This window comes from Aulonocara sp. 'chitande type north' Nkhata Bay, linkage group LG5, assembly GCF_057382095.1.
Source record: "Aulonocara sp. 'chitande type north' Nkhata Bay isolate Kocher_YH1m ecotype deep benthic linkage group LG5, A_spYH_male_GT1.1, whole genome shotgun sequence".
Taxonomy (NCBI): Eukaryota; Metazoa; Chordata; class Actinopteri; order Cichliformes; family Cichlidae; genus Aulonocara; species Aulonocara sp. 'chitande type north' Nkhata Bay.
In genome coordinates, this window is record NC_141348.1 from 15,733,120 (window position 1) to 15,997,862 (window position 264,743).

At 39.1% G+C, this 264,743-nt stretch overlaps 9 protein-coding genes, 1 long non-coding RNA gene and 6 other non-coding genes across 27 annotated transcripts; 7 read left to right on the forward strand and 9 right to left on the reverse strand.

Moving 5' to 3' along the window:
* Nucleotides 1-31,139: 31,139 nt before the first annotated feature.
* LOC147330072 (inter-alpha-trypsin inhibitor heavy chain H3-like) lies at nucleotides 31,140-67,005 on the reverse strand. 3 transcript variants are annotated; one of them, XM_086291626.1, is made up of 42 exons: nucleotides 66,861-67,005; nucleotides 66,217-66,321; nucleotides 65,550-66,086; nucleotides 65,330-65,359; nucleotides 65,053-65,076; nucleotides 61,096-61,250; nucleotides 60,840-60,944; nucleotides 60,581-60,743; nucleotides 57,511-57,621; nucleotides 57,278-57,406; nucleotides 57,061-57,174; nucleotides 56,810-56,978; nucleotides 56,575-56,700; nucleotides 56,281-56,462; nucleotides 47,060-47,245; nucleotides 46,800-46,939; nucleotides 46,467-46,627; nucleotides 46,133-46,159; nucleotides 45,968-46,027; nucleotides 45,544-45,600; nucleotides 44,348-44,484; nucleotides 43,663-43,698; nucleotides 43,498-43,521; nucleotides 41,124-41,278; nucleotides 40,936-41,040; nucleotides 40,691-40,853; nucleotides 40,424-40,534; nucleotides 40,186-40,314; nucleotides 39,841-39,957; nucleotides 39,589-39,757; nucleotides 36,660-36,785; nucleotides 35,966-36,147; nucleotides 35,671-35,853; nucleotides 34,646-34,785; nucleotides 34,348-34,508; nucleotides 34,213-34,242; nucleotides 34,020-34,064; nucleotides 33,321-33,449; nucleotides 32,650-32,851; nucleotides 32,302-32,477; nucleotides 31,836-31,947; nucleotides 31,140-31,719 (listed from the first exon to the last, which is right to left on the reverse strand). In XM_086291626.1, exons 3-42 carry the CDS (start codon nucleotides 65,661-65,663, stop codon nucleotides 31,581-31,583), a joined length of 4,824 nt encoding a protein of 1,607 aa, XP_086147752.1. In that variant the 5' UTR covers nucleotides 65,664-66,086; nucleotides 66,217-66,321; nucleotides 66,861-67,005; the 3' UTR covers nucleotides 31,140-31,580. The 3 variants fall into 3 exon arrangements, with proteins under 3 accessions (XP_086147752.1, XP_086147754.1, XP_086147753.1); XM_086291628.1 differs by lacking the exon at nucleotides 45,968-46,027; XM_086291627.1 differs by lacking the exon at nucleotides 34,020-34,064.
* A 9,243-nt stretch (nucleotides 67,006-76,248) lies between these two features.
* On the forward strand, nucleotides 76,249-77,670 carry LOC147330073 (uncharacterized). The gene is made up of 3 exons (XM_086291573.1): nucleotides 76,249-77,090; nucleotides 77,193-77,389; nucleotides 77,642-77,670. Exons 1-3 carry the CDS (start codon nucleotides 76,249-76,251, stop codon nucleotides 77,668-77,670), a joined length of 1,068 nt encoding a protein of 355 aa, XP_086147699.1.
* Nucleotides 77,671-77,860: 190 nt separating this feature from the next.
* Nucleotides 77,861-99,649, reverse strand: LOC147330074 (inter-alpha-trypsin inhibitor heavy chain H3-like). The gene is made up of 22 exons (XM_086291630.1): nucleotides 99,493-99,649; nucleotides 99,262-99,291; nucleotides 98,987-99,010; nucleotides 98,694-98,848; nucleotides 98,436-98,540; nucleotides 98,177-98,339; nucleotides 97,656-97,766; nucleotides 97,409-97,537; nucleotides 97,192-97,305; nucleotides 96,941-97,109; nucleotides 96,707-96,832; nucleotides 96,406-96,587; nucleotides 81,825-82,010; nucleotides 81,565-81,704; nucleotides 81,232-81,392; nucleotides 80,886-80,912; nucleotides 80,720-80,782; nucleotides 79,681-79,794; nucleotides 79,286-79,487; nucleotides 78,725-78,897; nucleotides 78,363-78,474; nucleotides 77,861-78,241 (listed from the first exon to the last, which is right to left on the reverse strand). The coding sequence occupies exons 1-22, from the start codon at nucleotides 99,604-99,606 to the stop codon at nucleotides 78,103-78,105; spliced, it is 2,739 nt and encodes a 912-aa protein (XP_086147756.1). The 5' UTR covers nucleotides 99,607-99,649; the 3' UTR covers nucleotides 77,861-78,102.
* Nucleotides 99,650-100,952: 1,303 nt separating this feature from the next.
* On the reverse strand, nucleotides 100,953-102,418 carry mustn1b (musculoskeletal, embryonic nuclear protein 1b). The gene is made up of 3 exons (XM_086291639.1): nucleotides 102,259-102,418; nucleotides 102,033-102,156; nucleotides 100,953-101,311 (listed from the first exon to the last, which is right to left on the reverse strand). The coding sequence occupies exons 1-3, from the start codon at nucleotides 102,265-102,267 to the stop codon at nucleotides 101,196-101,198; spliced, it is 249 nt and encodes an 82-aa protein (XP_086147765.1). The 5' UTR covers nucleotides 102,268-102,418; the 3' UTR covers nucleotides 100,953-101,195.
* trnae-cuc (transfer RNA glutamic acid (anticodon CUC)) lies at nucleotides 101,781-101,852 on the forward strand. The gene has a single exon. It is a non-coding gene; the product is annotated as a tRNA-Glu (tRNA).
* A 1,281-nt stretch (nucleotides 102,419-103,699) lies between the features above and the next one.
* Nucleotides 103,700-118,218, reverse strand: stimate (STIM activating enhance). 2 transcript variants are annotated; one of them, XM_086291638.1, is made up of 9 exons: nucleotides 118,061-118,217; nucleotides 117,215-117,734; nucleotides 114,460-114,508; nucleotides 114,266-114,361; nucleotides 114,039-114,160; nucleotides 113,670-113,782; nucleotides 111,462-111,539; nucleotides 110,917-111,060; nucleotides 103,700-106,085 (listed from the first exon to the last, which is right to left on the reverse strand). In XM_086291638.1, exons 2-9 carry the CDS (start codon nucleotides 117,438-117,440, stop codon nucleotides 105,972-105,974), a joined length of 942 nt encoding a protein of 313 aa, XP_086147764.1. In that variant the 5' UTR covers nucleotides 117,441-117,734; nucleotides 118,061-118,217; the 3' UTR covers nucleotides 103,700-105,971. The 2 variants fall into 2 exon arrangements, with proteins under 2 accessions (XP_086147764.1, XP_086147762.1); XM_086291636.1 differs by having other exon boundaries at nucleotides 117,215-118,218.
* trnae-cuc (transfer RNA glutamic acid (anticodon CUC)) lies at nucleotides 103,856-103,927 on the forward strand. The gene has a single exon. It is a non-coding gene; the product is annotated as a tRNA-Glu (tRNA).
* trnar-acg (transfer RNA arginine (anticodon ACG)) lies at nucleotides 106,857-106,929 on the reverse strand. The gene has a single exon. It is a non-coding gene; the product is annotated as a tRNA-Arg (tRNA).
* On the reverse strand, nucleotides 107,804-107,876 carry trnar-acg (transfer RNA arginine (anticodon ACG)). The gene has a single exon. It is a non-coding gene; the product is annotated as a tRNA-Arg (tRNA).
* trnar-acg (transfer RNA arginine (anticodon ACG)) lies at nucleotides 108,613-108,685 on the reverse strand. The gene has a single exon. It is a non-coding gene; the product is annotated as a tRNA-Arg (tRNA).
* Nucleotides 118,219-118,272: 54 nt separating the features above from the next.
* Nucleotides 118,273-140,040, reverse strand: sfmbt1 (Scm like with four mbt domains 1). Of its 5 annotated transcripts, none has more exons than XM_086291632.1 (21): nucleotides 139,857-140,040; nucleotides 134,486-134,546; nucleotides 133,071-133,216; nucleotides 131,955-132,198; nucleotides 131,171-131,259; nucleotides 129,104-129,356; nucleotides 128,219-128,316; nucleotides 127,936-128,037; nucleotides 126,641-126,800; nucleotides 126,415-126,497; nucleotides 125,637-125,763; nucleotides 125,029-125,142; nucleotides 124,801-124,843; nucleotides 124,636-124,700; nucleotides 124,389-124,528; nucleotides 123,082-123,191; nucleotides 122,536-122,726; nucleotides 120,976-121,154; nucleotides 120,664-120,888; nucleotides 120,111-120,239; nucleotides 118,273-119,916 (listed from the first exon to the last, which is right to left on the reverse strand). In XM_086291632.1, exons 2-21 carry the CDS (start codon nucleotides 134,508-134,510, stop codon nucleotides 119,776-119,778), a joined length of 2,664 nt encoding a protein of 887 aa, XP_086147758.1. In that variant the 5' UTR covers nucleotides 134,511-134,546; nucleotides 139,857-140,040; the 3' UTR covers nucleotides 118,273-119,775. The 5 variants fall into 5 exon arrangements, with proteins under 5 accessions (XP_086147758.1, XP_086147757.1, XP_086147760.1 ...); XM_086291631.1 differs by having other exon boundaries at nucleotides 124,636-124,703; nucleotides 139,857-140,039; XM_086291634.1 differs by having other exon boundaries at nucleotides 124,636-124,703; nucleotides 133,071-133,165; nucleotides 139,857-140,038.
* A 1,745-nt stretch (nucleotides 140,041-141,785) lies between these two features.
* On the reverse strand, nucleotides 141,786-162,232 carry prkcdb (protein kinase C, delta b). Its single transcript, XM_086291640.1, has 17 exons — nucleotides 162,078-162,232; nucleotides 153,053-153,183; nucleotides 152,585-152,860; nucleotides 148,637-148,805; nucleotides 147,861-147,892; nucleotides 147,610-147,695; nucleotides 147,083-147,212; nucleotides 146,854-146,954; nucleotides 146,670-146,754; nucleotides 146,024-146,148; nucleotides 145,070-145,243; nucleotides 144,401-144,492; nucleotides 144,207-144,269; nucleotides 143,906-144,044; nucleotides 143,503-143,691; nucleotides 143,280-143,408; nucleotides 141,786-143,121 (listed from the first exon to the last, which is right to left on the reverse strand). The coding sequence occupies exons 2-17, from the start codon at nucleotides 153,159-153,161 to the stop codon at nucleotides 142,963-142,965; spliced, it is 2,058 nt and encodes a 685-aa protein (XP_086147766.1). The 5' UTR covers nucleotides 153,162-153,183; nucleotides 162,078-162,232; the 3' UTR covers nucleotides 141,786-142,962.
* Nucleotides 150,274-150,345, forward strand: trnae-cuc (transfer RNA glutamic acid (anticodon CUC)). The gene has a single exon. It is a non-coding gene; the product is annotated as a tRNA-Glu (tRNA).
* A 67,415-nt stretch (nucleotides 162,233-229,647) lies between the features above and the next one.
* Nucleotides 229,648-237,499, forward strand: LOC147330085 (uncharacterized). 3 transcript variants are annotated; one of them, XR_015129064.1, is made up of 5 exons: nucleotides 229,648-230,109; nucleotides 231,713-231,743; nucleotides 232,696-232,727; nucleotides 233,853-233,879; nucleotides 236,864-237,499. It is a non-coding gene; the product is annotated as an uncharacterized LOC147330085 (long non-coding RNA). The 3 variants fall into 3 exon arrangements; XR_015129063.1 differs by lacking the exon at nucleotides 229,648-230,109 and adding an exon at nucleotides 230,140-230,919; XR_015129062.1 differs by lacking the exon at nucleotides 229,648-230,109 and having other exon boundaries at nucleotides 230,140-231,743.
* Nucleotides 237,500-238,260: 761 nt separating this feature from the next.
* Nucleotides 238,261-240,009, forward strand: LOC147330086 (uncharacterized). Its single transcript, XM_086291629.1, has 3 exons — nucleotides 238,261-238,416; nucleotides 238,501-239,914; nucleotides 240,004-240,009. Exons 1-3 carry the CDS (start codon nucleotides 238,271-238,273, stop codon nucleotides 240,007-240,009), a joined length of 1,566 nt encoding a protein of 521 aa, XP_086147755.1. The 5' UTR covers nucleotides 238,261-238,270.
* Nucleotides 240,010-240,511: 502 nt separating this feature from the next.
* On the forward strand, nucleotides 240,512-249,843 carry LOC147330087 (uncharacterized). 3 transcript variants are annotated; one of them, XM_086291641.1, is made up of 3 exons: nucleotides 240,512-246,953; nucleotides 247,135-247,271; nucleotides 247,358-249,843. In XM_086291641.1, exon 1 carries the CDS (start codon nucleotides 240,614-240,616, stop codon nucleotides 245,651-245,653), a length of 5,040 nt encoding a protein of 1,679 aa, XP_086147767.1. In that variant the 5' UTR covers nucleotides 240,512-240,613; the 3' UTR covers nucleotides 245,654-246,953; nucleotides 247,135-247,271; nucleotides 247,358-249,843. The 3 variants fall into 3 exon arrangements, with proteins under 3 accessions (XP_086147767.1, XP_086147768.1, XP_086147769.1); XM_086291642.1 differs by having other exon boundaries at nucleotides 247,161-247,271; XM_086291643.1 differs by lacking the exon at nucleotides 247,358-249,843 and having other exon boundaries at nucleotides 247,194-247,212.
* Nucleotides 249,844-264,743: the final 14,900 nt, after the last annotated feature.

Sequence of the window (264,743 nt, forward strand, 5' to 3'; positions counted from 1 at the left end):
AACCATTTAAAGGCCTGTGGGCCTTTAAATGGCAGCCTTCTGAAGTAAAGAGAAACAACTTTTAGCTGTTTTTATTTCACAGATGAATGAGTATCAAAGGATAACTTGATGCATATTACATTTTTATTCAAAACACGATGCAGACGATTGCAAATAGTGAAGACAGGCCAAAACCGGCATCGCTATCTAAACCGTTAAATTCGGCCCCTCCAAAGTTATTTTCATTCATGTTTTTACTTAAAGTGCCCCCTGTTGGTAGATGTCGCCACGCTGAGCAGCACTAGCCTCGGGCATATAGAAGCATAAATGAAAAAAACAACAAGCAGACTCGACTGACACACCATGAAATGCAGGCCACAGTGCGTCTAAGCAGCAGATGACAAACTCATAATGAAGGCGGTAATTGGAACAACATTTCAGATCCATCGTGCACGTTTTGTTCTGATATCCCTGCCGCCATCGGACCGTCTCCCAAATCATTCCCAAACGTCCGGCAAATCAAAACAAAACACTGGGAAAGGAACACAACTTTACAGAGCAGTGACTTCTGATGGGCCATTTCTGCTGGAGACTGAAGTCTGTGCGGAGGTGGGCCTCTTCACTAAGGCCTTAACATGAAACAGGCTGCTTACTCTGGGCTATGCTGAGCTGGAAACATTGAAGGCATCGGTGCACTGTTACTACAGCACACGAGCTGTTGTGTTTAGAAATAAAAGCTGCACAAAGGGAGTCCTTGCTGCATGCAATCTATCCTGGCGAAACAGGGATGTGAGGCGGACATGGACCTCCTCGATTTCCAGTCCGACACACACACACACACACACACACACACACACACACACACACACACACACACACACACACACACACACACACACACACACTTCATTCTAAAACACAACTATCACTTGTGCAGCTTATTTCACAACCTCCTCCAATAAAATGGAGACATTGTAAACAATAAATGAAGTCATCTTGTTTTAGACGAAGGAAAGAGGAGAGGTCAAGTTGAACAGAAAGCCTTAGTTAAATCATCTGCTTGTAGTAAACAGTTGAGAGGAACATCTATCAGCCAGGCACGTGCTGCTGACAGTATAATAATAAGGTAGCAAGAGCTGGAGCGTGCACTGAAAACAGATAAAGAAAGCCACTTCTCTCCAGAGACAGATGGAGAGAGAGAGAGAGAATAAAGAAAGAGAGGACAAACAAAAAGAGAAAAGTAGCTCATCACCTTTTCTATCAGCATGGCGGGTGGTGTTGGCACGAGCACACACAGTTTCACTGCACACCCTGTTCATAATCACAAGGTTACTGTTCATTGTTCCACACGACCCAGTGGACATGAGTGACAAGGTGGGCAGCCGGACTCTGTGCTACTGTGGGGATAATTACCTCATGACGACAAAGTGAACTTTGATGTAGAGTCTCCTGCTGTAATGCTTTAATGACCTTAGAGCTGGTATTTCTGTACTTCTCTGTATGTGTTTGCGTGGAAAAAGCATGCACATGCTCCACACACATACATAGGTGCTGTAAAAGAGGACACACACACACAGCGTCTCTCACGCACACACTCACACACACATACTAAGCTTGAGCTGCCAGTAGGCTTGATGTCAATCAAGTGGGTGTCTAATTAAAAGTAACAGGAGGAAGCTGCTGGGGACAGCAATCGCTATCGGACTCCCATTTTCATATGAATGGCCTTTTTTAATTAAACTCAACAGCTAATAAGCCTCAGTATCCAGACCATGTAGCAGTTTAACAGACAAAGAGCCACAAAGAAACACACACACACACAGAGGATAATGGGGAATGAGAGGTAAAGACAGTAGGATGAATAATGAAGAGTCAGAAGCAGAGTGATGCATTGCCTTTGAACCTGTTGGCTCTCCTTTGTTTGTGGAGGCGCTTTGCCAGCAGCTATTGTTGTCAACAAAGTTTATTTAGCGCTGATGGTATTAAAGAACACAGTCCAACAGAATTTGCCTTTGCCATTAGACAGGAAGAAATGAAAGAGGGGTAAAAGCAAGAGCGCAGAGCACTATCGCGTCCTCAGATGAAAAGGAGAGTCTACAAGCAATTTGGGCACGTGTGTGTGAGTTACTCTGCCTCACAGCTGAAGGCTAATTCTAACCGTGTTTGAGTTAGGGTGACTGGATCAAACATAAAGCAACATTAAAACCAAAACAGCTGTCTTTATTTAAGACGAGAGAGGCAAAACAATAAAGTGTTTCAGCAAATTAATTTGGTCCTGATAAAACGAAACATTACAGAAGCAAACTCTCACAATAAAACGCAATCGTATCCATCGGTGGATTTAGCAGCTATTGAAATAAAATGAAAAGCGTATGATTCAGCGGCGTGGTTTTATTCCTTACTATTGTAATGTTGGGATTTGCGCTGCCAAGCTCCTACAGTAACATTTACCAACTCTAAATAACGCTTTGTTCACGGCCCAGACATAATTAATGCACTGATCCTCTTCTATAATATAATTAGCAAGCCACTCAAATCTGCTATTTTTGAAAAAAAAAAGAAAAAGGGACAGATTTTCTTCTTCATCATCCCTCGCTCTTACATCAACAACATGCCAGCAATCGTAGATAATCACGCCAGGTTGCCAAGACGTGTATGAAGAGAGAATGGGGACAAAGGGCTAAATAAACACGGCGTATGATTCCCATACTCCTAAGATTTCTCTGTGCAGGAGATTATGGTTCGGTTTTAACAAACAAGACAAATCTCCATTTTCCCAACCTTTTACAGCAGATAAAGGGCCTTGGATCCCTTTTCCACACTAAATCCCAGATCAACTTCTCCTTAGCTATTCAAACCACCCAGCAGGTTGTTTCTAAAAAGGCTTGAAAGTGAGCAGAGAGATAGCCAGCCCTGGCATCTCAAATGAGCTCTCTCTGCGCCGCCGTGACGTACGCGCGACTCGCTAATTCTCCCTCTTTCTCACTTCTTCAGAAACTTTTAACATCATGACCCCGAGAAACATTTGCAAACTATAACAATAAAATTAACATGTAATGAGCAAAATAATTGCACATCAAACGCTGCTCGACGGTGGAGCGCGAGCTCGGAAGAAAGGGCCCAATTTACAGATTACATGGCTCATGACTACCGAAGTTCAAAACACAGAGAAATTGGTTGTGAAGTGAGAAAAAAGGGCCCTTCCAAAACGGCTCCGAAGCATTCTTTAAACTTGTGTAATGGATACGCTGCGGGCAACTGGGCGAATTTACCATGCAAAGAATCTCCATTCTGCACGCAGCACTTCAAAGGAGAAAGGAACTGAGTTTCAGGGAGCCAGTGGGCACGGGGAGAGGGGGGAATGAACTCGGCGATGCACATTTGTCTCCTGGAGTGACAGAAATTGGCGGGGGGTGTTCAAAATGAGAGATTTAGCTGATCTAGGGCAGAGTAGTAGTTCAGTCAACACCACAGTGCTTCCCCAATCTTCAAAAACAGAAGAAAATCATAATACAGAGAAGAAGAAATGCTGAGAAAGTTAAAATGGAAGGCAAATGAAAAGTCAGAGAGGATGGAAGACATTTTTCTCTCCGCTGCTAGCAAGAAAAAGCGAGCGAGAGAGAGAGCGGGAGAGAGCAAACGAAAGACGGAGAGATAGAAGATAGAACGAAAGATGGCTCGGGCGTTGTATTTTTCTCTATCGGGCAGCGCTCTTTTATGTAGTGTTGGTAGAGGAAGTAGAGGGGAGCGAGAGATTACATTAGCAATGATAAAGTGACCAACGCCATGCCGTGTCTTACCATCAGATATACACAACCACAGACTGCACCAAAAAACAGTGCAGAGATAAACCCTGGACTGCGGTGGACAACTGATATCGCATACACGTCTGATTTTGCCAAAATAAAAACCTGGTGTGAAATGCTGGGGCTAAATTGTGTCAACGTGACTTTATACGTGTATACAGACACACGAAGCTGTATATTTTTGTTGCTTTTAAAGGTTCTTATCGCTAAAAAATGCTGAAAGTAGGCCAAAGAAGCTGCATGCTAAAATGCTGAAAGGTCAAAAAGTAAAGGGCTTCCTCAACCAAACCAAACGTACCAAACCAAAGTGCTCAGAAGAGAAACTTCCCTCGGTCACAATGTTTCGTGCTCAGTTCTCCCATCGCCTCCACTTTCACCCCTCACTCGCTCCGTCTCTCCTCCATCCCCCCCTCTCTGTCTCACAAGGCTGTATCCTTCTCCCTTTCCTGGAGTCTTATCTGATGGGAGCTCTGCCACTGTTTGCATAAAACACTGTTTATAAGGGGTTGCATATGTTAAAACATTAAAGGGCACACTAGAGCACATCCACACACACAACTAGTGCTGCGCGCAGATGAGTCGCGCTGTTATGAGCTTGCTAAAAGCTGTGCCGCTGACATGGAAGGGATTTGTTCTTCGTACATATTATGGGGTACACAAAACAAAAATTACACTGAGCACAAATGTTTAACAGCAGGCCATTGAATTACTAAACTCTCACCCGAATGCATTAATGATGTCGTATCAGCTCAGTTTTGTAGTACAAGTACACCAAGCTCAGCTGAATACTAACAAGGAAATCTGGGCTCTTAATTGATTTATCAATTATCAACAAGGTTTTCAATTTATCAGCTAACAGGTTCAGCACTAAATGATCAATCCCAGAAATGGTTACTATATATTAAGTAAATTTAGTATTTGTATGTGCAATGCCATTTTTAAACAAAGACAGACATATATGCGTAGCATAGATAACAATGCAACTGCTGTTCACTAACGATGATAGCAGCAATTCATGCCATCGTTAGGTCTTTTATGAGATTGGATTATCCATTCACATGATCATTATATTAGCTTATTCTGCTCTCTTTGATAAAGCAGAGGCCAGTGATAATTGCTGTGGCTGCAGCTTACACAAACCATTAGTCTTTCCATCAGTCTTGCTTCATTTTCCATATTTTGCCCAGTGTGCCACTCGCCTATTGCACTCAATTAAAATTCCGCCATTTGTTTTCCCTCAAAATTAGGTTACTTCTGCAAATTTACACTAATTTACTTAACTTGCGCAAACGTCAGGCTCCAGCCGTTCAAAAAGCTCAGCTGTTTGTTTAACATGCAACTTGAACTCTGCGACTTTTTACGTCAGCCCTTCCTCCACCGGTTGCCTCTCTGTCTCCATCCCGCTCCCTTAAACCCACAAATGACCCATTAATGCTTCATGTAGCTTAAGCCAGAGGCACCTTCCCCTTGGGTTGAAACTGTGAACTAGAGGAGGTTTGATCAGCGAGTTGTATCAAAATATCGAAATGTGGTTTCGACTGGTCAGCCACGGAACTTCCTGGGGTAGTTTTCCTCTCAGATCGCACCTCTAGAAAATGTCTCCCTGATCTCCCCGATGCCAACAATGGCTCTCTATGCTTCTATCGGTCGTGTCAACACGTCTTTTCCTGTGTGGACAGAGCCCTTTAAACTGAACAACCAGGGAGTAAGGTTCCCAGGAAGCCGAGGAGTGAGAGTTGTGTATAGATTGGAAAGGGTGCTGTCAACAAAGTCGAGCCTTCTGCCCTGACTCGTGACCCGACTACTTCCGGGTCGTGTCGCAATCGCCCTCCTGAAGGTTATTCAGAGTGCCAGCAGTGTTTCACATGACCTCCAACACATAACATTCCTCAGCACTAAAATCATGAAAAGCTTTCCCTCTCTCTCCTCTCTCCCACATATTGCACTTGTCCACTCTCTGTCTGCTTCTGTCACATCCGATCATGTCAGTCTAGCCACACAGACTGACTGAGATGTCGGCCATGGCTGTGTGATGTATGGAGTTTAAGCTATGAAAGGGAGGCGGCGGCGGCGGGGGGGGGGCAGTGTTAGCAGATGGGTCATTGGGGTTAATGAAGATCATAGCGAGCCTAAGGATCTTTCTTTGGGCACGCGTGACTGAAGATCATCATCATTAGAGCTGAGAGTTATGCAGCTATGAACTCATGATGAAGCAATGATCATGCTCATTTGTCATGTCTATGGGGTGTGTAACTCATTCACTCAATGAAAGTGTTGTGCTTTGACACTAATAAATCTCATTACTTTGCTTTACAAGTGATATGCTCTCAGACCACTTCATGATGCGCATAGAATGCACTCCTATAAACCGCGCCCTATGAACCAAATTCTGCTTTTATTTTTAAAGTGGTGGTTACGATGATGCATCTATCCACTCCATTAACAAACACAATGTAAAAAAAATTACAAAATTATAAAAAATGTAATGCAACACAGTAGGGCTGCTCAATTAATCGAATTTTAATCACGATTACGATCTGGGCTTTCAACGATCATTAAAAATGACTGAGCCGATTATTAGCCCCTCCCTCATTTATCCGCGACACCTTAAAGGCCGGTCCGTGAAAATATTGTCGGGCATAAACCGGTCCGTGGCGCAAAAAAGGTTGGAGACCGCTGATTAAGAGGACCCGAGGGAAGCTCGGAAAGCTAAGCAGAAGTTATTTGGAGAGTGACTGCCGTTGGTTGAAAAGAGAGTTAAAAAAAAAAAAACTTCAGTGGTGTTGCACACTATTTTATATTATTTTTTTAAAGTCATTGTTAACCCTTTAAAGCCGGTCAGAGCAGCACGCTCCGTTTTGCGTAACTATTTTTAAATCCCTGTAGAACCTGAACCGTGTAAGCTAGCGCAATAATTTGTTTTGCATATGAAACCGGAGGAGTTGTACTTACATCTTATGCCATCAGCTTGTCCTCGGTCACGGTTTCCTTCCACATATAGCTTTGCAAAAATTGCATAAAAAGCGCTTGCAGGAACAAAAACATAATATTCCAGAAACACGCTTTGCCGATCCGATCAGCTGTTCGTAACACTTCCCACAGTGAAATGATGCACATGCTGTTTTCTTTGCAAATTTGCATCATAGGATTGTTTTTTGTTTTTCCTGCAGTATATAAAAATTGCTGTATCTCCAAAATAAAACTATGAAGACACTCAAAATAAATTTCCTGTGGTGGGAAACTATTTTTTGCAACTTTATTGTATTTAAAGTTTTGAGGGATAAACCTCTTAAATTTCTCCAAGTAGAAATATATGTAAACAAAACAAAAGCGATTTTCAATTTTTTTTGTAGTTTATTGCACTTTTTTGCAATTTATGTAATTACTATGGACTTAATGCATACATATTATTAAAATATGGGCTATAACAGTTGTATTGATGTATAGCAACTTGAAATGCTCCCACAAATGGCACTACAGCATGTAAAAAAAATAATATAAGCTCTGGTGGACTTGGTTCTATAGTAGGTCTTAAAGGGTTAAATAAATATCGTCAAATAATCGTGATCTCAATTTCAGTGAAAATAATCGTGATTATCATTTTTGCCATAATCGAGCAGCCCTACAACACAGTACAGTAACCTTAATAGGTTGAAATTGAAATGAGGAGGTATTTTAAGCAAATTAAACCCAGATACTGTTCATATATAAGAGAAACAGATGAAAACATCTGCTACTGGCTTATTCAGTTAATCAAACAAAAACAAAATATTTCATCATCAGGTTTGAGTTGCTGGACTTCAGTACCAGCACCCGATGACATTTTTCTTTGTAACTTTTAGTCACTCTGAAATCGATTTTCTGTAACAAAATACATGCATAATTCTAAATTGGAATGTTTAAAACAGTTTAAACACCACACAAAAGTAATGTTTTCCTACCATTGTTGTCACGGCCAACTTTTTATTTTTGCATTTAGTTTGCTTTTTAAAAGTCTAGTCTTTTCAAGCTGCTGACAAAAAACTAATTAGAAATCGTTTTGATAATTAGGAGTGTGTGACATATCCACAGAATTATATCACAAAATTTCAAGTAAGTTTTGGATAATTGTATTTTTGACAATATCGAAACAGCTACTGAGTGTTTTTTTTTTGTTGTTTTGTTATTGTTGAGTGTTGCTTTTATTGTTTGCACCAATAAATGCTGCATGTCGGTTCAAACAAACAAAGGCCATCGTCTCTCCTTTTTTCCAATGGGCTACTGTCGCTGATGATAGACTTGCTAATTTAAAGTGTGATTCTACTGCCACAGGCTGCTAGCAGCAGCATTATGGTGCAACAGTAACACAGCATAAGTTAAATTGCAGAATAAAAGTAGACTAAGTAGTGTTTTCTCTGGAAATTTTAACGAAAAATAACACATACATGCTCAGCACTTCATCTTGATAAGGACATAAACTAATGTAACTTTGTAACTCTTAGGAGCCTGCACAATATTGCTATTTAATAAAACTAATGTAGGTTTCCTTCGAATGGAGCCTTAGCTTGACGCTCCGCTTAGTCCCTCTTTCAATATCCAAAAAAACCCCAAAACAACAGTCCTTGATAGTTTCTCAATATTTACTTCAAAAGTCCAAACAGGTACACAGCAACAGAATTCCAAATTACGAAAACTTATAAATCTCAATTCAAAATGGATGAAGAGAGATTGCGAGGTCAAAAAACCATGTGGCTCCACTCTCCTCTCGCCCAACTTCCTGTTTTTTCTGCACTATCAAAATAAAAGCATACATTTCAAATTAAACTGCATGTAGGCTTCTACACTGAAAATGAAAAATATTTTCCAACTCGGATATTTTATCTTAGGATGAGTTTTTTTTAACCTTTACACCTTTAGCAGGAGCGGTTTTCTCACATATTTTTGTAAATCGTTGTTTGTTGGAAGTTGTTGAAGTAGCTCTTTTTACTAAATCATCATCAGGCTGACACACGGCTCTCGCTGTCAGACGTGTCTGGGCTTGTCTCGTGTGCTAGGGAATGTAAAGTCATGGCAACTCTATATCATCAGTACTGTGACATTACACATGTTTTATGACAGTATCATGGCTGATATGATATGACTCAGCCCTGCTACTAATAAATTCAATCTTTTAGTTAATTTTCAAGCAGAAATTCCAAACATCCCCTGGTCATAGTGACTTCTACTACAGATTTGTTATCTGCTTCATATCATTGGGTTTTGAACAGTGGTTCAGAAGGGCTTTCCAAATTACAAAAGACTACTTACGCTATATTTCACATTTAATAAACCAAAAAATAGCAACAACTAAGTATAAGATGTTAATCTTCTTAATATAATGATCACAGCGTACACACGCACAGATATATATCCAAATGAAACTGCACGAAAATCATCAAAAAGAAACATATTTCTAACATCTGTGTGTCTTAAAAAAAACGTTGATTATAAATCCCAACTTTTTTGATTTTTGTACATACTATGTTAATTCCATCATCCCCCCTGTGAATGCAATATTCTGTTCTCTGTTTGTGTTTCTTTCACAGGTCACTTTCAATATACTTTGCCTGTATGCAACTTAACAGGCACCATAATTTGCTCCCATGTTGAAATCGAGAGCAGGTTGCTGCTAGTGTTTAAAAAATATTCTGTATTCATACAACAGTACATATGCGTGAAAACTAGTGAAAGACTAATAATAAACCTTGTATCAGCAGGTTAGATGTTTACAATCATCTTCATTCTTAAAATCAAACTTTTTTCATTCTCATTTTATTGCAAACATGTCATATTATACTACATTTCATTCTATAAAATAGCCCACTTTGTCATTTACTCTAGTTTGAGACTCACAGAGAGCCTTTAAAGTTCTCAGTGAACCCCGCGTTCTCATACACAGGCAGTCATGTCTGAACCCTTAGGGCAGATCAGAGGTATTGAGGGTGGACTGAGGTCACGTGATGCGCTCCCACAATTTAGAAATTCTGCATCAACAACAGGAAGTAGACTTTAGCAATGGCCTAATGGACAGTCATTATGCTTTCTGGCCCTGTTCACTCTCATTTGTTCTTCTAGTGTGAGAACATAGAGCTTCTAGCCCCCCGGCATATAAAGACAGTGATATCTGCACTTTGTTCATTATGCTGCACAAGTGATAGCCCATTTTCTCATTTCTTGGCTTTTATTCGTTTTAATTCATCCGCTAGTTGAGCCATTTCCCCGACCGTGCTGCTCTGCTCAGTCTCCAGGTCTCTACTCTATCTCTTAATTCCCCTGTGATTGGTGGAACTGAATGAAGCACCAAAGAAATAAAAAATGCATCTGCAAAGTTTCTACCGCTGCAAACTATTACTAAATTGTCTGTGTCTTTAAAGCCAAAAAAGAAAGAAAAAAGGAAAAAAAGCCATTCATTGTGTAAGGCTACACTGTGTTAAAAATTTGAGCATGTGGAGAGGTGGCAGTGATGAAACCAGGTAATCAATGCATGCCTTTCCTCAAACACAAGACAACTTTTAATTCCTCCATTGTCTTTCTTCCAAAGTTAGATAACCTAGTATTGTTTGTTACAGCTGCTGACAGCGTTCTGTCTTCCTGTCTCAGCACCTGTCCACATGACTAAAATGGCCATGGATGGATAGAAGAAAGGCTGAAGCGCAGGCAATACGGCCGCAATTGTTAAAGTACGCTTGAGAGACAGCCAAAAGAGACAGACCCACCAAAGTGGGCCAAAAGAAAGCTAACTGAATGGTATGCGCATGATGTGTGTGTATTTAGGGGGCAGCGTGGATGGGAGATGTCAACATTTTTCCTTCAGAGTGCCCATCTCCATTTGCATAATTTCCATTCCCCACGGGCCACAAAGAAAGGACGGAGATGCTCATACAAAACCCAAATTGACGAGGGAACAATGGTGGCCTGAAGGGTCATTTTGCGGGGGGCTAAAATTTTCTAAATCAAAGTTTAATATTTTGTCAGGTTAATACTGGAAAGGCACTACTTTGCCAAAGCTCAATCATACCTCGGCTTTGTCTGATTCGACGAGCAAAATACTCTGAAGGTGAACAGTCGTCAAATATTCAAGAAAGAAAGAGAAAGAAAACAAAGCCTTTCATTTTTTTTATGTGACAGAATTGTACGATAGTGCTGGAAGACAAATATGAAAAGCATGTGAGAGCGCTCAGAGGATGGCGGGATGGTGGACGTATCAGTGATTAATGCTCCATCCTTCCAAACTTGGGTTTCAAATGCATAATTCAGCAGAGAGGACCCCTGAAATCATGTAAAACGTTAGCTTGTATGGACAAATGTTCAACAAAGGTTTGATTTAACTGAAAACAAAAAAATAGTTGCAGTTGCTCTATTGAAAGTTTTCTCCATTGGGTAAAAAGGTACACACAGCTGGCAGAGGGGCAGGTGTAGGGAGTGAGAGTGGATGATGTGAGGGCGAATGCGAGGGAGGGCAGGCAGGCAAAGATGGATGATGGATGGTGTTGATACAGAAGGCAGCAGCACTGCTTTATCTAGGCAGCACAAGGCAGACTTGCTGAGGTGATGGGTGGGCTGTCAGCCCTTTGTTTACGGACCACGGCCCATCTCCCATCTCCAATATGCCCCAAAAACTAAGATCATTCAAAAATAGGCTACTACCTACTGCCTTTTGTCTCTCCATCTCCAACTGTCACCCTTTTTCATTTTATGCTCTGACAAATGGCGTAAAGGAAGTTTGTTTCAGACGTACAGAAGGAAAAAGACGGACTCTATAACAGAGTCCATTCAATTTCTCTCCTTTGATTGGCAAATGTGGGGGGAGGAATAGAAATATTACATTCATTACGATCATTTTAACTTTTGATTATGGACTGTGTCTCTCACACGTTTGAGTCGACGGAGGAGGGCAGAGAATAAAGAGAGACAGAGAGCGTAGGGAAGAAGTGAATCTAATCCAACCACATCCCCACGAGTTGCACGCTTCCAATTAACAACTGCTTGGTTTATCAGTCTCCAACGGGTGATTGCTGTTTTTAATCATTTTCTTTCTCTACACGTTTTTTCCCCTCCCTCCACTCTATCAGTTCTTCCCACTCTTATCATCTAACCCCCTCCCCGTGCTGTCTCGCTTCCCACCCCATCTCCGTTGAGCGCTGCCTCTGTTTCATCGTTGTTCTCGGGGAGCTGTTCTCTCACGCTGAGTCCAACATTAAAGCCGCGTCTGACTATAAAATAAAAACTTTGATGTGTGACTTAAAAACCTGCCTGCAGTTATTTCTCGACCACTGACGCAGCACCTTCCACAGTGAATTATCGCACAAAAGTGAATGAAACTCCGAAGCTATTGTGTGATGGAGACACAACACCTGAAAAACAGGAGAAAAGAGCAGAGACCCGTGCACTGACCCACGGTATTAGGTAAAGCTTGAGTCTGTGGCTCTCGCCTGTTCTCCTGACTCATCTGGAAATGTAAGGCGTCTGTGGCCCTTTACAAACATCTCCCCTTTCAGCTGCCTTTGTTAGTCTGATTGATTTGAAGACCTGAAATGTGCCTGTCACCCTGATCGATCTGTCCATTTCACATAGGGAGGGTGGAGTTATCCCTCCACCCGTTGGCATGGTAATAAATGGGGGCTGACAGGCAGGTGACGGAGCAGCAGTTATGGCTTCTTTAATTTACCCGACGCCTCACACTGACAGAGACTCATAACAAGGTGACACGGCGCAGTAATGGTTACGCTCAGTCACCTCTTGTCAGGCAGAGAGATGAGAGCGGGGGCGGAGGTGTATGATTTGTGTGGATTTGGTTCGTGTGGCGTTCGCTGATTCGACGCCGCTGCCTCTCCTCCCTCTGGTCAAGGTGTTATTGAGAGCGGAGCCGTTATCTCTGTCGATGAGGTCGCCCGCTGCCTCACTAACGGGAGCAGAGCAGCCACACCAATCCCCGCGAGCTCAGCAGTGTGTCTGGGTGGGTCGTTGCTAGCCACATCCTCCTGGGTGGGCCATAACTCATCCTCATATGGGGATAGGGCCTTATCTCAGTCCCCCTCCGCAGGCCTGCCCCTCGCCTGCTCTGTCTTGGGGAAAAGATTTTCTGGTGCCCCGGTGTGTGAGTTATAGTTGGGGTTAAGGTGACTGAATGGGCCCGTCTTTCTGGGTTGTCTCCGTGAATTTATGTCTGTGTGGGCAGAGGAATGTGGAGCTGCACGCGTGCACTGTGATCCTAAGATTTATTCATCATGCAAACACCCCTAAGTTGTGTATGCCTCTATTCTATGAGGTAAAACATTATTGTCACAAGTTATTCAATCATGTGAAGGGCATCGTTACAGTTACATCTGAGGGTCGTACCCCACCACCACCACCTCTGCATGCACATGCACACTCCCCTCACCCACCTACCCTATCCTCACCGCCTCTCTCTGTCATCTGGGCCTATCAATCAAAAATGTATTAAGTCCGGAGTCGGGGCCGATCAAAGGCAGAATTCCTGGGAGGAGAGCAGATAAGGCCTATCTCATTAATAAGTGCTTTACCATCGTAGGGGCCTGCGCGCCTCGCCACACCCAGCCTGCCTTCCTTTGATATCTAATTATCCATCCGTTTCATTCTGTCAGAGAGGGAGGAGAGGGACGACTCAGTGTCATCACAAGCAAAATACTGTTGCGCGCGCGTGTGTCTGCATGTATCAAGATACGGGCAAGGGGCTGCACCAAAACACTGTGACATGCAGCAAATCCAAACATGCAGAGAGTGGCACATGTAAACAAATGCAAATAAGATGTTCTTGCAGAAGCGGCTGGGCCCGTGTTTGTACGGCACCCCTCCTGAAAAGCTGTCACGCATACAGTGTGAGCCTGAGATGGAGAGAGGGATCTGTTTTTCAAACTGTTATTCCAAGAGCCAATCGCTGCTTAGAAGTGGCTTACAGACCTACTTTTTAACAATCTCTAGGAGCAATGGCTTCTCCAAAGAGCTGAGGAGGGATAAGGTTGTTGTGGGTGAGGAGAGAAACAAGACATTAAAACATCAAGGTAAGATATGGAGGGGAGGGGACAATGGGAGGAGGTTCAGGGGTTAAGAGGATTTTTTAAGAAACACTGGGTAAAGACCAATGGACAAAAGAAGAAGAAGAAATGAAGAAGGAAGGGAGAGGCAGACAGGAGAAATGAGAGAATGGGAATTGGGAGGGAGAGAAAGAGCAGGGCATTCTTTTCCCTCCTCTCCTTGGTTTTCTGTAAGAGTAGCTCAGGAAGATAAGGCTAAAAGGTCCGTCAGTCTGTTGTGGAACAATTCGTTCTGTGTCTCTCTCTCAAGATACTGCCTTTCTCTCTGTCTAATGGCACAACTCAGATTTCTAGCGATGCCTCTTGTGATATGGCTCATCTCTGGTGGCACAGTTTACTGACATCACTTGTCCAATACAATATAGTCCCCTGCAATAAAGGAACAAACCAGCCTCGAGTCTAATGTGACAGAAAAATTCTTAAAACACTTTGGGCTGTATCTCTTTAAAGAAAAGCCCTTTATTATAGCTAATATTCAAACCAGTGTCATTTATTGATATAAAGAAAGACTATTCAAAGGCACAATAAAGGGCTGAAATTATGTCTTCATTCAACCAAGCTGTTTAAACCCTCGTCCCTAATCGCTCAAAGCAGAGCTCGGAGACAAACACAAACCAAGGAGGATTTAGAAGAACAAAACCAACACAAAACACAGGCCCATGTGCCTAACAAAGACTCCAAAGTCTGCCTCCCATCCCATGTCCTGTTTTAAAAAGAGACCTTCATCTCTTGCTGTTCCTGTTATGAAGAGACTTTCTTCAAGGAGGCGTGTCAAAGACATGGGTCACAATGTTTACAAAGACGACTTTTAATCCAGTCAGAGCATCCCCACAGCTTTTATTTCCTGTTTCATGGGATTAAAATTAAATGAAATATATTAAAACAAAATTAATTTATGGCTGAAAAACTTTTTTTTTTTCCAGTTTTAAAGGTTTTAAAGACTGAGCGGAAATCTACAAAGGTAATAATTAGCCAAAGAAGTACATTAGTTTCAATTCTATTTTGCATTTTTCCAAAGAATTTCTAATGCGAGTCCAGAAAACAATGTAAGACAGTCTTTGAATATTATTCAAAAAGACATCAAAAACTCTCAGTTTTGGTTTTCCCTGATCAACAAAAGTGACTTTCCCCATCCAATGTTAACACACCACTTTAAAAAAAATCTGTTTTTATATGAAACAAACCAAGAGCAAAGGAACAAACAAAAAGTACAAAAAAGATACACACACACACACACACACACACACACACACACACACACACACACACGCACACACACACACACCCTGCATCAGTACTCAATAAAGATACATATTAACACAATCCACTCCCTAGGACCTATGCCTTATGCATTGCTTAAAAAAAACCTAGATGAAGTCTCTACGTTTGCCTCTGTCAATGAAAGTTAGTGTCTCCAGACGAAACAAGGCATAAATGGATTCACCATCATATTGACGGCGAATCTGAATTCTTTCAACACAGTCCCAACAGTCTGGTCTTTGAATTCAGCTTTTTTTTTTTTTTTTTAAATACTCCAAGAAAATAGAGTTTGGGGCATAACTGGACTTTTATATATGTATATTTACATGTTAGCATACATCTCCAAAATATTAACAGGAAAGATGTAGCTCGACAGCAGTCATATACGTTTGCATCAATGCCTTGTACTGACAGTTTAAATATTCTGTGTATCATCTGTTTTTTTACTTTTTGCCTTTACTACATAGTCAAGTGAAGATGAAACAGGGAAAAGGGGAAACAAACGGGCAGCAAAGGGCTTTGGGTCAGGCGCAAACCGGGGAAGCTGCATTTAGCCTTGTAGCATATGGTCACCTACTCAACCTGTGAGCCAAACCAGGACCTTGTTTTTTTCGTTTTAAAACAGGCATACAGTGGGGCAAAAAAGTATTTAGTCAGCCACCGATTGTGCAAGTTCCCCCACCTAAAATGATGACAGAGGTCAGTAATTTGCACCAGAGCTACACTTCAACTGTGAGAGACAGAATGTGAAAAAAAAATCCATGAATCCACATGGTAGGATTTGTAAAGAATTTATTCGTAAATCAGGGTGGAAAATAAGTATTTGGTCAATAACAAAAATACAACTCAATACTTTGTAACATAACCTTTGTTGGCAATAACAGAGGTCAAACGTTTACTATAGGTCTTTACCAGGTTTGCACACACAGTAGCTGGTATTTTGGCCCATTCCTCCATGCAGATCTTCTCGAGAGCAGTGATGTTTTGGGGCTGTCGCCGAGCAACACGGACTTTCAACTCCCGCCACAGATTTCTATGGGGTTGAGGTCTGGAGACTGGCTAGGCCACTCCAGGACTTTCAAATGCTTCTTACGGAGCCCCTCCTTTGTTTCCCGGGCGGTGTGTTTTGGATCATTGTCATGTTGGAAGACCCAGCCTCGTTTCATCTTCAAAGTTCTCACTGATGGAAGGAGGTTTTGGCTCAAAATCTCACGATACATGGCCCCATTCATTCTGTCCTTAACACGGATCAGTCGTCCTGTCCCCTTGGCAGAAAAACAGCCCCATAGCATGATGTTTCCACCCCCATGCTTCACAGTAGGTATGGTGTTCTTGGGATGCAACTCAGTATTCTTCTTCCTCCAAACACGACGAGTTGAGTTTATACCAAAAAGTTCTACTTTGGTTTTATCTGACCACATGACATTCTCCCAATCCTCTGCTGTATCATCCATGTGCTCTCTGGCAAACTTCAGACGGGCCTGGACATGCACTGGCTTCAGCAGCAGAACACGTCTGGCACTGCGGGATTTGATTCCCTGCCGTTGTAGTGTGTTACTGATGGTGACCTTTGTTACTTTGGTCCCAGCTCTCTGCAGGTCATTCACCAGGTCCCCCCGTGTGGTTCTGGGATCTTTGCTCACCGTTCTCATGATCAGTTTGACCCCACGGGATGAGATCTTGCGTGGAGCCCCAGATCGAGGGAGATTATCAGTGGTCTTGTATGTCTTCCATTTTCTGATGATTGCTCCCACAGTTGATTTTTTCACACCAAGCTGCTTGCCTATTGTAGATTCACTCTTCCCAGTCTGGTGCAGGTCTACAATACTTTTCCTGGTGTCCTTCAAAAGCTCTTTGGTCTTGGCCATGGCGGAGTTTGGAGTCTGACTGTTTGAGGCTGTGGACAGGTGTCTTTGATACAGATGATGAGTTCAAACAGGTGCCATTCATACAGGTAACGAGTGGGGGACAGAAAAGCTTCTTACAGAAGACGTTACAGGTCTGTGAGAGCCAGAGATTTTCCTTGTTTGAGGTGACCAAATACTTATTTTCCACCCTGATTTACGAATAAATTCTTTACAAATCCTACCATGTGAATTCATGGATTTTCTTTTCACATTCTGTCTCTCACAGTTGAAGTGTACCTCTGGTGCAAATTACTGACCTCTGTCATCATTTTAAGTGGGGGAACTTGCACAATCGGTGGCTGACTAAATACTTTTTTGCCCCACTGTATGTCTGTGAAGGTTCTCAGTCATCTAGGTCATTGTAGTCTAAGTAGCTTGGAAAGAAAAGTGTCTGGACTTCCTTAACTTTCCTTGAAGACGTTTCCCATCTCATCTGAGAAGCTTCTTCCAATCGCTTAATTATCCTGTGATTATTCATTAGGATACATAGCTAATATCCCATAATACTTACACATGTCCTCTCCGTAATTTCCTTAAGTGCTGATGACAGTATGCACATTACGTGTTTATTCTTTAAGAGCATAATGAGAATATTATTTTAGCTGTAAATACTTGAAGAAGTGTTTCTTTTGAATTTGATATCTCTGAGACAATTGGTCAAAGTTGTCTTAGAAAACTACCTAAAGGTGCATTTTGTGCCAGGTATAAACTGTTTATCACCCCAGATAGGTGTAAACTGGGACAATGAAGGTCTGTCAATCATATGTTTCTGTGCAGCATGCCAGACTGTAAATGTATTTTTAAAGAAAGCATCCATGGTAGATTTTAATTCTAGTCTTACCCAGGCTGCGGTAGTGTTGTATGGAAATAGTATCATGCTGAAGTCAGCTGGGCAGCCATTTAGCTCTCACAGGGCAAGTATAATAACCTAAGGCCAGGTCCAGGTTTCCTAATGTTCCATATGAGCCGACTAAATAATCTTTTATAGTTACTATAAAACATTTTTAGTAGCAGCAATGGGATTGTTTGAAAATAATGCGGGGATTTAGACATAATAGTCATTTTTAATATATTTATACATCCAACAATGGAAATACAAGAATTTGTCCTGTTACAATTTCTTTTGTGCATATTTGCCCCACTTGACATCACATCACATCACATCACATCATGAAACAAATGTTAATGTTAGACAATGACAGCCTGAGTAAATGCAAAATGCAGTTTTAAATGAAAAACTAATCGCCCCTAAACTAAACTGGTTGTGCCGCTCTTGGCAGTGAGAACGGTTCTATCAATAACAGCAAGTTATCCATGTCCTGAAGCAGCAAAGCAGCCAGATATAAAGGGACTCAAACCCTCCAAGACGTTCACCTTTTATCTCGTCAGTCCACAGAAGTTTTCACTAAAAGTCTTCGGGATTATCAAGATGTTTTCTGGCAAACGTACGTTCTGAGATCTTTTGATCTACCTCACAGTCGAATCAGGATTTCCCTCTTGTCATCATTTAAAAACTACATGTTTTATTTAATTGTGTTATCTTTGCTAATGTTACATTTTTTGGATGGTCTTAAAAATTTAAGTGTGACAAATGTACAGAATGTACAGATCAGTAAGCGTCCAATTATTTTTGCATTTTTTTAGATTAGTCAGAAAAGATATGATATAATCTGCAAATACAGAAATGTGATGCTGCCCTAAAATTGTGGAATCCTCGCCTTTTTGCACAAAGCTTTGTTGATAATCGTTTATTAGCTGGGGAGCTTCTGTGCAGATAACTACAAAGTATTCTAAGGATTTTTGTGTTAAATCCAATTTAAACTAATTGGTCTATATGATGAACATTCAGTTGGGGATTTATTTGGTTTTAATATGAGGGTTATTAGAGCTAATCTTAATGAATCTCAAAGAGTTCCTCTATCAAGGGACTCCTCATACCTATCAAGATAAGGGCTAGTGTATCATATTTGATCCATACAAATATTTTAATATAAACATTACTGTCACAGTCTGGCGAGGGCAGACTGTATGAATTGAAAAAAGGACCCAAAATGCAGACTCCAAGGAACAGGGAAAAAAACTTGAATTTTAACAAAAAGCGAGCCGTTTAATACGGCTGGTAAAAAAGGTCCAAACAAAGGGCAAGGCAAACTGAAGCAAAATTAACACAAACCTAAACTGGGAAATCTAAACAAACAATAAGCAAAACCTAGACAAGGCACTTGGAAGCATGGCATAGCATAGGAAACATGGTGTGGACAACAGACAACCTGACAATGACACACTGAAAACAGAGGACTTAAATACACAGGAGGTGATTAGGGGAAGTGGAAACACATGGAGGAACAGCTGACACTAATCTGACATAACGAGACAAAGGAAGCAAAGTTGACTACACTGACATAGGACACAGACCTTCAAAATAAAACAGGAAACATGAGACACAGACAAGACAATATAACCTTGACACAACTTAAGACACGCAGCATGAAACACATAGGGTGAGGGAAACTTAAATACAGGGGAAGAAAACACAAGGAGTCTAATAACCAAATTCACCTGCTTGCTGCTACTACTGCACATTCACCCAGTGTATATACTATATGTATGTATATATATATATATAATGTTCTTCCTCTACACCCCCCCCCCCCCCCCCCAATTTTTGCACATGTCGAGGAGCGTGTCAGGCTACATTTCACTGTGTGTTATACTTGTATAACTATGCATGTGACAAATAAAGAACCTTGAACCTTGAACTTCACTAATCTGATGAACTTAAACATAAACAACATCCAAATAAACTAAAACTTAAAACGCTGGGTCAACAGACCCAGGAACGTGACAATTATGTTTTTTTAATTTGTCAAACGGTTCCATAAATGCTCTGTTTTTAAAAACATATTTTCTGTTCTTTATTTCATGGTACAGGCTTTAAAGGGTTACATCTTTTATAAAACTCTATCAGGTACTAATGTCTAAGGTCTTCCATTGTACTATGCAGTACTTCTTGTTCCTCCTCTGATAATGATGGCAGCTGTAGCCGGTCAAGAAATGCATTCTGATGTATATAGTGACATATGAAAATATATAACTGTATCATTTATCTATCCAGGATCCATCCCAAACTACCAGACACAGTCGTTATACTACTTACTGTTAGCTCAGCTTGGATTGTCTTTAACATCAAAGCGAACAATTTTCCAGCCTTTTCCCTCTTGGACATAGTAGGCTTGATTGACCCGCATTAAACTTTTAGCCACTTTGTCAGCTGTTAGTTTGTCATAATTGTCTCTAAGAATTAACACAGCAGTTAATCAGTGGATAATCAGCTGCTCTCTGTCTCACTCACTCTCTCACTAACCCTCTCTGTTTCTGACCTGTTGTGTATCTGCCTGAGGGTTTGAATAACTGTCTGGTGCCAGGCTGCCTCACCCCAAAGGCCTTGTGGGAGATGAAGAAGAGGTCAGCAGAGGTGTGGGGGAGTGTTTTTGGTGTGTGTTAATGTGCGTGTGTGAAAGTGCATGTGCTTGACTGATGCAGTTCATATACCCCGGATAGACAGAGAGAAGGAACGGAAGAAAAGGGTAGTGTTTCACTGACAAGACATGGGAATAGGTGGAAAATGAGATGACTGTACACAGTCATGGAAGCTAGAACGCTTCATAAGTAGTAAAAAAAATAGGTACCAAACCATTATTATACACTCACATTTGTTCTCAAAGCTAAGCAAAGCTAAAAGGAGTTTTGATAATTATAAATTATTACATAACACACTCAAGACACAAATGCGGCTGCAACCACAGCTCATCCTTTCACCTTGAATGGTGACTGGGTGTGAGAGAACACATCTGACCCACATGCACATGAAAGCGAAGTCAGTTCACTGGTATGAACCTCTGATAGAGCTCCAGGGTTGCCTACCTGGGTGGCAGTGTGCCTTGCCCAATATCCGCGAATGAAAAAGTCTGGTTGTGATTTGGTTCAGCAGACACCAAGCGAGAGCAGAATCTTCCTTCACTTTCTTTTCTTTTTTTTATTCCCAGGATGCCTTGGCTAACGTGGGGTAGGAAGGGGTGACAGAGAGGTCAGGGGGGCTCCAGTTGACTGTGCCCGGAGGGGGAATCCTGGGGAGGGATAGTAGAATAGTAGGTGGGTGGATGGGTGGCGGGGTGGGGGTATCCCTCAGGAGCTTGGCCCCTCCCAAAACAAAACAAATAAACAGAGTGGTCCTCTGATCTAATCTGGCTCTAAATCTGCCCTCCAAACAGGCTGCCTGGAAAGGCTGCGACGCCGGACAGCGGCTTGTCGTATCTTTTACAGCAACTTTAAAGTAGCACGACCACAGCGCTTTACAGGCTCTTATCACTGTGATTTTACAGTAAAGCCGAGGAAAACACGTTTACACTGATGCAGTTATGTAATCAGTGTAAACATGAAGGGTACCTGCAATATTCTCCAAAGACGCACTGTATGTTTGACTCAACTATTACCGCAGACACCTAGATTGAATTCACTGACATTCAGTCATGTAGGATTATTTCCTGAGCTACTGCCTGAGAAAGCTCAGTGTTTGGCTCTTTAAATTCCCGCTCCAAACACTGCTTGTTTTTCTGTGTTTTGAAGCTTTGCTACAGTTTAGACTGTGGACTAAACTTCTCACTGTCTAACTGCTACCCCAACACAGCGTTAAACCAATTCCTCCTCCTTAGCCGAGCGCCCACCAATCCCAGCGCGGCGTTCTGTCAGCTGACCAGTGAGAAAAGATAAGGGTGAGATTAGACCAATCAGGGGTCAGGCTGAGGTTATCACAACCACTCCAAAACTAAAACAGATGGAGAACGGAGCGCAGCACAACTCAACATCTACTGTCAGACTCATATTTGTAGGCCATGTATTCTCTCGCTCTGCTGGACTGGAAGAATGTCAGGCTTAGTTTTGGTTTTGAATTCTGGGTCATGTTGCTTTAGCAAAAGTCAGAGGCATACGATACGATACATGATAAGATTTGTAAGTCCTACACAGTAGTTAAACCTCTGCATAGCTGCACTTACATACAGATGCACATTGAGGCAAGGTTTCATCAAGTAAAATGTTAAAGTAATCATTTGTGATGCCCAAAACTCCCCTCAAGGGAGCAGAAATAAAAACGTGTCCAGTTTGGCTTGAACATCTCTTCTGTCGTCTGTCAGTCTGCTTGTGCCTTTCCCCCCTACTTTGTCTATTTTTGCATAATTGTTTGCTTATTTTCTTCATTATCTCAGCATCTGGAATTCAACTCCCTGTAGTGATAAACATTAGGCCCCTCTCAGTCTCTTTCTCCTTCCTTCTCTCTCCAAATCCTTGCACCTAGATCAGATGTAATTGTGATTAACAACGCTGTGACAAGAGGACACAAGACTTTCGTCACGACGGAAAAGCAAGCAAACAAACAAACACGATGAGATAAAATAGCAAAAATATGTTCAACATCTTATCACAGATGCTAACTGTTTCCGTATGCGAGGAGGAGGAGGGGAGGCGGCGGCCATGGAGAGGAGCGGAGCGGTGCACGTGAGGGAGTGAAAGAGGAACTTGAGAATATCCTCCCTGTGCCTTTGGCCTGCGCCTGACTTCAGAGCTAAGCCCGCTCTCAAGAGAAGGTCAACACCAGGTTCAACTTTTCACCTCGGCAGCCTGAGAGAACACACTAAATACCAAGGATTACACCAAGGTGCGCCGCAATATCACCCAGCCTTCCAGGGCAATTCAGAACTGACCTACACAGCCCATTTAAAGAAAGGAAATGCATTTTGAGTATAAAATGTCTACTGCTATAGGGTTAGATGCACTTAAGCGTATGAGCTCAAACAGCATTCATAAAATAAGCACAGAAATAAAAGTATTATTTCATTACATGTGTCACATTTAGCCAGGTAGACAGTCTACAGTCAGGAGTCACGCCTTGTCCTTTATGATCTATATGTGGTTACGCACATGTGTGCTGGTACAGCAATGTCAGCGCAAGTCAGGTGTAACCGCACCGACAGACAGACAGACGGGCAGTCGGCCGGCTGGCGTCAGCAGCCACACGCCTGTCACAACACACCGCACGGCAAGAAGTCACATACCGCAGCGCCCACACTGCGTGCGCACAATGAGCGCTCAGTCTCCCGCATCACGCACCAGCGGCAGCAGCAATGTGAAATATTCACACGGGGACAAAAGGTGGAGAGACGGGTGGGCGAGGGGGGAAGACCTGCGAGGGGAGGACGGAGAACATAGTTTAAGAAGATCAAGTTCAGAATGGAAAGAAGTGACAAGAAGTAATAACGTGACAAACTCGGGAGATTTCAGAGAGATGCCATGTTGTGTGACTGAGGCAGGCATTCTTGCGTGTTCGTGGTTTGTGTACAATGAGGAAGAAAAGTTCATGAGGGAGAGATGATTAACGATAAAATAAGTAAGATGTACATTGATGAGTAAAGAAAAGGACAATGCAACTATTTTTACTTCCATGATTTTCAGTAATAATCAACTTCTGCCTGAAGCAATTAGTTACAAGTCGTATAGAACACAAAGCCTCCTATATGTGAGGATTTTCTGCTAGTCTCTCTTTTTCAGAGTTAACTGAATGTTTCTTGATGGGAATGAATTATTTCATTTACATCTTTAGTTTGGGCTCTGTCATTATAGCACAGGTGACAGGTAACTGATTAATCAAAATCCCAATCAACAGATTAGGCATCACCAATCAAATTAAAAACTTTTTTCTATTTTGCATGGAAAATTTGCCTTCTTCTTTAAAATATAATATCTATGCTACAATAAAATGTGAAAATAATTGTACATCTGTACATGAGAAACTGCAAAGCTCACTCAGGAAACTGCTGTATGCAAGCCTGAGTACAGAGCCTGAATTTACAGATACTACATGTTTGAAGTTCTCCTGCACTCTAGTGGAGGACCAGGAGATCTACACTTTAACCCTGCTGCTGCTCCACAAACTCCTTGTTAAAACCTCCTTTAATTCAGATTGACTTGATGTTAGTGACCTTGTGGAGATCTGTGAGACGAATGGCAAAGATATTAATATCAGCCATGTGTGAAGAAGTCACTCGGGCATTTTCTGCAACAACGGCCAAACAGAGTACAGGAGTGGGCCCTCTGAAGCTACTGCCCACACTGTGAGCCGTGGACATCTGGCGTTGATCAGCAAAGCTTACACTAACACATACATACAAAGAGATGGACACACATAGGCAAACACTTCTGCAAAGAACCCCCTTCAGAAAATCCCTCTCAACTCCTGAACTTCCGACATGACCTGAGTCAACACACTTGCCCTGGACCTGTTGGTGCACACACTGTGTAATAGGAGCTGGAGAGTTGTAACAGTACAAGGAGTTTTCACACCCTTCATACAAGTTTGCACAGCTATTCTTGGTAGTATATCACTTGGACTTCTATTCTCTGTGGCTAGCCAAACCTCAGTCCAAACCACCGGGGTTTTCCCTGCTCAGAATGTGCCTTTGGGGGGGATTGAGTATGCATGTACGCACAACTGGTCAGTGCACTGTAAAGGTAATCAGTCTGTGTTACCGTATTTAACTAAAATCCATGCATTTTTCTGTTATTTCTGACCACTTTAAAAACAAAATTGTCTGTAAAGCTTGAGTAAATGAAACCCCAATTAAAAATAATTTTATTATAATGCTGAAAATTTTACTTTGGCTCTGGCTGAAACTTATTTGAAGGACAATTTAAAAAAGAATCCTTTGTGCAGTAAAGACCCCGACCAGGACCCTAAATTACCGTTGGCCTCATTAGGAGCAGGGATTGGTCCCCAAGAGGACCACTGGCTCTGACGGGATCTGTTTTTATACTGGATAAGGTCCCAAAGACACAAAGAAAACAAAACCGCGTAGACACACAAACACAATATATTTCAGGCTCACTGCGTTGGGGCAACTACAGCACCAAACCACCAATGCATGCAATAACATACAACAAAACTGTGGCTGTGATTGTTAATAAGACAACTACATTTCAAAGTGAACATCCTGATAGCTCAACATGTCCTGAACCTTTCTGCTAAAAATGTTTCCACTGTGTAGTAAATGCCATGCAGTGAAAGTCAGATAAACAAATAAAATTTCAATATTAGACACATAACCAGAGTAAATACAAATTGCTGTTTATAAATGATGATGTCATTTATTAAGGGATAAAAGCTATGAAACCTATCTGGCCCTGTGTGAAAAAGCAAATCCCCCCTAAACCTAATAACTGGTTGTGCCACTCTTGGCACTAAGAACAGCAATGAAGCATTTGTGATAGCTGGCCAAAGGTCTTTCACATCACTGTTGAAGAATTTTGGACCACTGTTCTTCACAGATTTATTTAATTGAGCCACATTAGGAGATTCAAGTATAAAAGGCCCGTTTAAGGTCATGCTAAAACACCTTAGTCCTGCTGCTTAACCCGCGGGTGCTTGAACTTCAGCACATGAACTGATTCCAGACATTTTTCCATTGAGATTTTCTTGCAGAGAACAAAATTCATGGTTCCATCGATTACAGCAAGTAGTCCAGGTCCTGAAGCTGAAAAAAGCCCTGTTTTATCACACTACCGTCACTATCTTTGACTGTTGGTTAGTTTTACACCAGATTCAACAGGACTTAAATCAGAAAGTTGAACTTCAAGGTGCCTTAAAGCAAATGTGAGCCATGCCTTTGTGTTCTCTTTGGTCAGCAGTGGTTTTCTCCTTGGACCTCTCCCACGGATGACATTTTTGCCCAGTCTCTCTTATTTGTGGATAATGGCTCTCACCGTGGTTCACTGGAGTCCCAAAGCCTTAAAAATGGCCTCGTAACCTTTTCCTGACTGATAGACGTGAATGATTTTGGCATTATGTGCTGGTTTTTGAGATCTGTAAGCCTACTTTGTCAGACTGGTTCTATTTAAGTAATTGCTTGACTCAACAAGTCTGAAAGTAATCAGGCCTGGGTGTGGCACACCTTTCTTTTGAACAGACCTCTGCTCAGGTGGAGTTCTGTATGGAGTTAAATAATATTGCCAAAGAAATTGTATTTCTATCCACCGGCTATCTAGACTAGGCCAACTAAAAATCCCATTTATATTCGGTTTTGTCCAAACAAACAAACACAAGGTTTTCTAATTATGTGTCAGTGACCGCAGGTATGTTCACTGTATCTGCGCTGTAAGGGCTTTCTAAAGGATATAGCTTCGATTATTTATGACAAAATAATATTAACTAAAGAAACATCTGTAGTCAGTGAGAGGTGATACAATTTTGAACTGTTGTCACTGCCTCCTTTGTGTTTTTTTCTGTTAGATGTTTGTCTCTCTTTCTCTCTCTCTCTCTCTCTCTCTCTCTCACACACACACACACACACACACACACACACACACACTATACAGCGTGATAACCATTTTGCTGTTTTGCAGTCTTGGAAGAATGACGTACCTCATATCCGCGCGTTTAAATCAGGTCTGCCCCATGTTACCTGCCTCAGGTGAGTACCGTGTTCAGTGGGACACTGCCTGTTAACAAATGGCTGTACTTGCTGAAGGTGTTTGTAAGGGTAGCCTGCACCGCAGGGCTCTGGCCTACACATAAGGCAATATTTATTTCAATGTGACGTCGTTATAATCTTTCCTAAAACAATTCAAAACCGAGTAAACATAACAAAGTAATTCTGGGTTGTTTATGAGATGTGATATTAAGCATATAAAACACGTAAAGAAGACGTTCGTGCATTAGCATCTTATAAGCTAGTGACCAACTGGACCGTTCGCTTTTTTCTTTGTAACTGAAGGCACAGGTTTACCTGAGCTGTTTTTCATCGTCTCTCCATGTTTGTTCATTTCAAAGTATTTCCACTGCTCCTCATCTCTCTCTGTAGTATCTCACTATTATATGATTGTCCCATTGTGAGTGGTGTATATATCTTTGACTTCCAGTTGGTGGCGCAGTCGCACGTTTATATGAGCTACTAATGATGAGTTGAACGTGTTGCTGCGCTGATTTACTGAGGACACATGTAAACGATCAGCTGTCGTTAGTACGTCCAACAGTGCTTTGTCAGCATACAATCACAGGTTGTTTTGAGGCTGAAAGTTTTTACTGAGGATGCATGACGTCAACGAATTTAGAAAAGTTATATAGATATGGTTTTTATCAAATGTGAAAACATCAAGTCACTGTAACGAGTTAGTCATTGTTTAATTAAAAATAATGTTTTTAAGTGCACGAGTAGTTACAATGATGCATCTACTACTTACCAAGCACAACTCTGAATAATAATAATAATAATAATAATAATAATGATGATAATTTGCACGATTTACACAATTTACACAAACACATCCTTTCACGAAAAGTTAAAAGTTTCGCAATTTAGCATCGTCAAGTTTAGTTTAAACTTACAAAAGACCATCTTGATCCTTTTTGCCATATTCAATAATCAGAGCCATAAAACATGAAAGTCTTGATCGTGCCAGATGTGTGTGACACATTTCATAACTTTTCAAGCTTTCCAAACCCCACCACTTCACATTGTAGCGAGCCACAAGGGCAAAGATTCAGGATTTTACTTAATACATTTTACACCAACATACATTTTCTTATAGAAACTGTATCACAAACTCTTTATTACTGGTTGAATAAAGGGAATTAGTGTAGACAGCTTGAGCTAGGAAATTAATAAAGCAATTAAGGTAATGTTATTCAACCAACAGCAGCCTTTTAAAGGAACGTTTTAAAAAGATTAAAAGATTTAATAATTGATAAAATTATAATGTTAATTATATTATGATAAAAAATTGGAGGATATGCCCTCTGAAGTCTGAGAACTACTGCTTTAAAGTCAAAACTAACTTTCCAAATATTTCTAAAAAGGACTGTCATGAACCAAGCAGCCAGGAACACACAGGCACAAATGTAATCTTCAAAAAAAAAAAAAAAAAAAAAGGGTTTTATTATGCCTCAAAAAGGACAAGATGATTCCAAAAATTCAAAATGACAAAAAATAAACTTTTTTTAAGAACCAAGTGGGCCCATAAAAGAGGTTAACTTAACAAAACTCAACTCAAAAGTCACTTAACAAAACATAACTCAACAAACTTACCTGCCCAAATGAGAAACAGCTCCAGTTATATAGCAAATGAATAAACCATTATATACACCAAAGGTGAAAACTAGAGATAACAGCTAACCATCATTCAAGAAGAACCCCATTCCCCCTACATGATCACAATAGATGGTCCAGTCCATTCTATTGGCTTTTGCATTTAAACCAGCTCCATCCTCAGCCTCCTCTTTCAGCCAAACCAGGAAGGACTGGAGCGGAGGCCAGGTAACTCAGAAAGAACAGAAATATAATTAATATAACACATACCCATATAAAATAACAAACTGCAAAACAGTCTATGCCACCCTTTGGACTATAGCCTAGTGCCGTAATGCATTACAGGTAAACTCAAAATATCAAAAGTTAACTTATGATCACAGAAGCTTTAGAGCATAATGTAAACATAAGACAAAAAGATCAAATGAATATTACCCAAGTATTTCAATTGTGTGGTTGCATGCAGCCATCACAAGGACAACCCTACCCAGTGGTCCTGTTACACGTATAACCCCAGAAGATCACAATTTATCTGAGTTCTACACTGAAATGGAAAATGTATGTGTATGGGTGCATCAGGTCAGACAGGTACTGCAGGGCCAGGGCATTGAGGGTTTTTTAAGTGAGAAAAAGGATATAAGTAATGCGTGATGTGACCAGGAATCAATGGAAATTTATGAGGGTGGGGGTGATGTGTTCCCAGAGCTTGGTGCATGTTAGAAGCCTAGCAGCTTACCTGCTGCTTTCTGGCAGGTAGCTCCATGCCCTCCTGGGTTTTAAATGCACCTTAGAACACACATGCATCAACACTACAATGAGCGGGTGGAGGGAGGTTTGGAGTCTTCTCTCACCCCCATTCTCTGCGACCTGCTGGAGCGGGGGGGCTAGGAGGAGGAGTTGGCCGTCCGACTGCGGTCTGGAGTGTGGGGCCTCCCTGCTGCTGCGGAGTCGGGGCGGTCTGCCTCCCCCCACCGCAGGGAAAAGGGTAACACCACCTGGGTCTGGGTGCAGTTCCCCCTCCAGGGGCAAGGGTACCTAGACCCGGTTCGTAGAGTACGCTTGGGGAGTGTGATCGTGTGTACAGCGTCTCTTTATGTCTGTCTCCACGTTGGTTGAGTGTGGAGTAAGTGCATATGAGAGCATGAGGGTGGGAATGGATGTTTGTATATGTGTGTGCCTGTATTTCTGTGTCTATATGTCAGGTTGGGTGTCAGGCGCCACCTCTCTGGGGACATCTTAGGCCCTCCAAGGTTTGGAGGCCTATCTCCACCTACCACCACTTCCCCTGCCAGTGGCGGACTCCCTCAGATATCGGTGCGTTGGTGGTTCTTTGTGTCCGGGGATGGGCGTCCAGGTACACACCGGCTCACTCCTTGGCGGCCGCTTATCGGGGCCTGGAGCCTGGGGCTCGCTCGGGCCACTTCGGAGGTGGGGTGCCCCTGGCCTCTCGGCCTGGGGCTCGGTCACTCAGGCACGGCTGGCTGCCGGCGGAGCTCACGGGCGCGTCACTGCAACTCCCCCTGGCTTCTGCTCCGCGGCTGCTGAGTGAGCCCTCATCTGGGACTCTCCTCAGCTCTTTCTGGGACAGTGGCGCGGCTGCCCCTCTGTTGGTCTTCCTTGGTCTCTTGTGTTCTGGGGGCCTCTGGATGTCTGGAGTTTTGATCTCCTCCACACCTGCTTCATGCCCTGGAGGACGGGGCTGTGGCCCCCCCACACCCTCTAGCAGATCATTACATGAAGGAACCTTTAAAAAAAAGGTCCATGCTCACAGGTGTACACACGGGTGATCACACCCACAAACTACACCCTTTCTGGCTCCTACCTCAAAGCACACTGTGTTCTGTTGATCTTATGTGCTGCACAATAATGTTTAATATTTAGTATTTACTGTCATATTCCCATATATCATTGTGATGCTGTTTATTCTATTACTCTTGTTCTCTTCTGCTTGTTTTCTTTTTTCTTTCTCAAATCAAATCAAATTCAAATTTATTTGTCACGTACACAGTCATACACAGTACGATATGTAGTGAAATGCTTGGACAACTGCTCGTGACCTAAAGAGAACAAAAAAGGAAAAGGCTATGAATAAGATAGGAAATAAATATGAAAAATTAAAAAGGGTAAATTTAACTAGGAAGGAATAAAATATAAATTAAGGTTAAAAATGAAATAACTGTACAACACAAATTAGAATGAAGGGTGATCCAGGTGATTGATATATGCATTTTTTTTCTCTACCCATTCTGTTGGTTTTTGTCTTTTGCCCTTCTCCCCTGTCCCTCTTCTCAGCTGTTTCTCTTTCCCTCTTTCTTTCTCCCCTTCTTTCCCCCAGTCAAGTCTGTCCCGTATTCAGTAAGTGAAAATAAAATAAACAATAAAAGGTGAATCAAATAGACCATTACGGCAAGGCTGGGATGGTCAATTTGGTAAAGTAAATCCGTTGGGCATCTTTCTTTGCCTTTAGACAACAATTCTGAAGGCAAAAGAGCCAAACGGGACAGGCAAAAAAAAAAAAAAAAAAAAAAAGCCTAGCAGCTGAGTTTCTGGACATACTGGAGCCTGTCCAGGACTCCAGGACCTCACTGCAATAATCCAGCCAGTTGGTGAAAAAGTCATGGATGAGGGTCTCTGCTCATCAGGTGACATTTCATTTATATGAGACTGGAATGGAAGTGTGAAACTCAAATTGTCACCCAGATTGTGAACTTCTGGGGATAGTAGGATGTGGCGACCGACTATGTCAGTGAGTAGATCGCCAATCTTCGGGAGTACGGCTTTGAAGGCCACAACAATAAGTTCTGTTTTATTACTGTTGAGCTTGACTAGGTTAGATGACATCTGTGTTATAATTGCAGCTGACATGACCAAACTCAGCCTGCTAACCAGTTTTTCAACAGCTGAAGCACAGAAAATGTGAACACTGTGTGCCATTCTCAAGTCCAATATCTTTTTTTTTTTTTTTATGCTGACAGGGAGCACTTTTTTAAAAAGCAAAATATTTATTTAATTCCAAGAAAGCATGGAGAAATGAATGCAGTATGTCATATATGCAGACTATTCAGAAAGCTTTACCTGCCATGTTATTTGTGTCATCATTAAATCTATCTTGACTCACACACTGTCATTGTGTGAGTAAAGCAAACTATCTCACTGATGCTGTTTGACTAAATAACATTTAGCAGGAGAGGTTCGATTACACTCTGTAATGCCAGACGGACACAAACACGTACACTCAAAATATACTGTAACGTGATATGCTTGCATTAATATAAGCATGCACTTGCTTTCAGTTTTTGCATGTGTCACTTTGAAATAGAAAACACCCAGCGACTCACTACAATGCCTTCTCATCACACACCACCCAGAGCATGTAAATCTACCCTGCAGCTCCCAGTGCAATGCTGATCGCACTTTGCGTTTTCAAATAGCCGTAAAAAGGTCTGACACGGTGTAGTCTGAGGCTGTTCCATCGATCAGGCCTCTTCCCTCGTTGTCAACAAACCAGCAGGCGATGCTTTCTCCATTCTTCACATCCTTGTTGAAGTCTTTTTGCCAGTGTCTACAGAATATATAGATGTTTTTTTTCAAGGATGATTTGCACATACATGAAAGGAAACTAACTTTAAGGCTGAGTGAATATTATGCACACTTCTAAAATTTAAGAAGTCGCCTCACCTTGTCACATTCAGCCTTTGCCCCTTCACGTACATGGTGGCATCCAGTTTCTCCTGGCCTTCACCTGGATGCAGGTCTGTCAGCTCAAACACAACCCCACGGTAGAACTGACCTGCAGGAAAATAGCTTATGTGACATCTTTTGTTTCTGTTTTAAGAATTAGTTTTTAGTAAAAACAAAAGAGCTACACCAGGTGTGTCGAACTCCAGGCCTCGAGGGCCGGTGTCCTGCAGTTTTTATATCTCACCCTAGGTCAGCACACCTGAATCAAATGATTAGTTCATTACCAGGCCTCTGGATAACTTCAAGACATGTTGAGGAGGTCATTTAGCCTTTACGGTGTGTTGTCTTGTATCAAGGTTACATCTAAAACCTGCAGGACACCGGCCCTCGAGGCCTGGAGTTCGACACCTGTGAGCTACACAGTCACTTTATTACTATATCAAAGCTTCTTGCAGTTTAATACCTAGCAGACCATGAACTGAAGCAGACAAGTGCTGGCTGTCCAGAGTGTAGAAACCCAGGTAGTCTTGGTGGTCGTGGCGTCTCTTCCAAACCTTTGTGTGTCGGATGACCCTGAATTTCACTGAGTGCCTCAGCGTCACTGTCAGACTGCAGTTTTTAACTAGGTTGAGCTCCATACTTGGTCAGAGGCATCCAAGTTGGAAAACACATGAAAAAATGAAGGAAAAAAACTAACGTCATTTGCAAATGTGATTAAAGTACATATAGTAATTAGTGGGACTGAAAAATGGTTTAAAATATTTAATAATTTCAACTTTACGCATGTGTTTTGCCTGGGGATTTTACTCACTTGGCATCTCTGAGTGAGGTGGCATCAGACCACAGCAGCTTGACCTGCTTGTCATTGTAGAAAACAGAGATATCCTGAATGCTCACATCCAGTCTCACCCCCAGGTTCTGATGTGTGATACCAAAACGGCCAAAGTAGGTGTTCACGTTACCATCCAGAGCAACTTTCTTCTTGCTAATTATTTGGCCATTCACCACAAAGCCTGAAATGAGGGAGGATAATGAATTTGGAAAATTTGAAAAAAGAAAATTCTCCCATTAGAACGAGTCCTTCAGTATCTTCTTGATGCATGCTCAATCGTCCAGGTAAGTAAATCCCCAAAGTTTGATTCTGTTCATCTGGACGTAGTGGGAGAAATGTTTCATCTCTCATCCAAGTGACTCAGCTGACTGCAGGTTTCCCCAATCTTATAAACAGTACATTTGCATAATGACTGAAACCAGCCCACTGAAGGAACAATAGGCTGGGAGGTCAGTTCCTTGATCATTACAGTAGTGCTAGTTTCAGTTGTTATGCAAATGTACCATTTATGAGACTGGAGAAACCTGCAGTCAGCTGAGACTGAAGAAGTCACTTGGATGAGAGATGAACCGTTTCTCCCACTGAAAACGCTACCTCCAGATGAACAGAATCAAAGTTTGGGGAGTCCTTCAGAAAGACTCAGGACAGACCTGATTTGGGGTCTCTGACCAGACTGAAAATGGTTCCTGGTTTGTCGTTGATGTTGAAGCACAGAGCGTCGTTTTTATCTGGAAGCTCTATCATAAAATGGGGATCTCCATCAACTGCAGCAAATAAGTCTAGAAAAAAAAAGGTATATCTGAGTAAAAAGCTAATTTAATTATTGAGCTGACAGGTGTGTTATTATAATAAAACAGAGTCTGCACCAACAGTAAAACTATCTTACCTGCCCTTATGACAGCAGTGTACAGCCTGGTTTTTCAGAATTAAATGTTTTCAGTTAAATACACTTACTTAACATTTTATTAGGTACATCTTGGTAGTACGAGGCTGGACCCCACTTACCTTGAAAGCAGCCTTAATTCTTTGTGAAACGTGTTAAACAAGGCTCTGGTAACAGTTCTCAGACATTTTGGCCCAAATTGACATACCATGACCCCATTAATACATTAGTATTACTAATATTGTAACATTGTATTTGATATGGCAGATGTCTTAAATAATGACGGTCAAAACATTCACAACTCCTGAGTTTCTTGAGTCTTCTATGAATGTTTTCATTAACTGTATAAGGAAGCTGTAATGCTTACCTATTATAATAGCATGAAATGAAACAAAAACAAAACAAAACACTGAAACCACCTGTCAACTATTTAAGTCCGTAAAAATGTTACATATGAAACACTTACGATCAATTACACGCGAGCCGACAGCAGGCGATGCATGTGCACCTGCTAAAAGCACAGTTTCCTTCATATGTATTGTGCAAGTCAGATAAGATAAGAAAGGCTTTACTTTACCCAGATTTGGGAAATTCTTCTCTTATAGCAGTTTAAAAAGTAAATGAAAACACATTAAATTCCATTCAAAGACTTCCCATACCCATGTGTCTTTCTGCTTGCTGTCGCTGGCCTGTAAAATAGGAAAGAAATGAAAAAGAAAAAGTTATTTTTGCCAAAGTGATGGGAGAAGAATGTTTCTGCTAATTTAATAAGCGGTGGATTTTCTTTCTCCTACTTTCAGTCAGCTTGTCAGCAATGAAAGAGCGATCAGCTCCATTCTCGTTTTCAGGCTTGGTGACCACCAAGGATGTGAGAGGGGTGACAAAGTTATACTTCAGAGACAGGTTCAGAGCCTTGGCTTCTATATTTCCTCTCTCCTCTTTAGTACTGAGAGCACTGGAAGAGAGACAGAGGACAAGATGGACATGACGTTAATAATTTATTATGATGTATAACATAATGTTTAACGGAAAAAAAAATCACCATCAATAAAATTTCTGCACGGTAACAGAAAAATTTCCCCATGAACCAACCTGTTCTCCAGCTGCTGCTGGATGGTGAGGTAGGCCCACATACGCTCAATGAAATCTCCAAAAATGTACCCCTTTTCTGGGTACACTGTCTGCCAGTCAGCCACACTGGCCTTTCCCTGTGCCACAAAGTTCTCTTCAGACTTGTTAAAAAGGAAAGATTAAATGACAGACATTATTCTGTGCAGCCACTCAACTTTTTTTTTTTTTTTTTTTTAGCAAGCTGACATCAGCATGCTAATATTGTTTCAGATAATTACGTTTCATAGATATTCAATTATTAGAATCTGAGATGGTGTCGACAGTGTTTTCCAAATCTGCAGAGTAACTGCAGCATCTAAAGTTTGTTCAACTTGCTGGCTAAATAACTCAGCTTACAGTAAAGTACATAAATATCACATGAGCTTTGAAAATGGGCCTTTATCCCATCATCCATCTTAACACATTTTATGACTTTAGCATTAAACATTTTTCTTATTCCATATATTTATTTATTCTTTAAGTCTTTAACGTAGGGTCTTTACCTTACAATATAAAGTGTCTTGAACTGACTATTGTTGTGATTTGTCGCTATATCATCATTAATTGAATTGAACACCACACACAGATTTGTTTTCATTTTAGTTTAAAGAGTTGAAGTTCATGAAGCACTTACAGTTGGTAAGGTGGGTAGATATATGCTGGTAGGAACGTAGTACTAACTTTGTCATAGTTGTTTAAGGTATTTACACAGATCTGATCTTATAAGCATAAGTATTGTGCTTCACATAAGTATAAAGATGGATGAAAGCCACTAGCTTAGAATCTTAAGTTGAAAGCAGAAAAGAATGAAAAGTAATGAGACTCCACTTGATGTTCGGACTACAACAGTCAATTACAGCTCGGTTCATTTACAGTTCGTGAAATTCCATATTCAGCCACAGTAAGACTGAATAATAAGGCTCATTTGTATGAGCACTAACATAGATCTGAAGTCAAACTCATGTTGTAAAGGAAATACTTTAATAATGTGCTCTCCCTTTTCTCACCCCGTGGGCAAACACTTCCACCGAGAAGTTTTCCACGTCATTTTCCTTCAGCTGACCAGCGACCACGATCTCTGAGCCGTTGAACAGCTGGCTGTAGTGAGTTTTGGTTAAGAAGTCTGTATTCTCTGAATAACGCAGATCCACCTCCAAGAGCAGAGGGCTGGACACTTCCTCGTAGAAACCCTGCAACAAAGACACAAAATTGTTGCCATTTATGTAAGGCACAAACTAGCATTTCTACGCTTGCATTGATTTTCATGTTACAGTCATTAACGTTCTTAATTTCTTGCCTTACCTTGAGTTGAATGGCAGCATCTGAACCCTCAAAAATTCTGCGGGCCACTCCTTTATTTTGCCTGCACATAACATCCAGGAAGGAGTAATCCACATCATTTCCAAATCCAAGACAGAACAGAGACATGATTCCTCCAATAGCAGAAAATACATTCTGCTGGATTAGCTGGGGGCTGGTCACCCCTGCAGACACAAACACACTTACATATGAGCATGCATTAAAAAGCTTCCATTTCCAATGAAATTGTCGAGTTGGGTGTCAGCTTTACATAACAAATCAGTTCCATCTTACTCCCTAACATTGTTAATATTCATTTATATGCTATTATAAATGAGTAAAAAAATGCTGCGGGATACAGGTTCCTCTCGCGTTCTTAGCTCAGGGTGAGCAGGTGGGTGAGCTGGTGGTGGGCCCAGCAGTTGCTTCGTGGCTTCCTCCGGTGAGCACCTGCCAGCCACATGCCGCTCCCACCTAAGGAGTGGGGATGGGTGAGGCAGCAGGCAGCGTCCTGGCTGATTGCAGGCCCCGCCCCACCACCTACCCCCATCGCCTGACTGAGGCCGCTGAGCCTGGCGGCCCTCCCCCTGGGAGCCGGCACGGGCGCCGGAGCAGCCCGGACCCCTGTCTCTCCCTGCTGTCCCATACGTGGATCCACCACAATTTTCAACACACAGAATGTTTAAGATTGTCTCACCACTGTTTGGCATCCCGTCAGTCAGTAGAAAAATCATATCCATACTCCTCTCTGGAACTTTCTTTTCTTTTCTTTCTTTCTTCAGCAAACTAACTGCATCCAGTATAGCACTGTTGATGTTGGTGCCTGAAAAGCAACAATGCTTTGAGTAACATGAAAATCTCATCATGTTCAAACTTTTACTTTACTCTTTTACTTGTTAAGCCTTGACCAAAAGATTGATAATATTCTCTCTATGCAGTATGACTGGATTCTGTTTAATTAGACTATAGCTCTGTACAAAAGTTCTGAAGACGTTTATTAAAGTTCTGAAATGAAAACACCACCTTGATTGTTTAATCTACACAAAACCTAAAAGTGTAAAAAAAATAATATTACTCTGTTTTCTATGGTATTTTGAGCATGACTCTTTCTTGGCCATGGCAGCTACTTCCTGTAGCTGTCTGTGGTCACTAATCATTGAATTGTTCTTTGTCCAGGGTGAAACAATTGTACAGGATAATTGTTTAAGAAATAAATAAAATTAATAAATTTCTCTAATCTACACATGGATAAATTATATATACATACACCTGCGTAATATTGGATTAAATATCACTTAGCAAGTTGCACCTCAACTAGATCCAATTGATAGCCATCAACAAGCTTCTGGCATAATTCTATATCAAATCACTCTTCTTAGCAGAATTGGTACAGTTCGCTTAAATCAGTTGGTTTAGAGGCATAAACCTTTAAAATGTAGCTCACAGATTTTCAATAGGGTTTAGGCTGCGGCTTTAGGAAGTTAGAAAGTTAATTTCAGAAGGTCATTGTTGCCCTGCTACAAATATTTTCCTGTTGGAACACCCGATTGTGTCCAAGTTCAATCATTTAGCAGCTGATCTGAGGTGAAGTTGAAGAGTTTGGAGGTAATCCTGCTTCTTCATTATTCCACCGATGTTGTGCAATGTACCAGTACCTCTTGCAGCAAATATATGATGATCACCCTGCTTGACAGCCTGTTCCGTGTTCTTAGGTTTGAAAGCCTCTCCTTTACTTCTCCAAATATTCTTCTCGTCATTGATATCAGATAGCTCAATCTTTGTCTTGTTTGACCATAAAACTTTTCCCTAAAGAACATCTGACTCGTCCATGTGGACTGCTGCAAATTTCATTTGAGCTTAAAGATGTCGATTTTGGTGCTGGGGTGTCTTTCTTGGTCGGCACCCTCTCAGTCCTTGATAGTGACGGTGGTGTTCCAGCAGTCTCCAGTTCATTGTAGCCTTGAGCCTTTGTGGTTTCTGTGACGTTCCTCAATATTCTGATGAATTTCCTCCCATCTGAAGATGACAGTTTGGGTCTTCTTACCAGTGTTGGTCAAGTAATCATGTTACTTTACTGATTACTTATTTTCAAAAGTAATTAATTACTTAGTTACTTTTTAAAAACATGATTTACAACCTGAATAGGTGATAAAGCGATAGATCATTCAGCCCAATTCTACTTTTTCTGCATAATCCATCATACAAAATGTAATCAAATGGAAAAGTCTCTTTAAAACTTGTTTTATTAGTTTTAATCCTTTAGCTTTATGCATCAAGCAAAAATGTAATTATATGCAACATTCTCTGACTGGAAACCTATTTTCAGCACATAAAATATTTTTTTGTGTTTACACTCACTCTTTCAAATATTTGCGAGGAAAACCCAGCAGAAAATAAATAAAATCAAAGACTAGCGGTCCTGTTGCTCTATTTTCACCTGTAAAGCAGGAGTGGTGTAGGCGGAGGTTTACCCTGGTGCAGGTGTGCCGCAGCGGTCAGTTGAAGAATCCGCGAGTTTCTCTGTGAATTTCCCATTACGTCGTTGCGCACTCGGTGCTTGCTTGGAAGTTTAGGGGTTTTTTTTCGCTGTAAAAAGAAGTTTTCTTCCCACGCACAACGGACACTAATGTTTTTGTCACTTTTTATGGAATCAAACTCAAAGTAAGGTCAGTACTTCCACGCTTTAAACGCTGCACGCTCATACTCTCTCCGTACTCGATATATTATCCATTGTTGATCTGCACACAGCTGTTGCCACGAATGTCACACTCGCTTAGGTCACTGTCATGAGACATTCTCAAAAAAAAAAAAAAATAACGGTTTGAGTAACAGTGTTCCTACGGGAAAGTAACGGTAATCTAATTACCGTTTTTGCAATAGTAATCCCTTACTTTACTCGTTACTTGAAAAAAAGTAATCAGATTACAGTAACGCGTTACTGCCCACCTCTGCTTCTTACAGACCTTGGCAAAAAACTTGTGCAATTGAAGTGATGATCTTGGAATCTGCAGTCGCTTAGAAATTGGCCCGAGAGACCTTCCCAATTTGTGTAACTCTACACAATCTTCGCTGAGTTCCTTGTATATTTTCATTGTTCTGAGTATTGTTCAATCCAGTGAGGGATAACAAACTTTTTTTTTTTTTATACTGGCAAAGAACTAATCAGTCATGATGACTAACAAGAAGTTAAAAGGTCTTGGCCTTGTCAAAACAAGATTTAAATGGGTGTATGTATACTTTTGCCCCAGTGTGGACTAAAGAAATTCATAAATAAATTAAAACTTGTCTATTTGTTTCATTAAAGTATGCCATACAATCAATCCACACTGGAAAAAGAATAGTTTAGAGAAGTCATTAAAAGCCCAAAATTACCATGAAATTCATGCCCGTGATGACTATGTAAACGTCTGATTACAACTGTACATGTTTAGTGGCAACCTCACACTCAAAACTTGACAAAGTTGCTTGTTTTAGCTATATAACAGTAACAGAGCAGAATGATGCCAGCCTTGTTGTGCAGTTGTCAATGACCCAGAATTTTGCCATTTTTCACTCATTCAATAATGCAGATAATAAGCAGAATAAAGAAAAAAAAATCACTGTACATAAAATTCAGCAATACTTACTTCCACTGTCCTGTATTTTCTTTACATAGTCAATGGCGTCAGAAACATTTCTCTTTGTTGCTTTGGTAAGATAATCCTTCCAGTAACTAATCTTACGCTCAAACAGGAGGATACCAAAGTGGTCCTCTTCGTGAAGGTCTTGCAGAATGGCAACCATTGATTCTCGGGTCTTTATATGTTTACAAAACATATATGGAGATGAACACACTGTCATGCATACAGTATGTAATTTGCCTCTAATTAGTCCCCTACCTGTTCAATCTTTGCTCCATGCATCGATCCACTAGTGTCAATTACATACACCACATTCTTTGGGACTCTGGCCAGGTCAGGGGGAGAAAAGAAGTGCACAAAGTATCCATTTACTGCCTGAAGGGAAAGAGTACTTTGGGTTAAGATGAGCAAGGAAATGTATAGCAGACAAATACAGCTAGGGAAGTAAACGTAAGACTAAAAGCAAAATAATGATTGCAGCTTCCAGTTCTATAAATAAAACTGCTGTCTATAAGAGTGTGTTTGAGATCAGTAAAAATTCTGTGCTTTAGCTGAGATAAAGGCTGCTTGTGTGCTGCTTTAAGTTCTGTCTCATCAGCTGACCTGAACTTCCCCCAGGCTTGTTGCTCGTTTCACATCATACTTGATGATGAAATCTCCATTAATTAATGAGCCCTTACAACCTGGACATTTCTGTTGCTGCTCCACTGTTGGTGAGAATGAGATGTGTGCCTGAGAAACAGAAAGGTTTCATTTCACTTTAGATTATTGTAGATATATCCTTTATACCTAAATGCTACATTGTAAAAACACAAGGACAGACATCTTGCCAAAATATCACCTTTGTGTCTGTGACAGTTTTCTCTATCAGAGGGATCAGCTCATTGGTGAGGAACGTTGCAGAAGCCTCAACAAAAGCAATGCCTTGAGGCTCATAGATGTCTGCCTCAATCTGTCACACCATCCATGGAAGTAAATGAAGCATAAAAGAAGAGGTCATTATGGCGTAAAGACTCACTAAGTCAACGCAAGTTCCTTACACAAACTACTTCAGACAGCCCATCATTAATCATCATGAAGAACAATAAAAGTGAAAAGTGAGTCCTACCTGAAACTCCTGCACTGGTTGTTCTACTTTGACTCGGATCAAGATCTCATAACTGCCCAGTGTTCTCTGAAGGAGCTCCTCGTAGATCAGAATGAAAGACACGCTGCTCTGGGCAGCAATGTTTACAGATACAGAAAACATTTCCATCTTTCTTCCAGAAGCCCTGCAATAATAGATATGGATTACATTATTGCAGGTTAAGGGTGGAGGTTGGGATGTTTAATCTTTATCTTATTCCAGTATACTTGACAAGTCCAGCAGTCTTTCCAGAAGAAACAGCCTTCTCATACTGCTCCTTGGCGCTCTCTTTCTCCTTCACCTCTCCAACATACACCTGACCATCAATTTCCCTGTGACCCACGAGGATATGTGTCAACATTAAAGGAGGATGCGCTCTATGATCATTGTCAAAAATGCTGTACTATTGACTGACATGCTAAAGTTGGTGATGAAGGCCATCTTGGGCAACTCTACTTCAAAAAAGATTTCCTGGGATGAGTTCTCCTTGTTTAGCGCCTTGGAAGACATGACCGTGTGTGCGAAACGAGACGACACTGTGCAGGTGATTCGAATGCTTTGCACTTCCACCTTTTGAATAAATGGAAAATGTAATGTGCTGACAGAAAAAGATTATTAGTGTAGTTCAAGAGAATTATTGTTAGGTCTGTCTGGCACAGACCCACCGCTGGAACGAGACAATTCTACTACAACAGCAAAAAGCATTGGACACCAAGCAGAGCTCTTTGTTTGATCTCGTGCACGAGGGAGAGAACTGTGACGAGCGCCATTCCTTCTGCTCGAACCCCAGTCGCTCTCGTCTGCTCCCTCGTAGCACTGCTCTTTATTGTGGTTACATGAATATGCATAAGTTCATTAACATGACGTCTTACACAGGTATACATGTGAACAAAGAGTACCTTGTCTGCGTGTACGTGTGTGTGTGTGTGGTCAAGATGTGACCCTGTGAAGACTCCCCAAAGCTGGTGCCAGGAGTCCAGCGGTCCACCTAAACAAAGGGCTCTTACACTTAAGCAGATACAAAGTAGGTGTCCTCCTATACCATAAACCAGTAAGAGAAGGTATGACCACTCTCATGACCTTAAGATGTGTGTGTTTGCCAGAGTGCTCCGGGAGGCACGCAAAGTCTTTGCAGACTGCTAAGGATCAGACCTCTATCATTATGCAATCGATTATAAAACTAAGTATATGTGAGCATATATTTCTAAGCATAAATGACAACCCACATGTTAACCCAACAATTATAAAATTTTACAACAACCAATTTAATAAAAGCACAAGAAAAATTAAAAAGTATTTGCCTCTTTCTTGATTTTTTCATACCGTATTTCTCACACTTACATGCTTCAGATCATGCAGTTTATAAATGATGATTTAATTTATTAAGGGAGACAAAGTTATCAAAGTTATTAAATCCATTTGGCTCCCTACTCTTTCCCTCCTAATCCTAATAACTGGTTGCACCACCCTTGGCAGCACAAACTGGAATCAAGCATTTGTAATAAGTGGCAATGAGTCTGAAATCACCTCGCATGTGGAGGAATTTGGCCCACTTTTCTGAATTATTTTCATTCAGCCACACTGGAGGGTTTTTGAGCATGATCGGCCTGTATTGCTTTTTTTTTGTTTGTTTGTTTGGGGTTTTTTGAGCCATTTGGACTTGCTAGTATGTTTCAGATCATTGTCCTGCTGCATAACCCAGGTGTGCTTGAGCTCCAGAGAATGAACTTTGTGATCTTCTGGATGAGTTGTTGATGGCTTCTGGGGTAATTTTGGTCAATTTCTGGATATTGGCTCTCGCCATGGTTCACTGGAGTCCCAAAGCTTTAGAAATAGTTTATAACCCTTTCCAAACTGATAGATGTCACTGACTTTATTTCCCAGCCATTTCTTCAGATTATGGCATGATAATGTCATAGTTTTGTTTAATCTTTCTGCCTGCTTCACTTTGTCAGACCAGTTATACTTTTAGCGATTCCCTGATTCAACAGGTTTGATAGTTATCACACTTGGATGTGGCTAGTGAAATTGAATACAGCTTTCCAACTAATGTTGTTAATTCATGATTTTACTTTTTCACATAAGGCCAAATAAGTTTGGTTTTTACATTAATAAATGAAATCCTCATTTAAAAATTGGATGTTGTATTTATTCTTTGTCTAATAATAAAATTGGTTTGATGATCTGAAACATTTAAGAGTGATAAATATGCCAAAAAAGAAATTAGGAAGAGGCAAGTACTTTTTCACAGCACTGCATAGCCTAGACCAGGTGTGTCAAACTCAAATACACAGTGGGCCAAAATTCAAAACTGGAACAAAGTCGCGAGCTAACGTTAATATTTATTGAAATATATTTATTACTCCAGATATAAGAATGAATCTTTTCTTATGGACTCAAACACGTTTTGCTGAAAAACTGAATATGGAACAAGCAAAGCTTAATACTAAACAATATATATATTAGCTGTATAATACCAGTAGGCCAGCTCTAATAGTAATTTGGTGTGGCTTCGCGGGCCAAATGTAATTAGCCAGAGTTTGAAACCTATGGCCTAGACCCTAACATTAAAATTGCATGTAGTTTCTTATAAGCAGAGAGTAAATAAATACATTTTCAGTGGGCACCAGGGGGAGGGACAAGTGGGACAAGTGCAGCTGGAAGCGATAAACTTTACTGGAAGTATGGACTTAATTTTGGAAAAAGCTGGTAACACTACTGTAAGTTAGAAGCTATAAGTCATGTTGACCAGGGTCTATTTTTGAAAATTGTCCGCCTCTGTTTCTTACATTTGCAGAGCTTGAACTTCTTTTCTGTAAAAAGAAAATTGATAAATAGTTTCATGAACGTGTTTAGCAGGGTCAAAACATAAATGAATGACATATAAACAATGCACAGAATGAAGTATCAGCAAATGTGTCTACTTTCATAATTAGACACTGTGACATGAGTACCTTCATCGACCTGATGCCCACGGTTTCTTTGGTTTCCTGGAACACAGCACAGAATGACTGTAATGTTACTAAACAATTAAAAAGATGACTGTAAAAAGACAAGTATAAAAACTGCTTGTATCACCTACAACATGCAACGACACCTCTGCATTGAATTCTCAGAGCTTTATTTTAAACCATGTACCAATTATGCCAATCTGAAAAATTGGTGCTTTTGAAATATTTAATCTCAACTAAAATAACCTTCTCTACGTCTTGTAGAGGTTTTCCAGACACTGCGCTTCTAAAAGATTCTCAGATGTAAATGCAATAGTCACTCCCTGAGTTGTGACTCATGCTCTGTCCTGTATAAACTGAAGAAGTATTGTGCAATACTCAAGCGTATTTATTTTCAAAAATAAAAGCCTAACTCCAGACTACAAGTCTCTGCAAAAATGTGAAACCATGAAAGAAAACAAGACAAGAAACAAAGTTTGTAACGCTCACAATTTGAGTTACAGGTTAGAGTTATGTCTTCAAGTAACTATGTCACTTCTTTCAAAAGAAATGTTTAGATATGACACCACAGTTTTTCCCAATTTTACTCTATTAAGGAATAATGAAAAAAAAGTATGGACTGAAAAAGAAAACATTAAAACAGGAGTCTCTTTACATCCAAAAAGTGTACATAGCTTATTTAAGATACCTGTGTTAGAGCATCTCTCCTGGAAATAACCAGAGCTCCATAGGTCTGAGCTAGAAGACTGATGTAGACACAAGCAGACAGTAGCAGGACTCTCCACACCACAGGCATGTCTGGGAATGCAACAGCCTTTCCCGTGGCTGAAAACAAATGTGGAAGGAATTCTTAGCATTTGAGGAGTTTGTTCCTTCAGTGAGACTCCACCCACACTATGGTTGAAAAAGAGGAGGGTTACTCTGCTCCCACAACTGTTTACTAGAATATTGTCCTGTAAATTAGTGTGTGTGACTTCCTTAAAATAGTGTGTGCCAGGGACATTGGGAACACAAGGAAGCGAGTTAAAATTATCCAGTTCCAACTTGCCTATCCAGTGCCTGACTTGTGTGTGGGTGTGAAATTCATATTCTTTACGAAACTTTTACTTTTACAATACTTACTCACAGTTGTCTATTAAATATGGAAATATGACTCATGAAAAAAAGAAAGTAAATGTCAATAGCATGATGCTTGATAACAGCAAACATTTTAACCATGATTTTTAAGAAACTGCGGTTTTCACTTTTTAAGAATCATACGATTTTTAAAAAGTGTTTTCATATTGTGAAAAATCCTGTAAAACAAACTAAACTATAACTTTGATTTGGCGCTATATTAATAAAATTTGCTTGTTTTGAATTATGGGAGAGTTCAGGTAGAAGAAGGTGGAGGAATTATACTCTTAAAGTTATTTACAACAGACAGGCGGTTACATCAGAAAGTAATTTACAATGAAATGTATTCCCCACTTCTGTGTAATCCTTTATTGTAAATGTAAATGTTATTATGAAGTGATCAGACAAAAGAGGGTTTTCAGAGAATACTGTTATGTTCAATGTCTATGCCATATGTCAGAACAAGATCTTGAGTGTGATTACAGTGATGGGTGGGTTCTTTTACATTTTGCGGGAAGACAATTGATTCTAATAATAGGTTATATACATTTTTGAGGTTGTCATTTTTAGCATCTATTTAGGGAAATAAAATAAAAGAGGCCTATAAACCAGATAAAATATGATTAAATCCATTTGCAATCTGAAGAAAAACAAAATAAGAAAGAGTAATAAATATTGAAAAACAAGGCAATAAAGCAATAAAGATCCAGCTTGAAGATAGAAATTGAGTATAGATAACTCTATCTGAACTGTATATGGTGTACTTACCAAAATAATTGTAATCCCATGAAAACGACTCCATGGGCGAATCATCATAATCATATTCTTGAACAGGGAGAACAAAAATCCAAATCAACACGAATACAACAAATTGACTTTGTCCCATAAATCTTTTTTGTGATTTATCGTAAAGACCATACAGATATTCATTATCTGAGAGCAATGAAGAGCATTTCCACACATCTTTGGACCAGTTAGTGCAGCAGGACTTGAAATAATAATTAGCAATAATTTAAAGTGGCACCAAATTTAAACTCAAGCAGTCACCAAGTCCTCCTATGTTTGTGAAAGATGCCATGGCATTTTATCTAGTTAACTGTGCCTCTTAATGCAGATCTGTAAATATCAGCAAAGTCAGACGTCATAGCTGGAGCACAATCTATCCTATCTGAACTGTATATGATGTACTTACCAATTGCGGGTGCTGGCTGGTAATGCCGTGGATGCGGCTGCGCAGGTATATAATTATATGCTTTGAACAGGGAGAATAAAATCCAAATCAACACGAATACAACAAATTGACTTTGTCCCATAAATCTTTTTTGTGATTTATCGTTAAAAAAAAAAAATCACTTACTCATTTTTTCAGCCTGCTGTCTTTGCTCTGTGAGAAAAAACAGACAGATAACAGTTTTAAACTGGAGCTCCAGCTTCTGCTTTTATACTTCACTAAAGGGGAATAATATGTGGAAAATGTAAACTCAGTCACCAGTTCTCTTTATGAATGAGCTGCAGCCATGCTTTGCTTTTGTGGTAAAGCTTGACTGCAGCCATTTCAAAGTGACACTTGACAAACACACACAACCACACGCACACACACCCCTCAGATTCATCAGTCAATATAGTTTTTGTCTCTTTAAGAAAAGCCAGTCCAGTGTTTTACATTTTTAAACTCTGTTTTCTCCAGGTACCTTCAGTCAGCTTGTCAGCAATAAGAGGGCTGCTTGTCGAGTCTTCGGTTTCGGGCTTGGTAACAACCATGGATGTGAGAGGGGTGACAAAGCTGTACTGCAGGGACATATCCAGGGCCTTGGCTGTTGTGTTGGCTTTCTCATCTGGTGTACCGCTCTTGCTGCCAGAAGGAAAATATATGTATTACTACAGGGAAATCTATAAAAGAACATCAAATGATTAAAATGAGCGTCCTGGTAAAAGAACAAGTGTCATCAAAGACTATATATCATACCATATTTCTTATGAGAACAATGTGCCTTAGCAGCCAAACTGAACTGATTTAAACTGACCTCTTGTCCAGTAACTGCTGGATAGTGAGGTAGGCCCACAACCGCTCGGTAAAATCTCCAAAGATGTACTCCTCGTCTGGGTAAAAAACATCCCAGTCTGCGGCACTCACTTGACCCTGGACTCTGAAGTCTTCTTCGAGCTTCAGGAGAAACAAAAGATAAAATCCATATGAACCAGAGTAAAACAAATAAATATAGGCTATGTCTACTCAATGTCTCAATGTTTCTGCCATTTCTTTTGTTTTTCTTTTTTTCCTCACCCCCTGTCCAACCACTTCCACCAGGAAGTTGTCAAGGTTGTCGTCAATTAAATGGCCAGCCACAACAATCTCTGTGCCATTAAACAAGTAGCTAAAGTGGCTGGTGGTCAGAGAATCCACTGCATTGTCAGGATAGTGCATGTCCACCTCTAAAAGTAGAGGGCTGGCCACTTCGTCATAGAAACCCTGAAATAAAAGCATACACACACTTTATCACTTTTGCTTATTCCAATTTTCTGTTATAAATTTAGCATGAAATATTGACTACATAATTCATAGGAATATGGCATAACTGCAGTGCTTTAAATGAAGATGTACCAAACATAAAATCAAAGAAAAAATGACAATGTTTGTCTGCCGCCAGAAATCGAACCCACAGAAGGGGGGCCTGAAAGCAGAAGGTTCAGCCTCCCATTCTACTTTAAAATAACCTAGGAACCACAAGTAAGAGAGCTCTAAGTGCCCTACTGAGGTGCTAAATTACTATGAGGTCTTTAAGAGAAGGTTGGGCCTGAGTATTTAAGAGCTTGTATGTGATGTAACAGGGAGCCAATAAAGAGAAGCCAGTCCCAGAGAAATATACTCTCTCTTTTTAGTCAGTACTCTCACTGCAACATTTTGGATCAACTGAAGTCTTTTAGAGAATTTTTTAGAAGTTAGAAATGCATGAACTAGTTTTTCAACATTATTCTGAAACAGGATTTTTGAAATTTCAGAATCAGAATCAGAATGGGGTTTATTGCCAAATGTTGAGCAGGTTTACAACATTAGGAAATTGCTGCGGTGCTTCAGTGCAAACATGCTGTCATAAATAGCACTTAAATAGACATGGAAAAAAATAAAAGTAGGGATAAGAATTAAAAGTGCTACGTGGAAAGATATGTGCAAGAGATATACATGAGATATATACATGAGAATAAGAATTAAGAGTGCTACGTTGAAAGATATATACTTGAGTGCAGGTGGTGATCAGTGCCAAACATAGAATGATGCAGTGACACAGCGTAGGGTCATGTGTTAGTGGCGGGTACAGTCATATGGTTATTGTTCATGTGTCCAACAGCAGAGGGGAAGAAACTGTTCTTATGGCGAGAGGTTCTGGTGCGAATGGACCGGAGCCTCCTGCCTGAGGGGAGCAGGTCAAACAGACTGTGTCCAGGGTGAGAAGGGTCAGCTGAGATCCGAGCTGCACGCCGCAATGTCCTGGAGGTGTACAGGTCCTGCAAAGATGGGAGTCTGCAGCCAATCACCTTCTCAGCAGAGCGCACAACACGCTGCAGTCTCTGTTTGTCCCTGATAGTGGCTCCAGCGTACCACACGGTGATGGAGGAGGTGAGGATGGACTCGATGATTGCAGTGTAGAATTGCATCATCGTCCGTGTTGGCAGGTTGAATTTCTTCAGCTGCCTCAGGAAGTACATCCTCTGCTGGGCTTTCTTGATGACGGAGGTGATGGTGGGCTCCCACTTCAGGTCCTGGGTGATGGTGGTACCCAGGAAGCGGAATGAGTCCACAGAGGTGATGGGGGTGTCAGTCAGGATGATGGGGGGGAGTGGGGCTGTGTGCTTCCTGAAGTCCACAATAATCTCCACTGTCTTCTGGGCATTCAGCACCAGGTTGTTGTGGCTGCACCAGGACACCAGACGTTCAACCTCCCTCCTGTAGGCAGACTCGTCCCCGTCCGAGATGAGTCCAATAACGGTGGTGTCATCTGCAAACTTGATTAGCTTGACAGACTGGTGGGTGGAGGTGCAGCAGTTGGTGTACAGGGAGAAGAGCAGAGGAGAAAGAACACAGCCCCGAGGGGAGCCGGTGCTGATGGTCCGGGAGTCCGAGACATTCTTTCCCAGCCTCACATGCTGCTTCCTGTCCGTCAGGAAGTCAGTGATCCACCGGCAGATGGGATCAGGCACATTCATCTGGGAAAGCTTGTCTCGGAGATGGTCTGGAAGGATGGTGTTGAAGGCAGAGCTGAAGTCCACAAACAGGATCCTGGCGTAGGTTCCTGGGGAGTCCAGATGCTGCAGGATGAAGTGTAGGGCCATGTTGATGGCGTCGTCTACAGACCTGTTGGCTCTATATGCAAACTGCAGGGGGTCCAGGAGGGGGGCCGTGAGGGTCCTGAGATGGGAGAGAACTAGGCGCTCAAAAGACTTCATGACCACAGATGTCAGAGCCACGGGTCTGTAGTCATTTAGTCCAGTGATCCTAGGTTTCTTGGGGACAGGGATTATGGTGGAGGACTTGAAGCAGGCAGGCACATGACATGCCTGCAGTGAGGAGTTGAAAATGCCAGAAAACACTGGGGCCAGCTCGTTTGCACAGTGTCTGAGGGTGGCAGGAGACACACCGTCTGGGCCGGGAGCTTTCCGAGCATTCAGGTTCTTAAACTGCTTCCTCACATCTGCTTCATGAATATGAAGAGTTGTGGTGGGAGGAGGTGGTGTGAAATCCTCTTTTGTGTGGGGTGAGGAGGGGGGTGTTGTAGGTGAACGGTTTGAAGGTGGTGATGGCTCTATGTAGGGGGGAGAGGTGGGGGAATTAGTGTCCAAAGTGTCTCTATTGTTGGGGCCGTTGGAGGTGTGAAGGCTGCCTGATGGCTCGTCAAAACGGCAGTAGAAGTCGTTAAGGGTGTTGGCTAAGAGCAAGTCATCAGTGGAGTGGGGGGTTTTAGGCTTGTAGTTTGTGATATTCCTAAAACCTTTCCACACAGAGGCCGAGTCATTCTCTGAGATCTGCTGCTGCATTTTCTCAGAGTGCTGATGTTTAGCAATGTCCACTTCTTTAGTGAACCTGTACTTGGCCTCTCTGTAGCAGTCCCTGTCTCCGCTTCTGAACGCCTTTCTCTTTTCCAGCCACAGCTTTTTGAGTTTAGGAGTAAACCAGGGTTTGTCATTGTTATAACTCACCCTGGCACAATGCTGTCCTCACAGAAGTGGATATAGGAGGTGACAGTGTCCGTAAACTCGTCCAAGCTGTTAGAAGCAGCCTTCAATGTGTCCCAGTCTGTGGTCTCCAAACACGTGCGAAGCTCCTCCACAGCCTCGTTGCTCCACAGTTTTTTAGTCCACCCTGATAACGACTGTGTTTAGATTGTTCCTTCCCATTCCATGCAAGGCCACCTGGGTTGGCTGGAAATGGTAAATGGCCTGTATTTATATAGCGCTTTACTAGTCCCTAAGGACCCCAAAGCGCTTTACATATCCAGTCATCCACACATTCACACACTGGTGATGGCAAGCTACATTGTAGCCACAGCCACCCTGGGGCGCACTGACAGAGGCGAGGCTGCCAGACACTGGCGCCACCGGGCCCTCTGACCACCACCAGTAGGCAACGGGTGAAGTGTCTTGCCCAAGGACACAACGACCGAGACTGGCCAAGCCGGGGCTCGAACCGGCAACCTTCCGATTACAAGGCGAACTCCCAACTCTTGAGCCACGATCGCCTCCAAGAAGACTGTTTACTTAGCCTAGCAGGGCGAAGGACACTGTCTCAGCTGAACTCTGGACACGCACACACATACATATACACTGATATGCACACACTCATCCCTCCTCTCTTTCCAAACGCCTTCGATGCTTGTTCCCTCCTGGGAACACGGCGGATCTGAATGGTAGCGCTGGGCAGTGTGGAGATACAGAAATTCTTTTATTGCTGCCATATAATCTGCATCATTATAATTGCATTAATAACATTCTTTACAGCATTATTTCATGTAATAATATTTCTCACAGTATTGATACTGCATTACATTTGTTTATTGAAGATGTCCATTTGAGGATCCTTCCATTATGTTAACTTTTATTACAAGTACGGTTAGAAGTATTTTATACACATTGCTTATCTGTGCTTATTTTGAGTTGATGTTCAGTTCATTAAGGGTCTTAAGCTTCACTGGCGTGACTGTCCAGGTGATACATGCTGAGGGAAACTAGAACATAGAAGGATAACTGCAATGCATGCTTACAGTACATATAATACATATAATCTAGGAATGTGTCCGGCCTGAGGCCTCAACTCATTTGGTGTCTTACTATATTTTATTCTACTTGGTAATAGATGATCAGAGTCAATAATTAGCCTCAGAGACCCTGAGGGCTTGAAGTTTATTACCTTGTATGGAAGGTATTATAGAAAAGAGAAGTTCTATGTCTGCTTATAGCTATTAAAGATGTACGATTAACTGTGACTAATGTCTGGAACCTATTTTAATCTGTCATTGACGCCATGGGGGGGCGTGTACCCCACTGCTTTATAAGTAGCCAAAATTTTGGTCAGAAGACATATGTTGATGTTTTCTCCGGGCTGTTAATAAACTCATCGGTTGATTGCACTTTTCTGGGGCCTCCGTGGTTTGTGACACTGCTCTACATTGATTGATTTTGCGACAGCAGGATGGCTGCTGCGTTTGCTTCGGATTACTCCTCACCCCCCACCCGACCCTGTGGCTTGTCACGTGTTCCATAATGTTGTGCTGTGGACATTTGTGCTTTTTTCCCCCAATTCAATTCAATTTTATTTATATAGCGCCAAATCACAACAAAAGTCGCCTCAAGCCGCTTCATAGATACAGAGAAAAACCCAACAATCATATGACCCCCTATGAGCAAGCACTTTGGCAACAGTGGGAAGGAAAAACTCCCTTTTAACAGGAAGAAACCTCCAGCAGAACCAGGCTCAGGGAGGGGCGGCCATCTGCTGCGACCGGTTGGGGTGAGAGAAGGAAGACAGGATAAAAGACATGCTGTGGAAGAGAGACAGAGGTTAATAACAGATATGATTCAATGCAGAGAGGTCTATTAACACATAGTGAGTGAGAAAGGTGACTGGAAAGGAAAAACTCAATGCATCATGGGAATCCCCTGGCAGCCTACGTCTATTGCAGCATAACTAAAGGAGGATTCAGGGTCACCTGGTCCAGCCCTAACTATATGCTTTAGCAAAAAGGAAAGTTTTAAGCCTAATCTTAAAAGTAGAGATAGTGTCTGTCTCCCGAATCCAAACTGGAAGCTGGTTCCACAGAAGAGGGGCCTGAAATCTGAAGGTTCTCCCTCCCATTCTACTTTTAAATACTCTAGGAACAACAAGTAGGCCTGCAGAGCGAGAGCGAAGTGCTCTAATAGGGTGATATGGTACTACAAGATCATTAAGATAAGATGGGGCCTGATTATTTAAGACCTTGTATGTGAGGAGCAGGATTTTGAATTCTGGATTTAACAGGAAGCCAAAACAGGAGAAATCTGCTCTCTCTTTCTAGTCCCTGTCAGGACTCTTGCTGCAGCATTTTGGATTAACTGAAGGCTTTTCAGCAAGTTTTTTGGACATCCTGATAATAATGAATTGCAGTAGTCCAGCCTGGAAGTAATAAATGCATGAACTAGTTTTTCAGCGTCACTCTGAGACAGGATATTTCTAATTTTAGAGATGTTGCGCAAATGAAAGAACGCAGTCTTACATATTTGTTTAATATGTGCGTTGAAGGACATATCCTGGTCAAAAGTGACTCCAAGGTTCCTCACAGCGTTACTGGAGGCCATGGTAATGCCATCCAGAGTAAGAATCTGGTTAGATACCATATTTCTAAGCTTTTCAGGGCCGAGTACAATAACCTCAGTTTTATCTGAATTAAGAAGCAGAAAGTTAGCAGCCATCCAGGTCTTTATGTCTTTAAGACATTCCTGCAGTTTAACTAATTGGTGTGTGTTATCTGGCTTCATGGACAGATAGAGCTGGGTGTCATCTGCATAGCAGTGAAAATGTATGCTATGTCTTCTAATGATACTGCCTAAGGGAAGCATGTATAATGTAAACAGAATTGGTCCTAGCACTGAACCCTGTGGAACTCCTCAGTGTGTGAAGAGGACTCTCCATTTACATGTACAAATTGGAGTCTATTAGATAGATATGATACAAACCACTGCAGTGCAGTACCTGTAATACCTACAGCATGTTCTAATCGCTCTAATAGGATATTATGGTCGACAGTATCGAATGCTGCACTAAGGTCTAGCAGGACAAGCACAGAGATGAGTCCACTGTCAGAGGCCATAAGAAGATCATTTGTAACCTTCACTAAAGCTGTTTCTGTGCTGTGATGAGCTCTGAAACCTGACTGAAACTCTTCAAATAAACCATTCCTCTGCAGATGATCTGTTAGCTGTCTGACAACTACTCTTTCAAGGATTTTCGATATGAAAGGAAAGTTGGAGATTGGCCTATGATTAGCTAAGACTGCTGGGTCTAGAGATGGCTTTTTGAGTAAAGGTTTAACTACAGCCAGCTTGAAGGCCTGTGGTACATAGCCGATTATGTGCCGGGGTGGCTGTAGCTCAGGTGGCAGAGCAGGTCAGCCACTAATCAGAAGGTCGGTGGTTCGATCCCAGGCTGCATGCCAAATATCCTTGGGCAAGATACTAACCCCATGTTTGCCTACTGGTGGTGGTCAGAGGGCCCGGTGGCGCCTGTGTCCGTCAGCCTCGCCTCTGTCAGTGCGCCCCAGGGCAGCTGTGGCTACAATGTAGCTTGCTATCGCCAGTGTGTGAATGTGTGTGAGAATGGGTGAATGACTGAATGTAGTGTAAAGCGCTTTGGAGTCCTATGGACTAGAAAAGCGCTATACAAATGCAGGCCATTTACCATTTACCATTATTAGAGATAGGTTGATCATATTTAAGATCGAAGAATTAATTAATGGCAGGACTTCTTTGAGCAGTTTTGTAGGAATGGGGTCTAAAAGACACATTGATGGTTTGGAGGAAGTAATTATTGAAGTTAACTCAGAAAGATCAACTGGAGAAAAAGAGTCTAACTTAACATCGATGGTACTAAGAATAGCTGTAGATAATATTACATCTGTGGGATGATTACTGGTAATTTTTTCTCTAATGATAAAAATTTTATTTGTGAAGAAGTTCATGAAGTCATTACTAGTTAACGTTAAAGGGATGGTTGGCTCAAAAGAGCTGACTTTTTGTCAGCCTGGCTACAGTGCTGAAGAGAAACCTGGGGTTGTTCTTATTTTCTTCAATCAGTGACGAATAGTAAGATGTTCTGGCTTTGCGGAGGGCTTTCTTATAAAGCAACAAACTATTTCTCCAGGCTAAATGATGATACTCTAAATTTGTGACACGCCATTTCCTCTCCAGATTACGAGTCATCTGCTTTAGGGTACGTATTTGAGAATTATACCACGGAGTCAGGTACTTCTGATTAGAGACCTTAGTTTTCACAGGAGCTACAGTATCCAGAGTCGTACGTAGTGAGGAGGTAAAATTATTAACAAGATAATCGACCTCTGTTGGAGTAGTATTCAGATAGCTGCTCTGCTCTATGTTGGTACAGGGCATTGAAGATGATAACAGTGGGTGGATTATATTCTTAAACTTAGTTACAGCGCTTTCAGAAAGACATCCACTTTGATAAAGTCTACTCTCCACCGCTGTGTAATCAATTATTGTAAATGTAAATGTTATCAGGAAATGATCAGACAGGAGAGGGTTTTCAGGAAACACTGTTAAATGTTCCGCTTCTATGCCATATGTTAAAACAAGATCTAGAGTGTGATTAAAGTGGTGGGTGGGTTCTTTTACAATGAGAGAAGCCAATTGAGTCTAATAACAGATTAAATGCCATGTTGAGGCTGTCATTTTTAGCATCTACATGGATGTTAAAATCACCCACAATAATTATTTTATCTGAGCTCAGAACTAAATTAGATATAAAGTCTGAGAAATCAGACAGAAACTCTGTGTAAGGCCCAGGTGGACGATAGATGATAACAAGTAAGACTGGTTTCTGAGTTTTACAGCTGGGGTGGACAATGTTAAGCATCAGGCTTTCAAATGAATTAAAAGTCTGTCTTGGTCTTTCATTAATTAATAGGGTGGTGTGAAAAATTGCTGCCACACCGCCCCCTCGGCCTGTGCTTCGAGATTTCTGGTAGTTAGAATGACTCGGGGGTGTTGATTCATTTAAACTAACATAATCATCTTGCTGCAACCAGGTTTCTGTAAGGCAGAGTAAATCAATTTGTTGATCAATTATTAAGTCACTTGGAGGAGAGAGACCTAATATTTAATAATCTACATTTCACTGTTTTACTCTTTGGTTCAGATGTGGATACTGTATTGTTCTTTCTTTGTAATTGTTTATGTTTAAGTTGTTTGTTGCTGGTTTTTAGTTTGTTTTTTGTCTTTTTGGGAGCTGACACAGTCTCTATGGAGACGGGTTTTTGGGGGGGGTAGCAGGAGGAGAGAAGCTGCAGAGAGGCGTGTAAGACTGCAACTCTGCTTCCTGGTCCCTTGTGCAGAGGAGTTTTTTTGTTTCCTGTTCTCATGCTGTCCTCCCAGGAGCCCAGCATGAGTGGAGGTCTCTTTTTTTCCCTCTTGTACTTTCCCATTGTAGTGTATATTTCAGTGTTTTTTCTGTAACGCTACCGATCTCCGACCTGTATCCCCATGTGATGCTATTTCACAGCAGGGCAACCTGCACGTGGCGAATAAAGCCTTGATTGATTGATTGATTGATTGACTGATTGATATGAGTGCTTGTGTATAAATACACAAACAATACACATATGCTTTCAATTGTGTAATTTAAGTGATCTAGATAGCTCTGTTTTGGAAGTTCAGTTAATGCTAGAAATGCGCATTAGAATTTGTATGTGCTTTTTGTAGTTTGTACGTGTTTTGTCTCTGGGGCCACCGCATATATTTATATATAAACATATATAAATAAACCCACTTTTTTATATTAGTAATTCCTTTTGTGCATAATTTTATATTATTGTTAATAATAAATTAATTAAAGCAACAAAACAACCTGAAGAGCCGGTTCGGAGCTGAAAGAGCCAACTCTTTTTAGTGAGTCAAGCCAAAAGAGCCAGTTCTCTAAAAAGAGCCGGAAATCCCATCACTGCTGCTGCTCTGTACAAGCTGCTGGGGGGCTGTTAACGATGGCCAAGCTATCGTTGCCCACATGGACTACAGGGCTCTGGCTAGCTGCAGGATTTTCAAGGGTCTGGAGCTGGGATTCCAACTCAGTGATTCTGGTTTCCAAAGCTACAAACAGGCTGCATTTATTCTAATTATAATTTGCAGGTGATTTAGCAGAAAGTATGTTTGGATAAAGCACACGAGGTTACACTGTGGAAGAAGTTATTATCTAAAGGTTTCTAAATAAGGGAGCTACACAGATTAGTGTGGAAGAGGAACTCGCACCTGGAGCTGAGCAGCAGCATCTGAAGCTTCAAAGATTCTGCGGGCCAGGCCTTTGTTTTGTTTGCTCATCACATCCAGGAAGGAATAATCCACATCATTTCCAAATCCAAGACAGTACAGAGACATTTTTCCCCCAATAGCTGTACGCACATTCTCCTGGATCTTGCCAGTGTTGCGCTCTCCTAAAAATGCATGCATGCAACACACAATGATAAAAATGCTAAACGCAATGTAATGTTAAATGCTGAACAAACATAATCTAGCCTATGGTATGTTTGCACTCTACATACTTACCCTCATTTGGCATTCCATCAGTCAGTAATATAATCATATCAGCACTTCTCTCTGGTAGCCTCTCCATCTGTCTGTCTTTGACCAGCATGTGTACAGCAGTCAACACTGCATCATTAATATTGGTTGCTAAAAGAAAAACACAATTCATGTTTTAAAATGCATAAACTATTAATGTTTTTGTGCTGTTAGGTGTTTGTTTTTTTGTTTTGTTTACTTGTTTTTTTGTATTTCTTACCTCCTCTGCTATGTATTCTTTTGATGTAATTCATGGCTTCAGTTATGTTTTCCTTTGTTGCTTTGGTAAGTGAATCCTTCCAGGTTTCAATAACAGAATCAAACAGGATGATGGCAAAGTGGTCGTCTTCATGGACTTGTTGAAGAATGGCCAGCATAGCTTCTCTTGTCTACAAAGAGTCAGAGGATGACGTGTGTCCACGTGAACTTTGACATATTAGAAGCACATCAGGGGTCAGAACAACTTCTTACCTGCTCCATCTTTCTTCCACTCATTGATCCACTTATGTCAATTACAAAGACCACATTCTTTGGGAGTTTAGGTAATTCAGGAGCAAAGAAGTGCACAAAGTATCCATTTACAATCTGAAGAAGAGACAGATTCCAAAAAGTAATGAATTTTAAAACAATGGTGTAATAAATCACTTTTTCAATTTGATCTTATTCAGTACTTGAAGCTTTCACTGACCTGTATGTCCCCAAGGTTCTTCTCTCGCTTCACATCATAGCTGACAATAAAATCTCCATCAATAAGTGTTCCATCACAACCTGGACACTTCCTCTGCTGCTCCATGGTTGGTGAGAAGGAGATATGCGCCTGAAAAGGGAATAATACATACACAATTATGATCCCAACTGAGATTCAACCGTGCAATAAAATGCAGCACAATAATCAGAAGGTTTATTATTGTATGAAGGTACCTTTCTGTCTGTGACAGTTTTCTCCACCAGAGGGAGCAGCTCATTCGAGAGGAAGGTTGCATGGGCGTCAACATAAGAAATGCCCTGAGGCTCATAGATGTTTGTCACAATCTGTTTCCACAAAGGCAAACATGGAGACAAGAGATCATTTCTAATGTAAATCAGGAAATCACCCTATGGGGGTTAAAATGTCTTAATGCAGGGGTCACCAACCTTTTTGAAAGTGAGAGCTACTTCTTGGGTAGCGATTAATGTGAAGGGCTACCAGTTTGACACACACTTCTCAAATAACAAATTTCCTCAGTTTAACTTAATTATGTGTTATCATTAATAATTAATGATATTCATCTATGTACGGACACTAATTATGTTAATTATTTTTCACCATAATTATAAAGAATGCAAGTAGGAAACAAGGTAGGAAACATAAATATCAATATGCAACGCTTTATTTCTATATATCTCTGCAAGTATTTACATTTTGAAGTGATCACTTCTACAACATTTTCACTTACCATTAACAAATTTTAACAAATCATGCACTGTTACATACATTATTTTTGTATGTATGTAACATACAAAAAATCAACTTTCAAATTTTACAGAACTTTTCACCAAATTGGCAGCATTTTAAAGCAAATTGTCACATGTTACACTTAACAAACACATTTGTTTTTCAATAATTAAATTCAACTTTGACATGACACTGTAATGTTGCCACTGAGAACATCTAATATGGCTTTCTTTGTCTGTTAGTGGGAAACCTGGCATTGCATGCTGTTCACCAGTGTGTTGTAATCTGGGGTATAACTTGACACTGCAACTCTGAGTGAGTCTTGCAGATGTGCATCGGAGAGGCGTGTTCTGTGTTTGTTCTTGATGAAGTTCATGTCAGAAAAGGCTGATTCACAAAGATAGGTTGAACCAAACAGGCTGGCAACCTTCATAGCTGCTGTGCACACACCACTGTACTTTTCTGTGTCAACAAGGCACCAAAAGTTTGGTGCACCCAGATAGGCTTTGAGGTGGATGTCATTTTGCAATGTTACAATTTCGATTTCCACCTGTCCAGCATCCAAGCTGAACATTGAACTTAGTTGCTCAGCAATGCATGTTGTGTCCACATTCATGAAAGGATTGGAAACAAATGAGACTCATGGCTCAAGCTGATCAAGGTCACAAAACCTGTTCTCAAACTCTTGACCAAGTCGGTTTATGACTTGAGTGTACTTTTCTGCAACTTTGTCAAAAGTCTCAGATGCAGAAGCATTGTCTTTCAGCACCATCTGCACAGAGGGAAAGTGCAGCACCTTTTTTCTCTGTAAATGCACAGAGAAAATGTTCATCTGGGCTTTAAATCCATTTAAAGCACTTATCATGTCAGCAACAGTCTTACCTTTGCCTTGCAGCTCACAGTTCAAATGGTTCAGTTTCCCAGTAAGGTCTGTTAAAAACGCAAGGTCAAGTGTCCACTCAGTGTCCTCCAGCAGAGATGTGTCTTCCCCTTTGGATTGCATGAACTCCTTGATTTCACCCAAAAGTGACAAAAAACGAAGCAAAATCCGTCCCCTGCTGAGCCATCGGATTTCCGTATGTAGTAGCAGGTCACCATATTCAGCTGACAGCTCCTCCAATAGCACCTTGAATGTTCTGTGCTGTTTAGCTCTGGAGCGGATGCTGTTTATGATCTTCACGACGGGAGTCATGACGTGCTCGAAGCCGATCACCTTTGCGCATAACGCCTGCTGGTGAATGATGCAGTGGTAATGCATGAAGTTTGGGAACTCTGTGTCACCTTTACAGTGAGCGATGAATCCCGTATGTCGGCCGATCATAGCAGGAGCCCCGTCGGTAGTCACTGATACCAGCTTTTCCAACGGTACCTTTTTCTTCGCGAAAAACTCCTTCACCGCGTTATAGATGTCAACTCCCTTCGTAGTTGTCTTTAGCGGCAGTAGTGTCAGAAGTTCTTCTTTTGTGGAGAAACCATCAAATACCATCCGGATAAAGACCATCAGCTGTGCTGTACTGCTGCTGTCGACGGACTCGTCACACTGGATGCTAAACCAACTGCACTTTGCCAGATCCTGATCCAACTGATCGGCCAAGTTCCCGGACATAGCCGACACTCTTCTAACAATTGTAGTTGCCCCCAGCTGGACATCAGAGAGAGTGGAGATTACATCGTTTCCATATTTCTCGTCTTTAAGCACAGTTTTTGCAATTATCATCATTGCTTCTTTGAAATACTCCCAGTCTAAAAATGCCTTCTTTTTCTTAATCATGAAATGTGTAGCTCTAAATGAGGCTTCGGTTGCTTTTTGAGAGTTTTTCACCGGTCTCGTGAAAAAAGACTGCTGTTTGCTCAAACCTGCCTTTAATTCGCGGGCCTTTTCCGCTCGCAGTGTGCTGCCCTTTGGGTAGTTAGCATGGTAGCTTGTGTGACACGTTCGGAAATGTCTCTCCACGTTGTGCCGCTTTGCTGTTGCCACAGTTGCCCCGCAAATGAGACACACGCATGAATCTTTCACAGTGGTAAAAAAGAACTCTTCCTCCCATTAACTGTGAAAATTATGTTTTCTTCCTTTTTTCCGCCATGTTTTCCTCATCTCCTCACCTTTGCCTTTGCTGGTCTTCACGGCAACTGTTTCCGTGGAGACCAGCTAGCACTATAAATATTAGATCATGATCTAATATTTAATAATAAACATTTTTTATATATTATCTCTAACAAATTAACACCAATGCAATTGTGATTAAAAAAAAAAAATAGCAAGAAAAAATAAAAATAGATGCAGCTTACTGGTAAGTTGTTATGGTGAGCTATTTTTAGAACAGGCCCGCGGGTGACTCATGTGGTCCTTGCGGGCGACCTGGTGCCCGCGGGCACCGTGTTGGTGACCCCTGTCTTAATGCATGCTCAATCATCCAGGTAAGGAAATCCCAAAAAGTTCATTTGTGGATTCTGTTAGTGTGGACCTAGCGTTTTTAGAGGGAGAAATGTTTCGTCACTCATCCAAGTGACTTCTTCAATCTCAGCTGACTGCATGTTTGTGCAACCTGGATTCACCTGAAAGTCCTGAACCAGTGTTTTGGGTTTGACTCTGGTCAAAAGCTCATATCGGCCCAGTTTCCTCTGAAGGAGCTCCTCATATGTCAGGACAAAGGTCACGTTGCTTTCAGCTGCAATATTGACAGAGACTGAAAACTTCTCCATCTTTCTTCCAGAAGCCCTGGAAATAACAACAACAAAAATGTCGCAGAGATATCTGAGAGCTGTTCCGGTGAATTTACATGATCTGTGTTTCTGGTTCATCTGGACGACTCACTTGACGAGTCCAGCAGTCTGTCCAGAGGAAACAGCCTTCTCGTACTGTTTCTTAGCTTTCTCTTTGTCCTTCACCTCTCCGACATACACCTGACCCTCGATTTCCCTGTGAGGCACAAAGATGGAGATAGACATGAGGGATGTAAAGCACATAAATGGACACCAAGATAGTGACAAATTCAGCTTTGGAGCACAGTTGTGAAATGAAGGACTGGCCTATAAAACTGTCAGAATGATTAGAGAGGAAACAGACTAACATGCTGAAGTTTGTGATGAAAGCAGTCTTGGGCAGCTCCACTTCAAAAAAGATTTCCTGTGACGAGCTTGCTTTGTTGAACGCCTTGGAGGTCATGACAGTGTGGGCAAAACAAGAGGTCACAGTGCAGTCCACTGTCACACTGTGCACCTCCACCTGAGACAGAGAGACAGAAGAAAATGTAAGAAGATAAAAATGGGGTTCTCTCTATGAATCTGATTTTTTAATCTGAATTAAATCAACTCTCTCACATGTGTAATGAATCAGCATATAAGAAAAGAGCTGCCCTTTTATTTTCTGTTTAAAACACAATTGTTCCTCTGCTCAGATCTTCACAAAAGCAGCAGGTGTTGCATAAATGTACAATTTATAATCTCTTGACCCTTTTTTTAAACACTCCTTGTTTGTATCACATCACTAAACTGAGCTGAGAGTATTTTACAAATTTTACCTGTGTGCTGTTCATCTGGATGGACTAGCTTAATATGTCCACCTGCTGTTTAAAGGAGTTTGCGTTCTCCTTTCATGTTGCAGCATTGTTTTGGGTGGGATTTTTTTTGCCAAACTGACCTTTGGTAACTCACATATTCCTATTTGTTTATACATTAATGAGGTCTAGTTTATATCAAGTGTAGTGTTTGAATTAAAAAAGCCTTTCAAAGTAATGAAAGGTAGGGCTGTTCGATATAACGATACATATCGGATGACAATATAAAAACATCTATCGTTTCATTTTACGCTGTCGTTTGTTTCGTGGTGTCGCAAAATAAACTGTTGACGGCAATATTTTTTCCATCGTTCTGATGGTCACTTTAGTCAGTGGCGTGTCTAGAAAATTTTTGTTGGGGGGGCCAGGTATGGGCACAGATTTGGAGAAGGGTGGCAGATGTAATTGGCAGATAATGTTAAAAACAATTCTACCAACCATTAACCATAATTCAATAACCCTATAAACCTAATAACCGAATGCGCTTTTAACGCTTATTAGAATGAGATTTTAACCACTACGGTTTTTAGATACTGCGTCGATAAAGTACAAGAGATACAATCAGTGCTTTGTCAGTGTTTATTCAGCATTCAAGGACAGCAATATTTGCATAGTATATTTACTGAGATATAGTGCACATATGTTTTGGGCAAAAACATTATTGAATATTAAAATACGAACATTTTTAACATACAATTGGGCAAATTAGCCAATGCAAAACTTTATCTGCCTGTTAAAAAAAGAAGATAATCTTCTCACAAACTGGTGTTTGATTTTGAAACGGAAAAAGTGGGGAAACAACTGAAAAGACTAACATTTGAATAAAACCTGAAAGCAAGTAAATACTTTCTATGCTGCCTTATGGTAAACTTTGGTAATATTGATGTATAAAGAACAATACTGGCTGATGATGAAATACAGTCAGCTGGCATGGTGACACTGCCAGTATTAACCTGCAGGGCTGGACTGGGACAAAAAAAAAAAAATCAGCCCGGGCATTTTGACTAGAGACCGGCCCACCATGTATTAAAGCCATAAAGCCTTTGAATGAAAACAAATGCTGTTGTGACAGTGATGTACAGTCTTGTTGGTATATGCATGATTTCTATACATTTTATGCCAGATAAAAACTTTGTTTGCAAGATTCAGATAATTATTTAATAAAAGTGAGACATTTTAAATGAGAATAAGAAAGTAAAGTATTTCTTTGTGCCCCCCTCTCCCTGTTAATGCCCTACCTGGCCCCCTGGAAACACTTTGCTAGATCCGCCCCTGCACAGCTATCAGCTGTCAGCTACTTAGAAAAGGATCCTGGTGTTATTTGTCTCTCAGAAACAGTTCATAACTTCCCTTCAACTCATTCATGTCACCTAAAAGGTAAACCTGTTTCTCCATCACCTGTTCAGCTCTGATGATTCAGTAAGGACATCTCCTGGTTTCATCTTCATGTTTCCCTCTCACCAGATATCCAAACCGACATCATGACCAGCAGCTTTACAGCTGTGGCTCCAGCAAACATCAGCTGATACTAGAAATTAATATTAAATAAATTCTAACAACAGCTGATCAAGCTTAAACATGCTGCTGTTGTTTAGCGGGAAATCCGCTGGTTTCCTCTTTCTGGCGCAAAGTGGGCGATAAACAAACAAGAGAGGAAAGCCGATCAGCTGATCATTGATCAGTTTCATGATTGAAGTAGAAACAGGAGAGGGAGGGGGAGAGAATGAGAGAAGAAGAGGCAGCTGTGCAGCAAAGACACAGAATAACTCCAGCTTTGTGTCTTTTTTTTCATTCTAGCTGAAGTACGGGACAAACTGCGTCCCCTCTCAGCTCAATACGAAACATGTAATATTTTCTCTGAATGAGGGACCATTCCATTTTTTAAGGAGCCGTTGGCAACTCTACTAACTAACCTTATGAATAAAATAAAGTTCACTATCAATAACATCATAGCACCCACCCAGCTGTATAGAAACTCCGTCATACTAGCTAGCACGCAGAACGAGTTATTGTAACTGACTGTAAAAAGTCAGCACAACGAAAATAAACTCCACCTAAACTTGGTTTATATCTGACCCAGACAGACTGCAGGTCATAACTTCTTACCTGAAATTCAGTTCACCTGACACTTGGGCCGGCGGCCTCCTCGGGTCTCTCCTCCTCCTGCCTCCCCTTCCCTCATCCACCTGCTGGCCTCTGTGGAAGCTCCGCCATAGCCACCACCAAACAACTGAGTTATTTTTACACATCGGCCAGCATCTGGCCAGCCCACCACCTGTCATTGTTCATGCCATTACAAAAAAAAAAAAAAAAAAAAAAAAAAAGTCATCAGGCCACTGGGTAAATGCCCGGTATGCCTGATGGCCAGTCCAGCTATGTTAACTTGTTAATCTTTTGCCGAAAAATTGTTTTTTGCGGTGCCGGCTCTCCTTCCTTTGCTAACATGATGCTCATAGTGCAGAAGCCGATGCTGCATTCACTTACAATCGGATATCTGAGCTTCACTGTGAAAACATAAATCGTACATTTGATATTTCATTGAATTTTATTGTTTTAGCTTCGGGGTGGCACCTGGGGTGGCCAGCCTGGTTGCGGGATGGCCTGTGCCCCCCCAGGCCACCCCGCTGGCACACCACTGACTGTAGTGACTATATTAATTTCTTAAAGTTCTCTCTTTCTCTTATATTTAATATAACCACACTACTGACGGACAAGCGCCTGTTTTTATGCGTTGTCGTTAGCAACAGCGACGGTAACACCTTCGCGTGTCCGCTTGTTTATGTTCCACATAAACCTTTCACAATAAAGCTCAAGATCCTGTTGGGACTTTTCATAAACTGAATCATGTGAAAGAGCAGATTATTTACGGATGAGAAATAAAAAAGAGCCGTCAGGTGCTAAAAAATAAACCTTAGACTCAAACGTTAGAACAGGCTTTTCCCCGCAGCACGCCGTCTAATGAATACAAAGAAAACAGCGGCAGTTACAACTTATGTCTAAAAATGTATCGTTTCATGCATCGGTTAAAACACTCGACTCCAGGTAAAGGACGCGCAGCTGGAAATGCTTCACGCAAGTCGAGCTGCCCGAGATTCACAGAATTTACAGAAAATGTTAAATTTTTGTGATTTATATCGTTATGGGACGATAGAATTCTTATATCGGGATATGAGATTTTGGTCATATCGCACAGCCCTAATGAGAGGCTGTTATAATGAGTTTGCTCATTTGGGGAAAGTAATAGAAGACAGGAGAAATCTTTACAGATTAATCAGCAGCCCCGACACTACACTTTGATCACACAGTTTATTTGGCAGCCATCACTTCAGGTCCCTGTGAGCTTATCCACACATCCCATCGAGAACAACAAGCAGGTTTCTCTCCATGAATCTGATCTGTTAATCTGAATTAAATCAATTATCTCCCATCACCATTATCATCACCAGGAATATGAATGGATACATTTCTTACCATTGCTTCATTTGTACTTCTTTTCTGTAAGAAAAAAGGGCGATAGATTCAGTTCACACATAGTCTCTTTGTCTTAGTGAAAACACCTCATTAGGTTTAAATCACTGTTAAACTGCAGTTTCTAGTACTGCATCATATCAGCTCAACTTCATAACACAGATCACACCATTTTTTAAGACATATCTACTGGTAAACTGACAAATACATAAATATACGATGGAAATGTAGATCTTAGTGCTGCCTTGTTTTTTTTTAATGCGAATCGTTTGCCAAGTACCTGCAGTGATCTGGCAGCTCCTCTTCTTTCCTGAAATACACACACAGGATATTATGGAGAATACATGAAGTAAGTTTTAAGAAAAAACTCAGACAGTTTGTGATTAAGTTTTGCTTTGTTGTTTTAAATTAAATTACAGGACTACTTTCTGAGGACAATGCTGTCAAAATCATACCAAAATGTTTTTTCAGTTTCATATCACAAAAGTGTTTGACGTTACCTGTATGGCTTCATCGTGCCTGGAGATGACCAGAGCTCCTGAGGCTGAGCTGCTCAGCCAGAGGCAGGCGCAGCCCCACAGCAGCAGCAGGCGAACACCCAACAGTCCAGACATGATCAAACTCTGACTGAACACTGGCTGACTTCAGTGCAGAGCAAAACTCTCAGTGTCCTGTGGGAGGGACACGTATCTGTGTGTTTTCCTATATTGACCAGCTGCCCTAAGCTCAGTGTCCAGGAGGCTGTGAGGTGCTGTGAACCACAAAGATAATATTTGCTAGTTTGTGGAAGTCTGGGAGAGTGAATCCAATCGACACTTATTTAAACACTTAGCAAAGTGACAATAAAATCGACATCCATGGTTTCAAGATCAAGAAAGAAATCTGAAAAAGTTGGTTCTGTTCATCTGGACGTAACGTTTTCAGTGGGAGAAACGTTTCATCACTCATCCAAGTGACTTCTTCAGGCTCAGCTGACTGCAGGCTTCCCCAACCATATTGACAGAGACTGAAAACTACAGTGCTTTCTTCCAGAAGCCCTATAAACAAATAAAAACAAATTAAAAAAGTAAAAACACAACAACAACAACAAGACTATCACACTATCACACATTAACAGCTCCAGTTAATTTGTACAATCTGTCTTTCTGGTTCATCTGGACGACTCACTTGACGAGTCCAGCAGTCTGTCCAGAGGAAACAGCCTTCTCCTACCGTTTCTTAGCTTTCTCTTTCTCCTTCACCTCTCCGACAAACACATGACCCTCAATTTTCCTGTGAGGCACAAAGATGGTGATTGACATGAGGGATGTAAAGCACATAAATTGACTGCATGATAGTGACAAATTCAGCTTTGGAGCACAGTTGTGAAATGAAGGACTGGCCTATAAAAACTGTCAGAATGATTAGAGAGGAAACAGACCAATGTTGTTCCCTAAAACAGGGGAAATAGTGAGGAGAAGTGAAAGAATGGCACGGACACGCAGCTCTCACTCTCACGCGTCTGTATATAGTAACAATACTTTACATAACATTAACGGACAAAAACATATTTTTAACTTGCAGATGTTAGCTGACACAGTCACGAACTTTCCGCATGTCGTTCAGTAGTTAACTTTTACAGACAGTAACAGAAAAAAATCTTCACACAATATGGCGGAGTAATAGCGAAAACAAGCATACACAACAACAGAGGTTTTCAGCAAAAACAGTCCGCAATTCACATCTTCCGCTACAACGAACAATGATAATGGGCTAATAAGCAACAGTAACACATGCTGCCACGTTTATACAGATCTGTGCATGGCACTTACTATAAACAGGGGAAATAGTGAGGAGAGCCAGATCTTTGAAGTGAGCGACGCGAAACCGCTCCCAATGGATTTTTATTTTTTTTTATTTTTCTCACGCTCTCTCTCGCACTTTTTTCCGCTTCTTCTTCTTCTTCTTTTACGTATTATTGGCGGTTGGCAAACAACTGCATGGTGCATTACCGACACCACTGGTATGGAGTGTGGACAGAAATCACGCTAAAAAACAAAACAAAATAAAAACAAACAAAAAAACCCACTTCATATCCTCCCAAACAACCTTCCTTCTCTCAAAAACTGAAACAATGCCTGATAACATTTATCCCCTGACTCCTTCTGCAGTAACTCTACAAGATCAAGTTTCATAGCAATGCTACTGAGATTTTGGACCAACCGTCTCCTCTCTACCATATAATTCCGACACTGCAAAATAACATGCTCCAAAGTTTCATCCGCTCCACAATAATCACATTTCCCTGATGCATGTTTCCCTATCAAGAACAGTGTGGAATTCAAACCCGTATGCCCAAATCTCAGTCTTGACACCACCACCACCTCCTCTCGCCTACTCCTTCTTGTGGATCTCCTCACTCCCACCCCCCTTTGAATTTTATATAACCACCTTCCCCTCCTGTCTTCTTCCCACTGTTTCTGCCATCTACCTGCCTAAAATCTTCCACCCACTGCACTGCTAATAGAATCGCTATCATTTCTCCTGTAAACACAGACAATCCATTATTAATCCTCTTCCCAATTTTTACCATAAAGTCCGGAATTACTACTGCCACCCTCACTTGACTAGCTGGATTCTTTGAAGCATCCGTATATACTTGCACATACCCATAATACTGATCTATGAAACCCTGAATTGAGTGTAGACCACCTGCCCCGTCCTTACTCTTCTCAAAGAAAAATCTACAGCTGCTTCAGGAAGTATCCATGGAGGGATTGCAGGCACTCACCGACATATGTCTAAGTGGTCCAATTTAAGTTCCCTAGCTCTTCCCCCCACCACCTATCCAAAGCTCTTTAACTCCCTACTGCCCATCTCACAGCAAGGTCTAAGTACATCTAATGTAGGGTGACCCGTCCCCTGACCCTGTAAGTTTGCCCAATATGTCAATTTAAACTGTTCCCTCCTCAACCCTAGTGGCATTTCCCCCATCTCCACCTGCAAGGCTACAGTGGGAGTCATCCTAAATGCCCCTGTACAAAGTCTCAACACCTGATACTGAATCAAATCTAGCTTGCTAAGAGAAGTGTCTGCTGCCGAATTATATGCCAGACAACCATAATCTAACGTTGACCTTATCAATCCAGTGTATATAGCCCTCAGGGACTCCCTATCCGCGCCCCAATCCTTCCCAACCAAACACCTCAAAATGTTCAAAACTTTTTTACACTTATCCATAGTGGTGCAACGGATCAAAAATCTCACGGTTCGGATCGGATCACGGTTTTAAAGTCACGGATCGGATCAATTTTCGGATCAGCAAAAATAAAAAAAAAGACAAAAATTCTACTTGCCATTTACTTATTTAAGTATTTTTTGCCTATTAAAAAACATTCAACTGAAGACTCATTCCACGCACTTATATAAAAACAAGTTAAGGTGCAATATGGACATTATGGACCATGCTGGGCAGCCTCTGCATCCTCTGCACAGAGCCATAAACAACCAGAGGCAGTGGCGGTCCTAGCCTGTTTCGTGCCCCGGGCGAACCCCCCCCCCACCCCCCCCCCGCTCCACACACACACACACACACACACACAAAACATATCAAGGATTATACATTAACATAAAACTGTTGTCGGAACCATACTGAATTTCGCCAGAGACACACACACACACATATGAAGAGAGGGAGAGTATGCATTGTATGCAAACGGCTACCAAACAGCCATCATAATTCATCATACAATGAGAACAGGACGAATCAACAATTAACAAGGACTAATTAATATTAAAATCTGTAACATAATGTATTGTTTGGAATTTAGTCTGTTACTGTTAGTATTTTTACCATTTCTTTTTGGAGCAACTGTAACCCACATAATTTCCTTAGGGATTAATAAAGTATTCTGATTCTGATTGTTTCAGGATGACCTGCCATTATCCAATGACACATCTGCTTACCTGTATCTTTTGCTCGTTTCTCCTCCTCTTGTTTTCCCTTTTTTCTAAACTGAGGACCTGATGGCTTTGAACTTTTCTTTTCTATCTTCCATTGGTTTTAATTTTGCACTCCAGTATGAACACAAATCCCCCAACACGAGGATCACCACAACATAACCTAATAGACCTACACCTTAGTTCACAGATTTGCTTTGTCTAAGGTTTATTTCTGGGATTTCACACAACCTAGGATTCAAATCATGAATACATAATGGACTTGGATTTACATCATTATGAATGAAATGTGCTCTATTTGGAAGCAGCCGGCCCCCTCCCCTTTCGACGGGTTGTGTGTGAGACTTTAAATCATCAAACTGTAAATTATAAATTTTAAATTGTTATTGATCCCTTTACCCCTGGTCCCTAAAGTGTATATTTATTTTCTTACTCTTCTTATATATATTGTTTGTTTACTTGCACTGCTGTAACTGGAGCCTAGTCTCGTCTCTCTATATACTGGACTGTATGTAGCGAAGATGACAATAAAGTTTACTTTGACTTCAGCAGCGAGCAGGCGCACCGAGGGCTAAAGAATTTTGAAAAAACATCGGTGCAAATTATAAGTCTGTATCATAATGTCTGGTGTTTTCGTGTTTGTTGTTTTGTTTTTATTTTGTTTTATTTTGCGAGTTGGTTATTAGATGCTGCTCCAGCCAGCTAGAGAATCCCCCGCCGCCCCGCCCTCTCCTCCCAGTGCCGCAAGCAGCAGGCGCACCTCGCAAACGTGTCGCCCGTATCAAAACCCGCTACTGACCAGAGGAGTCTGTTCAGTGACATGTTGCTTCTCCCAAAGTCAAGGACCAGCAAGTCCTTTGTCCCACACGCCAACAAACTGTTTAACTCCTCGCTGGAGGGGAAACGGGGACAGAGGAGGGGGAACAAGTAGCTGTAGTGCCTTTTCACTGTGCAATAGTTTTTGTTAATATCCAACGGTGTAATAGACTCACAATACTTAAAATGTGCCGTTCCCTTGTATTCTTATTCCTATTTATTCTATTTATCTCTTTTGCATTCTCTGTATTTATAAATGTGTATATATGGTATATTTCTGCTCACATTCTGCAACTTCTGTTGGTGCTGTGCTACTGGAAACTGAATTTCCCGGAGGAACCCACCCGAGGGATAAATAAAGTTTCATCTAATCTAATGTAATCTATAGTGCAGTGCAGGGCTTTGTACCACCCCGCTGTGACGGTCACGTGGCTTTCCGTTGCCCTGGAGCTCCACCCAGGGGCGATTTTAGCCCATTTTTGGGGCATGAATCAAAGCACCCCGAAAGATTTCTTACTTTTTCGACTTTTTTTTTTTGACAATATTTGCTGTTTGTGTGACACACTACTAAAAATATAAAAAGCATACAGTACTTGGTTGAGACGTAACATTTTAACAACAAAAGTATAGATAACCCCCCCTCCCTCCCAAAATGGTTTGTTCCAGCTCTCCCCTACTCTGGCTCTAGCGTCCTTTTTGCCAGAGTGATGGTGGCTGAGACGCAGCTGAGCGGATGTGTAAGTGCCTGGCTTAAAACTAGCTACATTTAACCTTCAGTTACTCTTTATATAGTTAGGAAGGAGTCAGACCATGTTTCTTTTTAGCTGAAAAACATTACACCAGGTAACCTGCAGTGTTGAAAACGTGTTTTCCGACAATGTTGGCTACCCTACAATCCGTCCTGCTCTGTAGTAAAATCAGCGACATTTGACCGTCCTGTTGCTCCCATTGAAATGTATACAGCCTATTTAAAATCTAAAACTTAAAATTGTCTGTAGCCTAAAGTTGTTACCACTGTCCTGTTAGAAATGGATACTAACTAGCTAACTGACTGAATGCCCATTAACCTTATAACTCCTGTTGTGTGTGTGTACAGAGAGACAGCCAGGTTTATAAGGGATATAAGGAAGTTTTTTTCAAAAACAGCAGCCACATTCAAGTAAAAGTGTAAAATCAAATGATCCGTGAATCAGGAATAATGTTGGATCAGTGTTTGAATAATTATATCTTTTATTAGATGTGGTTTGGTTATTTGCCTTTTGGTTGAAAGTACACTGAGAGAGGACTTTTTCATTAGTGATCTTAATAGTATTTTTTTATATTAATGTAATTTTTCATCTAATTGTATGCAATCTATTTGTGTATGATTGTCAGTCCAAAGAGGGAGAGAGGAAAGAGGGGAATGTGAGGTGAAAGTAAGAACCAGGTAAGAAAACAGACAGGGGAACAGTGACAGGCAAAACAGAAACTGTTAAACTGACAAAGAGAAAAAACCTGGAAGTTGTGTTCCCCCTATATTAAAGGTGCTATACAGAATCTGCTAAATAAAAAAAAAACTGGGTTGAAACATTTTTGACCCTCTTTAACAACATTCCAACATAACATTATCATTGATTGGGGAGATTAAAATTAATGATATATTTTTATGTAGTTCAGCCACAACTCTACTAAAACCTCAGCCAGTAATAGGTAGGCCAACTTTTGGACCGTCCAGTTGTCTGTATGACTGCCGCAGTACTAGGGGTGGATTTTAATAATCAATTCATTGATTAAAATTGATTCTGGCTTGGATAACGTGATATCGATTCATTAAAATCCTGAATCGATTTTTTTTTTATATAAATGTATTTTTCCCAAAATTCCAGAATCTCAGGTGAAACGTCACAAAATTCTGACAACCACCAAACATTTAAAACAGTAAATGAGAGCAGGTACATGGCTTCTGCACAAAGACGTAAACACAAAGAGCGGACCGCGGATCAGAATCAGTGAGATGTCGCCTTTCTCACCCGACGGCACGGACACGGTCGGGGCTGAAAGCTGACAGCTCGCTGATTCAGATGTTTCGGCGGATCCGCGCTTTGTGTTTACGCCCTTTTTGCGCTGATTCTAAAGCTGTTCGTTTTATCTCTCTCCAAACAATATTGACTGAACCAGCAGCAAAAGAAGATCCAAACTAAGCTTCACATAAACATTGTCATACTTTTGCTGTTTTGCTTCCACCACAATAAGATCACACTTCATGCACAGCTCTCTCTCTCTCTGTACTTCAAGAACAGTTTCCCGTCTATCCCCGAAATTTGTTTTCTGCATTATTCATTTGCTTGTTAAGCACAAGACTACCGTTATTTACAGCGCTGTCGGCCGATGTTTTTTTTTTCCTTTTACTTACTTCCGAAAAGAAAACCTAATTTCTGCCGTTCAATACTGAACAAATCTAAACTTTTTAAAATTATGCAAAATACAAAATGCTTAGCCGTGTCTCTAATAAAACCGCTGTAACTTCAGAGGTAATGTTCATATGTTGATTAATGTTTTTCTTTCGTTTTTGATGTACTGCAGAATATTTTTTAAAAATCCCAGGAAAACCACCTTCATGTTTTTCTGTGTTTTATCTTCAGCTACTTTGACACAAAGGCATCTGCTGTGATGCTCACACCTTTGATAAAGTCTCGCAAGTGTCAGCTTCCTTTTTATAGATACAAAAATATGTAAACGTACTGATTTGAATTATAATATTTCTGACTGTCTGAGGCAAAATTTCCCAGATTCAAATTGAATTGAATCAAATCGAATTGAATTGTATCGAATCGAATCGTTGATCGAATCGATTCAGGACCTTGTGAAACGGAATCGAATCAATTCTAGAAATCAGTGACGATACCCAGCCCTACGCAGTACGTACATCACATTTGCACACTATCAGAAAGTGCCAAATGGTGCCCTGGTGGAGTGAGGAGCTGTAAAGAGAAGCAGAGTGCTCTGTTTATATTCTAAAAATGTTTTAAGCTTGTTTCAAAAGATTCTGTACAGCAGCTTTAAATGTTTTCCAAAAGGACACTTACCTTTTCAGTGTTTCTCAAACTTTTTACAGTGTGTACTACCTGATAAAAATGTCAAGCTCTCCCAAGTACCACTATGAAAGCATGAAACTCATAAATCTTACAACACAAAATTAGTATTATTAAATTAGTAAAATTAGTATCTGCAGTAAAGATTTTTTCATACATTGTATACATTGTACCACAGGCAAAGTTGCCTCCATTTTTATAGTTTTTTTTTATTAATATTTTGTAATAATTTATTTGTAATAATTTATTCTGTTTTGGGAGTGTTTTTTATGTATCTGTATTATATTATACATACACATTAAAAGTGAATCTCTGTCCAAAAAATGCAGTCCGTTTACTTTTTACTCACTATGAGCATCATTTATTATTCTCCCGCAGTAATTAAGGTTAGGATATGTTTTTTTTTAATTCCAATCCATTCTTCTTTTGCAGCATTTAAATAACCTTTATCAGATTTGATGGTTTTGTTACAGACTTTTCAAATAGGTGTTTTGTTTTTCTTTCACAAATGTGGGATTAAATTGTTAAAATGTACAAAACAGTGATGTCATGTTTTGTGATGAGGACCCAGGCACAGAGAGACTTGATGAATTTATCTTATGATTTAATAAAGAAATTTGCAGACTTGCACAGAGATGGTAAAATTATGATTACTGATAACGGAGAAGAAGACAACAGACGACGAGGACAGGGAGGAACAGGGGTTTAAATGCACCAAGGAGACAGTCATAGAGAACTTGGGACAACTGGAGACATTTAAGGATGCAGGAATTGACAGGGAAGAAGTATCATCATGACGTGTAAAGTTTATCTTGCCTGGTTGGCTGTAGGGTGGCTGTAGCTCAGGTGGTAGAGCAGGTCATCTACAGATCGGAAGGTTGGTGGTTCGATTCCTGGCTTCCCCCAGTCTGCATGCCAAATATCCTTGGGCAAAATATTAACCCCAAATTGCTCACCGATGCAATGTGTGAATGTTACTTAGAAAGCACCTAGAACAATGTGCTTGTGTGAATGGGTGAATGCACAAGTTGTGTAAAGTGCTTTGAGTGCTCAGAAGAGTAGAAAAGCGCTATATAAGAACCAGTCCATAGTTGGGCAGCTCTCTGGGTGCTCAGCACCCCCAAAGCTCTAATCCTAGAATCGCCCCTGCCCACAGCCATCTTTGAAACATTGTTCAGGCATAACTGTATATATTGCATGACAAAGATGTTAAAAAAGCATAAATAACAGTAGTTGTTAAAAAATACATTTTATTTGTAGCTCATAAAGGTCGATTTGTACGTATTAAAAAGCATTTGCTTTGATGATCATTACTGCTGCTCAAGTTAATAGAAAGATGCAAAATCTTATTTTGAGTTATTTCATAATGCAGGATTTATGTAAATCAGATTAGTTTTTCTATTTTGTATTTCTTTACAACTACAGTTTTACCACTTGTCAAATGAAGATTATGAGAGTAAAAAGTCAACTCTACAAACACCAAGCTAAACCTTTGTATTCACTGACAAAGGTTCCAAACATTGTGGAGGGAGTGTGTGTGAACAAACATCCACAGTTGTTAGGATGCCTGGGTCATTGACCCAGGGTTTTGAGTTTATTATATTATTTCTAGTCTTTGGTTTCTTTGAGTTCTGTCTTATGGTTTATGTCTCTGTGTTCTCTAGTTGTTCTGTCTCCCCTGTCAGCTGTATCCCCTTGTCAAGTTCTCGTCTCTGTGTTATGTTTCCTGTTTTACTTTCTAAGTCCGTGTCTCATGTAAATGCATCTGATTTTGCTTCCTTTGTCTCGTTAGTCCTGATTTGCCCCAGCTATGTTTCCCTCCTGTTACCCATTCCCTGATTGCTCCCTCTGTGTATTTAAGCCCTGTGTTTCTCTGTCTCCGTGTCACAATCTACCCTTATCTAGCTGTGTGTTCTGGCTGTGTAAGTGTATTTTGTATTCCTAGTTTTGTTACACTTTTGAGTAGTGATGGGCAGATGAAGCTTCATGACGCACTGAAGCTTTTCATCCAATTGGTTCACCCCAGCGCAAAGTGTCTTGAAGCTTCATTTGCTCTAGTAGGACATCTACTGGATGTAAAAATATTAGTTGGCATGAATTTGAAGACTGTGGCCTTTTGCACACAGCCTGTAAATGTCAACAACAAAAGGAGTGTGTAAAACATCTATATTGTAGTGATGGCAGCATACTTTGTATATTTATACTGGCAGTATGGAAAATGATCATTTGGAAATGCTTAAAATGGAAATGATCATATACAGTGAGGTGAGGTGTGGTTGGGGTGTGGACAGTAGTTGTGCTTTTGTAACGTTGAGGTATTGACAGCTACACACTGAGGCTTTGAGCCTCAGTCCTGCCCACATTTTATTCTGTAAAAACTAAATTTTCACTGCTTTTATGACCTTTTTAGTGGGGAGAACATAGCTAGGATTTAATGATTTAACAAATCTTTTAAATCCTTTGTCCTCCACAATGCTAAATGGCTGGGAGTCCTCCATCACCATGCTAACCAGGTCTTCATCTATTTGAGATTGTTCTCCTGAGGAAAGACAACAACAAAAAAGCACAAATATAAATATCACACACATAACTTATTACACTTGTATAATATTGTTATATCATTTAGTAACATTACGGCATGCTATATTATCATGGCATTTGATGGTTCACCTGGTCTTGCTCCACAATTAGTGTTCCCCCTATTCTCATGCAAAGCTCTGTAGCGCCTAAGCATGGATGAGGTGTTGTTGTTATATCCCAGCCCCCTGGCACATAGCAAACACTTCACCTTGTACAAAAGTAAAGCCGCTTAACATAAATTGTATTGCACCACCAGTATTATGAAAATACATCTTCTGTAGAAATTTACATACCTTGTTGGGAGGAATAAAATCAAAATGTTCCCACACAGGGGAGGACATCCTCCTCTTCTTAGCTGGCTCCATTCTCTTCTGACTTTCTCTCCTCACTCTCATAAACCTCCAAACTGTCTCCAAACTGTCTCCAAACTCTCACTAACCGCAACTCTCCATCAAACACCTACATTTTGAATGAAGTCTGAGGGGTTTATATCGCTGTCATAGCTCGCAGCAAAGTTCGAACCACTTCATGAACCAGTCACGTGGTAAAGCCGGGCAGCGAGGCTTCGGACGTCATCATTTTCAGCTCCTCCCATAAATCAAGCAAGCCTCGATACGCTCATCGCAGAAACGCCCCCTCAATTACTCGACACAAGCTTTGAAGCCTCGATACAGAATGTCACATCACTACTTTTGAGTTCATGTTCCGCCTCTGAGTGTCTGCACATTGGGTCCTCCTACTACCACTTCTGCCTGCACACAGCCTTCACATAACAGAAGATCGCGACCAGAACATGGACCCCGCAGACTCATTTTCCTCGGAGTTCAACGCCGAGATGATGCGGATGGTGAGTCTGCTCGACCGCATTGCCCAGTCACAGGATTTACGGACTATGGCAGTCGGGCTAAGCGCAGTAGATGCCATCATTCGGCATAACCCTCAGCTTTCTCAGTTTGCTAAGGACACTAAGTTGGATGGCACCATTACTGCCTGGAGAGAGCAAGTCAGGGTTGGTGAGCTTGCTCTCTCACTCACTAAATCTTCCCCATCGCTGCTTCAGCAAGACACACACTCTCCACCTGCCTCTATGCTGCCACGGACTTCCTCTCCTTCCGGGACCTTGTTCACCTGTCCATTCACCTCTTTCCTGGCAGCTATGTGGTCGGAAGATCAGGAGGAGGTCTCCATTTCTTCACCGGTTCCTGTTTCCTTGTCCCGAAGGAAACGGCACCACCGCCACTCCTCTCCCCAGTCATCTGTTCTGCAACCTGGTCCTGCTGGAGGGTCCGAGGAGCCCGTCCGGCCTTCATCTGTTGTTCCCGCTGGGGGTTCTGGAGAACCGCACCAGCCTTTGTTTGCCTCTGCTGGAGGGTCCGAGGGGCCCACCCAGCCTTCTGCCTCTGCTGGAGGGTCCGAGGGGCCTGTCCAGCCTTCTGTTCCTGCTGGGGGTTCTGGAGAGCTGCACCAGCCTTTGTTCGTCTCCGCTGGAGGGTCCGAGGGGCCCGTCCAGCAATCTGCCTCCGCTGCAGTGCCATCACCTGCGGCTCCCACGCTGTCGCCTGCAGCGCCACCACCTGCGGCTCACGCCGTCGCCTCCCACAGCCTCAGCTACAGCTACAGCTTTAGCTTCGCCTGGTCCAGCCTCAGCTACAGCTTCAGCTTTGCCTGGTCCTGCCTCGCCTGGTCCTGCCTCGCCCTGTCCGGCCTGCACGTCCTCGACCTGTCCGACCTGTCCAGCCTGCACGTCCTCGCCCTGTCCGGCCACCTTCCAGGCCGTTGGCTAGACATTGTCGTTGTTGCGGCCGGCCTCCGGACCTGCCCCGCCGTCGCCGTCCGCACGGTCGGCCCCCTGAACTGTTCGGGCTCCTGTGCTGTTGGCCCCCGGGCCGGCCCCCTGAACCGTTCTGTTTTGGACTCTGTTTTCTTGGGTTCCGGTGTGTTTCTGTTGTTGTTGTTGTTGTTGTTGGGTTTTTTGTTGTTGTTGTTTTGGACTCGTTTTGTTTTTTGGCCCTCTTGGTGCTCTTTTTTTGGTTTGTTTCGATGTGCTCGTTCAAGCCCAAAACACACTAGATTTTTACATTTTCGTTTTTAACATCATGCATCAGCATTGTTTTGGGAAATATTGATTAGATAGTAATAAAATGTTGGCATGTTTACGATGCCTGTTTCACATTTTCATTGCCCAGTTATAGCTCCTACTCTTACCAGTAGCTGAGATTACAGTTATAAAGAGAACTGATTTCATCTTATTGGTGCTGCCCTCAACAACAGTCCCAGTTTCTCATGTACCCCGTTGGGAAAATTAATTGTCCAGCCCTGTTTTGAAAGTGTCTAAGTTAAATACATTTTCCAGTAAATGGGAGGAAACACGAACAGTGTTTGAAACCATGAAAAAGGGACACATATTGACCAATCTTGAGCACATCTTTAATGACTGTTTTGCACATATTTTAATACAAGGAAACACTGAGACAGTCTCCAAGTACTTGACACTGTTGAGATTATTATGTATGCAGCACTATGAATGAAAGCTGTCTTGTGTTGGTTGCTGGTTATTGGTGCTGTAAGTGCCTGCGGATTTGAATATTTATTTAAAAGAATTGCATTTTGATGATTTCAGCAGCTGGTACGGCCGTGTGGCCTCTTCTTAAACAGATTTAAAAAGGCCGGAAACAATGTAGTCTCTCACATGTCCGTCAATGAGGCCAGTCCCATTATTGTGAATGAACCAGCACGGAACATTTTCCCCGTTCTTCACATCGTTCCTGAAATCCCTCTGCCAGCCTCTGTTGACAGAGAGAGATGTTTCATTTAGAAGATTCACACTGCGAGAGCACAAACACAGCAACAACACATTTAAAATTCATTTTGCATGCAAACACTTCCAGACTGAAGTCTTTAGTGTACCTGGTTACATTGAGCTCCTGTCCTTTCACATACATGGTGGCATCTGGTTTCTCTGGGACTTTTCCTGGATGCAAGTGTGCCACCTCATAGTTAATCCCATGATAGAACTGACCTGGAGGATGGTAAACCATTTAAATTATAAAAATATTTGAATTTGGACCCTTTCCAAAACTGGTAATTGTAAATTATACCTAAATAATTTGAGTTTTGCTGTATTTGTTTTACTGATGCAAGAGATTAGTGGTCCTATATTGTTGTTAAATATTATTTATTAATAATTGCATTAACATAGAACATGGAAACATCTTCAAAATCATCAGTGATAAACCACAAATTTAGAGAAGAAATGTGTCATGTTGTACCTAGCAGGCCATGAACACCAGGGGACAGGAGGTGACTGTCCAGGGTGTAGAAACCCAAGTAGTCCCGGTGGTATGGGTGCTTCTTCCACACTTTGTGAAGCAAAATCACAAACTTAACTGAATCTCTTAGTGTTACAGTTAGGCTGCGATCCTTGGTCACAAGAAGATCCACACTGTAGGAGAAAGAATAAAAATCAATCATAAGAGCTTGAAAAGAAGGCAGTCTGACTTCTTTCAGTTTCATGGAAATGTTTCATCTCACATCTAAGAAACGTCTTTGATTCAAAAACCAAAAGGTGGAGAGTCCCAGGTATTTAAACCACAGTGAGGGTTGTGCCTTAGGAGGTGATCATTGGCTCATGATTAATCATGCAGAAAATCACATGAGCCAAAGTGTGAAAAAAAGCAGTGGATCATTACCACCAGACCTTTTGAGAGAAACCACTGTGAGACCTTGCCTCACCTGTCATGTGGCATACTCGTAAGACTCCCTGGATGATGGAGAAACTATGTAGACCTTTTTTTTTTTTTTGCTGTGACTTTAACAATGTAATCACTCACTTGGATCCTTTAATGGAGGCTGCGTCAGACCAAAGCAGTTGGACCCATTTGCCATCCTGGAACAGCGAGATGTCCTCAGTGCTCACCTCTAGCCTGACCCCAAGGGTCTGGTGGACAATGCCAAAACGCCAAAAATAGGTGTTTATTTTCCCATCAGGGGGAGTTTTCTTGTCTCCAATAATCTCACCATTCACCAAAATACCTGGAGACAGTGGGATCCAGTCAGTCACATGATATCTGGACTTTCTGGCACATATTGCATAACTCATGTATGAACTGAGGAAAAAAATATCAGTACAAGTTTTCGATCTATAAAATTATACATGAAGAAAAACAACGACGACACTAAGACTGCATTTCCTAAGTCTTAAGACAGCTGTGTACACGGGGCTGACCTGAATTTGAGTCTCTGACCAGGTTGAAAATGGTTCCTGGTTTGTCGTTGATGTTGAAACACAAAGCATCACCTCGGTCTGGTAGCTCTATCATGAAGTGAGGATCTCCATCCACTGCAGGGGCCCCAGAATAGTGTGACAGGAATAAATACATATTGCAGAAAAACACACAAGCAACATGAAGGTCATGACGTTCCACCCATGAAAAGTCCACACTCATGGGTGGAACCACGTCCATATACTTCATTTTAGTTCCAGCTACATAATCTTAAGTGTTGTTGTCAGTGTTTTGAAACACTGATACTGTTTTCAAAGAAAATCTGTCCATCACAGGCTCTATATTAAAGATGGAGATAGTTTCTGGATCCAAAAAGAGAAGCAAATATGGAGATGTCTTAAATCTGCTGTCATTCTTATGGCCAGCAGGGGGAGGCTTGTCAGGGTTTCAAAAAAAAATTTATATTTATCAATATCTTTGGGAAATGGCACACGGTTTCAGTGATCTATTTCCTGACTAATTTATAAACATGGGGTTCATTTTGTAAACTGTCCCCATTAGAATAAAAAGGAATTCAAAAGCAGCATATTAAGAAAGGACTACAAGTGAGCCTTTCCTTACTCAGAGCCAAAAAGATTGCTCTCCTTAATGTTTCATCTGCATCTATCCATTTTAACCAGAGTCTAAACATGTCTTTTCATTCAAAGAAATGGCATCTTTCTGGCATACTATTGAAAACATGCCAACAAAGCTAAAATTTAGATGAAGCCAAAATTAGTCATTATCTGAGAGCAATGAAGAGCATTTCCACACATCTTTGGACCAGTTAGTGCAGAAGGACTTGAAATAATAATTAGCAATAATTTAAAGTGGCACCAAATTTAAAGTGGAGCAGTCACCAAGTCCTATGTTTGTGAAAGATGCCATGGCATTTTATCTAGTTAACTGTGCCTCTTAATGCAGATCTGTAAATATCAGCAAAGTAAGACGTCATGGCTGGAGCACAATCTATCCTATCTGAACTGTATATGATGTACTTACCAAAATATGCGGGTGCTGGCTGGTAATGCCGTGGATACGACTGCGCAGGTATATAATTATATGCTTTGAACAGGGAGAATAAAATTCAAATCAACACGAATACAACAAATTGACTTTGTCCCATAAATCTTTTTTGTGATTTATCGTTAAAAAAAATATCACTTACTCATTTTTTCAGCCTGCTGTCTTTGCTCTGTGAGAAAAAACAGACAGATAACAGTTTTAAACTGGAGCTCCAGCTTCTGCTTTTATACTTCACTAAAGAGGAATAATATGTGGAAAATGTAAACTCAGTCACCAGTTCTCTTCATGAATGAGCTGCAGCCATGCTTTGCTTTTGTGGTAAAGCTTGACTGCAGCCATTTCAAAGTGACACTTGACAAACACACACAACCACACACACACACACACACACACACACCTCTCCGATTCATCAGTCAATATAGTTTTTGTCTCTTTAAGAAAAGCCAGTCCAGTGTTTTACATTTTTAAACTCTGTTTTCTCCAGGTACCTTCAGTCAGCTTGTCAGCAATAAGAGGGCTGCTTGTCGAGTCTTCGGTTTCGGGCTTGGTAACAACCATGGATGTGAGAGGGGTGACAAAGCTGTACTGCAGGGACATATCCAGGGCCTTGGCTGTTGTGTTGGCTTTCTCATCTGGTGTACCGCTCTTGCTGCCAGAAGGAAAATATATGTATTACTACAGGGAAATCTATAAAAGAACATCAAATGATTAAAATGAGCGTCCTGGTAAAAGAACAAGTGTCATCAAAGACTATATATCATACCATATTTCTTATGAGAACAATGTGCCTTAGCAGCCAAACTGAACTGATTTAAACTGACCTCTTGTCCAGTAACTGCTGGATAGTGAGGTAGGCCCACAACCGCTCGGTAAAATCTCCAAAGATGTACTCCTCGTCTGGGTAAAAAACATCCCAGTCTGCAGCACTCACTTGACCCTGGACTCTGAAGTCTTCTTCGAGCTTCAGGAGAAACAAAAGATAAAATCCATATGAACCAGAGTAAAACAAATAAATATAGGCTATGTCTACTCAATGTCTCAATGTTTCTGCCATTTTTTGTGTTTTTCTTTTTTTCCTCACCCCCTGTCCAACCACTTCCACCAGGAAGTTGTCAAGGTCGTTGTCCATTAAATGACCAGCCACAACAATCTCTGTGCCATTAAACAAGTAGCTAAAGTGGCTGGTGGTCAGAGAATCCACTGCATTGTCAGGATAGTGCATGTCCACCTCTAAAAGTAGAGGGCTGGCCACTTCATCGTAGAAACCCTGAAATAAATACACACACTTTATCACATTTGCATGTTCCAATTTTCTATCGTAAACTCAGCATGAAATAGTGACGGCATGTAATTCATAGGAATATGGCATAACTGCAGTGCTTTAAATGAAAATCTAAGAAATCATGACAATGTCTGTCTGGCTCCTGAAATCAAACCCACAGAAGAGGGCCCTGAAAACTGAAGGGTTTGCCTCCCACTCTTCTTTTAAATAACCTGGGAACCACAAGTAAGAGAGCGAAGTGCTCTGTTCAGGTGCTACATTACTTTGTTTTGGTGGTCTTTAAGAGAAGGTGGGATCTGAGTATTTAACACCTTGTATATGAAGATTGAATTTGATTTGGGATGTAACAGGAAGCCAATAAAGAAAAGCCAGTATGGGAGAAATACTTACTGGCTTTTAGTCAGTACTCTCACTGCACCATTTTGGATCAACTGAAGGCTTTTAGTGAGTTTTTTTAGAAGTTAGAAATGCATGAACTAGTTTTTCAACATCATTCTGAAACAGGATTTTTGTAATTTCAGAGATATTGCGAAGATGCAAGAAAACAGTCCTGCATATTTGTTGATTATGCACATTTAAGGACATATCTTGGTTAAAAACAACTATGGCTTTAGGGTTTTTTTTTTCTGCAGCCGAAGTAATTAGTGTGTATTATCTGGCTTCACTGATAGATAAAGCTGGATATCATCTGCATAGAAATGAAAATGAAATGTACACTATGCCTTCTTGTTTTACTGCCTAAGGGAACCATGTATAATATAAACAGAAATGGTCCGAGCACAGAACCCTGCGGAACTCCATAACGAATCTTTGTGAAGAGGATTCCCCATTTACATGAACAAATTAGAGTCTATTAGATAGAATTTATTTAAAACGGTTACACTGCAGTACATTTGACACCTAAAGCATACTCTAATCGCATCTTTTAAGAGCAAAAAACTCTTTTTCCAGGCTCAATGAAGAACTTCTAATTAGTGAGAAACCATGTTCTTCTCCTCTTGAGTAAGGTATGCATTTGTGAGTTATAATAGGGTGTGAGGTACTTCTGATTTGAGGCTATTTTCAGGGAAGCAGTCAGTGGCAGGTTTTGATTTGGGTGACTTGGGCTGTTGACCAGGGCGGTATCGTGGTTGGGATGGCATCATGGCATCTGCAAAAAAAAGTTGCTTGCACCCATCCTGCCTTGACATCATGCCAGCACATTTTGGAGATTGCATAGGCACATGTCTATTTGCGAGGAGTAAGGGTGGCCTCCATTTATGAGGTGCCTGCTCCTTGCTGCACAGGGAGGAGAGGGGTGGAATGGCAGAGTACTCTCTGGCTGGCTAATGCGGCACCAAAAACCAGCTTGCAAAATAAAACTAAATTGAAAACCAAACAAATCAGGGCTGTCAACGTTAACGCCCTCATCACGATTAACACATTTAAAATTTTTAACGCAATTAATCCATCTGGAGCGCAGAATGACTCAAAATCGCTGGCATGTCTCTGTCAACGCATTTCGGTAGTTTGTCCAAGTTTATGTTGTAGGGTTGGGTGTTGATACTGGAGTGCAAAATTACTGATGGAAGATGGAAAAGAAAAGTTCAAAGCCATCAGGTCCTCAGCTTAGAAAAAAAAGAGAAAAGAAGAGAGAAACGAGCAAAAGATACAGGCAAGCAGATGTGTCTTTGGATAATAGCAGGTATTATGTATGACATGTATCCTGAAACAAGATAGCATTCATTAGTAGGGATTGGGACAACTTCTGTTTACCTTTCTTAGCCACTTGGCTATGATCGTAAGCAGTAGGCAGACAGTAGACACTGATGTGGTTTATTGACTCTTTTGGACTGTTTTCAGCACAATATTAATTAGCCATTAATTGGAAGAGCTGTAATGTTGATTTGCCTGCTATTCTCAATGCATGACGAATTATAATGACTGCTTGTTAGCCATTTGCATAGTCTCTCTCTCTCTCACTATATAAAATATTTATCTTGTTAATTTCAGTACGTTTTCATCATCAGTTTTCACAATAAGATATGTTAATGTATAATCCTTAATATGTTTTGTGTGTGTGTGTGTGTGTGTGTGTGTGTGTGTGTGTGTGTGTGTGTGTGTGTGTGTCAGGGGGTGGCAGAGGGAGTGTTTGCCCAGAGCACCAAACAGGCTAGGACTGCCCCAGGGAGCAGTGATGGTAATAATGCCATTAAAATGGTAAATGGTAAATGGCCTGTATTTATATAGCGCTTTACTAGTCCCTAAGGACCCCAAAGCGCTTTACACATCCAGTCATCCACCCATTCACACACACATTCACACACTGGTGATGGCAAGTAACGGTGTTACTTTTTTCAGCAATTAGTAATCTAACTAATTACTATTTCTGTCATTACAATGTCGTTACTGTTACTAAGAAGAAAATGCAGTGCAGACGCCTTACTATTTTTCAACACACAGAAGAAGGCTGAAGCTACGGTGGCCCTGAGAGGCCAAATGGACTGCAACTTCAGAAAACACTTGCAAAAAGAAAAATGCTGCCAAAAGAAAAATGCTGCAATAAGAAAAATGCTGCAATAAGAAAAACACTTGCAAAAAGAAAAACACTTGCAAAAAGAAAAATGCTGCAAAAAGAAAAACGCTGCAAAAAGAAAAATGCTGCAAAAAGAAAAACGCTGCAAAAAGAAAATCGCTGCAAAAAGAAAAATGCTGCAAAAAGAAAAACACTTGCAAAAAGAAAAATGCTGCAAAAAGAAAAACACTTGCAAAAAGAAAAATGCTGCAAAAAGAAAAATGCTGCAAAAAGAAAAATGCTGCAAAAAGAAAAACACTTGCAAAAAGAAAAACACTTGCAAAAAGAAAAATGCTGCAAAAAGAAAAACGATGCAAAAAGAAAAATGCTGCAAAAAGAAAAATTCTGCAAAAAAAAAAATCGCTGCAAAAAGAAAAATGCTGCAAAAAGAAAAACGCTGCAAAAAGAAAATCGCTGTAAAAAGAAAAATGCTGCAAAAAGAAAAACACTGCAAAAAGAAAAACACCTGCAAACGCACACAAGACACAACGGAAATGTTTCTGGGGAGACAATAACCCGACAGACCAGTTGCACGAACCAAAACATGCTAACAAGTGCACTGGGACTGGGAGACACTTCAAAGAAGTGGAAGCGGGGCGGCCAAAGAGTAAGCTTTTGTAGGTTTTGCTTATAATAACCAGTCCGCTGTAACTGTATGCCAGGCGTTTATTATCAGCCAACATGAACGTCCGTACACTCGTTTTTAGGAAGTACACATAACATCTAGAGAGAACCACAGCGACACCTGCTGGAACTCTCCGTAACGGCAGCAACAGGAGGCAGTATGGACAAACATAACATTGCTGTTATCTACAGCTTTCAAAAGTTAGTTCTGAATATTATGTCACTTATTTATGTGCAAATGTTTAATAATGAAGAACATTAAAACATTACTGTTGGCCACATGCCGGCAAAGTTATGTGACATTAGCGATGTTTGTACTTTTAGCGTTTACTTTGTTTTAAAGCCTATACTTTATACGCCGTTCGATAGTTGACCTTAATCTTACAGAGAATCTGACGATTTTGTGGATAATTAAAGTCAGTCATATATCCACAAACACAACAAGCTGAAAGTCAGTGAATGCTGCTCAGTTTGCGGTCCTGAATATCACGGCACAAGCAGGATTCACTACACTGTTAATGTTAGCTATGTTATATTGCTGCCTCTGTTCGGTGGTGTCGAGCCAAACGGACTTTAACGTGTGTTTGAACGAGCTGACGGTTTACTCGTTAAGCTGAAAGAAAGATGCTTTAATCACAGCAGTCACATATGTGTCCACTGTACCATCTGGGAACTCTTCTTGTTTAGCACTCGTAATAACACAAACACTAAATCCTCCTTCTCTTGTGCTGTTTTGTAGCAGTGTATACATCTGAGACTGTCACCTTTCTGTCTGTCCTGCACTCTCTCTCTTTTTCTTTCTCTCTGATTGTGTAATAAAAGTATGAACATGTATTTATAAGTTACACTTGTGTTTGAATCCTGCAGCTTATCACACATTTGATTTCCATGTGACAACTGCAAGTGTCCAGAGTGAGGACAGACTGAAGGACCCACTGCTGCACATCATCTGTGAGGCTTTGCACCCCTGATGATCCACCAGGACAAATTCAGCACTGTGTGAGGAAGAGGAGGAGGAAGAGCCAGCAGCAGCTGACAGATGGAGAGAATAGACAGACTGTTCTACCTGTTCCCTGTTTGTGAAGAACTGCTAGGAAAGTTATAACTAATTGTCTGTCCTGAATCAGTCTTATTAGATAATGTTCAAATAATTTTATCATTCCAGTGTTTTCAGTGTGGGAGAAAGTACTCAGGGCTGTCAAGTTACACACTATGAAATGCAGCAACAAGTTTAATATTCAGAAACCTAAAGTATGTATCAGCAGCAGAATGGATCTAAAAATAACTGTTTGTTTCAGTTCTATGAAGCTTTGAGTATTTTGGATTAGTAGCACTGCTGTGTTTGTTGCATCATATTGCTGTAATTGTTTATATGCTTTATATATTCTGAGGTAAGTTGATCTATACACACATATGTATATATATATATATATATATATATATATATATATATATATATATATATATATATATATATATATATATATATATATATATATATATATATATATACAGTGGGGCAAAAAAGTATTTAGTCAGCCACCGATTGTGCAAGTTCCCCCGCCTAAAATGATGACAGAGGTCAGTAATTTGCACCAGAGGTACACTTCAACTGTGAGAGACAGAATGTGAAAAAAAAATCCAAGAATCCACATGGTAGGATTTGTAAAGAATTTATTCGTAAATCAGGGTGGAAAATAAGTATTTGGTCAATAACAAAAATACAACTCAATACTTTGTAACATAACCTTTGTTGGCAATAACAGAGGTCAAACGTTTACTATAGGTCTTTACCAGGTTTGCACACACAGTAGCTGGTATTTTGGCCCATTCCTCCATGCAGATCTTCTCGAGAGCAGTGATGTTTTGGGGCTGTCGCCGAGCAACACGGACTTCCAACTCCCGCCACAGATTTTCTATGGGGTTGAGGTCTGGAGACTGGCTAGGCCACTCCAGGACTTTCAAATGCTTCTTACGGAGCCACTCCTTTGTTGCCCGGGCGGTGTGTTTTGGATCATTGTCATGTTGGAAGACCCAGCCTCGTTTCATCTTCAAAGTTCTCACTGATGGAAGGAGGTTTTGGCTCAAAATCTCACGATACATGGCCCCATTCATTCTGTCCTTAACACGGATCAGTCGTCCTGTCCCCTTGGCAGAAAAACAGCCCCATAGCATGATGTTTCCACCCCCATGCTTCACAGTAGGTATGGTGTTCTTGGGATGCAACTCAGTATTCTTCTTCCTCCAAACACGACGAGTTGAGTTTATACCAAAAAGTTCTACTTTGGTTTCATCTGACCACATGACATTCTCCCAATCCTCTGCTGTATCATCCATGTGCTCTCTGGCAAACTTCAGACGGGCCTGGACATGCACTGGCTTCAGCAGCGGAACACGTCTGGCACTGCGGGATTTGATTCCCTGCCGTTGTAGTGTGTTACTGATGGTGACCTTTGTTACTTTGGTCCCAGCTCTCTGCAGGTCATTCACCAGGTCCCCCTGTGTGGTTCTGGGATCTTTGCTCACCGTTCTCATGATCATTTTGACCCCACGGGATGAGATCTTGCGTGGAGCCCCAGATCGAGGGAGATTATCAGTGGTCTTGTATGTCTTCCATTTTCTGATGATTGCTCCCACAGTTGATTTTTTCACACCAAGCTGCTTGCCTATTGTAGATTCACTCTTCCCAGTCTGGTGCAGGTCTACAATACTTTTCCTGGTTTCCTTCGAAAGCTCTTTGGTCTTGGCCATGGCGGAAGTTGGAGTCCGACTGTTTGAGGCTGTGGACAGGTGTCTTTTATACAGATGATGAGTTCAAACAGGTGCCATTCATACAGGTAACGAGTGGGGGACAGAAAAGCTTCTTACAGAAGACGTTACAGGTCTGTGAGAGCCAGAGATTTTCCTTGTTTGAGGTGACCAAATACTTATTTTCCACCCTAATTTACGAATAAATTCTTTACAAATCCTACCATGTGAATTCATGGATTTTTTTTTCACATTCTGTCTCTCACAGTTGAAGTGTACCTCTGGTGCAAATTACTGACCTCTGTCATCATTTTAAGTGGGGGAACTTGCACAATCGGTGGCTGACTAAATACTTTTTTGCCCCACTGTATATATATATATATATATATATATATATATATATATATATATATATATATATATATATATATATATATATATATATATATATATATATATGCCTGGGAGCTTGAGGGTCCTGCGCAGTATCTTAGCTGTTCCCAGGACTGCGCTCTTCTGGACAGAGATCTCCGATGTTATTCCCGGGATCTGCTGGAGCCACTCGCCTAGCTTGGGAGTCACCGCACCTAGTGCTCCGATTACCACGGGGACCACCGTTACCTTCACCCTCCACATCCTCTCGAATTCTTCTCTGAGCCCTTGGTATTTCTCCAGCTTCTCGTGTTCCTTCTTCCTGATATTGCTGTCATTCGGAACCGCTACATCGATCACTACGGCCGTCTTCTTCTGTTTGTCTACCACCACTATGTCCGGTTGGTTAGCCACCACCATTTTGTCCGTCTGTATCTGGAAGTCCCACAGGATCTTAGCTCGGTCATTCTCCACCACCCTTGGGGGCATCTCCCATTTTGACCTCGGGACTTCCAGGTTATACTTGGCACAGATGTTCCTGTACACTATGCCGGCCACTTGGTTATGGCGTTCCATGTATGCCTTGCCTGCTAGCATCTTGCACCCTGCTGTTATGTGCTGGATTGTCTCTGGGGCATCTTTACACAGCCTGCACTTGGGGTCTTGCCTGGTGTGATAGACCCCAGCCTCCATGGATCTTGTACTCAGAGCTTGTTCTTGTGCTGCCATGATTAGTGCCTCTGTGCTGTCTTTCAGTCCAACTTTGTCCAGCCACTGGTAGGATTTCTGGATATCAGCCACCTCCTCTATCTGCCGGTGGTACATACCGTGCAGGGGCCTGTCCTTCCATGATGGTTCCTCGTCTCCCTCCTCTTTCTTGGGTTTCTGCTGCCTGAGGTATTCACTGAGCACTCGGTCAGTTGGGGCCATCTTCCCAATGTATTCTTGGATGTTCGTTGTCTCATCCTGGACTGTGGTGCTGACACTCACCAGTCCCCGGCCCCCTTCCTTCCGCTTAGCGTACAGCCTCAGGGTGCTGGACTTGGGGTGAAACCCTCCATGCATGGTAAGGAGCTTTCTTGTCTTTATGTCAGTGGCTTCTATCTCCTCCTTTGGCCAGCCTATTACCCCAGCAGGGTACCTGATCACGGGCAGGGCGTACGTGTTGATGGCCCGGATCTTGTTCTTACCATTCAGCTGACTCCTCAGGACTTGCCTGACCCTCTGCAGGTACTTGGTGGTTGCAGCTTTTCTAGCGGCCTCTTCATGTTTCCCATTCGCCTGCGGGATCCCCAGGTACTTGTAACTGTCCTCTATGTCTGCAATGTTGCCTTCTGGTAGTTCAATCCCCTCAGTTCTGACTACCTTCCCTCTCTTTGTTACCATCCGACTACACTTCTCCAGTCCGAACGACATTCCAATGTCATTGCTGTATAGCCTGGTAGTGTGGATCAGTGAATCGATGTCTCGTTCACTCTTGGCATACAGCTTGATGTCATCCATGTACAGGAGGTGGCTGACAACTGCTCCGTTCCGTAGTCGGTATCCGTAGTCGGTATCCGTAGTCGGTATCCGTAGCCAGTCTTGTTAATGATCTCACTGAGGGGGTTCAGGCCTATGCAGAACAGCAGTGGGGACAGAGCATCTCCTTGGTAGATCCCGCACTTGATGGTGACTTGTGCTATGGGCTTGGAGTTGGCCTCTAGTGTTGTACGCCACATCCCCATTGAGTTCCTGATGAAGGCTCTTAGGGTCCCATTGATCTTGTACAATTCTAGGCATTCCAGTATCCAGCTGTGGGGCATTGAGTCATAGGCCTTCTTGTAATCAATCCAGGCAGTGCACAGGTTGGTCAGTCTGGTCTTGCAGTCTCGGCTGACTGTTCTGTCTACCAGTAGCTGGTGTTTTGCGCCTCTGGTATTCTTGCCAATTCCTTTCTGTGTCCCGCTCATGTATTGACCCATGTGCCTGTTCATCTTAGCCGATATGATGCCTGACAGGAGCTTCCATGTAGTACTGAGGCAGGTTATTGGTCGGTAGTTGGAGGGGACCGGTCCCTTCTTGGGGTCCTTGGGGATCAGGACCATCCGACCTTCGGTTAGCCATTCCGGATGTCTCTCGTTAACTAGCAGCTGGTTCATTTGTGCTGCCAGACGTTCGTGGAGTGCAGTCAGCTTCTTTAGCCAATAGGCGTGAACCATGTCGGGCCCTGGTGCTGTCCAACTCTTCATACTGGAGACCCTTTCTTGGATATCTGCCACTGTGATGGTTACTGGACCCTGTTCAGGGAGGTCGCTGTGGTCTGCCCTCAGATCCACTAGCCACTGAGCATTGCCGTTATGGGTTGTGTCCTTCTCCCATATGCTCTTCCAGTATTGCTCCGTCTCCAGTAGGGCTGAACGATTATGGAAAATAATCTAATTGCGATTTTTTGCCCCAATATTGCGATTGCGATGCGATATGCGATTATTTTTTAAGGTCTTTGTCTTCTGTATTATTAAACAAAGACAAGCAATACATCATATAGTATGGCCAATACTATATTACATTAATTTTAAACTGTTCTTTCCTGGAAGACAGACCTCTGTTATGATGACATGAGGTGATGCATGAATTGATGACTGACATTTTTATTTAACTTCTTCAATCACAACAGTATATTTGAACATACACAATAGTTAATTTTTAGCTTACAAACATCTGAGCATAAAGTGCTGACAAGGAACCCTGGTGTAAACATTAAAATGAAAGTCAGTACAATGTGCAGATTGCAGAAATATACATAAACAAAATCAGTGGCTTTACCACACTCAGTTTTTCGACATCTGTGAACTACTAGACAGTCATTAAATTAAAAAATAATATTAAATAAATAAAACTAATAAATAAAAAATACACACATCTTACTGATCTCTGCAGTCAGTAACATTACACATAAAGTGCAAACATAATAGCAATTGTATAAACACACACACAAACACGCCTTTCAAATTTAAAGGCGTGAAATTGGACGGTCTAGTTCTGATTAGCGTCACCGCTGTCTCGGTGGAGTTTAATAAACTCGGCCGTCTGCTTCTTGCTATCTAAAATATAACCAGACACTGGTGTAAATTCTCGACTGTCTCATACTTCTGTTTAATAAGTTTTCTGTTTGACGTTTAGTCAGCTGTGTGAAAACCAAGGAGGAACCCGGGGGATTAATAAAGTTTTATTTTATCTAATCTAATAACTTTAATCTCAGCCAAACCGATTTACTCACGAACAAACAAAACACTGAAAAAAGCCCAACAATAACATTTTTAGGTTGTCTAAGTGACTTATATATTACGTTTAACCCGAGCAGCGAAACTCCGCGGTGATCTGAAAATGATGTGCCGGGAGTTGTGCCGTTCTCGGCCGCATCAGTAACCCTCGAGCTCCCGGCTAGCTGTCGAGCTGGTGGGTAGCAGACGCCTCTGAAAACGTCGAAGCACTTTTGCAAATATGGGATATCTTGATAAACCGAGCAGATATTTGATGTTTACACAACTACTTTCTCGCCTGAAAATATGTTAAAAGTTTATTTTGTGACCCTGAAAGATTAGTATGAGTAATTTTAAAACTTAGTAGCGGCCGCCATTGCTGGAAACTGGAGTTTGGCTGGGCCGCGCTATGAATTCTGGGATATGGTAGTAATTTGGACAGCCTTCGGCGCGTCGCTGTGACGTAATCGGTCTACAAATGCGGCCTCAGGAGGATGCAGCCCATGAATTTGGACATGTCCAGAGTATAATCGCAGCCTTTGCGGTTAGAAAATTGCACTTGATCATGTCGCGATATTATCGCAAATGCGATATATCGTTCAGCCGTAGTCTCCAGCCTTGGTGGTGCTGTTCTCTTATTATTATTGTTCCCTTGCCACTGAGAGTACACCTTTGCTGGTTCTGTGGAGAACAGCTGGTTTATTTTCCTGCCTTCTATCTCTCTGGTGTACCTCCTCAAGCGGCTGGCCAAGGCTGTGAGTCTTTGCTTGGCAGTTTCCAAGGCCTCAGGTATGGACAGCTTGCTGTATTTCTTATGCACCTTCTTTGTCGCACCTTTCTGCAACTCCGTTAGTTGGCTAACCTCCCTCCGTGCTACTTTGATCTTGCCCTCTAGCCTCCTTCTCCATGGAGAGTACTGCCCCTTGTGGCTGTTCAACTTGTAGCCAAGCATCTCACTGATCACTGCTGCCGTATTGTAGATCAGCTTGTTAGTGTCGGTAATCGTGGTTGTAGGTATTGTCCGTAGTGCTGCATTAACATCATCTAGCAGACCTTCTGAGGGTACTTCACGTAATCTTGGTAACCGGCTACGGGGGATCCAGGTTTCAAGCTTGGCCATGATCCTATTTTTCAGGTCAGTTCCTCTCGCACTCAACAATCCTTCTCCTATCGCACTTGGGGCTATGTACCCAATCTCGGGTGGGGGTGATGATATCTCCCCCCTGACCTGGCGTCCTGACTCCTCCTTGCCGTAGCATTTGTGTTGTACCTCGTCAATCTCTAGCTGTGAGAGCAGTCCCTTCTTTCGAATGTTGGAACACTGAGCTACTAGTTGTTTCGCCGTCATTGTGGATGTTGGGTATCGAAGAATCCATAGGTCCCTCATCCTATTCATGTAGCCCCTTCCGCCGGGGTTACTTGCGTAGTAGCATTCCAACAACGCCCTGTTTTCGTCTCTTGCCCACCGATGCCTCCTTGTTCCAGTAGCCCACTTTTCGTCAGGGTGCCCTGGTTCCTCCGGGCGACGTCTGAGCCGGCATGCCTTCATATTTATCTGTCTCGCTCATGTCTCACATCAATCACATGACCAATTTAAGATCACATAGAAACAAGATGCTATATACCATATAGCATCTTATATAATGCTATATAAATTGTGTTGATAGGCCAAGTAAAACCAGAGCCAGGATTAAAAAAATTCATAAAAGTCATGATAAAATAAAATATATGTGGTGTTTTCTCCAGAATACTATCGTTGCGTTTACTGTCTAAGGACAGCGCTTGCAAGCACTCTCTGCTTATGATTCCCCCCCCCCACCTATTGGTGGAAAAATGTACCATGTCGACCAATAAAAAAACTGGTATGGTCACATAGCATTTGGTTCTTTAGGGAGAGGGGGATGTTTTAGGAGTGAAGGCGGTGAGAGAACGAAAGAGAGAGAGAGAGCTTTGAGATGTGAGAGATTTGTGATGTTTAGCGTGTCTGGAGTGTGTAGTTAGTGTGTCATGTAGTTAGTGTTTAGTGTTTAGTGTAGTCTCCAGGTGGAGTGATACATCTCCTGCTGTCATGCATTGATGTATCAGGCTTGTGAAGTGCTCCTTTATCTTATAGTGGATATGATTATTTTTTGGAGTGGCACAAATAATTTGTGCTGAAAAGAATGACACCAAACAAGGCAAGATAAATACAGTGGGGCAAAAAAGTATTTAGTCAGCCACTGATTGTGCAAGTTCCCCCGCCTAAAATGATGACAGAGGTCAGTAATTTGCACCAGAGGTACACTTCAACTGTGAGAGACAGAATGTGAAAAAAAAATCCATGAATCCACATGGTAGGATTTGTAAAGAATTTATTCGTAAATTAGGGTGGAAAATAAGTATTTGGTCACCTCAAACAAGGAAAATCTCTGGCTCTCACAGACCTGTAACGTCTTCTGTAAGAAGCTTTTCTGTCCCCCACTCGTTACCTGTATGAATGGCACCTGTTTGAACTCATCATCTGTATAAAAGACACCTGTCCACAGCCTCAAACAATCAGACTCCAAACTCCGCCATGGCCAAGACCAAAGAGCTTTCGAAGGACACCAGGAAAAGTATTGTAGACCTGCACCAGACTGGGAAGAGTGAATCTACAATAGGCAAGCAGCTTGGTGTGAAAAAATCAACTGTGGGAGCAATCATCAGAAAATGGAAGACATACAAGACCACTGATAATCTCCCTCGATCTGGGGCTCCACGCAAGATCTCATCCCGTGGGGTCAAACTGATCATGAGAACGGTGAGCAAAGATCCCAGAACCACACGGGGGGGACCTGGTGAATGACCTGCAGAGAGCTGGGACCAAAGTAACAAAGGTCACCATCAGTAACACACTACAACGGCAGGGAATCAAATCCCGCAGTGCCAGACGTGTTCCGCTGCTGAAGCCAGTGCATGTCCAGGCCCGTCTGAAGTTTGCCAGAGAGCACATGGATGATACAGCAGAGGATTGGGAGAATGTCATGTGGTCAGATGAAACCAAAGTAGAACTTTTTGGTATAAACTCAACTTGTCGTGTTTGGAGGACGAAGAATACTGAGTTGCATCCCAAGAACACCATACCTACTGTGAAGCATGGGGGTGGAAACATCATGCTATGGGGCTGTTTTTCTGCCAAGGGGACAGGACGACTGATCCGTGTTAAGGACAGAATGAATGGGGCCATGTATCGTGAGATTTTGAGCCAAAACCTTCTTCCATCAGTGAGAACTTTGAAGATGAAACGAGGCTGGGTCTTCCAACATGACAATGATCCAAAACACACCGCCCGGGAAACAAAGGAGGGGCTCCGTAAGAAGCATTTGAAAGTCCTGGAGTGGCCTAGCCAGTCTCCAGACCTCAACCCCATAGAAAATCTGTGGCGGGAGTTGGAAGTCCGTGTTGCTCGGCGACAGCCCCAAAACATCACTGCTCTCGAGAAGATCTGCATGGAGGAATGGGCCAAAATACCAGCTACTGTGTGTGCAAACCTGGTAAAGACCTATAGTAAACGTTTGACCTCTGTTATTGCCAACAAAGGTTATGTTACAAAGTATTGAGTTGTATTTTTGTTATTGACCAAATACTTATTTTCCACCCTGATTTACGAATAAATTCTTTACAAATCCTACCATGTGGATTCTTGGATTTTTTTTTCACATTCTGTCTCTCACAGTTGAAGTGTACCTCTGGTGCAAATTACTGACCTCTGTCATCATTTTAGGCGGGGGAACTTGTACAATCGGTGGCTGACTAAATACTTTTTTGCCCCACTGTAGTTTTTAAAGGTGAACTGTAGAGGTAAAATAACAGCAATTATACTCTCGCCCCAAGGGGGTTAGACTTTTTTTTTTATTTACACAATAGTTACTTTTCCCAGTAATTAGTTACTTCTATAATATTGCAACTCAGTTACTAACTCAATTACTTTTTGAAGAAATAACTAGTAACTATAACTATTTACTTTTTGAAAGTAACTTGCCCAACACTGCAGGGGAGCCAGAGTATTCAGAGTCATATCCAGTGACAATCTATCAGATAATCAACCTCTGTGAGAGTTTAGGTAGCGGCTCTGCATTGTGTTGGCTAAGAGTCAGGCTTTCAAATGAATTCAAACTGTCTGTGTTGTTGTGGGCTGTTGTGGGCTGTATATATTATCTGAATGGGACAACTAAGGAGAGAGGGGGGTAGGGCAAAGTGCGCTGCAGGAGAGGAGAGGTGTTTGCGTAGATCTGTTTGTTTTCAGATGCAACACACTCAACCTTTTAATGAAGAAACAAATTCAAATATCACTCTGATAACACTGTTAGTGTTGTTATCAATATTATCAATATTTGGATCAGTCCACCCGACTCTAACTGGAAGACAATGGTCGCTGGTGTCTCTAGTTTCACGCATCTCAAAACAGTTGCCAATAACGAGAATATTTTCCTCACCACGTGAGGCAAAATAATTCACACTATGGTTGTTTGGTGAATGGGACAATATGGACTTCCTGCTTACTGTTACCCAGCTGGCCTGATTTATTGGCTACTCTGTACAAACCGCCCGGGGAGGCAGTTAACGATGGCTAAGCCCACATGGACTACAGGGCTCTGGCTAGCTGCAGGATTTTCAAGGGTCTGGAGCTGGGACTCCAACTCAGTGATTCTGGTTTCCAAAACTACAAACAGGCTGCATTTATTCTAATTATAATTTGCAGGTGATTTAGCAGAAAGTATGCTTGGATAAAGCACACGAGGTTACACTGTGGAAGAAGTTATTATCTAAAGGTTTCTAAATAAGGGAGCTACACATATTAGTGTGGAAGAGGAACTCGCACCTGGAGCTGAGCAGCAGCATCTGAAGCTTCAAAGATTCTGCGGGCCAGGCCTTTGTTTTGTTTGCTCATCACATCCAGGAAGGAATAATCCACATCATTTCCAAATCCAAGGCAGTACAGAGACATGTTTCCCCCAATAGCTGTACGCATATTCTCCTGGATCTTGCCAGTGTTGCTCTCTCCTACAAATGCATGCATGCAAAACATAAAGAAAAAAATGCTAAATGCAATGTAATGTTAAATGTTAAATGCTGAACAAACATAATCTAGCCTACGGTATGTTTGCACTCTACATACTTACCCTCATTTGGCATTCCATCAGTCAGTAATATAATCATATCAGCACTTCTCTCTGGTAGCCTCTCCATCTGTCTGTCTTTGACCAGCATGTTTACAGCAGTCAACACTGCATCATTAATATTGGTTGCTAAAAGAAAAACACAATTCATGTTTTAAAATGTATAAACTATTAATGTTTTTGTGCTGTTAGGTGTTTGTTTTTTTGTTTTGTTTGCTTGGTTTTTGTATTTCTTACTTCCTCTGCTACGCATTCTTCTGATGTAATCCATGGCTTCAGTTATGTTTTCCTTTGTTGCTTTGGTAAGTGAATCCTTCCAGGTTTCAATAACAGAATCAAACAGGATGATGGCAAAGTGGTCGTCTTCATGGACTTGTTGAAGAATGGCCAGCATAGCTTCTCTTGTCTACAAAGAGTCAGAGGATGACGTGTGTCCACGTGAACTTTGACATATTAGAAGCACATCAGGGGTCAGAACAACTTCTTACCTGCTCCATCTTTCTTCCACTCATTGATCCACTTATATCAATTACAAAGACCACATTCTTTGGGAGTTTAGGTAATTCAGGAGCAAAGAAGTGCACAAAGTATCCATTTACAATCTGAAGAAGAGACAGATTCCAAAAAGTAATGAATTTTAAAACAATGGTGTAATAAATCACTTTTTCAATTTGATCTTATTCAGTACTTGAAGCTTTCACTGACCTGTATGTCCCCAAGGTTCTTCTCTCGCTTCACATCATAGCTGACAATAAAATCTCCATCAATAAGTGTTCCATCACAACCTGGACACTTCCTCTGCTGCTCCATGGTTGGTGAGAAGGAGATGTGTGCCTGAAAAGGGAATAATACATACACAATTATGATCCCAACTGAGATTCAACCATGCAATAAAGTGGGGTGCAGTAATTAGAAAGTTTATTATAGATGATCATCAATTGTATGAAGGTACCTTTCTGTCTGTGACAGTTTTCTCCACCAGAGGGAGCAGCTCATTCGAGAGGAAGGTTGCATGGGCGTCAACATAAGAAATGCCCTGAGGCTCATAGATGTTTGTCACAATCTGTTTCCACAAAGGCAAACATGGAGACAAGAGATCATTTCTAATGTAAATCAGGAAATCACCCTATGGGGGTTAAAATGTCTTGATGCATGCTCAATCATCCAGGTAAGGAAATCCCAAAAAGTTGATTTGTGGACTCTGTTCATGTGGATGTAACTGTTTTCAGTGCAAGAAACATTTTGTCACTCATCCAAGTCACTTCATCAGTTTCAGCTGACTGCATGTTTGTCCAACCTTATAAACAGTATCTGGCTGTAGTGCTTTCAGTGGGAGAAATGTTTTGTCAATCATCAAAATGTATCTTTGCACAATAACAAAACGTTTCTCCCACTGAAAGCACTACAGCCAGATACAAAGAATACATTTTTTGGGACACCCTAAGTAGGGAATCTAATCAAACATGGATTCACCTGAAAGTCCTGAACCAGTGTTTTGGGTTTGACTCTGGTCAAAAGCTCATATCGGCCCAGTTTCCTCTGAAGGAGCTCCTCATATGTCAGGACAAAGGTCACGTTGCTTTCAGCTGCAATATTGACAGAGACTGAAAACTTCTCCATCTTTCTTCCAGAAGCCCTGGAAATAACAACAACAAAAATGTCGCAGAGATATCTGACAGCTTCTCCAGTGAATTTACACGATCTGTGTTTCTGGTTCATTTGGACGACTCACTTGACGAGTCCAGCAGTCTGTCCAGAGGAAACAGCCTTCTCGTACTGTTTCTTAGCTTTCTCCTTCTCCTTCACCTCTCCAACATACACCTGACCCTCAATTTCCCTGTGGATGTGAAAGATGGAGATAGACATGAGGGATGTTAAAGCACATAAATTGACACCAAGATAGTGAGAAATTCAGCTTTGGAGCACAGTTGTGAAATGAAGGACTGGCCTATAAAAACTGTCAGAATGATTAGAGAGGAAACAGACTAACATGCTGAAGTTTGTGATGAAAGCAGTCTTGGGCAGCTCCACTTCAAAAAAGATTTCCTGTGACGAGTTTGCTTTGTTGAACGCCTTGGAGGTCATGACAGTGTGGGCAAAATGAGAGGTCACAGTGCAGTCCACTGTCACACTGTGCACCTCCACCTGAGACAGAGACAGAAGGAAATGTAGGAAGATAAAAATGGGTTTCTCTCTATGAATCTGATTTTTTAATCTGAATTAAAACTATTATCTCTCATCACCATTATCATCACCAGGAATATGAATGGATACATTTCTTACCATTACTTCATTTGTACTTCTTTTCTGTAAGAACAAAGGGCGATGGATTCACATTAAAAAATAATAAGGCTGCACTAAGCTCTTAATTTCCACTGCATGTTTATGTAGTTATTGGTTTACCAGCAGATATATCTTTAAAAATAGTGTGATCTGTGTTATGTTGAAGTTGAGCTGTTATGACGCAGTATCAGAAACTGAATTTTAGCAGTGATTAAAAACTAATGAGATGTTTTCACTAATACAAAGAGACTATGTGTGAATAGTTTTCCAAGTACCTGCAGTGATCTGGCAGCTCCTCTTCTTTCCTGAAATACACACACAGGATATTACGGAGATTACACGAAGTAAGTTTTAAGAAAAAGCTTACAAAAAACTCAGACACAGTTGGTGTTTAAGGGTTTTGGGTTAAAAAAAATAAATCATAGAACTACTTTCTGAAGTCAGCGCTGTCAAAATCATGCCACAAAGTTATTTCAGTTTCATATCACAAAAGTGTTTGACGTTACCTGTATGGCTTCATCGTGCCTGGAGATGACCAGAGCTCCTGAGGCTGAGCTGCTCAGCCAGAGGCAGGCGCAGCCCCACAGCAGCAGCAGGCGAACACCCAACAGTCCAGACATGACCAAACTCTGACTGAACACTGGCTGACTTCAGTGCAGAGCAAAACTCTCAGTGTCCTGTGGGAGGGACACGTATCTGTGTGTTTTCCTATATTGGTCAGCTGCCCTGAGCTCAATGTCCAGGAGGCTGTGAGGTGGCTGTGAACCGCAAAGATAATATTTGCTAGTTTGTGGATGTTTGGGAGAGTGAATCCAATCGACACTTAATTAAAGACTTAGCAAAGTGACAATAAAATCGACACCAACTGTTTCAAGAAAGTAATCCGAAAAAGTTGATTCTGTTCATCTGGACGTAACGTTTTCAGTGGGAGAAACGTTTCATCACTCATTCAAGTGACTTCTTCAGTCACAGCTGACTGCAGGTTTGTCCAGCCATATAAACAGTACCTTTACACAATGACTCAAACGAGGCCACTAAATGAACAATGGGCTGTGAGGTCAGTTCCTTGATTATTAATATGCAAATTGTCATGACCATTGATCAACAAACACTTTTCAAAGACCATTGATCAAAGACTACAGATTAACGGGCAAGAGTACCATTCACAGAAAGCTGGAGAATGGCTGCAATCACAGCATTGTGAGATGGGGAAAGATGTCTCTAAATCCTTTAGGTTTCTTGGCTGCCGCCTGGAAACTCGAAACTTTATTTTTTACAGGCCTGAGGTCTGGAGACTGGCTAGGTCACTCCAAGATCTTCCACATCTCGTCTTCATTGTTTTGGCTGAAGGAAGGAGGTTCTTGTGTGGGACTTTACTTTACAGTCTTTTTATGCTCTTGGAATTAAAAAGTGAAGACCTGTCAGAAACTACAAGAGGCTTTTTATCATTTCTCATCATCAGCATTTATGTAAAGATGTGTTTGTCATTTAGCCCAGAAACATAAGTAGACATAATCTCCGCAGACAGTAAACTAGATTTTTGTCTGCTTATTTGTTGTGTTGCAATTTTGGCGAACAACTATTGATGTTGGCTCTTCTCTATTCCAGACCTAGCCAGATCTGGTAACTCATTTTGTGGCACTATGCTGACCAACCCCCACATTTCTATTTGTTCACTAGTTAGGGATCAGCGTTTAAAATACAACAAATGAACATTTATTTTTTTGATACTTAGGGAAGGCCTCTGAAAATCTAGAGATTTGTTAACACATAACTTTAAAAGAAAGAGCTTTACAGTCCTGTACAATAATAGAACATCAGGATTTATCACACATTTGTATTTTGGTGCAGATGTGCACATTTGCATTAAAAAACATTTGTTCGAAAGTGTTTTTTTTTTTTTTACTTTTACAATAATTGGATTACAATAAGCAGATTATAATATGTTGAAATAAAAGTCTTAAGGTTGCTTGTCACAGTGAGAGTTTATTTAGGAAAATGCTGAACACAAGTAAAAAAACAAAAAAATTTTTCACAATATATAATCATAGCAATGAACCACATTCATCTGTCTTCAATTAATCTTTCTTACATTTTTCATTAAAGCAGGAAGAAGCACACACTTAAAAGTCTCTGAGTCTGAAGCACAAAGCCAACAGTGTGCATGTTCATCCTGTGCTATTTGTTTGGTTTCAGGTTGCAGTGTGCTTCACTTGCTGAACACACTGGCTCCAGGAGCTTTGGCAGATGTGGGCTGGTCAAGCACGGTCTCCTTTCCTGTCCTCACACCACTGAACACAGATGGAGCAACTTTGCCCGCGCGTTCTGATCACAGAACGAGACAGAGACACAAGACACGTGTCAGAAAAACACTCTCTATTTGTGGCACTTCCTCGATTCATAGTTGAGAATTTGACATTCAAATTTTTAATCAGGCACTTCTTAGTACCAGGCACCAACCCCAAAGGAATACTAATCATTCAACGTCATGTCCAAGTAAGCTGCTATTAAAACTATATCAGACTATGAGGTGTTTGGAGTGTGGACATCTAGTACACTTATATGGATGTGTATGTGTGCAATGTTCGTGAGATAGTGCTGTCGTAGGACTTTTTTTCTGTATTTACTTCTTCATAGAGTCCAATGTCAATGTTTGAAGAAGCTATAAAATGTCCCTCCACTCACTCCGACAGAAACCATTGGTGATTTATTATCAAGAAAACTACACGAAACACGGGGAACTCATCGTCGGTGTGTCCTTTAAAAGTGATACATGTTTTCGTAGTTTCAGCTCTCCCTGGTGGTCTAGTGGTTAGGATTCGGCGCTCTCACCGCCGCGGCCCGGGTTCGATTCCCGGTCAGGGAACTCGTTTTTTTTTCCCCTCTCTCTCTCTTTTAAACAATCGGACACGAATACAACACAAAGTCAACTAGTCTGTTTTTACGAGATATACATAGTCATGTTTACGGTCTATGCGCCCATGAGTTCATACTTGTTATTCCAGGAAGACATAATGCCTTTGCAGACAGCAAAGACTTTACTCACCACACTCCACCATGACCTCATAGGTCTTACTCTTAACCTCGCCCTTCAGTCCCAGTTTACTGCGGGCTCCTTTGAGGTCCTCTTCCTTCATCGGTGGGCGCTTCTTCTTTTTTACCTCGCCTGGCTACAGTAAAAAAAATAAGGGCAAATAAAACGTATGTGACTCTCTGGTTAAGCGTGGATTCATTGTGTATTCATTTGCTGTATGTGAGGTGATGTAACGTACCTGTGACATGGCTGTTAGAGTTGGTGCTCTGATCCCGCAGACAGTGTAATTGATTTGTTGGTTGTTATTCTGTTGTGTGTGTGTGTCTGTCCCCCAGACATTATATATAGTCCTGTGTCAGCCTGCAGTGAGTCAGTCAGGCCCCCCCTGCCATCGGTTCCACTGCCTGTTGTCACAGTGTATTATTAGGTGTGACGTGAAGGATAGTACAGCTGGAATGGGGTTAACGATAAGCTTACAGGCCAACAGCTGACAATTTCAAGACACAACAGGAGTGGCAGAAGGCTACACCTCCTCCTCCGGTTAACCCTGCACTCACATCCTCTTTTGAAAATGTCTCTGTAGAGCTTTGCACTTTGGACTACATTAAACTAGTGATCACCACCCAGCAGTACCGCCTTGTAGAGCCAGTTCTTGGGAATCTGCTTACTCAGTTCAATAACTTGATTTAGGCAAGAGGATGTTTCTTGTTGGGATGTCATAAAAAGCATTTTCAGCCAGTTAACCATCAAAATAAGGGCTGGACCAGTAAGAGCCGCCCAAATGTCAATCTGGACCAGTTGTGTTTTCAGTACGCATTCTCTGCCAAATCTGTTCGTATGGACCATTAGGACTTAATATCATGTTACTTTATGCACTCGATCCGGATTGTTTTAAATGCGTTTACACTTTTCTTTTTAGCCTGGAACAAGTAAGCAAACAGTTTAGGCAATATTACTCATTAGACTTGGCATCAGTGTTTAAATTCAAGGTGTGAGCTGTGGGATCATGGAAACACCGACTCATCACTGTTTTAACTCAGTGACACACAGTAAGACTCGTTACTGTTTGTATGTGATTGTTACCCACTTAGAGCAGTCAAAGCAGTTATAGGACTTTTAGCCATCATTTGGATTACCCGTTTGTGCAGATGATGATTATGATGATTATTAAGACTTTTCCCAGTGCGATGTTTAGAGCATCTCATTACGCATGTATGTTTATGCTGGCCCGTTAAATATATCCTTCACCCTTAAACAACTGGCTTGGAGCTCCATCATCAGCATTTAAAACCACAACACTTAAAATATCAAACGCAACAAATTATATGTTTTTGAGCAGAACATGGTACTTACAGTAAAAGTAATAAATAGACAAAAAGTCTTAGACAAAGAGACAAAAGGTGCCTTTTAAATTAAGCTGTTGATCCAACATGTCGTGAACTGTAAAGAGCCCCTAAGAATGGCTCCTGGTGCTTAATTACTGCATGTGTATTTGCTGAAAGCAGATCTATTTCTGGGAACACAATCATTACCGGTCGACTCTGATAAGGAAAGCGTTACCCCTAGTGGTAAACAGCAAGCAATCCCCACAATTAAAGAGATGCTGAAATCATCACCGTGTTGTAATTTTGTTGTTTAAACATGGCTTTAAAAAAACAAAACAAAACAAATGCAGATATCAATGAATATCTTTGAATCTCACTTTTATAAAATAAATACAAAGTTTAAAAGTCAAGGTATGAAAAACAGTTTTGGGATGAACATCATCCCCCTTTGTTTTTTTTAACATAAATGCGTTTACACATTTTATGACGTCACACCGTGGTCCCTTTCAATCCCTGGTGGTCTAGTGGTTAGGATTCGGCGCTCTCACCGCCGCGGCCCGGGTTCGATTCCCGGTCAGGGAACACCTTTTCTCTGCCACAACAGAAAGGTAATCCACTACTTTCATTCTGTATCATACCGTTTATTTGGAAAGCATTTATATGATAACTTATTTCCATCAGATGTTGTTCATGAAGTAGATTAAGCTCTGCAAAATACTAAAGCCCTCTTTGTCCTAGTTCAGCTGACAGTTACCATGACTTCTGCACTGTCCCGTACTTTCCCCTTTTTAAAAACGCACAGTCTTTCCTTCTTTACCAACATGCCAAAAACATCAGAATGAAATCATCAGCAGCACCGTAATCATTGTAGTTTAAGTCACGCCTTTTACTTTAAACAGGACCAGCAGTCACACATATATTCAGGACATGCCAGTTTATATACACACACTAGTGTGTGTGTGTTAAATCACACACACAAGCACACCCTTTCTCTCAGCTGCCTGGTCTGCACTTACTGTTTACAGTTTAGAGGTCTATGTACGTCACATTCTTAAGATTAGAGCCTGCTGGATGGTGCTTCATGCCTGAGGGGTGTACTGCAAAGTGAGATTAGTGGTTTAGAAAACTATGTTGAGCATAAACTCAGAGTTTTGTGTCACTAATGTGACTCCATTACTGGACAGGAGCAGGTTATGTTCTGAGTTTCAGTTTAAAAATTAGCAGAAGTCTCACATTTTCACTTACAGCATGTGTTAAGCGCAATGTAGATGCTATGCTAGGGGAATGTATTTCATTTGTGCAAGTTGTTAAGCTGTATCTTAATAAACCACTGAATGAAGTTCCACATTTTTACTGGAATGTGCATGTACTAATAAGATGATACTAACACAAAGAAAGCCTGGCTGTGTTAAAACTGTCTTCGTAGTATACCCCTCTGGAGATCTCGAGCTCTGCTTAAAACAGTCAAAGAAAACAAAACAAAACCGAACCAAAACCAAAAATAAAAAGACTGCTGGTAATTTAACTCAGGCACATTGTTGGAACTACAAAACAAAAACACAACAATAACAAAGGAAAAAAACAAAACAAAAAAACCCCACACATTAGAACGGGGAAAGGCAAAAGCTGAGAAAAATGGGAAATTGTGCAAGAACCTGTTCCCATATTTACTGAAAAAACACTTTTGGGATGAGCATACTCACCTTTTTTGGCCCGAAAGTAAAACACTCAAAACTTAAAAAAAAAAAATAAAAAAAGTACATTCAAGGACTAAAACATACAGTCAGAGCACATCAGTAAAAGAGTCAGACATGTTGCAGTCGTTTGCTTACAGAAAAAACAGTGGCTGAGCTGACATTAGAAGGATGCTGCAGTGCAGCGCTTGCAGTCTTACAGGTTCAACAGTTCAAAAGAGACTTCAGATGTCTTTGTTAAAAGAAATGGAAGATTGCTGCAAGGATTAATGTGCTCCATTCGACTAATGTAACATCACGTACAAGATATACGGTAGAGTCAATACAGTGATTCAAAACCTGACATAATGCTCCTGTTAAAGTTAAAGGGTGTGCAATTGTACACACCGTCACAGACACACGTATAACACAGGCCATGGTGGGGCATCTACATGTGACGACAACAGGACAGATGTTAACGTGGAATGAACACAAGGAATACATCTTTTTTTTGTTTGTTTGCTCATTTTTGTTTGTTTGTTTTGGGGGGAGGAGGGTGCACTTCGGAAGGATATCAAATGTAACCCAGTACATCATATTTGGCTCTGCTGGAGCCAGTTCAGTTTTCCTATTACATTAAGGATTTAACAGTAACTTCACTCATTGTTTTTCCCAGTGTCCTGAAACACAACACTCACATCATGAGAGCCATGTTTAAAATAAACAATGATAAAAAAATTAAAAAAAAAACAAAGGAAAGAAAAATGGTCGACTGCTAAAAAAAAAAAGTTCATATAGCTGTCCTCCAGGAGCCAATGGTAAAGGAGCTTCAGATACAGTGTATTATTTTGTAATTGAAGGTCACTGATTGAAGGCAATATCACACAATCTGTAGGGGAACGGGGAAATGTACGCAGACTTTTTGATCCTAACAGTAAAGCTAGGCACGCAGGTCAGACAGGGATCCCCATGCGAAGCTTCTTCTTTTTCACCATCTTCACACCAGTGAGTCGACGGACATCGTCTTCATCAGACTCATCCATTTCGTCATCTGCAGAGAAAAGGATCTGAGGAAAACGAAGGAGAGACAGAGATATATCAAACCTCAAAGGTTAGACGAGGTTAACGGTTACATTTAAAAAACAAACAAACAAACAAACAAAAACAAGAAAAAAAAAAAGATCCACGATGACTGCCATCATCATTATCATGTTGACTCCCAGGTGCACTGTTTACTCTAAAGTGCTTGATCACACAATGGGGATAAACACAGAAATATTTCTTTTTATATTTGCCCTCCAGATGTTTTAGAGCCCGTTCCCATAAAAGCACAATCATATTCCAATCTAGCCTCACAACCTCATTGCTGATGTAGCTTTTTTTGTTTTTAACCTTGCTCAAAAAATACATGAAAAGAAAGTCTGTGGGGGGGGCGCAGAGTAAAGCACATAAACCTAACAAAGAAGACCTCCCACATAAAACTCGAGCTCCCAAATGAGCATAATACGAAAGCATGATAGCATAATTTTATATTGTCTAATATTCTCACTAAGGAAAAAAAAAAAAAAAAAAAACAGTGGGAATGACTGTTTTATTTTACAAACTAACAAAATCTAAAGTAATAGCACAACTTAATACATGAAAAGATCACAAGCCAGCGAGGAGTCGAATTAAAGTTTCACTTAACAACTGTTTAAAAAGCCAATACATGTCTGCATCATTTCATAATCAACCCCTGCTAATTTTGTATTTTAACATGTGGAAAAGGAAACAAAAAAAAGAAAGACTTTACTGAGTACTACTGTCAATGTAACCCCAGAAAGAAAAAAGAAAAGTTACGAGCCAGCCAGGAGTCGAACCTAGAATCTTCTGATCCGTAGTCAGACGCGTTATCCATTGCGCCACTGGCCCCATGGTTCAACCACTGTGGCCCATCCCCCACAGTTGTGCCCTGGGTGCAAGGTCCACGTGTAGCAGCAACACTTTCTCGGAAAGGGAAGCTAAACTGCACTGCTGTGACCTTTCATGCTTTCAAAATCCATTTGATGTTGTTTCACAATGTAAACACATCCTAACAGAAGCTGGAGTAAACACTACTTCACAAATAAATAGGAGGGAAAAGATGACTGCGTTAAAGGGGACAAGAAACGCTAGACATTAACAGCCAATTAATTAAAACTCATTGTTGCAGCAAAGACAGCACAAATGTGATCCCCTTAAACTGATTTTTGGTTTTAGTGTCTTTATTTTCCTCTGAGTTATTGATTCTGTTACATCCATGTCAGTGGTTGAGAGCAGTGCTCTATCGTGTAAATTAGCCTTTATATGTGCAGTGTTTCAGGTCCCCTTTAAGGAGAGTTGTTGTGTTTTTCATAAAGAGGAATTTGGAGAGTGATTAAATACTGGACTTGTGGAGGTCTGTGCAACCTCATTAACATAACTATAGTTATTAATAATTACATCTGTGACTGTTAACTGAACTGCACTGTTGCTCATTTGCACACCATGTAGTAACTGCCCACATATGTTCATGTCGGTTTATGCTCAATATTGTGGTCACAAAATGCCCTAAAATCTCTCCACAGAAAAGGTTACAAACTCCTGAATCTTAAAAGCTAGTCATTGTAGCTTTATTTAACGAAGTTATGCTGTAATTTTACTATAGCGTTAAGTAGGTCAGAGAAAATGTATTCATAGTATGACTGTTCTCATCTTATGCAAGAATAACAATAATTGCTTCTATTATTTCAACCAAATCAAAGCAACCCAGAAAATAAAACATATACGAGCCAGCCAGGAGTCGAACCTAGAATCTTCTGATCCGTAGTCAGACGCGTTATCCATTGCGCCACTGGCCCGCAGTGGAATGCAGTGCCTCCCTACAGGAATACATGCGTTTTACTACAGCTCAGCCCATCCCCCACAGTCTATTGCTCTGCTGACTGCATGTGGTATTCAACAGCAACACACAAGAAGAAGGAAGTAACACAAAGCTTGCGTTTGTCAACGCTGCATGACTGCTACAGTGTTCAAATGCCTCAAAAGTAAGCCTGATATTGCTTTGAGATTGAACATACATACATCAAATATATACAAATCTGTAACACTGCACATGAACTTATAAACAACCACCAATTTTACAGGCCAAAAATCATTTCAGTCAAAGGATAATAATATGTGTATTGATTTCTGAGTCCTTGCTAAGATAACATGAAAATAATAATACGCATTTATACTCTGCCCTACTCTACTTGGACCAGCCGGTTGTTGACTTTGTGGCATGTTTCTAACAGCAAAGTTGCTGAGTGCCCTCTGATGAACAAACATTGCAAAGACTATTTCTCCCATGTATCCTTTACTTTACTTTTTAAATTTTAATCTAACAACTGTTTAAAATGCTACACCCTGTCTGGATCATTTCATTTTCCTAATCAACACCTGCTAAGGAAACAAGAACACTGCCCCCCCCCCCTTCAAAAAAAAAAAAAAAAAAACTTCCAGCAAGGGACAACAGTCACTGAGTACTACTGTCAATCTAACACCAAAAGGAAAAGAAAAGAAAAAAAAAAAGCAAAAAAAAAAAAAAAAAAGCTACGAGCCAGCCAGGAGTCGAACCTAGAATCTTCTGATCCGTAGTCAGACGCGTTATCCATTGCGCCACTGGCCCACTGCAGAACAAAGGAGCCGCCTACACAAATACGTGTGTGTCCACAACTCTGTGGTATGGTAACAGCATGCGCATAACAGTATAAAATTCCAGAAAATCTAGGGACTATCTCATCAACTTTATTTATAAAGCACTTTAAAACAACCACAGCTGACACAAAGTGCTGTACATTGGAACTGTAAAATAAAATTACATGAGATATAAATAAAGAACAAATAAAAGAAGAGTGAAATCATTAATTAAATAACTACTTCAATTAAAAGAGAAACTAAGTCTCACTGAGGTTAAAAGCCAAGGAATAAAAGTGGGTTTTAAGACGTGATTTAAAAGTGGACAGTGAAGGGGCCTCTCTAACATGCATGGGCAAATTATTCCATAATTTTGGAGCCACAATAGAGAAGGCCCTGTCCCCTCTGAGCTTCCTCCTGGATCTCGGTACCTCCAGGAGCAGCTGGTCAGCTGACCTGAGAGACCGACAGGGTATTGTGGGTATGTGGGGATGAAGAAGCTCAGAGAGGTAAGGCGGGGCAAGACTGTGAAGGCATTTAAAAACAAACATAAGAATTTTAAAATTAACTCTAAAAGACACAGGCAGCCAGTGCAGAGAGGCCAGCACGGGGGTTATATGCTCTCTTTTTCGAGTTCCTGTTAGAAGTCGTGCAGCCGCATTTTGAACCAGCTGCAGACGTGAGAGCAATGACTGACTGACCCACACATAAAGTGAGTTACAGTAGTCCAGGCGGGAAGAAATAAAAGCATGGATCACTGTTTCAAGGTGCTGCCTCGAAAGAAAAGATTTTACTCTTGCCAGTCGCCTTAAATGATAAAAACTGGACTTCACCACTGCTCTGATTTGGTTGTCCAATTTAAAATCACTGTCCAACTTAAAACCAAGGTCAGTAACAACAGATTTAAAATAGACTTCCAGGGATCCTAAAACAACAGAGGAGGACTCACAGGGACCACTGGGTCCAAACACCAACACTTCTGTCTTCTTTTCATTAAAATTTAAAAAGTTTAGAGCCAACCAAGCTTTAATGTCATCTAGACATGTCAAGAGAGGTTTTATGGAGATGCCATCCTATCTGTCCTAACATTTGAAAAATGTTATTGAATGAATGATGAATGAATACTGTGTGTGTGTGTGTGGAGAAGAGATATGTAAACACTAGTTTACCAGCTATAAAGTAGCACTGAAACATTTACTGTGTAAATGTCCTGAACAAAAAATCATTATACACACTTTATTGTACTCTGTTGCTTCCATATATGACTTATTGTCTGGAAATATGGGGTAATGCATATAAAACGAACACTCTTCCTATTTTCAAGTTACAAAAAAGAGCTATAAGAATTATAAACCAATCAAACTATATAGAACCAACTAACATTTTGTTTATTAATCTGAATACCCAGAAATTTTATGATTTAGTTGAATATAAAATGGCACAGATAATGTATAAAGCACAAAATAACTTGCTTTGCCCCAGTACTCAAAAGCCGTTCAAAGTCAGAGAGAGTCAATATGACTTAAGGGGAACAGATTTCTTTAAAAAAAACAAGATAAGGACAAATATAAAGCAGAGATGTGTTTCTGTTAGAGGAGTTAACCTGTGGAATAGTTATGACAGTGATTTAAAAAAGGTGTAGTTCATTTTCCTTGTTTAAAAGTAGAGTATTAGAAAAATAAATAAATTTTATATATATATATATATATATATATATATATATATATATATATATATATATATATATATATAAAAATCAAGAATGAAAAGAGCAAAGAAAACAAAAACAAAAACCAAACTCTTGATTCTTTTGCTTTGATGTAGTTACTTATCTTGTTTGTTTGTTTTGTTTTTGCTTTGTTTTATTCTTTGCTTCGAGCCCTGTGTACAGGAGCTGCATGCAAAAAGATCTTTTGTTAAAAGGGTTGGGGTAATAAGCAAATGCTTCAGCCAATACCTTTTGATTAGCCTTGTCTCATGCTTTCTTGCTTTGTGGTAATCTTTATTATGTCTTCACTGAGATATTTGAATGCTAATCAATAAAAATCAAATCAATCAAATCAAAAAATGCGATGTACCACTTTTTATTAGGTTTGAGCTCAAAAGAAGATTACTGGGTTAAAAAAAAGAGAGACAGAGAGACACAGATGGACTGAAGAAATGAAAATGGTATGTGTCAGTTGAATCTGTCTCCTTTAGCATTAGCTTTCCAGTTAAACTTACCTCTGACTCCGAGTCATCATGGGAAAGAGCTCTTCTGTATCGCACCTTGCCGTTCCCCCGTGAGTCCTCTTCCCTCTCTTCAAGCTTTGCTTTTGTCCTATGCTTCTTCATTAAGAAATTATCTACTACCCAGAACATTAGGGCCTACGTGACACAGAAAATACAGGTGGATGATTTTTCTACAGAACTGATTCAAGCGGTTTTTAAAAATCCACCAAAACTAGAGAAACAGCTTTTACCTTTGTGTGCATGCAATACAATGGGCACTGATGATTTTGGTAACCAATGACAATGTCTCACTGCACGTTAGTGACACAATATTATCGCAGTACTTCACTCACTTCATTCATGTAATTGTGACTTGTAACATTTTTTGATTTGTTGAGTAACATACATTGTGATTTATCACATTGTTTCAACTACAAACTAGGTCCTCAAATTAAACAATTTTTCTTCCACCCCTGCTAGACATGTAATATTGGTTTTGCAGGAGATGTAAAATTCAGACAAAAAAGAGAAGAAAGATAAAATAAGGGCAGACTTACATTTACGAAGAACGGAACGATGAGCATAACGATGGCCAGTTCCAGGGCAGGATTGTGTATAGGCTTGAGGAGTGCCAGCTGCCACACAAACAAACACAACAAGCACAAATATAATGTTGCACTTAGTGACAGCATTAACTTTTGATGGTTAAACATGCAGCCCATAATATTATTGTACAATGACAATATTATAGTCTTAAATGGGGTCGGGACGGGTCTGTCATATTCAAGCGAAATATAAGCAAATATAAGCAAATGTGCGGCATTTAAGAAAACAAGCTGAATGGAAAACAGCTGCTGCAAATACAAAGGAAAGAAAGAGGAAAGCTGGCAAATCTGCAGACTGTATAGTATGCATAGATAGGCATCAATGAGGCATCATCCCTGTGCTGTAAATCGCGGTTACTACAATTACAGCAGTATTACCGTTAAATTAACGTGTTGCAGATAAACAACCTTTTATTTCTATTTATTTATTTTTTTTAGCTGTAACCCCGTGGTTTTAGACCATTATTTCACGCACAGACTAAAATGAAAATTACTGTTACTTTAACCGGACACAAAACCACAGAACTACTAAATTTTTTTTAAATAAAAGAGGCGAAGACGCCAAAAGATGCTCTCCCACCTTGGATGTGCTCTGCTAGCTAGCACGTTAACGAAATCTGGAGGAGAGGCCACATTTTTACCTCACTGCCGTAACGACACTTTACTCTGAAGGCTTTTTTTTTCTTTCCCGACAAGAAGAACTTTTCTATCATGTATAGAAGTTGTCAACGACCGACGCTCATAGTGAGACGAGGGAAAGGCGGATCCCGCACGTAATTTGCGTAGCTTACGTAGTCACCGCATGGCCTGAGGTGCGTTCATCCCCCCCCCAACACTGAGGTCTCAAATAATCAGTGCGCCACAATTGCTAAAGTACAGCACAACAAACTGTTTTGGGCATGAAAAAACTGTCTTTGGAGGCCCAGTGGTTAGGAATTAATGCTTTCAGTGCCCCTGGGTCAAGTCCAGCAGGGGAATGAATGCAATAGTTTCTCAATTAAATGCAAGCTGCACCCTGGGCCAGGAACAACTGCTGCTCACACCACACAGACTCTGAAAACATCTGCAGAGCCAACAAAGGTAGTACTGAAGAACCCAGAGTGAAGTTAAACCCGAGTGTACACTAACCCCAGTCAAACTGCCAGAGGCTGACCTTCAGCAGGTAACAAACACAGTGATGGATTACGGACTCTTTTTCTAATGCTGCAATATTAAAATCACAGTTAAGTGCTCTTTGGACAACTTGCTTGGCTGTTAGCTTTGTGCTCATACTGAAACACCCAAAGAAAGATGCTGTGTGTCCTCATCATTTGTGAGATTAATTTAATTATTAAATGGTAATTATGTAAGTGTATATCTCAATGTGAAAGTAAAACTGTTAGTAGCATAACAAAATACCTTCTCCAGGGAATACTTAAAAATATAAATCATTACTTACAAATGCTTTTGAGTAATGACTCAGAAAATGCTGTTTAAGTGTGCCTTATTGTATACACAGTGATGTAGGACCAAGGTTATTATTGTTAAATATAACTAAATAAAACCTGAAACTATATAAATATAAAAACTACACATTTGAAAAAACTAAACTAAACTAAAATATAGCACAAAATTTGTATTTGTTGGATTGGTAAAAAAAAATTTTAAATTAAAAGTTGCTTCATGAGGTTTAATATATTATTTACTGAGACTTGATGTCGACAACACTGAGTCAACTGCTTTCAAAAAGTGTTGTTTTTTTTTTTTAAATATCTGTACTGATTTTTGTAGATCTTACCACTGATATATGCCCTCCAAACAATAATTAATAAAGACTAAGACTGAAATTAACATGAATTAAACTAAAACATTTCCAAAAAACTAAACTGAAACTCTGGAAACTAGCTGAACCTAAACTAAATTGTAGAAATTACAAAAATATAATAACTCTCTATAACCATGCTTTACTGTATTTACACAAGTTCTCTGGGCATCATCTTTGTGTACTAAACTTCCCAAATTACTCCTAAACAAACTAGCACAACACCCACCAAAACGTTCAGGTGTAGAAAACAAGACCAGAGCAGCATGCCGAGTGAGAGGCAGGGCTGACCCGTGTAAAGTGAATTTACCTCGCATGTATAGTATGATCATGTACGAAAAACACACTCTTCTACTGACCTGCTTCCACTGGGGGATGAGGAGGACCAACATGATAAGGACTTTCTCAAACATCATGATGAGAATGTAGAGGATACACTGCCCCAGCCACGCTGTGCACTGCACTGGCTCTCCTGGGGAGACAGATGATTGTCTAAAACCATGATTATGTATTTCACATATACACACACACACACACACACACACACACACACACACACACACACACACATATATATAGTACAAAAATATTAGATGTCACTGCTTTGGTGTTACATAATTGCCAACAGAACAAAGTAAAGCATTGAAAGGGTAGGAAATGGCACTGAAGCGCTATAATAGCAAGGGCAGCTACTGCCCTCCACTGGACATCACAGGCACTGTCCTCACCGTATTCTCCAAAACGCAGGGAGTCCCATTGCCTCCATTCTACAATAGCACTGACGGCTCTTACCCCTGCATAGATCAGCAACATGCCCAGAGAAGCATCTAACAAGAAATTAATGAGGTATCTGGAGGGAAAATGGAAAATTAATGTGAACTGAGTGTCTACAAAGTTAAATTATCTTCATTTTAAAAAGATTACTCTGATTTATCAGAGACATCCAAATACTCACAATGAGCAGGGATCCTCCTCTGTGAGGTCCGACAAATAGACATTAGCAAAGTGGATGAAGAGCATCCCAATTGCCTGTTTTGAGGTGTCCAGAAACCTGCACATACACGCTTACGTTACTTCCAAGGCACTCCAGTGGGTCTCATGCGGTTTCTTTGCATAGAAATTAATTTAGCGCTGGCTCGATTCCCTTACCAGATCTTCCAGGGTCTCCTCTCATGTTTGGGCTCCCTGAAGCGCTTCACTGTAGAGGAAAGAGAGTGCCACACAGATAGTGGGATTTTGCAAACAGAGTTGCACACATTCAAACATTCTCTCTTGTTTTCATTAAACAAAGTTACCCAACCCTCCTCTGAGCCATCAAACCTCCAGTGAGCATTTTATTGCTTTCGTATATGAATACCGGTTTATTCTAAGACTCTTGCCGTCGTTGCCCTGATATCAGTCAATTAAGTGAACAAGCGAGAAATCAAAGAGTTTCTAATCAAGCTGACATGAAACTACTAGCTATGAGAGTTTAAGTGAAAGGGAATGGATGCTTCTTTCAAAATGTCACAAAGGGAGAGAATCAATAAATCAGTGTTAGAAGGAAAACTGTTCATCTAGTCTGCCCAATTTAAAGATACATGAAATAAAGTGGTACAAATTAAGCTATTAGTGAACTGTTTGCTAAGCACTCCTGCTGGGTAACAAACACTAAAGCCACTGTATGTGTGCATCGGTGTGACTGTTATTCTGGGAAGCAATCTGCTTCACTCAAGTCTTTGCTTTATGGCTCCATCATGGAAAGTGGACATCAAACTACCTCACTTTTGTAAACTTAAACTAAATGTTGTTGTTGCTCTGTCCAAATATATACTGAGGGCTGCTTTTTACGGAAAACGATGAGCTCAGTTTGTGCTCCGAACGAGTGTGACTTCATAACCAACACACCCCACTTACAGCTGGGTGTGATGTGAAGGCAGACAGAGGCCTCTGCTTCCTCCTTCTGCCCAGAAAAAAAAACAAAAAAAAACTACTCACTGCTGCGAGGCTGCTGAGCCACATAAAACTAAGGCTTCTCTCATTAGGTCACACAGCTGCCAGTTTGGTGCCAGACACTGGCTGAACCCAATCTTCTGTGCCAGCGTTTCCTTGTCTGTGTTTATGGACATTTGCCTGCCAATTTCTAATGTAAAGCTACCTTAGCCTGAGGTGTAAAAAGAAAAGTTTTACAGTCTGTCCACATGGAGAAGTAAAAGAAGATGAGCTTAATGACAACAAGCAACTAGAGACAATCTAGCGAACAGTCTCATGCTGCAGTAGGTGTCACCAAAATGACATTTAGCCATCACGAGACAAGGACAGCCAAAGAAAAAAGAAAAACTAGATATAGTGTTGCACTACAATCTATGTTGACTACATAAGACAGCATGTTTGATAAGGTTTACTACATGTTTTGTGTGTGTGTGTGTGTGTGTGTGTGTGTGTGTGTGTGTGTGTGTGTGTGTGTGTGTGTGTGTGTGTGTGTGTGTGTGTGTGTGTGTGTGTGTGATGCATTTATAAAACTTTTCAGGTGTGTAGCTGAGATCAAACTAAACGTCCAGTCTGAAGAGGTGAAGTGAACCATGAGTGCTCAGTAAAGGACACTAAAAGAAGGCAATCAATGGGGTTGTCCTGCCATTTCATACCCATGCCCCACATTTTAAGTATTACATTACTGTAAGTATTATTTCAGTATTTCTAACTCCCAGTATGAGAGCTCTCTGAGTTATAAAGACATTTATACTTCGGTGCGCTCTTAACATCAGACCCATTAGGAAGGACCCTCATCATGAAATTAAATACAATGCTCATTATGAATGCAACCTTGAAACAAGATTGGTTCAGGTCTGGGTTAATGATGACTGCCACCGGTTTGTGTTGACCAGGAAGGTGCTGTTAGAAACTATGCTACTGCTGCAGACAAATGAGAGGAATGTTGTTGGACTCTGCACCATTGCACATATTATTGTCTGTGTCATGTTGCAATTGTGCGTCTGTTCTGTTTACATTGAGAGCTTATGTCAATAAAGCTAATTCTAATTGTGATTCTGAGGTCGTGAGAAGAACAGAGAATGTTTACAGATGTAGAGAAGAGGGACATGCACAGAGGCGAGTTAAAGGGTGAGACAGAGGCAGGTGATCCAGTGTGGCAACCCCTAAACAACTGAAAGAAGTAGTGTTTTGAAAACTCAGTGATACTTCAGTTTTCAAATCCTATTTAAGATGGTCTCTCTAAATAGTTTATTAAATAAATAAATAAATAAATAAATAAATATAATAATAATAATAATAATAATAAGATGATTTCTACTTCTGAAATCCATATATGCTAGTTGAGACAAAGAAACCTCATTAGTAGCTGTTACTGTGAAGCACCTACAGGATATATAGAGTGACCATCACTTGAGATACAGCACTTTATTTAAAAAACATATTCTGAAACTACTTAGGACAGTTTTCTATCTGCACATCACCCAATCAAAAGAAAGCAACATTTTATATCTTTGCTTCCTCAACTGACTGCCAAGCAGAAATGTGAAAACTACAGCAACATCCAAACAAAGTCATTTTCATTTATTTTTGCAAAGTTCAGCAGTATATGGAGTACATGCAGCATGAGAGGTCAAATGTGCCAGGAAATGCAGAGAGGAAGTATTTTTTTTTTTTTTTTTTTTAATGATCAACACAGCCAAAAAAGCCCCAACAAGTGACTCTAATTGGTATGCTGTTACAGTGAAGTGAAACCCCTGCATTTAGATTTACACATATTAATGTCGTTTGTCTGGCTCTGTATAGATTTACCTCAACCCTCCCAGCTGAAATCAATATCACATTTGATTATCAGAGTGTTGCTATTGGATGATACCCGCTTACATCAGCAGCTGGTGTCAGATATCTGACACAGCAGAGCATTAGCCATACTTACACATGAGCGTGCTGAAAGCCATCACAGCGAGAAGACCTTGCAGGAAGATCCCAAAGGAGTCCATCAAGGCGCCGTTCTCGCATCCCCGGTTATTGGGATCTGGTGTCGGTGTAGAAGACACCGATGTATTGGTAAGAGACACCGCGGGCATCCCTGCTCCTCCTGGACCAGCCAGTGCCACCTCTCCGTGCTGGGACAGCATGTTGACCCCGCTTGCTGCAGCCATGGGACAGAAGATCTGGACGTGACTAATTAATAAAGTGAAGAAAAGCAGCAGCAGCCGCTCGGACCCAGTTCTGTTGCGAAGTTGCCGGTCAGCTAATCGATACGCTAAGCAGGACAGTCTTCGGTGAAAGATGGTGACATCCTCTCCATTGAAAGCTCGCACTCATTCTCCTGCTTCAGGCATCCATAGCTTCTTTGTCACTGGACAAGTGAAGCCGTCGGCGCTGGAAGTTGCAACGACGTATAGCGTGGTCCCAACTGAGCCGTGTACACAGTTTAAAACGGCAATGCAACACTAAAAAAAAAAAAAAGCTAGTTTAAAGGTACACGCACACAGTGGAGCAAACACTTCCTAGGTCGACCTGGAATCTTCTAATCTGGGAACTAACATCAGCAACAAACATAAGCCCGGCTAAACAGCAAGTGTTTAACGCGTTATACGGACATGTCAGCCACTCGGAGGTAAATTTCAATTGATGGGGAAACCGTCCACCGTCTAGCGACTGAGGTGCTGCTATCGTTATCTACCTAGCTAGCCTCGGAGCGAACTACTGAGTTCAGTTAAGCAAAAGCTTTCAGACAAAGTTATACTTCCTGTAAGGTTTAAAACGGCGCATGTACCGGCATCTCGTGACAGTCGCGCACAATACCAGCTTGTCTGTTTAAAAAGTACAGAAAAATAAATGTGAATAACTGCAGGTCACAGCTCCCGTCTCTTATCCAGCTGCTTCCCCTGCCCAGCAGTGCCCACTCATGTTGACAGACGCTGGGTCACGTGGCGCGCACGTAGCCACAAAGTGCATGCCGGGAAAGGAGGAACAAACACGAGTCGCATAAAAAGTGTTGTTCAGCTTTTATTGCAGTGTTGTCTTTAAATAGCAGTGATAATAATCTTCAAACGAGGCCTGTGCTATTGTTCTGAGCACAAGGGAACTACGAGAAAATTAGTAAACACATAAACATCACACAAACTGAAGAACGTTACATCAAATCGCACGACACAGACTGAAAAAAACGAGGGGAGAAACGACTTACAAAAGCATGTTAAGAGTATCATCTTGCTTTAAAACTGCTAATTTCATTTAGCATTAGCAATTAAAATAACCCATTGCTGTTAAAAATGTTTTTATCAACTGTAGCTAAACTGACTCGCATCATATACCCAATATTGCAAAGTTTAGACCTATTCTGTGCAAATATATCATGTTGTTTGGGCATTTACACATATGCACAAAGACGATTTTTTTTCCCCCTTTCAAATCACCCTGTTGCACTAGAAGATATTTGAATATGTACACTATATACAGACATGCACGTGTCATAATTGCATACCACCATGTAGTGCATGGTTTTGCTTGTGCTTGCAGTACAAAATCATTTCACATATTGAGACTTAAACCAGAGAGCCATAGTCTCTTAAGATCAAGACCCCATTTTACATTAAACATACAAATTTGGCATAAAGTATTCCATCTTAAAACTAGCAACGGATCTTGATATACATGTTGCATGTTTAAAATAAAATCTAATGCAGTCCCTGCAATGACTCAAACTATCGCTTCACAACTGGGCAGCAGACTCTTTGCATCGTCTAGTTTGATTTCTGAAGAAACAATTACTCTTTTTCTTTAACTAATACACCGAAATACATTTTTGAAGACACTTTAAATATTCTCCACAGAAGTCACCAGATCAGAAGGCAGTTAATCTCACTTATTACTTAGTGAGATTATTACTTACTTATCCCATAGTATTACAATTTAAAAGCTTTGATCCTGTGGTATTGCCCTAAGCGGACTGCAAAGTATGATTAAATAGAACAAGAGTTCTAGAAGTGGCGCTAAGTCACTTTTTAAGTGGGTAAGAAAAGGGGGAAAGAAACAAAAAAACAAAACAAAAAAACAGGTTCACAACACTCTGAAGATACAAATTAGTCAAACAGCATTAATTAAAATAGATACAGAAACCAAGCTCTTTTCTTTTTTAAACCTAAAGCAAGTCCTTGGTGATGGTTTATTTTGATGTCAAAATATGTTGAATTTAAGGAATTTATACTTATGTGTCTTTACATTTATTTGTGCCATCAAAGAGCCACAAGTTCCTTCCTTTGGGTCTTCTACTTTCTCAGCTGTCTTTCCCCCTCCCCAAGGATCAAGAAATGTTGCTTCGTCTATCATGTCCACGCAGGTTGTGGAATAGGAAGGATTCTAAATGAGGTCCAGTGTTAGGGGGGAACCCCACCCCCCTAAAAAAAAAAAAAAAACAACCCATTGATTTTGAATGGATTAACACACAGAACAGGGTGCAGTCACATCCCACATCTGGTCCCCCGTCAGCTACGTAGCAAACTGCTGATAAAATGCCAGCTTGACCCGCTCGATGTGGTGGCACAGCTTGATGGCCGGTCCCAGCTTCAGGTCCATACACTCTTGCACTGTCGGGAGGTTCAGCAGCAGCAGCGCCTGTCCGTCAATCTCCTGCCAACACACGAGTTCATGTGAGATGCATTCTATATATAGCTTGTTTTTGGGTTAACACACGAGAAATGTTAAAATGTTTCAATTTCTAACCATGGATACAGTACAAGTGTATATATACACTTATTGCACTGAAGCAGAGTGAGCTCTTATCCCTAATGGCCACGGCCATTAAGTCTGAGTATTTTTCATACCTGATCCAAGAAAATCCTCGCAAGAGGCGCACAGTCAGTGGTCCTGATAAAACGAACCACATCAGTAACGCTCCACTCCAGGGGGCTGGTATCCAAACACAGTTTCTGAGGAGGCTCAGCTTTTGGCGTCTACAAACACATAGACAGTGTGAGTCAGACAGACTGAGATTTCCCTGCCAAAGACGAAAGGCTCGCAGCTCATTTTAACCCTTGCAATTGATGCTGAGACGGGTAGCAGACCTAAACCTTTCATTAAAGAAATAATAGCTGTGTAAAAGCAGTAAAAGGTCACAGTCAAACAGCCATTGGAGACATTTTTGTTTCTTTCAAGCATCATAATGGGACAGACCGTAATGCGGCAGAAACACCTTTTAAAATGTTACTAAAATGGAAATGTTAGAAAGCACAAGACATTTATTTAGAGTGCAACTGGAGGGGCAGAGCGCAGAACAAGTGGAAAATCTTTGTGAACCTGCTGAGTATTAATTACAGATACACTGCTTGGAAACATAATTAGAAATATTGCAAAGCTCCTCTCTGTAATTTTCATCACCTTTGGTGAAGGGGGGCGGTTCTCATCATCAGAGAACGAGGGGGAGCGGGGTTTCCGGCGTCTGCGTGTCGGCCTGGGAGTCGCCGGCGGGGAAGGGGACGGTGTGGTGGGCTGAGATTTCCCAATTGACTGCTCTGAATCATCCTGGAGATCGTCCTGCATCTCAGAGCCAGAGTCTTCACTCAGGGAGTCATCCTCATCTAAATCTTCCTCCTCCCCACTGCCCTGTGAGCAAAAGGATGACAAGCGGTCACTTCACACAGTTCGTTTAACCTAAAGCTTAATGCAGAAGTAACATGAGTTCTGGGGTACCTGTGGAGAGCCGGCAGGTGTGTTGTCAACGGAAGCTGATGAGCGTCTCTTTTTATGGACAAAGAGCTGCTTCCTCCTCTTCCTCCTCCGCCCCCTTCTTTTCACTCCAGCATCCAGATTAGTTTGGCCTCCAGGTGGACGACCAACACGTTTACTCTTCTTCTTTCCATAGTAATATGCTGATGGTAAAACAACAAACCTGTTGTGTCATTATCATGTTGCATCTGGCATGTCTTATAGACTTGAATACACCACTGAAACAGATGGATATTAATCTGACTCTAATGCTTGTATTCTTAAACGCTCTCTATAAGAAAAGCACTGATAAACAGGCTGTTCAGTAGGTCTGAATGAGATGAAAAAAGAGAAAGCATAATCATTTGTCTGTTGCTATTGAATTGCATCAGTTAACCACAACACTGTGATGCAGCTGCAGTAAACATATCAGCAAATCTGTGGCTTTGTGCTTCAAAAAAAAGAAAAAAGTTTTACACAAGATCAAAGAGGCCAACCCTGACACCAATTTTCTACCAACTCTGTGTGCTCACTGAATACCCGCTAAGCCAAAAGGTTATTGCAAAATAAATAAATAAATTTCTCAGAATATTCACATTCAAGGCACAGATCATTTCTATTCACGAGCTACACAAATGAACTGAAGGTGAATAAGCTTTGGGCAAAATGAGAACAAGTTATGGAGCCACGAGAGCACCATAAAAAAAAGAAAATTGTAAAAGGAAAAAAAATATTCAGAAATTACCAAAAAAAAAAAAAATAATAATTTATATAAAAATAAAAATATATCACTTAATTAAAATCTCTAAATACCTACATTTCCATATACAAGTTTTTATATATATACATATATATATATAAAAAAACAAAACAAAACACATTTGCAAAAACAAACTGCCCCAAGAGATGGCAGACAAAAGAGGAGGAGACATGCATAGAACACACAATAATATTATTTTGGAGTGCAAAACCTCTTTAGTAGACAACTATGGAGCTCCACACATAACAAACAGATAATAAAAAGTAACATTAATCCTATTAAATTTAATATATGCATTCTGAGACTTCTACAATTTTCAAAACATTAATTTCTAACAATTATGTCATGGTTGGGGCTTTAGAGGTTTACACGTGCCACCACAATGCTGAGCATGTATTACAAATATTGGTTGGAAATGTTAGACATTCCGTATCACGTCTGCAATGGCGTTCCTTTTCCTGATAAACGCCACTGTATTCACAGTCTTTCAAATGCCAAATGCTGTCAGTTACAGAAACACGTTCTACTGGATTTCCACTGTATCACTGCATGATCTGAGTCTTTTATTAGCCGGGTAACGTCCAGATTGCACATATACTTTCTAATTCAATTAGAAATCTGTTGAGTTTTCTAATTGCATCTCAAAGAGTTTATAACAGCTGATCAACAAATACAAAGATTTCTAAGATATTATACATGAATATCAGAGGTTGTTTATATTGCCTCTCTAGCTATTTAAACAAACACTTCAGATGAAATGAGAAATAATTTTAAGTCTCAATGACCTGTTTGCCACCTACTGTATTTGGTCTTGGTGAGGACAGAGCAGTTCTCTGAGCAGTGCTCCAGAACCATGCGAGGTCCAAACAGGTTCGGGCAGCACTCTAACTTAATGCAGGTTTTCCTGCAGAAGTCTGCCACACGGTCTGCAGTACGGACTATTTCCACGGTGGCCCGGTAGCTCTTTCCCTTGTACCTGATGTTTAAAGAAAAGCAATGGTAAATGTGACTAATTTTCCACAAAGTGCTGGGCTGGAAAAAAAGTTTCAGTTACTCAAAACCAAAACCGCTTCGATATGTAATCTAACAAGATCTCGCCTTACAGAAACCTAGATGCTATCATCTTATTCACCACTTTACTGAAGTATTAGTGGGTTGCCCCTGATTCCGGTGTGAATACACCCATGTCTGTACCTATTTGTGCTTTAAGTACACTTTTAAACCAGCTTGTTCTGTCAAATATGCCAGCTGGAAGCACTTGTTCTATTCCTACAGGTTCTTCTGAAGAACTGAGTATTTTGAGTGAAGAATTAAATGACGCGTCTCCTCACTTTGCTTTGAGTGTCTCTCCATGGCCCTGCCAGCGGCTCTCCTGGTCCAGCTGCAGCTCTCTCAGCACACGGCTGGGCTTGTAGGCCGAGTTTATCAGCAGAGTCAATACCTGGAGACGAGATGAAAACGATGAAAAGAATTTGTTATTTTATACTTTAGTAGCACTATGTGTTTTCTCTTAACATCAAAAATCCCTAATCAGCCTGAGACAAGATTTTTGCTGTACAGTATAACATTGTGTTGTTAACTAATAGGCATAATTTCACTAGTTTCTGAGGAAACACAACGAGCTGAACAATTTCAGAACCTGGGTCTAGCTGTGCTATACAGTGCTTTGGGTGAAATCCTAACTTGATTATACTCACAGTGACAAAGCTGCCACCTTTAATTTGGCATTTACATTTGCAGTGTTCAGTATGACAATTTAGGACATTGCTAACACTGACTAATTTGCACAAAAGAAAGATGTAACGCAGAACAATGGCTACTGCACACGTTTTGAAGGATTCTATTTCTGGAAGTGAATTCCTTATTCATTTTCTCCATTAAACAAAAAATAAAAAAATGAAAAAATCCTTGTACCAAGAGTTTCAAGCCTTGAACCAATCCAACCAGCTACGAGGTGAAACATGACAATAAAAATAAAAAAATAAAATAGAAATAGAAAAGAGGCCAGGCACAAGACTGTGCAGATAATTACTTTTACTGGTGAAAGAATTATTAATCCCATAACCCCTGATTCCACAGCAAATTACTTCCTGACCCTTGAGTGCTAAGTGTCCATTTTTTATATGGCTGGACATTTAGTAGTCTGTGTTGTGTATATGTAGTAAACTACAGCATAGTTGCATGGTTATTGGTAGAGTGATTTATTCCTGACTGTAATCACCGCTCTCACAGTTTCTGAAGTTTGGTGTTCTGGCATTTGGTGGGGTTTAAACATTGCTATGGTAACAGCAACCTCCACCAATCAGAGTCATCACTGTTTTGATTGAGGATTGTGGGTAAAGTAGTTCCACAGCATCACAATAAAAGATGTTTCTGTTAAAACAAGGCGGATATACATGCAGACTTGTGGTTTCCATTGAAACACTTTCCGGCATTTCATAATGCTGTAGCTTGTCCTAAATCTGCTTTGGATGTTTGCAACTTTATGGCTCATAATAAAAATCTCTATGGAGAATATGGATGGGATTTTTACTTCTGGAACGCATTCGCTTTGTTGATATTTGGTCATATAACAATGTTTTGGATATCAAAATGGCTAAAATATCTGACATGTCACCAGCTGACCAAGCCTTCTCACCTCTTTGAGCACGAGGACGCAGTTTCCAGGGCCGATGAACTGAGGCAGCTCAGCGATGCGTCCCTTGTTAAGGTAGGGCCCTGAGAAACAGCGGTGGTTGAAGTAGATCTTGGGACAACAGTATTTCCCGTTGCCCTGCCCTGCACACGTTCACACAAGAACATATATATGATGGAACCACCACAGTAGATAAGCAGCAGACCGAACATAATATATAGGGTCTTAAAAACTGATCAGACAAACTGACCTGTCTCCGACTGGTTTGTTATCTGCTGCTTGACAGTGTCAGGTGATGAAGACTTGGGGGGAGTTCTGCTGTAAAAGGATGAAAATTAAATGAGATGTTGAAAGGCTGTTGAGCTTAGTCCACTTTACCACCAATCACACACCCCACCCCTCCTCTCATACTTACTGTTTCTCTGGCTGCACCACAGCAATCTTCTTTTCTTTCTCAACTGAAAAGCAAGGAGAGATTAACGTGTGCCCGGATGCACTGATTTTCATTGCTATTTATTCCAACGTCACGATAAAATGAAGATCGTATTTTGTTTCTATTTGTGTTCTTAGTAAAAGGCTTATTCAAGCTGCTGGGTAACCACCACTACCATGAAACTCTACAATGATGAGTCATGTTGTATACCTGAGGGCTTAATAGGGTAGACAAGTGGATAGCCATTTGTCTCACACCAGCTGACAGGAAATATATCGAGTGAGTCCACATGAACTATCAGCTCTGGCATGGGCTGCTTTAGACCTGCAAGAATACACACACACACACACACACACACACACACACACACACACACACACACACACACACACACACACACACACACACACACACACACACACACACACACACACACACTCTTTATCAGACATGAAACTGCTTCTTTTAAAATGAAAGATTATTTTCAAAATAGAAGAATAGAATAGGCTTTTGTTGTCATTGCACATGTACAACTAAAGTGTGGGTGCTCCACACCAACTGTACATGGAATAAAAATATAAATAGTAGGACAACAAAAATAAATAATAGACAAGAGGAGTACATACAAAACAGGAGGAAGGCACACAATAGAGAGGCACAAATGAACTTTGCCTTTTGCGTAATTAGCTGCAAATTTGTTTTCTGCTGCCATTCAAATACTATGTCAGCATTTTCTTCTTAAAACAGCAGAAAAAAAACTGTGCATATTGTAATTGTTCATTTGAATCCATCTACTAAAGTTTCAGTAGTCAGCTCACCTTCAAGGCTCAGCCAAATGTATTGCCCTTTGACCCGGGTGACTGTGGCCACGTGAATGTTCTCAGGTGATAGTGGGTTGACAGCCTCTAGTTTCATGGCCTCTTTGAAGCTGTGCTCACACTGCTCCTGGGAGGTAAACAGAGAGAGCTGTTTCACGGCGAGGGAGGATGGCTGATGGTTAGTTTTTGTGAAATTTGTCCATTAGGAAAACAACATGCTGAGTCTCCCGTAAAAAGCAAGAGAAGTCACAGTGGGTCACCTGCTCTACAACCCCATTACACAGTTGGGATACATTTCATCACTGGTATCCGATTATGCCGTCAGTCACATGGCTAAACTGAAAAGTGTAATTTCTCATATTTGGTCATTTATGACAGGCAAAAGGGAAAAAACAGAATAAGCAATGACACAATCAAGGAAAACCAATATTTCCACTATTTGTTATCTTTTTTATCTTCGCTTCCTGCAGTCTCTCTCAAAACTATATCAGAAAAATGTTTTATTGAACTATTTTCTCCCCTTTCCTCAAATTTTTAACTTAGCCTAGTTTTTAGATGCACCATCATGTAAATAAACAACATTATTTTATTTAAACTCAATTCATATAAAAAAAAATAACTAACAAACAAACAAATAACCCTCAATTCAGAAGCATGAATAAATAGTGAGACCCAAGTTTTTCTTTTTTCTTTTAATCATTATTTTTCTGGTCAGTAATCTGCAAGACAGATGGCTAAAAAAAAAAAGAAAGAAAGAAAAGAAAAAAGGTTTACTTACAGTTGGGAAGCAATGTTGAGGAGCAGCTTCAGCTTCACACTGTTTCAGGTAGTCTGCCCAGTCAAAGTCTGGACCCTGGTATCCTGTGCATGATACAATAAACACCAACAAGAGAAGGAAATAAAGCAATTTAGAGAGAAAGCAAGACAGCACAAACAATCTCACCACTGTTATCATGAACTGTCTGATTTCAAGTTGTCAAAAAGTGATAAGTGACAGAACAAACCTGGTGGGGGGCTGAGTGGGAGCCCGTTTTTGAGGCTCCACTGAGCAGGGAAGATCCCCGGACTGTCTCTGTGACACAGGAAGGATCGCCCAGCACTCTCTGACTCCTCAATATCACAAAGGTTGTCCATTGTCACCAGGAAGTACTGCTCATTATACACCTGGAATATACAACACCGGACCCAGAGACTGTCAGATGTTTTATCTTGTAGTCACACTGAGCTGGTTGAGTTTTTAGCAATTTAGCATTTCTAATATGATCTATTGTTTCAGGCACATGTAAGCATGTTGGATAAACATTTTTTAACGGAATAAAGACATTTTTAACTGAATAAAGACAGCATGGACACTCTGGGTGCTTTGTGAGGCTCCCCCAAAGTCCTCTGGTTTACATGTCCTTCCCTCTGCTTATATTATTTTATGCCAGTGGGCTTATTTTAAAAAACCAAACAGAAACACTCAGATTTTTAGCTCTGATAGAGCAGAGCAGCCACACTTCTGTGTAAAAAGATCAACCTTTTCACAAGTTAGAACCTGCTGCCCAAGATGCTGCAGAACACGTTGCAGTGATGAGTCACTTTCACATATAATTTAAACACTGGAACTCGATCTGATAAAATTTAAGTTTCTTCCCTGTACGCAGGTTTGCAGACGTGAGTAAACGAGGGGCCATTAGCTGTGCTTAGCAGAAAAGCAGGGAGAGCCCATCATCAAAGCAGACCATTTTCTTAGGAATCTACTGTAGAGAAATATTTAGCATTTTTTAAATGACAGCATTTTGTGCTGTTAAAATTTGAGATTATTTCACATACAAATATTAAAGTAAAATGGCATCGCTGCCCAACTCAAGCTAACTACAAGGAAGCTTTCATTCTGGCATATGAAACTCTGTTGTTACATTTGGCTGCATCCCCGGTGTCTGAAGAGGAAAGACTGAGAATAGTGCAATAATAATAATAATAATAATAATAATAATAACAACAACAACAGTGTATTGAATTGTTTTCACACTGCACATATAACAATAAAAAGATAAAAGTAGTGCTGAGCTGATGAAAAAATGATTGATTATTGATTGTGTTACATATATTGTTGTAACATATAAAGAAAATAATGATTAAGAATAGTACATAGTTTAAAGCGTTTTCTATTTCCTGCTCTGAAATAGAAAGTGGATGGCAAGCCAATAACTCGCTGTAAGTTGAGTTTCACTGCAGTATGATAGCAAATAAATTCTCAGTAAACAGAAGCAAAACTGAGCACAGAAGACACAGATTTAATGGGAAATTCCGTTACCCTGGTGACAGTTGCAGGCCTGATGGAAATGGGAGCAGCAGGGTCAACAGCTTCTAGTTTCATCCCTTCTTTGAAACAATGAGCAGAGATGGCAGGTTGATCCTGAGACAAACAAACGCTTGTATGAAGAGCCATTTCCAAAAGCCTTGGTCTTAAAAATCTTTCAGCACCCGATTTGGAGAATGTCGCTTTCAGTTAAGCATAAATATCAAATGTTAACTCGTGAATAAACAGAGGAATGTTCTGCTCGGGAAGAACAAATAAAGAGCGCAGTTGACCGTACCTTAGTTAACTCTGCAGTCAGAGCTTCATCCTGAGGCAGGTCACTGATCCTCTGTCTCACGTCCTCCCACTCCTCCTCTGTCCGCAGACCTAACAGATCTGAAACAAAGACCAACTGTTAAAGATAACTGTGGTAATGTTTGATTATCAAGGGCATGCTTTTGAATTTGACTAAATAAACACAAAGTATAAAGCAGTACTTGGTAAAACACAGCCTGTATGTCAGCTTGGTCTGTAGCTGGACCTTTAAAAAGTTGCTCCCAGTTAATTAAACAAGGGAAGCAAAAAAAAAAAAAATCGATGTCGCTCTCCACAATGTTGCAACCACAAAACAGAAACTTCTTATCACAGGATATTGGACTCCAGACAGAAATTAAATGGCTGAAATCAAATTACTGCTTTTGAAAAAAAAAAATACAATAAAAACATCTTACGAAGAAGAAAAAGTAATCTAAAAAGATCTAATTAACTCCTTTTACTAACATTGTTCTGTATCTGAGCTATAAAAAGGGTGGTATTAAAATAAATGAAGACTTTTGGTGGTACTAGAAGACAGATCAGTAAGGATAGAGCTACAGCCTCCAGTGCCAACAAACTGTATCCACTTCAAAAGTATTAGCAGTGATCTATCAAATCCTGCATGGAAAATTAATTTCAAGGTCTAGCAGGAAGTACTGAGAAGTTTTGTTGCTGGGCCAGTGTATAGAAAAATAATAGAATTACACTTGATAATTAAAATGCATTCATATAGTTCGTCCACGTGTCCTTTCTTCTAAACTGTCACTAATGCATGCAATGGCACTTTGCTCAGAAACCTATAGATGAAGAAGAAAGGAACTTCCTTTACTTCTGGAAATAAAACCTGTCCCATGTCGATGCCACTGACCTGAAGGAGGCCTGAGGGTGCAGCCGTGCTCTTTGGCCCAGCCGGGTGGGTGTAGGCGTGGGTGGAGATAAAAGAGCCAGAGAGTTGCGGGTGTGTCTGGGAGACCCTCTGTGCCTATAAGCCGCAGTTTCAACCTTCCTCCGACATTTTCCTCCACCTCAGCAGCCCAGGCCAGCCCCGGGTCAACGCTATCCTGGAGCTCCACGTAGCAGCCCGCACACAGGAGCTCCACTGGGTCTCTGCCACGCTGGGGCTGGAAAGGGGCCAGGAGTGGTAAATGGAAAGCCCATAGCACACTAACACAAACACACGCCTAGACAAGGAGAGGAATTTGCAGTGGAGAGAATGCACTGCATGGCTAAGTGGCAGAACTGAAGCACGGTGACTGAAAGCTAACTAATGGATGTGAAGAATTTCACAGGCTGCTCCTACAGTGTATTTGCTTCCAGCAGCACATCATTCATGGTGTAAACAAAAGCTCAGAGCCTTGTGTTTTGTATACTTCAGACTTCAGCAGATAAAATCTTATTTAGTTCAAGCTGAGATGTATTCTAATGTTGATTTTTTTATTATGGCTCTTAGAGATATAAATCTAAACTTAAAATACAGATAGGAAAATACAAATAACTAAGTAGCAACAGTGATGAATGCAATATCATTAAAATTTAAAAGCAATTCATCTCTAACAACTGCCTTATTTCTGTGCCCGTTTCCTATCATAAACACTCAAAATATTCAGAGATACTATATTGTGAATACAGACCCCAAAGTAGAAAATCAATGCAGCAATCTGATACTGAGAGTTCACAAAGACGGAAAAGGATAGAGGAAGATCAGGGGAAAAAATTATTGGAACACATTTCCACAGTAATCAGAAGTTACAGAATAAGCCAAGAACCACTTGTACAAAAAGAACTTTAAAAGAAGACTTGGCACAGAGTTTTTGAGTAGAAATGAGATGCTCTGCAACAGCTCAGACAGTGTGAAGCACGCTGTGCTGATGTCAGCTTTTATGGATACCAGCCAAGAAAAAAAAAATTCCCCTGCTTGCTCTTTGGCACAAAATTAAAAGATTAAACTGTGCTAAAGTGCACAAAAAAGCCTTATTAATAATAGAAGCGCATTCTTTGATCAGATGAGACACAAGATAAATTTGTTCAGATGGTTTCCAGCATGGCTGGCATGATCCTGGCCAAGAGTACCACAGTGAAACCAAAGTTCTGACCGCGAAGCAAGGGAGGTGAGAGTGTGATATGGGGCTGCGTGAGGCAAAGTCTGTTTGGGATGACATTTATAGATGAATGCCTGTGGATACACTGCAACACTGGTTGCTAGGTTTTACATAATATTTGCAGGAGAGACATTTTCTAGCTTGACAACAATCAAAGGCAAACTGGCCAAAATGTAACAAATAAAATAATCACAGAAAGAGTTGACAGAAGAGGTAAATGTGGATGTCACAAAGGTAGAAGAGAAACTCTGCGAGCAAAGCACAGCTTAAAAAAAAGAAAAGTCTCTGAAGGATGGCATTTCTCCACAAAAACTGGAATTGTCCATGTTGAGGGAGTCTGGCATCAGAAATGAAGACAGAAAAGCTAAGAAGTGGGAAAAAGGAAGAAAGACACTGACTTCTGCTGCTTTAAATTCCTTCTGCTGGGCCTGAATTTTAATATAGTAATTTGGAATAAGCTCTAATATTACCCCATTACTTTCAAAGGTAAGTCAAATATTGAGAGAGGATCTCCTCTCGGCTGCTCCCTTTATCGGTTATCACAGCTGATCACCTGCCTCCGTCTCTCCACATCCCTGGCAGCTCTATCTTCAACATCCCTTCCCTAATATATCCACAATTCCTCAACTGCCCGTCTAATGTGAGAGGATGTAACTTGTAATTATCTGACATTTAAGTGATATGACACATGGGAGTGCACAGTGTGTGCCGTAAATTTGCCCTGATAGAGGAGACTGTTGTTGGCACGGGTGGGTACCGAAATGCCAAAAGCTAACACCCCACCCTGGGTGTGAGTAGCCTTTTGGAAGGACAGCTGCTTCCTTCCCCTGCCTTACCAATTCCAGCAGGCTGGCAGGCGCGCTGCACTCCTCAGCCAAGGCCTTTTCCAGCAAAGCCTCCCAGTCCTGATGCTTCTCACGCACACCTGAGGTGGATGATTCACACACACCATTTAGTTTATTAACCAAAAAAGCTGGTGGTCTTTAGCATTACACACATCCCAATTCTAATTTTTCCTCACACAGCTGCTTTGAAGCATCACATCAATTATAAAACAGAGGAAAAAAAATACTAGCGGGATCATATACTGAAGGTGAGATGTTATCTTAATCAAACTTTCATCTGTGTCATCTACCACATCCCATAATGGTAAATCAAGTATTTGGTTTTGTTTTGTTATGTTTTCTGTTTATACACACAAGTATCAAGGTTTTTTTTAATCTCCATTAATGTAAAAAATGCACAAGAAAAAAGTTAATTTCCTTCAGTGTTTCGCCTACCCATTTTGTGGGAAATCTATTTTTCATGAAGCGAGAACATCAGAAGGGAAACCCCAGTGTTTCACCTTTGGGCAACTGTGCCAGCAGCACATCAGGGGAACAGAAATATTCATTACTTAAATCTAACTGATGAACAAAAGTCCAATTGCCTAGTTGAGTTCCAACATTAAATTACATTTTGGCATGAAAGAAAACCCCCCAAAATCTTACATTGTCTCTGCAGAGCTCTCTCCATTTAAAAGACAGAAAGGTTACTTGACTGTGATTTATGAGATCAGTCAGCTCTAACTATGCGTCCCACAATTCAAAAATCACGATGCCAACCCCAGCAGCGCCTCACCTTCAGGGGGCCTCATTGTCTTGTCGTGCTGCCGGCTCCAACCCAAAGGGTGGAGGTCTGCCGTCATGATGTCACACCAGAAGTCTGCACGGCGGTCATCCTGGTATCCCTCGTAACGTAAAAGCAGCAGCTGTCCACATGTGGTGATGATGTTTGCCACCCAATAAGGGCTGTCAGCCTCAGAGCGCACACATACCTCCAGCTTCATGCCTGGAGTCAGCCCTGTCTGCAGGCCCTGGTCCACCTGAGGGGAGAACGGAAAACAGGAGCTCAAATCAACATAAGAGAAAAGACTTTTATTCTATTGGTTTTCATCCTAAATAAATCTACCTACCAGCTTTCAGCTTAAGTAACATGGGTTAAAACACTAGTTTTATGAGAGAACACAAGGACTCTCCAATTGTTTGATACAAGTAACGTATCCAGAGAACACAGGGTTGGATTAGGTTTCTTTAAAATGAGCACAAAGCACATGGAAATATTTAGTCATATAATCCACTGGATTGCAAAGAACATGTGGTCAGATTTCTTTGGATTACTTCAAAACCTGACCCACAGTTTTCCTCAACATCTCCAAACCTTTTCAATGCATTTTGCATATTACAGCTGGTCAAATCAAAACAACCTAAAAAAAAAGGCGCTGCAGTATGGACTGCCCATATGTGAGGCACATGTTTGTAATTAGTTAATAGAATTAACAAGAGTTACTATGAAAAAGGGTTTAATTTTCACTCACATTTACTTGCTTTGGTTATCTGACAACAGAATAACTTAAGTTGCGCCTATACAGGAAGTAACTTGTAACAATGTAACAGCTAGAGCCAACTTTACACTAGTCGGGAAAGAAAAAAATGGTGACAGTGGTGACTCTGTTGTTACTACAAAAAGAACATTCAGACATGGTGCTGACTGCTTGTTTTCCTCATTCTATGCCTTCTAGCACATTAATGAAACACCATATGGGCAGTTTAAAAACTTCAATTTAAATTTTAATATGACATTTGACCCCACCAGTCTCTCTGAAGACTTTACACAGAAGCTATGTAATTCATCATAAATAGCTAGCACAAGTTTATCCAGAAATGTGTGTAAGCTGTCAAGGTTGTCGACACCCACATGTTTGAAGCTGTGATGGGGCACAGCCACGGCTTCAGTCTCCTCCAGGTAATCATCCCAGTTAAAGTCAGGAGCATCCTGAGCAGAGTCTCCATCTGGAATGCAAACGCATTTTTCTTCATGAACCTGCTTTCCAGCATTTTGTCCTACACAGGAATGCACAAATATCCACGGGTCACTTGCAGTTTTATATATATTTTTGGGTTGTTGTTTTTTTGGGGGTTTTTTTTCCATATTTATTTTGAGCACAGTCCTTGTAGCTAACCATTTCTTGTAGGAATGTTTTTTGTTGTTTGTTGAGTCACTTAACAGCAAGCATTAAAGATAACAACTGGAACACAAGGGATGATGTAGTGCTGTGTCTACGTACTAGCAAGAAACCAATTTAAATGGGGCCTTTGTTACTAGTAGCCTGTTGCAAAAATGCATACAGGAAAGGAGGTCCAACAGTGAATGTCTGCATCCATCTGTAAAACATGATGGAGGTTCTGTCATAGTGTGGGACTGCATTTCAATCACTGGTGTTGGGCAACTATCAAAATTGCTGAAAAACCGCTTACTGGCAAAAGCTTCATTTTTCAGCAATGACAAAGATCCCAAACACACTGCCAGTGCAGTAAACTGGATAGCACCTGGGCAGAAAAACCATATCAGTCATGGATTGGCCCGGACCTCAGCGTGGGATCATCACGAAAGATTAAAAGTCAGCCAACATCCAAAGAGCTTTGAATCCCCTTCAAGAAGCACAGTTATTAAAGCTTTTGTATTTTCTAACTAGTTTCTGTTTCTATTTCGTTTTGACTTTCTGTTTTCAATTCAGTTCAAGTACATTTCCAGAGTGGGCTTGTTTGTGTCACTTAGTTTTTATTGTTGGAAAATTATCGGTTTGCTGTTTCATTTTCATTAGTTTCAGTTTTTTTACGTATTATGTATGGAAGGCACATGTCAGGCATAAGTAAAATCAAAAACTAATACAGAACTTTTTAAAAGCAATTGACTCGCAGACAAGTCTCAATAAACATTTCCATGACAAATATTGCCTACTGACAAAGACTAAAACTAAGGATATTTCTATATTTGAATTTGAATTTAGTTTGTTTTCCAAATTCACACAATTGGTTCGGTTAATTTTCTGTTCTACAAATGTCTATTTTTTTTAGTTAATTAAAATGTGCCCCTTTTCCACCTCTAATATTTCCTCATATACTATATTTACATTAATTTTTGTCCATGTTTAAATGAATCGCTGCATCTATTAACACTTATCTAGCTCAATATAAAGCAATGAGGGGTCACTCCAGACTTTTGTGTAGCCAAACTGTTATTTTAAATGTCAATTATGGTTTTGAATTTCATAATCAAAACCTCCCTAAACTTTTTGCCTTTCACACATTTGTTCACACAATTGTTCTTACCAGACACCAGTGTCTCCTGGCTCATGCTGGTGCCCTCGCGGCCAACTAGGACTCCAAAACTCTGGCAGAAGAGAGAATGAAACACAGAAATGAAAACAGTGCACTCATCCAGGCTCCAAATAGTCATCTGTGGCACACCACTGTTATGCCTATACCTTTATTTTAACACCATCTATATCATTATAATATATAAACATCGGTATCAGTTAACAGCATGTAAGCCACTCGCCATAGACAATAGAAAGCATCACAATGGCAGGCAGAGTAACCTGCATTACTGGGTCAAACAGCAGACATAAGACAAAGAAAATTCAACAGCATTAATTTGCAAACTGTGCTTCAAAACAAAAACAAAAAAAGAATTTGCATTAGTTTGAATCCCTGAGCCATTTGAAAATCAAGGACTGCTGCCTCTTGATAATCAGGCTGCCAATGTCTTTAGAGAAGATCTAACATTAATATTTAAAGTGCTTCTATCTGGTCCCGGACTTACCAACTAAGTAACGCACCAGATGGTACGATAGCTGGAAAATATATGTAGCTATGCTAATCTCATCCAACCTCACCTCTCTACTTGTGAAACTCATTTGGGTTCTTCTTTTTAAAACCACAGTCATATGCCTTTTCCTGCCCAATGTGAAAACGAACAAACGCATGAATGCGGACTCGCACGTCAATCTCGGACACATGAAACCCAACCCAGGGCATTGTGAGAGCCAGATGAAATAAGTTAATACAACAAGAGAAGTGGCATGAATGAGAAAGAGCGGAGCGCTGGGCGTGACGATGGTGGAGAGCACGCTGTATGGGATGCTGAGTAGAGCTTGTCTGTCACTGCAGCTCCATTCAGGCGCCCTGTCAGCCCGTCTTTGTCACATCTGATGTCTCTATTAAAACCAAGGCCGCCATCAGAAGCCACCCCCTCCCGACCGCGGGACTACCACTGCGACCCCCGTGCTCCGCCGGGACCAGTGCCGCCTTTCACCCGCGACCCTGTCCCTTACTCGATCTGCCTTTTTCCCCCTCCCTCCAGCACATACACAAACACGCAGCAGAGGACCTCATTGTCCTGGGGGGGCCAGGGGGTTGCACACTCCTTACACCAGAGTGGAAAAAGAGCAGTAGAGATAGGAGCAGAGCTACAAGCCTTTAGTAAAAAAGCTAGATTCCAAGGGGTCCTAGGGGCCTCGTTCTAAACTGATATCTCTTTTTTTATTCTGTACTTAATTAAAATTAACATTTTGATACAACAGATAAAGAAAAACAGAACCCTAAAAAGGGTCTCACAAACTCAAACAATGATAATGCATTATGTCCATCACCATCCATAATGACATCACACAAATGTAGCACCCACTTTATGTAAACAGTCTGTTTTTCTCCTTTTCTTGAGAAACCTGCATCTCTAGTGCACCCTTTCCATCACAAAGATTTCTATGTCCATCCAGTGCTTAGGGACTGGAGCCTCAGATTTCTTTGCATTTCTTTGTAACTAGAAATAAGCACAATTTTACACAGATCCCAGGCTGTTCTAACAACTACACTTTCACTTATTACACAGAAACACTGTCAGACCTGTGACTCATTGGACACTTCATATCCAAATATCTTTTAGACCGCTTTATTTTTCCTTTAATTAGTTGATTATTGTTATTTTTTTTAAATATCAGAATTTTTGGATTCTGATACTCACAAAGCTAAGGGAATGATTGACATTATTGTGGCTGCAGCATTTCTAGCATTTCTGCAATAAAGAAATTACATTTTTCTCAGTTTCTTCAAGTTCAGTGATTAATGATGTGTGCTCAACAATGAGTCCTCCTGTGAGGAGTCTGCTGGTGCTTCCTCATTTTGCTTAAACACGTGAGGTATTTTCCCTTTCTGCTTCTGAACACCCTGTCAGTTTGAAAACTGTTTTCTTGATGACTTTTACACCCTTCAGTCAAACAGCGAGTGCAGCGCTCATCTCAGATCAGTCTTATTTTATTGTTCATATATGAAGAAGTCTGTGTTTTCTAATTGAAATTCTCTTTTCGATTGCTTCATTTTTCCCTCCAAGCACGCGAGCACAATACCTTGATAATTTTGTTCACACATGGAGGATTTTCAGGTAACATTTACGTTCTGACGACGTGAGTTTGCATTAAAAGTTCCTCATGCTTCCTGGTCACTGGGACCCCTTAGAGGATACATTTTTAAAGTACTCGCTCAGAATCCTAACCCTGATCATGCAAATACGTACCACTAATTATACCCTAAAAGCCACAGGAACTATTTTGTTCTAAAACTGTTCAATGTAATGACTTGCAAATTTAAATTTTCAATGTAACCATGTTTTACCACTTACATTTTTTTCACATTATAGCCATTTTGCTCAAACTGCAGTTAAAAGTCAGCCTGACAGGATTAAAGCTCACCTTGGCTGTTTTCATGGCTTTATTCGCTAGCACCCGAAGACACGATATATTTTAAAGTCTTGTCAAATCAATTGCTAAAATATTTTGCAAACTAAGGGCTATGGTTTTTCTAAGAACGGGTACTCTGTACTGTAGTCTGAACAACTTCCCTATTACCTTCTTGGCACAACTTGTTTCCTTTAGCCCCTAACGCTGAGATTTGTGAGGTTTCTGTATTGCCTTTCCTATCTTTCCATCTTGTTTGCTAGAAATAGAAGCATCTACATGGAATCTTACTTGAGCTGTGTAAAAATACACCCACAAGCAAGGCAGAGACATCCAAATTCATGTCATTCCCATTCTCTTTTGTGCCTACATGAAAGACCCAAACCTAAATACAGTTATGTCTAGCGCTGATTTTAAAAGCACCATAGGGAATGCAGTGAAGGAGACGTATGGACGTTTTTCTTGAGACCACTAGTTTTAAATTATACTGTATATAATTATGTAGATCTTTTATTTTATGGTACTTGTTGCATTTTTTTTTTTTTTTTGATATTTTGGAGTTTGTATGGCTGCTACCTTGGCCAGATTTGGTCTCAATAGGATTTTCAGATTAAATAAATACATTTGACAAAAATCAAACAACATAAAACTGAATCATGTTTTCTTGAACAAATAGGAGGACGTCAGCATTTGAGAATCACTATGAGTGGAACATGGATACATTTCCCATGCAGTTGGTTATTTCACAGGGAATTGTTGAGTCCATGAGGTGCAGCACTTTTGCTGTGTAACTGCCACAGCAGACAGGAAGAAAAGCAACTTCCCCTGTTTCATATAAAGTAAAGTGGTCTGTGTGGACCACAGCTCTGCCTGAATCTTTCTACAGCCAAGACTCTGACTGAACCTGAAAGAGAAAGAGCCAAATGCACACACACCCACAACTGACATCCACACTACATCCTCTTTACAAGCACTCACCGAATCATACTCTCATCAGCACTTAGCATGCCACTGAGCGTTCTCAATAATGCCTTTCAGGGCCTCTGATGTCTCGGGGAGGGAAACGCAAACCAACTAAATAAGTCTTTACACATTGTGTGGCTTTTCTAGAACACAATCTGCTTTCGATACAATTAAATTAGTCACTTCCCCAAGCACTATTAAATGTCATCCACCAGTGACTGAAAATGTATTTCTACAGTTAGCAGCCCACACTCTGACCTTCACAAAACCTAAAACGTATCTGTTGCATTTGGTATAAATTTACACCTGTAATGCTATCAAATCTTTCATGGTTTCTTGCAAACCAGAGTTCTGTTGGTGGTGTTCAAACCAATGAAATGTGACAAATAAAATAATAATAATAAAAAAAAATCACCAGCAACAAAGCCATCTGGAAACTGTGACAGCCCACCATGCTCTAAATAACCCAATGTGTTAATAGGAGCATTTTATGTGGTAAAAAAAATAAACTGTGTACAATGAAATATGAGGTTATGTTAAATGCCAGGAGGTGTTGCAGTAGAATAATTTCACATCACAAACAGAATGATCCTCTATTGAGTCTACAGAGGCAGAACTGTCTGACTGATACCTCTTGGTTCATGACACGAAAGCCACACGGTTTATAGGTCAATAATAATAGCACAATAGGAAAGCGAGAATAGTTTTGGTTTTAGGCGAAACCACCTTTAAAGGGCTAGCACATAAGGTTGAAACTCTATGTCATTCTTGATAACGCATCTTAAAACGATACCATTAAATTCACAACAGCAGCCTTTTTGGTTGTTCCTCAGACACCACCCCCCATCACCAAACACACACCTCTCACCCTCCGAGGCGATTTAAATAACTTCAGACACCCTGACATCTTCAATGTGGAGGTAATGGTTGTAAACAAGAGCCCAACAAATAAGAGTTGGCCTGCTCCCGTAAATCACTGCGACATCCCAGCGAAACCTGCGACAACTACACATCCAAAGAAGAAGAAAAATAAAGAAGAAGAAAAAGAAGAAGGGGGAGGAGGCAAAAAATGGAAAAGACCAATTTCCTCAATACAGCACGCTTAAATAACACCTATTTCCTTCAGGTGCTCGATTTAGTTTCAGTAAAGGCTGCTCGTTGCACAGCGGCACGTCAACCCGAGCAACCGCTGCCAGCCAGCGGATCACTCAAGTTGCACAATAGGGAAGTTAAGGGGGCTGATGAATAATAGGGTGCATTAAGTGAACGGTGAATCTGACGGGAAAGCGCAGACATTTCGAGCATCATCTCGTTTATCCGCGTTAAAAAGCTAGAGGAATTTAAAAAAAAAAAGAGAGAGAAAGAGGGATTGGGGGGGGGGGGGCAGTTAGTTTATGCAGCCTGCTTGGTGGTAGCAACACAAATCGGATGAGGTCGTGCAACCTTCATTATGCAAGACTTAAACACGGTACAAATATACGGAGTTACACGAGGGCACATCCATGGACACTTCCACACGGTCCTTGAACTGTAACTAGCTTAAGATTGCGCCGCTTTTTCCGACTAACCGCAGCATTCAGAGAGGGAGAGAGAGAGATGGGCCATCAACGCAATGGCTTTGCAGAGAGAGAGAGAGAGAGACTACAGCGCCAACGGTCTAACTTTCACACTGAGCGGAACATGACACAGGCAGCCGGAGAAATGTGCTCAATTTCCGTGTAATAAATTAAAAAAACACGAGGGTAAGCGTGTAACAGCCGTGCGGGACTCCTCGGACACATGGTTTAAAACCGCCTGTGTCCGAGTCAAGTTACTGAACGTCACGGCTTGAGCAATAAGAGCAGGCTGACGAGCAATAAGGGCGCTTACACTCGACCGAACCCGACTCATCTTTTTGAGAGACGGGAAAAAAGGCGAATGCGCCACCCCAGCACAAAACATCGCCAGGAATTTGTGCGCAACAACGCGTACCAAGTGAATATTTAGTCGCAAAATCGGCCCCTTACCGCTAAGTAGTTTTTCCAAGTCGCTTTTTAGATGCCGTTCCTCTCCGCCTGCTTGCTCTCAGCAGCGTTAGCGTAGCGCGAATAAAAAGCCGAGGCCCCGGTGGGACGTTTCACAATAAAACCGCCTTTACGAGCCACCGCTTTACAGCCGTTGCCCGAGCAACGAGCGGGGCTTTTGCTGTGACGAGGATTAATCCGCAGATACTTCCGGCTTTGTTTCGGCAGCGTGCCGTTAGCTTAACGCAGTTCTCGTTCACGACCTCATTCCAATATGGCACGAGCGGCCACTGCGCATGTTCTGCCGCCTATATGCCTCTGAGCCTGGCTACATCACACTGACTTCCATCTTCACACACACAATAAAAATGACACACAACAGGAGTGAAGACTCAAATCTATAACACAAAAATAAAAGAAAAAAAGCTAAATGTTTGCCGTGTTCGTACAGAAGGGGAGGGTCAGCCTCACCAGCCGTTAAAGGGCTTCTTTTATACCCAGCGGAATCAACACTTAGTTAATGGCTGAGCCGGAATTAATTGCACGTATAATCGACACAATTTCGATAAGTGGAATAGGCTTCTTTTTCTGCTACAAAAGACAAGCAATTCATTCTGTATTAAAGTAGGCTATCGGCTGTGTTATTGAAGATGACCTCGAGTTGATTTATTTCCATTCACTGTAATATCTGTTAAGTAAATAAAATAAGCTCACAGACAATGCCTGACATACGTCCCGTACTTTTAAAATGGACAATCACACTGAAGGATACAATTCTACGCGTCTTTGCTGTCAGGGTACTCAAGCTGCGCAAGGATGCCAAGCCGTTTATTTTTTTTGTGGGGTTTTTTTGGGGTTCTTTTTTTGTTGGGGGGGAGAGGGCGGGAGAAACTGCTGGAAATATGCGCTGACACTGAGTGCGGCGCACAAAGTCTACCTATTTTGTGCAAGAAAGGCGCTTTCCTTATGAAACAAGTGTACACCTCGTTTCGATAAACCCGTCTTCAGCTCTTCAAGCCTCACCCGGTATCTAAAACACATTTTGCCGCTCACTTGGAACATATAAAGGCAACTGCCTCATATAATCCCCCACAATAGGCAGCCTTACGGATGCCTACAAATATTTTTAAAAGCGTTTATTTTTTTCTTTTTCAGGTGGAAACAATACAGTAAATGTTGGCCACAGAAAGGCGATCGGATCTTGCACAAACAGTCGAAACAATCGCAGAGCCGTGAATAAATTTAAGTGACAGGGACTGGGGGAGGGGGGCACGCATTTATTTCCAAAATTTATCTGGTGATTTTTATTCCAGTGTGGAGCTGCCTTGCACTAAAAGCTTTCGACTAGACGAGAAGGAATTTGGGTTTCCCCAAATAAATCTGCTGCTGAATGAGAAAGTATTAGTTAACCGTGCCGCATTTTTCAATTTATCTTTTTGATCGTGTTATTTTTAATTTGTCATTTGGGTTGGGTCGTTTTTTCTTTTTAAAATGGCCTGCAACTTTAACGCTGCATTAGGCTTAAGGCTGTTTGCGTAGAGAGGCAAATCTCCGAACAAGTTGAACACGTTTGCCTCCCAGTGCAGCTTTCAGTTTCCTGTCTCTTGTTTGCTATTTGTCCACAGTCTGCACTAAGACTTAAAACACCGAAATGCGTCGGGGCGGGGTGGGGGACAGAGGACGAGGACAGGTCATAAAAAGGCGAGCGCGCTGCATGAACGTTTCCTCGCCTTTTTTTTTTTCACCCTTCTAAGGCACGTTAAGCTGCAATAAAAACACCTGATCGCTAGGTGGCGGTAAATTACCACAGGTCTTTTCCTAACATAATGCCAGTAGTACAGAGGTGCACGTGAACCAAGTAAACGTTTTCTTAACCTGTATCAATAATAACTGGGATGCAAAATTGATTTAAAGCAGAAGAAAGGGCATGACTTCTCAGGAGTTTACAGTATATTTATTCAGAATCAAATGTAAAAGATGAGAGTAAAAAATAAGTCCACCCATAACTTACAGAAAGCTCATAGTAACATACATTTTAATCTTCCATATACAGCAATATTATTTCCATGTTAAAATTCCTGCATTCAAGTAATATAAGACATATTAAAGATCTGTCCTTACAGTGACACCCCCCCCCCCCTAAAAGCACATCCTTCAGCACATACAGGCATGGTGCCAAACGGCTGCTGCAAGTCTTTCATGAAATCTTTTGCAAGCCCAAAGAAAAACATAATGCTATGTGTGGAACAAGTGTTTGCACTGTGCTTGAGTCTGAGGTAAAGAATGAATTTTAACACCAGTGTTGGATAAATAACACAAGAAAAGTGGGTATCATGGGCATTTTTTTTAAAGTGAATGTGACACTGTGGGTAATGCATGTCTAGTTTCTAAACAAGAGTGCAGTCTATGAGGGAAAATGTCAATTCTAGCATTTAAAAACAAAACAAAACAAAACAAAAAACTTTATTTCAGCTAGACTTAAATTCACGGCACCTTTACCTGGACCAGCTGAGAATTCGTACACCAACAGTTAATGTTACTGGCTACAGAGGCACCATTTACATACAAAAATACCTGCACGCACCCACAGGCTCTTATGCATGCACCACACACACTCTGTCTTTCACACAAACACAAACACGGCTTGACTAAGCAATGCTAGGTGTATTAATTTCTATGACTAAACAAAGATGCTGCATTTCTGTCTGTGAATAAAAATTTATGATACAGTACACTAAATGATACTTACAGATTCAAAGTGTGATCATGTGGAAAAGGGAAAGAAAAGTGCCCAAAGATTGAATATATTCTACTATACACACCTGTCCCCAGACTGATAATGGTAACACTGGTTTCTGATGAAACTCCCTTAATTTCCAGACACTATTTTATACACCTGTACAAGTTTGATAGCTGGGATATTATTACACTTAGCTTCCAACAATATCTTGGTTTTATTTGATCTTTTCCTCTTTTGGGGAACTGAAAAAACAAAACAAAAGAAAACTTCATTGTCAAGCTCAGGCCCTCCACCACACGAAGACAAAGGGAATTGGGTAAGAAGCCTGCTGGAAGTGATGAGCCATCTGAGGATGCCATTTTTACTTTCTTATTTGGTTATTATGGGTTCCAGTTTGGGGTTGATGAAGGAAAAGCCAGCGAAAGCTGCCTGGTCCATAGAATCAATGAGGTTTTTATCAGCATGGGAGAGACGCGGCTTCTCATTCAGGAACTCACGATCAAAGTTGCTGTGGTCACTGGGGGATTTCTGTTGGTGGGAGGTTAGGCATTTAGTCAGGTTAAAGTAAAAAAGAAAAAATAAGATGAGGTATCTGATATCCTAGAGGCAAGCAATTATATTTAATGACAGCTCTAATTAATAGCTGTGAACTAATGTTAATTAAAACCAAAATTTTAGGCCCATACCACTTTAGGCTTGAAAGGAGGCTCCACTTGTCTCCTCTCCAGTGCTGTCCAGTTAATGTTTTTGAAGAATGGGTGTCCTCGGATGTCCCCCACAACACCCAATCTGCGAGTGGGATCTCGCTCAAACAACTGAAATAATAACAGAACACAATAGATCTCATTATGTAACTATAATTCCACAATACGCATGTTTGCCTAATAATTTATTCATTTATATTTTTACCAGGTCAAGCAGGCTCTTGGACTCCTTGGAGATCCACCGAGGGTAGTGAGGAATGTCCGACCTGATGGATTCAAAGAGCTCGTCCTCATCGTCACCTTGGAAAGGCGACTGACCAATTAGCATCTCATACACCAGGACACCAAAAGACCACCAGTCCACTGAGAATGTGTACTTCTGTCCACACAGGATCTGAGATAAGAGACAAATTGATCAGAAGCATAGAAGAAGAATGAGGAAATGTGATGTCTGGAGTGTTCTGTTCTTGTTACATAGTATTACAAAGAGACTGCAAACAAACGATTCAGGTTGCCACCTGAATGACATACAGATTGTGGCTTTTATAAAAAGGTGAAAGATTTTGATGGAAAAGTAAGGTATTGAACCCTTAGCCGGGCAAACCAACCTCCGGTGCGATATAATCTGGTGTCCCACAGAATGTGCTCGCTTTGACATCTCCAAAGACATTCTCTTTGCACATGCCAAAGTCTGCTATCTTTATGTGTCCGTCCTTGTCCAGCATCACATTGTCCAGCTTCAGGTCTCTGTAAACAGATATAGGATGATATTTAAACAATGTAGGACTGTCACAGTAAATTCAGTTTGAAGCCATGTAATCTAAAACGAAATTTCAGTTTACTCTGCTGCAGTAGCAGACTGAATGCAGAGAATGCAGGAAGTAGTACAGAGAGCCTGTGGGATTTTACCTGTAGATAATTCCCTTTGAGTGGAGGAATTGCAGTCCCACTATAATCTCAGCAGCATAGAATCTAAAAGTTGAGGAAATAACAGTTTTAGTACGATTTAAGACCCAATGACGCTGAAAATGATAACTCATACAACACTTGTAGCTTTTTTTCTTTTCTTCCTTTTTTAAAACACTCTATCCCCATGTACTCACGTAGCTCTGTTGAGATCAAATCGTCCCTTGTCTTGGATGTGAAACATCAAGTCACCTCCATTCAAGTACTCCATTACAAAGAAGAGGTGCTCCTGTGCAAATAATACATTATTGTAAGTTAACCAGCAGACGTAAAGGGGATATGGAGAGCGGGGTAAGTTGCTCACACTAATCCATTTTCTCGGTACGCAGAGAGTCCACACTAATCTGACAATTAAGAAGTTCCAAAAACCTTAAAAGAGTTTTATATTAACACAGGGTCATTAAGTCTTGAAAGGCAGAAAAAGTAACTTTTAAAAATAATTATATCGATGCCAAGGCTCGCTGCCTGACTGGCTCTCATCAGTTATTACTTACTTACTACTATTGCATGGCACTAAATTTAATATAGATAATGACTTACAGGCATTACAGGTGTTGTTTTCTATGCCCGTAGCTGTTGTGCAGATAAATTCAATATTTTACCACTGCTGTGTGTTCCTTTGAACTGAAACGCTGTTAAAACAGTGTTTATTTTAAAACAAACTGAAAGAATTGAATTGTTGAGGATGCAGCCTTTAATGACAGCTTGGAACTGTGACTCTTATTGCTGCAGCCTGGAAGACTCCCCATCAGAGAACATGTTCTATGAACTTTACTAGCAGAGGTGTTTAGCATGTGTGCACTTACTTTTGACTGGAATGTGGCATAGAGATGAGTGAGAAAAGGGTTGTTCCAGGCGAGGGAAAGGACTCTTTTCTCCACCATGGTGCACTCCACATCGTCATCCATGAGAACGACGTCCTTCTTCAGGACCTTCACAGCAAAGTACAGGCTCTGTCCCTTCAGCTCTGCAAGCAACACCTGGGGTGTCAGAACCACATTACTGTCAGTAACATCATCAGGTTAATCAAACCTGCTTCATAACTAGAGTATAACAAAACAAACTGAGCTATGTTTTTGCATTTCTGTGTAGATGTTTCACTTCAATGCAGAGCCCACAATGCCCACACTGGGACTGGATATAAATAAATTTGCCTTCTCCTTTTCTTGTAAATCATTCTGTGTGTTAAATGATGTCTGGCATCTGTGGTGACAGATGAACAACTTGTTATTGCGCTTGAAAGCAGTCAAATGCTCCCATTGCAGAGTGAAGGAAGTCATTTCAGAAGCAGCGGGGGGTTGTACAGATCTTATAAGCGAGACTAAAGATCAAAAGTGGGATAAACTACATCTGCCATGTAAATCAAAATGTGCTTTAGTTATAGACTTAAATTAACAAAAAAAAAAATTAGCACATGAGATTTTTTTCCCTTCAGAGGTTTCTTCCTTTCAGAGGTTCCCTTCATCTGAATTTAAACATCTTCACTTTTCCTTAGTAATGTTACTTTTAATGGTTTTGTCTTCTAAAACATGTGAATTTTTACTTTGTATACAGTTTTTTCAAAATATTTTACTCCCATTACCAACATAATAGTTCATGGTTAGCATCAGCAAAAATTCCCATGTGGACAATTGAAGGACTACTTTGAGTTTATTTTCTTAAGCAAACATTCTTTTCACATGCAAGTCTGAGTAACATTATGGTGCCTTACAGTCCATGATAAAGACTTAAAGATTTAAAGACAGCAACATGGAGCATACCTTGCCAAAGCTGCCTTTTCCCAGAACCTTGTGGAATATTAGCTGGTTGAGGGAGAGGCGTGCCTGGGAAACTGTAGTTGGGGCTGGGGCGGGGCTAGGGCTAGGGCCCTTCCCATTGCCACCTGCTGTAAAATTTGCAAACTTTAAGTAAATGAGTATGCAAACCTGTAAACAAACATGCACGCAAACTGAAACAGCAAAAAGGTCATTTTAAGGTTGATAATAAAGACATAATTAATAAGGAAAGAATGATGTTGGGAATGACTGTTTCAACACTGCATTTTTAAATATGCCCAGCATTCAGATAATGACATTATTATATTTGCAAGCAATTGCTTTGATCCAAAACCTACAGTTTCAGATTTGCTTTACACCGTGTTTTCTTACTCTTGTTTCTTAATTATGTTATTTAGAGGGTGTATTGTTAATATGGCCATCTCAGACACAGCAGCTTCTCCCACCTGCTGTTCAAACTTTCTGTTTGCAAAAGTTTGCTTAAACAGCATCTGGCCTTAAAATCAGAGGAGGTAAAACTGCATGCCGCAGACAAAGCATCACTCAGGTCTAGTAATAGGTCCCCTAAAGCTGATACACCATTTTAGAAAAACTTTGTATTACAGTCAGTGCTACAATGAAAGCTTCTCACCACTAGGGTCCACTGTTGCATTTCTGACATCTTGGTAGATTCCAATATCTGGTGCAGGGGAGTCATCAGATTTCTTCACAGATTTCTATGGAGAAAAAAAGAAGTTTGGCAACAGATTCTTTCATATTTTTAATTAGTTTTTCTTAGCTTTTTAATACAATGTTCACCCAATGACTGTGCAAACCTGGGAGACTTGAGACAACGCCTCTGCTAGTAGTTTCTGGTTGATTCCACAAAGATTGCCCACTTTGCTTGTGCAGCCACTATGTACGTTCATGCCACAGTCTGGTCAGTGGAGTCAACAATGGAACGGCCCAAGCAAAGGAAAAGATTCAGAGAGAAAATATATTAATAAAAACGAAAATAAAAAAAAACAACAAAACAAACAAAGAAACTCAACACACCAGACTTACCTTCACATTTAAGGCCCTGCTTGTACAGACCCCACAGTAGACTTCCACAGTGGTCACAGAAGGTGGGGCTCTTGTAGTTGTAAGTTTTAAAGCGATGTGGCATGTCAATATTGAAACGTTCTTTCTGGAACTACAGACACATAGAAGAGCATTAAACCCAGAGAATGCTGGTACCTGATGATTAAAACACGCAAGATTATATGTTTCGCCTGTCTAAGCTAAAGTCACACAGAACTTCTACAGACAATAAGCAATCACACGTTTCAACTGATTTGAACACTGAATCCAATACTGATGATGTTTGTAGGTTTGGGTGGATGTGTTTGGCTCAGTATTCATTTGAGTCAAAGATATGTGGTCGTGTAAAGACAAACAAAAAAAAGTACAGTGTTAAAATGACTGTTTAGTTGACATAATAGTGTATCACTGATATATTACTACAAGATAAAATACAAAATCATCCTCAATTCCATGATAAAAAGAAACCAGCAGAGTGACTGTACTCGTCCATACACAACTTCGCTCACCATAGTCTCACGACTGTTGGTCGCTGTTCTAGTGCACTTGCCAATGATTTTGTCGCTGCACTTCCTGTGGATTGCTGCATTGCATTCTGTGTGAAATAAATAAATCGATAAATATTGTGTTAACTGTGAGACTGAAATATTAGCAGTCCATTCACTTGCAACTTTGATGGTTCCCCTTTTCCTGGAGGTGAAAGGTGTTTATGTGTAAGTCTGACAGCACATGAATTGGTAACAGTCAAAGAAACACTCACGTTTGCATTTGTATCCTTGCTTGTTGAGCCCCCTGCATGGGGAAAAAGGGAGAAGGTAAATGGCTGAGCTATATCCAATTTAGAGAATATATTATAATATTCTCTGCTAATACTGTAAAAGAGTAATATACACGGGATGATTTTAATTGTAGGACTGCTGATGATAGTGATATACTTTAGATCGTGTGGAGATAACTAGATTCTCCTCCCATCTTAGGTCATAAGATTGAAACTATGGGTGTAAAAATACCAGCGTCAGACAACAGACTCAATAAACTTCAGACTTCCTCCTCCCTGTTTTACAAGATATAGATAATACTGAAGTTTGAGTACAAGGAGGAGTTTGGTTCACAGATTAGTGCTGCTGACACTGATATAACAGCCTTGTGGGATTTCCCTAGGAGGTGACTCATTCTCACAATAGCACTCTTACAGGTTTTTCCCCCCTTAATTCCCTTAAACTGCTCCATTAAGCAAAACAAAATAACCAATCTTTTAAGAAAGACATTTGAAAGTATGGACTACTTGTACCAGTGAAATAAAACACGCATGCACGCACACACACACAAAGCAAAGCAGAAAAGCAAGCAAACAGACAGGCAAACTAGCTGCCTCTGGATTAGTCACGTTCAAACAAAGTGGAAGGAAAAACATTCATAGCCTCACTCTGAGACTCTACTGAGATTTAAAAAAAAAAAAATACACCAGTGAAAAACTAAGATTTAATAATAATAGTGGCAGCTGCCATCTAACAAAGAGGGACTTTTGCATCTCACCAGAGAAAGTCTCTACAGACAGAGCAGAAGGTGGGCTGGTGGAAGAAGGTGGACGTGAACTCATGGTTCTTGATGACAAGAATCTTGGGCTGCTTGACTGCGCCCCTCCTCCTGTTCAGGGTCATCAACCCGTCTTCAGTAGGAGCCTTCAGGGTCGGCCTAGCAGCCACTGTGGGGAGAGATAGAGTTAACAATCAAATAATTGCATGTCCATTAAATTTTAGAAACATAATTTCTGTCAAACGTTACCTAAATTCAAACAGTTTGGCTGATAAACCTTGAATGTTGCCGCTGTGTATTTTATCACTGTCAACTGTAACAGAAAACTATTTGTTAAGAATACCTTATGAGCTAAGGAAAGGGGAGACATGAGCTACTGCCACTGCTGAATGGAGGCTAAACACTGCAAAATGCCTCCCTGGATTAGCTGCTCTAACTGATGCAAATCAAATGGGTGGGGGTCAAAAGTCAATCAGAGAAGACAGCGAAAGAGGCGTGAGAGTGGTAAACAAAGACATAACAGAAACTATGGAAGAGACAAGGGGAGTATGTGGGTGGATGGGAGGTGGCATTTTGGGACAATTCAAAAAAAGAAGCCGCCTTAAAGACAACAGAACAGACGGGGGGAAAGTGGGAAGAGTGATGAGGTGAGGGACAAACTTTTTTCTTATCTGCCAGTCTACTGACAGATGTTTGTTTGGACAGCACTTTGGTAAGTTGAGCCAAGAAAGTGGGAGCGAGTGAGAGGAAAAGAGAATGACAGAGGGGGCAGATACTGCTGATGACTGTTCACACGTGCCTAAAAATACTCCGGGCTGCTTTTCAGGAAACTTACAGAGGGTGTTGGAAGGAGACAAGATGCAGAGTATGGAGTTTTCATGACCCAGTAACAGCAAACCCAGACTGTGCCACTCCCACACTGAAACTCTCATTACACAGAACGCAGTTTGGAAATACCACGAAATGTTTGTTGTGTTAACAGTGACTATGCGGGCTGGCCTTGCCATCCGGACCAACTTGGTACCCTAAATGCAGCATGAAGCCAGCTAATGCTCTGCTATTATTAATATTATTATTATTATTAAGAATGTACTTTAATGGGCTTCACAGACTGACAATGCTGCAGTGTTTTTTCATTTTAATTTAGGCCACAGACATCAACAAAAACAATTAATACAGTGTAGGTGTTTGTTTACCCCAGTTCTTAGTAAACTCACTAGTGCGGTGTATTAAGAAAAACAAACATTTACAGTCCTTGTCAGAAATAGTTGAACTGCAGCCCAAGCCACAGGCTAAATTTGTAATGACACCAGAGGATTAGTTTTATTCTGCAATGGTTTCATGGCACACCTAGTCAGCTGACCAGACCAGTGTGAGGTGTGAAACCAGCATGCAGATTAATCATCAACAGCCTGAGGCAGACAGATTATTTCAAGGCACTTTAGAAGCGTGGCTGCTCCACAAACCTCATAAACACATGTAATCTGTGGCTGGTTGTAGAAAAATAAGGAAAAATGAAGCCTTTCTACCAGTAGAGGGTGATGTATAGCAAACAGAGTAGACAGATGGGAAAATGGTGGTGAGGGACGTGGGTGACTGTTGCCGGAAAAGATCTCAACTTTCACTGAGCGCACATCTCCCTGGTGGTCTAGTGGTTAGGATTCGGCGCTCTCACCGCCGCGGCCCGGGTTCGATTCCCGGTCAGGGAAAACTCTTTTCATATATTGTCACTACTCGCGCGTTTCAGTCAAGTCTCAGGTTATAAATTAAATCTGTCCAAGAGCAAACTTTATCTATTAAATGAAGACGCGGTTCCAATAGATTTGTCGGGTTTCCCCTTTAAAGTGGTCAAAGAGCAGTTCGCCTACCTGGGTATTACAATTACAAGAAAGTATAAACAACTTCTCAAAGCCACCTTTTTTACGCTATTGAAGAATGTCAAACAAAGCCTTCAACAGTGGTCGCCCCTGAACACAACTCTGGTCGGACGAATTAATTCAATTAAAATGAATATCCTTCCTAAATTCTTATACTTATTTCAATCTTCACCAGTCTTCATCCCCAAGTCTTTCCTTACAACTCTAGATTCTATAATCTCCTCTTATATTTGGAAGGGTAAATGACGTCGAGTAGCTAAGGTGCATTTACAGAAACCTAAGATTGAAGGTGGCACTCCCCAACTTCCGCTTTTACTATTGGGCTGCCAATATTCGATCTCTGACCTACTGGTTACAGTCTGGGGAGGGTGTGGGCCCCACCAGCTGGCTGGCACTGGAATCAGACTCAACTCATGGTATTTGTCTTGCCTCCTTCCTGGGTTCTTCTCTTCCTTTATTCATTGACAACTTTGGATCTAATCAGATAATTCGGCAATAATAATATTAATATTAATAATAATTTTTCACTTCAAAGCCCCATCCTTTCAAACCACCTATTCCTCCCCCCAACTTTGGACAACTTGTTCCAGGTTTGGTTTAGAGCAGGTATTATTTGCTTTAAAGATCTCTTTATACACAATAAACTAGCATCATTTGACCAGCTGTCAAAAAAATACAGTCTTCCCAAAACGCACTTTTTTTAGATACTTACAACTGAGACATTTTTTGCAATCCCACCTCTTCAATTTTCCAGAAGCTTCAGCTGCTAACTTACTGGACAAGCTCCTTAATTTGCAACTATCAGGCAAAGCTGTAATGTCTTTATAATAAACTGTGCAGTGTAACACCAGCTCCCGTTGTGGGCCTCAAGTCCACATGGGAGAAGCAGTTAAACATATCTATGTCACATGACGTCTGGGACTCAGTCCTTTCTCTGGTAAACTCTACATCACTCTGCACCCGTCGTTCCCTGTTACAATTCCACATGTTTTGGACCTGCCCTGGCCTAGCAAAATCTTTGGGAGGAGGTTTCCTGCACTTTGAACAAGGCTACCGGCCTGAAACTAGCTCTCAACCCCCTACTTGCTCTCTTTGGTACAGCGGGAGAGGATGATAAGTATATTCCCAGAGCAAAGCGTAGGGTGCTGTCTTTTGGTTCCCTCCTGGCTAGGAGTGCCATTTTGATGAGGTGGAAGGCTGCTGCCCCGCCCTCCCATGTTCAGTGGCTTGCTGATCTCATGTCATGTCTCAGTCTGGAAAAGATCCACTGCTCCATCCAGAACCAAAAGGGCACATATGATAAAATTTGGGGTGTCTTTCTGGAAAACTTCTCTAAACTTCAACTTAAGGATGTTCCAGCTGAGTAACGGATTTGCTGATCTGATCTGATGTTTGTCTGTGTTAACGGGAACGTGAAGCTCAGCGATATCGTAGCTAACTTCTGTGTGGTTCTTATGGAAAGGGTTAGTTAATATCATAATCCCTCCCGGGTTGTGGCTTTTATTTTGTTGGGGGATTTTCTTGTTTTTGTTTTCTCTCTTTTTGTTTTTCTTCTGGGTTTCTGCTTGTTTGGTAAATAATAGGAGAGGAAAACAATGTTCCAACATGAGAAGTTCTGTTTTGTATTCATTCATTTTAAACAGTTTGTGTTTTCCGTCTTCTTTTTTTCCTTTGTAAACTATATCCAGAAATACTCAATAAAAATATTTTGAATTAAAAACTGTTTTCTACAACCTGTAATATATATTTTTTAAATGTAAACCTACTTCAAGTAACAGACACTTTGATCAAGTTGGATCCATTTCCAGCCATTTCACATTAGACAACAGCATGTAGAACTCTATGTGCTTTATAATCATGCCTGAAATGGGCTGGACTCAACTGGCGTAAAGGCGATGTCACATGTTTCCATGCACCAATATCACTATCTGAATCTGAAGGTGACACCTGTTTGGTCACATGTTTATGTTTCCACAAATCCACTGATAATGATCAAAAGACCTTGCATGTTTTTTCTCCCCCAAGAAGAATAGAAAACTAGTGATTGTAAACTAAACTTGAATCACATTACCTGCATCACCATCCTCCAAAAAAAACTGCACAGCCATCTGAATCTTCCCAGAAGGCTGCAGGTCCACCCAGAACTCAGCACGTCCGCTGCCTCTAGACTTGGATTTGCAGCGCTCTGCCAGCACAGACACGCCCATTGTGGCCTTGGCCAATGGCTCCTCATTACTCTGCATAAGAACAACTTCTAGGACACGCCCCTCCTTGATATGAGCATCAAAATTGGACTTCCAGGGGGGGTACATGGTGGGCTTCCTCTGAACCAGGGTCTTCCCTCTCTCTGTAAAAGAACAATGACATCATCATCATCATCATCATCGCTGCATTAAGGAGTGGTTATAGCTCAAAGATGTTTGTTGAGAATCAGTTTCCTTGTGGACTTTTGAGGGCAGTAGATAGTGACAGTCAAACTGATGTTGTAAGGTCTCTTTGTCAACTGTTGCACTTCTTGCACAAGCACAACTGTACATACCTGTGTCGATAGACTCTTTTATCCTGATGGCACAGATGGGAGCATCAGAAAGAGGAGACAGCGCGCCCACATCGTAATTACTGAGGGTGATACGCAGGAAGGGTGGCATGGTGACCACTCACCAAAGGCTCCTGGGGGCGAAAAAAAAAGACTGTGATTTAAGCCACTCTGTCTAGACTTTCTAGAGAGAGATCTTTGTCTCTTGCTCTCACACACACTCACACATTGCTCAAGTTCTGTGCGTAAAACAAGAAGGAAGAGGGTAACAGCGGCTAGCAGCATCCTGCAGAGGAAGTAGTGGTTTTCTACTTCACACATAAGTTTGGAAACTACCTGCCAGTAACGAGGGAAGAAGGAACAGAATGTCAATCCTAAACTGTACTCTAGAGAGGCAGACAGCGAGAGAACATTTTTCAAAACAAATATATAATTTCAACCCTTTTGTGAATTCTTTTCAGCAGATGTTACCATCTGTTGCTCTGACCATTCTTTAAAAGGCTCCATAACTGTCAACACCAACAACAGCCCTGCTATTTGTGAGCGGACAAATCTGGAGCGCTTTTAATGTTTTATTGGGGGGGGCTTGTGTTTATCCAGCATGTTAGCGCTACTGGCTGAAATTCTGGGGCCTGTAGGTGAGTGGCATAGCAAAATGTTCAAACAAATGCATGTCTCCTTTTTCAGTAATCTCATCTCTTCTGTCTAATACTTCTATCTAGTGTAGTCTAATAAAATGAATGCTTCCATCTAAATTTTACATTTCCTAAGTTCCTAAAACTGTTGTTGTAACAAGACAAGTCATCTACTTATTAAAACTCCATTTCTTGTGCTAAACCATTCTTCGGATGTTGTGTCATAGTGGAAGAGTAATTCCTCACTTCATTTTCTGTACATGAGATTCACAGAAATGACATGCCGCCTTTGTGCGTCTACATTATCGGTCACTCATAAGAAGACAAGGTTTGTTCGTGTTCACGTTCCTTTCACTTTGCTGAATGAAACATGCTCTGGGGTGCCAATTGAAGAACCTGGTATGTGTTTTTAATGTATGTATAAGCATGCTGCTCAGCCTGCTAAAAGGTAGACTAGATGCTATTTTGAGCTCAGGCTGGAAGTAAGATCACATCTTGTGCTCGCTGGGGTGACACTCAGAATTTCAGAGAGAGAAAGCAGGAGAGTTTTTTTTTTAACTATAATAAAGGGATGTGTAGTGTCTGGGAGGCAGTGATGTCCTACACAGACAGGCCTTGTGATTTGGAGGTCAAGGCTTGAAATCCAAAACAAACAGTCTGGGTGAGGAAATGAATAACTAACTGTGATGTCTCAGAAATCGTCTCCAATGTGCTCTTTCATTGCCAACTTCTTCAACAGACAGAAATTATTCAGTAACCAGCACATATATGCCCCTTTCACAGCCTCGGGCACCTTAAATGTTTATATAGTTATGAAATAATACCATCGGGCAGACGATGAACTGAAGATTGCTAAACAAATGACTGTTTCTGACTGCGGTCAAGACTGCTCTTAAACAAGAGGAGAGCATTTGAAAGTTCCTATACATGTACTCACACAGGCAGGCATACAGGAATAGGAAGAAAAACACATAAACACTTACTGGGAATATATACTTTTCCAGTTTTATCAGGACTTTACACACACTTTTTCCAATGTACACATGCACAGACATTATGTGCAAAAGAAGGCCTTGTTTCCCCAGAGAAAGTGGAAAAAGTGAGCATATGCAACTGGGGAAGGGGTGGGTAGGGGAAAAGAGCAAGAGAGAGAAAGAGGAAGAAAGAAAACAAAACAGACAACACACTGACAGACATGCCACTGGACATGAGGGGGAAACCAGAGTCGCCCTCACTAGACTGACTCATACAATAGAATCAAACTCCAGTGAAACAGATACTGTACATACATCTGTCAGTGTGCGTCTTTGAAGAGATACAAAGTTACTCTTAAATAAGTCTTTAGTACTTTTGGAGAGCCAGAAGATGTAAGGCTGGGCTGCATACCTGTACTGTCTCTCTTAACTTCAAAATGCTCTTCAGAACTAATTAGAAGGATCACCAGTATGAGGAAAACAAGAGAACAAAAAGATGCTGGTAACTAGGGCTTTAGCTGCCACTTGGCTTGGGAATTGGGAAGGATTTCTCTTCCAATAATCACACACGGTGATTCATGTCAAAGTCAGTGTTTAATAGGAACAAATACAGAAACAGCAAACCCTGTAATACGCACAACAGCAAAAAACACACATTTCGGTATTAAACAGTACAAGAAAACCAGTGGCACAATAGCCCTTACTTGAAATGACATAAAACAAATATTCTATTTTTGTGCACTGAGTTAACGTGACATAGTCCTGGAGAGGGACGTGCGTGACTGCCTACAAAAGCTAGGCCATCATTTAGTTCATGCTCAGCGACGCACCACGGACAAGTCAAATGTTTGGCATGAAGTGAATTTGTGGAGATGGCGAAGAAATGATCAAGCCGGTCTAGCAGGCTGGGGAGTAACCTTTAATTGTGCAGGTCGGAACAAAGACGGGTAATTTGAGAAATAAACAAAAGTTGGACAACATACAAGAATCAGAAATATGGTCTAAGATATTACTGGCATTGCTTTAAATCCTTGTTCCCTCTTGCTACATAATTACAAGGAAGATTTGTTTGTTTAAAAAAACAAACAAACAAAAAACAAACAGCATGTGATGTTGTCCACATAAGGTTAGCAGTTTAGAACTTGTAGACTAATATAAACTGTCTCTCAATATTAGAATATTTTAGCAGGCTCGAAAAGCCAGCCAACTCATTTTTTAAATGGGAAGAGAGTTTAATTTAGTCAAGTTAGTGACCTGATCTTAGCCCAGTTGGCTCCAACCCCTCGGACAAAGCATGAGCATGCTGGACGAATAAAAGGCAATTAGAGCCTCTAGCATCAATAAGGGTCTGTTGATATCTAAAGGTTGTAGACTTCAGACAATCACTGACTGCAAGAAGCCAAAGGCACTTCATTTGGTAGTCGATAAAAATTCTCTTGAGATGTTAATTTAAAGACCATTTTAATTGTTGCCACAGACACAGTTTAATTTTAAAGTCTCTGTGCAAATGCTAGAAAATTGGAACTCTCGAGATACTTTGAGTGCACTTTATGCCCATATTTTATATATACATATATACAGTATGGGAATGGGATGATCCCAAAACAGCTGTGTAAGTTTTTATGTTTTACTTTAGAAGACTTTCCACACTTACGGTACTTTTGAATTTCAAATGGGTGAAAAATGGGCAGGTGTAACTAACATAAATAAACATGACTCAGCTGAAGCGATCCAAAAATAACCCTGTAAGCCGGCATGGCTACGGTAAAGACCCTGAAGTACATCACTTAAATGGAATGTAACCATTGTTAATGCTGACATTACATCACCTTATCGCCACTGACACATCACAATGTCCACAAAACAAAAGATCTGCGCAGATTTAAATACACCAGTATTCTCTGCTTACATACTGAGGGCTTTTTTTATTTCCACAGAAGATGTTTGAACATGTCACAGGCGGAAAAGCACAGGTGGAGAACTAGAATTACTGGCTCTTGGTTGTACGACGCTGCCAACAAGTCAATTTGCAGCTGACATCTACATCTGCACAGACTTATACAGAAAACAGGGATCTGGAACAATTTGTTTTAAGTGCTTTTATGCTCAGCCAAGAAAACAAATCTGTGAGGACATATCTTAGACGTGGGAGTAGACAACAGTTAAAGGAGAAGAAGTGAACTGAAGAATAACATTTTAACCCAGCAGCACAGTATCCTATGTACAGCGCAATATTTCGATCATGATTTCTTGAGTTTGAGCTCAGAAAAGAAAAAGAAAAAAGAAGAAGACCACATCTCCTGTGAGATCACGATGACAATGACCTCTGACCTCCAGGTTCTAATCAGTTCATCACGGAAAACAACGAGATTTTAGGCATATGTTAAGAAACTTCCTCAATACATTCCAGATTTACATCATGTTAACGAGACTGGGAAGGATGGGAGATAACCCGTGACCTTGACCTTGACCTTTGACCGAAAATTATTTCATTCTTCAGTTTCCTTCGTGCTGCTTTGGTTTCATGGTTCTGCACTGTGCAGGCCTGCTCACTGTCACTGTTTACTGAGACTAATTTAGAGTTGAGTCATCATTAACAACCACTGACAGCTGAGATACAAGATTGATGTGTAAGAAATGCTGAAAATGCATCTGCAGTATATTCAGTATGCCTTTGAGTTTCATACGTCATGCGTTTGCTTACTTAAAAATAAAAACTAAACTAAAATGTGGCTGTTTCTCGCAGACACTTTGTCTGCCTTTGTGCCAAAAGATGACCCAGAGTAATGAAAACTAGTCTAACAGGATTCTATATACAAACCAGTGAAGAGTGTGGATGCAGGCAACAGAAATGGAAATGATCAGTCAGCCAGTGCATCTCAAAAGAATCCCAACATTAATGAAGATAACTCAAACAGCTGACAGGTAATATCACTAAAACCACAGTGAGAGGACGTCAGGTTTAGTTGCTGGTTCTATTTCAGAGCAGATGATGCTTACATGAAGTAGATTTGGCATGTTCCCATACTGCATGCAACATATTCAGTTAGAATTATTGGGAAATTGACCACAGCGTTAAAAAAAAATAAAAAAATGAAATGGAAGAAAATCTGCCCTGTGAGAAACTTTGGTTCTTGTGTCCTTATTACTTCAATGCACAACATGCACTGAAAGAGAAAAGAGAGGGGGATGCAAGACTGAATGGGAATGCAATCTGCACACATGCACTGCAGACCTGAACTTCTCTAGGCATTACCCAGCAAAGCTGTATGGTTGAACACTAATGTCCTAAGCAGCCAGGCGAGACATTAAATATCCTAAACCAAATGGCATATGTCCAGTCGTGAGAATGTGGCTGATGTGAACGATCTCCTGTTGTGTTTATTCATTATCATTTACACTCAATGCGTGACCCGATTCCTAACATTTCCCAGAGATCATGTATGAATAAGACTACGGACAGACCCAGAACAGTCTTGCTAATGGAGTTGGTCGAGCCAGTGAGAGCTGAACAAACACAAATTATTATGAGCCGCTAACTTCATAGTCAGAGTCAGTCCTAGAGCAAATAACCTGGTGTGTGCATATGTGTGTGGCTGTGTATGTAAACATCCATTATTAATCACAAAATGGCACTTAATGCTGGCTGAAAGAGAAAGAGAAAAAACCCTCTCCACACTGGAAGTCAAACTGTGATCATGGAAAAGTGCTGTTCCTAGCTCCTACACCACATTTGATTTAAGAGCAGGAAACTTTGAACTGCTCAGCAAAAACTAATTCCTATTTTCTGTTTAAATTACAACCCGTCAGACGTTTAAAGTCAAATTGTAGATCCAGCTCTGCATCCTGCATGCACAAAGAAAACCATGCAGCATTTTCTGTGGATAAACTGAGTAAACTTTCAGGAGAGTCAGACAGGGATTGCTGACTTTTGGTCATTCATTATGATGGCAGTATTGACAGCTTACTGTCCACGTACAAATTTAGCAACTAGTTACAAATGAATGCCACGGTACATCAAAACAACGGTATGCCAAAAAACTAGGCAGGACTAGTAGCGCAAAGTTTCAAAATCTGCAGCTGAGGAAAGGTGAGTGGTTGATACAAATATAAAGGGACAGGCAGAACCAAAACCAAGACCTTCCTTGGTGGAGGTAATAACATTACATGACATAGGTAAACCTCTGAACCTAATCAATTGCTTGATTTCCTTTCTCAACCTCAGTTTTGACAGAAAACTTCATCAATTCCACATACCTCACTTAAATCCGCAAGTCTTTCATTGAGGCACGGTGGTGTGCATTATTACCGCATTACCTTCTGGAAAGCACACAAGTGTGCTCGCATAAGCACATACTAATAACCTTGAACAAAGGGGCCTTTAATGAATTTCAGCAGAGTGTGGCTTGAAGAAAAATCAAAGCCTTCCTTTCTTTCACTAACCTGGGTTAATAGCTAACACCCCTTTCCCAAACACTGTCTCTCTCTCTCACACACACAGGTAATACTAACAGAGAAGTTATACTGCGATGTTAAATTCTGCCCGACTTTCCCCTCTATCACGAACTCATAAGACACACATGCACCACCAATATGGTTAAATTAGGACAGGGGAGAAAAGTGAGAAAGATTTGGAGAGATGAACTGATGTTACCGCTGCAAGGTCAGAGACACAAATCGCTACAGTGAAGCACCCATGCCTCTGATCATTCTGGATCTGGGAACTGCGTCAATCAAACCAGTACAAGCTGGTATTAAATGCTTGAGGAACAGTACACTTGAACTTGAAATTTTAGTGCAACTGTTAAATGGGAGGGGGGCTTTTTGTTATTTAAGAGGAACACTGAGCTCTTTGGCACAGTTTCAAACCTGCTACCACAGCGAGTACAGAATCCTGCCCCTGTCTGCATACGTGTGCGAGAGTCCTCTCTCCACATGCATTAAAAGCGGTGTCCATTTCTGCCCCTCTCACAGTTTACAAAACCTTAGTTAAGTTGAGCAAAATAGCATCAGAGCAAGGGGAGCCAAGCAGGATTGTGATGTGTGTGTGAGAGACAAGAGGGACAAGGCCAAGGGCAAGTAATGAGCCAAACTATCATCACCCGCAGATGAATTAGCAAAATTTGAGCCCAATGCCCGCGATTCTTGCTCTTTCATTGTTTACTTGTGTGGGGGGGAAAAAAACTGCATGTGTCCTATTACAAAGGTCCACATCATATGTGAGTGTGATGGGACACACTAATCAGAACACACTTTCCAAGTGTGCCATATTATTTAAATTGGAGAAATAAAGAATAATGATTTGTCTTTAGTATTTCTCTAGTTAATTCTCAAACATAGCTGGGTTGGTAATTAAAAGGTTTAAGCTGTTTAAATGTAACCAGCTCTTAGGTACTGTCTTTAAACAATGTTTTAGTTATTCATACACAATGAATACGCCCTGCACATTGTAAGGCTTACGTGAATCTGTAATGTTTGTGAGTTTCGTGCAATTGGCGGGATCAGTGCTGTTCCTCACTGAGCAGATGTCCCAACCGCGTCCTCCAAGCAGCTCATGATGCCACAAGCCAATATTGACAAACCAGTAACTGCAGGCAGATGCAGTCAGATAATGTTACCTGCAGCCTCCGCAACACAAGAGGCTTGTTTTGCAGTGAGTGACACAAGACTTTTGCAAGCAATGGATGGAATATTTCAACATGGGATAATGGGTTTAGTGTTGCCGGTCAGATAAGAAGTTGTGTTAACCATTTCCTACTGAGAAGGCCGAGTTTTTACAGCCGCAGGAACGAAGGGTAATCCTCACACAGACACATCCCCACAAACCAAAGTGAGCCATCATATGTACTCTGGGTTGTGCTGTCATGTCAAAGCCACATGTGATTCTGGCAACAAGAAAGAAGTTACATTACCGCAGGATGACTAACAGCAATGACAGCCGCCTAACGTGAGGGAGGACCTTTGATATTTCGAGCTGGTGGACTTTAGCCTCAGCTGAACAATACAATCCGGTGTTGTGCCAAAAAGTGATTGTCTGCCAAAAACTGATTTCCAGTCTTTCTGTGTATTTTTTAATGTGTAATATCTTTACGTATGTTCGTAAATAGACTTCGGTGAACAGGGTTTACAAAGGGGTTATATAGAGAATTTAAAAATTATCCGTTTTTCAAGTATCTTCACAACTCTGTGTTATTGTACTTACATTATAACCAATCCGGTCCTTTATCCCTACTTAAAATATTTTTACAGAACTATTGTAATATTTGCTGACATTTCTGCTGTGCTCTTGGCCAACTTACTCTTACAAAATACATTTTAATGTTAATGAGATTGTTTTTAACTGCAAAAATAAAGATTATATAAAAGTCACTGCCAAAAACTGATTGCGGCTTCTACCTTGTTACACGAATGTTGTTTGTGGCTCAAGATGACTTTATGTCATCCATAAGGGATGCATTTGGCATATGTTTCACATAGTATAGCCCAACAAGTTACTTATAGCAGTTTAAATACGAGCAATCGGTTTTTGGCAAATACCGGAAATCAGTTTTTGGCAGACAATCACTTTTTGGCACAACACCGGCTTCGGTACAAGTGAAACCGCTTCGGCAGACGGCTGCTGTTTGTAGTGACGGTGAGACTGTCAGCACTCTGTCCAGCCACACCAAAAACCTGCGATTTAATGGAAATCTACTAAACACTCACCCAGTACTGTACCGCTTATGTCACTATGATAGCTGCAGAACTCAGTTTTATGACGTTTAAAATAATAATTAACAGCACTTGCATATAAACAGTGGTAATAATAACTATGAAAATATGGAGTTTATGACACTTTTACACACACGAATTAGGCCTATACTAAAGATCACGCGTGTACCCCATTTAAACCGTCCCTTTAGCTTCTGCGGCAGGTGGATTTGATATAACGAGAAAACGCCCTGTCCCTGATTTTCACTATTATACGGGTTAACTTTTGTGCCAAATTGTAGTAGTTACTCGCAGGACCTATAAGCTTGTTTCCCCGGTTATTACCTAGCTCACTGATTCAAGCTCTTGCCACAGTACGCGAACCTGCAGCAACGATACATGGCTTAAAGTTTCCCGGTCTAAGTGACAAAAACACGATAAAACACACAGAGAGGCTTTCTGCGACAGCAGCATTCCTCTTTCTAGAAACCACACAGCCCTAACCATCAGTTTACGGCTAAACAATCGAGGTTTGTAGTCACCAAGTGAGACTAAACACCAGCCAGAGTCGTGCCAAGGCAAACGCTGGGGACTCCTGACTCCCACTACACTGCAAGCGAGGAAGGACTGTTGTCTCGGTGTTGTCAAATACCGAGCTCAAGCTTCTTCTTCTTCTTCTTTTTAACGCAATTAAGTTTTTGTTGCTTTATAAAAAAAAATGCGACTTACCTCGTTAGCCTGACTCTAAGTTTCTTTTTTAAGTTTTTTTCTTTTCCCGGAGCTTCGACTTTAAACGGTTGAGTGGTTTTAAGGAAGTGTTCAAGTCCGCTGCTGTTACTCGAGGCTCTCCCTCTCTGTTTGTCTGCCAGCTTTTGTGTGTCGCGGCTCCTAGCGGTGCGCGCGGCGACTGCGTGACGTCAAACAGGTGCATTCCCGGAGACACGAGCACGAGCGACTCTGTGATTGCCACAAACCCATTTAGGCGTGTTCACATATTCATTTACAAACCGAGCGCGGTTGCTTTGCAAAACTGGACCGGCAACATTTAAAATCTGACCTCCCTCACGGGGAAACCAGCTTTTCTCAGCGCCTGAGTCTTCCCATAATTCGCTTTGTATTTAACGACACCTTGACCTGAACCTGACGCACGGTATCGATAAAAGCGGAAAGGCAAACACGGAAGCAAGGGAGCTTTTGAACAGGTGCTGATTAAACCTCTTTATGTGAAAAATATGAATTTGGTAGATCAAGGGAACCGGATATTAGGGCACTGTGGGCTCTCAGTACTCAGGTCAAGTCAAACAGCCATGCGTTTCCACATCAGGTCTTCCCACAGCACCTCCACGATCCCATTTCTCTCTCGGCCTACACAGCCTGTTGATCCACGTGGTGTTGAGTCATTAGCCCCACCTACCAAAACTGCATTGCTATAAGAGAGAATGGGTTGGTAAATTCAGTAAGTCTCCAAAAGGGCTATTTATAGCCACGACAATAGGTATAGCAGTGTCATGCTGGTATACCTACTGTTGAATGACAGATTACTGAGAAGACCAAACAGCTATTCAGCACTCAATCCTTATGAAAAACATGTCAGTTAAAAAAGAGATGAGGGATATTATGATTTTTTTAAGGGGCGAGGGGGTGGGCAGGACACCACATTATAATATGGTTGGTTTTAAATCACTCTATTATAAACTTATAGGATATGTTATGTAGCTTAGAGTGATTTAAATTCAACTGTGTGATAGGATTTTAATATCAAAGAAAGTTTTATCACGCTGGTCATCAGTCAAAACAGACACTCAAATCTCTTATAAAAGAAAAAGAACTTCTTCAGATTGTGACAGGAAAAGACGACTTCTTTCCACTACTCTTACTTCCTGGAAAACTGTTTATATTCACCAATGACCTCATGCTGCACCAGTGCTGTAATAAAAAGAAAGAAAGAAAAAAAATCTCCCAACAAAACTATTATGGACTTTTTTTTTTTTTTTTTTTTTACAACTTTATTTATAGTTTTCCAACAAAACAGTCCAGAATTTCTTACAAAAGTTGCGAACCCTACCCCCCACCCCCATCCAGGTGGCATCCCCACAACCAGGAAGCACAATACACACAACACAAAAAAAAAAAAAAAAAAAAAAAAAAAGGGGAGAAACACTCAAACCAATCTGTGACAGTCATTATAGCACCAACAGCCGGACCCCGGCACATGAGAGAAGAAACAAAGAAGAAAAAGGGAATAAAGAAATCCCAACAGTCAAAGTACGGGCATTGAGGAGACTATGGACAGCAGTCCGAGAAGAGAGCAAGAGCATAAATTACCAACAAGTAAAGAACAATAAATCAGGCAAAAGACAGACTCTTGACATGAGTTATGAACCGTGACCAGGTTTTGTCATATTTACTCTCCAAGCCGCGCACGGTATACCTAATTTTTTCCAGAGCTAATCCCAACATCACCTCTCTAATCCAATGGACGTAGGAAGAAACTATTATGGACTTTTGATCAGTCATTCCTACCTGCCGTTCCAATTACGTTAACCTGCCTCTTAGTCATAATAGTGAATATGTACTTAAGTCACACCTCCCTCTGTTTTGTAACAGCCAGAATTCAGGTTTAACAGGAACTACATCAAAATGGGGAAGCAAGATTTTCTTCTTGACATGAACAAGCAATAATTAAAAAACAATGTCACCATCACCACCCTCAGAGAGAGGCAATGTAGGTCAGGGTGCTGCACGGTTTTCTGATATATTACAAGTCAAGTGATGTTTGTGAAGGTCTGCCCAGTACACTGGAAAAGGTGAAAAAAAAATCAACAAGTGATTTAAAGTTGAAATCAGAAACAGCATTATTGACTGTGGGAATTCCACTTCGGCTACAGTCTGTGTGGGTTATGCAAGTTCACAGAAAAACAAAAAAAGAAACAGTAGAAGCATGTTATGACACAGCAAATGTTTGCCTACGAAGGCTTCAGATTTTATGTGTGAATTAGCCATATAAGCAGGCTGGGGACCCAGACGGTTCCTGTTGTGGTGGCCATTTCTGCAATCCCAGCTGAGCCAATGCAAACACTCCAGTGAGTAATGAGAGGAACAGACAAGAGGGGCGGTGGGAGTGAAGGGAGGGACGAAAAAACAATCCCTAAAAAAGGAGAGAAATGGTCCTTTCATCAAGAGACATGCCACAGACTAAATCTGCCTTTTTCTAACTGTCCTCATTTCCATCCCCTTTTCTCTCCTTATTTTTTCTCTCTCTGTTCTCTGCATGCTCTTTTGCCTTTTTTCAGATTTCAAGACTGAAAAGTGTGTGCTTGTTAACACAAAGAGCTGTCAACTGTTGCTTAATTTAATTGACCTTGATGTAAACGGGGCCAGACATGGCAACATGAAGTCGTCAAAAACATCACGTTAGGGTTTGGGTTATCTAGCAGTGCCACTGTTGCAATGAAGTTTTTTTTATCATCACTGTGTGAAAAAAAAAACAGAAGCACATCTACAAGTGTTTTGTCTTGTCTGTGGTTAAAATGTGCCAGTTGCGAAAGATTGCTTGAAGATCAGTGAGGTTTTGGTGTGTTGCATCCATTAGTGTACTCGGCTGCCCCTGTCATTTATGCCCATCCTCTGTTGTGTAACAGATTCTATGCTCTAACGTGACTAATAGACAAGAAAAAAAATGTAGACAGAGCACCTGCCCTTCGAAAAAAACCCTCAGTGTTTTTTTCCACTGTGCCTTCAGTATTGCACCAAGACAGGAATTTCAGATGCCGGCATGGAAAGTTGCTAATCTGCCTACAATGCTTCCAATGATGTCAGTGTACTCTTCCAAGACAAACAACTCTTCCTATTGACATTCTACATACAGCTCTAATAGCAGCACTGCATTGATCTGATTTTTGTGTTCTTTTACTATTTTTAGAGCTTTTTTTCTTAAAATTTTGGAGAGACTCCAGAAATTGAAACATATTGATTAAAATGCACCGGCAGTTACTTGAGGAAAGGTCTGCTGAATGAGTTTCTGTGCGACAGAAGCTGCAGGATGTGAGTTTGGGTCCGAGAGGTGGGAACAAGGTGACTTTTACTATCAGATGTTTAAGGGGAATGAACAACTGTCATCGCTTTCATTGCTGCTCTCACTTCTCTCTTTCTTTTGTTACTTCAAGTTAAGTATTGGGTCATTGAGGCTCCTGGGATCGTGTATCTAGAGCAACCCCAATCTTCCTACTTTCTGTTCTGCCTATTTCCTGACTCTTCAGCTTTAGTCATTTGATTGAAAATAACCTTTCACTCTTGATCTCTATATCCAGTCCTCAGCAAACACTGTCCTCTGTTCTCTTACTTCCTTATTATCAATATTGACAACCTTATAAAATTATTAAACAGCAAATCAAATGACTGCTTTGAGTCATTAAAGGATCCATTTCCAGCTGATATGAAATTAGACCAAAAAGTAAGGAAATTGATTATTTCTTTGTTGTAACAATGTTTCTCGGCAATAAACCTTATACTGTTGAAAGCTTGTGTATTTCCCCTTAAATGGTGTCACATCTGTAAGGAAAATGCACGTGTAGGTTGAGCAGCAGAGTTGTGGAGTGTGCCAATAAAAAAACTTACTAAATCTTCTCTGCCAAACAGCTTATTCTCTGCTTGACTCTTGTTTGTTGTGTTCATTGGATTGGATGGTTGAAGTCTAAAGAATCAAGACATACAAGACAATACATTTAATAATTTATTCATTTATCAGACAGCCTCAGTTGCATGTGGAAGCACCATACACAGGCACAACAGTAGCCCCAGTGTGGTTGTGTTGGTTACTCTGGCATGCCTAAGCTGATCCCACAAGTGTTCAGTGGGTTTGAGTCCAGGACTGAGGGCAGGTCATTCCATCTTCACTCCCAAATTCTGGAGGTATTCCCCGATAAACTCCAGTCTCTGGGGTGTCATCTTGGAGGATAGAGTTCAGTCTCAGACTGTGGAGATACAGGATTGCCACTGATTGCAGATCTCATCTCAATTTTCTCTGAATTGAGATTTCCTTTAATGTCGACCTTGTATTTCCAGTGAGCAAGATGCCATCCCACAGCACCACATTCCCTTCACCAAAAGTTGTTACCCTGTAAGTGCAGCAATCAGCTTAGTGTTCTCCACATCTTGTCCACAATTTGACTGTCACAGACAGAATCTGGACTCATCACTGAACATAACATTCCTCAACATTTTCAGGTTCCAGTGCACACTTTGCTGACCCCAGCACAATGGTAAAGGGCAGGCCTAGGACAAGGGACAAGTCCTGCAAACTCTGACTGCAAATCTGTGGAGGACTGCCTATCCTTCCTAAGTGCTGACAGGGTGAGGAAACAGTCATCTTTTTGGAACTCCCAATTAATGGTGTGTCTCTGAGATCTCCCATTATATGGAAATTTGGAGATGGTACTGTGCACTCCAATGCTGTAACTTGGTTTTGTAGACTACCAGCTTATAGATACCTTATGGGATGGGCACTATCCAGATCAGAGAAATAGGGCTGCTCAATTAATTGAATTTTAATCACGATTACGATCTGGGCTTTCAACGATCATTAAAAATGACTGAGCCGATTATTAGCACCTCCCTCGTGCTTTACTCTCGCGCTGCTCCGTGTGGCAAATCGAGCGCACCTCTCTGCATTTCGAACACATCACAACAATTGAGAGGACCCAAGGGAAGCTCGGAAAGCTAAGCAGAAGTTATTTGGAGAGGACAGTGACTGCCGTTGGTTGAAAAGAGAGGTAAAAAAAACAAACTTCAATGGTGTGGAAACATTATGGGTTCGTGGAGTCAGACGTGGATCAAGTAGACGTAGTGTGTAAACTTTGCTACAGTGTCGTAACTGCACCACAGAGCAACACTGCAAAGTTCACTAAACATAGATGTTTACATTTTTCATTTATTTCTTATATTGCAAACATTTGCACACTATTTTATAGTATTTTTTTAAAGTCATTATTCAATACATTGTTATTGTTAACCCTTTAAATCCCTGTAGAACCTGAACCGTGTAAGCTAGCGCAATAATTTGTTTTGCATATGAAACCAGAGGAGTTGTACTTACATCTTATGCCATCAGCTTGTCCTCGGTCACGGTTTCCTTCCACATAAAGCTTTGCAAAAATTGCATAAAAAGCGCTTGCAGCAACAAAAACATAATATTCCAGAAACACGCTTTGCCGATCCGATCAGCTGTTCGTAACACTTCCCACATTGAAAAAGACGTCAACACGAACTATCTCATGTCCGCCATTTCCTATCCGAAACCGGAAGTCACATCATTTTTGCGGAAAATGTAGTTTTTTACTTGTAGGTCTTAAAAGCCTATACTGGTGTTTTTATAAGTCATGTTTGACTTTTCTGAATAGTTTCTGTGATGCTTGGAACTCGAATTGCACTGCTGGAAATAGTTTATTTTGATGAACATGCAGTTTTATTTGCAAATTTGCATCATAGGATTGTTTTTTGTTTTTCCTGCAGTATATAAAAATTGCTGTATCTCCAAAATAAAACTATGAAGACACTCAAAATAAATTTCCTGTTGTTGTAAACTAATTTTTGCAACTTTTTTGTATTTAAAGTTTTGAGGGATAAACCTCTTAAATTTCTCCAAGTAGAAATATATGTAAAACCAAAACAAACGATTTTCAATTTTTTTGTAGTTTATTGCACTTTTTTGCAATTAATGCATACATATTAGAGATGGACCGATCCGGTATCGGTCTGATACTGACCTAAATTACTGGATCAGATATCGGAGAAAAATAAAAAAATGTAATCCGATCCATTAAATATCACGAAAGCACCTCACAAAACTTGCAACACGCCGTAACTCACCTCAGAACGTTAGCACGTCGGAGCAGTATGCATCACGTGATAGAGCGGCTGTGGCATGCGGGACCTGTCAGTGGTCTGGATAGCATGTGGAGCTTCGCTAGCAACCCGGCATTTCATCTCCGACAAAGTTATCCCGAGAGAAGTAAAGCAAGTGTGTAAGTCCATCTCTGAATGTTTGTAAAGCATTCCCGCGTTAAGCTTAACAAGCGACTGCCTCTCCTGCTGCTACTTCAATCATGAAACTGCTTAATGATCAGCTGATCGGCTTTTCTGTCGCGAGTCTGTGTCTCTAGTTTGCTTTTGGCCCACTTTGCACCAGAAAGAGGAAACCAGCGGCTGAACAACAGCAGCACGTTTAAGCTTGATCAGCTATTGTTAGAATGTATTTAATATTACTTTCTACTCGAGGATCTTTTTCTATGTAGCTGACGCTGGTAACTGTGCAGGGGCGGATCTAGCAAAGTTTAGCCAGGGGGGCCAATAGGGCATTAACAGGGAAAAGGGGGCACAAAGACATACTTTTCTTTCTTATTCTCATTTAAAATGTCTAGCTTTTAATAAATAATTATCTGACACCCAAAGTTTTAATTTGATGTAAAATGAATAGAAGTCAATTACTGTATATAGTAACTATTAAGTCTAATATATATACCCTAGTAAGCTATAGTACTTTTTCCTTTGGGAAGGTACCATCTGTGCAGTCTGCAATTTTGTTGAAGAAAGATGTTGAATCTATTTAATATTTCTTGAAAAATAATTGATTTCTGTGCATTTTTTTTCACACTGCATCAAATTAAGGTTGATTACGTCGATTAAGCATCATGAGGTGGCGCGTGAGGGGTGGTTCCCTATTTTTTATTTATTTATTTTTGTTGTTGCTGGGAGTTGGAACCCTATTAGTTAGGTTGCTTAATATTTACGCTAAGTACTCTTTAAAATACCAGAATAGGGAGGATGGTGTAGGTTTGAGTTTATTAGATTGATCAGTATTGCTGAACTATGAAATATTTTTTTTTGCATACAGGTATAACAGAATAGCTTTAGTGTAGTTGTTGTTTTAAACTTGAGTATGAACTTATACAAAATGCAGCAAGATATTTAAAAAACAGTTTTGTTGATTAAAAAACACTATATCGGATTCATATCGGTATCGGCAGATATCCAAATTTATGATATCGGTATCGGTATTGGACATAAAAAAGTGGTATCGTGCCATCTCTAATACATATTATTAAAATATGGGCTATAACAGTTGTATAGCAACTTGAAATGCTCCCAAAAATGGCACTACAGCATGTAAAAAAATAATATAAGCTCTGGCGGACTTGGTTCTATGGTAGGTCTTAAAGGGATAAATAAATATCGTCAAATAATTGAGATCTCAATTTCAGTGAAAATAATCGTGATTATCATTTTTGCCATAATCGAGCAGCCCTACAGAGGAATGTGGTATGTTTGGAGTAAACAGCAACTGACTGTTGTGGAACAGTCTAAGCTAACAATTGCTGACAATCAAGCTCCATTTAGGCACCTGACTGTCAGCATGTGGAAAACAAGAGGCTCAAAATAAGAGTCAGTAGCAGAAAACACTGATTTCCAGAGAGCATTTGGCAAGTTTCTCATGGGTGTGACCAAAAATGAATTTTCCTTACAAAAGTGACACCATTTAAGGGGGGAAAACTGTATAAGGTTAACTGACAAAAAGAAATTATCAACCAAACACACGTTTCCTTACCCTTTGTGCAAATTTATTAAAACCTTTTAGTTCAGAAAGCTGATCTGTTTTAACTCATGCTCATTAATACTGCAGATGCTGAAATTGAAACAGGCTGAAATGTTTTGCGCTGTTTTCTTAAGCAGTCATAGTTTTTCTATTTGGTTGGACGCTGAAGTCAGTTGTGTTGGGTTTGTGGAAGTCCTTGGTATAACAAATGAACTGTAATGGATACCAGTGAAAAGCTTGAGAAAAAAGGGGGTTGATGCTGGTAGTAGCATGTTCTCTATTTGGCCAAATGCCATCTCCAACATACACAAAGCCTAATTACACAATGGTTGCCTGAACCTATTCTTGTTAAATGATGAAAAACTCAAAGGCACGTTTCAGGAGTGGATGAAAATATGGGCTATTGATTCTAAAAGCAGAAATCGCAACAAGGTTCAACATTTACTAAAACCGCAATTCAATCATCTGAGAATCTTTACTCATTAAATGATAACAGTTAGATGAAGTTATATGCAGTGATTTACTGATCAATGATCAAAGGGGAGATTTATGCCACAAAGAAGATTGTCATGAAAAGTGGGTGGCATTGGATCTCCTGTAGCCTGTTTAGCTAAGCTGTCTTTCCAGCTCCACTCTTTGATTTAAAAAACTTTATGTTGTCAAAGTTATTTGATTGCAAATGTATTTTGGAAATCTCGCCATACATTTTTCAATGTCAGTAGTGCAAAAACCTGCACTGATCTGACCTAATTTCTTCCTCATCCTGATTCCTGACCTTGGAAGGGAGAGAAAAATATTTTTGTTTTGTTTTTGTTTGTCTTCTTGTTTTATTTAATTCCTTGTAGGATTTGGATCCAACAAGTAAAGTATGCATATTATGCACACACACAAACACACATGCAGCTATTACCCATTACTTGTATTCTTGAACAAAGCCATTGATCTGACACATTTAAAATGCAGTTTTTATTGTTATATTATTAAGAAAAAAGAAGGGGAGGGGGGGTGAAAACAGAGAGAGAGGGGAGGGAGATGGGAGAGGTGTTAGGAGTTAAAGGCAGAGGGGGAGGATTAAGCTGGAACAGAGGTGGGGGAAGACGAGGTGACATCGGCAGTAGTGAAAGAAGGAGTGTTCCTCCTCCAGAAGAAGCAGAAGCGTTTTTTCTTTTTCTTCAGCTGCTCTTCCACGAGCACCTTTTTCTCGAGGATGAGGATTTTCAGCTCCTTGATTGTTTCGGTGTTTTGCTTCTGCAGCTTGTTGCATTTTTTCTCCACTTCTTCTATTTCGGCTTGTTTTTCTTCCAACCTTTCTTTCAGCACTTTAGATGTTGCCTCCTGTTTCTGCAGTTTTTCATATAAACACAACTGTCAGCCCTTCACTTTTGGTGCCGACAACATTTTGAGCATTTTCGACAGTTTGTGAAATGGTCGTCATTGGCATTACATGCCAGTAGTGTTCGCTAACTGACTTTACCGGGGATTATATTTATTATTATTATTATTATTATTATTATTATTATTATTATTATTATTATTATTATTGTGTGGATGCTTTAAGCATCCACACTATTGAGTTCCTGTTTCTCTTTATTGTGTGGATGCTTTAAGCATCCACACTATTGAGTTCCTGTTTCTCTTTATTGTGTGGATGCTTAAGCATCCACACTATAGAGTTCCTGTTTCTCTTTATTCTTTATTATTATTATTATTATTATTATTATTATTCTTAGGACTTCCGTACACTTTTCGCCGTTAAACTACTTCCACAATTTTCAGCCGATTTTCACCGTTCAAATTTTAAACTATTCAGCTATTTTTGCTCTTTCCGGCTATGACTTTTGCTATTTTTAACTATTATACTTTTTAAAATATTCCACTTTTTTCCTTTAATTTGTCCCATTGAAATGAATGGGAAACTTCAGCAATTCTGCTAAAATTTGCTTGTTTTTGAAACTTAACTACTTCCTCATACTTTCACCTAGAACAACCATTCAAATTTTAAAATGTTCACAAATTATTGGGCTATTCAGGTATGATTCAGCTTTTTCAAATCTTTTACTGTTTTACTTTTATGCCTCTTAAAGTTTTGACTTGCAAAATTGTGATTTTTCACAAAATACATGCGTTGTTATGGTTGCTATGCTCTTGGCTTCCAGTGTGCCACTGAAGCTTTTGCAATTTTCACTTCATGTCCGAACAACTTCTTGCTACTTGCTCAATTTTCACTCAACTTCCACAAATTATACATCAAAACGTAGGTATTTTTGCTGGCTTTCAGAAAATGTCACTATCATTGTTGTGGTATTCATAGAACTTTCGCAAATCTCCTCAGACTAACACAAGGTCAGAAAACTCTCCATATAAAGTCAATGGAGAGTTTGTTCAAAATCACCGCTGCATTTCTGTAATGAGAGGCATATTCGAATCGTCATATCTCCTTAACGAAGCAAAGTTAAGACATGAGGCTTGTCCCGGCATATCTTCAGACACTCCTGACGCTCACAATTCAATAATTTCTTTCTCAACTATTACCGTTCTGAAATGAGTTGGACTTGTTTGAGGGTAGGAAATTTGTCCTTCGCTCAGATTTCTTCAGATTTCAAAGTCTGGAAATGAACCACTTTTTTCTCTCGTCATAACTTTTTGTTGGATTTCCACAGAGACCTGAAAATTTCCATGATTGTTCACCAAACCCTGCTGTCTCTTACGGTGAAAGAATGATATCGATACTCCAAATAGATTTAGAGTTAGAAAGCGTTGTTTGAGGGCAAGTCAAGGCAGTTTTTGCTTCGCTCTACTCAGTTATGGTGCATTAGAAGTCAAATATCTTTAATAATTCATATTTTAATGATAAATTGTTAACACTGGAAGATTCCCCCATCTCTTCTGAACAAAACGGTGTAAGAATGACCGCTCTAGCCCCTACGGTTAGGAAATTATGGTCATTTGTTTGAGGGGAGTCCTCACTATGAGAAAAAGGCTGCAATAATCCTGTGCCTCTCTGTGCTGCGTGTGTAAAAAGAAGCACCTGTTTTGGCGGGAAAACGTAAACAGCCACTCTGATTGGTGGATTTAAATTCGGCAGCTCTCTCCCTCTGTGTCTGTCTGTCTGTGTGTGTGTGTGTGTGTGTGTGTGTGTGTGTGTGTGTGTGTGTGTGTGTGTGTGTGTGTGTGTGTGTTTAGTGGGAGAGAGAGGACCCTGCCCTTATTTGGCAGCATGTCATTGTAGGATTTAAATTGAATATAGTTAGACTGGTTGACTGGATTAGAGCCTGTGTTTGTTTCCAATTTTTCTGTTTAACTTATTACTATTGTGCTAAATCATACTATTTCTGCTATTTCATAAGATTTGTGCTTAATATAGTATTTCTGTTTTTTAAAGGATTTGTGCTTAATATAGTATTTCTGTTTTTTAAAGGATTTGTGCTTAATATAGTATTTCTGCTTTTTGTAGAATTTGTGCTTAATATAGTATTTCTGCTTTTTATAGGATTTGTGCTTAATATAGTATTTCTGCTTTTTATAGGATTTGTGCTTAATATAGTATTTCTGCTAAATTATAGTATTTCTGCTTTTTATAGGATTTGTGCTAAAACATAGTATTTCTGCTAAATTATAGTATTTCTGCCAAATTATAATATTTGTGCTAAAACATAGTCTTAATTTAAAATTACAGTATTCATAGTTCATCACAGTGTCTCTGGTAAATCACAATATTTCTGCTCTGTTGTACTATTTTTCTAAATCATAGTGTTTCTGTAATGTTTAAGTATTTTTGGCTAAATATATTCTTTCTGTTATCTTATACTATTTCTCCTAAATTCTTGTATTTTTGAGAAGTTATCATGTTTCTGGTAAGTTACAATATTTCTGCTAAATTCTGCTATGCTATTGTATCTCTGCCAAGTATTATGTTTCCTCTAAGATATTGCAGTTCTGCTAAGTTATTCCATTTTAGCAAAGTTCTTTTGCTTCTGCAAAGTTTTTACAATTTCTGCAACTTTTCAGCTTTTTCAGCTACTTTTTGCATACAGCTTCAGCTTTAAGCATCCACACTGCATTTTCGCAGGAAATGCAAATTTTTCTAGTTCTTTATTATTATTGTGTGGATGCTTTAAGCATCCACACTATTGAGTTCCTGTTTCTCTTTATTCTTTATTATTATTATTATTATTCTTAGGACTTCCGTACACTTTTCGCCGTAGAACTACTTCCACAATTTTCAGCCGATTTTCACCGTTCAAATTTTAAACTATTCAGCTATTTTTGCTCTTTCCGGCTATGACTTTTGCTATTTTTAACTATTATACTTTTTAAAATATTCCACTTTTTTCCTTTAATTTGTCCCATTGAAATGAATGGGAAACTTCAGCAATTCTGCTAAAATTTGCTTGTTTTTGAAACTTAACTACTTCCTCATACTTTCACCTAGAACAACCATTCAAATTTTAAAATGTTCACAAATTATTGGGCTATTCAGGTATGATTCAGCTTTTTCAAATCTTTTACTGTTTTACTTTTATGCCTCTTAAAGTTTTGAGTTGCAAAATTGTGATTTTTCACAAAATACATGCGTTGTTATGGTTGCTATGCTCTTGGCTTCCAGTGTGTCACTGAAGGTTTTGCAGTCTTCTCTTCATGTCCGAACAACTGTTTGCTACTTGCTCAATTTTCACTCAACTTCCACAAATTATACATCAAAACGTAGGTATTTTTGCTGGCTTTCAGAAAATGTCACTATCATTGTTGTGGTATTCATAGAACTTTCGCAAATCTCCTCAGACTAACACAAGGTCAGAAAACTCTCCATATAAAGTCAATGGAGAGTTTGTTCAAAATCACCGCTGCATTTCTGGAATGAGAGGCATATTCGAATCGTCATATCTCCTTAACGAAGCAAAGTTAAGACATGAGGCTTGTCCCGGCATATCTTCAGACACTCCTGACGCTCACAATTCAAGAATTTCTTTCTCAACTATTACCGTTCTGAAATGAGTTGGACTTGTTTGAGGGTAGGAAATTCGTCCTTCGCTCAGATTTCTTCAGATTTCAAAGTCTGGAAATGAACCACTTTTTTCTCTCGTCATAAGTTTTTGTTGGATTTCCACAGAGACCTGAAAATTTCCATGATTGTTCACCAAAGCCTGCTGTCTCTTACGGTGAAAGAATGATATCGATACTCCAAATAGATTTCAAGTTACAAAGCGTTGTTTGAGGGCAAGTCAAGGCAGTTTTTGCTTCGCTCTACTCAGTTATGGTGCATTAGAAGTCAAATATCTTTAATAATTCATATTTTAATGATAAATTGTAAACACTGGAAGATTCCCCCATGTCTTCTGAACAAAACGGTGTAAGAATGACCGTTCTAGCCCCTACGGTTAGGAAATTATGGTCATTTGTTTGAGGGGAGTCGTCACTATGAGAAATAGACTGCAATAATCCTGTGCCTCTCTCTGCTGCGTGTGTAAAAAGATGCACCTTTTTTGGCGGGAAAACGTAAACAGCCACTCTGATTGGTGGATTTAAATTCGGCAGCTCTCTCCCTCTGTGTCTGTCTGTGTGTGTGTGTGTGTGTGTGTGTGTGTGTGTGTGTGTGTGTGTGTTTAGTGGGAGAGAGAGGACCCTGCCCTTATTTGGCAGCATGTCATTGTAGGATTTAAATTGAATATAGTTAGACTGATTGACTGGATTAGAGCCTGTGTTTGTGTGTCCCTCTGTGCATTTGTGTTTCAATATGCCTCCATATTTGTAATTTTGTAAGTTATTGCTATTCTGCTAAATCATAGTATTTCTGGTACTTTTTGGTACTTGTGCTAAATACAGTATTTCTGCTAAATTATAGTATTTCTGCTTTATTATACTATTTGTGCTAAAACATAGTATTTCTACTAAATGTAGTATTTCTGCTTTTTATACTATTTGTGCTAAATTATAATATTTCTGCTTTTTATACTATTTGTGCTAAATTATAATATTTCTGCTTTTTATACTATTTGTGCTAAATTATAATATTTCTGCTTTTTATACTATTTGTGCTAAAACATAGTATTTCTACTAAATGTAGTATTTCTGCTTTTTATACTATTTGTGCTAAATTATAATATTTCTGCTTTTTATACTATTTGTGCTAAATTATAATATTTCTGCTTTTTATACTATTTGTGCTAAATTATAATATTTCTGCTTTTTATAGTATTTGTGCTAAAACATAGTATTTCTACTAAATGTAGTATTTATGCTTAATAATAGTATTTCTATATACTTCTGCCAGGTCCCCAGGCAGCCAATCCTCTGTGAGGACTGAGACATTCAAATTTTCAAATCAGGGCCTGCACAGTTTCCCAGCCAATCAAATAAGTGTCCTGAGGCATTCAAATTTGCATATTGGGGCCTTCGTGGCTTCTAAGCCAGCCAATCATATCTGAGGGCTGAGGAATTCAAATCCACAAATCAGGGCCTGCACGGCTTCCCAGGCAGCCAATCATATATGTGGCCTCAGGCATTCAAATTTGCATATTGGGGGAATTCGTGGCTTCTAAGTCAACAAGTCATCCATGTCGTAAATCTCTAAAAATTCACATTTTAATGATAAATTGTAAACACTGGAAGATTCCCCCATCTCTTCTGAACAAAACGGTGTAAGAATGACCGCTCTAGCCCCTACGGTTTGGAAATTATGGTCATTTGTTTGAGGGGAGTCCTCACTATGAGAAATAGGCTGCAATAATCCTGTGCCTCTCTCTGCTGCGTGTGTAAAAAGATGCACCTGTTTTGGCGGGAAAAAGTACACAGGCTCTCTGATTGGTGGATTCAAATTCAGCAGCTCCCAGGCTGACCTAGAAACTTACTTCTCTCTCCCTGTGCATTTTTTTGCTGATTTTTTCATTTAACAAGTATATTTGAGGGACCCTCAGCATGTTCAGCATTTTTTCAGCTGTCCATTTAGCTTTTCCAATTTTTCTGTTTAACTTATTACTATTGTGCTAAATCATACTGTTTCTGCTATTTCATAAGATATTGTGCTTAATATAGTATTTCTGCTTTTAATAGGATTTGTGCTTAATATAGTATTTCTGCTTTTTATAGAATTTGTGCTTAATATAGTATTTCTGCTTTTTATAGAATTTGTGCTTAATATAGTATTTCTGCTTTTTATAGGATTTGTGCTTAATATAGTATTTCTGCTAAATTATAGTATTTCTGCTTTTTATAGTATTTGTGCTAAAACATAGTATTTCTACTAAATGTAGTATTTATGCTTAATCATAGTATTTCTATATATTTCTGCCAGGTCTCCAGGCAGCCAATCCTCTGTGAGGACTTAGACATTCAAATTTTCAAATCAGGTCCTGCACGGTTTCCCAGCCAATCATATATGTGTCCTGAGGCATTCAAATTTGCATATTGGGGACTTCATGGCTTCTAAGTCAGCCAATCATATCTGAGGGCTGAGGAATTCAAATCCACAAATCAGGGCCTGCACAGCTTCCCAGCCAGCCAATCATGTATGTGGGCTCCAGGCATTCAAATTTGCATATTGGGGAATTCGTGGCTTCTAAGTCAACAAGTCATCCGTGTCATATATCTCTAAAAATTCATATTTTAATGATAAATTGTCAACACTTGAAGATTCCCCCATCTCTTCTGAACAAAACGGTGTAAGAATGACCGTTCTAGCTCCTACGGTTAGGAAATTATGGTCATTTGTTTGAGGGGAGTCATCATTATGAGAAATAGACTGCAATGATCCTGTGTCTCTCTGTGCTGCGTGTGTAAAAAGGATGCACCTGTTTTGGAGGGAAAGAGTGCACAGGCTCTCTGATTGGTGGATTCAAATTCAGCAGCTCCCAGGCTGACCTAGAAACTCACTTTTCTCTCCCTGTGTGTGTGTGTGTGTGTGTGTGTGTGTGTGTGTGTGTGTGTGTGTGTGTGTGTGTGTGTGTGTGACAGAGAGAGAGAGAGAGAGAGAGAAAGGCTTTTAATGGGATGATCTCATTCTAAGATTTAAATTCAATATATTTAGACTGGTTGACTGAATTGGATCTTGTGTGTGTGTCTCTCTGTGCATGTGTGTTTTCTTATGTGTACATATTTGTGATTGTGTGGCTGTTATAGATTTTTTTGCTGATTTTTTTCATTTAACAAGTATAGTTGAGGGACGTTCAGCATGTTCATCATTTTTTCAGCTGTCCATTTTTGCTTTTCCAATTTTTCTGTTTAAGTTATTACTATTGTGCTAAATCATACCATTTCTGCTATTTTATAAGATTTGTGCCAAATACCGTATTTCTGCCAAATATAGTATTTCTGATTAATTATAGTTTTTTCTACCAAATCATAGTACAGTATTTCTGCTTTTTATAGGGTTTGTGCTTAATAAAGTATTTCTGCTAAATTATAGTATTTCTGCTTTTTATAGTATTTGTGCTAAATTATAGTATTTCTGCCAAATTATAATATTTGTGCTAAAACATAGTCTTAATTTAAAATGACAATATTCATAGTTCATCACAGTGTCTCTGGTAAATCACAATATTTCTGCTCTGTTGTACTATTTTTCTAAATCATAGTGTTTCTGTAATGTTTAAGTATTTTTGCCTAAATATATTCTTTCTGTTATCTTATACTATTTCTCCTAAATTCTTGTATTTTTGAGAAGTTATCATGTTTCTGGTAAGTTACAATATTTCTGCTAAATTCTGCTATGCTATTGTATTTCTGCCAAGTATTATGTTTCCTCTAAGATATTGCAGTTCTACTAAGTTATTCCATTTTAGCAAACTTATTTTGCTTCTGCAAAGTTTTTACAATTTCTGCAACTTTTCAGCTTTTTCAGCTAGTTTTTGCATACAGCTTCAGCTTTAAGCATCCACACTGCATTTTCGCAGGAAATGCAAATTTTTCTAGTTGTGTGGATGCTTTAAGCATCCACACTATTGAGTTCCTGTTTCTCTTTATTCTTTATTATTATTATTATTCCGGGTGTTTCCGTACACTTTTCGCCGTAGAACTACTTCCACAATTTTCAGCCGATTTTCACCATTCAAATTTTAAACTATTCTGCTATTTTTGCTCTTTCCGGCTATATCTTTTGGTATTTTTAACTATTATACTTTTTAAAATATTCCACTTTTTTCCTTTAATTTGTCCCATTGAAATTAATGGGAAACTTCAGCAATTCTGCTAAATTTTGCTTGTTTTTGAAACTTAACTACTTCCTCAAATTTTCACCTAGAACAACCATTCAAACTTTAAAATGTTCACAAATTATTGGGCTATTCATGTATGTTTCAGCTTTTTCAAATATTTTACCGTTTTACTTTTATGGCTCTTAAAGTTTTGAGTTGCAAAATTGTGATTTTTCACAAAATACATGCGTTGTTATGGTTGCTATGCTCTTGGCTTCCAGTGTGACACTGAAGCTTTTGCAGCCTTCTCTTCATGTCCGAACAACTGTTTGCTACTTCCTCAATTTTCACTCAACTTCCACAAATTATACATCAAAACGTAGGTATTTTTGCTGGCTTTCAGAAAATGTCACTATCATTGTTGTGGGATTTATAGAATTTTGGCAAATCTCCTCAGACCAACACAAGGTCTCAAAACTCTGCATAGAAAGTCAATGGAGAGCTTGTTCAAAATCATCGCTGGATTTCTGTAATGAGAGGCATATTCGAATCGTCATATCTCCTTAACGAAGCAAAGTTAAGACATGAGGCTTGTCCCGGTATATCTTCAGACACTCCTGACGCTCACAATTCAAGAATTTCTTTCTCACCTATTACCGTTCTGAAATGAGTTGGACTTGTTTGAGGGTAGGAAATTCGTCCTTCGCTCAGATTTCTTCAGATTTCAAACTGTGGAAATGAACCACTTTTTTCTCTCGTCATAACTTTTTGTTGGATTTCCACAGAGACCTGAAAATTTCCATGATTGTTCACCAAAGCCTGCTGTCTCTTACGGTGAAAGAATGATATCGATACTCCAAATAGATTTCGAGTTAGAAAGCGTTGTTTGAGGGCAAGTCAAGGCAGTTTTTGCTTCGCTCTACTCAGTTATGGTGCATTACAAGTCAAATATCTTTAATAATTCATATTTTAATGATAAATTGTAAACACTGGAAGATTCCCCCATCTCTTCTGAACAAAACGGTGTAAGAATGACGGCTCTAGCCCCTACGGTTAGGAAATTATGGTCATTTGTTTGAGGGGAGTCATCACTATGAGAAATAGGCTGCAATAATCCTGTGCCTCTCTGTGCTGCGTGTGTAAAAAGAGGCACATGTTTTGGCGGGAAAACGTAAACAGCCACTCTGATTGGTGGATTTAAATTCGGCAGCTCTCTCCCTCTGTGTCTGTGTGTGTGTGTGTGTGTGTGTGTGTGTGTGTGTGTGTGTGTGTGTGTGTGTGTGTGTGTGTGTGTGTGTTTAGTGGGAGAGAGAGGACCCTGCCCTTATTTGGCAGCATGTCATTGTAGGATTTAAATTGAATATAGTTAGACTGATTGACTGGATTAGAGCCTGTGTTTGTGTGTCCCTCTCTGCATTTCTGTTTCAATATGCCTCCATATTTGTAATTTTGTAAGTTATTGCTATTCTGCTAAATCATAGTATTTCTGGTACTTTTTGGTACTTGTGCTAAATACAGTATTTCTGCTAAATTATAGTATTTCTGCTTTATTATACTATTTGTGCTAAAACATAGTATTTCTACTAAATGTAGTATTTCTGCTTTTTATACTATTTGTGCTAAATTATAATATTTCTGCTTTTATACTATTTGTGCTAAATTATAATATTTCTGCTTTTTATACTATTTGTGCTAAATTATAATATTTCTGCTTTTTATACTATTTGTGCTAAAACATAGTATTTCTACTAAATGTAGTATTTATGCTTAATCATACTATTTCTGCTTTTTATAGGATTTGTGCCTAATATAGTATTTCTGCTTTTTATAGGATTTGTGCTTAATATAGTATTTCTGCTAAATGTAGTATTTATGCTTAATCATACTATTTCTGCTTTTCATAGTATTTGTGCTTAATATAGTATTTCTGCTAAATTTAGTATTTCTGATTAATTATAGTTTTTCTACTAAATCATAGTACAGTATTTCTGCTTTTTATGGGATTTGTGCTAAAACAAAGTATTTCTACTAAATGTAGTATTTGTGCTTAATCATACCATTTCTGCTTTTCATAGGATTTGTGCTTAATATAGTATTTCTGCTAAATTTAGTATTTCTGATTAATTATAGTTTTTCTACTAAATCATAGTACAGTATTTCTGCTTTTTATGGGATTTGTGCTAAAACAAAGTATTTCTACTAAATGTAGTATTTGTGCTTAATCATACCATTTCTGCTTTTTATAGGATTTGTGCTTAATATAGTATTTCTGCTAAATTATAGTATTTCTGCCAAATTATAATATTTGTGCTAAAACATAGTCTCAATTTAAAATTACAATATTCATAGTTCATCACAGTGTCTCTGGTAAATCACAATATTTCTGCTCTGTTGTACTATTTTTCTAAATCATAGTGTTTCTGTAATGTTTAAGTATTTTTGGCTAAATATATTCTTTCTGTTATCTTATACTATTTCTCCTAAATTCTTGTATTTTTGAGAAGTTATCATGTTTCTGGTAAGTTACAATATTTCTGCTAAATTCTGCTATGCTATTGTATTTCTGCCAAGTATTATGTTTCCTCTAAGATATTGCAGTTCTGCTAAGTTATTCCATTTTAGCAAACTTCTTTTGCTTCTGCAAAGTTTTTACAATTTCTGCAACTTTTCAGCTTTTTCAGCTACTTTTTGCATACAGCTTCAGCTTTAAGCATCCACACTGCATTTTCGCAGGAAATGCAAATTTTTCTAGTTGTGTGGATGCTTTAAGCATCCACACTATTGAGTTCCTGTTTCTCTTTATTCTTTATTATTGTGTGGATGCTTTAAGCATCCACACTATTGAGTTCCTGTTTCTCTTTATTCTTTATTATTATTATTATTATTATTATTCTTAGGACTTCCGTACACTTTTCGCCGTTAAACTACTTCCACAATTTTCAGCCGATTTTCACCGTTCAAATTTTAAACTATTCAGCTATTTTTGCTCTTTCCGGCTATGACTTTTGCTATTTTTAACTATTATACTTTTTAAAATATTCCACTTTTTTCCTTTAATTTGTCCCATTGAAATGAATGGGAAACTTCAGCAATTCTGCTAAAATTTGCTTGTTTTTGAAACTTAACTACTTCCTCATACTTTCACCTAGAACAACCATTCAAATTTTAAAATGTTCACAAATTATTGGGCTATTCAGGTATGATTCAGCTTTTTCAAATCTTTTACTGTTTTACTTTTATGCCTCTTAAAGTTTTGAGTTGCAAAATTGTGATTTTTCACAAAATACATGCGTTGTTATGGTTGCTATGCTCTTGGCTTCCAGTGTGCCACTGAAGCTTTTGCAGTCTTCTCTTCATGTCCGAACAACTGTTTGCTACTTGCTCAATATTCACTCAACTTCCACAAATTATACATCAAAACGTAGGTATTTTTTCTGGCTTTCAGAAAATGTCACTATCATTGTTGTGGTATTCATAGAACTTTCGCAAATCTCCTCAGACTAACACAAGGTCAGAAAACTCTCCATATAAAGTCAATGGAGAGTTTGTTCAAAATCACCGCTGCATTTCTGGAATGAGAGGCATATTCGAATCGTCATATCTCCTTAACGAAGCAAAGTTAAGACATGAGGCTTGTCCCGGCATATCTTCAGACACTCCTGACGCTCACAATTCAAGAATTTCTTTCTCAACTATTACCGTTCTGAAATGAGTTGGACTTGTTTGAGGGTAGGAAATTCGTCCTTCGCTCAGATTTCTTCAGATTTCAAAGTCTGGAAATGAACCACTTTTTTCTCTCGTCATAACTTTTTGTTGGATTTCCACAGAGACCTGAAAATTTCCATGACTGTTCACCAAAGCCTGCTGTCTCTTACGGTGAAAGAATGATATCGATACTCCAAATAGATTTCAAGTTACAAAGCGTTGTTTGAGGGCAAGTCAAGGCAGTTTTTGCTTCGCTCTACTCAGTTATGGTGCATTAGAAGTCAAATATCTTTAATAATTCATATTTTAATGATAAATTGTAAACACTGGAAGATTCCCCCATGTCTTCTGAACAAAACGGTGTAAGAATGACCGTTCTAGCCCCTACGGTTAGGAAATTATGGTCATTTGTTTGAGGGGAGTCGTCACTATGAGAAATAGACTGCAATAATCCTGTGCCTCTCTCTGCTGCGTGTGTAAAAAGATGCACCTTTTTTGGCGGGAAAACGTAAACAGCCACTCTGATTGGTGGATTTAAATTCGGCAGCTCTCTCCCTCTGTGTCTGTCTGTGTGTGTGTGTGTGTGTGTGTGTGTGTGTGTGTGTGTGTGTGTGTGTGTTTAGTGGGAGAGAGAGGACCCTGCCCTTATTTGGCAGCATGTCATTGTAGGATTTAAATTGAATATAGTTAGACTGATTGACTGGATTAGAGCCTGTGTTTGTGTGTCCCTCTCTGCATTTCTGTTTCAATATGCCTCCATATTTGTAATTTTGTAAGTTATTGCTATTCTGCTAAATCATAGTATTTCTGGTACTTTTTGGTACTTGTGCTAAATACAATATTTCTGCTAAATTATAGTATTTCTGCTTTATTATACTATTTGTGCTAAAACATAGTATTTCTACTAAATGTAGTATTTCTGCTTTTTATACTATTTGTGCTAAATTATAATATTTCTGCTTTTTATACTATTTGTGCTAAATTATAATATTTCTGCTTTTTATACTATTTGTGCTAAATTATAATATTTCTGCTTTTTATACTATTTGTGCTAAATTATAATATTTCTGCTTTTTATACTATTTGTGCTAAAACATAGTATTTCTACTAAATGTAGTATTTCTGCTTTTTATACTATTTGTGCTAAATTATAATATTTCTGCTTTTTATACTATTTGTGCTAAATTATAATATTTCTGCTTTTTATACTATTTGTGCTAAATTATAATATTTCTGCTTTTTATACTATTTGTGCTAAAACATAGTATTTCTACTAAATGTAGTATTTATGCTTAATCATACTATTTCTGCTTTTTATAGGATTTGTGCCTAATATAGTATTTCTGCTTTTTATAGGATTTGTGCTTTTTATAGTATTTGTGCTAAAACATAGTATTTCTACTAAATGTAGTATTTATGCTTAATCATAGTATTTCTATATATTTCTGCCAGGTCCCCAGGCAGCCAATCCTCTGTGAGGACTTAGACATTCAAATTTTCAAATCAGGGCCTGCACGGTTTCCCAGCCAATCATATATGTGTCCTGAGGCATTCAAATTTGCATATTGGGGCCTTCATGGCTTCTAAGCCAGCCAATCATATCTGAGGGCTGAGGAATTCAAATCCACAAATCAGGGCCTGCACGGCTTCCCAGGCAGCCAATCATATATGTGGCCTCAGGCATTCAAATTTGCATATTGGGGGAATTCGTGGCTTCTAAGTCAACAAGTCATCCATGTCGTATATCTCTAAAAATTCACATTTTAATGATAAATTGTTAACACTGGAAGATTCCCCCATCTCTTCTGAACAAAACGGTGTAAGAATGACCGCTCTAGCCCCTACGGTTTGGAAATTATGGTCATTTGTTTGAGGGGAGTCCTCACTATGAGAAATAGGCTGCAATAATCCTGTGCCTCTCTCTGCTGCGTGTGTAAAAAGATGCACCTGTTTTGGCGGGAAAAAGTACACAGGCTCTCTGATTGGTGGATTCAAATTCAGCAGCTCCCAGGCTGACCTAGAAACTTACTTCTCTCTCCCTGTGCATTTTTTTGCTGATTTTTTCATTTAACAAGTATATTTGAGGGACCCTCAGCATGTTCAGCATTTTTTCAGCTGTCCATTTTGCTTTTCCAATTTTTCTGTTTAACTTATTACTATTGTGCTAAATCATACTATTTCTGCTTTTCATAGTATTTGTGCTTAATATAGTATTTCTGCTAAATTTAGTATTTCTGATTAATTATAGTTTTTCTACTAAATCATAGTACAGTATTTCTGCTTTTTATGGGATTTGTGCTAAAACAAAGTATTTCTACTAAATGTAGTATTTGTGCTTAATCATACCATTTCTGCTTTTTATAGGATTTGTGCTTAATATGGTATTTCTGCTAAATTATAGTATTTCTGCCAAATTATAATATTTGTGCTAAAACATAGTCTCAATTTAAAATTACAATATTCATAGTTCATCACAGTGTCTCTGGTAAATCACAATATTTCTGCTCTGTTGTACTATTTTTCTAAATCATAGTGTTTCTGTAATGTTTAAGTATTTTTGGCTAAATATAAAGGTAATTCTGCTATGCTATTGTATTTCTGCCAAGTATTATGTTTCCTCTAAGATATTGCAGTTCTGCTAAGTTATTCCATTTTAGCAAACTTCTTTTGCTTCTGCAAAGTTTTTACAATTTCTGCAACTTTTCAGCTTTTTCAGCTACTTTTTGCATACAGCTTCAGCTTTAAGCATCCACACTGCATTTTCGCAGGAAATGCAAATTTTTCTAGTTATTATTATTATTATTATTCTTAGGACTTCCGTACACTTTTCGCCGTTAAACTACTTCCACAATTTTCAGCCGATTTTCACCGTTCAAATTTTAAACTATTCAGCTATTTTTGCTCTTTCCGGCTATGACTTTTGCTATTTTTAACTATTATACTTTTTAAAATATTCCACTTTTTTCCTTTAATTTGTCCCATTGAAATGAATGGGAAACTTCAGCAATTCTGCTAAAATTTGCTTGTTTTTGAAACTTAACTACTTCCTCATACTTTCACCTAGAACAACCATTCAAATTTTAAAATGTTCACAAATTATTGGGCTATTCAGGTATGATTCAGCTTTTTCAAATCTTTTACTGTTTTACTTTTATGCCTCTTAAAGTTTTGAGTTGCAAAATTGTGATTTTTCACAAAATACATGCGTTGTTATGGTTGCTATGCTCTTGGCTTCCAGTGTGCCACTGAAGCTTTTGCAGTCTTCTCTTCATGTCCGAACAACTGTTTGCTACTTGCTCAATATTCACTCAACTTCCACAAATTATACATCAAAACGTAGGTATTTTTGCTGGCTTTCAGAAAATGTCACTATCATTGTTGTGGTATTCATAGAACTTTCGCAAATCTCCTCAGACTAACACAAGGTCAGAAAACTCTCCATATAAAGTCAATGGAGAGTTTGTTCAAAATCACCGCTGCATTTCTGTAATGAGAGGCATATTCGAATCGTCATATCTCCTTAACGAAGCAAAGTTAAGACATGAGGCTTGTCCCGGCATATCTTCAGACACTCCTGACGCTCACAATTCAAGAATTTCTTTCTCAACTATTACCGTTCTGAAATGAGTTGGACTTGTTTGAGGGTAGGAAATTCGTCCTTCGCTCAGATTTCTTCAGATTTCAAAGTCTGGAAATGAACCACTTTTTTCTCTCGTCATAACTTTTTGTTGGATTTCCACAGAGACCTGAAAATTTCCATGATTGTTCACCAAAGCCTGCTGTCTCTTACGGTGAAAGAATGATATCGATACTCCAAATAGATTTCAAGTTACAAAGCGTTGTTTGAGGGCAAGTCAAGGCAGTTTTTGCTTCGCTCTACTCAGTTATGGTGCATTACAAGTCAAATATCTTTAATAATTCATATTTTAATGATAAATTGTAAACACTGGAAGATTCCCCCATGTCTTCTGAACAAAACGGTGTAAGAATGACCGTTCTAGCCCCTACGGTTAGGAAATTATGGTCATTTGTTTGAGGGGAGTCGTCACTATGAGAAATAGACTGCAATAATCCTGTGCCTCTCTCTGCTGCGTGTGTAAAAAGATGCACCTTTTTTGGCGGGAAAACGTAAACAGCCACTCTGATTGGTGGATTTAAATTCGGCAGCTCTCTCCCTCTGTGTCTGTCTGTGTGTGTGTGTGTGTGTGTGTGTGTGTGTGTGTGTGTGTGTGTGTGTTTAGTGGGAGAGAGAGGACCCTGCCCTTATTTGGCAGCATGTCATTGTAGGATTTAAATTGAATATAGTTAGACTGATTGACTGGATTAGAGCCTGTGTTTGTGTGTCCCTCTCTGCATTTCTGTTTCAATATGCCTCCATATTTGTAATTTTGTAAGTTATTGCTATTCTGCTAAATCATAGTATTTCTGGTACTTTTTGGTACTTGTGCTAAATACAGTATTTCTGCTAAATTATAGTATTTCTGCTTTATTATACTATTTGTGCTAAAACATAGTATTTCTACTAAATGTAGTATTTCTGCTTTTTATACTATTTGTGCTAAATTATAATATTTCTGCTTTTTATACTATTTGTGCTAAATTATAATATTTCTGCTTTTTATACTATTTGTGCTAAATTATAATATTTCTGCTTTTTATACTATTTGTGCTAAAACATAGTATTTCTACTAAATGTAGTATTTCTGCTTTTTATACTATTTGTGCTAAATTATAATATTTCTGGTTTTTATACTATTTGTGCTAAATTATAATATTTCTGCTTTTTATACTATTTGTGCTAAATTATAATATTTCTGCTTTTTATACTATTTGTGCTAAAACATAGTATTTCTACTAAATGTAGTATTTCTGCTTTTTATACTATTTGTGCTAAATTATAATATTTCTGCTTTTTATACTATTTGTGCTAAATTATAATATTTCTGCTTTTTATACTATTTGTGCTAAATTATAATATTTCTGCTTTTTATACTATTTGTGCTAAAACATAGTATTTCTACTAAATGTAGTATTTCTGCTTTTTATACTATTTGTGCTAAATTATAATATTTCTGCTTTTTATACTATTTGTGCTAAATTATAATATTTCTGCTTTTTATACTATTTGTGCTAAATTATAATATTTCTGCTTTTTATAGTATTTGTGCTAAAACATAGTATTTCTACTAAATGTAGTATTTATGCTTAATCATAGTATTTCTATATATTTCTGCCAGGTCCCCAGGCAGCCAATCCTCTGTGAGGACTTAGACATTCAAATTTTCAAATCAGGGCCTGCACGGTTTCCCAGCCAATCATATAAGTGTCCTGAGGCATTCAAATTTGCATATTGGGGCCTTCGTGGCTTCTAAGCCAGCCAATCATATCTGAGGGCTGAGGAATTCAAATCCACAAATCAGGGCCTGCACGGCTTCCCAGGCAGCCAATCATATATGTGGCCTCAGGCATTCAAATTTGCATATTGGGGGAATTCGTGGCTTCTAAGTCAACAAGTCATCCATGTCGTATATCTCTAAAAATTCACATTTTAATGATAAATTGTTAACACTGGAAGATTCCCCCATCTCTTCTGAACAAAACGGTGTAAGAATGACCGCTCTAGCCCCTACGGTTTGGAAATTATGGTCATTTGTTTGAGGGGAGTCCTCACTATGAGAAATAGGCTGCAATAATCCTGTGCCTCTCTCTGCTGCGTGTGTAAAAAGATGCACCTGTTTTGGCGGGAAAAAGTACACAGGCTCTCTGATTGGTGGATTCAAATTCAGCAGCTCCCAGGCTGACCTAGAAACTTACTTCTCTCTCCCTGTGCATTTTTTGCTGATTTTTTCATTTAACAAGTATATTTGAGGGACCCTCAGCATGTTCAGCATTTTTTCAGCTGTCCATTTTGCTTTTCCAATTTTTCTGTTTAACTTATTACTATTGTGCTAAATCATACTGTTTCTGCTATTTCATAAGATATTGTGCTTAATATAGTATTTCTGCTTTTAATAGGATTTGTGCTTAATATAGTATTTCTGCTTTTTATAGAATTTGTGCTTAATATAGTATTTCTGCTTTTTATAGAATTTGTGCTTAATATAGTATTTCTGCTTTTTATAGGATTTGTGCTTAATATAGTATTTCTGCTAAATTATAGTATTTCTGCTTTTTATAGTATTTGTGCTAAAACATAGTATTTCTACTAAATGTAGTATTTATGCTTAATCATAGTATTTCTATATATTTCTGCCAGGTCTCCAGGCAGCCAATCCTCTGTGAGGACTTAGACATTCAAATTTTCAAATCAGGTCCTGCACGGTTTCCCAGCCAATCATATATGTGTCCTGAGGCATTCAAATTTGCATATTGGGGACTTCATGGCTTCTAAGCCAGCCAATCATATCTGAGGGCTGAGGAATTCAAATCCACAAATCAGGGCCTGCACAGCTTCCCAGCCAGCCAATCATGTATGTGGGCTCCAGGCATTCAAATTTGCATATTGGGGAATTCGTGGCTTCTAAGTCAACAAGTCATCCGTGTCATATATCTCTAAAAATTCATATTTTAATGATAAATTGTCAACACTTGAAGATTCCCCCATCTCTTCTGAACAAAACGGTGTAAGAATGACCGTTCTAGCTCCTACGGTTAGGAAATTATGGTCATTTGTTTGAGGGGAGTCATCATTATGAGAAATAGACTGCAATGATCCTGTGCCTCTCTGTGCTGCGTGTGTAAAAAGGATGCACCTGTTTTGGAGGGAAAGAGTGCACAGGCTCTCTGATTGGTGGATTCAAATTCAGCAGCTCCCAGGCTGACCTAGAAACTCACTTTTCTCTCCCTGTGTGTGTGTGTGTGTGTGTGTGTGTGTGTGTGTGTGTGTGTGTGTGTGTGTGTGTGTGTGACAGAGAGAGAGAGAGAGAGAGAGAGAAAGGCTTTTAATGGGATGATCTCATTCTAAGATTTAAATTCAATATATTTAGACTGGTTGACTGAATTGGATCTTGTGTGTGTGTCTCTCTGTGCATGTGTGTTTTCTTATGTGTACATATTTGTGATTGTGTGGCTGTTATAGATTTTTTTGCTGATTTTTTTCATTTAACAAGTATAGTTGAGGGACGTTCAGCATGTTCATCATTTTTTCAGCTGTCCATTTTTGCTTTTCCAATTTTTCTGTTTAAGTTATTACTATTGTGCTAAATCATACCATTTCTGCTATTTTATAAGATTTGTGCCAAATACCGTATTTCTGCCAAATATAGTATTTCTGATTAATTATAGTTTTTTCTACCAAATCATAGTACAGTATTTCTGCTTTTTATAGGGTTTGTGCTTAATAAAGTATTTCTGCTAAATTATAGTATTTCTGCTTTTTATAGTATTTGTGCTAAATTATAGTATTTCTGCCAAATTATAATATTTGTGCTAAAACATAGTCTTAATTTAAAATGACAATATTCATAGTTCATCACAGTGTCTCTGGTAAATCACAATATTTCTGCTCTGTTGTACTATTTTTCTAAATCATAGTGTTTCTGTAATGTTTAAGTATTTTTGGCTAAATATATTCTTTCTGTTATCTTATACTATTTCTCCTAAATTCTTGTATTTTTGAGAAGTTATCATGTTTCTGGTAAGTTACAATATTTCTGCTAAATTCTGCTATGCTATTGTATTTCTGCCAAGTATTATGTTTCCTCTAAGATATTGCAGTTCTACTAAGTTATTCCATTTTAGCAAACTTCTTTTGCTTCTGCAAAGTTTTTACAATTTCTGCAACTTTTCAGCTTTTTCAGCTACTTTTTGCATACAGCTTCAGCTTTAAGCATCCACACTGCATTTTCGCAGGAAATGCAAATTTTTCTAGTTATTATTGTGTGGATGCTTTAAGCATCCACACTATTGAGTTCCTGTTTCTCTTTATTCTTTATTATTATTATTATTATTCTTAGGACTTCCGTACACTTTTCGCCGTAGAACTACTTCCACAATTTTCAGCCGATTTTCACCGTTCAAATTTTAAACTATTCAGCTATTTTTGCTCTTTCCGGCTATGACTTTTGCTATTTTTAACTATTATACTTTTTAAAATATTCCACTTTTTTCCTTTAATTTGTCCCATTGAAATGAATGGGAAACTTCAGCAATTCTGCTAAAATTTGCTTGTTTTTGAAACTTAACTACTTCCTCATACTTTCACCTAGAACAACCATTCAAATTTTAAAATGTTCACAAATTATTGGGCTATTCAGGTATGATTCAGCTTTTTCAAATCTTTTACTGTTTTACTTTTATGCCTCTTAAAGTTTTCAGTTGCAAAATTGTGATTTTTCACAAAATACATGCGTTGTTATGGTTGCTATGCTCTTGGCTTCCAGTGTGCCACTGAAGCTTTTGCAGTCTTCTCTTCATGTCCGAACAACTGTTTGCTACTTGCTCAATATTCACTCAACTTCCACAAATTATACATCAAAACGTAGGTATTTTTTCTGGCTTTCAGAAAATGTCACTATCATTGTTGTGGTATTCATAGAACTTTCGCAAATCTCCTCAGACTAACACAAGGTCAGAAAACTCTCCATATAAAGTCAATGGAGAGTTTGTTCAAAATCACCGCTGCATTTCTGTAATGAGAGGCATATTCGAATCGTCATATCTCCTTAACGAAGCAAAGTTAAGACATGAGGCTTGTCCCGGCATATCTTCAGACACTCCTGACGCTCACAATTCAAGAATTTCTTTCTCAACTATTACCGTTCTGAAATGAGTTGGACTTGTTTGAGGGTAGGAAATTCGTCCTTCGCTCAGATTTCTTCAGATTTCAAAGTCTGGAAATGAACCACTTTTTTCTCTCGTCATAACTTTTTGTTGGATTTCCACAGAGACCTGAAAATTTCCATGATTGTTCACCAAAGCCTGCTGTCTCTTACGGTGAAAGAATGATATCGATACTCCAAATAGATTTCAAGTTACAAAGCGTTGTTTGAGGGCAAGTCAAGGCAGTTTTTGCTTCGCTCTACTCAGTTATGGTGCATTAGAAGTCAAATATCTTTAATAATTCATATTTTAATGATAAATTGTAAACACTGGAAGATTCCCCCATGTCTTCTGAACAAAACGGTGTAAGAATGACCGTTCTAGCCCCTACGGTTAGGAAATTATGGTCATTTGTTTGAGGGGAGTCGTCACTATGAGAAATAGACTGCAATAATCCTGTGCCTCTCTCTGCTGCGTGTGTAAAAAGATGCACCTTTTTTGGCGGGAAAACGTAAACAGCCACTCTGATTGGTGGATTTAAATTCGGCAGCTCTCTCCCTCTGTGTCTGTCTGTGTGTGTGTGTGTGTGTGTGTGTGTGTGTGTGTGTGTTTGTTTAGTGGGAGAGAGAGGACCCTGCCCTTATTTGGCAGCATGTCATTGTAGGATTTAAATTGAATATAGTTAGACTGATTGACTGGATTAGAGCCTGTGTTTGTGTGTCCCTCTCTGCATTTCTGTTTCAATATGCCTCCATATTTGTAATTTTGTAAGTTATTGCTATTCTGCTAAATCATAGTATTTCTGGTACTTTTTGGTACTTGTGCTAAATACAGTATTTCTGCTAAATTATAGTATTTCTGCTTTATTATACTATTTGTGCTAAAACATAGTATTTCTACTAAATGTAGTATTTCTGCTTTTTATACTATTTGTGCTAAATTATAATATTTCTGCTTTTTATACTATTTGTGCTAAATTATAATATTTCTGCTTTATTATACTATTTGTGCTAAAACATAGTATTTCTACTAAATGTAGTATTTCTGCTTTTTATACTATTTGTGCTAAATTATAATATTTCTGCTTTTTATACTATTTGTGCTAAAACATAGTATTTCTACTAAATGTAGTATTTCTGCTTTTTATACTATTTGTGCTAAATTATAATATTTCTGCTTTTTATACTATTTGTGCTAAATTATAATATTTCTGCTTTTTATACTATTTGTGCTAAATTATAATATTTCTGCTTTTTATACTATTTGTGCTAAAACATAGTATTTCTACTAAATGTAGTATTTCTGCTTTTTATACTATTTGTGCTAAATTATAATATTTCTGCTTTTTATACTATTTGTGCTAAATTATAATATTTCTGCTTTTTATACTATTTGTGCTAAAACATAGTATTTCTACTAAATGTAGTATTTCTGCTTTTTATACTATTTGTGCTAAATTATAATATTTCTGCTTTTTATACTATTTGTGCTAAATTATAATATTTCTGCTTTTTATACTATTTGTGCTAAATTATAATATTTCTGCTTTTTATACTATTTGTGCTAAATTATAATATTTCTGCTTTTTATACTATTTGTGCTAAAACATAGTATTTCTACTAAATGTAGTATTTCTGCTTTTTATACTATTTGTGCTAAATTATAATATTTCTGCTTTTTATACTATTTATGCTAAATTATAATATTTCTGCTTTTTATACTATTTGTGCTAAATTATAATATTTCTGCTTTTTATACTATTTGTGCTAAATTATAATATTTCTGCTTTTTATACTATTTGTGCTAAATTATAATATTTCTGCTTTTTATACTATTTGTGCTAAAACATAGTATTTCTACTAAATGTAGTATTTCTGCTTTTTATACTATTTGTGCTAAATTATAATATTTCTGCTTTTTATACTATTTGTGCTAAATTATAATATTTCTGCTTTTTATACTATTTGTGCTAAATTATAATATTTCTGCTTTTTATAGGATTTGTGCCTAATATAGTATTTCTGCTTTTTATAGGATTTGTGCTTAATATAGTATTTCTGCTAAATTATAGTATTTCTGCTTTTTATAGTATTTGTGCTAAAACATAGTATTTCTACTAAATGTAGTATTTATGCTTAATCATAGTATTTCTATATATTTCTGCCATGTCCCCAGGCAGCCAATCCTCTGTGAGGACTTAGACATTCAAATTTTCAAATCAGGGCCTGCACGGTTTCCCAGCCAATCATATATGTGTCCTGAGGCATTCAAATTTGCATATTGGGGCCTTCATGGCTTCTAAGCCAGCCAATCATATCTGAGGGCTGAGGAATTCAAATCCACAAATCAGGGCCTGCACGGCTTCCCAGCCAGCCAATCATATATGTGGCCTCAGGCATTCAAATTTGCATATTGGGGGAATTCGTGGCTTCTAAGTCAACAAGTCATCCATGTCGTATATCTCTAAAAATTCACATTTTAATGATAAATTGTTAACACTGGAAGATTCCCCCATCTCTTCTGAACAAAACGGTGTAAGAATGACCGCTCTAGCCCCTACGGTTTGGAAATTATGGTCATTTGTTTGAGGGGAGTCCTCACTATGAGAAATAGGCTGCAATAATCCTGTGCCTCTCTCTGCTGCGTGTGTAAAAAGATGCACCTGTTTTGGCGGGAAAAAGTACACAGGCTCTCTGATTGGTGGATTCAAATTCAGCAGCTCCCAGGCTGACCTAGAAACTTACTTCTCTCTCCCTGTGCATTTTTTTGCTGATTTTTTCATTTAACAAGTATATTTGAGGGACCCTCAGCATGTTCAGCATTTTTTCAGCTGTCCATTTTGCTTTTCCAATTTTTCTGTTTAACTTATTACTATTGTGCTAAATCATACTGTTTCTGCTATTTCATAAGATTTGTGCTTAATATAGTATTTCTGCTTTTAATAGGATTTGTGCTTAATATAGTATTTCTGCTTTTTATAGAATTTGTGCTTAATATAGTATTTCTGCTTTTTATAGGATTTGTGCTTAATATAGTATTTCTGCTAAATTATAGTATTTCTGCTTTTAATAGGATTTGTGCTTTTTATAGGATTTGTGCTTAATATAGTATTTCTGCTAAATTATAGTATTTCTGCTTTTTATAGGATTTGTGCTAAAACATAGTATTTCTACTAAATGTAGTATTTATGCTTAATCATAGTATTTCTATATATTTCTGCCTGGTCCCCAGGCAGCCAATCCTCTGTGAGGACTTAGACATTCAAGTTTTCAAATCAGGTCCTGCACGGTTTCCCAGCCAATCATATATGTGTCCTGAGGCATTCAAATTTGCATATTGGGGACTTCATGGCTTCTAAGCCAGCCAATCATATCTGATGGCTGAGGAATTCAAATCCACAAATCAGGGCCTGCACAGCTTCCCAGCCAGCCAATCATGTATGTGGGCTCCAGGTATTCAAATTTGCATATTGAGGAATTCGTGGCTTCTAAGTCAACAAGTCATCCGTGTGATATATCTCTAAAAATTCATATTTTAATGATAAATTGTCAACACTTGAAGATTCCCCCATCTCTTCTGAACAAAACGGTGTAAGAATGACCGTTCTAGCTCCTACGGTTAGGAAATTATGGTCATTTGTTTGAGGGGAGTCGTCATTATGAGAAATAGACTGCAATGATCCTGTGCCTCTCTGTGCTGCGTGTGTAAAAAGGATGCACCTGTTTTGGAGGGAAAGAGTGCACAGGCTCTCTGATTGGTGGATTCAAATTCAGCAGCTCCCAGGCTGACCTAGAAACTCACTTTTCTCTCCCTGTGTGTGTGTGTGTGTGTGTGTGTGTGTGTGTGTGTGTGTGTGTGTGTGTGTGTCTGTGACAGAGAGAGAGAGAGAGAGAGAGAGAAAGGCTTTTAATGGGATGATCTCATTCTAAGATTCAAATTCAATATATTTAGACTGGTTGACTGAATTGGATCTTGTGTGTGTGTCTCTCTGTGCATGTGTGTTTTCTTATGTGTACATATTTGTGATTGTGTGGCTGTTATAGATTTTTTTGCTGATTTTTTTCATTTAACAAGTATAGTTGAGGGACCTTCAGCATGTTCATCATTTTTTCAGCTGTCCATTTTTGCTTTTCCAATTTTTCTGTTTAAGTTATTACTATTGTGCTAAATCATACTATTTCTGCTATTTTATAAGATTTGTGCCAAATACCGTATTTCTGCCAAATATAGTATTTCTGATTAATTATAGTTTTTTCTACCAAATCATAGTACAGTATTTCTGCTTTTTATAGGGTTTGTGCTTAATATAGTATTTCTGCTAAATTATAGTATTTCTGCTTTTTATAGTATTTGTGCTAAATTATATTATTTCTGCCAAATTATAATATTTGTGCTAAAACATAGTCTTAATTTAAAATTACAATATTCATATTTCATCACAGTGTCTCTGGTAAATCACAATATTTCTGCTCTGTTGTACTATTTTTCTAAATCATAGTGTTTCTGTAATGTTTAAGTATTTTTGGCTAAATATATTCTTTCTGTTATCTTATACTATTTCTCCTAAATTCTTGTATTTTTGAGAAGTTATCATGTTTCTGGTAAGTTACAATATTTCTGCTAAATTCTGCTATGCTATTGTATTTCTGCCAAGTATTATGTTTCCTCTAAGATATTGCAGTTCTGCTAAGTTATTCCATTTTAGCAAACTTCTTTTGCTTCTGCAAAGTTTTTACAATTTCTGCAACTTTTCAGCTTTTTCAGCTACTTTTTGCATACAGCTTCAGCTTTAAGCATCCACACTGCATTTTCGCAGGAAATGCAAATTTTTCTAGTTATTATTATTATTCCGGGTGTTTCCGTACACTTTTCGCCGTAGAACTACTTCCACAATTTTCAGCCGATTTTCACCATTCAAATTTTAAACTATTCTGCTATTTTTGCTCTTTCCGGCTATATCTTTTGGTATTTTTAACTATTATACTTTTTAAAATATTCCACTTTTTTCCTTTAATTTGTCCCATTGAAATTAATGGGAAACTTCAGCAATTCTGCTAAATTTTGCTTGTTTTTGAAACTTAACTTCTTCCTCAAATTTTCACCTAGAACAACCATTCAAACTTTAAAATGTTCACAAATTATTGGGCTATTCATGTATGTTTCAGCTTTTTCAAATATTTTACCGTTTTACTTTTATGCCTCTTAAAGTTTTGAGTTGCAAAATTGTGATTTTTCACAAAATACATGTGTTGTTATGGTTGCTATGCTCTTGGCTTCCAGTGTGCCACTGAAGGTTTTGCAATTTTCGCTTCATGTCCGAACAACTGTTTGCTACTTGCTCAATTTTCACTCAACTTCCACAAATTATACATCAAAACGTAGGTATTTTTGCTGGCTTTCAGAAAATGTCACTATCATTGTTGTGGGATTTATAGAATTTTTGCAAATCTCCTCAGACCAACACAAGGTCTCAAAACTCTCCATATAAAGTGAATGGAGAGCTTGTTCAAAATCATCGCTGGATTTCTGTAATGAGAGGCATATTCGAATTGTCATATCTCCTTAACGAAGCAAAGTTAAGACATGAGGCTTGTCCCCGAATATCTTCAGACACCCCTGACGCTCACAATTCAAGAATTTCTTTCTCACCTATTACCGTTCTGAAATGAGTTGGACTTGTTTGAGGGTAGGAAATTCGTCCTTCGCTCAGATTTCTTCAGATTTCAAACTGTGGAAATGAACCACTTTTTTCTCTCGTCATAACTTTTTGTTGGATTTCCACAGAGACCTGAAAATTTCCATGACTGTTCACCAAAGCCTGCTGTCTCTTACGGTGAAAGAATGATATCGATACTCCAAATAGATTTCAAGTCACAAAGCGTTGTTTGAGGGCAAGTCAAGGCAGTTTTTGCTTCGCTCTACTCAGTTATGGTGCATTAGAAGTCAAATATCTTTAATAATTCATATTTTAATGATAAATTGTAAACACTGGAAGATTCCCCCATCTCTTCTGAACAAAACGGTGTAAGAATGACCGCTCTAGCCCCTACGGTTTGGAAATTATGGTCATTTGTTTGAGGGGAGTCCTCACTATGAGAAATAGGCTGCAATAATCCTGTGCCTCTCTGTGCTGCGTGTGTAAAAAGAGGCACATGTTTTGGCGGGAAAAAGTACACAGGCTCTCTGATTGGTGGATTCAAATTCAGCAGCTCCCAGGCTGACCTAGAAACTTACTTCTCTCTCCCTGTGCATTTTTTTGCTGATTTTTTCATTTAACAAGTATATTTGAGGGACCCTCAGCATGTTCAGCATTTTTTCAGCTGTCCATTTTGCTTTTCCAATTTTTCTGTTTAACTTATTACTATTGTGCTAAATCATCCTATTTCTGCTATTTTATAAGATTTGTGCCTAATATAGTATTTCTGCTAAATTACAGTATTTCTGCTTTTTATACTATTTGTGCTAAAACATAGTATTTCTACTAAATGTAGTATTTATGCTTAATCATCCTATTTCTGCTTTTTATAGGATTTGTGCTTAATATAGTATTTCTGCTAAATTTTAGTATTTCTGCTTTTTATAGTATTTGTGCTAAAACATAGTATTTCTACTAAATGTAGTATTTATGCTTAATAATAGTATTTCTATATATTTCTGCCAGGTCCCCAGGCAGCCAATCCTCTGTGAGGACTGAGACATTCAAATTTTCAAATCAGGGCCTGCACAGTTTCCCAGCCAATCAAATAAGTGTCCTGAGGCATTCAAATTTGCATATTGGGGCCTTCGTGGCTTCTAAGCCAGCCAATCATATCTGAGGGCTGAGGAATTCAAATCCACAAATCAGGGCCTGCACGGCTTCCCAGCCAGCCAATCACATATGTGGTCTCAGGCATTCAAATTTGCATATTGGGGAATTCGTGGCTTCTAAGTCAACAAGTCATCCATGTCATATATCTCTAAAAATTCATATTTTAATATTAAATTGTCAACACTTGAAGATTCCCCCATCTCTTCTGAACAAAACGGTGTAAGAATGACCCTTCTAGCCCCTACGGTTAGGAAATTACGGTCATTTGTTTGAGGGGAGTCGTCACTATGAGAAATAGACTGCAAAAATCCTGTGTCTCTCTGTGCTGCTGCGTGTGTAAACAGATGCACCTGTTTTGGTGGGGAAAAGTGCACAGCCTCTCTGATTGGTGGATTCAAATTCAGCAGCTCCCAGGCTGACCTAGAAACTTACTTCTCTCTCCCTGTGTGTGTGTGTGTGTGTGTGTGTGTGTGTGTGTGTGTGTGTGTGTGTGTGTGTGTGTGTGTGACAGAGAGAGAGAGAGAGAGAGAGAAAGGCTTTTAATGGGATGATCTCATTCTAAGATTTAAATTCAATATATTTAGACTGGTTGACTGAATTGGATCTTGTGTGTGGGTCTCTCTGTGCATGTGTGTTTCCTCATGTGTACATATTTGTGATTGTGTGGCTGTAATAAATTTTTTTGCAGATTTTTGTCATTTAACAAGTATATTTGAGGGACCCTCAGCATGTTCAGCATTTTTTCAGCTGTCCATTTTGCTTTTCCAATTTTTCTGTTTAACTTATTACTATTGTGCTAAATCATACTATTTCTGCTATTTTATAAGATTTGTGCTTAATATACTATTTCTGCTTTTATAGGATTTGTGCTTAATATAGTATTTCTGCTAAATGTAGTATTTATGCTTAATCATACTATTTCTGCTTTTCATAGTATTTCTGCTTAATATAGTATTTCTGCTAAATTTAGTATTTCTGATTAATTATAGTTTTTCTACTAAATCATAGTACAGTATTTCTGCTTTTTATGGGATTTGTGCTAAAATAAAGTATTTCTACTAAATGTAGTATTTGTGCTTAATCATACCATTTCTGCTTTTTATAGGATTTGTGCTTAATATAATATTTCTGCTAAATTATAGTATTTCTGCCAAATTATAATATTTGTGCTAAAACATAGTCTCAATTTAAAATTACAATATTCATAGTTCATCACAGTGTCTCTGGTAAATCACAATATTTCTGCTCTGTTGTACTATTTTTCTAAATCATAGTGTTTCTGTAATGTTTAAGTATTTTTGGCTAAATATATTCTTTCTGTTATCTTATACTATTTCTCCTAAATTCTTGTATTTTTGAGAAGTTATCATGTTTCTGGTAAGTTACAATATTTCTGCTAAATTCTGCTATGCTATTGTATTTCTGCCAAGTATTATGTTTCCTCTAAGATATTGCAGTTCTGCTAAGTTATTCCATTTTAGCAAACTTCTTTTGCTTCTGCAAAGTTTTTACAATTTCTGCAACTTTTCAGCTTTTTCAGCTACTTTTTGCATACAGCTTCAGCTTTAAGCATCCACACTGCATTTTCGCAGGAAATGCAAATTTTTCTAGTTGGGTGGATGCCGTAGGCATCCACACTATTGAGATCCTGTTTCTCTTTATTCTTTATCCTTTATTATTCTAGTTGCTCCGTTTCTTTGCCGCTTAACTACTCCCTCAGTTTTCAGCCGATTTTTACCATTCAAACTCTAAACTGTTCTGCTATTTCTGCTTTCGACTGCTATATCTTTTGGTACTTATTACTATTATACTTTTTAAAATATTACACTTTTTTCCTTTAATTTGTCCCATTGAAATGAATGGGAAACTTCTACAATTCTGCTAAAACTTGCTTGTCTTTGAAACTTAACTACTTCCTCATACTTTCACCTAGAAACTCCATTCAAACTTTAAAACGTTCTCAGATGATTGGGCTATTCCTGTGTGATTCAGCTTTTTCATATCTGTTACCGTTTTCATGTAATGACTCTTTAAGTTTTCAGTTACAACTTTGTGATTTTTCAGAAAATACATGTGTTGCTATGGTTGCTATGCAATTAACTCCCACTGCACACTCGTCCGTTCTGAATTTTCTCTTCATGTCTGAACAACTCCTTGCTACTCGCTCAATTTCCACTCAACTTCCACAAATTATACATCAAAACGTAGGTATTTTTGCTGGCTTTAAGACAGTGTCACTATAATTATTGTGAGAGTTACGTTTTTTTCACAATTTGCCTCGAAGTGACACATGGTCTAAAAACTCCCCATTCAAAGTCTATGGGGAGGTTGTGAAACTCAGAGCTGAAATACTGAAACTGAAGGCATTTTCAAATCGTCATATCTCCTTAACGAAGCAAAGTTAAGACATGAGGCTTGTCCCTGTATATCTTCAGACACTCCTGACACTCACAATTCAAGAATTATTTTCTCACCTATTACCGTTCTGAGATGAGTTAGACTTGTTTGAGGGGTGGAAATCTGTCCTCCTCTCATTTTTCAAATTCCGAAAATGAAGCCGTTTCTTCTCTCGTCATATCTCCGCGACGGAGATACAAAGAGCTATGTAAATCGCAGTCAAAGTACACCAAAGTCCGCTGATTCACCCAGTGCAAGAATTATGCTTCTATCCCACCTAGTTTTTGAGTTACACGACGTTTTGTAACTCCAAAAAACGGCGTTTTTCGCGTCTCACCGCGATCTAATTCTGACTCCTCATCACCCTTTTTTTCAAAGCGCCCGCCCCCTTAGAGGTGGCGCGATTGGTAATGACACCGCTCTTCAGACCAGAGGTCGTGGGTTCGATTCCACCTTGGCCCACATGTTTTTTTTTTAACTACAAATTTATACACTATCACAGACCGGTAATTCATATTGATAATTTATTACAATTCTGCAAAGTTTAATGATTTTAGCAGCTTTTCTAATATGGACCTCAGATTCTGGTTAACAGTCTATGGCAGAAATACATACAAGTACACAGCCTGATGAAGCAGACAGAAGCAGTACCTCTGATTGGTTCCGCAGTTTCACCTCTTATCAGCACAAATCTCACCCTCTTCTGCTGTTTTCACCTCTTTTCTGCTAATTTGAGCTTCTGTTCCACAGTGCACTCAGCCTCTTCTGCTGTTTTCATTAGAATTTTAAGCTTTTCCACCTTTTTTCAGTTACGTGAGAACCAGTTTGGCTCAATGAGTAGCTGAAAAATATCAGCCTCTTCTGCTGTTTTAGCAGGATTTCAGAGTTCAGCTTTTTCACTTGTTTTAAGCACAAATTTCAGTTTCTTTACCTCATTTCACAACAAAGTTCTTCCTCTTCACCTCTTTTCTGCTAATTTGAGCTGCTGCTCCACAGTGCACATTTTCCCTCTCATCATATCTTTGCTTGTGACCAGAACTCATTTGGCTCAGAGGGTAGGGCATCTGTCGTGAGACCCGGTGGCAGAGGTTCGAATCCTACCTGTGACAGCTGCTACACATGTTCACTGCTTGCATGCGCTCTGCTTTCTTGACACTCTCCAGTGTGTCATTACACATACAGCCATCTTCAGCAAGCACTTCTGCTTCTACACTTCTTTTCAACTCGGCTTTTTGCTTCTTTACCTCTTTTCAGCAGAAATTATTCCTCTTCACCTCTTTTCTGCTAATTAGAGCTCCTGCTCCACAGTGCACTTAGCCTCTTCTGCTGTTTTCATTAGAATTTTAAGCTTTTCCACCTTTTTTCAGTTACGTGAGAACCAGTTTGGCTCAGTGAGTAGCTGAAAAATATCAGCCTCTACTACTGTTTTAGCAGGATTTCAGAGTTCAGCTTTTTCACTTGTTTTAAGCACAAATTTCAGTTTCTTTACCTCATTTCACAACAAAGTTCTTCCTCTTCACCTCTTTTCTGCTAATTTGAGCTTCTGCTCCACAGTGCACATTTTCTCTCTCATCATATATTTGCTTGAGACCAGAACTCATTTGGCTCAGAGGGTAGGGCAGCTGCCGTGAGACCCGGGGGCAGAGTTTCGAATCCTACCTGTGACAGTTGCTACACATGTTCCCTGCTTGCATGCGCTCTGCTTTCTTGACACTCTCCAGTGTGTCATTACACATACAGCCATCTTCAGCAAGCACTTCTACACCTCTTTTCAACTCATCTTTTTGCTTCTTTACCTCTTTTCAGCAGAACTTCTTCTGATTCACCTCTTTTCTGCTAAATGTTTAGCCTTTTCACCTCTTATTAGCACAATACTAAGCAGCTTCTGCTAATTTCACCAGAATTGTCAGTCTCTCCACCTCTTCTTTGTAAGAATCAGTTTGGTCCAGTAAGGTGAGACGCCGCCTATAGATCAGAAAGGCCAGGTTCGAATCTCGCTCAGGGCAATGTTTTTTGTTTTTTCAACTTTTTCTGCTTTTTTCAGCAGAAATCTTCAGCGTAAGGCATCCACACAGCATTTTCGCAGGAAATGCAATTTTTTCTAGTGAAGTATTGAGTTCCTTTTGGGACTTTTTGGCACTTAACTACTTCCACAATTTTCAGCCGATTTTCACCGTTCAAATTTTAAACTATTCTGCTATTTCTGCTAATTCCTGCTATGTCTTTTGGTATTTTCTGCTATTATACTTTTTAAAATATGAAGCTTAATTTGTCCCATTCAAATGAATGGGAAACTTCCACAATTCTGCTAAAACTTGCTTGTCTTTGAAACCTAACTACTTCCTCATACTTTCGCCTAGAAGCTCCATTTAAACTTTAAAATGTTCTCAAATTATTGGCCTATTCCTGTATGATTCAGCTTTTTCAGATCTTCTACCGTTTTACTTTTATGCCTCTTTAAGTTTTCAGTTGCAGCTTTGTGATTTTTCAGAAAATACATGTGTTGCTATGGTTGCTATGCAATTAACTCACAGTGGACAGTGAAACTTTGCGAATTTTCTCTTCATGTCCAAACAACTTCTTGCTACTCACTCAATTTCCACTCAACTTCCTCAAATTATTCATCAAAACGTAGGTATTTTTGCTGGCTTTCAGAAAATGTCAATATCACTGTTGTGGAAGTTACAGATTTTTATCAAATCGCCTCAGATCAACACAAGGTCTCAAAACTCTCCATTCAAAGTCTATGGGGACTTTGTTCAAAATCACAGCTAGAACTCTGTAATGAGAGGCATTTTCAAATCGTCATATCTCCTTAACAAAGCAAAGTTAAGACATGAGGCTTGTGCCAATTCATCTTCAGACACTGCTGACACTCACGGTCTAAGCAGTTTTTGCAGTCATCTTACCGTTGAGCCATAAATTACATTTGTTTGAGGGGTGGAAATCTGTCCTCTCATTTTCCAAAGTCCGAAAATGAAGACGTTTCTTCTCTCGTCATATCTCCGCGACGGAGGTAAATCGCAGGCAAAGTACACCAAAGTCCGCTGATTCAGCCAGTGCAAGAATTATGGTTCTATCCCACCTAGTTTTTGAGTTACACGACGTTTTGTAACTCCAAAACACGGCGTTTTTTGCGTCTCACCGCGATCTAATTCTGACTCCTCATCACCCTTTTTTTCAAAGTGCCTGCCCCCTTAGAGGTGGCGCGATTGGTAATGACACGGCTCTTCAGACCAGAGGTCGTGGGTTCGATTCCACCTTGGCCCACATGTTTTTTTTTTAACTACAAATTTATACACTATCACAGACCGGTAATTCATATTGATAATTTATTACATTTCTGCAAAGTTTTATGATTTTACCAGCTTTTCTAATATGGACCTCAGATTCTTGTTAACAGTCTGTGGCAGAAATACATACAAGTACACAGCCTGATGAAGCAGACAGAAGCAGTACCTCTGATTGGTTCAGCATTTTCACCTCTTATCAGCACAAATCTCACCCTCTTCTGCTGTTTTCACCTCTTTTCTGCTAATTTGAGCTTCTGCTCCACAGTGCACTCAGCCTCTTCTGCTGTTTTCATTAGAATTTTAAGCTTTTCCACCTTTTTTCAGTTACGTGAGAACCAGTTTGGCTCAATGAGTAGCTGAAAAATATCAGCCTCTTCTGCTGTTGTAGCAGGATTTCAGAGTTCAGCTTTTTCACTTGTTTTAAGCACAAATTTAAGTTTCTTTACCTCATTTCACAACAAAGTTCTTCCTCTTCACCTCTTTTCTGCTATTTTTAGCTTCTGCTCCACAGTGCACATTTTCCCTCTCATCATATCTTTGCTTGTGACCAGAACTCATTTGGTTCAGAGGGTAGGGCAGCTGCCGTGAGACCTGGTGGCAGAGGTTCTAATCCTACCTGTGACAGTTGCTACACATGTTCCCTGCTTGCATGCGCTCTGCTTTCTTGACACTCTCCAGTGTGTCATTACACATACAGTCATCTTGAGCAAGCACTTCTGCTTCTACACTTCTTTTCAGCTCATCTTTTTGCTTCTTTACCTCTTTTCAGCACAAATTCTTCTGATTAAACTCTTTTCAGTAGAAATTCTGCTGATTGAACTCTTTTCAGCACAAATTCTTCTGATTAAACTCTTTTCAGAAAAGTTTTTCAGTTTTTTCTGCTATTTTCAGCAAAAACCTCTTTTCAGGAGAATTCTGCTCATTCAACTCTTTTCAGTAGAAATTCTGCTGATTAAACTCTTTTCAGTAGAAATTCTGCTCATTCAACTCTTTTCAGTAGAAATTCTGCTGATTAAACTCTTTTCAGTAGAAATTGTGCTGACTGAACTCTTTTCAGTAGAAATTCTGCTGATTGAACTCCTTTCAGTAGAAATTCTGCTGATTAAACTCTTTTTCAGTAGAAATTCTGCTGATTAAACTCTTTTCAGTAGAAATTCTGCTGATTAAACTCTTTTCAGTAGAAATCGTGCTGATTGAACTCTTTTCAGCAGAATTTTCACCTCTCTTCTGCCCAAATTCTGCTTATTCACCTCTTCTGAAACATTTAAGCCTTTTCACCTCTTATTAGCACAATTCTCCGCCTCTTCTGCTCATTTCAGCCCAATTGTCAATCTCTCCACCTCTTCTTTGTGAGAATGACATTGGTTCAGTGAGCTAAATAGCTGCCCTTAGACCAGGAGGGCCAGGTTCAAATCCTCATCAGGGCAACATTTTTTTTTCAACTTTTTCAGCTTTTTTCTGCAGACATCCTCAGCGTAAAGGCATCCACACAGCATTTTCGCAGGAAATGCAAATTTTTCTAGTTATTATTGTGTGGATGCTTTAAGCATCCACACTATTGAGTTCCTGTTTCTCTTTATTCTTTATTGTGTGGATGCTTAAGCATCCACACTATTGAGTTCCTGTTTCTCTTTATTGTGTGGATGCTTTAAGCATCCACACTATTGAGTTCCTGTTTCTCTTTATTCTTTATTATTATTATTGTGTGGATGCTTAAGCATCCACACTATTGAGTTCCTGTTTCTCTTTATTCTTTATTATTATTCTTAGGACTTCCGTACACTTTTCGCCGTTTAACTACTTCCACAATTTTTGTGCTATTTTCACCGTTCAAACTTTAAACTATTCAGCTATTTTTGCTAATTCCTGCTATATCTTTTGGTATTTTTAACTATTATACTTTTTAAAATATTCCACTTTTTTCCTTTAATTTGTCCCATTGAAATGAATGGGAAACTTCAGCAATTCTGCTAAAATTTGCTTGTTTTTGAAACTTAACTACTTCCTCATATTTTCACCTAGAACAACCATTCAAACTTTAAAATGTTCACAAATTATTGGGCTATTCAGGTATGATTCAGCTTTTTCAAATCTTTTACTGTTTTACTTTTATGCCTCTTAAAGTTTTGAGTTGCAAAATTGTGATTTTTCACAAAATACATGTGTTGTTATGGTTGCTATGCTCTTGGCTTCCAGTGTGCCACTGAAGGTTTTGCAATTTTCACTTCATGTCCGAACAACTTCCTGCTACTTGCTCAATTTTCACTCAACTTCCACAAATTATACATCAAAACGTAGGTATTTTTGCTGGCTTTCAGAAAATGTCACCATCATTGTTGTGGGATTTATAGAATTTTTGCAAATCTCCTCAGACTAACACAAGGTCAGAAAACTCTCCATATAAAGTGAATGGAGAGCTTGTTCAAAATCACCGCTGGATTTCTGTAATGAGAGGCATATTCGAATCGTCATATCTCCTTAACGAAGCAAAGTTAAGACATGAGGCTTGTCCCCGAATATCTTCAGACACCCCTGACGCTCACAATTCAAGAATTTCTTTCTCACCTATTACCGTTCTGAAATGAGTTGGACTTGTTTGAGGGTAGGAAATTCGTCCTTCGCTCAGATTTCTTCAGATTTCAAACTGTGGAAATGAACCACTTTTTTCTCTCGTCATAACTTTTTGTTGGATTTCCACAGAGACCTGAAAATTTCCATGATTGTTCACCAAAGCCTGCTGTCTCTTACGGTGAAAGAATGATATCGATACTCCAAATAGATTTCGAGTTAGAAAGCGTTGTTTGAGGGCAAGTCAAGGCAGTTTTTGCTTCGCTCTACTCAGTTATGGTGCATTACAAGTCAAATATCTTTAATAATTCATATTTTAATGATAAATTGTAAACACTGGAAGATTCCCCCATCTCTTCTGAACAAAACGGTGTAAGAATGACCGCTCTAGCCCCTACGGTTTGGAAATTATGGTCATTTGTTTGAGGGGAGTCCTCACTATGAGAAATAGGCTGCAATAATCCTGTGCCTCTCTGTGCTGCGTGTGTAAAAAGAGGCACATGTTTTGGCGGGAAAAAGTACACAGGCTCTCTGATTGGTGGATTCAAATTCAGCAGCTCCCAGGCTGACCTAGAAACTTACTTCTCTCTCCCTGTGCATTTTTTTGCTGATTTTTTCATTTAACAAGTATATTTGAGGGACCCTCAGCATGTTCAGCATTTTTTCAGCTGTCCATTTTGCTTTTCCAATTTTTCTGTTTAACTTATTACTATTGTGCTAAATAATACTATTTCTGCTATTTTATAAGATTTGTGCCTAATATAGTATTTCTGCTAAATTACAATATTTCTGCTTTTTATACTATTTGTGCTAAAACATAGTATTTCTACTAAATGTAGTATTTATGCTTAATCATACTATTTCTGCTTTTTATGGGATTTGTGCCTAATATAGTATTTCTGCTTTTTATAGGATTTTTGCTCAAACATAGTATTTCTACTAAATGTAGTGTTTGTGCTTAATCATCCTATTTCTGCTTTTTATAGGATTTGTGCTTAATATAGTATTTCTGCTAAATTATAGTATTTCTGCTTTTTATAGTATTTGTGCTAAAACATAGTATTTCTACTAAATGTAGTATTTATGCTTAATCATAGTATTTCTATATATTTCTGCCAGGTCCCCAGGCAGCCAATCCTCTGTGAGGACTGAGAAATTCAAATTTTCAAATCAGGGCCTGCACGGCTTCCCAGCCAATCATATATGTGTCCTGAGGCATTCAAATTTGCATATTGGGGCCTTCGTGGCTTCTAAGCCAGCCAATCATATCTGAGTGCTGAGGAATTCAAATCCACAAATCAGGGCCTGCACGGCTTCCCAGCCAGCCAATCATATATGTGGTCTCAGGCATTCATATTTGCATATTGGGGAATTCGTTGCTTCTAAGTCAACAAGTCATCCATGTCATATATCTCTAAAAATTCACATTTTAATGATAAATTGTTAACACTGGAAGATTCCCCCATCTCTTCTGAACAAAACAGTGTAAGAATGACCGCTCTAGCCCCTACGGTTAGGAAATTATGGTCATTTGTTTGAGGGGAGTCCTCACTATGAGAAATAGGCTGCAATAATCCTGTGCCTCTCTGTGCTGCTGCGTGTGTAAAAAGATGCACCTGTTTTGGCGGGAAAACGTAAACAGCCACTCTGATTGGTGGATTTAAATTCGGCAGCTCTCTCCCTCTGTGTGTGTGTGTGTGTGTGTGTGTGTGTGTGTGTGTGTGTGTGTTTAGTGGGAGAGAGAGGACCCTGCCCTTATTTGGCAGCATGTCATTGTAGGATTTAAATTGAATATAGTTAGACTGGTTGACTGGATTAGAGCCTGTGTTTGTGTGTCCCTCTGTGCATTTGTGTTTCAATAAGTTATTACTATTCTGCTAAATCATAGTATTTCTGGTACTTTTCGGTACTTGTGCTAAATACAGTATTTCTGCTAAATCATACTATTTCTGCTTTTCATAGGATTTATGCCTAATATAGTATTTCTGCTAAATTATAGTATTTCTGCTTTTTATAGGATTTGTGCCTAACATAGTATTTCTGCTAAATTATAGTATTTCTGCTTTTTATAGGATTTGTGCTTAACATAGTATTTCTGCTAAATTATAGTATTTCTGCTTTTTATACTATTTGTTCTAAATTATAGTATTTCTGCTTTTTATAGGATTTGTGCTTAATATAGTATTTCTACTAAATTATAGTTTTTCTTCTTTTTATAATATTTGTGCTAAAACATAGTATTTCTACTAAATGTAGTATTTATGCTTAATAATAGTATTTCTATATATTTCTGCCAGGTCCCCAGGCAGCCAATCCTCTGTGAGGACTGAGACATTCAAATTTTCAAATCAGGGCCTGCACAGTTTCCCAGCCAATCAAATAAGTGTCCTGAGGCATTCAAATTTGCATATTGGGGCCTTCGTGGCTTCTAAGCCAGCCAATCATATCTGAGGGCTGAGGAATTCAAATCCACAAATCAGGGCCTGCACGGCTTCCCAGCCAGCCAATCACATATGTGGTCTCAGGCATTCAAATTTGCATATTGGGGAATTCGTGGCTTCTAAGTCAACAAGTCATCCATGTCATATATCTCTAAAAATTCATATTTTAATATTAAATTGTCAACACTTGAAGATTCCCCCATCTCTTCTGAACAAAACGGTGTAAGAATGACCGTTCTAGCCCCTACGGTTAGGAAATTACGGTCATTTGTTTGAGGGGAGTCGTCACTATGAGAAATAGACTGCAAAAATCCTGTGTCTCTCTGTGCTGCTGCGTGTGTAAACAGATGCACCTGTTTTGGTGGGGAAAAGTGCACAGCCTCTCTGATTGGTGGATTCAAATTCACCAGCTCCCAGGCTGACCTAGAAACTTACTTCTCTCTCCCTGTGTGTGTGTGTGTGTGTGTGTGTGTGTGTGTGTGTGTGTGTGTGTGTGTGTGACAGAGAGAGAGAGAGAGAGAGAGAGAGAGAGAGAGAGAGAGAGAGAAAGGCTTTTAATGGGATGATCTCATTCTAAGATTTAAATTCAATATATTTAGACTGGTTGACTGAATTGGATCTTGTGTGTGGGTCTCTCTGTGCATGTGTGTTTCCTCATGTGTACATATTTGTGATTGTGTGGCTGTAATAAATTTTTTTGCAGATTTTTGTCATTTAACAAGTATATTTGAGGGACCCTCAGCATGTTCAGCATTTTTTCAGCTGTCCATTTTGCTTTTCCAATTTTTCTGTTTAACTTATTACTATTGTGCTAAATCATACTATTTCTGCTATTTTATAAGATTTGTGCTTAATATACTATTTCTGCTTTTATAGGATTTGTGCTTAATATGGTATTTCTGCTAAATGTAGTATTTATGCTTAATATACTATTTCTGCTTTTCATAGTATTTGTGCTTAATATAGTATTTCTGCTAAATTTAGTATTTCTGATTAATTATAGTTTTTCTACTAAATCATAGTACAGTATTTCTGCTTTTTATGGGATTTGTGCTAAAACAAAGTATTTCTACTAAATGTAGTATTTGTGCTTAATCATACCATTTCTGCTAAATTATAGTATTTCTGCCAAATTATAATATTTGTGCTAAAACATAGTCTCAATTTAAAATTACAATATTCACAGTTCATCACAGTGTCTCTGGTAAATCACAATATTTCTGCTCTGTTGTACTATTTTTCTAAATCATAGTGTTTCTGTAATGTTTAAGTATTTTTGGCTAAATATATTCTTTCTGTTATCTTATACTATTTCTCCTAAATTCTTGTATTTTTGAGAAGTTATCATGTTTCTGGTAAGTTACAATATTTCTGCTAAATTCTGCTATGCTATTGTATTTCTGCCAAGTATTATGTTTCCTCTAAGATATTGCAGTTCTGCTAAGTTATTCCATTTTAGCAAACTTCTTTTGCTTCTGCAAAGTTTTTACAATTTCTGCAACTTTTCAGCTTTTTCAGCTACTTTTTGCATACAGCTTCAGCTTTAAGCATCCACACTGCATTTTCGCAGGAAATGCAAATTTTTCTAGTTATTATTATTATTCTTAGGACTTCCGTACACTTTTCGCCGTTAAACTACTTCCACAATTTTCAGCCGATTTTCACCGTTCAAATTTTAAACTATTCAGCTATTTTTGCTCTTTCCGGCTATGACTTTTGCTATTTTTAACTATTATACTTTTTAAAATATTCCACTTTTTTCCTTTAATTTGTCCCATTGAAATGAATGGGAAACTTCAGCAATTCTGCTAAAATTTGCTTGTTTTTGAAACTTAACTACTTCCTCATACTTTCACCTAGAACAACCATTCAAATTTTAAAATGTTCACAAATTATTGGGCTATTCAGGTATGATTCAGCTTTTTCAAATCTTTTACTGTTTTACTTTTATGCCTCTTAAAGTTTTGAGTTGCAAAATTGTGATTTTTCACAAAATACATGCGTTGTTATGGTTGCTATGCTCTTGGCTTCCAGTGTGCCACTGAAGCTTTTGCAGTCTTCTCTTCATGTCCGAACAACTGTTTGCTACTTGCTCAATATTCACTCAACTTCCACAAATTATACATCAAAACGTAGGTATTTTTGCTGGCTTTCAGAAAATGTCACTATCATTGTTGTGGTATTCATAGAACTTTCGCAAATCTCCTCAGACTAACACAAGGTCAGAAAACTCTCCATATAAAGTCAATGGAGAGTTTGTTCAAAATCACCGCTGCATTTCTGTAATGAGAGGCATATTCGAATCGTCATATCTCCTTAACGAAGCAAAGTTAAGACATGAGGCTTGTCCCGGCATATCTTCAGACACTCCTGACGCTCACAATTCAAGAATTTCTTTCTCAACTATTACCGTTCTGAAATGAGTTGGACTTGTTTGAGGGTAGGAAATTCGTCCTTCGCTCAGATTTCTTCAGATTTCAAAGTCTGGAAATGAACCACTTTTTTCTCTCGTCATAACTTTTTGTTGGATTTCCACAGAGACCTGAAAATTTCCATGATTGTTCACCAAAGCCTGCTGTCTCTTACGGTGAAAGAATGATATCGATACTCCAAATAGATTTCAAGTTACAAAGCGTTGTTTGAGGGCAAGTCAAGGCAGTTTTTGCTTCGCTCTACTCAGTTATGGTGCATTACAAGTCAAATATCTTTAATAATTCATATTTTAATGATAAATTGTAAACACTGGAAGATTCCCCCATGTCTTCTGAACAAAACGGTGTAAGAATGACCGTTCTAGCCCCTACGGTTAGGAAATTATGGTCATTTGTTTGAGGGGAGTCGTCACTATGAGAAATAGACTGCAATAATCCTGTGCCTCTCTCTGCTGCGTGTGTAAAAAGATGCACCTTTTTTGGCGGGAAAACGTAAACAGCCACTCTGATTGGTGGATTTAAATTCGGCAGCTCTCTCCCTCTGTGTCTGTCTGTGTGTGTGTGTGTGTGTGTGTGTGTGTGTGTGTGTGTGTGTGTGTGTTTAGTGGGAGAGAGAGGACCCTGCCCTTATTTGGCAGCATGTCATTGTAGGATTTAAATTGAATATAGTTAGACTGATTGACTGGATTAGAGCCTGTGTTTGTGTGTCCCTCTCTGCATTTCTGTTTCAATATGCCTCCATATTTGTAATTTTGTAAGTTATTGCTATTCTGCTAAATCATAGTATTTCTGGTACTTTTTGGTACTTGTGCTAAATACAGTATTTCTGCTAAATTATAGTATTTCTGCTTTATTATACTATTTGTGCTAAAACATAGTATTTCTACTAAATGTAGTATTTCTGCTTTTTATACTATTTGTGCTAAATTATAATATTTCTGCTTTTTATACTATTTGTGCTAAATTATAATATTTCTGCTTTTTATACTATTTGTGCTAAATTATAATATTTCTGCTTTTTATACTATTTGTGCTAAAACATAGTATTTCTACTAAATGTAGTATTTCTGCTTTTTATACTATTTGTGCTAAATTATAATATTTCTGGTTTTTATACTATTTGTGCTAAATTATAATATTTCTGCTTTTTATACTATTTGTGCTAAATTATAATATTTCTGCTTTTTATACTATTTGTGCTAAAACATAGTATTTCTACTAAATGTAGTATTTCTGCTTTTTATACTATTTGTGCTAAATTATAATATTTCTGCTTTTTATACTATTTGTGCTAAATTATAATATTTCTGCTTTTTATACTATTTGTGCTAAATTATAATATTTCTGCTTTTTATACTATTTGTGCTAAAACATAGTATTTCTACTAAATGTAGTATTTCTGCTTTTTATACTATTTGTGCTAAATTATAATATTTCTGCTTTTTATACTATTTGTGCTAAATTATAATATTTCTGCTTTTTATACTATTTGTGCTAAATTATAATATTTCTGCTTTTTATAGTATTTGTGCTAAAACATAGTATTTCTACTAAATGTAGTATTTATGCTTAATCATAGTATTTCTATATATTTCTGCCAGGTCCCCAGGCAGCCAATCCTCTGTGAGGACTTAGACATTCAAATTTTCAAATCAGGGCCTGCACGGTTTCCCAGCCAATCATATAAGTGTCCTGAGGCATTCAAATTTGCATATTGGGGCCTTCGTGGCTTCTAAGCCAGCCAATCATATCTGAGGGCTGAGGAATTCAAATCCACAAATCAGGGCCTGCACGGCTTCCCAGGCAGCCAATCATATATGTGGCCTCAGGCATTCAAATTTGCATATTGGGGGAATTCGTGGCTTCTAAGTCAACAAGTCATCCATGTCGTATATCTCTAAAAATTCACATTTTAATGATAAATTGTTAACACTGGAAGATTCCCCCATCTCTTCTGAACAAAACGGTGTAAGAATGACCGCTCTAGCCCCTACGGTTTGGAAATTATGGTCATTTGTTTGAGGGGAGTCCTCACTATGAGAAATAGGCTGCAATAATCCTGTGCCTCTCTCTGCTGCGTGTGTAAAAAGATGCACCTGTTTTGGCGGGAAAAAGTACACAGGCTCTCTGATTGGTGGATTCAAATTCAGCAGCTCCCAGGCTGACCTAGAAACTTACTTCTCTCTCCCTGTGCATTTTTTGCTGATTTTTTCATTTAACAAGTATATTTGAGGGACCCTCAGCATGTTCAGCATTTTTTCAGCTGTCCATTTTGCTTTTCCAATTTTTCTGTTTAACTTATTACTATTGTGCTAAATCATACTGTTTCTGCTATTTCATAAGATATTGTGCTTAATATAGTATTTCTGCTTTTAATAGGATTTGTGCTTAATATAGTATTTCTGCTTTTTATAGAATTTGTGCTTAATATAGTATTTCTGCTTTTTATAGAATTTGTGCTTAATATAGTATTTCTGCTTTTTATAGGATTTGTGCTTAATATAGTATTTCTGCTAAATTATAGTATTTCTGCTTTTTATAGTATTTGTGCTAAAACATAGTATTTCTACTAAATGTAGTATTTATGCTTAATCATAGTATTTCTATATATTTCTGCCAGGTCTCCAGGCAGCCAATCCTCTGTGAGGACTTAGACATTCAAATTTTCAAATCAGGTCCTGCACGGTTTCCCAGCCAATCATATATGTGTCCTGAGGCATTCAAATTTGCATATTGGGGACTTCATGGCTTCTAAGCCAGCCAATCATATCTGAGGGCTGAGGAATTCAAATCCACAAATCAGGGCCTGCACAGCTTCCCAGCCAGCCAATCATGTATGTGGGCTCCAGGCATTCAAATTTGCATATTGGGGAATTCGTGGCTTCTAAGTCAACAAGTCATCCGTGTCATATATCTCTAAAAATTCATATTTTAATGATAAATTGTCAACACTTGAAGATTCCCCCATCTCTTCTGAACAAAACGGTGTAAGAATGACCGTTCTAGCTCCTACGGTTAGGAAATTATGGTCATTTGTTTGAGGGGAGTCATCATTATGAGAAATAGACTGCAATGATCCTGTGCCTCTCTGTGCTGCGTGTGTAAAAAGGATGCACCTGTTTTGGAGGGAAAGAGTGCACAGGCTCTCTGATTGGTGGATTCAAATTCAGCAGCTCCCAGGCTGACCTAGAAACTCACTTTTCTCTCCCTGTGTGTGTGTGTGTGTGTGTGTGTGTGTGTGTGTGTGTGTGTGTGTGTGTGTGTGTGTGTGACAGAGAGAGAGAGAGAGAGAGAGAGAAAGGCTTTTAATGGGATGATCTCATTCTAAGATTTAAATTCAATATATTTAGACTGGTTGACTGAATTGGATCTTGTGTGTGTGTCTCTCTGTGCATGTGTGTTTTCTTATGTGTACATATTTGTGATTGTGTGGCTGTTATAGATTTTTTTGCTGATTTTTTTCATTTAACAAGTATAGTTGAGGGACGTTCAGCATGTTCATCATTTTTTCAGCTGTCCATTTTTGCTTTTCCAATTTTTCTGTTTAAGTTATTACTATTGTGCTAAATCATACCATTTCTGCTATTTTATAAGATTTGTGCCAAATACCGTATTTCTGCCAAATATAGTATTTCTGATTAATTATAGTTTTTTCTACCAAATCATAGTACAGTATTTCTGCTTTTTATAGGGTTTGTGCTTAATAAAGTATTTCTGCTAAATTATAGTATTTCTGCTTTTTATAGTATTTGTGCTAAATTATAGTATTTCTGCCAAATTATAATATTTGTGCTAAAACATAGTCTTAATTTAAAATGACAATATTCATAGTTCATCACAGTGTCTCTGGTAAATCACAATATTTCTGCTCTGTTGTACTATTTTTCTAAATCATAGTGTTTCTGTAATGTTTAAGTATTTTTGGCTAAATATATTCTTTCTGTTATCTTATACTATTTCTCCTAAATTCTTGTATTTTTGAGAAGTTATCATGTTTCTGGTAAGTTACAATATTTCTGCTAAATTCTGCTATGCTATTGTATTTCTGCCAAGTATTATGTTTCCTCTAAGATATTGCAGTTCTACTAAGTTATTCCATTTTAGCAAACTTCTTTTGCTTCTGCAAAGTTTTTACAATTTCTGCAACTTTTCAGCTTTTTCAGCTACTTTTTGCATACAGCTTCAGCTTTAAGCATCCACACTGCATTTTCGCAGGAAATGCAAATTTTTCTAGTTATTATTGTGTGGATGCTTTAAGCATCCACACTATTGAGTTCCTGTTTCTCTTTATTCTTTATTATTATTGTGTGGATGCTTTAAGCATCCACACTATTGAGTTCCTGTTTCTCTTTATTCTTTATTATTATTATTATTATTATTATTCTTAGGACTTCCGTACACTTTTCGCCGTTAAACTACTTCCACAATTTTCAGCCGATTTTCACCGTTCAAATTTTAAACTATTCAGCTATTTTTGCTCTTTCCGGCTATGACTTTTGCTATTTTTAACTATTATACTTTTTAAAATATTCCACTTTTTTCCTTTAATTTGTCCCATTGAAATGAATGGGAAACTTCAGCAATTCTGCTAAAATTTGCTTGTTTTTGAAACTTAACTACTTCCTCATACTTTCACCTAGAACAACCATTCAAATTTTAAAATGTTCACAAATTATTGGGCTATTCAGGTATGATTCAGCTTTTTCAAATCTTTTACTGTTTTACTTTTATGCCTCTTAAAGTTTTGAGTTGCAAAATTGTGATTTTTCACAAAATACATGCGTTGTTATGGTTGCTATGCTCTTGGCTTCCAGTGTGCCACTGAAGCTTTTGCAGTCTTCTCTTCATGTCCGAACAACTGTTTGCTACTTGCTCAATATTCACTCAACTTCCACAAATTATACATCAAAACGTAGGTATTTTTTCTGGCTTTCAGAAAATGTCACTATCATTGTTGTGGTATTCATAGAACTTTCGCAAATCTCCTCAGACTAACACAAGGTCAGAAAACTCTCCATATAAAGTCAATGGAGAGTTTGTTCAAAATCACCGCTGCATTTCTGGAATGAGAGGCATATTCGAATCGTCATATCTCCTTAACGAAGCAAAGTTAAGACATGAGGCTTGTCCCGGCATATCTTCAGACACTCCTGACGCTCACAATTCAAGAATTTCTTTCTCAACTATTACCGTTCTGAAATGAGTTGGACTTGTTTGAGGGTAGGAAATTCGTCCTTCGCTCAGATTTCTTCAGATTTCAAAGTCTGGAAATGAACCACTTTTTTCTCTCGTCATAACTTTTTGTTGGATTTCCACAGAGACCTGAAAATTTCCATGACTGTTCACCAAAGCCTGCTGTCTCTTACGGTGAAAGAATGATATCGATACTCCAAATAGATTTCAAGTTACAAAGCGTTGTTTGAGGGCAAGTCAAGGCAGTTTTTGCTTCGCTCTACTCAGTTATGGTGCATTAGAAGTCAAATATCTTTAATAATTCATATTTTAATGATAAATTGTAAACACTGGAAGATTCCCCCATGTCTTCTGAACAAAACGGTGTAAGAATGACCGTTCTAGCCCCTACGGTTAGGAAATTATGGTCATTTGTTTGAGGGGAGTCGTCACTATGAGAAATAGACTGCAATAATCCTGTGCCTCTCTCTGCTGCGTGTGTAAAAAGATGCACCTTTTTTGGCGGGAAAACGTAAACAGCCACTCTGATTGGTGGATTTAAATTCGGCAGCTCTCTCCCTCTGTGTCTGTCTGTGTGTGTGTGTGTGTGTGTGTGTGTGTGTGTGTGTGTGTGTGTGTGTGTTTAGTGGGAGAGAGAGGACCCTGCCCTTATTTGGCAGCATGTCATTGTAGGATTTAAATTGAATATAGTTAGACTGATTGACTGGATTAGAGCCTGTGTTTGTGTGTCCCTCTCTGCATTTCTGTTTCAATATGCCTCCATATTTGTAATTTTGTAAGTTATTGCTATTCTGCTAAATCATAGTATTTCTGGTACTTTTTGGTACTTGTGCTAAATACAATATTTCTGCTAAATTATAGTATTTCTGCTTTATTATACTATTTGTGCTAAAACATAGTATTTCTACTAAATGTAGTATTTCTGCTTTTTATACTATTTGTGCTAAATTATAATATTTCTGCTTTTTATACTATTTGTGCTAAATTATAATATTTCTGCTTTTTATACTATTTGTGCTAAATTATAATATTTCTGCTTTTTATACTATTTGTGCTAAATTATAATATTTCTGCTTTTTATACTATTTGTGCTAAAACATAGTATTTCTACTAAATGTAGTATTTCTGCTTTTTATACTATTTGTGCTAAATTATAATATTTCTGCTTTTTATACTATTTGTGCTAAATTATAATATTTCTGCTTTTTATACTATTTGTGCTAAATTATAATATTTCTGCTTTTTATACTATTTGTGCTAAAACATAGTATTTCTACTAAATGTAGTATTTATGCTTAATCATACTATTTCTGCTTTTTATAGGATTTGTGCCTAATATAGTATTTCTGCTTTTTATAGGATTTGTGCTTTTTATAGTATTTGTGCTAAAACATAGTATTTCTACTAAATGTAGTATTTATGCTTAATCATAGTATTTCTATATATTTCTGCCAGGTCCCCAGGCAGCCAATCCTCTGTGAGGACTTAGACATTCAAATTTTCAAATCAGGGCCTGCACGGTTTCCCAGCCAATCATATATGTGTCCTGAGGCATTCAAATTTGCATATTGGGGCCTTCATGGCTTCTAAGCCAGCCAATCATATCTGAGGGCTGAGGAATTCAAATCCACAAATCAGGGCCTGCACGGCTTCCCAGGCAGCCAATCATATATGTGGCCTCAGGCATTCAAATTTGCATATTGGGGGAATTCGTGGCTTCTAAGTCAACAAGTCATCCATGTCGTATATCTCTAAAAATTCACATTTTAATGATAAATTGTTAACACTGGAAGATTCCCCCATCTCTTCTGAACAAAACGGTGTAAGAATGACCGCTCTAGCCCCTACGGTTTGGAAATTATGGTCATTTGTTTGAGGGGAGTCCTCACTATGAGAAATAGGCTGCAATAATCCTGTGCCTCTCTCTGCTGCGTGTGTAAAAAGATGCACCTGTTTTGGCGGGAAAAAGTACACAGGCTCTCTGATTGGTGGATTCAAATTCAGCAGCTCCCAGGCTGACCTAGAAACTTACTTCTCTCTCCCTGTGCATTTTTTTGCTGATTTTTTCATTTAACAAGTATATTTGAGGGACCCTCAGCATGTTCAGCATTTTTTCAGCTGTCCATTTTGCTTTTCCAATTTTTCTGTTTAACTTATTACTATTGTGCTAAATCATACTATTTCTGCTTTTCATAGTATTTGTGCTTAATATAGTATTTCTGCTAAATTTAGTATTTCTGATTAATTATAGTTTTTCTACTAAATCATAGTACAGTATTTCTGCTTTTTATGGGATTTGTGCTAAAACAAAGTATTTCTACTAAATGTAGTATTTGTGCTTAATCATACCATTTCTGCTTTTTATAGGATTTGTGCTTAATATGGTATTTCTGCTAAATTATAGTATTTCTGCCAAATTATAATATTTGTGCTAAAACATAGTCTCAATTTAAAATTACAATATTCATAGTTCATCACAGTGTCTCTGGTAAATCACAATATTTCTGCTCTGTTGTACTATTTTTCTAAATCATAGTGTTTCTGTAATGTTTAAGTATTTTTGGCTAAATATAAAGGTAATTCTGCTATGCTATTGTATTTCTGCCAAGTATTATGTTTCCTCTAAGATATTGCAGTTCTGCTAAGTTATTCCATTTTAGCAAACTTCTTTTGCTTCTGCAAAGTTTTTACAATTTCTGCAACTTTTCAGCTTTTTCAGCTACTTTTTGCATACAGCTTCAGCTTTAAGCATCCACACTGCATTTTCGCAGGAAATGCAAATTTTTCTAGTTATTATTATTCTTAGGACTTCCGTACACTTTTCGCCGTAGAACTACTTCCACAATTTTCAGCCGATTTTCACCGTTCAAATTTTAAACTATTCAGCTATTTTTGCTCTTTCCGGCTATGACTTTTGCTATTTTTAACTATTATACTTTTTAAAATATTCCACTTTTTTCCTTTAATTTGTCCCATTGAAATGAATGGGAAACTTCAGCAATTCTGCTAAAATTTGCTTGTTTTTGAAACTTAACTACTTCCTCATACTTTCACCTAGAACAACCATTCAAATTTTAAAATGTTCACAAATTATTGGGCTATTCAGGTATGATTCAGCTTTTTCAAATCTTTTACTGTTTTACTTTTATGCCTCTTAAAGTTTTCAGTTGCAAAATTGTGATTTTTCACAAAATACATGCGTTGTTATGGTTGCTATGCTCTTGGCTTCCAGTGTGCCACTGAAGCTTTTGCAGTCTTCTCTTCATGTCCGAACAACTGTTTGCTACTTGCTCAATATTCACTCAACTTCCACAAATTATACATCAAAACGTAGGTATTTTTTCTGGCTTTCAGAAAATGTCACTATCATTGTTGTGGTATTCATAGAACTTTCGCAAATCTCCTCAGACTAACACAAGGTCAGAAAACTCTCCATATAAAGTCAATGGAGAGTTTGTTCAAAATCACCGCTGCATTTCTGTAATGAGAGGCATATTCGAATCGTCATATCTCCTTAACGAAGCAAAGTTAAGACATGAGGCTTGTCCCGGCATATCTTCAGACACTCCTGACGCTCACAATTCAAGAATTTCTTTCTCAACTATTACCGTTCTGAAATGAGTTGGACTTGTTTGAGGGTAGGAAATTCGTCCTTCGCTCAGATTTCTTCAGATTTCAAAGTCTGGAAATGAACCACTTTTTTCTCTCGTCATAACTTTTTGTTGGATTTCCACAGAGACCTGAAAATTTCCATGATTGTTCACCAAAGCCTGCTGTCTCTTACGGTGAAAGAATGATATCGATACTCCAAATAGATTTCAAGTTACAAAGCGTTGTTTGAGGGCAAGTCAAGGCAGTTTTTGCTTCGCTCTACTCAGTTATGGTGCATTAGAAGTCAAATATCTTTAATAATTCATATTTTAATGATAAATTGTAAACACTGGAAGATTCCCCCATGTCTTCTGAACAAAACGGTGTAAGAATGACCGTTCTAGCCCCTACGGTTAGGAAATTATGGTCATTTGTTTGAGGGGAGTCGTCACTATGAGAAATAGACTGCAATAATCCTGTGCCTCTCTCTGCTGCGTGTGTAAAAAGATGCACCTTTTTTGGCGGGAAAACGTAAACAGCCACTCTGATTGGTGGATTTAAATTCGGCAGCTCTCTCCCTCTGTGTCTGTCTGTGTGTGTGTGTGTGTGTGTGTGTGTGTGTGTGTGTGTTTGTTTAGTGGGAGAGAGAGGACCCTGCCCTTATTTGGCAGCATGTCATTGTAGGATTTAAATTGAATATAGTTAGACTGATTGACTGGATTAGAGCCTGTGTTTGTGTGTCCCTCTCTGCATTTCTGTTTCAATATGCCTCCATATTTGTAATTTTGTAAGTTATTGCTATTCTGCTAAATCATAGTATTTCTGGTACTTTTTGGTACTTGTGCTAAATACAGTATTTCTGCTAAATTATAGTATTTCTGCTTTATTATACTATTTGTGCTAAAACATAGTATTTCTACTAAATGTAGTATTTCTGCTTTTTATACTATTTGTGCTAAATTATAATATTTCTGCTTTTTATACTATTTGTGCTAAATTATAATATTTCTGCTTTATTATACTATTTGTGCTAAAACATAGTATTTCTACTAAATGTAGTATTTCTGCTTTTTATACTATTTGTGCTAAATTATAATATTTCTGCTTTTTATACTATTTGTGCTAAAACATAGTATTTCTACTAAATGTAGTATTTCTGCTTTTTATACTATTTGTGCTAAATTATAATATTTCTGCTTTTTATACTATTTGTGCTAAATTATAATATTTCTGCTTTTTATACTATTTGTGCTAAATTATAATATTTCTGCTTTTTATACTATTTGTGCTAAAACATAGTATTTCTACTAAATGTAGTATTTCTGCTTTTTATACTATTTGTGCTAAATTATAATATTTCTGCTTTTTATACTATTTGTGCTAAATTATAATATTTCTGCTTTTTATACTATTTGTGCTAAAACATAGTATTTCTACTAAATGTAGTATTTCTGCTTTTTATACTATTTGTGCTAAATTATAATATTTCTGCTTTTTATACTATTTGTGCTAAATTATAATATTTCTGCTTTTTATACTATTTGTGCTAAATTATAATATTTCTGCTTTTTATACTATTTGTGCTAAATTATAATATTTCTGCTTTTTATACTATTTGTGCTAAAACATAGTATTTCTACTAAATGTAGTATTTCTGCTTTTTATACTATTTGTGCTAAATTATAATATTTCTGCTTTTTATACTATTTATGCTAAATTATAATATTTCTGCTTTTTATACTATTTGTGCTAAATTATAATATTTCTGCTTTTTATACTATTTGTGCTAAATTATAATATTTCTGCTTTTTATACTATTTGTGCTAAATTATAATATTTCTGCTTTTTATACTATTTGTGCTAAAACATAGTATTTCTACTAAATGTAGTATTTCTGCTTTTTATACTATTTGTGCTAAATTATAATATTTCTGCTTTTTATACTATTTGTGCTAAATTATAATATTTCTGCTTTTTATACTATTTGTGCTAAATTATAATATTTCTGCTTTTTATAGGATTTGTGCCTAATATAGTATTTCTGCTTTTTATAGGATTTGTGCTTAATATAGTATTTCTGCTAAATTATAGTATTTCTGCTTTTTATAGTATTTGTGCTAAAACATAGTATTTCTACTAAATGTAGTATTTATGCTTAATCATAGTATTTCTATATATTTCTGCCATGTCCCCAGGCAGCCAATCCTCTGTGAGGACTTAGACATTCAAATTTTCAAATCAGGGCCTGCACGGTTTCCCAGCCAATCATATATGTGTCCTGAGGCATTCAAATTTGCATATTGGGGCCTTCATGGCTTCTAAGCCAGCCAATCATATCTGAGGGCTGAGGAATTCAAATCCACAAATCAGGGCCTGCACGGCTTCCCAGCCAGCCAATCATATATGTGGCCTCAGGCATTCAAATTTGCATATTGGGGGAATTCGTGGCTTCTAAGTCAACAAGTCATCCATGTCGTATATCTCTAAAAATTCACATTTTAATGATAAATTGTTAACACTGGAAGATTCCCCCATCTCTTCTGAACAAAACGGTGTAAGAATGACCGCTCTAGCCCCTACGGTTTGGAAATTATGGTCATTTGTTTGAGGGGAGTCCTCACTATGAGAAATAGGCTGCAATAATCCTGTGCCTCTCTCTGCTGCGTGTGTAAAAAGATGCACCTGTTTTGGCGGGAAAAAGTACACAGGCTCTCTGATTGGTGGATTCAAATTCAGCAGCTCCCAGGCTGACCTAGAAACTTACTTCTCTCTCCCTGTGCATTTTTTTGCTGATTTTTTCATTTAACAAGTATATTTGAGGGACCCTCAGCATGTTCAGCATTTTTTCAGCTGTCCATTTTGCTTTTCCAATTTTTCTGTTTAACTTATTACTATTGTGCTAAATCATACTGTTTCTGCTATTTCATAAGATTTGTGCTTAATATAGTATTTCTGCTTTTAATAGGATTTGTGCTTAATATAGTATTTCTGCTTTTTATAGAATTTGTGCTTAATATAGTATTTCTGCTTTTTATAGGATTTGTGCTTAATATAGTATTTCTGCTAAATTATAGTATTTCTGCTTTTAATAGGATTTGTGCTTTTTATAGGATTTGTGCTTAATATAGTATTTCTGCTAAATTATAGTATTTCTGCTTTTTATAGGATTTGTGCTAAAACATAGTATTTCTACTAAATGTAGTATTTATGCTTAATCATAGTATTTCTATATATTTCTGCCTGGTCCCCAGGCAGCCAATCCTCTGTGAGGACTTAGACATTCAAGTTTTCAAATCAGGTCCTGCACGGTTTCCCAGCCAATCATATATGTGTCCTGAGGCATTCAAATTTGCATATTGGGGACTTCATGGCTTCTAAGCCAGCCAATCATATCTGATGGCTGAGGAATTCAAATCCACAAATCAGGGCCTGCACAGCTTCCCAGCCAGCCAATCATGTATGTGGGCTCCAGGTATTCAAATTTGCATATTGAGGAATTCGTGGCTTCTAAGTCAACAAGTCATCCGTGTGATATATCTCTAAAAATTCATATTTTAATGATAAATTGTCAACACTTGAAGATTCCCCCATCTCTTCTGAACAAAACGGTGTAAGAATGACCGTTCTAGCTCCTACGGTTAGGAAATTATGGTCATTTGTTTGAGGGGAGTCGTCATTATGAGAAATAGACTGCAATGATCCTGTGCCTCTCTGTGCTGCGTGTGTAAAAAGGATGCACCTGTTTTGGAGGGAAAGAGTGCACAGGCTCTCTGATTGGTGGATTCAAATTCAGCAGCTCCCAGGCTGACCTAGAAACTCACTTTTCTCTCCCTGTGTGTGTGTGTGTGTGTGTGTGTGTGTGTGTGTGTGTGTGTGTGTGTGTGTGTCTGTGACAGAGAGAGAGAGAGAGAGAGAGAGAAAGGCTTTTAATGGGATGATCTCATTCTAAGATTCAAATTCAATATATTTAGACTGGTTGACTGAATTGGATCTTGTGTGTGTGTCTCTCTGTGCATGTGTGTTTTCTTATGTGTACATATTTGTGATTGTGTGGCTGTTATAGATTTTTTTGCTGATTTTTTTCATTTAACAAGTATAGTTGAGGGACCTTCAGCATGTTCATCATTTTTTCAGCTGTCCATTTTTGCTTTTCCAATTTTTCTGTTTAAGTTATTACTATTGTGCTAAATCATACTATTTCTGCTATTTTATAAGATTTGTGCCAAATACCGTATTTCTGCCAAATATAGTATTTCTGATTAATTATAGTTTTTTCTACCAAATCATAGTACAGTATTTCTGCTTTTTATAGGGTTTGTGCTTAATATAGTATTTCTGCTAAATTATAGTATTTCTGCTTTTTATAGTATTTGTGCTAAATTATATTATTTCTGCCAAATTATAATATTTGTGCTAAAACATAGTCTTAATTTAAAATTACAATATTCATATTTCATCACAGTGTCTCTGGTAAATCACAATATTTCTGCTCTGTTGTACTATTTTTCTAAATCATAGTGTTTCTGTAATGTTTAAGTATTTTTGGCTAAATATATTCTTTCTGTTATCTTATACTATTTCTCCTAAATTCTTGTATTTTTGAGAAGTTATCATGTTTCTGGTAAGTTACAATATTTCTGCTAAATTCTGCTATGCTATTGTATTTCTGCCAAGTATTATGTTTCCTCTAAGATATTGCAGTTCTGCTAAGTTATTCCATTTTAGCAAACTTCTTTTGCTTCTGCAAAGTTTTTACAATTTCTGCAACTTTTCAGCTTTTTCAGCTACTTTTTGCATACAGCTTCAGCTTTAAGCATCCACACTGCATTTTCGCAGGAAATGCAAATTTTTCTAGTTATTATTATTCTTAGGACTTCCGTACACTTTTCGCCGTTAAACTACTTCCACAATTTTCAGCCGATTTTCACCGTTCAAATTTTAAACTATTCAGCTATTTTTGCTCTTTCCGGCTATGACTTTTGCTATTTTTAACTATTATACTTTTTAAAATATTCCACTTTTTTCCTTTAATTTGTCCCATTGAAATGAATGGGAAACTTCAGCAATTCTGCTAAAATTTGCTTGTTTTTGAAACTTAACTACTTCCTCATACTTTCACCTAGAACAACCATTCAAATTTTAGAATGTTCACAAATTATTGGGCTATTCAGGTATGATTCAGCTTTTTCAAATCTTTTACTGTTTTACTTTTATGCCTCTTAAAGTTTTGAGTTTCATTTTTTTGATTTTTCACAAAATACATGTGTTGTTATGGTTGCTATGCTCTTGGCTTCCAGTGTGCCACTGAAGCTTTTGCAGTCTTCTCTTCATGTCCGAACAACTGTTTGCTACTTGCTCAATATTCACTCAACTTCCACAAATTATACATCAAAACGTAGGTATTTTTTCTGGCTTTCAGAAAATGTCACTATCATTGTTGTGGTATTCATAGAACTTTCGCAAATCTCCTCAGACTAACACAAGGTCAGAAAACTCTCCATATAAAGTCAATGGAGAGTTTGTTCAAAATCACCGCTCCATTTCTGTAATGAGAGGCATATTCGAATCGTCATATCTCCTTAACGAAGCAAAGTTAAGACATGAGGCTTGTCCCGGCATATCTTCAGACACTCCTGACGCTCACAATTCAAGAATTTCTTTCTCAACTATTACCGTTCTGAAATGAGTTGGACTTGTTTGAGGGTAGGAAATTCGTCCTTCGCTCAGATTTCTTCAGATTTCAAAGTCTGGAAATGAACCACTTTTTTCTCTCGTCATAACTTTTTGTTGGATTTCCACAGAGACCTGAAAATTTCCATGATTGTTCACCAAAGCCTGCTGTCTCTTACGGTGAAAGAATGATATCGATACTCCAAATAGATTTCAAGTTACAAAGCGTTGTTTGAGGGCAAGTCAAGGCAGTTTTTGCTTCGCTCTACTCAGTTATGGTGCATTAGAAGTCAAATATCTTTAATAATTCATATTTTAATGATAAATTGTAAACACTGGAAGATTCCCCCATGTCTTCTGAACAAAACGGTGTAAGAATGACCGTTCTAGCCCCTACGGTTAGGAAATTATGGTCATTTGTTTGAGGGGAGTCGTCACTATGAGAAATAGACTGCAATAATCCTGTGCCTCTCTCTGCTGCGTGTGTAAAAAGATGCACCTTTTTTGGCGGGAAAACGTAAACAGCCACTCTGATTGGTGGATTTAAATTCGGCAGCTCTCTCCCTCTGTGTGTGTGTGTGTGTGTGTGTGTGTGTGTGTGTGTGTGTGTGTGTATGTGTGTGTTTAGTGGGAGAGAGAGGACCCTGCCCTTATTTGGCAGCATGTCATTGTAGGATTTAAATTGAATATAGTTAGACTGATTGACTGGATTAGAGCCTGTGTTTGTGTGTCCCTCTCTGCATTTCTGTTTCAATATGCCTCCATATTTGTAATTTTGTAAGTTATTGCTATTCTGCTAAATCATAGTATTTCTGGTACTTTTTGGTACTTGTGCTAAATACAGTATTTCTGCTAAATTATAGTATTTCTACTAAATGTAGTATTTCTGCTTTTTATACTATTTGTGCTAAATTATAATATTTCTGCTTTTTATACTATTTGTGCTAAATTATAATATTTCTGCTTTTTATACTATTTGTGCTAAATTATAATATTTCTGCTTTTTATACTATTTGTGCTAAAACATAGTATTTCTACTAAATGTAGTATTTCTGCTTTTTATACTATTTGTGCTAAATTATAATATTTCTGCTTTTTATACTATTTGTGCTAAATTATAATATTTCTGCTTTTTATACTATTTGTGCTAAATTATAATATTTCTGCTTTTTATACTATTTGTGCTAAAACATAGTATTTCTACTAAATGTAGTATTTATGCTTAATCATACTATTTCTGCTTTTTATAGGATTTGTGCCTAATATAGTATTTCTGCTTTTTATAGGATTTGTGCCTAATATAGTATTTCTGCTTTTTATAGGATTCGTGCTAAAACATAGTATTTCTACTAAATGTAGTATTTATGCTTAATCATAGTATTTCTATATATTTCTGCCAGGTCCCCAGGCAGCCAATCCTCTGTGAGGACTTAGACATTCAAATTTTCAAATCAGGGCCTGCACGGTTTCCCAGCCAATCATATATGTGTCCTGAGGCATTCAAATTTGCATATTGGGGCCTTCATGGCTTCTAAGCCAGCCAATCATATCTGAGGGCTGAGGAATTCAAATCCACAAATCAGGGCCTGCACGGCTTCCCAGGCAGCCAATCATATATGTGGCCTCAGGCATTCAAATTTGCATATTGGGGGAATTCGTGGCTTCTAAGTCAACAAGTCATCCATGTCGTATATCTCTAAAAATTCACATTTTAATGATAAATTGTTAACACTGGAAGATTCCCCCATCTCTTCTGAACAAAACGGTGTAAGAATGACCGCTCTAGCCCCTACGGTTTGGAAATTATGGTCATTTGTTTGAGGGGAGTCCTCACTATGAGAAATAGGCTGCAATAATCCTGTGCCTCTCTCTGCTGCGTGTGTAAAAAGATGCACCTGTTTTGGCGGGAAAAAGTACACAGGCTCTCTGATTGGTGGATTCAAATTCAGCAGCTCCCAGGCTGACCTAGAAACTTACTTCTCTCTCCCTGTGCATTTTTTTGCTGATTTTTTCATTTAACAAGTATATTTGAGGGACCCTCAGCATGTTCAGCATTTTTTCAGCTGTCCATTTTGCTTTTCCAATTTTTCTGTTTAACTTATTACTATTGTGCTAAATCATACTGTTTCTGCTATTTCATAAGATTTGTGCTTAATATAGTATTTCTGCTTTTAATAGGATTTGTGCTTAATATAGTATTTCTGCTTTTTATAGAATTTGTGCTTAATATAGTACTTCTGCTTTTTATAGGATTTGTACCTAATATAGTATTTCTGCTTTTTATAGGATTTGTGCTTAATATAGTATTTCTGCTAAATTATAGTATTTCTGCTTTTTATAGTATTTGTGCTAAAACATAGTATTTCTACTAAATGTAGTATTTATGCTTAATCATAGTATTTCTATATATTTCTGCCAGGTCCCCAGGCAGCCAATCCTCTGTGAGGACTTAGACATTCAAATTTTCAAATCAGGGCCTGCACTTTTTCCCAGCCAATCATATATGTGTCCTGAGGCATTCAAATTTGCATATTGGGGCCTTCATGGCTTCTAAGCCAGCCAATCATATCTGAGGGCTGAGGAATTCAAATCCACAAATCAGGGCCTGCACGGCTTCCCAGGCAGCCAATCATATATGTGGCCTCAGGCATTCAAATTTGCATATTGGGGGAATTCGTGGCTTCTAAGTCAACAAGTCATCCATGTCGTATATCTCTAAAAATTCACATTTTAATGATAAATTGTTAACACTGGAAGATTCCCCCATCTCTTCTGAACAAAACGGTGTAAGAATGACCGCTCTAGCCCCTACGGTTTGGAAATTATGGTCATTTGTTTGAGGGGAGTCCTCACTATGAGAAATAGGCTGCAATAATCCTGTGCCTCTCTCTGCTGCGTGTGTAAAAAGATGCACCTGTTTTGGCGGGGAAAAGTACACAGGCTCTCTGATTGGTGGATTCAAATTCAGCAGCTCCCAGGCTGACCTAGAAACTTACTTCTCTCTCCCTGTGCATTTTTATGCTGATTTTTTCATTTAACAAGTATATTTGAGGGACCCTCAGCATGTTCAGCATTTTTTCAGCTGTCCATTTTGCTTTTCCAATTTTTCTGTTTAACTTATTACTATTGTGCTAAATCATACTGTTTCTGCTATTTCATAAGATTTGTGCTTAATATAGTATTTCTGCTTTTAATAGGATTTGTGCTTAATATAGTATTTCTGCTTTTTATAGAATTTGTGCTTAATATAGTATTTCTGCTTTTTATGTGATTTGTGCTTAATATGGTATTTCTGCTAAATTATAGTATTTCTGCTTTTTATAGTATTTGTGCTAAAACATAGTATTTCTACTAAATGTAGTATTTATGCTTAATCATAGTATTTCTATATATTTCTGCCAGGTCCCCAGGCAGCCAATCCTCTGTGAGGACTGAGACATTCAAATTTTCAAATCAGGGCCTGCACGGTTTCCCAGCCAATCATATAAGTGTCCTGAGGCATTCAAATTTGCATATTGGGGCCTTCATGGCTTCTAAGCCAGCCAATCATATCTGAGGGCTGAGGAATTCAAATCCACAAATCAGGGCCTGCACAGCTTCCCAGGCAGCCAATCATATATGTGGCCTCAGGCATTCAAATTTGCATATTGGGGAATTCGTGGCTTCTAAGTCAACAAGTCATCCATGTCATATATCTCTAAAAATTCATATTTTAATGATAAATTGTCAACACTTGAAGATTCCCCCATCTCTTCTGAACAAAACGGTGCAGTGACCGTTCTAGCCCTTACGGTTAGGAAATTATAGTCATTTGTTTTGAGGGGAATCCTTAATGGATAATGTTTATATATATATATTTGTCTTTAAAACATCTTTGCAGACTGACTGTCCTGGACTGGTTGTTGTTGTTGTTTTTTTTCAGGTCTGGTGAACTCAGCTCTTTGGTGTTGGTGTTCAGGAGTAGAGCCTTCTAATAATATTTATTCAAGTTATAGATTTAAAGTTCTGCGAGTTTTTTCTGTAGCAAATAAATATTGTATAGAATATTTAAAATCACCTACATTTTTGATGTTTACAATGCCCATTGTGTGTAATACTGGAATTTCCTACTACCCGTGAACGCCTCATCTTTTACCTGACTGCCGGACATCCGCCTTTCCGCACACTTCGCTGAGTCCGCTCTGGGTGAGTGCTGCTCCTCTGCTTCTCCTCTTCTCTCCTAAATGTTTATAGTCTGTTTGTGCGATTTAACGAGTTCTTTTAGTGATTTATAAAGCCAACCGAGGTATAACTCATATTAGAGTAACACAGTGGTTGCTTTTTCTTAGTGAAACTTTGTCATTTTTGTATGTAAAAGGAGTGTTTGATGAGCTAACAACCCGATGCTAATGCCTAGCGCTCCTTTGAGCCCAGTGTGAAATGAAAATTTGACTGTGAACCACGGTTATTGTGTTGTTTTATTAATTACATTTGGTGTGTTTGTCAGTCTGTTACATAAGGTGCAGTTAGTTCTCTTCACAAATCAGTTGGTTAAAACAGCCTCATTCTTTATGCTGTAAAGTTTTTAACGAACCGCCATCTTAGATTCAGTGTCAGCTGTCGGCAAGATCAAAGGAGCCATTTTACCGCCTCTGACCGAACACGGGAGAAAAAGAGTCACGTGTGTGCAGGTCTTGTGGGTTAATTAAGACAAAGGAGGGGGGGAGAAACTGAGGATTAAACATAGGCTATGTCCCCACATACACGGGTATTTTTGAAAACGGAGATTTTCCGTTTCTGTTTTAAAAAACAATCCCGTCCACACATAAATGCAGAAATGAAGGAGAACGCTGCTAGGAACATGCCAAAGCAGCAGGTGGCGCTATATTCCTAACCGTGTAGAAATGTTGGCCAATCAGAAGTCTAGAAGCCTCGGTGGGAAATGGTAAACAAAGATGGGGCATAGAAGCAGAACCGAGTCATATCTGTGGGGGGACAGTAACTGTGTGCGCATATGTAAGCATTTAAACACTGCAGAGAGAACAATTAACAGTAACCGTATTGTAGAAATGCATTTCACCGAAACAATAACGTGGCGCACAGTGTGACGTCAAAAAAGGCGCTGCGTTTTCTCCGTTTCCCTGTCCACACATAAATGCAAAAACGGAGTTTTCGAAAATATTCTGGCAAGCGTTTTTAGTTTTTCAGTGACCGAAAACGCCGTTTAAGTGTGGACGAAAGGTGCAAACGCATAGAAAAATCTCCATTTTCAAAAGTACCTGTGTACGTGTGGACATAGCCCAAGAATAATAAGAACTCCTAAACAGGAGACTTTAATTTTTAAGAACTGTTTAACAAAGGCTTGTTTGTGCCAACCTAAATCTGCAGCACAGTTTAAATTCTCACTTTGTGGGAAATTAATGAAATAAACAACAGCCCACCTTCACATAAATAAAATATGGCAGTATATTATTATTAGTATGGTACATAGATATTTATTTTAAAACTACAGCATATTTACTATGATACTATGTGCAGTTGGTAATATTTTAGGAAGTAGAATTTGAATGCAGACCACCTCAAATATTAAAGCCTTAAAAATATGTCGTGCAGTTTTTCATGTATGAGTGTTTTGCAATCTTAAATGAGATGTAGACCAAAGAAAACAGAGGAGAGTTGTTGTTTGTACTCCAGCTGTAGTAAACAAAGAAGTTTAGTGAATCTTTTTGACAACAGAGAGTGATGCAGTATTGATGCTGATTTGAGTTTTCTGATCCTGTATTTTTGTTCTTTGTCTTTTGTTACACAGAGTGAAATAAAGCTTGGTTTTGCCTTTGCTGGTAAGTAAACAGTGATTGTAACTGAAGCAATATGAAATTGGGATTGTGTAACATTTTTAGCAATTTACATACAATAGTTTGGCTTTTTGTGATATCTTGCCATTTGCTCATGGGCAAAAACACATTTAGGATTTATAAGCAGTAAAGCCCCCCCCCCCCACTAGATCTCTGAGTGTCCCTAAAAATGTCCCTGAAGTTTAATAGGCCATTTATGTCTAATTTTAAAGGCTTATCAAAGCATTTCTGTAGTAATTATTGTTTTTATTACACATGTTAAGGCCATTTGAGACTCTGCAATTAAATTTTGCCCTCTTTAGACTAAAGTGAGTTCATTTTGTCTGAGGTACAGTGCTGGGAAAAGTCTTTCTTCCTTGCAGATTTATTTTGTTCATGCTTTTTTGTCACATGTTTCAAATCATCTAACAGGGATGATATGAATAAATACAAAAAAGCATTTTAAAGTGATGATTTCACGTATGAAGCAGAGAAAACCAAACCAGCGCTATCTGTTCTAATGTGAGAACATGCTGGTCTCTAATACCCAGCTGTGGAAGCCCTGATACGAAGAACTACCATCAAGCATTTATAGTATCAAGTATTATTTGTGATTGTTGCACGCTTTGAAACTGTGATGTTATCATTTGATCAAGTGTGCAGTGCGAGCAAATCATTGCTTGTGGTATCTGCTGTGTTATGTAATAGCACCAAAGTATTAGAGCTTTACGTTCATGAGGAATTTCTGTGGAATTGCAGATGGATAAAACGACACATCACCTTAATAAAGACAGAAATCTTTAATAAGGTGCAGAAAGAGAAGATGGGGTGTTTATAGTAAAGCTGTTGTAAACAAAGAATTTAACAGATTTTTTTTCCCACTACAGATTGTGATGCAGTATTGACTCTGATGCTGATTTCAGTTGTCTGATTCTGTATTTTTGTTCTTTTGTTACAGAGTGAAACAGAACTTCGGTTTTGCCTTTGCTGGTAAGTAAGCAGCAATTGTAACTGCAGTAATATGACATTGTCACTGTGTAACATGTTTAGCAACTTACCTAACGTAGTTTGGTTTTTGTGACATTACCATTTACTGATGGGCAAAAACAAATGGTCAGAATTTATACCTTGTAGCAGCAAAGGCCCCACACATGACCTCTGACTGTCCCTGAAGTTTAACAGGCCATTTGTGTCTGATTTTTATGTTTGAACACAAACAACTGTTTTTATACAGTTGTTCATGTTCTCCGTTTGTTTATGGATTTACCTAGCAGACATAACTATGAACGCATTTTAGGTGAGTTAGTGTAAGTGGTAGCTTAAACACTTAAGAGCACCACAGTTGTTGATTTATATCTTCACTCATATTCTGCTTATGTATTACATTAAAGTCAGACCACTATAGAAGTATTTTTGCCTGAGTGAACAGAAGTGGTACGTTAAACATTTAAGCAATAATAAAAGACTAAGAGAACCAGAGTTGTGAGTAGGCAATGTTGTGTATGTTAAAGCCTGTGTGTAATTTTTGTACACTAAGTTTAAATCAGTTTCTTAATAAGTTGCTTGATACAATGTGTTTGAAAATTATATATAAAAGGGAAATATTGCAAAATACAAAAAGATTCCTGCCAACAGGTACAATGGAAGGACTTTTTATTATAATTTTTAAGAAATTAATTGCAAAAATGGCGTGCCACTGTTGTTACTATAACATGTCAGAATTTACATGTATTTTAGGATTTACATATTCAGATCAGAACTAAAACCTAATGAGGTTTTCCGTTGATTCTAACAGTTGTGGTTTTTCCACACTTTATTAAGCACTGACTTGTGATAGAAAATGATGGAGCTAAAAAGCCATAATCTGTACCAACAAATATTGGTGCCTCTTCTTTGCACTTCTGTAGTATGCATGCCTTTATTACACATGTTATCGTCATGTGAGACTCTGTAACTAAAGTTTGTCCTCTTTAGACTACAGTGAGTTCATAAAGGCTTGAAGAAATTGAGGATCTTACTAGTTATTTCATGTCACAGTAAATTGGATTGTGTGTGAAGAGGTTCAACAGTGTAAGTCATTAAACAGTGATCTGATGTGTTGTTTCCTTTCTCTAGGATACTGATCTGATCGTCGCAAGTCTGGTAAGTATAGGTTTTGTCTGCAGTACAGTGCTGAGAAAGGTCTTTCTTCCTTGCAGATTTATTTTGTTTATGCTTTTTTTCACATGTTTCAAATCATCTAACAAGGATGACCTGGATAAATACAAAAAGCAGTTTTAAAGTGATGATTTCATTTTTGAACCAGAACAACCTGGTCTAATGTAAAAACATATTGGTCTCTAATACCCAGCTGTGGATGCCCTGATAGCAACAATTACCATCAAGCATTTACAGTAACTGGTAATGACTGGTTTACATCACTGGTTGATTTTGGTCCACTATAATTTCAGAATTGTCTTAATTAGATCCAAACAGGACAGGCAAAAAAAGAAAAGAAAAAAGTCTTAATTAAGGCCCAATATAGGGTTTTCAAGTCATACCAAGTACCACGGTGGTTAGCACTGTTGCCGCACAGCAAGAAGGTCCTGAGTTTAATTCCAACATCAGGCTGGGGTCTTTCTGTGTGGAGTTTGCATGTTCTCCCGGTGTTTGCGTGGGTTCCCTCCGGGTACTCCGACTTCCTCCCACCGTCCAAAGACATGCAGCTTGTGGGGATAGGTTAATTGAATAATCCAAATTGTCACTAGGTGTGTATCTGCGAATGAATGTGAGTGCGAATGGTTGTCTGTCCCTGTGTGTTGGCCCTGCGACAGACTGGCGACCTGTCCAGGGTGTACCCTGCCTCTCGCCCTATGACAGGTGGGATAGGCTCCAGTGCCCCCTGAAAAGGATAAGCGGAAGCGAATGGATGGATGGATGGATGGATAGGGTTTTCAAGTCATACCAAGTATCTTAATTTCATTAAAGTCCAGACTGATTCGTTTACACCAAGTGTTTTGTTTCATTCATTCAATTGGACTTGCTTGTGTGCTTCAGATCCTAAGTGTGATTAAACTTAAGCCCAGGACCTGATGAGTTGATGTAGGTCCTGAAGTAGTAAAGGAACTCTGGGACATCACAGTAACAGCACCATGTTTGACTTTAATGCTGGTGTTTTTCTCTCACTATAGATGATTCAGTTTAGTGCAGTTAGTCAGCACAGCTCTTGGTTATCATCGAGATCTTATTAGGCAACTTGTTTTTGCCTGTTCAGGTACAACGTCTGGGAGGGTTTCTGTTTTCTGGGGTCTCCAGATCCTTAGAAATCTCTTTGTAAACCTTTACAGAACTATATGTGTTTGTTTCACATTAGAGCAGCTCACGACTAGCAGTTTAGGGACAATTAAATATTCACATAGGGCAGGGGTCTCAAACTCCACTCTTCAAGGGCCGGTGTCCTGAAGCTTTTCCACGTGTCCCTGTTACAAAACACCTGAATAACATTTGTAGGTCATTAGTGAGAGTATAGAATTTGACTGTGTTGAAGTGGCATCCCCGAAGACTGTTCAAATTTAAGTAATTTAAGTGTTTGGAAAAATGTACTTCTAAAAGTACTTTCATTGCATCATGTTCATTCACTCATGAGCTGCTATAACATGAATCAAATGGCTGAATTACCACCTCAGCATGCAGTCACGTTCTGTAGAGTTTTGCTAATGACCTACTAATGTTATTCAGGTGTGTTGCAACAGGGACACATAGAAAAGTTTCTGGACACCAGGCCTTAAGGACCAGAGTTTGAGACCACTGGTGGTAGGGCATGGTGGATTTCAAAAGCTTCTTCCCTTAAATCACTGCCTAAAAAATGCTTTTTGTAATTTGTCATAATGACTTGCAAAATATAGGTGGGATGAAAACATAAACATAAGACATTTTATAGTGGCCTGATATTTTTATCAAGGCTGTTTTTTGAAAATAATCCTGCCCTAATTTACAAAAGATGAACTGTCTGAAAGTCATGTTTGTTTGTTTGTTTGTTTAAGAAATGTGGGAATCTCCAGCAAAGATCTTACATGCACCAGCTCAGATACAGCACTCACTTCTGTTCTTTTTATCATGAAATGATCTACAAAGAAATGATCATCATACTAAATTTTGCTAATTAGGCCTTTATATCAGCTATGATAAGTTTATTATAGATTTAGTGTAGTGCTTATTGCTGTGTATCAAACATGCCCCAAATGTGACTGAAATATGTAGAAACTGCTGTGTAGAAACTAGCTGTCTCCAAATTTCTCATTTTGCCAAAATTCATACAGAGTGACCTGAAACTGTGCTGTAACCTCAGTGTGTTGGTTTTGTTGGACCATTTAATATTTACAGTAAGTTACTGTAGCAGCACGTCTTAGTTTGAGTTTATAGACTTAGTTTATTGTTTTAATAGAATGTAAAAATGTCCTTATAACAGTTCCACCATCATTTGTTAAACATTGTCATTCTGTTCAGTCCAATAATTTACTGTAGAAGTCTTTAGTATTTAAAGCCCTACATGTATTGTATTTTTGAGATTATAAGGCATAATGTCAATAAACAAGCCTGTTTTTAAGGCAGATTAAGCCAAACAAACAGTCAGATAAGTCAAACTTTATTCAAGTCATTCACAAACAACTCTCAACACTGTTCAGTTGTAACACATAAAATACAGAACAATACACTCTTTCAGTTCATTCCTCATCCACAAATCCATCAAACTCTTCATGGGTTGATCAGTTTGAAATCTGCTTCTTAAGCATGTCTCTTAGCACGTGCCAGGTCCTTGTACACACACCATAATGTTATGTTGAAGCACCGTACGAATTACTCTACGAGGGTCCTGACTATGGTAGCCATAATGCTCTGACAATACATCAAGCAGCACAGCTTTGTAGCTTACGAAGTCTTACTAAAATATTTGACAGAATTTTGAGCGCTGTGTACCACAGAAATCCCGTTTGAGGTCAGTAAGCATAACCAGAATCGATACGCTAGGCACATTGTATGTTTTTGAGATAATGACAGGATTTTAGGTATGCCATATAGTCTGAAGAATATGGTAAATCCAAGCATGTTGGAAATATGACTAATTCCAGTCCTTTTGTGTCTTACAGGTGACCTGCTGCAGAAGATCCTCTCTCTCTCTATCATTATAAGCAATTCTGTCTATCCTATCACTCTCCCAACTCTATCTAATTTGAAAGCCATTCTATCTTGTATCCCTCTATCCCTACTGCTCTATCTAATTTGAAAGCCATTCTATCTTGTATCCCTCTATCCCTACCGCTCTATCTAATTTGAAAGCCATTCCATCTTGTATCCCTCTATCTCTACTGCTCTATCTAATTTGAGAATCCAAGTTTTGAGAATCCTTTCAGAATCCAATTTTCAGAAATCCAAGTTACCAGAACTTGATCTATCTGTTACAGAATTCTGAGAGATCTCTGCTCTCACTGCTCTTTCTTTCCTGTCATTAAGCTCTCTCACATTCAGTCATTTTGCTTTAAATTACAAGTTGAATATACAGTAGTAGAATTACAGTACAGTAGAACTTATAGTAGAAACTACTTACACAGCCCTACATTTGTCATTTTAATTTTGCATTAGACTTTAGTTTGGACTGCTAGTTTGGCTTACTTTGATCAATTGTATAAAATATCACCTTTTTATAAGTTTATTTGTAATAAGATAATCTGGTTATTTTGTAATACATACATTCAGATAAATAATAAATCAGATCCAGTCTGTTAGTCTGTTTCATTGGCTATAACATTTGACTGCAAGTTTATAGTATTATTATTTAAGGACAAACCCATTTTGTCACTCAGTGTAAGTATTCAGTCAGTATTGTCATCGAGAAGTGCCTGAGGACCCAGACTTCCTGTTTCCTGACTGCTGCAGAACATCCAGCTGAAGAAACCCCGTTTCTAAAAGAGCTACAATAAAACGGACCAAATTGTTTCCAGAGAACTTTGAATTTCCTTTATTTTGAGTTTGGAGTACAAATCAGCTTTTTAACATCTATTCATATATTCATAAAAACATTTTATAGTATAATAGTACATTTCTCAGATTTAACAGTAACTTAAGGAGTTATAAGTTTTTCTGTTTCAAGGTTCAGTTTTGTTTATATTTGTGTATAAACACATATAAGCTCCAGATTGTACTTCAGCAAAATGCCAAGAAAAAGTCAAAGGTCGCAGTCCCAGAAGCTTAGATGGCAAAAGCAGAAAGAACAGGTGAATGTTTCTCAGAGCAGTGAGCAGGTAAAGGTGTGTGTTTCAGCTTTTCCCAGCACAGAAGTGCAGAGCAGTGTTCAGACAGCCACAGTGTCTTATGCAGATGTGGTAAAGAGAAGTGTTCCCTCAGTGTCTGTCCCAGAGCCTGAAGTTGTGCAGGTAATCCAGACTGAACCCCAGCTAACTGTACAAACACAGCATGATGGAGAGACAGCCACAGTGTCTTATGCAGATGTGGTAAAGAGAAGTGTTCCCTCAGTGTCTGTCCCAGAGCCTGAAGTTATGCAGGTAATCCAGACTGAACCCCAGCTAACTGTACAAACACAGCATGATGGACAAGCTCCAGGACAGTCTCATGTACAGGTTACAAACAGTGAAAGTCCACGAGTGAGTAGCGTCTGTGCTTCCCGAAGCCAGGCTTCTCCTAGGTATGGAAAGTACCGGAATCAGCAATGCATGGCTAACAGTTTGGTTTTCCTGTCATTCTTACACGAGGATGAATTTATTACCAGAGCAGATCTAAACCGTGTGTTGGACAAAGGCCATGCCGTCTATTCAGATGCCAGACTGAGGTTTGTGAACAGTGTGTTTCTAGCCTGCGATGAACTTCCCTCAGTTGTTACCAGCCGCACACACGAGTATCAAGTCGACATGTCTCAGTTTGCTCATTACGGCACATTTGATGGTACAGATCACTTTCCGAGCCTTGAACAGGGATTACAGCGTTTGGCTTCAGAGTTTCGCTATGCTTTGCTAGTCATGGGAGGAACAGTCATCGCTGTTAGCAGGCTGACTTCAGGTGAATATGCATATTTTGACCCTCACCCACGTAAGTCTACTGGTATGCCATTGTCGCTAAGTGTAAGTGGTGGAACTGCAGTTATGTTGAAATTCACACGTCTTAATGACATGATTGACAGGATCAAACGTTTGTACAGAATGTTCAGCATCGCACCAAGCTGTACTTATGAACTACAGCCCATCGAGTTTCACAGTGAAAACGCTGCTGACCAAAGAGATGCTAATCAAACCACCGAATACAGACAAACAGCTACAAGTGCACCAGCACCAGCTTTAAATGAACGTGTTCATGAATTAAACTCCGAAATATACACTGAGCAGACACGGAAACCTGTGGCCAAAGATTTAACCAGTGAAGTAATGTCATCCAGAGTTGATTCTTCAAATGAGACAGCTGCTCCCGGAAAAAAACATCCTTCTGATTATTTTGAAAAGAAAACCTCTGCATCTTCTGTGAGAGAAACTCCGGTAACACCAGATTCTGTTCCTCAGAATGATTCAAACAGTGCCTCCAGTTCAACTAAGATAACAGAGGAACTCTCAGATAAACTGCTGAAACGTAATAAACAGGAAAGGCAAAAAATGAGGAGAAGATTATTAGCCCAACAAAAGCTACCACAACGAAAGGAAAATCAGAAGACGAAAGAAAGGCAGATGTACAGGTTTGATGAAAGCTTCAAGACAAAGAAAAAAAACTCAACTAAGAAGTGTAATGATCCTGATCACAGACATAAAAGGAGTCTGTACAAAAATGAGCTGTATAAATTAAATGCTACCTATAAGGAGAAACACAGAGAACATTTGAGAAAGATGTATAGAGAAAGTGCTAAAATTAGAGAGAGAAAAAGAGAACGTGTCATAAGGACATATAGAGACAATCCCCTATTCAGAGATAAGCAGAAGGAACGTATAACAAGAACGTATAGAGAGTCTCCTATATTCAGAGAAAAGCAGAAGGAACGTATAACAAGAACATATAGAGAGTCTACCATATTCAGAGAAAAGCAGAAGGAACGTGTAACAAGAACATATAGAGAGTCTCCTATATTCAGAGAAAAGCAGAAGGAACGTATAACAAGAACATATAGAGAGTCTCCTATATTCAGAGAAAAGCAGAAGGAACGTGTAACAAGAACATATAGAGAGTCTCCCATATTCAGAGAAAAGCAGAAGGAACGTGTAACAAGAACATATAGAGAGTCTCCCATATTCAGAGATAAGCAGAAGGAGCGTATAAGAAGAATATACAGAACTTGTGCTGAATTCAGAGAAAAACATAAAGCTTACATGAGGTCATATGTATATAACCTATATAAAGAAAGTGAAGAATTTAAAAAGAAAAAACTATCTTACATGACTAAGCGTTATGGAGAAGAGAGACGATTTCAGCAACAACACAAGGACAATATGAGAGAACGAATGAGAGTAAAATATTGGAACGGTTTTTCTTTCAGACAGATGCATAATATCAGATGTGCAATGAATATAAAACGGAAATATCGCCAGATGCATCGACCAGCTGAGACTTTACAGTGTCATCCAGAGAACACTTTAATGAATGAGGCCATATCTTGTTTCAGATCAAACATTAAGTCAGCACCATCTTATGTTTGTACTGTTTGTCTAAAAGCTTCTTTTCCTAATCAGGTGAAAATCTGCAAAAGAGAAAATTACTCAAAACACCAGACTGTAGCTCATCAGTGCCTAACTGGTAAATATGTTCATGTGTGTGATGAAGCATGTCATGATCACTGCAGCTTTCCTGTTGAGAGAAAAAAAGAGTATATCTGTCACACATGTCACAGTTCCCTCAAAAGTGGATGCATGCCCAGGCTTGCTGCTGTTAATGGTTTAGAACTGCAGGATATTCCAGCTGAACTTTGTGATCTCAACATTCTGGAGAGACATCTGATTGCCAAATGCATACCATTTGCTAAGATTATTCCTCTTCCAAAGGGGAGACAGAGACTCATACGTGGTAATGTGGTGTGTGTACCATCTGAGGTCCAACAAACAGTTGACAGTTTACCGAGGATCAGAAGCCAATCACAGATCATGAGGGTGAAATTGAAAAGACGACTGTGCTACAAAGGCCATCAGCTGTTCCAGACTGTCACCTGGTCTAAACTCATTCAAGCTCTGCGTAAACTGAAACAAATTCATCCACAGTACACAGATATTGTTATCAGAGATGATGCATTGCTTTGTGATCCAACGTTACCTGATGATGACAGCAGTGATGAAGCCAGCATGGCAAGTGATGATTATAATGAAGCAGATTTAATGGAAATTGACAACTATGAAAAAGATGCCCTTTTGTGTGAAAGTGAGTCTCAAAGTGACCAAGATATTAATATGCAATCCTGTGATGAACAACCAGAGGAACAAAATCCAGATGAACCAGAAAATGATTTGAGCAATGGAGGTTTTGCTCTAGAAAGTTGTCTGCAGCCTGTAGACATTTCAGAAGAGATTCTCTGTTTCACTGATAACACATATTGTGTGGCTCCTGCAGAAAGAAACAATCCTGTTAGCTTCTTCAGAACTCCTCATTTGGAAGCCATGGCATTTCCTGTGCAGTTTCCTACTGGTCAGAATACACTGGATGAAAAGAGACGTCTCAAGCTCACACCAAGTGCTTACTTCAAGTCAAGGCTTTTCAACATTGATGCAAGATTTGCTAAAGACACAAATTACTTGTTTTTCTCACAGTTTGTCACTGAAATACATTTGGCTAATTCCAGCATGACAATACAGCTAAGGAAAGGTAAAACTATGACCAAAGATGGACGCAAAATCACATCAGGAATGTTACAAAGTAAGACAGAAGTAGAGAAGCTGGTAAGAAATAAAGATGCAATCAGATTTATGCAGCCACTCAGAGGAACTCCAGCTTACTGGCAGAAAACTACCAGAGATCTATTCAGCATGGTTCGCCAAATAGGAACACCTCAGTTCTTTGTCACTTTCTCTGCTGCTGAGATGAGATGGCCTGAAGTGATTCAAGCAATAAAGAGACAGCAAGGTGAAGAGGTTGATTTTGAAGCCCTGGACTGGTCAGAAAAGTGTGAAATTCTAAGATCAAATCCAGTAACCACCATGCGAATGTTTGATAAACGTGTTGAGGCTTTGTTCAGAGATTTGCTTTTTTCTCCTGCACAGCCCCTTGGTGAGATCATTGATTACTTTTACAGAGTTGAGTTCCAGCACAGAGGTAGTCCACATATACACATGTTGCTGTGGATTCGAGAAAAGGTAGAAGCAGATGTGGATGATGACCAAACTGTCTGTGACTTTGTGGACAGATACATCTCAGCTCAACTCCCTGATCCAGAAAAACAACCTGAACTGCACAAAAAAGTCACTGAGCTACAAAAGCACAGCAAAAACCACACAAAGACATGCTTTAAGAGTGTGAACTCTGGTTGTAGATTTGGGTTTCCCAAACCACCAGCCACAAGAACAATGATTGTGAGACAGGATGAGGATTCAGACACTGAAGCTGCAAAAGCCAAACTCAGACCTTTGTTGAACCTGCTGAAGGAACCTGAAGCTGCTTCCCTCACCATAGAGCAGATTCTGTCACGATGCAACTTAACAATGAATGAGTATGAACAATGCCTCCAAGACATAAACAAGAAAACAGCTCTGATTCTGAAACGTGACCCAAATGAGTGTTGGATCAACAATTACAACCCAGACCTGCTTGAAGCCTGGAACTCTAATTTAGATGTCTCATTCATTTTGAATGCCTATTCATGTATAGAATACCTCTGTAAATATATAACAAAGAAAGAATCTGGCCTCTCTGAATACCTGAAGACAGTTATTGACAACTCTGATAAGAACACCGTCAATGAATGTGATGAAATGAGAGCTGTGATGCAAGCTTACTCAAAAAAGAGAGAAATCAGCGCACAGGAGTGTGTGACTCGAGTCTGTGGCCTAAAAATGAAAAAATGTTCCCGCAGTGTTGTATTTGTACCAACAGATGATAACCCAGTAAAAATGAGTCGGCCCATGAGCTTCCTGGAAAGCACAACACACGACAGTTGTAATATTTGGATGACAAGTTTGAGTGATAAATACAAATGCAGACCTGAGACCCCAGAATATGAGGAAATGTCACTGGCTGATTTTGCTGCCTTGTGCAGGTTGGTGAGTGGTCCAAATGAAGGAAAAGATGTGCTTCCTCTTCTAAACCAGCTTGGATTTGTACAAAGGCGAAAGAATGATAAACCAGCTATAATCAGATATTACCACTGTTCACAGGAAAAAGATCCTGAGCAATATTATGGTCGACTGTTGAGACTTTACCTTCCACACAGATCAGAGCAGGAACTGAAACCACAAGGGTTCCAAACCTATCAGTCCTTCTACAACTCAGGTTTTGTACGACTTCCATGTTCAGACCACAGTGAGTCTGTGAAACGGATTGTGAAAAGAAATAAAGACAAGTATGAGAAGAACTCTGAGGATATTGAGAGTGCACTGGAAGAGTTTGAACAAAATAGGGATGTTGTGATTGATGAATGGTGTAATCTTGCTCCTGAATCTGAAGTTGTGAGGCTGCAATGCGATGAGAATCTTCCTGAGAGACATTCTGATGATGAGAACGAACAGGAGAATGTTCCCGACTACAGTCGTCAGTCTGATGCTGTAACAAAGATCAGAGCCGTCAGAGAACAACCTGCAGTAGATCCAGCCGTGGTACGTGTAATGTATCAGAATCTGAACCAGAAGCAGGCCTGCGTGTTCTATGCCATAAGAGACTGGTGTATTCAGCGAGTTTGTGGTTTGAACCCAGATCCATTTTTCTTCTATATCAACGGTGGTGCAGGAACTGGAAAGTCACATCTGATTAAGTGTATTCATTCTGAAGCATCAAAGATCCTGAGCAGACTGCCTGCTAATGCAGAAGAAGCTGACATATCAAATCCAACTGTTTTACTGACTTCATTTACCGGTACAGCAGCTTTTTCTATCAGTGGCTCTACGTTACATTCTCTACTGAAACTACCCAGGAGTCTGAAACCACCCATTCAAGGACTTGGTAACCAACTGGATGAAGTCAGATCTGAGCTGATGAATGCTGAAATTATTGTTATTGATGAGATTTCAATGGTTTCAAAACCCCTTTTTGCCTATGTGGATGCAAGACTGAAACAAATCAAAGGCACTCAGAGACCTTTTGGTGGAATGTCAGTTTTAGCTGTTGGAGATTTTTACCAGCTGCCACCAGTGCGACAGTCTAAACCTCTCTGTGTTTACGATCCAGAACAGATTGACCTATGGCAGGAACATTTTCAGATGATCACTCTAACCGAGATCATGCGTCAGAAAGATGATGTGGCCTTTGCAGAGATGCTGAACAGGATTAGAGTCAAAGAAAAGACAGATGAGCTTTCTCAGTGCGACAGAGATTTGTTGTCACAGGCTGTGACTGCACCAGAAGAATGTCCAACTGAGGTCTTACACATTTATGCCACCAACAAGAATGTGGAATCCCATAACATAGATACCCTGAAGAAGCTTCATTCAAACATCATAATAATCAATGCAGACGATTTCCAGAAGGATAAATGTACAGGCAGAATGGAACGAAGAGACAAACCATTTACAGGTGGGCGAAATGATTTACCTGACACTCTGAATGTTGCTGAAGGAGCTCGAGTCATGCTGACCAGAAACTTGGACACACTAAACGGTTTAGTCAACGGTGCTTTTGGTATACTGGTAAAGGTGGTGAGATCTGAAAATGATGGACACATAATTAAACTGGGGCTCAGGATGGACAACCGGCAGCCTATGAGACACAACCGCAGTGCTAATGCAGCTTCTGATGATCTGGTTTACATTGAGAGAGCAGAGGAGAGTCTGAAGTTTAAAGGAGCAGTACGCAGACAGTTTCCTGTAAAGCTAGCATTCGCCTGCACAATTCACAAAACTCAGGGTCTTACAACACAGACAGCTGTAGTTTCAATGAAGAACATTTTTGAACCAGGTATGGCTTACGTTGCTCTCAGCAGGGTGACGTCTCTCAGTGGACTCTATTTGCAGGACTTGGATGAGAAAAAGATTTACGCCAATCCCGAGGTAACTGCAGCGCTCCAAACCATGAGACAAGCCAGTGTTGAGGAAATGATGCCTCTTCTTCAGGTCAGAGAAACAGCCAGCAGACTTGACACTCTTACACTGATCCATCACAATACAGAGGGTTTGCCATCTCACATCAGTGACATCAAGAGTCATCATGAAATGTGTTTAGCAGATGTTTTGTGTCTCACTGAGTCTCACCTTCAAGGCTCCTTTGTTGCAGACAGTCTTCATTTGGATGGCTACACCATGTTCAAACGCAACAGACATGTGTCCTACACAAACTTTCCTCACATGGCCAGCAGAAGTGGTGGGGGAGTTGTTGTGTATTTGAGGAATCATTTTCAGGTTCAGGTAAAACAGTATCTGCATAATGTCACTGATCTTGAGTTTTTAGTGTTGAAGGTTCAGGCTCCATTCCCTGCACTCATTGCTGTTGTGTACAGACCCCCTGACTACAGTTTGACACCATTCATGCAAAACCTGGTAAGTCTTTTAGATTCACTTGAAATAATGGACTGTCACCCAATAATTGTGTGTGGAGATTTTAATGAGAACCAGTTGCAGAGTGGAAGAAAACAGATTCTGGAGCAGTTTCAGTCGAGAGGGTATTCACAGCTGATCACTTCTGCCACTACAGACAAGAACACCCTGCTTGACCTCATTTTTATTTCTCAGCCACAGAAATGTCTGTATTCAGGTGTTCTGAGATCATATTACAGTTACCACAACCCTGTCTTTTGTGTCCTGTCCTCGAGCCAATCATGAAGTCGTCTGGTGAGTTTTGAAACAATTACAGATCATGTTTGTTACAGAGTTTACTGATTGTAGAGCATGAAAAAGATTTTTCATTGAAAAAAGGGTCTTCCCTACTCTGTCTGTCAGAAGACCCTTTCTTATTGCAATGTTATTAATCATTTCACCAAATCATTGCTGAACTTCATGCAGAGCAGAGAACATCTGCTATCATGCACCTCTGATCTGAAATGTGCTGCAACATTTGATAAACCAACATCATGTTTTAAATGACTAAATCTTTTTACTATGACGTATGTAGCTCAACAAACGAGATCTTCCCCTCCAAGGGCTTTAAAATATGAAATAGTAAATAAATAAATCCCAGATAAATGCAGGTATTTATTATGATGACATACACGAATAAATACAGACAATTATATTTTCTTGATTATAGTAGATTTTGTAGAATCAAAAGTTTTTGTGATGAATGAGTTTTTGCTTATCATGTTTTACAGGTAAAAAATGTCAAAAGTTTTAAACTATCTTTAGGCTACCAGAGATGTCTATAATGATACATTATGTAGAGAAAAACATTAGTACAGCTTACAGAATATGTATAAAAACTGATTTAGAAGTAAATGGATAGTTTTCTGAAAGTTCCCGACTACAGTTTAACACCACCCACCCAGCTCAGCCCCCAAGTGTCTATGTAATGCTGGTATGGTGTGTGAGTTTGACTTGGCCTTTATCCGGGTGGGTTTGGGTTTGGGTGGATAAAGGCCAAGTCAGAATGCTCTGAGCAGCTGGAAAAAGCTGCTAATAAACAAAGACATCAGAAAGTGTGGGCTTTAGGTGTAGCCCCCGCTTTCTGATGCACTAATTAAACTTAGTAACCGACACCCCATACCAGCATTACATAGACACTTGGGGGCTGAGCTGGGTGGGTGGTGTTATAAGCACGTGTTTTGTTAGATATATTTTTTCAGATAGGGCACAGTCTCCTTTGTGGGAAAACCTTCAAACTTCACCATCCTCAGCTGAAACAACAACATCTTAACACCATCTTCATGAACTGCTGAGCCAAACCTGATCCATCAGTGCTGGACTGCACAGATAACTACATGCCACAAGGAGACTGCTGTGTTATGAACTGCCATACCAGTGTGTCTTCAATGGAGAAGATGACACACCCATCACCTGACCTCCTGCCTGATCTGGAGACCATCATCATGCTGCCACACTACAACCTCTGAGACCATCAATGATGACTCCTACTGAGGAAACTGTATTTCCTGTCAGAGATGCTCAGTGATCCTCAGAGCAGAGAGAGGTATGATTCTTTATCTTTGATAAAAAATGTCAGTGTTTTTAATTCAATTAATTAATTAAAATCCTGTTTATTGAATAAACAATTCCACACTCAAATGATTATACTTGTTGACACTTTTTGAGTTTTAATTGACATTATGGATTACAAATCTATGCTTTTTCTACTCTGTCTCTCTGTGCAGGTATTGCTGTCTTCTGAGTTCTTCAGTGTCCCAACTGAGACATTCAAACCTCATTGCAGAGCTCATGTCTTTCCTCACCATCATGTAAGTGTGAGATTGCTCTGGATTCTGGTTATGTGGCCCGCAGCACCTATAAGGTATTTCAATATTGTTCATTGTATAACTTATTTGTAGTTTTTAGGCCTTAACACAAATAAAATGTTCCTTTTTCTGTATTTTTTAGAACAAGCTCGTCCAGTGTGCCTGCATTCCAGCTTCACAGAAAAGAACATCAGACACCAGCGAGGGAGGATAAGAAAGACAGACACAACAACATTGTCATCCCCTATGTGGCCGGTGTATCAGAAAAACTCAGGAGAGTTTTCTCCAAATACGACATCCCAGTGTACTTCAGACCCAGCAAAACACTCAGACAGAAACTGGTTCACCTGAAAGACAAAACTCCTAAACACAAACTTAACAATGTGGTGTATGCTGTACAGTGCAGCGAGGAATGCCCAGACTTCTACATCGAAGAGACCAAACAGCCACTTCACCAGCGCATGGCACAACACAGAAGAGCCACCTCCACAGGACAAGACTCAGCAGTTCATCTGCATCTAAAGGACAAAGGTCACTCTTTGAGGATGCCAATGTTCACATTTTGGATAGATGGAGGAGTGAAAGAAGCCATTTACGTCCACTGTGAGCGACCATCTTTGAACAGAGGCGGTGGTTTACAACACCAACTGTCTGCCATCTATAATCCAGTTTTGAGTTCCCTCCCCAGACACTGTAACGTCCACTCACATCCTGGGAGTGGGCGTGGGTGATTTCCTGACCTCAGGAAATCACATGATAGGGTGGGGCCAGGTTTCACAATGAGCTCACCCAAAACCCTGGCTGATTGGGACCCACACCCACTTTCACACCTTGGCTCATGTGATTAGGTAGAGGATCATCAGGGGGTTCTTTGTCCCTGTTTGTGGAGAAACTCACATTGGGTTTAAATCTGGGACTCTCCACCATTGACCCTTAGAACTGAAGAAGCTTCTCGGATGAGAGGTGAAACGTCTTCAAGAAACTCAAAGAAGTCCAGACGCTTTTCTTTCCAAGCTCCTTAGACTTCACTTGTGTTAATTACATTTTATTTGTTGTTGTTTTCTTTTAGATTTATATGCAGTGATTGGATGTGGTGGAGCTTTGTTAACCGCGTGGAAAACATCTGTTTGTGATGATATTTACAATGAGGCTTTAAGGTGATAGTTTCCATGTAATTTCAATCCTTTTACTAAGCAAAAACATGTTTGCAATTAACATATTTTTTCAGTTTTGTCTTTTGGATTTATGGTTAACATTCCTCTGTGACAGCAAATACTAAACTGGTCCAAGTAACCAGCATATCATTGGTCAAAGGCAAAAAGGACCACATGTCACACTAGCAATGAATTTGTGACTGTGTTTGTGTTAGTATAGAGTAGGTCTAACAGTGGTTTTCCACATCTGCTCTAATATATATAGATAATGGGTCAGACATATAAAGTCATTTTGAAAAGTTCATAAAGGTCATTTATATGTGTTCCTCTTTATCATTTTATATCAGGTCACACAGCTGACTTGAGTTTTGATCAGAGTAGAACCATAACATTCATGCTAATGGTTCTACTGTTTACAGTTACTTTATGATGGATTTCACCCTGGTCACAGCACTATGTGAAAAGCTGTTAGAGGTAAAGTTAAGCCAATTAATACCTCATCATAAGTCACTCTCTAATGCAGGGCAGTGATTATTATTCACTGTAATTTATTCCACAACAATGTTCTTTATTTGATTCTTTAAATATGCACATCGATTGTTTGGCTGTGTGACTCTCCACACCTGAAATATATCACAATGTGGACTTCATTTCGACAGTATTTTGTAGATTGGTACCATATTTATCATCAAATCATCTTGTGCATTTATTAACTAAATGTTGTTTGTTTTTGTTTTTTTGTTTGTTTGTTTGTTTGGGGTTTTTTTGTTGCCATTTTTACATTTCACCAACTGTGTAAATTCTGCAATTTTACTTTGGTTTTGTTTCACATCAGTTTATCTGCTGGCTGGTAATCCTGTCTTCCTTCTCTCACCCCAACCGGTCGCAGCAGATGGCCGCCCCTCCCTGAGCCTGGTTCTGCTGGAGGTTTCTTCCTGTTAAAAGGGAGTTTTTCCTTCCCACTGTCGCCAAAGTGCTTGCTCATAGGGGGTCATATGATTGTTGGGTTTTTCTCTGTATCTATGAAGCGCCTTAAGGCGACTTTTGTTGTGAATTGGCGCTATATAAATTTAATTGAATTGGTTTTCTTCCTTTTCTAATGTTTCTGGTCATTTTTCACAGTTAAACAAGTAACTTTGAGGTTACTTCATCATTTTTAGCTTTTATCTGTTTACAGTTTTTTCCTAATAATTACATTTCTGCAAAATTATAGCAGTTCTGATAAGTTGTAATATTTCTGCCAAGTTATTAATTTTCTACTAAATTATATCATTTCTGCTAAGTTATGTTATTCTAAATTATTACATTTCTGCTAAGTTGTAGCTTCTGGTAAATTACAACATTTCTGCTGAATTGTTATGTTTCTTCTAAGTTATTGCATTTCTGCTAAGTTATTGCATTTTTGTTAACTTGATGTTGTTCTGCAAAGTTATTAAAATTTCAACAACTTTTTAAAAACTAGCTTTGATTTCTTCAGCTTCTTCAGCTATTTTCAACTATCTTCAGCAGACAGCTTCAGCTTTACAATTTCTGCAACTTTTCAGCTTTTTCAGCTACTTTTTGCATGCAGCTTCAGCTTTAAAGCATCCACACTGCATTTTCGCAGGAAATGCAAATTTTTCTAGTTGTGTGGATGCTTTAAGCATCCACACTATTGAGTTCCTGTTTCTCTTTATTCTTTATTGTGTGGATGCTTTAAGCATCCACACTATTGAGTTCCTTCTTGGTGTTTCCGTACACTTTTCGCCGTGGATCTACTTCCACAATTTTCAGCCGATTTTCACCGTTCAAATTTTAAACTATTCTGCTATTTCTGCTAATAACGGCTATGTCTTTTGGTATTTTTCACTATTATACTTTTTAAAATATTAAGCTTTTTTCCTTTAATTTGAAATGAATGGGAAACTTTGCAATTCTGCTAAAATTAGCTTGTTTTTGAAACTTAACTACTTCCTCATATTTTCACGTAGAACAACCATTCAAACTTTAAAATGTTCTCAAATTATTGGGCTATTCAGGTATAAATCAGCTTTTTCAAATCTTTTACCGTTTTACTTTTATGCTTCTTAAAGTTTTGAGTTGCAAAATTGTGATTTCTCACAAAATACATGCGTTGTTATTGTTGCCACTGAAGGTTTCGCAGTCTTCTCTTCATGTCCGAACAACTTCTTGCTACTTGCTCAATTTTCACTCAACTTCCACAAATTATACATCAAAACGTAGGTATTTTTGCTGGCTTTCTGAAAATGTCACTATCATTGTTGTGGAATTTATAGAATTTTGGCAAATCTCCTCAGACCAACAGAAAGTCGGAAAACTCTCCATAGAAAGTCAATGGAGAGTTTGTTCAAAATCACCGCTTGATTTCTGTAATGAGAGGCATTTTCGAATTGTCATATCTCCTTAATCTCCTTTGTGCTAAACCAGAGTATTTGTGCTGAAACACAGTATTTCTGCCAAATGATAGTATTTCTGTCAAATGATAGTATTTGTGCTAAACCATAGTATTAATTTAAAATGACAATATTCATAGTTCATCACAGTGTCTCTGGTAAATCACAGTATTTCTGCTATGTTGTACTATTTTTCTAAATCATAGTGTTTCCGTAATGTTTAAGTATTTTTGGCTAAATATATTCTTTCTGTTATCTTATACTATTTATCCTAAATTCTTGTATTTTTGAGAAGTTATCATGTTTCTGGTAAGTTACAATATTTCTGCTAAGTTCTGCTATGCTATTGTATTTCTGCCAAGTATTATGTTTCCTCTAAGATGTTGCAGTTCTGCTAAGTTATTCCATTTTAGCAAAGTTCCTTTGCTTCTGCAAAGTTTTTACAATTTCTGCAACTTTTCAGCTAGTTTTTGCATACAGCTTCAGCTTTAAAGCATCCACACTGCATTTTCGCAGGAAATGCAAATTTTTCTAGTTATTATTATTATTATTCTTAGGACTTCCGTACACTTTTCGCCGTAGAACTACTTCCACAATTTTCAGCCGATTTTCACCGTTCAAATTTTAAACTATTCAGCTATTTTTGCTCTTTCCGGCTATGACTTTTGCTATTTTTAACTATTATACTTTTTAAAATATTCCACTTTTTTCCTTTAATTTGTCCCATTGAAATGAATGGGAAACTTCAGCAATTCTGCTAAAATTTGCTTGTTTTTGAAACTTAACTACTTCCTCATACTTTCACCTAGAACAACCATTCAAATTTTAAAATGTTCACAAATTATTGGGCTATTCAGGTATGATTCAGCTTTTTCAAATCTTTTACTGTTTTACTTTTATGCCTCTTAAAGTTTTGACTTGCAAAATTGTGATTTTTCACAAAATACATGCGTTGTTATGGTTGCTATGCTCTTGGCTTCCAGTGTGCCACTGAAGCTTTTGCAGTCTTCTCTTCATGTCCGAACAACTGTTTGCTACTTGCTCAATATTCACTCAACTTCCACAAATTATACATCAAAACGTAGGTATTTTTGCTGGCTTTCAGAAAATGTCACTATCATTGTTGTGGTATTCATAGAACTTTCGCAAATCTCCTCAGACTAACACAAGGTCAGAAAACTCTCCATATAAAGTCAATGGAGAGTTTGTTCAAAATCACCGCTGCATTTCTGTAATGAGAGGCATATTCGAATCGTCATATCTCCTTAACGAAGCAAAGTTAAGACATGAGGCTTGTCCCGGCATATCTTCAGACACTCCTGACGCTCACAATTCAAGAATTTCTTTCTCAACTATTACCGTTCTGAAATGAGTTGGACTTGTTTGAGGGTAGGAAATTCGTCCTTCGCTCAGATTTCTTCAGATTTCAAAGTCTGGAAATGAACCACTTTTTTCTCTCGTCATAACTTTTTGTTGGATTTCCACAGAGACCTGAAAATTTCCATGATTGTTCACCAAAGCCTGCTGTCTCTTACGGTGAAAGAATGATATCGATACTCCAAATAGATTTCAAGTTACAAAGCGTTGTTTGAGGGCAAGTCAAGGCAGTTTTTGCTTCGCTCTACTCAGTTATGGTGCATTAGAAGTCAAATATCTTTAATAATTCATATTTTAATGATAAATTGTAAACACTGGAAGATTCCCCCATGTCTTCTGAACAAAACGGTGTAAGAATGACCGTTCTAGCCCCTACGGTTAGGAAATTATGGTCATTTGTTTGAGGGGAGTCGTCACTATGAGAAATAGACTGCAATAATCCTGTGCCTCTCTCTGCTGCGTGTGTAAAAAGATGCACCTTTTTTGGCGGGAAAACGTAAACAGCCACTCTGATTGGTGGATTTAAATTCGGCAGCTCTCTCCCTCTGTGTCTGTGTGTGTGTGTGTGTGTGTGTGTGTGTGTGTGTGTGTGTGTGTGTGTGTGTTTAGTGGGAGAGAGAGAACCCTACCCTTATTTGGCAGCATGTCATTGTAGGATTTAAATTGAATATAGTTAGACTGATTGACTGGATTAGAGCCTGTGTTTGTGTGTCCCTCTCTGCATTTCTGTTTCAATATGCCTCCATATTTGTAATTTTGTAAGTTATTGCTATTCTGCTAAATCATAGTATTTCTGGTACTTTTCGGTACTTGTGCTAAATACAGTATTTCTGCTAAATTATAGTATTTCTGCTTTATTATACTATTTGTGCTAAAACATAGTATTTCTACTAAATGTAGTATTTCTGCTTTTTATACTATTTGTGCTAAATTATAATATTTCTGCTTTTTATACTATTTGTGCTAAATTATAATATTTCTGCTTTTTATACTATTTGTGCTAAAACAGTATTTCTACTAAATGTAGTATTTCTGCTTTTTATACTATTTGTGCTAAATTATAATATTTCTGCTTTTTATACTATTTGTGCTAAATTATAATATTTCTGCTTTTTATACTATTTGTGCTAAATTATAATATTTCTGCTTTTTATACTATTTGTGCTAAAACATAGTATTTCTACTAAATGTAGTATTTATGCTTAATCATACTATTTCTGCTTTTTATAGGATTTGTGCCTAATATAGTATTTCTGCTTTTTATAGGATTTGTGCTTAATATAGTATTTCTGCTAAATTATAGTATTTCTGCTTTTTATAGTATTTGTGCTAAAACATAGTATTTCTACTAAATGTAGTATTTATGCTTAATCATAGTATTTCTATATATTTCTGCCAGGTCCCCAGGCAGCCAATCCTCTGTGAGGACTTAGACATTCAAATTTTCAAATCAGGGCCTGCACGGTTTCCCAGCCAATCATATATGTGTCCTGAGGCATTCAAATTTGCATATTGGGGCCTTCATGGCTTCTAAGCCAGCCAATCATATCTGAGGGCTGAGGAATTCAAATCCACAAATCAGGGCCTGCACAGCTTCCCAGCCAGCCAATCATGTATGTGGGCTCCAGGTATTCAAATTTGCATATTGGGGAATTCGTGGCTTCTAAGTCAACAAGTCATCCATGTCATATATCTCTAAAAATTCATATTTTAATGATAAATTGTCAACACTTGAAGATTCCCCCATCTCTTCTGAACAAAACGGTGTAAGAATGACCGCTCTAGCCCCTATGGTTAGGAAATTATGGTCATTTGTTTGAGGGGAATCCTCACTATGTGAAATAAACTGAAAGAAGCAGGTCTATGTCTCTGTGCTGCGTGTGTAAAAAGATGCACCTGTTTTGGCGGGAAAACGTAAACAGCCTCTCTGATTGGTGGATTCAAATTCAGCAGCTCCCAGGCTGACCTAGAAACTTAGTCCTCTCTCCCTGTGTGTGTGTGTGTGTGTGTGTGTGTGTGTGTGTGTGTGTGTGTTTAGTGGGAGAGAGAGGACCCTGCCCTTATTTGACAGCATGTCATTGTAGGATTTAAATTGAACATAGTTAGACTGGTTGACTGGATTAGAGCCTGTGTTTGTGTGTCCCTCTGTGCATTTGTGTTTCAATAAGTTATTACTATTCTGCTAAATCATAGTATTTCTGGTACTTTTCGGTACTTGTGCTAAATACAGTATTTCTGCTAAATCATACTATTTCTGCTTTTCATAGGATTTATGCCTAATATAGTATTTCTGCTAAATTATAGTATTTCTGCTTTTTATAGGATTTGTGCCTAACATAGTATTTCTGCTAAATTATAGTATTTCTGCTTTTTATACTATTTGTTCTAAATTATAGTATTTCTGCTTTTTATAGGATTTGTGCTTAATATAGTATTTCTGCTAAATTATAGTATTTCTGCTTTTTATAGTATTTGTGCTAAAACATAGTATTTCTACTAAATGTAGTATTTATGCTTAATCATAGTATTTCTATATATTTCTGCCAGGTCCCCAGGCAGCCAATCCTCTGTGAGAACTTAGACATTCAAATTTTCAAATCAGGGCCTGCACGGTTTCCCAGCCAATCATATATGTGTCCTGAGGCATTCAAATTTGCATATTGGGGACTTCATGGCTTCTAAGCCAGCCAATCATATCTGAGGGCTGAGGAATTCAAATCCACAAATCAGGGCCTGCACAGCTTCCCAGCCAGCCAATCATGTATGTGGGCTCCAGGTATTCAAATTTGCATATTGGGGAATTCGTGGCTTCTAAGTCAACAAGTCATCCGTGTCATATATCTCTAATAATTCATTATTTAATGATAAATTGTCAACACTTGAAGATTCCCCCACCTCTTCTGAACAAAACGGTATAAGAATGACCGTTCTAGCCCCTACGGTTAGGAAATTATGGTCATTTGTTTGAGGGGAGTCCTCACTATGAGAAATAGGCTGCAATAATCCTGTGCCTCTCTGTGTTGCGTGTGTAAACAGAAGCACCTGTTTTGGTGGGGAAAAGTGCACAGGCTCTCTGATTGGTGGATTCAAATTCAGCAGCTCCCAGGCTGACCTAGAAACTTACTTCTCTCTCCCTGTGTGTGTGTGTGTGTGTGTGTGTGTGTGTGTGTGTGTGTGTGTGTGTGTGTGTGTGTGTGTGTGTGTGTGTGTGTGTTTAGTGGGAGAGAGAGGACCCTGCCCTTATTTGGCAGCATGTCATTGTAGGATTTAAATTGAATATAGTTAGACTGGTTGACTGAATTGGATCTTGTGTGTGTGTCTCTCTGTGCATGTGTGTTTCCTCATGTGTACATATTTGTAATTGTGTGGCTGTCATAAAAATTTTTTCAGATTTTTTTCATTTAACAAGTATATTTGAGGGACCCTCAGCATGTTCAGCATTTTTTCAGCTGTCCATTTTGCTTTTCCAATTTTTCTGTTTAACTTATTACTATTGTGCTAAATCATACTATTTCTGCTATTTTATAAGATTTGTGCTTAATATAGTATTTCTGCTTTTTATAAGATTTGTGCTTAATATAGTATTTCTGCTAAATGTAGTATTTATGCTTAATCATATTATTTCTGCTTTTCATAGGATTTGTGCTTAATATAGTATTTCTGCTAAATTTAGTATTTCTGATTAATTATAGTTTTTCTACTAAATCATAGTACAGTATTTCTGCTTTTTATGGGATTTGTGCTAAAACAAAGTATTTCTACTAAATGTAGTATTTATGCTTAATCATACCATTTCTGCTTTTTATAGGATTTGTGCTTAATATAGTATTTCTGCTAAATTATAGTATTTCTGCAAAATTATAATATTTGTGCTAAAACATAGTCTTAATTTAAAATTACAATATTCATAGTTCATCACAGTGTCTCTGGTAAATCACAATATTTCTGCTCTGTTGTACTATTTTTCTAAATCATAGTGTTTCTGTAATGTTTAAGTATTTTTGGCTAAATATATTCTTTCTGTTATCTTATACCATTTCTCCTAAATTCTTGTATTTTTGAGAAGTTATCATGTTTCTGGTAAGTTACAATATTTCTGCTAAATTCTGCTATGCTATTGTATCTCTGCCAAGTATTATGTTTCCTCTAAGATATTGCAGTTCTGCTAAGTTATTCCATTTTAGCAAACTTCTTTTGCTTCTGCAAAGTTTTTACAATTTCTGCAACTTTTCAGCTTTTTCAGCTACTTTTTGCATACAGCTTCAGCTTTAAGCATCCACACTGCATTTTCGCAGGAAATGCAAATTTTTCTAGTTCTTTATTATTCTTAGGACTTCCGTACACTTTTCGCCGTGGAACTACTTCCACAATTTTCAGCCGATTTTCACCGTTCAAACTTTAAACTATTCAGCTATTTTTGCTAATGCCGGCTATGACTTTTGCTATTTTTAACTATTATACTTTTTAAAATATTCCACTTTTTTCCTTTAATTTGTCCCATTGAAATGAATGGGAAACTTCTGCAATTCTGCTAAAATTTGCTTGTTTTTGAAACTTAACTACTTCCTCATATTTTCACCTATCACAACCATTCAAACTTTAAAATGTTCACAAATTATTGGGCTATTCAGGTATGATTCAGCTTTTTCAAATCTTCTACTGTTTTACTTTTATGCCTCTTAAAGTTTTGAGTTGCAAAATTGTGATTTTTCACAAAATACATGTGTTGTTATGGTTGCTATGCTCTTGGCTTCCAGTGTGCCACTGAAGGTTTTGCAATTTTCACTTCATGTCCGAACAACTTCCTGCTACTTGCTCAATTTTCACTCAACTTCCACAAATTATACATCAAAACGTAGGTATTTTTGCTGGCTTTCAGAAAATGTCACCATCATTGTTGTGGGATTTATAGAATTTTTGCAAATCTCCTCAGACTAACACAAGGTCAGAAAACTCTCCATATAAAGTGAATGGAGAGCTTGTTCAAAATCACCGCTGGATTTCTGTAATGAGAGGCATATTCGAATCGTCATATCTCCTTAACGAAGCAAAGTTAAGACATGAGGCTTGTCCCCGAATATCTTCAGACACCCCTGACGCTCACAATTCAAGAATTTCTTTCTCACCTATTACCGTTCTGAAATGAGTTGGACTTGTTTGAGGGTAGGAAATTCGTCCTTCGCTCAGATTTCTTCAGATTTCAAACTGTGGAAATGAACCACTTTTTTCTCTCGTCATAACTTTTTGTTGGATTTCCACAGAGACCTGAAAATTTCCATGATTGTTCACCAAAGCCTGCTGTCTCTTACGGTGAAAGAATGATATCGATACTCCAAATAGATTTCGAGTTACAAAGCGTTGTTTGAGGGCAAGTCAAGGCAGTTTTTGCTTCGCTCTACTCAGTTATGGTGCATTACAAGTCAAATATCTTTAATAATTCATATTTTAATGATAAATTGTAAACACTGGAAGATTCCCCCATCTCTTCTGAACAAAACGGTGTAAGAATGACGGCTCTAGCCCCTACGGTTTGGAAATTATGGTCATTTGTTTGAGGGGAGTCCTCACTATGAGAAATAGGCTGCAATAATCCTGTGCCTCTCTGTGCTGCGTGTGTAAAAAGAGGCACATGTTTTGGCGGGAAAAAGTACACAGGCTCTCTGATTGGTGGATTCAAATTCAGCAGCTCCCAGGCTGACCTAGAAACTTACTTCTCTCTCCCTGTGCATTTTTTTGCTGATTTTTTCATTTCACAAGTATATTTGAGGGACCCTCAGCATGTTCAGCATTTTTTCAGCTGTCCATTTTGCTTTTCCAATTTTTCTGTTTAACTTATTACTATTGTGCTAAATCATACTATTTCTGCTATTTTATAAGATTTGTGCCTAATATAGTATTTCTGCTAAATTACAGTATTTCTGCTTTTTATACTATTTGTGCTAAAACATAGTATTTCTACTAAATGTAGTATTTATGCTTAATCATACTATTTCTGCTTTTTATGGGATTTGTGCCTAATATAGTATTTCTGCTTTTTATAGGATTTTTGCTCAAACATAGTATTTCTACTAAATGTAGTGTTTATGCTTAATCATCCTATTTCTGCTTTTTATAGGATTTGTGCTTAATATAGTATTTCTGCTAAATTATAGTATTTCTGCTTTTTATAGTATTTGTGCTAAAACATAGTATTTCTACTAAATGTAGTATTTATGCTTAATCATAGTATTTCTATATATTTCTGCCAGGTCCCCAGGCAGCCAATCCTCTGTGAGGACTGAGAAATTCAAATTTTCAAATCAGGGCCTGCACGGCTTCCCAGCCAATCATATATGTGTCCTGAGGCATTCAAATTTGCATATTGGGGCCTTCATGGCTTCTAAGCCAGCCAATCATATCTGAGGGCTGAGGAATTCAAATCCACAAATCAGGGCCTGCACAGCTTCCCAGCCAGCCAATCATGTATGTGGGCTCCAGGTATTCAAATTTGCATATTGGGGAATTCGTGGCTTCTAAGTCAACAAGTCATCCATGTCATATATCTCTAAAAATTCATATTTTAATGATAAATTGTCAACACTTGAAGATTCCCCCATCTCTTCTGAACAAAACGTTGTAAGAATGACCGCTCTAGCCGCTATGGTTAGGAAATTATGGTCATTTGTTTGAGGGGAATCCTCACTATGTGAAATAAACTGAAAGAAGCAGGTCTATGTCTCTGTGCTGCGTGTGTAAAAAGATGCACCTGTTTTGGCGGGAAAACGTAAACAGCCTCTCTGATTGGTGGATTCAAATTCGGCAGCTCCCAGGCTGACCTAGAAACTTAGTCCTCTCTCCCTGTGTGTGTGTGTGTGTGTGTGTGTGTGTGTGTGTGTGTGTGTGTGTGTGTGTGTGTGTGTGTTTAGTGGGAGAGAGAGGACCCTGCCCTTATTTGACAGCATGTCATTGTAGGATTTAAATTGAACATAGTTAGACTGGTTGACTGGATTAGAGCCTGTGTTTGTGTGTCCCTCTGTGCATTTCTGTTTCAATAAGTTATTACTATTCTGCTAAATCATAGTATTTCTGGTACTTTTCGGTACTTGTGCTAAATACAGTATTTCTGCTAAATCATACTATTTCTGCTTTTCATAGGATTTATGCCTAATATAGTATTTCTGCTAAATTATAGTATTTCTGCTTTTTATAGGATTTGTGCCTAACATAGTATTTCTGCTAAATTATAGTATTTCTGCTTTTTATAGGATTTGTGCTTAACATAGTATTTCTGCTAAATTATAGTATTTCTGCTTTTTATACTATTTGTTCTAAATTATAGTATTTCTGCTTTTTATAGGATTTGTGCTTAATATAGTATTTCTGCTAAATTATAGTTTTTCTTCTTTTTATAATATTTGTGCTAAAACATAGTATTTCTACTAAATGTAGTATTTATGCTTAATAATAGTATTTCTATATATTTCTGCCAGGTCCCCAGGCAGCCAATCCTCTGTGAGGACTGAGACATTCAAATTTTCAAATCAGGGCCTGCACAGTTTCCCAGCCAATCAAATAAGTGTCCTGAGGCATTCAAATTTGCATATTGGGGCCTTCGTGGCTTCTAAGCCAGCCAATCATATCTGAGGGCTGAGGAATTCAAACCCACAAATCAGGGCCTGCACGGCTTCCCAGCCAGCCAATCACATATGTGGTCTCAGGCATTCAAATTTGCATATTGGGGAATTCGTGGCTTCTAAGTCAACAAGTCATCCATGTCATATATCTCTAAAAATTCATATTTTAATATTAAATTGTCAACACTTGAAGATTCCCCCATCTCTTCTGAACAAAACGGTGTAAGAATGACCGTTCTAGCCCCTACGGTTTGGAAATTATGGTCATTTGTTTGAGGGGAGTCCTCACTATGAGAAATAGGCTGCAATAATCCTGTGCCTCTCTCTGCTGCGTGTGTAAAAAGATGCACCTGTTTTGGCGGGAAAACATAAACAGCCACTCTGATTGGTGGATTCAAATTCAGCTGCTCCCAGGCTGACCTAGAAACTTACTTCTCTCTCCCTGTGTGTGTGTGTGTGTGTGTGTGTGTGTGTGTGTGTGTGTGTGTGTGTGTGTGTGTGAGACAGAGAGAGAGAGAGAGAGAGAGAGAGAGAGAGAGAGGCTTTTAATGGGATGATCTCATTCTAAGATTTAAATTCAATATATTTAGACTGGTTGACTGAATTGGATCTTGTGTGTGGGTCTCTCTGTGCATGTGTGTTTCCTCATGTGTACATATTTGTGATTGTGTGGCTGTAATAAATTTTTTTGCAGATTTTTGTCATTTAACAAGTATATTTGAGGGACCCTCAGCATGTTCAGCATTTTTTCAGCTGTCCATTTTGCTTTTCCAATTTTTCTGTTTAACTTATTACTATTGTGCTAAATCATACTATTTCTGCTATTTTATAAGATTTGTGCTTAATATACTATTTCTGCTTTTATAGGATTTGTGCTTAATATAGTATTTCTGCTAAATGTAGTATTTCTGCTTTTTATAGTATTTGTGCTTAATATAGTATTTCTGCTAAATTTAGTATTTCTGATTAATTATAGTTTTTCTACTAAATCATAGTACAGTATTTCTGCTTTTTATGGGATTTGTGCTAAAACAAAGTATTTCTACTAAATGTAGTATTTGTGCTTAATCATACCATTTCTGCTTTTTATAGGATTTGTGCTTAATATAGTATTTCTGCTAAATTATAGTATTTCTGCCAAATTATAATATTTGTGCTAAAACATAGTCTCAATTTAAAATTACAATATTCATAGTTCATCACAGTGTCTCTGGTAAATCACAATATTTCTGCTCTGTTGTACTATTTTTCTAAATCATAGTGTTTCTGTAATGTTTAAGTATTTTTGGCTAAATATATTCTTTCTGTTATCTTATACTATTTCTCCTAAATTCTTGTATTTTTGAGAAGTTATCATGTTTCTGGTAAGTTACAATATTTCTGCTAAATTCTGCTATGCTATTGTATTTCTGCCAAGTATTATGTTTCCTCTAAGATATTGCAGTTCTGCTAAGTTATTCCATTTTAGCAAACTTCTTTTGCGTCTGCAAAGTTTTTACAATTTCTGCAACTTTTCAGCTTTTTCAGCTACTTTTTGCATACAGCTTCAGCTTTAAGCATCCACACTGCATTTTCGCAGGAAATGCAAATTTTTCTAGTTATGATTAGTTTCCCCACCAGAAGAATGCGACGTTCTTGCCAGAACATTCCCAAATAATTGACCACGTTTATTAACAGATCAATTTTCTCCACAGTTTTAGGGTGAGCTAGAATAGATATATGGTTTCAGTAATACGAATAAGAGCGCAACAGCATAGAGACAATGACGATCACACTCATAATTTCATTACGTTAGTGCACCCATCGCTCCGCGTCCTGACCCCCAACCTTAACGCTACATTGATGTCGAGAGTCTCTGACACAGCTGTGCTCTGCAGCACAGACACCCTGCTTATCTGTGATTCGGCCAGACTGGTGTTGAACTCCAAAGACATGCGCGGGGTTAGGTTAGTTGGCTGTTGGTGTGAGTGGTTGTCTGAGTCTCTCTAATAACCCTCCAACAGACTGGCGACCTGTCCAGGGTGTACTTTTGCCCTATGACAGCTGAAATACAACCTGAATAAAATAAGTAGGAGAAAATGAATGATGTTTATGAACTGTAGTTAATGTAGTCAGACAATAAGTTACCGAGCAACAGGCCACAAGTCTTGGTGCAGAATCATACTAAGATTTAAAAAATAAAATGTTGGCACTGGTGTTTGAAACAGTATACTGTCAGTAAGACTGGAGCAACTGCACACATCTGGAAACTAATAACTAGAGTAGTTAGTAACATTTTGTTACTGCATCCATTTAGCCAGGTATAATTAGCATGTCTACATACATGTCATTTCTAATGTGGTCCTATGTGGTATGTTGTAGTACCAGTGCCTGAGAACACTGGTATGGAGGGGGAGAACGCACCTCTTTACTGTATTTGTCGGAAACCAGACATCAACTGCTCCATGATGTAAGTATATATCAGTTTTATATTTGCAGTATGCGCAGTAGGGGTGGGCGCTAGCTTCCGCAATGTTATCAGAGTTTGTTTGTTTTTTTTAAATGAAGATCTTCTATTTCGAGAAAACTACCAATAAGGATATATGCACAGATCTAGAAAACAATACTGTAACATTTTATTGATACTTGCAGTTTGGAGGAAGCAGTATTTGCAAGTGTAACTAAATTCCAGGCATTTTTAATCCTTCTTTTCATATCTGTCACGGTCTGCAGAGACATGCCATGCGGTGGTGTGTGTAATGGACCCAGGTGGGTACACAAGTGAGTAGACGGGAGTGAACTTAACAGAAAGCGAGCCTTTATTATGGCTGGAGACAAGGTGTACAAACAAAGCAAGGATAGCGTGGCTAGGCTATAACTAAACTGGGAAAACTAATACTGTGACAAACTAAGGAAACTCAGAGACTATGATGTTCGCTGCAAAGACTGACCGGGAAAACATGGATGTGAAAACACAGACGACGCGACACGGACTGTATGAAACACAGAGACTAAATACACATGAGGGATGATCAGGGGAAGTGGCCACACATGGGAGCACAGCTGACACACATGAACCTAACGACAGGACAGGAGAGGTGAAACTAAATACACTGACATTGAATACAGACTTTCAAAGTAAAACAGGAAACATGGAGATTAGACATGACATGAACTAAACATAACCATGCAGACATGACTCATGACAGGTAAACGCACGAACCAGGGAGACTGAGTACAGTGGAAGATGACAGAAGCGACAGCATGAACTTGACAACACAAGACACACAGACATAAACACATGAAGGGCAAGGGAGGCTTAATACAAGGGTAATATAATTACAAATGAGCTGGAATAACTTAATGAACCTAAACAAACAATAAACATCAAAATGGACTAAACACAAAACACTGGGTTGCATGACCCAGGACCACGACACTATCAGCTTTTTTCTAGTTGTCAGTGTGAACCAAGGTGTCAGCAGCAGCATTATAGTGCAAAAGTAGTGACCCAGCATAGATCAAATGTAAGCACAAAAGTAGCCAAGGTAGTGTTTTTCCTGGAAATTTTAAGTGAAAGGATAAAGTAACTGCTTACCACTTTAGTTTAACAATGATTAATGAAATGTAACCGTGTAACTCATCAGCAGTCTGCACAGTATGGTCACATATTAAAACTGAAGAATATGTTGTACTTGTTGTAGTGTTTCATCATGGGTCCAGTTTTTACCCAGGTGCTTAAAGCCCTTCTTTACCCTCATGTAACACCAACAGTAACTTCCAACCACTATTTCCTGTTCCTGTCAGTCAAACAAACAGACGACAAACATCTTCTATAAACAGGAATAATGTCATTTTATCGGATTAGAAAACATCTAATCTAGCGTTGATATTACACTGCTGTTTAGTGTCTGGCTGATCTCAGTGTCACCAAAATATCTGCCCTACATGTCAAACAATGAGAGAACTTGAAACAGTAACATCACCTAGCAGCTTATTTTAATTAGTGCTAACGTTTTGTTTGCTGGCTAACATTGCTATTATTATAGTCACAGTTAATTGACTTTGAATAGCTTTATTTCAAAAGTAATTTTACAATTTCACAGCCATTTAGCTGTGTTAACTGTACATGCTGTAGGTCATAAGGCGTGCATGGATCATTTTTATAATCAGCCTCTTATCTTTTGTCCACCACAGGCTTTGCCATGATAAATTGGTCAGTTGACAACCAGGAGCCGTACACCTTAACCTCAGAGGCCAGGACATCCAGGGGCAGTGTGAACACGCACTTGCTTAAATGGGACGCAAGACGGACTATAGAGGGCCACCCGCTTGCCAGACAACCAAGTGCTGTCCCTGTCCACGGCCAGTGTGAGAAGGACTCTCACTAAAGTCAACCCACACAAAGCTGCTGGACCAGACAATATACCTGGACGCGTGCTCGGAGCCCGTGCTGACCAGCTGACTGATGTCCTAGCGGGCATCTTTAACATCTCCCTGAGTCAAGCTGTTGTGCCACAGTGCTTTAAAACCACCACCATCATACCTGTCCCCAGACCTTCCCAAAGCCTAATTCCACAATGATTGCCTGAGCCTATTCTTGTTAAATGATGAAAAACTCAAAGGCACGTTTGGGCAGTGGATCTGTGTGAAATCAGCAGCTTGCAAAACGAAATCAAAATGTGTGCTATTGATTCTAAAAATAGAAATCACAATAAAGTTCAACATTTACTAAAACCGCCATTCAGTCATCTGAGAGTCTTTACTCATGAAATTATAACGGTTAGATGAATGTATATGCAGTGATTTACTGATCAATGATAAAAGGGGAGATTTATGCAATAACGAAGACTGTCATGAAAAGTATTTGGCATCTGATCTCCTGTAACCTGCGGAGCTAAGCTGTTTTACCAGCTCTGCTCTCTGATTTTTCTTTTTTCTTTTATGAAAAAACACAAGTTGTCAAAGTTATTTGTTTGCAAATGTATTTCAGAAATATCGACATACTTTTT

What these genes read in the sequence shown, in the direction of transcription:
- sfmbt1 (XM_086291631.1), bottom strand. Translation starts at nt 134,510, where the DNA reads ATGAGCCAGGAGACACTGGTGTCTG. An exon ending in CACCCTCAGGCCTCCTTCAG is followed by an intron (nt 128,317 to 129,103) that starts GTCAGTGGCATC and finishes TCTTTGTTTCAG; the next exon opens with ATCTGTTAGGTCTGCGGACA. An exon ending in GCGTCCTCGTGCTCAAAGAG is followed by an intron (nt 123,192 to 124,388) that starts GTGAGAAGGCTT and finishes TCTCGTCTCCAG; the next exon opens with GTATTGACTCTGCTGATAAA.
- LOC147330086 (XM_086291629.1), top strand. Translation starts at nt 238,271, where the DNA reads ATGCAGGTAATCCAGACTGAACCCCAGCTAACTGTACAAACACAGCAT. An exon ending in CGAAGCCAGGCTTCTCCTAG is followed by an intron (nt 238,417 to 238,500) that starts GTATGGAAAGTA and finishes ATTTATTACCAG; the next exon opens with AGCAGATCTAAACCGTGTGT.
- LOC147330074 (XM_086291630.1), bottom strand. Translation starts at nt 99,606, where the DNA reads ATGTCTGGACTGTTGGGTGTTCGCCTGCTGCTGCTGTGGGGCTGCGCC. An exon ending in GAGCTGCCAGATCACTGCAG is followed by an intron (nt 99,011 to 99,261) that starts GTACTTGGAAAA and finishes TTGTTCTTACAG; the next exon opens with AAAAGAAGTACAAATGAAGT. An exon ending in CAGCAGTTACTGGACAAGAG is followed by an intron (nt 81,393 to 81,564) that starts GTCAGTTTAAAT and finishes TCCTTCTGGCAG; the next exon opens with CAAGAGCGGTACACCAGATG.
- mustn1b (XM_086291639.1), bottom strand. An exon ending in TGAGGTCATGGTGGAGTGTG is followed by an intron (nt 101,312 to 102,032) that starts GTGAGTAAAGTC and finishes TTCTGTGATCAG; the next exon opens with AACGCGCGGGCAAAGTTGCT.
- stimate (XM_086291636.1), bottom strand. Translation starts at nt 117,440, where the DNA reads ATGGCTGCAGCAAGCGGGGTCAACATGCTGTCCCAGCACGGAGAGGTG. An exon ending in GAGGAGGATCCCTGCTCATT is followed by an intron (nt 114,161 to 114,265) that starts GTGAGTATTTGG and finishes TTTTCCCTCCAG; the next exon opens with ATACCTCATTAATTTCTTGT. An exon ending in CCTGCGTTTTGGAGAATACG is followed by an intron (nt 113,783 to 114,038) that starts GTGAGGACAGTG and finishes CTGTCTCCCCAG; the next exon opens with GAGAGCCAGTGCAGTGCACA.
- prkcdb (XM_086291640.1), bottom strand. Translation starts at nt 153,161, where the DNA reads ATGCCACCCTTCCTGCGTATCACCCTCAGTAATTACGATGTGGGCGCG. An exon ending in GAAAAGGCAGCTTTGGCAAG is followed by an intron (nt 145,244 to 146,023) that starts GTATGCTCCATG and finishes CTGACACCCCAG; the next exon opens with GTGTTGCTTGCAGAGCTGAA. An exon ending in TCAAAGGGAATTATCTACAG is followed by an intron (nt 144,045 to 144,206) that starts GTAAAATCCCAC and finishes ATCTGTTTACAG; the next exon opens with AGACCTGAAGCTGGACAATG.
- LOC147330087 (XM_086291641.1), top strand. Translation starts at nt 240,614, where the DNA reads ATGCCCAGGCTTGCTGCTGTTAATGGTTTAGAACTGCAGGATATTCCA.
- LOC147330072 (XM_086291626.1), bottom strand. Translation starts at nt 65,663, where the DNA reads ATGTCTGGACTGTTGGGTGTTCGCCTGCTGCTGCTGTGGGGCTGCGCC. An exon ending in TGATGGAATGCCAAATGAGG is followed by an intron (nt 56,463 to 56,574) that starts GTAAGTATGTAG and finishes ATGCATTTTTAG; the next exon opens with GAGAGCGCAACACTGGCAAG. An exon ending in CGGCTCGCGTGTAATTGATC is followed by an intron (nt 33,450 to 34,019) that starts GTAAGTGTTTCA and finishes TTTTTTTTCTAG; the next exon opens with ACTTATTTGCTGCAGTTGAT.
- LOC147330073 (XM_086291573.1), top strand. Translation starts at nt 76,249, where the DNA reads ATGGACCCCGCAGACTCATTTTCCTCGGAGTTCAACGCCGAGATGATG. An exon ending in TACAGCTTTAGCTTCGCCTG is followed by an intron (nt 77,091 to 77,192) that starts GTCCAGCCTCAG and finishes CGACCTGTCCAG; the next exon opens with CCTGCACGTCCTCGCCCTGT. An exon ending in CTCTGTTTTCTTGGGTTCCG is followed by an intron (nt 77,390 to 77,641) that starts GTGTGTTTCTGT and finishes TTCATTGCCCAG; the next exon opens with TTATAGCTCCTACTCTTACC.